The 227,522-nt window shown below is 46.4% G+C and overlaps 4 protein-coding genes across 5 annotated transcripts; 2 read left to right on the top strand and 2 right to left on the bottom strand.

Moving 5' to 3' along the window:
* The first annotated feature begins 49,352 nt into the window (after positions 1-49,352).
* LOC132836589 (mRNA decay activator protein ZFP36L1-like) lies at positions 49,353-53,182 on the top strand. Its single transcript, XM_060855968.1, has 2 exons — positions 49,353-49,625; positions 51,318-53,182. Exons 1-2 carry the CDS (start codon positions 49,587-49,589, stop codon positions 52,215-52,217), a joined length of 939 nt encoding a protein of 312 aa, XP_060711951.1. The 5' UTR covers positions 49,353-49,586; the 3' UTR covers positions 52,218-53,182.
* A 60,169-nt stretch (positions 53,183-113,351) lies between these two features.
* On the bottom strand, positions 113,352-151,545 carry paf1 (PAF1 homolog, Paf1/RNA polymerase II complex component). The gene is made up of 14 exons (XM_060856247.1): positions 151,474-151,545; positions 148,664-148,693; positions 146,358-146,450; positions 136,655-136,776; positions 134,238-134,304; positions 131,491-131,592; positions 130,363-130,468; positions 128,678-128,746; positions 125,375-125,478; positions 123,691-123,807; positions 120,495-120,623; positions 119,254-119,365; positions 116,503-116,584; positions 113,352-114,223 (listed from the first exon to the last, which is right to left on the bottom strand). The coding sequence occupies exons 1-14, from the start codon at positions 151,515-151,517 to the stop codon at positions 113,805-113,807; spliced, it is 1,596 nt and encodes a 531-aa protein (XP_060712230.1). The 5' UTR covers positions 151,518-151,545; the 3' UTR covers positions 113,352-113,804.
* A 12,135-nt stretch (positions 151,546-163,680) lies between these two features.
* LOC132836714 (transmembrane protein 229B-like) lies at positions 163,681-183,890 on the top strand. Of its 2 annotated transcripts, XM_060856119.1 has the most exons (4): positions 163,681-163,890; positions 171,510-171,586; positions 173,078-173,141; positions 182,595-183,890. In XM_060856119.1, the coding sequence occupies exons 3-4, from the start codon at positions 173,109-173,111 to the stop codon at positions 183,138-183,140; spliced, it is 579 nt and encodes a 192-aa protein (XP_060712102.1). In that variant the 5' UTR covers positions 163,681-163,890; positions 171,510-171,586; positions 173,078-173,108; the 3' UTR covers positions 183,141-183,890. The 2 variants fall into 2 exon arrangements, with proteins under 2 accessions (XP_060712102.1, XP_060712101.1); XM_060856118.1 differs by lacking the exon at positions 171,510-171,586.
* A 2,048-nt stretch (positions 183,891-185,938) lies between these two features.
* Positions 185,939-227,051, bottom strand: LOC132836641 (nesprin-2-like). Its single transcript, XM_060856032.1, has 12 exons — positions 227,015-227,051; positions 219,066-219,241; positions 217,219-217,369; positions 214,385-214,567; positions 209,987-210,124; positions 208,154-208,348; positions 207,089-207,332; positions 197,767-197,867; positions 195,476-195,578; positions 192,283-192,467; positions 187,487-187,551; positions 185,939-186,714 (listed from the first exon to the last, which is right to left on the bottom strand). The coding sequence occupies exons 2-12, from the start codon at positions 219,221-219,223 to the stop codon at positions 186,483-186,485; spliced, it is 1,755 nt and encodes a 584-aa protein (XP_060712015.1). The 5' UTR covers positions 219,224-219,241; positions 227,015-227,051; the 3' UTR covers positions 185,939-186,482.
* Positions 227,052-227,522: the final 471 nt, after the last annotated feature.

Below are 227,522 nucleotides of genomic sequence, written 5' to 3'. Positions count from 1 at the left end.
ACAGACATACACGCACATACACGTACCCCCAAATACACAGACATACACACACACACACCAAACATATCTCCAAATACACAGACATACACACACATGTCCCCAAATACACAGACATACACACACCATACATATCCCCAATACACAGACATATACACACACATCTTCAAATACACAGACATGTACACACACACACCACACATATCCCTAAATACACAGACATACACACACACATCCCCAATTACACAGACAAGTACACACACACCACACATATCCCCAAATACACAGACATACACACACATCCCCAAATACACAGACATACACACACATCCCCAAATACACAGACATGTACACACACCACACATATCCCCAAATACACAGACATACACACACACATCCCCAAATATACAGACATGTACACACACACCACACATATCCCCAAATACACAGACATACACACACATCCCCCAAATACACAGACATACACACATCCCCAAATACACAGACATGTACACACACACACACACACACCACACACCTCCCCAAATACACAGTCATGTACACACACACCACACATATCCCCAAATACACAGACATACACACACATCCCCAAATACACAGACATGTACACACACACTACACATATCCCCAAATACAGACATACACACACATCCCCAAATACACAGACATGTACGCACACACTACACATATCCCCAAATACACAGACATACACACACCACACATATCCCCAAATACACAGACATATACACACACATCTTCAAATACACAGACATGTACACACACACACCACACATATCCCTAAATACACAGACATACACACACACATCCCCAATTACACAGACAAGTACACACACACCACACATATCCCCAAATACACAGACATACACACACATCCCCAAATACACAGACATACACACACATCCCCAAATACACAGACATGTACACACACCACACATATCCCCAAATACACAGACATACACACACATCCCCCAAATACACGGACATGTACACACACACCACACATATCCCCAAATACACAGACATACACACACATCCCCAAATACACAGACATGTACACACACACTACACATATCCCCAATACACAGACATACACACACATCCCCAAATACACAGACATGTACACACACACTACACATATCCCCAAATACACAGACATACACACACATATCCCCAAATACACAGACATATACCCACACACAACACACATATCCCCAAATACACAGACATATACTCATACACCACACATATCCCCAAATACACAGACATACACACACATCCCCAAATACACAGACATGTACACACACACTACACATATCCCCAAATACACAGACATACGCACACACATATCCCCAAATACACAGACATATACCCACACACACAACACACACATCCCCAAATACACAGACATGTACACACACACTACACATATCCCCAAATACACGGACATACACACACACATATCCCCAAATACACAGACATATACCCACACACACAACACACATATCCCCAAATACACAGACATACACACACATCCCCAAATACACAGACATGTACACACACACATATCCCCAAATACAGACATACACACACCACACATATCCCCAAATACACAGACATATACACACACATATCCCCAAATACACAGACATATACCCACACACACACACCATACATATCCCCAAATACACAGACATATACACACATACATCACACATATTCCCAAATACACAGACATACATGCACACATATCCTCAAATACGTGGACATACACACACACCACACATATCCCCAAATACACAGATATGTACGTGCACAAACCACACATATCCCCAAATACACAGACATACATGCACACATATCCCCAAATACATAGACATATACACACACACACCACACATATCCCCAAATACACAGACATATACACACATACATCACACATATTCCCAAATACACAGACATACATGCACACATATCCCCAAATACGTGGACATACACACACACCACACATATCCCCAAATACACAGACATGTACACACACACATCCCCAAATACACAGACATGTACACACCCCCACACACCACACATATCCCCAATACACAGACATGTACATGTACCCACACACATATCCTCAAATACACAGACATGTACACACACATATCCCCAAATACACAGATATGTACACACAGCCACACACCCATCCCCAAATACACAGACATGTACACTCACCCACACACACATATCCCCAAATGCACAGACATGTATACACTCCCAAACACCCATATCTCCCCAAAAAACAGACATATGCACTCACCCACACACACACAGATCTCCCCAAATACACTGACATATACACACACCCACAAGTACACATATCCCCAAATACACAGACATGTACACATACCCACACACACATATAACCCCAAATACACTGACATGTACTCACACATAGATATCCCCAAACACACCAACATGTATATATACACACATACACACACATGCACACACACACACGTACAGGTAGTTCTCCTATAAAGCACATTAATTAAACACAATTTGGTTGTAAAGCGATTTGTGAATTGCACATGTTTTTTATAAAGCAAACTCCTGTTCGCTGTTACACGTTTCGATCCCTGGCACGAGCTGAACCGCAAAACACAGCCTCAGGATCCTCTGTCTGCAAAATGTAAATTCAATGGGTTTAGCTAAAACAGGAATGCAGTCAGCTCTGCAGGTCTTGAAGCTGAGCTTGAAACTGAGGATTGTAGTCTACATTTAAAAGGAATTTTATTTCAAATTGGGGAGAGAATCTCAAGGAGGAGTGGACTCAGCGTCGGCATTATGAAAAGCTTTGTGAAAGATACAGTGCTGTAGCCAGTGATTTTAGTGTTAAAGTGTTACATTTACTGTGTTATTTTATTAAAATATATGATTTAAAGACTTACTTGAACTGTGCTATCGTTTGTGTTAGGCTAACTGCTATTTTTGTTTTGATTTTTACTGATATTTTTGGTGGTTCACCTCAACCCTGTTTTTCCCCCAGGCCCTATTATTTATGATTGGTTAGATTCCCTACAGTGTGGAAACAGGCCCTTCAGCCCCACAAGTCCACACCGACCCTCCAAAGAGTAACCCACCCAGACCCATTTCCCTCTGACTAATGCACCTACAGGCAATTTAGCACGGTAAGTTCATCTAACCTGCACATCTTTGGACTGTGAGAGGAAACCGGAGCACCCGGAGGAAACCCACACAGACACAGGGAGAATGTGCAAACTCCACACAGTCAGTCACCTGAGGCCAGAATCAAACCTGGGACCCTGGGGCTGTGAGATAGCAGTGCTAACCACTGAGCCACCGTGCCGCCCATTGCACAAATTCCTATAACACGGTATCCCATGGGAACGCAACGACCACATTATAGGAGAACTACCTGTACACACACACACATATACACACACACACACGTATAGACACACACATACGCACATATGTACACACACACACGTATACACACACGTACACACACATGTACATGCACATACACACGTACACACACATACATGTACTTACACACATACACGTACACACACACACGCACACACACACGTACACACACACATACACACACACGTACACAGACACGTGTACACGCACATACACGTATACACACACACCGACACACATAACACGGTATCCCATGGAAATGCAACTGCCACATTATAGGAGAACTACCTGTACACACACACACGTATACACACACACACATATACACACACACACACATGTATACACACAAACGTATACACACACGTACACACATATGTATATACACACACGTACACACATGTATACACACACATACACATCTTGGCTCCTTCCAGCAGTTTTTTTTGTTTATCCTTGGATTGGCATGGGGTGGGACCAGTGGAACAGACAACCTGTGCCTATGGGGAATCCTTCAGTCCCTTCCCTGAAATCCCTTATTGACTCATAGTCCCACTCTCCCCCTCTCCGTCCCTGTATCAGCATGAGATCGAAATACATTCTGGAGAAACCTATTCCCCAGACGTTTGCTACCCTTAGTGTTGACATCTCTCTCATTCCAAAACTGGCAAGGAGACTGCCCGTAGGTGTGGCACTTGGAAGATTTCATTCCTTGCCCTGAAACACGGCCTTATTCTGACGTGACACTTGAGTGCTTTGCAGTATGCGGTATGCATTGCGGATTCGTCCATTCCAGATGGTCATTTACAGACCCCCTTACGTGGGAACCTTCACCGTCTGATATATCTAGCAGCAGGAGGAGGCCATTCAGCCCCTCAAGCCTGCTCTGCCATTTCAATGCGATCATCTCAGCCTCAACTCCACTCACCTGCCCACTCTCCCGGCCCTGTGAGAGGAAAGATGTTATTAAGCTGGAAAAGTTGCTAAAAAAAGGATTTACGGGGATTTCACCAACTCTGGAGGCTTGAGTTATAAGGAGAGGCTGGATACGCTGGGAACTGTCTCGCTGGAGCGCCGGAGGCTGAGCGGTGACCTTACAGAGGTTTATAAAATCATGAGAGGGCATGGATAGGGTGATTAGCCGAAGTCTTTCCCCTGGGGTGAGGGCATAGCTTTAAGGTGAGAGGGGAAAGATTTAAACTGGACCTGAGGGGCAAGGTTTTCTCACTGACGGTGGTACGCGTATGGAATGAGCTGCCAGAGGACATGGTGGAGGCTGGTACAATAGCAACATTTAAAAAGCATCTGGGTGGGTATATAAATAGAAAGGATTTGGAGGGATACAGACCAATTGCTGGCAAATGTGACGACGTCAGTTTAGGATATCAAGTCGGCATGGCTGAGTTGGGCTGCATTTCCACGCTCTATGATTCTATGAGTCTATAATGGTCAACAACAAGTGAAGAACCTTCTCCTTAAATTTCTTCAATGTCCCAGTATCTATCGTACCCTGGTATAGTGATTTCCACAGATTCACAATCCTTTCGGAGAAATAATTCCCCCTCTTCTCTGTTTTGAATCTGCCGCTCCTGATCTTGAAACGATCACATCGCGTTCCAGATTGTCCCCATGAGGAAACACCCTCTCCATGTTGACTTTGTCAATCCCCTTGAACATCTTGCAGACCTCAATTGACCTACTCTTGGGAAATAAGGCAGGGCAGGTGTCTGAGGTGTCAGTGGGGGAGCATTTTGGGGCCAGCGACCATAATTCTATGCGTTTTAAAATAGTGATGGAAAAGGATATACCCAGATCTAAAAGTTGAAGTTCTAAATTGGAGAAAGGCCAATTTTGACGGTATTAGGCAAGAACTTTCAAAAGTTGATTGGAGGCAGGTGTTCTCAGGTAAAGCGAGGGCTGGAAAATGGGAAGCCTTCAGAAATGAGATAACAAGAATCCAGAGAAAGTATATTCCTGTCAGGGTGAAAGGGAAGGCTAGTAGGTATAGGGAATGCTGGATGACTTTGAGGGTTTGGCTAAGAAAAAGAAGGAAGCATATGTAAGATATAGCAGGATAGATTGAGTGAATCCTTAGAAGAGTATAAAGGCAGTAGGAGTATACTTAAGAGGGAAATCAGGAGGGCAAAATGGGGACATGAGATAGCTTTGGCAAATAGAATTAAGGAGAATCCAAAAATCCAAAGGGGTTTTACAAATATATTAAGGACAAAAGGGTAACTAGGGAGAGAATAGGGCCCCTCAAAGATCAGCAAGGCTGCCTTTGTGTGGAGCCACAGAAAATGGGGGAGATATTAAATGAATATTTTGCATCAGTATTTATTGTGGAAAATAATATGGAAGATACAGACTGTAGGGAAATAGATGGTGACATCTTGCAAAATGTCCAGATTACAGAGGAGGAAGTGCTGGATGTCTTGAAACGGTTAAAGGTGGATAAATCCCCAGGACCTGATTAGGTGTACCTGAGAACTCTGTGGGAAGCTAGAGAAGTGATTGGCTGAGAAGTGGAAGATGGAGTTCAATTCACATAATGTGCATTTTGGGAGAACAAATCTTAGCAGGACACATGATCCGAAATCCAATCTCAGAGCTTGGGAGTTGCACCTTGCCAGGTGGAGGTAGGGATTGGGGAGATTGAGGAGGGTGAAGTAACGGGCCTGGACTGGCACAAATGGAGATGTCACCCCTCATTAAACAATCCCAACCTTTCAGGGCGGCCATTGAGGTCACTACCAGGAAGTGAGCTGCCCCTCCCACACTGACATCACAGGTCATATGAGAGCAATGAATTAAGACTTGGCTCAACATCATGTATGAGATGGCATCAACCCATCATAGAGTTGTTACACAGGAGACCATTCAGCCCTTCGGAACACCAGTTCTAACCGAGATGATGCATTCCTAGCTGCACACTCATCTGTCAGAGCTGTGGGGAGTATTATTTATCATTTAATTTCAATGTTGAATCTCTCACATTAAATGATTTACTTCACATTCGATTGCTTTACTGATCCGTTTTCAATATTTAGCCAGTTAAAGCTGTTGATTTAATTTCTGACCTTGGCCCAATGTTTCCCTCAAACAACCTCTCCCTTTACCGCCGAAAACAGAAACAACAAATTGGATTTATATAGCACCTTTCATTATCTCAGGAGGCACTTCCAGCCACTAAAGTGTCTTCGCTGTTGTTATATGGTGAGCGCAGCAATCCGCAACCAAATGAAGTGGATTGAGGGGTGAATGCAGCCCAGAAACCCCCTCCCCGGCTTCACAGGATCTTTCAAGTCAACCCGAGAGACAGAGGGACTCAGTTTAACGTCTCGCCCGAACGCTGGGGGGCTCGGACAATTCAACCCTTCCTCAGAGAGATTGGACTGGACTTGGGCCCTGACATTCTGATTATCCTGCTGTTTGGTTAACTATTAACTGAACTAAACAATTGTTGAATGCATGTAGCTAAATATTAACCCGGGAAGTGAACGTGCTCTGATGCCTGTCTCTGCGACGACCTGTGTGATTAGCTTCTGTCACTCCCATGACCTTTGACCTCAATCCCCTTGTAGCTCTACAATTTCTGCAGGCAGATAACCAGCGGCCTGTTTGACCTCCTGACCCGCTGACTGGGTGTCAAGATACTGAATGTGGCAGAGACAACATTTACAGCATCTTTCACCTTATTCTGATCACTCTACTGTCAATCTGCAGAGTTCTGCTGACTAAATGTCAATCCTTGGGGTCAAACCTCTGTTGGCATCTAACTACAGTCAACCAGAGAGAAATAACTTCACATAGGCCGGTATCTTTTAGGATCTGAGCTATAGGGAGAGGCTGAACAGGCTGGGGCTGTTTTCCCTGGAGTGTCGGGGGCTGAGAGGTGACCTTATAGAGGTTTACAAAATTATGAGGGGCATGGATAGGGTAAATATGCAAAGTCTTTTCCCTGGAGTTGGGGAGTCCAGTACTAGAGGGCGTAGGTTTAGGGTGAAGGGGAAAGATATTAAAGAGACCTAAGGGGCACCTTTTCCACACAGAGGGTGGTAAGTGTATGGAATAAACTGCCAGAGGAAGTGGTGGAGGCTGGTACAATTGTGACATTTAAGAGGCATTTGGATGAGTATATGAATAGGAAGGGTTTGGAGGGATAAGGGCCGAGTGCTGGCAGGTGGGACTAGATTGGGTTGGGATATCTAGTCGGCATGGATGGGTTGGACTGAAGGGTCTGTTTCCATGCTGTAATTCTCAAATGACTCTATGACTCTAAGTCATCCTTCATTTACACAATGAGAGTCCTTGACACTGCTCCAGCTCCCTCAGAGCCAGTTCTCAGAGTGAACATAATCTCTGATACCCTGATTATACCTGTCAGCCAGGGTTCCCTGATTGACCAAGTTAAAAACCCAAATCAGGGAACTCATATTCTATGAGGTCCAACTGGTTGACCTCATTACAGCCACTACACTGCGGCTGTGTGAAGGTCTGGGCCTAGCTGGGCTTTGGAAAACCCTGAGGCATTGTGAAGGCCTTGGCTTGGGCCTTGGAGATACTGAGGCTGTGAAGGCCTTGGCTTGAGCCTTGGACACATTGAGGCTGTGTAAAGGTCTGGACTTGGGCCTTGGAGACACATACAATCCCAAGTGCCTGAGTCTGTTGACCCTGAGGCTGTGAGAAGGTTTTTCTTGGGCCTGGGAGGTTCCTAGGCTGCATGAAGGCCTCAGACGCCCTGGAATATCCTGAGGCTGTGTGAAAGGCCTTCAATGCCTGGGTCTGGGAGACATTAAAGTTTAAGGCAGAGAAGAGGAGCATTCTGTTTCACTTCAGAGGATCATTCACATCATATCCCCCACAGAGAAGCAGAGGCTGGTCCTTGAATACTTGTGAGGATGATTCACAGATTTTTTTTATTGATGAGAAGGACAGGGGTCATAGTGGGGGTGTGGGGCAGACAGGAAAGTGGAGCTGTGGTCCCACCAGACCAGCTGTGATCTTACAGCATGGTGGGGCAAAGAAAAAACTGGTAAACGCCACATGCTACTGCTTTGTTAACTGCTCTCAGAGCAGGCTTGAGGGGCAGAATGGCCTCCTCCTGCCTCCTACGATCCAATACTCCTCTCCTCTTACAGCAGAGTTAGGGCACTGTGAAGATTTCAGAAGAGCAGTTGTGGTCAGACTGAAGCTGGGGCCCAGTGATGGAGCAATTCACCCAACGAGTGAGCTTCCCTTGTCACTGCACATGGGACTCAGCAAGAAGTTCCTTATCATCAGTTTCCAGAAGGTTCCTGTTTTGGTTTAGATATCTCATGTTCCATTTTAGGATTGCAAGCCTCATGGTGACTAATAATTAAAAGGAAACATGTTAAAAATTGACACACAGAAAATGCAGACGCCAGAACAATTTGAAATGATTACTTTTTGCTCTTGTCAATATCAGAGAGTGCCACAGAGTGATACAGAATGGAAACAGACCTTTTGGTTCAACCAGTCCACCCCAACTACATTCCCAAACTGATCTAATCCCACCTGCCTGCTCCTGGCCCATAACCCTCCAAACCTTTCCTATTCACGTACTTATCCAAATGTCTTTTAACCATTGTAATTGTACCCACATCCACCGTCTCTTCTGGAAGCTCATTCCACACACGGACCACTTTCTGTAGAAAGTAGTTGCCCCTCATGTCTTTTTAAACCTCTCTCTTCTCACTTTCAATATGGTCTTGAAATCCCACACCCTAGAGAAAATACCACCTTATCTATACCCCTCATGATTTTATAAATCTCTATAATGTCACCTCTCAACCTCCTACACACCAGTGGAAATGTGCCCCAGCTTTTCTAACCTCTCCTTATAATTCAACCCCTCCGTTCCTGGCAACATGCAGGTACATCTTTTCTGAACCCTCTCCAATGTAATAATATCCTTCCTATAACAGGGTGACCACAACTGGACACAGTACTCCAGAAGATTGCCTCACCAATGTCCTATACAATATCAACATAACATCCCAACTCCTATACTCAAAGATCTGAGCAATGAAAGCAAGTGTCTTCTTTACCAGCCTGTCTACATGTGACATAAACTTCAGAGTTATGTAACTGAACCCCTAGGTCTCTCTGGTCTACAAAACTACCCAAGGCTCTCCGTTTAATTGTATAAGCCCTACCCTTGCTTGTTTTACCAAAATGCAATATCTCGCATTGATCCAAACTAAACTCCATCTGCCACTCCTCAGCCCATTGACCCAATTGATCAAGATCCTTTTGTAATCTTAGAGAACCTCCTTCATTGTTCACTACATCACCAACTTCGGTGTCATCTGTAAACTTACTAACCTTGCCTTCTGTTTTCTCATTGAAATCATTTATAAAAATGAGAAAGAGGACCCAGCATTTATCCCTGTGGAACACTGCCAGTCACAGGCTGAAAAACAATCCTCCACCACTACCCTCTGTCTCCTGCTGTTAAGCCAATTTTGTCTCTAATTAGCAAGCTTATCTTGAATCCCATGTATTCCAACTTTACTAGTTACCAACTTTACTAATTACCAACTTTACTAATTACCAACTTTACTAGTTACCATATGGAACCTTGTCAAAGGCTTTCCTAATGTCTAAATAAACAACGTCTACCTCTCTGCTCTCATCAATCTTTGTGGTACCTCCTCACAAAAGCTCAATCCAGTTTGTGAGACACTTTCTCCCTTGCACAGAACCATGCTGACTCTTCCTAATCACCTCTTGCCTCTGCAAATGTATGTAAATCATATCTTTCAGAATCACTTCCAACAGCTTGGCCACCGCTGAAGTCAGACTCACAGATCTATAGTTCCCAGGTCTTTCCTTACAATCTTTTCTAAACAAAGGCACAACATTAGACACTCCCCAGTCTTCCAACACCTCGCCCGTAGTTGTAGATGATACAAATAGTTTTGCAAGGAGCCCCGTGATTTCTTCCCGCTTCCCACAAAATCCTGGGATACAGGATCCGAGAGATTTATCCACCTTTATATTTTCTAAGACGCCCAGCTCTTCCTCTCCTATAATGTGATCTGATTCCTGAAGAAAGGCTCATGCCTGAAACATCGACTCTCCTGCTCCTTGGATGCTGCCTGACCTGCTGCGCTTTTCCAGCAACACATTTTCAGCTCTGTTATCAATACATCAATATGTATTTCCTTGAGTTCTATGGTCTCCATTTTCTTTCTCCACAGTGAGAACAGTGTCAGCCTTACCTTTACATACAGGCCTTGCAAGGAAACAGGTTAACTCCAAGTTAATGTTTATTAAAGTTGGTATCATGAAAACGGACCTCATCTGTGAAGAGGATGGAGGGGGTCGGATTTATATTAAAGGGAAAGGGTGAACAGGCTGGCCTTATATCCAGTGGAGTTTAAAAGAGTGGGAGGTGACTACACTGAGACATCTAATGTCCTGAGAGGATTTGACAGGGTGGATGCTAAAAAGATTACTCCATCTGTGGGAGTGATTTGAAATAAGGGAAACGGTTTAAAAAAGCAATCTCATAACCTAATGATCAGATCTAAACTCTGCAGTCCTGCAACATCCAGTCATGAATGGTGGTGGACGAATAAACAATTCACTGGAGGAGGAGGCTTCACAAGTATCCTCGTCCTCAACGTTGGACGAGCCCAGCACATCAGGGTAAAAGTCAAGGCTGAAGCAATTGCAGCAATCTTCAGCCAGATGTGCTGAGCGGATGATCCATCTAGGCCTCCCCCAGTGCTCCCCAGCCTCACAGATATCTGTCCTCAGCCAATTCGATTCGCTCCATGTGATACCAAGAAACAGTTGGAGGCACTGGATACTCTACAGGCAATGGGCCCGGACAACATTCCAGCAATAGTCCTGAAGACTTGTGCTCCACAACTTGCCGCTCCTCTAGCCAAGCTGTTCCACTACAGTTGCAACACTGGCATCTACCTGACAATGTGGAAAATTGCTCAGGTATGTGCTGTACATAAAAAAGCAGGACGAAACCGAAGCAAACAATTACTGCTTCATCAATCTATTCTCAATCATCAGTAAAGTAATGGGAGATGTTATCGACAGTGCTATCAAGCAGCTCCTGCTCAACAATCACCTGCTCAGTGACACCCAGTTTGGGTTCCACGTGGGCCACTCAGCCCCTGACCTCATTACAGCCTTGGTTCAATCGTGGACAAAAGTGCTGAATTCCAGAGGCTGAGCAGAGAGTGATAGGCCTTGACATCAAGGCTGCATTTGACTGGGGGTGGCATCAAGGAGCCCAAGCAAGACCGGAATCAATGAGTATCGGGAGTGGGGGCGGCAAACTCTACGGTGGTTAGAGTCATAACTGACACTTAGGAAGATGGTCGTGATTGTTGGAGGTCAGTCATCTCAGCTCCAGGACTCCTCTGCAGGAATTCCTCAGGGTAGGGTCCTAGGCCCCAACCACCTTCAACTGCTTCATCAATGACCTTCCCTCCAGCATAAGGATCAGAAATGGAGATGTTCGCTGACCATTGCACAACGTTCAGCTCCATTCGTGACCCTCAGGTACTGAAACAGTCCATGTTCAAATGCAACAAGAACTGGACAATATCCAGGCTTGAGCTGACAAGTGGTAAATAACAATCATGTCACACAGACGCCAAGCAATGACCACCCCAATAAGAGACAATCTAACCACCACTCCTTGACATTCAATGGTGCTACCATCATTGAATCCCCCACTGTCAACATCCTGGAGGATTACCATTGACCAAAAATGTAACTGGACTCGGCACACAAACACAATGGCTTCAAGAGGAGGTCAGAGGCTTGGAATACTATGACAAGTACGTCACCTCCTGACTCCTCAAAGCCTGCCCACTTTCTCTACAGCGTACAAGCCAAGAGTGAGATGGAATCCTTCCCACTGCCTGGATGGGTGCAGCTCACTACATCTACAAACATCCCCTCCCTCCATCATCGATACTCGGGAGCAGCAGTGTGTACCATCTACAAGATGCACTGCAGAAATTCACCAAAGACCCTCAGACAGCACCTTCCAAACCCACGACCACTTCCATCTAGAGGGACATGATTGGTCAGTGGATAGAACTGCTGCCTCACAGTACAGGGGCCCAGGTTTGATTCCAATCTCAGGTGACTGTCTGTGTGGAGTTTGCACATTCTCCCCATGTCTGTATGGGTTTCCTCCGGGTGCTCTGGTTTCCTCCCACAGTCCAAAGGTGAGCATGTTAGGGTGGATTGGCCATGCTAAATTGCCCATAATGTTCAGGGATGTGCAGATTAGGGTGGATTGGCCATGCTAAATTGCCCATAATGTTCAGGGATGTGTAGGTTAGATGCATTAGTCAGGGAAAATGTAGGATAAGAGGGTAGAGGAATGGTGTGGGTTACTCTACAGTGGGTTAGTGTGGCTGAAGGGCCTGTTTCCACACTGCAGGGATTCTATGATTTGACAGGGGTAGCAGATATATGGGAACAACACCCCTTGCAAGTTCCCCTCGAAGCCACTCACCATCCTGACTTGGAAACATATCTCCACTGTCAAAGGCCTGGAATCCCATCCTTAACAGCCTTGTGGGTCTATCCACCTACAGCAAATGGACTGCAATGGTTCAGGAAGGCAGCTCACCACCACCGCCTCAAGGGGCAACTAGGGACGGGTAATAAATGCTAACCAGCCAGCGATTCCCATGTCTCATGAGTGAATAAAGATTATGTGTTTTCCTCCGGGTGTTGAACTCTAGCATTGTCGATGGAGATAAATATCAGGGCGAGTGTGGACAGGGGGCTGTGACATTGAGAGTAGGCTCAGTTCAGGAGGAAGGGCTTGGTATGTGTTTGAGGGACTCACCTGCAGGAGGGTGTGGGATGAGAAGTCACACCTCATTACCATTTGTGAGACTCCTGGGCTCTGGGCTCTTCATTTTCCTGGCATGGTCAGTGCGTATTGCCCATCCCTAACTGCCCTTGATCGGAATGGCTTCCTTCAGTTAAGGGTCAACCACATTGGCTGCAGGTCAGACTGGGTAACAGCAGCGGATTTCATTCCTCAGTAGAGTTTTTTTACTCTATGTTACCAAACCCACCCACCCAGTCTTTACGGTAACTGTCTCACCCAATTCAAGCCCAATCTTACCACCCACCACTCCTGGAACAATTCACCACTCAGCTACCTGCCTGGCATCCCTACCATCCTCACCAACTGGACAGGGACACCGCGCACCCAAACAGTGTTGGCAGCTTGGCAATGCCCCTCACTGGCACTGTTTTGGCACAGCAACCACGGAACCACATCGCTCATGACATATAGCTGGCCGGGCTGACCCTCCCTCCCTCTCTCTCACACACACACACACACACACACACACAAATACACACACTCTTTCTCTCTCTCTCTCTCACACACACACACACACACGCGCACACACACACGCGCACACACACACTCCCTCTCTCTCACACACACACACCCTCTCTCTCTCTCTCTCACACACACACTCTCTCTCTCACACACACACACACGCACACACACACTCCCTCTCTCTCACACACACACACCCTCTCTCTCTCTCTCTCACACACACACTCTCTCTCTCACACACACACACGCACACACACACTCCCTCTCTCTCTCACACACACACTCTCTCTCTTTCTCTCTCACACACACACACTCTCTCTCTCACACACACACGCACACACACACTCCCTCTCTCTCACACACACACAAACGCACACACTCCCTCTCTCACACACACACACACTCCCTCCCCCACACTCCCTCACACACACACACACTCCCACACATACACACTCCCTCCCACACACACATCCACGGGCACACCCACACACTCAGACACCACACCCCCACACACATCCAAACACCCACCCACATACATAGCCACAAATTCACACATCCACACACCCATATACACTCACCCACACACCCAGGCACACACAAACCCATCCACCCCCTGCCCCCACCCCTCCCCAGACACACACTCGCAAACACACACTCTGTAACTAGTCTCATATGACCTCAGGACCCTCAACACGTCAGGTGTAATGAGAGATCTCCAGGAGGGATGGCGGATGCCAAGGGAGTGGGCACACGCCTCCAGAAGGGGGCAAAGCACAGTGATCTCTGCAATGAGATACCGCCCTCTCAATGCCACATGTTCACGGCCCAGGGGAAGCCAGCTATGTTCTCGAACCTTCCCCACCTGGGATCGAACTGATGCAGCTTGCCCAGGGGGAGCTTCCTGATGTGTCGGTGGGCACCCGAACTGAGAGATCCCACACAGATCACCCAGTGTCACCCAGTTGGGAGTCAGTCCCAGGGCTAATCACCTTGACAGCCACCAGGCCTCAGGCCTCAGGCCTCAGGCTCCATTCCCTCACAGTGTCCTGGGATCCTGCTTTGACTCTGCCTCTGTAAACCAACTTTGTCCAGGCCCCAGTCAGGTTCCACAGCATTGTTCTGGATCTGAATCCAGTGCAGGAAGCAGTCCCGTGACTCACCACGTAAAGTACAGTTGTTCCTTTACCCACATCTAGTAGCTATTCCTGTCAAATTTACAATGACAGTCTCTCAGAATTTGTTGCGTCGAGGATTGATTAGAGCTGAGGATTAGCTGTAAATATGTAACAAGATATGAAACAGGCAACTGATTATTTGTGTGCACAGCTTGAACATGCACATTTGGCCAGAGTCACATTGGCCTACATTAGTGTCTTAAAGGCAGAGTACAAATGCAATGGATACCCCCTTACGTTTCATTCTCATCATTCTGATTCGCTCCCTGTCTTCACCGTTACCCCTACTTCCTCTTTTTCCCATCTACCTCTCCCACACTTCCCAGTCCCTTCTCCCAATTCTCAATACCCTTCCTGCGTGTCGCAGGGATGGCTCGATGGAACTCAGGAAAGACCCACTCAGCATTTCGAGTTCAGTTGAGTTGAATTCCAACATACCTTCCAATTCTTATCAATAAACTCCCACACCTACCACAGGTAGGCCATTCAGCCTGTTCCATTGTCTTCCAATCATGACCTTAGCTTCACTCTCCCCGCCTCCACGAGAGACCTGTGTGTGGAAGAGAATTCCAATCCCCAAGCACCCTCAGAGACCCTCACTTCATCTAAATTGGGAGACGCTGTATTTTGAGATTGCATCTCTGCGCCCACTGATCCCCCCCCCCCCTCAAAAAAAACTCTAGATTCCCCACCTGAGGAGACTTCTGACCTTTTCTGAACCAAAACCTCACCTGATCCAGCACATCTTGTATCCGCTCATGTGTAAGCTTCACAAGAGTGTATCTCCTGCTGGGTCATGTGCTGGCGTAGTTGGTACTGGTCACTGAAGGAATGGCATTCAGGGAATATTCCATTTCATGTTGTGTGGAGTCAAAGCCTTGCCTTCACATTGAGTATACTCTCCACTGTGGGGTACTGCCACTGCGTTAAATGGAAAACAAATCTGGCAAACTCAAACCTGGCATCCATTTGAGTCAGTTATTCAACCCCAGCCCTGCAACCTCATGGCCTGGCATATCCTCAATACTCTGTCCAACCTTTTCCTGTTGAACTCTGATTCAAGGTCTCCCTCGTTTTCCCTCTTCCCATGTTGCTGAGTTTTTCCTGTGGATCAGGGAACACACCCCCTGTCTCAAAATGCCAGGGAGTCTTTCCCCAAACCACCTCTCTCTCTCTCTCTCTCTCTCTCTCTCTCTCCCTCTGTCTCTCTCTGTGTGTCAGTCTACCAGGGGCCCATCCTCTCCTCCCTCAGGCCACCATGCCTGCTCCATCGTTTCCACTCCCGCTCACTCTGTCAATGTCTCAGGAATAACTGTGCTTCCCAATTCTGTAACTGACCCAAAACTGATCCATGCGACAGAGGGGTGGGGGGGCTGGTGGTGTACAATTGCATGACCAAATAATACAGGGATTGATTTAAGGTTAAAAATCAAAATTTCAAAAAAAAACATAGATATGAACCACAAGTAAGAGTCGGCCACACAGCCCTGCAAACTTAATCTGCTATTCAATAAGATCATGGCTAATCTGATTGTAACTGATTTGGAGATGCTGGTGTGGTCTTGGGTGTACAAAGTTAAAAATCACACAACACCAGGTTATAGTCCAACAGGTTTATTTGGAAGCGCTAGCTTTCGGAGCGCTGCTCCTTCATCAGGTGGTTGGGGATTAGCGCTCCGAAAGCTAGTGCTTCCAAATAAACCTTAGACTTAGACTTACAGTGTGGAAACAGGCCCTTCGGCCCAACAAGTCCACACCGACCCGCCGAAGCGCAACCCACCCATACCCCTACATTTACCCCTTACCTAACACTACGGGCAATTTAGCTTGGCCAATTCACCTGACCCGCACATCATTGGACTGTGGGAGGAAACCGGAGCACCCGGAGGAAACCCACGCAGACACGGGGAGAACGTGCAAACTCCACACAGTCAGTCGCCTGAGTCGGGAATTGAACCCGGGTCTACAGGCGCTGTGAGGCAGCAGTGCTAACCACTGTGCCACCGTGCCGCCCAAACCTGTTGGAATATAACCTGGTGTTGTGTGATTTTTAACTTTGTTTGCAATTCAACTCTATATCTCAGCAGCTCCCCTTCCCCGCAATAATCTTCCACCCCTTTGACAGTTAAAGATCCCGACCTTAAAAATGTTTAAAGATATTTTGCCTCCACTGCCTTTTGAGGAAGGGAATTCTGAAGACTCATTCCCCTCAGAGAGCATTTCTTTTAAAAATTATTTTTGGCTTGCAATGTAACGGGATCAAAAGGTAAGGCGAGGGTTTGAGAAATTTACACAACCCAGGACTTCAGTGCTTTGGAAGACCTGCCTGTCTGGGAGCTGGTGTGAGGAGATAGGTTCATCTGAGGTGGTGTTAGTTTACAGATCAGGGAAAGTTTTGTGACCTGACCAAACAGCCCACTGTAAATCTCAGACAAGTCAAAAAAGGAACTGCGCCTTCAGACAGAAATAGTACAGCTTCTGTGCGGAGAGACTTCCTCATGTAACTGCTCACATCCCCTTTTTCTGCTGTCCCGTTTCGCCACATCTGCACCCTCAGTTCTCCAAGGCTGTTAACAACAAGCTCAGGGTTGAGACAACAACCCTTACCCCAGTGAATAAACAATGGTTCTCAACAGATATATCAGCTCAATCGATGACCTTCCCTCCGTCATAAGGTCAGATGTGGGGAGGTTCGCTGGCGATTGCACAATGCTCAGCATCATTCGTGCCTCCTCAGATACTGAAGCAGCCCGTGTCCAAATGCAAAAAGCACTACACCGTGGTCTGAGTATGCCGCACACTTGCCAACAAGAGAGTCTAACCATCCCCCAATGACACCACCATCGCTGAATTCCCCCACTACTAATGTCCTAGGGGCTACCATTGACCAGAAAAATCAGCTGGGACCTTTGATATAACTACTTGGTGACATGAACAAGTCAGAAGGTTGAAATTCTGTGTCAGATGACTTGTCTCATAGAGGTCGGGGATATTTATGAAGCCTCCTCATCCACTGCATTGTTTAATCATCCACCCCCATTCACGACTAGATGTGGGAGGACCGTGGAGCTTGGATCTGATCCGTTGTGGGATATTTTTTATTTCAAAAATATACCTTATGCATAAAAATATCTTTCTATACATACATAGTCACTAACGCAGTTTGGTTCTGTACAGTAACATGTGAAGAAACAACAGATATTGTTTGATAGAGTCTGACATTATCCAACAAGCAAACCAATGGCATCTCTTACTGGTACAAGATTATCTTCACATACAATGAGGGTCCAAAAACTGAAGAGACCCCCGTGTTATTTTGGCATAAAGACAGTGGTCTTTCCCCTACTGCGTCTTGGCAGCAGCTGCCCCAGGCTTTAGTCCAACACATAGTCCTGGACCTTGGAATCTGTGACACTCAATCAAGGTCAACCCCTCACTTAGGAAGACCGATAAGTTTCAGACAGACCAAACAGCGTCTTTCACCAAGTTGGTGGTCCTCTAGGCATAGTCAATGTTTGTCTTGGTGTGCATCCCGGGGAACACACCATGGAGCACAGAGTCCCGCGTCACGGAGCTGCTTGGGATGATCCTCAACACAAACGACTGCATCTCTCTCCAGATGCCCATGGCAAAGACCCAGTCTTACAGGAGCTGCGTGACAGTCTCTACCATCCCCCACAGCCACTTCGGTGGCATGGAGAGTCTGGGTGTACATGAAGGACCTCGCAGTGCCCTTCTCACCACCAGCCAAGCCATGCCTTGGTGCATGTTGGGAAGTTGTGGGGGATCACTTAGCTCTGCCTGACACACATGTATCCTGTTTGGTAGCTTCACCAGGTTGCACCTCATCTCTAGGTGTACCTGGTGCTATTCCTGACCTGCCCTCCTGCACTCTCTACTGATCCCCTCACTTGATGGCAATGACTGAGTGGGGGAATATGCTCAGGCCATGAGGTTATAGATTGTGCTGGCATACAATTCTGCTGCTGATGGCCCACAGCGCCTCATGGACCCTCATGTTTGAGTTGACAGTTCTATTCAGAATCCATGCCATTTTGAGTGGTAATAGTCCCACACAACACAATGGAGGCCACCCTCTATGTACCTCCACAAGGTCAGTCCCACCAAAACTGTCAAGGACAGATGCATCTGCGATGGGTGGGTGAGTGAGGATGGGGTCAAGTATGTTTTTCCCTCTAACACAAATAGAAATTGCTGGAAAAGCTCAGCAGGTCTGGCAGCATCTGCGGAGTGAAAGCAGAGGCAATGTTTTGGGTCGCGTGATCCTTCCTCAGAGTTGCTTTTCTGCCCTCTTGCTGGTTCCCTCAGCACTGAGCTCACTCCCTGTGCCAGCAATGAAAAGGGAAAGTGCTGGAGAAACTCAGCAGGTCTGGCAGCATCCATGGAGGGGGGGGGGAGAGAGAGAGAGAGAGAGAGAGAGAGAGAGAGAGAGAGATAGAGAGAGAGAGAGAGATAGAGAGAGAGAGAGAGAGAGAGAGAGAGAGAGAAATAAGAGTTAGCATGTTGAGTCTAGCATGAATGTTTGCCAGAACAGAGTACAGCAACAATGCTGTTTCTCTGGGCTGGCAAACTGCCCTGGACAATGGAGACCGAATGTCATAATCTCTCCCCTATGCCTAATTAATACGAGCTGTTCCAGCCTAGTTTTGATTGAATACAAAACAGGAATTAGCTAATTAAAGGGTGTGTTGATTTTAGGAAGGAATATTACTCAGCGAAAATGCCCCCTTCGTACAGAAACAGAACCGACAGGTTCAAGACAGTCTGTGATTGTTGTAAAACTCGGGAAACTGGTTTCAGTTGCCTGAGCAATTCCAGAAATTCGCTCACCTTAACCAAACACAGAGAAACATAGAGAGTAGGAGTCAGAGTAGACCATTCAGCCCTTCGAGGCTCCCTGCTATTCAATATGTTCCAACACCGCACAGCCCAGATGGCCTCCTTCTTCAATGACCGCAGATTTCCCCCCAGACGTGATTGACGATGCCCTCCACCGCATCTCCTCCACTTCCCGCTCCTCCGCCCTTGAGCCCTGCCCCTCCAATCGCCACCAAGACAGAACCCTACTGGTTCTCACCTACCACCCCACCAACCTCCGCATACAACATATCATCCGCCGTCATTTCCGCCACCTCCAAACGGACCCCACCACCAAGGATATATTTCCCTCCCCTCCCCTATCAGCGTTCCGCAAGGACCACTCCCTTCGTGACTCCCTCGTCAGATCCACACCCCCCACCAACCCAACCTCCACCCCCGGCACCTTCCCCTGCAACCGCAGGAAATGTAAAACTTGCGCCCATACCTCCACACTCACTTCCCTCCAAGGCCCCAAGGGATCCTTCCATATCCGCCACAAGTTCACCTGTACCTCCACACACATCATCTATTGTATCCGCTGCACCCGATGTGGCCTCCTCTATATTGGGGAGACAGGCCGCTTACTTGCGGAACGCTTCAGAGAACACCTCTGGGCCGCCCGGACCAACCAACCCAACCACCCCGTGGCTCAACACTTTAACTCTCCCTCCCAGTCCACCGAGGACATGCAGGTCCTTGGACTCCTCCACCGGCAGAACATAACAACACAACGGCTGGAGGAGGAGCGCCTCATCTTCCGCCTGGGAACCCTCCAACCACAAGGTATGAATTCAGATTTCTCCAGTTTCCTCATTTCCCCTCCCCCCACCTTGTCTCAGTCGGTTCCCTCAACTCAGCACCGCCCTCCTAACCTGCAATCCTCTTCCTGACCTCTCCGCCCCCACCCCACTCCGGCCTATCACCCTCACCTTGACCTCCTTCCACCTATCCCACCTCCATCGCCCCTCCCCCAAGTCCCTCCTCCCTACCTTTTATCTTAGCCTGCTTGGCTACTCTCTCTCATTCCTGATGAAGGGCTTATGCTCGAAACGTCGAATTCCCTATTCCTGAGATGCTGCCTAACCTGCTGTGCTTTAACCAGCAACACATTTTCAGCTGCTATTCAATATGACCATGATCGACTATCCATTACAGGACTCTGTTGTTCATACTCTGTCTCTCCCCATGCCATTTGACACCTTTAGCCCTAAGACCTATATCTACTTCCTCCCTGAAAACATTCAATGTTCTGGCCTCAACCACTTTCTGTGCCAGAGAATTCCACTCTCTGAGTGAAGAAACTTCTCCTCATCTCAGTCCTAAACGTATCCTTGTGACTCCCTAGTACTTGTCTCCCTGGTCACTGGGAGCACCTTTCCTGAGTTTACCCTGACCTAGTCGGGTTAGAGTTTTATAGGTTTCTATGAGATCCCCACCCCACCCCTCCCCACCCCTCCCCACCCACCCCCACTCTACCCTCATGCTTCTAAACTCTGGAGAATAGAATCCAAACTGACCAAGTAGCTCCTCATACATCGGTCCTGCTATCTCAGGGTCACTCTAGTTACACTCCATCATCAGAACATCTTTCCTCAGATAAGGAGGCACACAGTATTCCAGGAGAGGTCTCCCTGCACCTGTACTTGAATGCTCTCATTATGAAGGTCAACATGAAACTAGGCCGAAGACCTTAAGTGTCAAAACATTCTCACTTTCTCATAAGTGATAGCATGTTGGTTTGTGTAAATCAAAGTGTTGGCACCATCTACTTTACAGGGTGCACACGTGGGTGAAGCGTGGTACCCCTGGGCAGTCAGTGCCCCCTTCTCTGCCTCCGCCACAAACTCAATGCAAGTATCCAACAGTCCCCTTCCTGAAGGATTTTGTTTTACAGACCGGGTGGGGGTTCCCTGGACTGTCACAGTCCACTTGTCCGGCCTTCTAAATCACAGAACTGTTACAGAGCACAGTGGCTAAGTGGTTAGCACTGCTGCCTCACAGCGCCGGGGACCCAGGTTCGATTCCAGCCTCGGGCGACTGTCTGTGTGGAGTTTTCACATTCTCCCCGTGTCTGTGTGGGTTTGCTCCAGTTTCCTCCCGCAATCCAAAGATGGGCAGTTTAGGTGAATTGTTCGTGCTAAGTTGCCCCATAGTGTTCAGGGATGAGAAGGTTAGGTGTATCAGTCAGGGGTAAATATACGATAATGGAATGGCTCTGGCTGGGTAACTCTTCGGAGGGTCGGTGTGGACTTGTTGGGCCGAAGGGCCTGTTTCCATGCTGTAGGGATCCTATTCTATTCTATGACTTGGAGGCAGCTTCCTGACTCTCCCCCAAAAACCCACACCCACAACAATGTTTCCATTTGTAAGTGACCATCCAATGCCAACCCCTCCCTCTGGAATGCCAAGCCCTCTGGCATTGTCGCCAACTAGTGCCCGGTCTTACCATCTCCCACCCCCTCTATGTTGCGAGTCCCTGAATCTGTCTTCTGATCCCGGTCAGTCTTCCTAGGGAATCTCTCCCGGCAGCAGAAAGGGGCTGGTGCCAGTACGTGTGAGGCTGAGGGACCCTTGAGCCAAGGGTACCACCTGGAATCCGAGGGTGCCAAGCTCCCCCACCAGGATAGACAGCCACCCCCACCCCCATCATTACCCTCCACCACCAGCAGGAACCAGTTTGAACCTGCTTCTTGGGGAAGCCTTTCCAAAGTAACTCCATCGAAATCTCAGCTTTCTTAATCCCTGACGAAACAGAGTGACACTCACAAGGTCCTGATCACCACCTCCTGCTGCTGTTGCTGTTGGGTTTTTTTGCCACATCACTGAGTTCCTGATTTGAGAAACCAGAAGTGATCAAGGGAGAAACGTTCACCATCACGTGCAGACTGAGATGGCGTCTGGAATGTTTGGTTTGATGGTAACAACGGCGCCGTGGGTTCCCCGAAGCCCATTCCCATCGAAAGAGCTGGCACAGACGCGAATAGTCTCTTTCTGAGGTTGACTGACCTTTGGGTGATAGCTTCCCATTGGGAACAGTCCCAACACCCCACCCCAAATCTTCCAGTCCCAGTGCTGGCCCATACCATGGGTTGGAGCTCAGCCCCTCTCCCCCCCCCCCCTCCCCCCCCACTCAGCTCAGAGCAAAGGTCTCACTCTTTTGGGTCTGGTCTGTGTGAACTAACCAGGTCCCAGACCAGAACGTGGGAATTGGCCTGAGTGTCTCATGTGTGATAGCGTGATTGTGTGCGTGTGCGTGTGTGTGTGTGTGTATGCGTGTGTGTGTCGGTGTGTGTGTGTGAGAGAAAGTGTATGTCAGTGTGTGTGTATGTCAATGAATGAGTATGTGCATGTGTGAGAGAAAGTGTAGGTCAGTGTGTGTGCGTGTGTGTCAATGAATGTGTGTGTGTGTGTCTGTGTGTCTGTGTGTATGTATGTGAGAGTGTGTGTGTGTGTGTCTGTGTCTGTGTGTATGTATGTGAGAGTGTGTGTGTGTGTGTGTGTGTGTATGTGAGAGTGTGTACCAGTGTTTGTGCAAGCACAACTGGTTCTGCCACAATGTACTAGTTCCGTTCTTGTGCAACCCTGTGCTATACGAAAATTGCCTAACCGCAGCATCATTTACATTAATGGGGCCTGAATCATGTTATAACCAATACACGATTTAAAAGTTCATGCTATAGAAACAGTGTCCCAAATTCATCAATCACATTACAGCGAATTAACAAAACACGTGTTATAGCAGAACGACCTGTATGCATGTGTGAACGAGTGAGTGTGTACATATGAGAGTGTGAACGTATTTGTGTGTGCGAGTAAATGCCTGAGGGTGAGCGTGTGTGTGTGACAGTTTCGTGTGTGAGAGTGAGTGTGTCTGTGCGTACACTGTGTGTGTAAGAAAATGCATGTGTGTGCAGGGTTACATATATTTGTTTGTGCGTGTGTGTACAAGGGTGTGTGTGTGCACTTGTGTATTCAGAGTGTCTGTGCATCAATATGTAGGAGAGTCTGCAGAACTGCACAGTGTGAGTATGTAGTGTGCGTTTGTGTACAGGGCGGTGAATACACAGAATGAGTGTACAATGTGTGTATAGGGGTAACTATAACAGTATAAGATATCATGGAGTATAAGGAGGCCATTCAGCCCATTAAGTCTGCTGTGCTGTTCAATTAGGTCATGGCTAATCTGATCATCTTCAACTCCGCTTTCCTGACTTTCCCCCAAAAACCCTTGATTTCCTTACTGATTAAAAATCTGTCTCAGCTTTGAATGTACTCAACAATCCAATCCTGACAGCCCTCGGGGGTAAAGAATTCCACAGATACAACAGAGTGAGGAGAAATGCCAGTTCAAACGGGGTTTCTCCTTATTCTGAGATGATGCTCATCTGGTGCTAGATTCTCCTACAAGGGGAGACAACCTCTCCACTTTTCCCCTGTTATGTCCCCCTAAGATTCTTGCATACACTTGCCTCTCATTGTTCTAAACTCCGATAAGTACAGGCTCAATCTACTCAACTTCTCCTCATACCTGGGATCAACCTTTCAGAAACCCCTCCAATGTGATTTACCTTCCCCGAGAGAAGGGGCCCAAAACTGTTCCGGCTATGCCAGCTGTTTTAGCAAAGCATCCCAACTTTTCCATTCCGTTCTCTTCGAAATCAAGGCCATCATTCCGTTTGCCTTCCTTACAACCTGCTGAATTAGGATGCTAGCTTCCTTGTGATGAAAGCCTAAAGATTCCCAAATTCTTCTGTGCTCAGCTTTCCGCAGTCTTTCTGCATTTAACTAATATTCAGCTCCTCTATTCTTCCTGTCAAAATGCAGCACCTCACATTTTCTGACATTACATTCCATCTGCCCAGTTTTTACCCACTGCCTTATCCATTTCCCTCTGCAGACTCTTTTCCCTCTGTCCTCCGCAGCATTTGCTTTCCTGTCTATTTTTGTGTCATCCACAAACATGGCTATAGTATATTCATTTTCCCCATCCATGTCATTAATATACAGTGTGAAAAGTTGTGGGCCCAGCACTCATCCCTGTGGCACTCCATTAGTTACAGATTACCAGCCTGAAAATGCATCCCCATCCCCCTTATCCCAACTCTCTGTTTTCTAATAGTTAGCCAATCCTTGCTAATCTGCTACTTGTGAGCCCTGATCTTTTGAGGTGGCCTAATGTGTGTGGAACCTTATCAAATGGCTTTTGGAAAATCAAATATATTGCATCCAGTGCTTCCCCTTTATCTATTATGCTTGTTACCTCTTCAAAGACTCTTTCAGACATGATTTCCCCTTGCTGAGGCCACACTGACTCTGTTTGATCATGGTGAAGAGTGTGGTGCTGGAAAAGCACAGCAGGTCAGGCAGCTTCCGAGGAGCAGGAGAATTGATGTTTCGGGCATAAGCCCTTCATCAGGAATTTCCTGTGCTTCTCCAGCAACACACTCTTGACTCTGATCTCCAGTATCTTCAGTCCTCACTTTTTCCTCTGTTTGATCATGTTATGAATTTCTAAATGCTCTGCTATCACATGCTTTATAACAGTGTATTTTCTCAAGAGCAAATGCGGACTGCCTTATCATGATCTGGTTTATATGTCCTTCACTTTTTGTATCAGGCTGTGGGTGGTCAGGAGCTGTGTGTGCAGGGCTGTGTGAACACAACGTTTATGTTCAGGCCAACGTTGGTGTGCACACGCTGTGTATGAACGTTGTGTTTGTGTACAGGAGGTGTGCGTGGAGATAGTGTGTGTGTGTCTGGGTGTAGGGAGTGTGTGAGTACATATGTCTGTGTGTCTGTGTGTGTGTGGATGTGTCTGTGCCTCTGTGTGTGTGGGTGGGGTGGGGGTGGGTGGATGTGTATGCGTGTGTGAGTGTGTGAATGTGTGTGTGTGGATGTATATGTGTGTGTTTGTGTGTGGGTGGGTGTGGGTATATGGGTGTGTGAGTGTGTCTGTGTGTGGGTGCATATGTGTGTGTGTATGTATGTGCGTGCGTGTGTGTGTGTGCATGTGCGTATGGGTGTGTGGGTGTGTGGGTGTATGTGTGTGTGTGAGCATGTGTTGGTGTGTGTCTGTGTTTGTGTGTGTGGTTGTGTGTGGGTGTATGAGTTTGTCTGTGTGTGTGGTTGTGTGTGTCTGTGTTTATGTGGGTGGGTGGGTGTATGTGTCTGTGTCTATGTGTGTGTTTGTCTGTGTATATGTGTTTGTGTGTGTGTCTGTGTATCTGTGTTTGTTTGTGTGTGTGTATATGTGTTTGTGTGTTTCTGTGTATGTTTGTGTGTCTGTTTGTATACGTGATTGGGTGTGTGTGTCTGTGTCTGTGTATCTGCGTGTGTGTATATGTGTTTGTGTGTGTGTATGTGTGTCTGCGTATCTGTGTCTGTGTGTGTATATGTGTTTGTGTGTGTCTCTGTGTGTGTCTGTGTATCTGTGTGTTTGTGTGTGTCTCTGTGTGTATATGTGTTTGTGTGTGTATATGTGTCTGTGTATCTGTATGTGTGTTTGTGTGTCTGTATGTATATATGTTTGTGTGTCTGTGTATCTGTGTGTGTGTGTTTGTGTGTCTATGTCTGTGTGTGTCTGTGTCTGTGTATCTGTGTGTGTCTGTGTCTGTGTGTATATGTGTCTGTGTGTGTCTGTGACTGTGTATCTGTGTGTGTTTGTGTGTGTCTGTGTGTGTGCATATGTGTTTGTGTGTGTCTGTGTGAGTGTCTGTGTCTATGTGTGTATATGTGTTTGTGTGTGTCTGTGTGTGTGCATATGTGTTTGTGTGTGTCTGTGTGTCTGTGTCTGTGTATCTGTGTGTGTTTGTGTGTGTCTGTGTGTGTGTATATGTGTGAGTCTGTGTCGGTGTGTATATGTGTTTGTGTATGTGTGTGTGCAAGAGGCCTGCAGCAGAATGTATTCACTATATGTGTGTGCAGGGCTGGGTGCACTCAGGGTTGCATACATGTGCCTGTATGAAGCGATTCAGGTAAATGTAGAAAATGTTTGAAAGGCCATGGAGTAAACGTGGAAGAATGGGACCAAACATTCTTTCAAGGAGCTGGTAGAGGCACGATGGTTAAAGAGATTCATTCTGTGCGAGAGAGAGAGAGGCTCCAGGAAAGCAAGCTCCAGGCAGGGGCAGGGTCAGGAACCGTGACTGATGGGGCTGAGGCTGATTGCTTCATCTCAACACAGTCCCAGGCGAGAAACAGGCTGAGCTGTTTTTTTTGTTAAGGAAGGCTTTGGAATTAGTCTGCTAAATCTTGCCAACTTCTCCACCCCCACAGCGCGGAGAATTTCCTGTTTGAAAGAACATTTCTTTAAAAGGGAACAGTTTCCAGAGAAACAGACAAAGTTTGGCAACAGGTCAGCCCTCTGCAAACAGGTCAGGAACATTGGCTCCAGATTCCTCACCAGCGCAGGATCTGGGGAGTCCCGCACATTATGTCCCTGATTCCCACAGCCCAGCGTCGGCACTGGGAAATTCCAGTCCCTCCAGGGTACTGCAAAGGAACAGATTGATGAGGCAACACAGTCATCCAGATATCCGTCAAATTTCAGGATCATTCCACTGAAACACCTGGACTACTCAAAATAACCACAGGCTGATACTATTTTCCCAGTCATACACTCCCAGGACAGGGATAGCATAGGATTAGGTACAGAGTAAAGCTCCCTCTACACTATTCCCATTGACACTCCCAGGACAGGGACAGCACAGGGTTAGCTACAGAGTAAAGCTCCCTCTACACTATCCCCATTGACACTCCCAGGACAGGGACAGCACAAGGTTAGATACAGAGTAAAGGTCCCTCTACACTGTCCCCATTGACACTCCCAGGACAGGGACAGCACAAGGTTAGATACAGAGTAAAGGTCCCTCCACACTGTCCCCATTGACACTCCCAGGACAAGGACAGCATAGGATTAGGTACAGATTAAAGCTCCCTCTACACTATCCCCATTGAAACTCCCAGGACAGGGACAGCACAAGGTTAGATACAGAGTAAAGCTCCCTCTACACTATCCCCATTGACACTCCCAGGACAGGGACAGCACAAGGTTAGATACAGAGTAAAGATCCCTCCACACTGTCCCATTGACACTCCCAGGACAGGGACAGCACAGGGTTAGATAATGTTCTCTCTACACTGACCATCAAAAACTCCCAGGACTGGGATAGAATGGAGTTACATACAGAGTAAAACTTCCTCTACTCTGTCCCTTCTCTAAAACTCCAGGATGGGGACAGCGCCAGGTTAGATACAGAGTAAAGCTCCCTCTGTACTTTTCCCATCAAACACCACCAGGTCAGGGACTTCACGGGGTTAGATATAGAGTAAAGCTTTCTCTACGTAGTCCCCATCAAACACACCCAGCAGAGGGACAGCACAGGTTCGGATGCAGAGTAAAGCTTCCTCTACATTGTTCTGAATAAACACTTACAGATTTGCTTGGGCCATGGATTAATTTGGCTAAATTGTCCCTATCGCCTCGATATTAAGCATTCTGCACTGTAGCAAAATGGCCGTCATGCAGATTTGCCCAATGAGAAAGTAAGGTCACTCCATTCACCATACGTCAAAATAGTTATAGCTTCTAACAACAGGCCTTACCCTTGACCCTATATACAGCTTTGACCCCCAAACCCAGCTCAGACCCTAAATCCAGACTTGACCCTAAACCTAGCCTTTAACCCCACACTGAACTCTGACCCCATGAGCTTAAACCATAAAACTGACCTTGATTGGTGGGGTCAATTGAATATGTTGGATGGGGAAATTCTAGATTGGGTACCAAGGGGAGCTGAGTGAAGGTGCAGAGTAGTCAATCGAACTGAGTAATAAAATAAGGGCTGAATGGCCTCCTCCTGTTCCTGTACATGTTTAGTTTGGTCAATATTGAAGGGTCACTCATGGGCACTGATCCAACAGCCTGCAAACACAGCCCAGAGTTGGGTCATTGACATTGATTGGACATTTTATTATGGAACTCAAACCTATCTAGTCAAATAGTCACCCTCCCACTGCCTCTAATGTTGGAGAACTCATGAGAAACTACGGTCAAAGAACATCGGTCCATACTGTTGTGCTTTAAGATGTCCATTTGATTTCCTTTCCATTGACTGTGGATTTGTTCTTGACTCCTCGGTGTTAACTTGCAGACTGTTTCCCACTGTTTGACAGCGCTGACCGAGGAGAGAGTAATGACGCAGGATTCTCAATCCTCAGGCAGGCTCACACTCGCACTGTCATGGGGGAGGATGGAAGTTGAAGTCTGTAGTCAGCATTTTCCAAACTCCGAGTCGTGTGCGTGAATAGTTTGGCACAGCAAAACGCCAGGGTACACGTCATGGAATGGGTCCGGAGCCAAGCCTTTGGGTCAGGAGCGGCTCGGATTGTTTACTTTATGTGGGACTGGATTCCTCTTGCGTAATATAAAACAGGGGGATTTTAAATTCAGGCACAAGGGGCTTTCCCTGGATGCCCATGAACTGGGATCGATTCAAGCTCCAGGATTTGTACAGCCCAGCAGTGAGCTCTTGTCTGTCTGTCAGAAGGGAGTGCGGACTGACTGGGTGGGAATAGCTTCACCTTGTGCTGTTGCTGTGGCAATCGATGCTTGATCTCCAAAGCAGCCCCGGGGGCCTTGACTGACTGTGAGGTTGCCACGGCTCCCAGATTTGCAGCTCCTTCCGGTTGGTGGGAGCTGGCTGGGTGCAAACCGGCTACTACACCGTAACACCTTTTGACAAGTCTCTCATTGGCTGTGATAAGCCCTTTGAGGGGGGAGGTCTGGTGGTGATAGAAAGTGCTATACAAATGCAATTGAACAGCAATGCTGTTTCTAGGCCTGGGTGCTGTCAGTGAGGCCTTTTATCATGATACAGGCCCATTACCATGGCCTGCCTTTACCTCAGTATGTCGTATGGGACTGCAAGGCCATTCAACCCATTGAATCTGCTCTGCCATTCAATTAGATCATCTTCAGCACTGCTTTCCTGCCTTTTCCTCAATTCCCTTATTGATTAAAAATCTATCCCCATTGTTCCTGTTACCATAGTGATGTGGTGGGGCTTGTTATTACCATCAGTGATGCCAAAAGCATATGGTTTCTCTGTTAAATTGAAGGCTCAGTCCCTTGTACAAGAATCCATATAGTGTGGAAGTAGGCGGTTCAGCCCATTGAGTCCACACCAATCCTCCAAAGCACAACCCACCCCATCCCTGTATCGCCGTGGCTAATTCACCCAACCTGCACAACCCTGGATACTACGGGTAACTTAGCATGGCCTATTCACCTGACCTGCACATCTTTGTGACTATGGGAGGAAATCAGTGGAAACCCACGCAGGCACAGGCAGAATAGCAAACTCCACACAGACAGTTACCTGAGGGTGGAATCGAACCCGAATCCCTGGCACTGTGAGGCAGCAGTGCTAACCACTGAACCACTGGCCTACATCAGCTCCTAGCTAGTACATATGAGTGTATGTTTGGGAAATGATGGATGCTCCCTGTTTATCGAGGATTTAGAGTAGGAGATGGCGGTGGAGATTGTCTATCTCTCCACCAGCTCCCAGCTCACCTCTCGTTTATCCAGCATGCACCGGGCTCCTTGCCCCTCATCACCGTGCCCAAAGGAAGTGCCACGGTTTCTGTGGCCGTTGGCAGTGACCGTGCGGAAACGGTGTCAAGAGGCCGGGCTGACTGCTGGCAAAATGTGTCGCACCACAGCAAGGAAACAATGTCCTCAGCAACAAGTCACAGACCGAACAGAGGGTGGGGGTGGGAGGGGAAACAGGCCAGGGAAGAGGGCAGCAGGCCGGGATGGAACAGGCCAGGGGGGGATGCATTTGGAGGTGTAGCAGGCCGGGGATGGGGTTGGTGGGGGTTGGGGGGGGGGTTGGGGGGTATGGGGGGTTGGGGGTGTGGGGGGTAGCAGGCCAAGGGTGGGGTTGGTGGGGGTTGGGGGGGGGGGTTGGGGGTTATGGGGGGTTGGGGGGTGTGAGGGGTAGCAGGCCAAGGGTGGAAAATGTTGGCGGGGAGCAGACTTGGGGAACAGGCCGGGCTGTACAGGCTAGGGCGAGCAGACCAGGATGTGCAGGCCTGGGTGTGCAGGCTGTGGGCGAGCAGACCGGGGTGTGCAGGCCAGGGTAAGCGGCCGGGGTGTGCAGTCCGGGGTGAGCAGATTGGGGTGAGCAGGCTGGGGTGTGCAGGTCTGGGTGAGCAGGCCAGGATGTGCAGGCTGGGGTGTGCAGGCCGGGGTGTGCAGGCTGGAATGTGCAGGCAGGGGTGAGCAGGCCGGGGTGTGCAGGCCAGGATGTGTAGGCTGGGGTGAGCAGGCCGGGGTGTGCAGGCCGGGGCATGCAGTCCGGGGTGTGCAGGCCGGGGTGTGCAGGCTAGGGTGTGCAGGCCAGGGTGTGCAGACCGGGGTGTGCAGGCCATGGTGTATAGGCTGGGTTGTGCAGGCTGATGCGAGCAGGCCAGGGCATGCAGGCCTGGGTGTACAGGCCGGGGTGTGCAGGCCTGGGTATACAGGCTGGGTTGTGCAGGCTGGGGCATGCAGGCTGGCGTGAGTAGGCTGGGGTGTGCAGGCCAGGGCGTGCAGGCCAGGGTGTGCAGGCCGGGGTGTACAGGCTGGGTTGTGCAGGCTGGGGCATGCAGGCTGGCGTGAGCAGGCTGGGTGTGCAGGCTGGGGTGAGCAGGCTGGGGTGTGCAGGCCAGGGCGTGCAGGCCAGGGTGTGCAGGCCGGGGTGTACAGGCTGGGTTGTGCAGGCTGGGGCATGCAGGCCTGGGTGTGCAGACCGGGGTGTGCAGGCCATGGTGTACAGGCTGGGTTGTGCAGGCTGATGCGAGCAGGCCAGGGCATGCAGGCCTGGGTGTACAGGCTGGGTTGTGCAGGCTGGGGCATGCAGGCTGGCGTGAGCAGGCTGGGGCATGCAGGCTGGCGTGAGCAGGCCGGGGTGTGCAGGCCGGGGTGTGCAGGCCGGGGTGTGCAGGCCTGGGTGTGCAGACCGGGGTATGCAGGCCATGGTGTACAGGCTGGGTTGTGCAGGCTGATGCAAGCAGGCCAGGGCATGCAGGCCTGGGTGTACAGGCTGGGTTGTGCAGGCTGGGGCATGCAGGCTGGCGTGAGCAGGCTGGGGTGTGCAGGCTGGGGTGAGCAGGCTGAGGTGTGCAGGCCAGGGCATGCAGGCCAGGGTGTGCAGGCCAGGGTGTACGGGCTGGGTAGTGCAGGCTGGGGTCAGCAGGCTGGGGTGTGCAGGCCAGGGCGTGCAGGCCAGGGTGTGCAGGCCAGGGTGTACAGGCCGGGGTGTGCAGGCCGGGGTGTGTAAGCTGGGGTGTGCAGGCTGGGGTGTGCAGGCCAGGGTGTGCAGGCCGGGGTGTGCAGGCCGGGGTGTGCAGGCCGGGGTGTGTAAGCTGGGGTGTGCAAGCCAGGATGAGCAGGCCGGAGACATGTGTTGGATGTTGAGAAATGCTTCCAGCTCTGCAAGCAATGAACAGCTATGAGTTCCCATAGAAACTACCTGATTAGATTAGATTAGATTACTTACAGTGTGGAAACAGGCCCTTCGGCCCAACAAGTCAACACCGACCCTCCAAAGAGCAACCTGACCCTCCCCCTGCAATCCCACTCCCATTTCATCAATCCTATTGCATTCCTACTCCCATTCCCATTCTGTTATCTCTCCCATTCTGTTCCATTCACATTGCATTCCCTCCTCCCTTCCATCCGAGTGTATCCATTTCTATTGCATTCCTGCTGTCATTCCATCCCTCTCCTCTTTCATTCCTGCTCCCATTTCCATTCCATTCCCTCTTCCAGTTTGTCCTATTCCACCCTATTCCCAATCCATTCTTTTTCCCATTCCACTCCTATTTCCATTCCCATTCCAACCCATTTGCGATGCATTTCCTGCTCCCAGATCATCCTATTCCCATCCCATTCTCTACTCCCATTTGCTGCTCCCATTCCATTCCCACTCCCAATCCATCCCTTTCCCATTTCACGCTTGCTACCAGTCTGTTCCCAATCCCATTGTGTTGTTCATCTGCTGGAACAACCATTCCCTGCTCTGAAGGGGTTCAGTGATGGCCCCAGTCCTTGCTTCTGTCAAAGGTTTGGATTAGCGTTGATAGATGATGGTGAGTCTTAACAAAATCTGTCTCTCGTTGCCTGAAAGACATCAGTACGGGTTACGCTAGCTAATTAGACATGATCGTTGCGTCTACCAGAAGCCAGAAATGACACATCAGTATCCGTTGGGACTGCACGTCCCATTCTGGCTTCTCCACCCAGATTGAGTGGAGCTTAATGCAGCTTAACCCTTTCAGAGCCATTACCTCATACTACCACGCTCCATTTCATTCCCCCTCCCTTTCAAACTCACTTCCTTTCTATCCCGGGTCCATCTCCATCACCTTTTCCAATCTTTCACCAGTTGCATTCCTTGCCCTCGTCCTGATCCATCAGCCAACTCTTCCTTTCCCTGTCCCATCCCAAACGTGTCTTCGCTCTATCTCTGTACTTGTATCCTTAAGGGAAAACGAGAGGGTCAGACAGCTCTGCTGACAGAATAGGGGGAAATGCCTGGCTTCTTGCAGCATAGCCACTGGCATTTCAAGCTCCTGGGCTGATTGGCGTGTATCATTGCTATGTATTGTACATAGTGAAAGATTCCTGTTTGATTTGATTCCATGTGTTATGTGATCAGAGGGATATTGTTGGTTATACTCTTCCTCTGCAGCCTCTCGTGGACTTAAAAAGCAGCAAACATCACAAACAATGTGGAATGAGGTTAAAAATCACACAACACCAGGTTATAGTCCAACAGGTTGATTTGGAAGCTGATCTTTGGGACCTGTCGCATTTCTCCATCTCCTGTTTTCATTCAGTTTCCCATAAAGATCCAAGTACAGGGATAGAGCGAGGACACGTTCGGGATGGCACAGGGAGAGGAAGAGTTGGCTGATGGGTGGGGACGAGGGCAAGGAGTGCAACTGGGAAAAGGTTGGAAAAGGTGATGGGGATGGACCCGGAATAGACGGGAAGTGACTGTTTGTTTCAGACTTCCAGAACAGCATTGATTTTGCTGCAGCTGATATAGCTGTACCGCCCTGAGTGAACGCGGGATCCTGAAAAGAACAGAGAGATTGTGGGATACACATGGGGAATGGGACAAGATTGACACAGAAACTGTCACTCAAAACTAGCTTTCTGGCCTATCCAGGTCCTGCCTGTTAGCATGAATAAATTCTGTTAAATAGCTAATAGATTTTTTTGATCACTCATAGGATGTGGGCGTTGCTGGCTGGGCCCAGCATTTAATACCCGTCCCTAGTTGCCCCTTGAGAAGGTGGGGGGTGAGCTGCCTTCTTGAACCACTGCAGTCCACCTGCTGTGGGTTGACCCACAATGCCCTTAGGGAGGGAATTCCAGGATTTTGACCCAGCGACAGTGAGGGAATGGTGATAAATTCCAAACTAGGATGGTGAGTGGTTTGGAGGGGAACTTGCAGGAGGTGGTGTTCCCATGTATCTGCAGCCCTTGTCCTTCTAGAAGGAAGTGGGTGTATGTTTGGAAGGTGCTGACTTTGGTGCATTTCTGCAGTGCATGATGGGACACACTGCTGCTCCTGAGTAAACATGTAACTCCATTTCCTGATGCCAGTTCATTGTCTGTAACATGCTTCACTGTAAAACAGGGCTATAGAAACGCAAGTCCTCCAATTACTGATATTGAAAAAGACGAATGGAAATAGTTACAGGGTATAGCAGTCACAAGAAGGAAGATCAATTTCCTTTCATTTTCCATGGGGGTCCTCAATTTTAAATATAACCTAGAGCAGGCCACAGGCTGTTTATTGACCATTTAGTGATTTTTAAAAAAACATACACATATATAGTCACTAATGTGGTTTGGTTCTGTATAGTATCATATTGAAGGAACAAAAAAACATTGGAGTTTGACTCAAACCCCAGGCATTTCTACCTTGTAAACGACTATACTTACATGGATTTGAGGCCCTGGGAAGGTCCGATAACTAAACAGACCCCCTGTTTAACTTTGGCAAAAAGACCTTTGATGGTGGTCTCTCCCCACTGCGCCTTGGCAGCATGGCCCCCAAGCTATAGTGTATCTCTCAGCATGTGGTCCCAGACCTTGGAATGTGCCGGCCTGCAACCCTCAGTTGAGGTTAATGTTTTGCTCAGAAGACCAACAGGTTTCAGGCAGAGCAAAGGAGTCTTTCACCACGTGGATGGTCTTCCAGATGCAGTTGATGCAAATCTCCAAAGTGATGTGATTTTCTCCTAATTTTCTGAGTTTAGGATGATGACTCAGGTCTGTAGTTCCTTGTAAATGTACAGATTTGTACGTGTCTCCCCATCAGTGCCTAAGGGGTTTGTACAGAGACACCTAGCTGCAGGGTGATCCTATCTTGTCCTGACTCAGTTTAATAAGGACCATTGGTGTCCAAAACCTGTCATTCATTAAATTGGGGAGGGGGGGGGGGGGGGGGGGGGGGGGAATGGGGTGCCGTCATCAGGAACCTGCTCATTTTCCAGTCATTGAGTCAGAGGTATGAGTTAATGAGATGTCACACATATTGCTGTTTGAAATGAAGCACTCATTCTCCCACCGACAAACCATCCATCAACAAACACCCACCAGATCAATGCCATCGGATTCTGTTTCTGAGGGACAGATGTTGGCCAGGACACTGGGAGAACTCCTGTCGTGTTGTGGGATCTTTCTTTGCCTGGGTGAGCAGGGAAGGTTCTCAGCTTCACTTCTCCTCTGCTAGGAAAATACAGAACGGAAACCATGCCCGCTCTGCCAACTCAAACTGTGTGGTTTGAAACGTTTGGATCAGTCAGGCTAACATGGAATTCCGAACCAGCCCAACTTGGGCTTTTGAGTTCAGTGCTGCCCTGGAGGATAATGCAATCCCAAGGTTCCCATTCACCCCCCCTCCCCCCGTTTGTTAATTGACAGACTTTCCCACACAAAGACGCTACTATTCACACCTTAGAGTCTCTCAGGGAATGCCTACAGGGTGGGAGTAGGCCATGGGGCCCATTGGATTTGCACTGACCATCTGAGAAGCCTCTCTCCCGGACCCACCCCATCCCTGCAACCATGCATTTCCCATGGCTAATCCAGCCTGCACATCCCTGGAGATGACAGGCAATTTTCCATGGCCAATACAACCAGCCTGTATAGTTTTGGACCGTGGGAGGAAACCCATGCAGACACAGGGAGAATGTCCAAACTCCACACACTGTGGGACCCGAAGCTGGAATTGAACACAGGTCCCTCATGCTGCAAGGCAGCCGTGCTAACCACTGTACCACCGTGCCACCCATTAGCTCTGCTTCTCTCTTTCCACTGATGCTGCCAGACCTTTTCTGGAATTTTCTATGTCTGTTTCGGATTTCCAGCATCCTTCAGGATTTTGCTTTCATTATCTCTCAGTCTCAGCATGGCAAATGGTAGCACTAGATGTTAAAATGACACTTTTTTAACAAATGGACTGAAGTCCTGGAATTGGCACAAATCTGGATGGCAACAATGTGCCCATGAACTGGGCAGCAACCCCTAGACAAACCAGGCTGGCACCCCTACAGTGAAAAAGAGGAAGGGGTAGTTAACTGAATGACCTACCCACACAGCTGTAACTGTCTAGACAAGGCCATGTGGCATTAAGGCAGGTTGAACCTTGGCAGGTTGGCCACAGATAGAGCTAATGCAGGAAGGATGTTCCTGATTGCCAGGTAGTCCAGAACCAGGGATCCCAGCCCAAGGACATTGGGTAGGCCATTTGAGACTGAGATGGGAAGAAATGACTTCACCCAGAGAGTGGGGAGCCTCTGCAACTCTCTGCTACAGAAAGTGGTTCAGGCCAAAACATGGACTGCCTTCAAGGAGGAGTTATATACAGCTCTTAAGGCTAAACAGAAAAGAGGGTAGGGGGAGAAAGCAGAGACAGGGTGATCAGCCATGATCATATTCAGTTTGGGAGCTGGCTCAGTAGGCTGTTCCTATTCTCTACATTGATAGTATAAGCAGAAGTCTGAAGAGGAAGAAAGACAAGTGAAGCAAGTTCCTTTCCGAGTGATCTTTGCCCACGTCCTCTTGATCCACCCAGTTCCCGTGGCAAGTGATGACTGACACTTTTCTTAGCTAAAGCTGATCAAAACTTATCCTCTGTTCTTCGGTGACACATAAACAACTCGTTGGGTCATCTGCCTCATTAACAGAATGTGATGTTGTCCAAAAAGATGATGTGAAGGAACTTAGTGTCATACAGCACGTAAACAGACCCTTTGGCCCAACCAGTCCACACCGGCTATAATAGTCGACTGCCTGTGTTTGGCCCATATCCCTCCAAATCTTTCATATTTATGTACTCATGTAAACATTATTTAAATGTTGTAACTGTGCCTTCATCTACCACTTCCTCTAGAAGCTCATTCCACACACGAACAACACTCTGTGTAAAACGGTTGCCCCTCATGACTTTTATAAATCTTTCTCCTCACATTTTAAAGCCTTTGACAAGGTTTCACATAGTAGGCTAACTCGTAAAGTTAGGATTTAAAGTTAGTGAGCTTGCCAATTGGATGCAAAATTGGCTTAACAGCAGGTGTCATAATGGAGGTCAGTTTTTTCAGACTGCAGGCCTGTTACCAGCGGGTGTTCCACAGGGACTGATGCTGGACCCACTTTTGTTTGTCGTTTGTATAAATGATTCAGACAAGAATATAGAAGGCAGATGACACCAAAATTGGTGGTGTAGTGAAGATCGTTGTCTAATGATTTGGAGGTGCCGGTGTTGGGCTGTGGTGGACAAAGTTAAAAATCACACAACACCAGGTTATAGTCCAACAGGTTTATTTGGAAGCACTAGCTTTCAAAGTGCTGATCCTTCATCAGGTGGTTATGGAACAGAATCAAGTGACACAGAATTTATAGCAACAGGATTGCAGTGTCATGGAATAATATTAAACACATTTAGCTTGAGGCTTTCATCTTTTAGATTAATTATGTTAGTTTCGGTTTCTTCATTCGAAAATTCCAGAACTTTTTTAGAAGTTACATTCTCAAGATAGCTTTTAACAATAGGTGTTAGTTTAGCTCAGATAATGCACTGACGGGTTGTGGTTAAAGTCTGTCTGTGTCCCAATGTTAGGTCAGACTGATTCTATTTCTAAAGTGGAATTTATGGAATTTTACATGGATTTATGCAGTTTTTGAACAAAATTAAATGTAATTCTGCAAGTAAAAAGTACAAATTCACCCCACAAACTTAGACGTGTGTGTGCAGGGGAGACTGAATGAGTGTGTGCATGTAGGGGCGTGTGTGGGGTGTGAGTGTCTGTGAGAGGGTGTGTATATGTGTGAGTGTAATGGGATATAAGTCTTTGTGAGGTGTGGGTGTGAGTGGGGGAGGTGTGGGTGTCGGCTTTGTTCCAGGAGCACTTGATACAGTCTTACCACATGGGAGCCATATCACAAGGGACATTGTGCATTTCATCCCTGATACAGATCCTGTGCAAAGCATAGGCTAGCGAGAATGTAAATTGGTAATCCTCTCCCTTTACTCTCACAGGGTTCGTCTCTCCTGACCCCTGCTCACTTGGGTCTCCATTCTCTTACTTCCCACTTCTCTGGTTTTACTGTCACAATTTTCAAATGTCACAATGGGGTCACTGTGGGAAAACATTTGGGAAGAAGCTATACTATACAATTACCCATACACCGCAATAACCTCTGCTTTAGAACATGTTTCTCAAGTCCAAAAGTACATTTTCCCTTGGAGTGTTGGAGGCTGAGGGGGTGGCCTTATAGGGTTTTTTTAAACATCATGAGGGGGCATGGATTGGGTGAATGGCTAAGGTCTTTCTTTTAGGTTGGGAGAGTCCAAAACTAGAGGGGATAGGTTTCAGGTGAGGGGGAAGGATTTAACAAGGACCTGAGGGGTAACTTTTTTTAACAGAGGTTGCTGTGTATAAGGAGTGAGCTGCCAGAGGAATTGGTGGAGGCTGGTATATGAATGGGAAGGGTTTAGAGAGATTTGGGCCAAATGCTGGCAAACTGCATTAGGTTAGATTGGGATACCTGGTCAGCACGGAGAAGTTGAACTAAAGAGTCTGTTTCCATGCTGTATAAGTAATTCAGAAATTATAACTGATTTAGTACATTAACTGATAAATTATCATGTAGTAATGCACATTATTCAGTTTTGGAAGTTAATTGTCTCCAGTTTTTTGGGGGGGGTGTGAAGCTGCTGAAGGTTCACTCAAGGGTATGGAATAATCACCACCCAGCCTTGAGTGGAGCAACATGAAATAATGTGATTTTTCTACTTATTCTGCTGCACCATTCCCCAGCCCCTTGGATCGACAGCTCTATTCTTTGTTCCGCTTAATGTGTACAGAGTCACAGTTCATTTAGCACAGTAAGGATAACCCTGTAAATGCATAAAGTCACTGTTCATTGAGCAGGGTAAGGGTTACTCGATCACTGTACAAAGTCATAGAGTCATAGAACTAGAGATATACAGCAGGAAACAGACCCTTAGGTCCAATTCATCCATGCTGACTGCATGTCCTATATAAATCTCATCCCACTTGCCAGCGTTTGGCCCATATCCCTCTAACCCATTCATATATCCATCCAGATGCCTTTTAAATGTTCTATTCGTGCCAGCCTCCACCACTTCCTTTGGCAGTTCATCTCATACAAGCACTACCCTATGTGTGAAAAAGTTGCCCCTTTTATATCTTTCCCCTCTCACCTTAAACCTATGCCCTCTAGATTTGGACTCCCCCAACCCCGGGAAAAAGACCTTGTCTATTTACCCCATCCACGCTCCTCAATAAAATTAGATTCCCTACAGTGTGGAAACAGGCCCTTCGGCCCACACCGACCCCCCCCGAAGAGTAACGCACCCAGACCCATTTCCCTCTGACTAATGCACCTAACACTATGGGCAATTTAGCATGACCAATTCACCCTGACCTGCACATCTTTGGACTGTGGGAGGAAACCCACGCTGACACAGGGAGAATGTGCAAACAGACAGTTGCCCAAGGCTGGAATTGAACCTGGGTCTCTGGCGCTGTGAGGCAGCAGTGCGAATCACTGAGCCACCATGCTGCCCATGGTCACTCCTCAGCCTCTGGCACACCAGGGTTAATAGCCTCAGTCTATCCAACCTCTCCCTATAGCTCAAACCCTCCATACCTGGCAACATCCTGGTAAATCTTTTCTGAACCCTTTCGAGTTTCACAATAAGAGGGAGACCAGAATTGTTCGACAGATTGATTTATTGTCACACGTTCCAAAGTACAATGAAACGCTTTGTTTACAGACAGATCATAGTAACAAAGGAGGTACAGATCAAAAAGACTTAGACAGAAGCATACCGGTTACATTGCACAGGGTGTGCATGAGGTGAGATTAGCTTTAACAGGATAGACATTATTTGAAGCTACAGACTTCTGTCCTGGGTCTGCGAATCCAGGGTTGTCAGAACTTGGGCATGGATGCTCATAGGAACCCCAAACCTGTAATTAGATTTAATAGAACATTGTTGGTAGTTTTTACTGATTTATAATTTAAGTTTAGAAGTGTAGTACGTTTATAAAAATGGTAGATTTCGTGCTGCTGCAGGGAGCTTGCAATGAGGCGCACAGTGGTGGTGTCATCTTGAATCTTGCACATAATATACCAGAAGTGGCCGAACCAACGTCCTGTACAGCTGCAACTTGACCTCGCAACTCCTGTACTCAATGCACTGACCAATAAAGGCAAGCATATTAAACACTTGCATTTTTAGCAAGGGAAGGGTTATTCTGTTCCTGTTCATTGAATGGGGTAAGGGTTACTCTGTAACTGTACACTGCCACTGTTTATTTAGTAAGGTAAGGGTTAATCTGTAACTGTGCTGAAAATGTGTTGCTGGAAAAGCGCAGGTCAGGCAGCATCCAAGGAGTAGGAGAATCGACGTTTCGGGCATGAGCCCTTCTTCAGGAAGAAGGCTCCTGAAGAAGGGCTTATGCCCGAAATGTCGATTCTCCTGCCCCTTGGATGCTGCCTGACCTGCTGTGCTTTTCCAGCAACACATTTTCAGCTCTGATCTCCAGCATCTGCAGTCCTCACTTTCTCCTAGAAGATTTTAATCTGTAACAGTACAGAGCCACTGTTCATTTAGTAGGGTAAGGGTTACTCTGTAGCTGTACACAGTCACTTTATGTTGTTCAGCAGGATAAGGGTTACTCTGTAACTGTTATGTTGTTGGAGGGTAAGGGTTAATCTCTGTAATCCTGCAGGATTTGCTCCTGTCAGATAGACTTTCGCATTCTGTTTTTATCACTGTGCAATGCAATTTCGTTGTGAAACCCCTGCAGAGGGTAGTTTATTTAAACCCAGTGCTGGGGCTGCTACCGCCCTTGCAGTTTTCACACTGTTTTCCCAGAAGCTGGATTTGGTGGCGGGGGCAGTGTGAGGAATGCTGTGGACTGAATGAGCTCTGACTCACTGAGGTCTGGAGCTGACATTGAAACTGCGCAGAGCTGCACGTACAGCTGCCTCAACACGATAACATCTGAGTGCTGGTGTCAACTACGTGAGCCTGAGGCACTCAGGTTCTGCCTGGTTACGTTGACCACTTTAGAAATGTGGTTCTTTTTGATATTGATAGCGCACACTCTTGTCAGCTGTACACACAAACACAGCAGCGTTCCAGAGATCATCGAGATCTAAAATATAACAAGTAGACAGAAGGATTTTTACATTCATTTACGGGACATCAGCATCACTGGATAGGCCCAACCCTAATTGTCCAGAGGGTAGTTAAGAGTCAACCACATTACTGACTCTGGAGTCACGTGTAGACCAGACCAGGTTAGTGAACCAAAGAGGGTTTTCCCAACAATGGCTGCATGGCCATCATTTCACATCTAGATTAGATTCCCTACAATGTGGAAACAGGCCCTTTGGTCCAACCAGTCCACACCGACCCTCCAAAGAGTAACCCACCGAGACCCATTTCCCTCTGACTAATGCATCTAACACTGTGGGGCAATTTCCCATGGCCAATTCACCTGACCACCTGGAGGAAACCCAGGCAGGGAGAATGTGCAAACTCCACACAGACAGTCGCCCGCGGCTGGAATCGAACCTGGGACCCTGGTGCTGTGAGGCAGCAGCGCTAACCACTGAGCCACCGTGCTGCCCATATATTGGGTTCAAATTCCACCATTTGCCATTGCAGGATTCAAACTCAAGCCCCCAGAAGATTCAGGATTAATGATCGCGTGATTATACCACAAGGCTATCACCTCAAGTTTTCTTTTAAGGAGTTGCTATATGCAGTATAAACACAGGTTATTTACTGCACTACAGATACAAAGTGCCTTGCATCTCAGTGACTGGGGAGGTAATGGCTTTGTGCCATTATAACTACTTCACAAATTCAAAGATCTGTGGACTGTTTCTGGGGAAGCAGGATCGAATCCTGTCATGGCAGATGGTGGAATCTGGATTCAATAAAACTCTGGAATTAAGAGTCTAATGATGACTGTGCTGATTGGTGGAGGGAAGGAAGCTTTGTCCTAACCAGGCATGTGACCCTAGGCCCACAGCAATGAGGTGGCTTAGCCAGTAACACCCACATCTAATGAATGAAAACAGAAGCTGCTGTTAGGGAATGAGAGTTATTGGTTCAGTTCTTATGGGATGGGGTAAAATGCAAAGATCTAAACTCATACTCCAGGTCTCCCTCAGTATAAACCCCTTCTGCACTTGTGGAGAGAGAGAGAGAGAGACAGACATACATACATACATACATAGAGGGGCTGCAATGTCAGACCGATCACCTTCAACTTGGCAAACCTCTGGGATTTGCATGAAATAAAATGCAAAACCGAGGGGCTGCTGCACTGTTGGTGATGAGATCATCTGATGAAATGTTTCCGAAAGGTACTAATCCTTTCAGCAATTCTGGCCAGTTGTGAATTGTCAATCAACACCATAAGAGATCATGTGGATATTATCACCCTTCTGTTGGAGGGAGACTGTGGAATGCAAATTGGCTCAGTGTTTCCTGCACTTTATGGGTGCTTTACTGGCAGAAAAGAGCTTTGATACATCCAGTGTAAGGAAAAAAAAGATAAGATTTTTTTACATCGTTTTTTCAAATAACAAGGGCATACATAGGCACATAAACATGTGGTACATATTCAAAGCATATACACATAGGATTATATATACGGTACATATACATAGGAGAAAGTGAGGACTGCAGATCAGAGCTGAAAATGTGTTGCTGGAAAAGCGCAGCAGGTCAGGCAGCATCCAAGGAGCAGGAGAATCGGCATTTCGGGCTTGAGCCCTTCTTCAGGAATGAGGAAAGTGTGTCCAGCAGGCTAAGACAAAAGGTAGGGAGGAGGGACTTGGGGAGGGGTGTTGGAAATGCGATGGGTGGAAGGAGGTCAAGGTGAGGGTGATAGGCCGGAGTGGGAGTGGGGGCGGAGAGGTCAGGAAGAAGATTGCAGGTAAGGAAGGCGGTGCTGAGTTCGAGGGATTTGACTGAGACAAGGTGGGGGGAGGGGAAATTAGGAAACTGGAGAAATCTAGGTTCATCCCTTGTGGTTGGAGGGTTCCTAGGCGGAAGATGAGGCGCTCTTCCTCCAGCCGTCGTGTTGCTATGGTCTGGCGATGGAGGAGTCCAAGGACTTGCATGTCCTTGGTGGAGAGGGAGGGGGACTTGAAGTGTTGAGCCACGGGGTGGTTGGGTTGGTTGGTTGGTCCGGGCGTCCCAGAGGTTCTGTGAAACATTCTGCAAGTAGGCGGCCTGTCTCCCCAATATAGAGGAGGCCATATCGGGTGCAGCAGATGCAGTAAATGATGTGTGTGGAGGTGCAGGTGAATTTGTGGCGGATATGGAAGGATCCCTTGGGGTCTTGGAGGGAGGTAAGGGGGGAGGTGTGGGCATTTCTTGCAGTTGCAGGGGAAGGTGCCGGGAGTTTGCAGGGGAAGGTACATATACATAGCAGAAATGCAGATATAAATGGCAGTTTGGTGTGGGCAGTGTAGAGAAGGCTTTACTTTCAGTTTAAAAGAGTAAAGGGAGCTGTACCCTGTATCTAAGCCTGTGTTGTACCTGTCCTGGGAGTGTTTGATAGGGTCAATGCTAGGGGAGTTTCATAGTGTTCAGGGATATGTAGGTTAGGTGCATTAGTCAGGGGAACTGTTAAGTGACAGGGTAGGGGAATGAGTCTGGGTGGGATACACTTGGGAGGGCCAGTATGGACTTGTAGGCCAAATGGCCTGTTTCCACACTGTAGGGATTCTATGGTTCATTTTCAATTTAAAAGCATAGATGGATTGTTACTTTCTGTTTACTTTTGAGTAAAGGAAGCTTAAATTTCAATTTAAAAAAGCTTCACTCTGCATCTAACCCAGTGCTGTCCCTGTATTGGGAGTGTTTGATAGGGACAGTGTAGAGAGAAAAAACGAGGTAAAAACAATGACTCCAGATGCTGGAAACCAGATTCTGGATCTGTGCTGCTGGAAGAGCACAGCAGTTCAGGCAGCATCCAAGGAGCAGCGAAATCGACGTTTCGGGCAAAAGCCCTTCATCAGGAATAAAGGCAGAGAGCCTGAAACGTGGAGAGATAAGCTAGAGGAGGGTGAGGGTGGGGGTGGGGTTGAAGGTGGGGAGAAAGTAGCATAGAGTACAATAGGTGAGTGGGGGAGGGGATGAACTCTGCATCTAACCCTGTGCTGTCCCTATCCTGGAAGTGTTTGATGGGGACAGCGTAGAAGGAGCTTTACTCTGTATCTAACCCCATGCTGTCCCTGTCCTGGGAATGTTTCATGGGTATAGTATAGAGAGAGCTTGGCTAACCCACTAGCCTGTGCATCCCTGGACACTATGGGGAAATTTAGCATGGCCGATCCACCTTTCCTGCACATCTTTGGACTTCTGTTGATAAATTAAACTTCTCACCATTAAGATTCCAGGTTCCTTGTTAAGTTGAACAAAAAGGCAATGCTGTGCCAATGTAGGTCAGGAGGTGAACACTGTCTCCAACCTCACACTGTTCCTGTCCATTAGGTCAAACACAAAACTGAGAACAGAAAGTGAAAATTACATCCAAACAATAGAGTGACTCACAATGTGGACAAGCTGAAAGCACTCAGCCATCACTCCTCATATGTCAAGAACAAACACACTTTAAATTCCAGGACTAAATCAAAGAGCCAACATTCTCCAGTAACTATTGTGCTCCGAGTCCTCAGTGACTGAGGTTAGCTACAGTCACTAGATTCCAACATAAAATCTGTTTCCAATTTATTCTGTCCAGCCTGCACTTGATTGAGAATTTTATTGCCCTGTGCCTGCTTTTGGAAAATTATTACTGAATCAGTCACTGATTTCTCAATTCGGGAAGTGCATTCGAGACCATTTTGCAGGGTTTGAAAGAATTCTCCTGCTCTCAGACTCTGGTAATCCACCTTCTCTCTCTCTCTCTCTGCAGTTTTCAGCAGTGTTATCCCAGTTATGTGCAGCCACTCACTGCACTTCCTCACTGCTGGCCCGCTGCACACCACGCTTCCCCCGCCATCCCAATTCTCGACCCAGGAACATCTTCCACCTCTCCGATCATTTGCTGTCGCTGAACTTCACCGAGAACATTTTCCTCTGGACATCTGAAGGCTGTCAGCTAAACACAATAACGGAATCTTTGTTGCCCCTGTAGAAGTGAAATTTCAGCCCCACCTATACTCATCAGTCAGGGATTTTTGGACTAATGACAGATGATTCACACAGAGCTGAGGAATTAGCAGTGACTCTGACACAAGTCTTTTGAGCCACAGTAAAAGGAAACAGCATGAAGTCCAACATTGCAACCGTGGCCACTGGGTGATGGCTAGATTGGGGTATAAAGAGCTGTGTTGAACTTGTTGCAGCATTTTCCACAAAGACAAGTCAGGGAGGACGTTTTCCCCCATCATTCTCAGGTAGCAGCACCTGTCAGCAGTCCCAAAATATCTAATATAGGGGAGGTGATGGCCTAGTGGTATTGTCACTGGACTAGGAATCCTGAGACCAAGTTAAAATGACCTGAGGACCCAGGTTCGAATCCTGCACAGCAGCTGTTGGATTTAGGAGTCTAATGATGACCATGAATCCATTGCCAGGTTTCAGGGAAAAGCCTACCTGGTTCACAAATGTCCTTTAGGGAAGGAAACTGCCATCTTTTTCCGCTTTAATGTAACTCCAGACCTGCAACAATATGCCTGACTATTAACTGCTGTCTGGGCAATTAGGGGTGGGCAATAAATGCTGGCCCAGCCACTGATTACCCTCATCTCATGAGTGAATATTTTTTAAAAAAAACCTGCTTGGGAAAAAAGAAGTGGCTTTCTATCCATCTCCTCATGACCTCAGGGTTTACAGGCAATCAGAGGTCACTTTTGCAATGTGGGAAATACAGCAGTCAACTGCCCACAGTAAATTCTGACAAACAGCTTAAGGACTTAACAAAAAAGGAGGCCACTGGCTCTTCCAACCTGTGCTCACCCCACCAACGTCCATGTTTGAACCAAGGCTGTAATGAGGTCAGGAGCTGAACCCAAACTGGGCATCACTGAGCAGGTTATTGCTGAGCAGGTGTTGCTGAATAGCACTGTCCAACACATTACTGATGATCGAGAGTAGACTGATGGGGTGATAATGGGCCAGGTTGGATTTGTCCTGCTTTTCGTGTACGGGACATACCTGGGCAATTTTCCACATTAGATTAGATTAGATTCCCTACAATGTGGAAACAAGTCCACACCAACCCTCCAAAGAGTAACCCACCCAGACCCATTTCCTGACATTTACCCTGACTCATGCACCTAACACTATGAGCAATTGAGCATGGCCAATTCACCTGACCTGCACATCTTTGGATTGTGGGAGGAAACCCACACAGACACAGGGAGAATGTGAAACTCCACACAGACAGTCGCCCACGGCTGGAATTGAACCTGGGTCCGTGGCCCTGTGAGGCAGCAGTGCTAACCACTGAGTCACCGTGCAGCACATTGTCAGGAGATAATATTGTAATTATGCTAGAACCACTTGGCTAGAGAAGCAGCAAGGTCTGGAGCACAAGTCTTCAGTACTATTGCCAGAATGTTGTCTGAGCCCACAGTCTTTGTAGCATTCAATGCCTCCAACCATTTTCCAGATGGACCAATGGGCTGAGAAGTGGAAGATGGAGTTTAATTCACATAAATGCGAGGTGCTGCATTTTGGGAAAACAAATCTTAGCAGGACTTATACACTTAATGGTAAGGTCCTAGGGAGTGTTGATGAACAAAGAGACCTTAGAGTGCAGGTTCATAGCTCCTTGAAAGTGGAGTCGCAGGTAGATAGTGAAGAAGCCATTTGGTATGCTTTCCTTTATTGGTCAGAGTATTGAGTACAGGAGTTGGGTGGTCATGTTGCAGCATTGTACAGGACATTGGTTAGGCCACTGTTGGAATATTGTGTGCAATTCTGGCCTCCTTCCTATAGGAAAGATGTTGTGAAACTTGAAAAGGTTCAGAAAAGATTTACAAGGATGTTGCCAGCGTTGGAGGATTTGAGCTATAGGGAGAGGCTAAACAGGCTGGGGCTGTTTCCCCTGGAGCGTCAGAGGCTGAGGGGTGACTTTATAGAGGTTTACAAAATTATGAGGGGCATGGATAGGATAAATAGATAAAGTCTTTTCCCTGGGGTTGTGGAGTCCAGAACTAGAGGACATAGGTTTAGGGTGAGAGGGGAAAGGTATAAAAGAGGGGCAACTAAAGGGTAACCTTTTCACACAGAGACTGGTACGTGTATGGAATGAGCTGCCAGAAGATGTGGTGGAGGCTGATACAATTGCAACATTTAAGAGGCATTTGAATGGGTATATGAATAGGATGGGTTTGGAGGGATATGGGCTGGGTACTGGCAGGTGGAACTAGATTGGGTTGGGATATCTGGTCGGCATGGACGGATTGGACTGAAGGGTCTGTTTCCATGCTGTACATCTCTATGAATCTATTTCTTGATATCACATGGAGTGAATCAAATTGACTAAAGATTGGCATCTGTCATGCTAGTGACCTTCAGAGGAGGCTGAGGTGGCTTGTCCACTTGCCACTTCTTGCTGAAGACTGCCTTCCTACGTCATTTTGCTCTTCTCTGGGGCAGTCTACAAACTCACTTGAGGCCAGACCCCTTTCCAGGAAAGTGCCTTGGTTTCACACTCACAGTCCAAAGACGTACAAGTTGGGTAGATTCACTATGGAAAGTGCAGCGCCACAGGACTAGGGCAAAGGGCTGGTGTGGGGTGCTCTTCAGAGGGTTGGGATGGACTTATTGGGCTGAATGGTCTGTTTCCACACGAGAGGTATTCTGTATAGGTGCATAATAGATCGACACTCTGTCAGAAACATAAGACAGAGAGACACACAGACACACATGCACAGAGATGAACAGGCTCATACAATAAATTTAGAAGTCACGGGAGTCTCTCATACACAGATACACAACGAAGACACATACTCGAAACTTGGAGATATAGAAACAGAGACAAAATAGTGAGAATATTACATGTATGACTGACTACATGATCACATCATATTCAAAAATTAGGGGAAGTGAGTCAAATGTTGACATAACTTGTTTACAAATTTTTGTTGAAATAACTCATGAAGTTACTGCACATGGCTATCAAGAGGCAATAAAACCTTATTTACAGATAGACACAGAGATAAAAAGTCATAGAAAAAAACTGTTGGAACAGCTCAAATTATCACAGGAAGAGAGTAAAGGTCAAGGGCAGTAACTGATACCACATTTTTAGATCAGGAATCAATGAAGACAGTCAATCCGTATAATATTTTGCAAATTCCACTTTGGAAATCGAACCAGTCAGACTCAAGATTGGAATACAGACAGACTCTGACCTCACACCTTTAATGCATTGTCTGAGCTGAGATGTCACCTATTTTAAAAATAAAACCTGACGTTATCTTGAGAATGTGACTGAAAAGAAGCTCTGAGATTTACATATTGATGAACTGAAACCTGTAACTCATTCTAAAAGTTGAAAGATTTAACAATCCAGATTTGTTAAACAAATTATTTGACTTGGATAATACTATTCTTTTGCTATAAATTCTGTGTCTTATGATCCTGTTTCACAGCCACCTTGATGAAGGAGCAGCACTCTGAAAGCTAATGCTTCCAAATAAATCTGTTGGTGTGTGATTTTTAACTTTGTCTACCTCAAATTATTCACCCCCCCCCCCCAGTGCTAGAATGGAAATACTTTAGTGGAAATAGTTTACTGCATACACCCTATCGTTTCCTGTTAATAACTTGAAGGCTTCGACCGGATCGCTTCTTTAAGAATCACACAAAGACCTGCAGCTCTCCCTGAGGCTGCAGTCTGCCTCTCAAACCCCGATTCCTTCCCAGGAAAGAGAACCCAACCCCAGGCCGGCTCCGCCCCGGGCTGACTCATCGCGGTCAGTTCCCGGCTCCGTGCGTCAGCCCGGGCAAGGGATAAAAGAGAGAGGGCGGACCAGGGAAGCTCCAGTACAGCGGCTCTCGGAGCTAGCAGCACTGACTGCGGGATTAATCATGAGTGGCTTGAAAGATTTATGCGACTTGGTGTCCGGGGTAAGTCTGGGCAAAAGGAGAGCTCTCGGATTCTGTTTGATGCACAGCAAGATCCCACACGGAACAATAATTACTTTTATTTTTAAGTGTAATAATATTTTAGGGGCGGGTGCTGTCAATCGAGGACGGTGTGACGGGGAGTTAGTTAGAGAGAGCGCGCTCCTGGGTTTATTGAGGGAGGGTCTCATTGTGCCCAGAGACGGACAGGGGGCAAGGGGGCACACTCCTCGGACTCCCCAGATGGGATCCACACTCCCAACTTTGCGGGTTGAGGAGAGGCGGAGGGAGAGAGAGTCCCGGGGGAAAAGAGATGGAGGAGTGGGGCAATAGTGAAGGTCTGTCATATACAGGAATCCGGGGCTGGGTTGAGGGAGACTTGGAGGGGAAAGAAGAGGTGAGGGAAGATCAGGGATCTGGAGGGTTAATGAGTGGGAGCGGGGGGGGGGGGGTAACTGGGCAGTGGGATCTCTAGGGGTTGGGGGGCGATCTTGGAAAAAGGGTGACGAAGGGATAGAGTAGGATTAGGGGCCAAGGGGAGGGGGAATCTGAAGTTTGGATTGGATTTCCTTTAGAGGTGAGGTGGTATCTGCGGGGCTGAGTGTGAGGTTTGGATTTCTTTTGGGTGAGATATCTTGGGGTGGGGGGATCTGAGGGGCTGAGTGTGAGGTTTGGATTACCTTTGGGGATGGGGGATCTGGTTGAGGGTGAGATTTGGATTACTTTTGGCGGGGGGGGGGGATCAGATTGAAGGTGAGGTTTGGTTTAGCTTTGTGTGAGGATCTGATGGTTGAGGGTAAGATTTTGATTACCTGTGTGGAGATCTGAGGAGGGAATCATCTGGTTGAGAGTGAGATTTTGATTACCTTTTTGGAGGGGGGTGGGATCAGGTCGAAGGTGAGATTTGGATTATCTGTGGTGTGGGGATCTGGTGGTTGAGGGTGAGATTTAGAGTAGCTTTTGGAGGGGGGGTAAATGTGGTTGAGGGTGAGATTTGGATTACTTTTGGGTGAGATATCTTGGTGGGGGGAGCAAGAGGGGGATCTGAGGGGCTGAGTGTGAGGTTTGGATTACCTTTGGGGATGGGGGATCTGGTTGAGGGTGAGATTTGGATTACTTTTGGCTGGGGATCTGAGGGGGGGGGGAAATCAGATTGAAGGTGAGGTTTGGATTAGTTATGTGTGAGGATCTGATGGTTGAGGGTAAGATTTTGATTACCTGTGTGGAGATCTGAGGAGGGAATCATCTGGTTGAGGGTGAGATTTGGATTAGCTTTTGGAGGGGGGGGGGTGGGATGGTGGTTGAGGGTGAGATTTTGATTACCTTTTTGGAGGGGGGTGGGATCAGGTCGAAGGTGAGATTTGGATTATCTGTGGTGTGGGGATCTGGTGGTTGAGGGTGAGATTTAGAGTAGCTTTTGGGGGGGGGTAAATGTGGTTGAGGGTGAGATTTGGATTACTTTTGGGTGAGATATCTTGGGGTGGGGGGAGCAAGAGGGGGATCTGAGGGGCTGTGTGAAGTTTGGATTACCTTTGGGGATGGGGGATCTGGTTGAGGGTGAGATTTGGATTACTTTTGGGTGAGATATCTTGGGGTGGGGGGATCTGAGGGGGTGGGGAGGGGTGTTATTGTCCTGCTCCATGACCCTCTATCCCTCACCCTCTCTCTCTCTCTCTGTGTCTCTCCCTCCCACAGTTGAGCTTCTTGCACACGGACACTCCGAGCTCCCTGCAGCCGCCTGCCCCGGACCGCAGGGCGGTGAGACCCCCGGCCGGCTTCCGCCGTCACTCCACGGGCCCGGTGCTGCCGGCGGGGGCTCCGTGCTGGGCCGAGGATCCTCGGCACCGCCGCCGCCACCGAGTGCCGCCGGGCCTGAGCCGCTGCCTGAGCCACGGCGACTCGCTGGAGGAGGAGCAGGAGGAGGCCCCGCGGGGCCTGGCCGGGCCTGGGCCTGGAGTACAGCAGCCGAGCGCCCGCTACAAGACGGAGCTGTGCCGGCCTTTCCAGGAGAGCGGCCTGTGCCGGTACGGGGACAAGTGTCAGTTCGCCCACGGCCTCGGGGAGCTGCGGATCGTCAGCCGCCACCCCAAGTACAAGACCGAGCTGTGCCGGACCTTCCACTCGAGCGGCTTCTGCCCGTACGGCTCCCGCTGTCACTTCATCCACCACCCGGCCGAGGAGAGGCCTAGCCGGCCCCGCCTCCAGCAGAGCACCAGCTTCTCCGGCTTCCCCACCACCACCACCACCTCCTCCACCTCCCCGGGGCCTGAGCTGCCGGACTGGGACTCCCTCCGGGCGGCTGTCAGCCACGAGTTCGCCCGGGTCATGGGGCTGAGCTGCTGCTGCAGCAGCCGGGCCGGGGCCTGCCCCAAGGCCTGGGCCTCTACCTCCTCCACCTCCCAGCACCGCTCCCCGGAGCTCACCCTCACCCTCACCCCCGGCTCCGGCTCCTTCCGCAGCCCCTACCCCGACTCCCTGAGCGACAACGAGGAGTTCAGCAGCAGCGGCGGCAGCAGCGGCTCCGAGTCCCCGGTCTTCGACCACCAGGCCCGGCGCCTCCCGATCTTCAGCAGGATCTCGGTGTCTGAGGATTGAGGAGAAGGGGAGACAGAGCTGACCCAGGCACAGGCCGGGGTTCACACTGAGGGAGAAGGCAATACCCCACCCACACTCACCCTCTGCCCCACAACCCCCTCACCCTCTGCCCCACAACCCCCTCACCCTCTGCCCCACAACCCCCTCACCTTCCCCTTCTCACTCCTCTTTCTCTACCCCTCTCCCCCACTGTCTCCTCTTTCCCCATCTTTTCTCCCCCTCTTTCCTCTTTTCCCCCTTCTCTCCCCTTTCCTCTCCCTTTTCCCCCATCCTTCTCCTTTCCTTTTCCTTCTCCTTTCCTCCTCCTTTCCTTTCCTCTCCCTTCCCTTCCCTTCCCTTCCCCCCCTTCATTCTCTCCTTCCCCTTTCCCCCTCTCTCCTACCCCCTTCTTTCCCTCTTACCATCCCTCTTTTCCCCCCCCCTTCATTCCTCCCTCCTCTCTCTCTCTCTCCTTTCCCCACCCCACTTTTTTCTTTTTTTTCACCCTGCTCCCTTCCTCACCCCCATACCTCTTTCCCCCCCCGCCCCTCTCCTGTTCAAAACAAAAACCCCAATCTCTGGTTTGATGTGAAGTCTTCAACCCTGTGGGACTGCCAGGACACTTGCCTGGAGAGTGGGAAACCCTGACTTGACTTTCTGGCTGCGAAAGAATGTATAATTCTGCAGGTGGAGCAAAACTGTGAACCAATTCTCCATAGAAAAATGCACAGATTTCGAATTGTCTTGCAGTGACTGATCTGTCAGGGAACATGTTTGTTTTCAAACACCCTCTTTACAAAAAAGAACTTTTTAAATCTACCTGTAACAAGTATTTTTTACAATTTCTAAAGCTGTTTACTGCACAATATATAGATTTTATTTAATTATTTATTACCCAGATTATTGGAATGTTTGTATATTTAATGATATAGCAATATATTTTATTATAATTTATCTTTTTAAACCAAATAAACATCAAGTTCTAACCTTGTTTCTGTTTGATGCTATCTGATGCCTTTTATGATAACTAGTCTCACTTGAAATAAAAAGGGAATTCCGAATTCTGATGGCTCTAGTTTGCAACTGTCCATAGTGACAATTGTACTTCGCTGAGTCCAGTAAACCCTTCAAACTCTTACGTCTTGCAATGAGTTTAGTGTGGCGTAGTGCAGGGTACCTGTAAACATTCACAATCCAACTGTGTTAACAAACACCATATTTTAAAAACCAGAAGTATTGAATGACATAAATCAAACAAAGTTGCTGGAAAAGCTCAGCAGGCCTGACAGCATCTGTGAAGACAAATCAGTTATGTTTTGGGTCTGGTGTCCCTTCTCCTGAAGGGTCATCAGATGTGAAACAGTAACAATGCTCTGTTAACATTTTACAAGATTTGTGAGTTATTAACTCACTTGTACTTTAGAGCTGAAAATGTGTTGCTGGAAAAGCGCAGCAGGTCAGCAGCATCCAAGGAGCAGGAGGATCAACGTTTCGGGCATGAGCCCTTCTTCAGCATCCTGAATAAGGGCTCATGCCTGAAATGTTGATTTTTTTTTTTCTCCTGCTCCTTGGATGCTGCCTGACCTGCTGCTCTTTTCCAGTAACACATTTTCAGCTCTGATCTCCAGCATCTGCAGTCCTCACTTTCTCCTCACTTGTACTTTTTAGGTGGGGAAATGAAGTAACTATCGGAATAACTTGCTGAGACTGTTTCATAGAGTCATAGAATGGAAACAGACCCATTGGTTTAACCAGTCCGCACTGACCATGTTCCCAAATTAAACTAGTCCTTTCTGCACTTGGCCCATATCCTCCAAACACTTCTTATTTATGTATTTATCTGAATGACTTTTAAATGTTGTAATTGTATACTTGTCCACAATTTCCTCTGGCAGTTCATTCTACAAGCAAACCACTCTGTAAAAAGAATTGCTCCTCATGTCTTTTAAATGTTTGTCCTCACCTGAAAAATATGGCCCCTAGTATTGAAACTCCAGGGAAAACATCCTTGTCATTCACCTTATCTATACCCCTCCTGATTTTATAAACCTTTAAGGTTACCCCTCAATCTCCTATGGTCGGGTGGGGGGGAGGGCAATGCCCCAGCCTCTCTGTAACTTTTAAACCCTTTCTTCCCAGCAATATCCTGGTAAATCTCTTTATGAACCCCTTAGCTTAATACTATGCTTCTTCTAACTCGGAGACCAGAAAAGGAGACTGTGCTCTGGAAAAGGCCTCACCAATGGCCTGTATAACCTCAACATGATATCCCAACTCCTATCCTCTGAGGTCTGAGCAATGAAGGCAAGCGTGCTAAATGCCTTCTTAACCACCCTGATGAAGTGCTTTTGCCCGAAACGTCGATTTCGCTGCTCGTTGGATGCTGCCTGAACTGCTGTGCTCTTCCAGCACCACTGATACAGATTCTTAACCACCCTGTCTACATGTGACACAAATGCCAGAGAATTATGCACCCTAACCTCTAAGTCTGTCTGTTCTACAACACTACCCAAAGCCCTACTTTTCATTGTATAAGTCTTGTCCTTGTTTGTTTTGCCAAAATACAACACCTTACATTTATCCAAATTTACTCCGCCTTGAACTAATTGATCAAGATGTGTTTGCAATCTTAGATATGCTTTCTTCACTAGCCATCATACTTCACTGTGTTACGTGGCTTAAACTTTTCTGATTTCTGTCTCACTATATGCTCCCTTCCCCTCCCCAGTCTCTCTAATGACTCTTTCTAATGTGTAGCTCTCTTCCCATTCCTTCTAGATTCTTCCTTGTTCCCTGTGAACTGTATGTGTAATACAGTTCAGGCACCTGGTGTTCTACTGTTGTCTGGCTAGGAGTCTGATGCTAGAAGTGGGCAAATTAAAGTGGGCTGAGGTCAGTGGAGAAATTGACTGAGATTTGTGTGGGAGCTGTGTGAATCCTATTGCATACCTCAGTCTCACTGGTGCTTGAGCGATTATATATTAGCAGCAGCTAAGTAAAGCTGACATTGAGAGCACACGTGTTTCAAATGTTCTCTTCATTTTGCAACCAAATGTTTGTACCCTGCTATTGCTTCTATTTGATTCAACTGTGAAGGTCCGATGTAAATTGGAGGAAGAGAAATGAGTCAGTTCATTCCAGGCACATTACTGTGTTCTGCTAGTCTGGTAAATATGTTTTCAGTTAATATTACTCTGTAATTGTGCAAAAATAGCCAGTGATTTATTTTCACCTCCCCCCCCATACCCATGCCCCCAAGCCCGACCCCAAAATATCTGGAGAGGGTAATTGAATTCTTGTGTGCGTGAACAACTCAATGTTAACTCTTGCCTCTCTCAGCAGACCCTACTAAGTTTTAACAGCACTTTCCATTTTTATATTCTAATTTCCACCACCCACAGCATTTTATTTCTGTTCACAGACTATTCCCAGCCCACATGGGCCCCTTCATTCTGGCTGAATACAATCATCCCACCTTGTTTCCTTTCACGAGAGGCGTCAATTCTTGTTCCTGATTGTGAGCCTTCGGGACACGTGTGGGATATTATTTTCACGCAACTACATAGTGTATGGGGAGACAGTACCAGTGCCACTCAACTAATGATCTAGAGGTCCAGGCTAACGCTAACAGTTCAAATACCACTTTGGCAGTCAGTGGAGACTAATTTATTTTTAAAAATCTGTAAGGAGAGCATGTTTCCATCATGGTGATTGGTATGATTGATTGATTGTCATGAAGATCGATCTGGTTCACTAGTTTAAGTCCAGACCCACAGGATATGACTGACTAATTCTTAGCTGCCCCCTGAAATAGCCCAGCTGAACACTCAGTTCACTGGCAGTCAGGGACAGGCAAGGAATACTGGCCTTGCCAGCAATGTAGACATCCCATGAAAGATCAGTAAAACAGTGACTCACATTTATGGCACTCAGTCTGAGCATAAAGCTCATTGACAGCAAATTGTCAGAGGAACAGCAGCTGCTATTGAGACAACACTGAGAGCGATTCAGTGCTGGGGAACAGAGAGTCTGCTGTAGAATGGTCAGTGAGAAAGTCGCAGATACCAAGGTCAGCAACATTGATAAAACAGGAGACCAAAACAAAGGGAATAACAGAATTTAGTTACACAAAGTGGGTGTAACATTAAAAGGGTCTCTCACACACACACACATGCACTGACTCTCATTGCGTGTGGGGTCCTCCACATGCACTGACTCTCAATAGGGTACGGGTCTCACACACACACTGACTCTCATTGGGGTATTGGTCACTCACTCACACGCACACAAACACACACACACACACTGACTCTCACTGGGGTACTGGGCTCTCACACACACACAAACTGACTCTCACTGGGGTATTGGTCACACCCACCCACCCACACACACACACACACACAGACTCTCACTGGGGTACAGGTCGTACAGTCATACAGTATGAAAATAGACCCTTCAGTCCAACTAATCCTCATCAACCATGTTCCCAAACTAAACTAGTCCCACTTGTCTATGTTTGGCCCTTATCCTTCCAAACCTTTCCTATTCATGTACATATCCAAATGTCATTTAAATGTTGTAATTGTACCTGCATCCACCACTTCCTCTGGCAGTTCATTCCATACATGAACCACTCTCTGTGAAAAAAGTTGCCCCTTATGTCCTTTTTAAAACTTTCCACCCTCACCTTAAAAATATTCCCCCTAGTTTTGAATTCCCTCCCTCGGGAAAAGAACCTCGTTATTTACCTTAGCTATGCCCTCATGATTTTGTAAACCAGTATAGGGTTACCCCTCAACCTCCTATGTTCCAGTGAAAGAAGTCCCAGCCTACATTAATAACCTAAACCCTCTGGTGCTGGTAAAGTTCTGGTAAATCTTTTCTGAACCCTCTCCAGTTTAATAATATCCTTCCTATATCAGGGCGACCAGAACTGGGCACACTATTCCAGAAAAGACCTCACCAATGTCCAACATGACCTCAGCATGATATCCCAACTCCTATATCCAACTGCTGGCTAGGCCAGCCATTATTGCCCATCCATAATTGCCCAGTGGGCAGTTACGAGTCAATCAAATCACTGGACCCCATACTCCAGTGTGCGTCTGAAGTCACATGTGGGCCAGACCAGGTAAGGATGGTAGATTTTTTTCCCTGATTCCCTTTTGTCTGCCTTCTCCCCATTACCCTTGATCTCCTTACCAATGAAGAACAATTTGGGCGGCATGGTGGCACAGTGGTTAGCACTGCTGCCTCACAGCACCAGGAACCTGGGTTCAATTCCCAACTCAGGCGACTCACTGTGTGGAGTTTGCACATTCTCCCCGTGTCTGCGTGGGTTTCCTCCGGGTGCTCCGGTTTCCCCCCACAATCCAAAGATGTGCGGGTCAGGTGAATTGGCCATGCTAAATTGCCCGTAGTGTTAGGTAAAGGGGTAAATGTAGGGGAATGGGTGGGTTGCGCTTTGGCGGGTCGGTGTGGACTTGTTGGGCCGAAGGGCCTGTTTCCACACTGTAAGTAATCTAATATCTATATATGACTGTACGTCCTCCTTTAGAACCATAATGATCCTGTGATTCTGATAGAGTGCACAATACCAAGACCTTAGGATCTGTCCTGTCAGAAGGGGGAGACAGACACCACCAGCTGTAAGTTCCCCTCACTCTCCATCCCGACTTGGAAATATGTCACCATTTCTTCAGTGTCGCTGGGTCAAAATCCTGTAATTCCCTCCCTGAGGGCATTGTGGATCAGCCCACCGCACGTGGACTACAGCAGTTCCGGAGGCAACTCACCACCACCTGGGAGTAGACAACTAACAAATAATGAAAAGTGAATGATTGCAGATGCTGGAAATCTAAAATAAAAATGTACCGTGAAAACTGAGCATCCGTGGAGGGGGAGACAGAGTTAATGTTTCAAGCCCAACATGAATGTTCTTCAGAATTGATGGGTGTCAGTGTCACTGAGTGCCCCTTCTGAGAAAGAGGTTTGATATTATGAGCATGTCCAGCAGGTTGGTGCAATCCCAGAGTCTAGACCCTCGCGCGTCGGGATGGGCATTGTCATTGTGCATTCAAGGGAATAGTTGGTTCCTTCTCCATTTGAGGAATTGGTTCATGTTATCCGAAACACTCCTGTCAATGCTGATCTTGTGGGTGGTTCATACCTCTGCACCAATCAGAGCAACCTGGACGTTAAATTGTCTGTAATTCTGGTGAGAAGAGCAGTGTTAGAGACCTGACTCGAAACTATTCAGGATCAGCGGGATGTGGGGTGACAGATCCAGGCTGAGAACACAACATCTAAAGGAAAACTGGAAATCCGAAATTCAAACAAAGAGCATCAGAAGAGGATGTAAGTAGCCTTCAAATGGTTACAGAATGGCAAGTGGAGTATAATGTGAGGGATAGGTGACTGAATGCCTCACAGCACCAGGGACCCGGGTTCGATTCCAGCCTCGGGTGACTGTCCGTGTGGAGTTTGCACATGGTCCCTGTGTCTGTGTGAGTTTCTTCAGAGTGCTCCGATTTCCTCCCACAGACCGAAGATGTGCAGGTTAGGTAGATTGACCATGGGAAATTGCCCATAATGTCCAGGGATGTGCAGGCTAGTGGGATAGCTATGGCTACAGGAATAGGGTAGGGGGGAATGAGTCTGAATCTTCGGTGTGGACCTGATGGGCCAAATGGCCTGCTTCCACACTGTCGGGATTCTGTGATAAATGTGAAATTGTCCGTTTTGGCAGAAATAATAAAAAAGAAGCCTATTACCTAAATGGTGAGAGGTTGCAGAGCTCAGAGATGCAGAGGGATCTGGGTGTCCTGGAACGTGAATCACAGATTGTTCAACATGCAACCAGGAAAGCTCATAGAATGTTACATTTCCTTGCCAGGAATTGAATATGAGAAGTAATGCCTCAGTTATACAGGTCATGACTTGGCCGATACCCTCAAATTCACTTGGAACAGCGAGACCATATTCAGACCCTAAGCCTCTATTCCCTCACCTGTATCTACTGAGGATTACAGAATGATGCTAAGAGCACTTGTTATTTTATTCCTGACAACCTTGCATAGCTTTAGATACAATTCATCCTGCCTTAGTCATTTATCTACCCACAAGGATAGAGAAGAAGGCGTTTGGTATGCTTTCCTTTATTGGTCAGATTATTGAGTACAGGAGTTGGGAGGTCATGTTGCGGTTGTACAGGACATTGGTTTGGCCACTGTTGGAATATTGTGTGCAATTCTGGTGTCCCTCCTATTGGAAAGATGTTGTGAAACTTGAAAGGGTTCAGAAAAGATTTATAAGGATGTTGCCAGAGTTGAAGGATTTGAACGATAGGGAGAGGCTGAACAGGCTGAGGCTGTTTTCCCTGGAGCGTCAGAGGCTGAGGGGTGATCTTATAGAGGTTTACAAAATTATGAGGGACATGGATAGGATAAATAGACAAAGTCTTTTCGTGGGGTGGGGTAGTCCAGAACTAGAGGGCATAGGTTTAGGGTGAGAGGAGAAAGACATAAAAGAGACCTATGGGGCAACGTTTTCATGCAGAGGATGGTACGTGTATGGAATGAGCTGCCAGAGGATGTGGTGGAGGCTGGTACAATTGCACCATTTAAAAAGCATCTGGATGGGTATATGAATAGGAGGGGTTTGGAGGGATATGGGCCGGGTGCTGGCAGTCTCAATTTGAGACTAGGTTGGGTTGGGATAGCTGGTTGGCATGGACGGATTGGACTGAAGGGTTTGTTTCTGTGCTGTATATCTTTATGACTCTATGGACATCAGTCCTCCAGGATGTGCATTTACTTTTTAAAAATGTTCTCATGTTTTACAGCCTTCCTCTTTAACTAGAAAGTCTGCCTCATCATCTTCCGTTTTGGCATTCACTCATCAGAAGTGGACAGCGCTGGCTGGGACATTTATTGACCTTGAGATGGTTCTTCTTGAGCCGCTGCAGTCCACCTGCTGTGGTTGACCCACAATGCCCTTAAGGAGGGAATTCCAGGATTTTGATCCAGCCACACTGAAGGAACGGCAATATATTTCCAAGTCAGGATGGTGAGTGGCTTGGAGAGGAACTTGCAGGGGGTGGCGTTCCCATGCATCTGCTGCCCTTGTTCTTCTAGATGGAAGTGATCATGGGTTTGGAACATGCTGTCTCAGGATCTTTCTGCAGTGCAACTAGTAGATAGCACACACTGCCGCTACTGTGCATTGACGATGGAGGGAGTGGATCCTTGTGAATGTGGTGCCGATCGAATTGGCTGCTAAGTCCTGGATGGTGTTCATCTTCTTGGAGTTGGACCCATCCAAGAAACTGGAGAGTATTCCATCACATTCCTAACCAGTGCATTGTAGATAGTGGACAGGATTTAGGGAGTGAAGAGGTGAGTTATTTGTTAATGTATTCCTACCGTCATATAGCCATTGTGTTTATGTGGCTGGTCCATCTGAGTATCTGGGAGAAAGTGAGGACTGCAGATGCTGGAGATCAGAGCTGAAAAATGTGTTGCTGGAAAAACGTAGCAGGTCAGGCAGCATCCAAGGAGCAGGATTCCTGAAGAAGGGCTTATGCCGGAAACGTTGATTCTCCTGCTCCTTGGATGCTGCCTGACCTGCTGCGCTTTTCCAGCAACACATTTTTCACCATTTGAGTGTCTGGTCAATGGTAACTTTCAGGATGGTGATAGTAAGTGATTCAGTGATGGTAACATCATTGAATATCAAGGGCTGATGGTTCGGTTGACTCTCATTGGAGACTGTCATTGCCTGGCATTTTTCATGGCATGAAAGTTACTTACCACTTGTCAGTCCAACTACAACCAGCTTCCTATGTACCACATATGACTCCAACCAGAGAAGAGTTTTCCCTCGATACCCGTTGAATCCAGTTTTGCTAGGGCTCCTTGATGCCACACCCAGTTAAATGTAGCCTCGATGTCAAGGGCTGTCTCTCTCCCCTCCCCTCTGGAATTCAGCTCTTTTGTCCATGTTTGAACCAAGGCTGTAATGAGGTCAGGAGCTGAGTGGCCCTGGCAGAGCCCAAACTGGGTGTCACTGAGCAGGTTATTGCTGAGCAGGTGCTGCTTGGTAGCACTGTCGATGACACCTTCCATCGTTTTACTAATGACGAGAGTGACTGATGGGGTGGTAATTGGCCGGGTTGGATTTGTCCTGCTTTTTGTGTACAGGACATACCTGGGCAATTTTCCACACTGTCGGGTAGGTATCAATGTTGTAACTGTACTGGAACAGCTTAGACAGGGGAGCAGCAAGTTCTGGAGCATTAGTTTACAGTATTATTGCCAGAATGTTGCCAGGGCCTGTAGTCTTTGTCGTATTTTTAATCTATTCTTGATATCTGATCTGTGGGTTGTGGGATCACTAGCTCTGTCTATCACTTGCTGCTTATGCTGTTTGGCGGCAAGTAGTCCAGGTGGCTTCACCAGGTTGACACCTCATTTTCAGGTATGTTTGGTGCTGCTCCTGCACTCTCCATTGAACAAGGGTTGATCCCATGGCTTGATGGTAATGGTTGACTGGGGGATATGCCAGGCCATGAGGTTGCAGATTGCGCTGGAGTACAGCGCTGCTGTTGTTGGTGGCCCACTGCGCCTTCTGGATGCCCAGTCTTCAGTCGTTCAAAGTCTGTTCCATTTAGCACAATGATAGTGTCACACAACACGATGGAGATTATTCTCAATAGGATTTTGTCTCCACAAAGACTGTGTGGTGGTCGCTCTTACCAATACTGTCATGGACAGTCACATCTACAGCCAGCAGATTGGTCAGTTCCCTCACCACCTGCCGCAGGCCCAGTCTAGCAGTTATGTCCTTTAGGACCTGACCAGCTCGATCAGCAGTGCTGCTGCTGAGCTATTCTTGGTCCAAATGATTTGGTACAGAATTGTACCTTGCCTGTTCGATACTGTCTAAAACAAAACTATGTTGTCTCTTTGTGCGTGTAGACAGCATCTGCTGCCCTACGTTCATCAATTATCTTCATGACTTCCTCAAACACTCAATCACATTTGTGAGACAAGACCTCACCCCTGATCAAAGTCATCCTTACTGTCTCAAATAAGTCAATTCTTCTCCAAGAGGTAGTGCTGAAGGAGCCACAGGCCTTGAACTTGTCTAACGGGTTTGTCATTCTTGCTCCCTGTGTGGATGAGAGAGGGCGGGGGGACTGTAGGGAGGATAAACAAATTGACCATAGCACTGTGGTGCATGGAGCCATTCAAGAGGAGGGAGAAAAGAGAAATGTCATTGTAATCCAGGATAATATAGTCAAGGGATAGTATATAGTATAGCATTGACACTGGTCTTGGAGAACAGGAGCGAGAGTCACAAAGGTGTTTGGGTTCAGGATATCTCATCTGGGCAGCACAGGAACTTGGAGTAGGAGGGGAAAGATCCAGTTGTGGTGGTCCACGTAGAATGAAGGGCTTGTCATATGAGGAGCATTTGAGGACCTTGGGTCTGTACTCAATGAAGTCACGAAGTCTGAGGGGGATCTGACTGAAGCTTACTGACTAGGACCTGAGGGCCCAGCCTCATAGTGAAGGCATGACCCTTTAGAACTGAGAGGAATTTCTTCATCCAGAGGGTGGTCTGTCTGTGGAGGGCTGTGGAGGCCAAGTCATTGAGTGTATTTAAGACAGAGAGAGGTAGGTTCTTGATTGGTAAGGGGTTCAAGGGTTACACGGAAAAGACAGCAAATCGGGGGGTGAGAAACATATCAGCTATGTTCAAATAGCAGAGCAAACTTGATGGGATGAATGGCCTAATTCTGTTCCTAGCTCTCCTCACTTGCTCCAATTGCTGACCTCCTGTTCTGGTTCCCATCACCCACATCTTTCCTCAATCTAATCTCACAACAATTGACATCAACCTCCCCCCACCCATCCCACCCTGCCTCTAACCCGACCAACCCCCGATATCCCTCGCCCTGTGAGCCCCACGGTGTGAGTGAACAAAACATCAGAGACAGAGCAGAGCAGGTCACAAGATCTGAATGAGACAAATTGACGATGTTATCTCCCTGCTCACTATCGCCTGCCGCGACACAGGAATCAAACAGCAGCTACAATCTGCAAACACCGAGAGAGGTGAGAAAGGGGGAATTGGAGCAAGATAAGAAATGAGAGAACGTAGTCTGAGTTAGAGAGAGAGAGAGAGAGAGAGAGGGAGGGAGAGAGTGAAGGAGGGACAGAGAGAGAGGGAAGGAGAGAGAGTGAGGGAGGGACAGAGAGAGAGGGAGGGAGAGAGAGTGAGGGAGGGACAGAGAGAGAGGGAGGGAGAGAGAGTGAGGGAGAGAGAGTGAGGGAGGGAGGGAGAGAGAGTGAGGGAGAGAGAGTGAGGGAGGGATGGAGAGAGACAGGGACAGAATGCAGTCTGAGAGGGATAGAGTGTAGTGAGTGTGAGAGAGAGAAAGGGACAGTGTAGTCTGAAAGAGAGAGAGACCGAGAAGGAGAGAGACGGACAGAGTGTAGTGAGAGTGCAAGAGAAAGAAAGAGAGGGACAGAGTGTAGTCTGATATAGAGAGACAGAGTGAGTGAGAGAGGTGGGTATAGAGTGCAGTCTGAGAGAGAGAAAGAGAAAGAGGAGAGACAGGGACAGAGTGCAGTCTGAGTGAGAGAGAGAAAGAGAGGGAGCAGAGTGTGGTGTGAGAAAGACAGAGGAACAGAGTGCAGTCTGGTATTTGGAGAGAAAGTGAGGGAGAGAAAGAGAGGGATGGGCAGTGTACTCTGAGAGAGAGATACAGAGTGTACTGAGAGAAAGAGAGAGAGGGGTCAGAGGGCAGTCTGAGAGAGACAGGGAAAGGGTGTGTGTGTGTGTGAGAGAGAGAGAGAGAGAGACAGGGAACAGACTATAATCTGCTTGAGAGAGAGATTGAGAGACAGGAGACAGCGAAAGAGAGAGGAGCACAGAGTGGAGTCTGAGAGAGACAGAGAGGAAGAGAGAGAGAAAGAGAGAGGGCCACAGATTGCAATCAGAGAGAGAGTGGGCATCAAAGAGAGAGGGAGAGAGAAGGAGAAAGAGAAAGAGAGGAACAGAGTACAGTCTGAGAGAGAAGCGGACAGAGAGAGGGAGAGAAACTGAGGCAGATAGAGAGGGATACAGAGATGGGGATGACAGAAAAATAGAGGGACAGGGAGAAAGAGAAAGAGAAGTACAGAGTGCAATCCAAGATACAGAGACGGAGTGGGAGCGGGAGAGGGAGAGGGAGAGGGAGAGGGAGAGGGAGAGGGAGAGGGAGCGGGAGAGGGAGAGGGAGAGGGAGTGGGAGAGGGAGAGGGAGAGGGAGTGGGAGAGGGAGAGGGAGTGGGAGAGGGAGAGGGAGAGGGAGAGGGAGAGGGAGTGGGAGAGGGAGAGGGAGAGGGAGTGGGAGAGGGAGAGGGAGTGGGAGAGGGAGAGGGAGAGGGAGAGGGAGTGGGAGAGGGAGAGGGAGTGGGAGAGGGAGAGGGAGAGGGAGAGGGAGTGGGAGAGGGAGAGGGAGAGGGAGAGGGAGAGGGAGAGGGAGTGGGAGAGGGAGAGGGAGAGGGAGAGGGAGAGGGAGTGGGAGAGGGAGAGGGAGAGGGAGAGGGAGTGGGAGAGGGAGAGGGAGAGGGAGAGGGAGTGGGAGAGGGAGAGGGAGAGGGAGTGGGAGAGGGAGTGGGAGTGGGAGAGGGAGAGGGAGAGGGAGAGGGAGTGGGAGAGGGAGAGGGAGAGGGAGAGGGAGTGGGAGAGGGAGAGGGAGAGGGAGAGGGAGTGGGAGAGGGAGAGGGAGAGGGAGTGGGAGAGGGAGAGGGAGAGGGAGTGGGAGAGGGAGTGGGAGTGGGAGAGGGAGAGGGAGAGGGAGAGGGAGAGGGAGAGGGAGAGGGAGTGGGAGTGGGAGAGGGAGAGGGAGAGGGAGTGGGAGAGGGAGAGGGAGTGGGAGAGGGAGAGGGAGAGGGAGTGGGAGAGGGAGTGGGAGTGGGAGAGGGAGAGGGAGAGGGAGAGGGAGAGGGAGAGGGAGAGGGAGAGGGAGTGGGAGTGGGAGTGGGAGAGGGAGAGGGAGAGGGAGTGGGAGAGGGAGAGGGAGTGGGAGTGGGAGTGGGAGAGGGAGAGGGAGAGGGAGTGGGAGAGGGAGAGGGAGTGGGAGAGGGAGAGGGAGAGGGAGAGGGAGAGGGAGAGGGAGAGGGAGAGGGAGTGGGAGAGGGAGAGGGAGTGGGAGAGGGAGAGGGAGAGGGAGTGGGAGAGGGAGTGGGAGAGGGAGTGGGAGGGACAGAATGCAGTCTGAGAGAAAGACAGTCAGAAAAGCAGAGAAAGAGAGTTAGGGGGTCAGAGAGCAGTCTGAGATAGAGAGAGAGAGAGAGAGAGAGAGAGAGAGTGAGTGAGGAAAAGTGCAGCCTTTCAGTGACAGAGAATGAGAGAGAAAAAGGGAGAGATACCACATCAACTCTCACTGGGGCACAGGGTCCCACACACACACTGACTCTCACTGGGGTACAGGGTCCCACACACACACTGACTCTCACTGGGGTACAGGGTCCCACACACACACTGACTCTCACTGGGGTACAGGGTCCCACACACACACTGACTCTCACTGGGGTACAGGGTCCCACACACACACTGACTCTCACTGGGGTACAGGGTCCCACACACACACTGACTCTCACTGGGGTACAGGGTCCCACACACACACTGACTCTCACTGGGGTACAGGGTCCCACACACACACTGACTCTCACTGGGGTATAGCGTCTCACACACACACTGACTCTCTCTGGGGTACAGGGTCCCACACACACACACTGACTCTCACTGGGGTATGGGTCCCACACACACACTGACTCTCACTGGGGTATGGCTCCCACACACACACTGACTCTCACTGAGGTATGGGGTCCCACACACACACTGACTCTCTCTGGGGTACAGGGTCCCACACACACACACTGACTCTCACTGGGGTATGGGTCCCACACACCCACTGACTCTCTCTGGGGTACAGGGTCCCACACACACACACTGACTCTCACTGGGGTATGGGTCCCACACACACACTGACTCTCACTGGGGTACAGGGTCCCACACACACACACTGACTCTCACTGGGGTATGGCTTCCACACACACACTGACTCTCACTGGGGCATGGGGTCCCACGCACACACTGACTCTCACTGGGGTATGGGGTCCCACACACACACTGACTCTCACTGGGGTATGGGGTCCCACACACACACTGACTCTCACTGGGGTACAGGGTCCCACACACACACTGACTCTCACTGGGGTATAGCGTCTCACACACACACTGACTCTCTCTGGGGTACAGGGTCCCACACACACACACTGACTCTCACTGGGGTATGGGTCCCACACACACACTGATTCTCACTGGGGTATGGGTCCCACACACACACTGATTCTCACTGGGGTATGGGGTCCCACACACACACTGATTCTCACTGGGGTATGGGGTCCCACACACACACTGACTCTCACTGGTGTACAGGGTCCCACACACACACTGACTCTCACTGGGGTATGAGGTCCCACACACACACTGACTCTCACTGGAATACAGGGTCCCACGCACACACTGACTCTCACTGGAGTATGGGGTCCCACACACACACTGACTCTCACTGGGGTACAGAGTCCCACACACACACTGACTCTCACTGGGGTATGGGGTCCCACACACACACTGACTCTCACTGGGGTATGGGGTCCCATACACACACTGACTCTCACTGGGGTATGGGTCCCACACACACACTGACTCTCACTGGGGTACAGGGTCCCACACACACACACTGACTCTCACTGGGGTACAGGGTCCCACACACACACTGACTCTCACTGGGTTATGGGGTCCCACACACACACTGACTCTCACTGGGATATGGGGTCCCACGCACACACTGACTCTCACTGGAGTATGGGGTCCCACACACACACTGACTCTCACTGGGGTATGGGGTCCCATACACACACTGACTCTCACTGGGGTACAGGGTCCCCCACACACACTGACTCTCACTGGGGTATGGGTCCCACACACACACTGATTCTCACTGGGGTATGGGTCCCACACACACACTGATTCTCACTGGGGTATGGGGTCCCACACACACACTGACTCTCACTGGTGTACAGGGTCCCACACACACACTGACTCTCACTGGGGTATGAGGTCCCACACACACACTGACTCTCACTGGAATACAGGGTCCCACGCACACACTGACTCTCACTGGAGTATGGGGTCCCACACACACACTGACTCTCACTGGGGTATGGGGTCCCACACACACACTGACTCTCACTGGGGTATGGGTCCCACACACACACTGACTCTCACTGGGGTATGGGGTCCCATACACACACTGACTCTCACTGGGGTACAGGGTCCCCCACACACACTGACTCTCCCTGGGTGTGGGAGATTGTGTTTCGTTATTGAGAGACTGGTTTTCCTAACGCAAGTTTAAAAGTAAGAAATGTCATACAAAATCGCCGGTGAGATGTCAGGCAGAGAGTACAGGGCTGTCAGCCTTACCCCAAGGTTTGAGGCTGAAACAATAAAAGGGTGAATTTGATGTTCAATGGCAGTGAACAGCCGTGGAAACAGAGTGGATTAATCTGATTTGCTCATTCAAAAAAAACCTAGCATTGACCAGTAGGGCTGAACGGCCTGTTTCAATGTTGTAAATCAAGTTCATTTTTAAACTCACCTTGAATGTGTTTCCAATAAACGATTGGGAATTAATTACACTGTGGGAAAGACAGTTTTAGCAGCAAGTGGAGCCCAATGCTACAGTGAGTGGAGGCGAGAGACCCACTGTAAATGCAGCAAAAGAGAGGAGGAGCTTCATGCAAGTAACTGTGAGGTGTTGCATTTTGGTAAGTTAGACCAGGGCAGAATTTACAGTGTTAATGGTATGCCCAAGGGAGTGTTGCCGAACAAAGAAACCTAGGGATATAGTTCCTTGAAAGTTCCTTGAGGTGGATGGGGTGGTGCAGAAGGCAGTTGATGTTTGCCTTCATCAGTCAGGGCACTGAGTATAGGAGTTGGGACGTCACGTTAAAACTGTAGAACACATCAATATAGCCACATTTGGAGTACAGCATACAATTGCCCTGCTACAGGATGGTTTTTATTAAACTGGTAAGAGTGCCAAAAAGATTTACAAGGATGTTCCTGAGAGTGGTGGGTTTGAGTTATAAGGAGAAGCTGGATATTAAATTCCCTACAGTGTGTAAACAGGCCCTTTGGCCCAACAAGTCCACACCGACCCTCCGAAGAGTAGCCCACCCAGACCCATTCCCTTTGACTAATGCACCTGGCACTACGGGCAATTTAGCACAGTTATTTCACCTGACTTGCACATCTTTGGACTGTGGGAGGAAACCGGAGCACTCAGAGGAAACCCACACAGACACAGGGAGAATGTGCAAACTCCACACAGACAGTTGGGTGAGACTGGAATTGAAACTGGGACCCTGGTGCTGTGAGGCAGCAGTGCTAACCACTGAGCTGCCCATAATGGCTGCGACCTCTTTTTCTTTGGAGTGTTGGAGGCTGAGGGGTAACGTTATAGAGGTTTATAAAATCATGACGGGCATAGATAAAGTCTTTTATAGCTAAACCCAGGATGGGGAAATCCAAAACTAGAGGGCATGGGTTCAAAGTGAGAGGAAAAAGACTGAAAAGGGACCAGAGTTTGGAATGAGCTGCCACAGGAAGTGGTGGAGGTGGGTAGTGACCTTAGAGAGGTTTATAAAATCATGAGGGGCATGGATAGGTATATGAATCTGGATGGGTATATGAATAGAAGGGTTTAGGGCAGGGGTGGGGAACCTGCGGCCTTCTAGGCCATTGTGTGGGGCCTTTTGAATGAATCCAAATTTTGCAGAACAAATCGTTTATTTTTTATTAATATGTTTTTCTCGTCCTTTATCATTTGTATTTTAATCTTAAAATGAATGTATGTAAAATACCAGAGAGTAATAATCCTCACAGAGTGACCGCCACAATTAAAAAATTGGTAAGTCATAAGGGCTATTTCGACACCTGCTATGCTTATGATTTAGTTAGAATGCGACTCTAGAACGTACGTTGTCTTCCCCGCCTGACTGGTGCCACTACTGCCCGAGGCTGGTTGGTGAGAGCCTGTGGGTATCCAGTACGCCAGTGTTTATCAACTTATGACAACAGTGCACATGGCTTTCCAATAGAATCCTCATGCCTTTGGCAACATGCATGAAAAATGCTTTCTTGCTTTTCAATCACTTATTGCTGTGAATCTATATTCTCCTACTTAACCAAAATCAAGTTGGAAGGTCAAACTTGAAAGTTGAGTACAGGATTAAAGACGGGATTCTTGGCAGTGTGGAGGAACAGAGGGATCTTGGTGTGCAGGTACATGGATCCCTTAAAATGGCCATCCAAGTGGACAGGGTTGTTAAGAAAGCATATGGTGTTTTGGCTTACATTAACAGGGGGATTGAGTTTAAGAGCCGTGAGGTCTTGTTGCAGCTCTACAAAAGTTTGGTAGACCGCACTGTGTCCAGTTCTGGTCGCGCTATTATAGGAAAGATGTGGATGCTTTGGAGAGGGTTCAGAGGAGATTTACCAGGATGCTGTCTGGAATGGAGGGCTTATCTAACGAAGAGAGGTTGACTGAGCTCGGACATTTTTCTTTGGAAAAAAGAAGGAAGAGAGGGGACCTAATTGAGGTGTACAAGATAATGAGAGGCATAGATAGAGTTGATAGCCAGAGACTTTTTCCCAGGGCAGAAATTGTTAACACGAGGGGTCATAGTTTTAAGCTGATTGGAGGAAAGTATAGAGGGGATGTCAGAGGCGGGTTCTTTACAAAGAGAGTTGTGAGAGCATGGAATGAGTTGCCAGCAGCAGTTGTGGAAGCAAGGTTATTGGGGACAGTTAAGAGACTGCTGGACATGCATATGGGTCACAGACATTTGAGGGTTCGTACATTAGGTTTACCTTACATGAGGATCAATGGTTGGCACAACATCGTGGGGTGAAGGGCCTGTTCTGTGCTATATTGTTCTATGTTCTATGTTCTAAGACACCCTTAAGGTGACAAATGACAGATACCTATCTAGAGGATCAGCTAAAACTGCAGAGCTCCATCCTGCAACCAAATATTCAAATGCTTTCCTACAAAAAGCAGTCACAACAAAGTCATTAAAAGGTTAGTTAACTTTAGAATTAAGATTTTGTTTTCATTTTTTTTAGTTAGTTAGTACATAGTAGTTAGATTTTTACAAAATGTGAATTTTGAAGAATATATAATTGAAGTTTCTTGGATGCGGCCTTATTAGGTTATATCTAACATAATGCGGCCTTCCAACATGAAAAGGATCCCCACCTCTGGTTTAGGGGGATATAGGCCAAGTGCTGGCAAATGAGACTAGATTGGGTTAGGATATCTGGTTGGCATGGATGAGTTGGACCAAAGGGTCTGTTTCTGTGCTGCACATCTCTATGACCTATGACCCCGGTTTGAATTCCACATCAGCAGATGGTGAAATTTGTATTCAGTAAAAAAATCTGGAATTAAGAGTCTAATGATGACCATTTCCGATTGTCGGAAAAACGCATCTGGCTCACTAACAGCCCTTATGGAGGGAAACTGTCATCCTTTCCTGGTCTAGCCTGGATGTGATTCCGGACCTACTGCAATGAGGTCAACTCTCAACTACCCCCCCAGGCAATTCGGGATGGGCAATAAATGCTCAATCCAAAACCATTGACCAACACGATCTCTCTGTGAAAGCCTGCAAGAACGTCTGAGGAGGCTGAGTATTCAGGAACGGCCCACACTTTTCCGTTGTCCAGGCTGAAGCAGGCAAAACCCTCTGGGATTTCATTCTGCAGCTGGAAAACTTGGAGAAGACATTTCCAACATTTGACAAAACTATACCACCCTCATCCAATGACAGTCCACCCAGAAAGATGATTGAGTTTCTCCAGAACCTATTTCCAACTTTTGTCATCCCCTTTTCTGAGCAAGCTAAAAAAAAAGCTATTTTTCACATACTTATCGCGTGTTTCGTTTCCTTTTGATATACACCGTATTTGTAGGAGAAATCAGGTTTCCTCCGATGCACAGATGCTACCAGAGCTGCTGAGTTTCTCCATCAACTGCAATGATTAGATTAGATCCCCTACAGTGTGGAAACAGGCCCTTCGGCCCAACAAGTCCACACCGACCCTCCAAAGAGTAACCCACCCAGACCCATTCCCCTACCCTATATTTACCCCTAACTAAAGCGCCTCACATTATGGGCAGTATTTTGATTTTATTCATAGGGACCACCCCCCCCCCCCCCCCCCCCCCCCCACCTCTCTTCCCCCCCCCCAAACTTGCTGAAAGGGCTGTTGAACACAGGGATGTGGAGGGAGCCCTTATTCCTAGGAGCTCTTGGCAATTTTCTACTTCTCAATCAGGAGGCTTGGCTTCAACTCCTACCTGTTCCAGAGGTGTGTAATATCATTTCATAGAATCGCTACAGTGCAGATAGAGGCCTTTCAGCCCATTGAGTCCACACTGATCCTTGGAAGAACATCTCACCCACAACCAGCCACCCATCCACCCTTAACCTGTAACCCTGCTTTTCCCCATGGCTAAAACAAGTCAAAAACTGTGGTGGTGGAAAAAGCACAGCTGGTTGATGTCTCGAGCATAAACCCTTCCTCATTCCTGACTGGCTGTGCTTTTCCAGCACCACACTTTTTGACTCTGATCTCCACCATCTGCAGTCCTCACTTTCTCCCATGGCTAACCCACCTGGGCTACATGTCCCTGAGCACGACGGGCAATTTAGCATAGCCTAACTTGCACATCTTCAGACTGTGGGGAGGAAACTGGAGCACCCGGAGGAAACCCACGCAGACACGGGGAGAATGTGCAAACTCCACACAGACAGTCGCCTGAGGCTGGAATCGAACCAGGGTCCCTGGCGCTGTGAGGCAGCAGTGCTAACCACTGAGCCACAGGTTGATTAGAAACGATCAGCAAGCAAGACTCTGGGTAATTCATCTTGCTATGGTTTGCTGCACAATGCTGTTTGAAACACTGAATGAACTTCGAAAGCATTCCATTGGCTAAAGAAGGTTTGATAAGGTCGTGAAAGTGGCTATAGCAATGTACATTGCTTTCTCTGATATATGTCTGAAAGCTGTTCCAGGAGGAGTCAACCCTCAGTGACTTTCATGTAAGGTTCCAACACAACTCCCGGATCTAGAGTTCCACCATGCACCTCAATTGCTGTGCTACTGACTTTGTGGTGACAGCGATTAATGATTTGCATTCAGAGGTGTTAAACAAACTCTGATACTGTGCAGAATGCAAACACAATGATGTCACCAACAACCCCTGAGTCAATATTGGCCGAGTGGTTCACTAATGCTCCCACACTCTCAATTCCACGAAAGTACACACCATTTCCCCTGATTGTGTGCAGTGGTCCTCAGAGAGCTGTGAGCTCAGTCTTTTTCTGAAAAAAGAGGAAATAGCAGCAAGCTGACGTGGGCGGTCCTGCCTGTTTGCCAACCTCTTCGATCCAATCTTGAGCCATTCTTGAGCTGTGTCTGAGCAAGAGCAGATGCCAAGTGTGACGCACGGACCGGCCCATCCCCCACTTCCTGAGCTGAATGCCAGGGCACACATCAAATTGAACCAAATAAATCACACCCAGCTCAGCCGTTCAGAGAATTATACAGCACGGAAACAGGCCCTTCAGCCCAACTCATTCATGCTGACCAGGTTTCCAAAACTAAACCTGCATTTGGCCCATATCCTTCTAAATCTTTTCTATTCTTGTCTGAATGTTTTTTTTAAATAGAGTTATAGAGATGTACAGCACAGAATCAGACCGTTGTTGTGGTTCTGTTCGCCGAGCTGGAAGTTTTTGCTGCAAACGTTTCGTTCCCTGGCTAGGGAACATCATCAGTGCTATTGGAGCCTCCTGTGAAGCGCTGCTTTGATGTTTCTTCCGGTATTTATAGTGGTTTGTTCTTGCCGCTTCCGGGTGTCAGTTTCAGCTGTAGTAGTTTGTATGTGGGGTCCAGGTCGATGTGTCTGTTGATGGATGTTCTTGCCGTTTCCGGGCGTCAGTTTCAGCTGTAGTAGTTTGTATATGGGGTCCAGGTCTATGTGTCTGTTAATGGAGTTTGTGGATGAATGCCATGCCTCTAGGGATTCCATGGCTGTTCTCTGTCTGGCTTGTCCTATGATGGTAGTGTTTTCCCAGTCAAATTCATGTTCCTGGTTGTCTGAGTGTATGGCTACTAGGGATAGCTGGTCGTGTCGTTTTGTGGCTAGCTGATGTTCGTGGACGCGGATTGTTAGCTGTCTTCCTGTTTGTCCTATATAGTGTTTTGTGCAGTCCTTGCATGGTATTTTGTAAACTACGTTAGTTTGGCTCGTGCTGGCTATTGGGTCCTTTGTTCTAGTGAGTTGTTGTCTGAGTGTGGAAGTTGGCTTGTGTGCTGTTATGAGTCCTAAGGGTCGCAGTAGTCTGGCTGTCAGTTCTGAGACGCTCCTGACGTATGGTAGTGTGGCTAGTCCTTTTGGTTGTGGCATGTCCTCGTTCCGTGGTCTATCTCTTAGGCATCTGGTGATAAAGTTGCGTGGGTATCCGTTTTTGGCGAATACCTTGTATAGGTGTTCCTCTTCCTCTTTTCGCTGTTCTGGTGTACTGCAGTGTGTTGTGGCTCTTTTGAATAGTGTCCTGATGCAGCTTTGTTTGTGTGTGTTGGGGTGGTTACTTTCATAGTTTAGGACTTGGTCTGTGTGTGTTGGTTTCCTGTGTACCCTTGTGGTGAATTCTCCGTTGGGTGTTCTCTCTACTAACACGTCTAGGAATGGGAGTTGGCTATCCTTTTCCTCTTCTCTCGTGAATCGTATTCCTGTGAGTGTGGCGTTGATGATTCGGTGTGTTTTTTTTCTATTTCTGTGTTTAGACAGAATCAGACCCTTCGGTCCAACTCATCCATGCCGACCAGGTATCCCAACCCAATCTAGTCCCACTTGCCAGCACCCGGCCCATATCCCTCCAAACCCTTCATATTCATATATCCATCCAAATGCATCTTAAATGTTGCAATTGTACCAGCATCCACCACTTCCTCTGGCAGCTCATTCCATACACATACCACCCTCTGTGTGAAAAAGTTGCCCCTTAGGTCTCTTTTATGTCTTTCCCCTCTCACCCTAAACCTATGCCCTCTAGTTCTGGACTCCCCGACCCCAGGGAAAAGACCTTGTCTATTTATCCTATCCATGCCCCTCATGATTTTATAAACCTCTATACAGTCATCCCTCAGCCTCCGATGCTCCAGGGAAAACAGCCCCAGCTTATCCAGCCTCTCCCTGTAGCTCAAATTTTCCAACCCTTTACAAGGTTCACATCCTTGTAAATCTTTTCTGAACCCTTTCAAGTTTCACAACATCTTTCCGATAGGAAGCAGACCAGAATTGCACACAATACTCCAACAGTGGCCTAACTAATGTCCTGTACAGCCGCAACATGACCTCCCAACTCCTGTACTCAGTACTCTGACCAATAAAGGAAAGCATACCAAACACCTTCTTCACTATCCTGTCTACCTGCGACTCCACTTTCAAGGACCTGTGAACCTGCACTCTAAGCTTCTTTGTTCACATGATAGACAATACCTGGGTCTCTGGATTAATGGTCTGATGGTAATACAACTAAGCCATTGTCCATACCGAACACTGGTTCTGCACTCTTGGGTGGCACAGTGGCTCAGTGGTTAGCACTGCTGCCTCACAGCGCCAGGGACCCAGGTTTGATTCCAGCCTCGGGCTGGAGTTTGCACATTCTCCTTGTGTCTGTGTGGGTTTCCTCCAGGTGCTCCGGTTTCCACCCACAGTCCAAAGGTGTGCAGGTCAGGTGAATTGGCCATGTTAGGTGCATTAGTCAGAGGGAAATGGGTCTAGGTGGGTTCCTCTTCGGAGAGTCAGTGTGGACTTGTTGGGCCAAAGGGCCTGTTTCCATAATGTAGGGAATCTAACCTAACTCTTGCCCAGGCATAGTTCCACCCCCAACAGCTCGGATCACAAGGAAGATGAGTGTGCATGGATTCAGCTAATCCTGAGTGGAATACTGACTGATTGTCCTGTGGCTATCCTACTCTGCTGAAGGGAACGGCTGATCACTTTGGGATACCCAGAATTGTGGGTTATCCAATTATAACATGTCCCCACTTTCCAGTTGCTGGGAAAGTGGGACAGGCAATTTGTGCAGAGGAATGGCCTTAATGACTCTCCTCACACTTGCGTTGGAGGTGGATGGAAAGGGGGGGAAAGATGGAGGTGTTTAATACAATAGCTTACAGTGCAGATCTCCAGGACCTTCTCAAGGGCAATTAAGGATGAGCATTAAGTTCTGGCCCCAGCCAGAACCAGCAACACATTTTCAGCTCTGATCTCCAGCATCTGCAGACCTCACTTTTTACCCAGCCACAGGCAGCCATATCCTGTGAAGAAATGAAAATAATATTTTCTTTTTAAAAAACTTTTGCATTCCAGCATGATTCTGGATAACGGAGTAGTTTTAGCAGATGAGAGAGGGACTGCAAGTGGACAAATCTGGCATGGTCTGGTTAAAACAGATCTCCTCTCAGAACAGGTCCACCCCACAGTGCTGTGACTGCCTCCTGCTGGGCGGGGAGGCAGGTTCCTGAATTTACCCCCAGTGGGGTAACAGGGATCGAACCCTGGCTGTCGGCACCGATCTGATCCAGACCAGCCTTTAAGCCAAATGACCTGCAACCCCACCCATCACTCCCAACCTCCAAACCCTGAAGAACTCATAAATGTACAAATTAGGTGCAAGAGTAGGCCACTCTGTCCTTCGAATTTGCTATACCATGAAATAGCCATTCAAGATGGCGGCGATGGCAGAATAGACAGCATGCTCCTGAGCCTGGGGCTGGTCCATTCCATCCATTTTCTTTTTTTTTTGCTTATCTTTTTTATTTTTTCTAGTTTTTTTGCTTCTATTTACCTTCCTGGACAGTTGGGTCATGGCGGCAATGAATTCCAAGAGGAAGGTGGGGGGAAGGTGCCTTTGTCGGGGTCTGGAGCAGCCCTTTGGTGGACGGTGGTGAGGAGATGGCTGACGGAGGGGAGACCACGTGTCCCGGCATTGGCGGAGGCAAGGTAGACCCAGCGGTGCTGATGGCGGTGAAGCAGTGGCATAAGGGTTATGAAGTCTCTTTAAGCATTTTGTTTTGCATTCTTAAACTATTCAAAGTGGCGCCCGTTCAGGGCAACAGTGCAAGGTTTTCACTGCATTACTCAGTGAAATCAAACAACATACTGGCTCATAGGATTGTGACCTCAACCCCACTTTATGGCCTTACCCGGATGCCCCTTGCTGGTCCAGGGGTTTGCAGTTCCCTGAATATTACAGTAGGGAGCTGTGGGTCGTGATGAGGCAGGCTCCCACTTCCTTTCTGACTAGGGACTCTCTCCCGATCTCGCAGCCTGCCGTTGGTGAGTGGTGGAAAGCTTTCCAGTTTGTTAACTAATCTGTTTGATTGTACAATTAATGCGTCAAAGTCCTCTCAATTCAGGAGCCTTGCTTGAGGTTGGAAAATTGCACGCGTCACGTCATTATTCAAGAAAGCTGAAAGAGAGAAACTTGGGAATATACAGATCGGTTAGTTAGCCTGACACCTGTGACTGGCAAATGACTCACAGTCTTTGAACACCTGGTCTGAGAGGGCCAGCACAGATTCATAAAGGACAAGTCATGCCTAATAAACCCTGCTATTTAATACACTGCCAGATAATCTCTCACAAAATGCTGATGGTTTGAGATAAAGCTGATGTCACTCGACAAACTCACTCCCTCAGGCCCTGGGAACTCACTCAACCCCGGGCCCTGGGAACTCACTCCCCCCAGCCCTGGGAACTCACTCACCCCCGGCCCTGGGAACTCACTCCCTCAGGCCCTGAGAACTCACTCTCCCCGGCCCTGGGAATTCACTCCCCCCAGCCCTGGGAACTCACTCACCCCCGGCCCTGGGAACTCACTCCCTCAGGCCCTGAGAACTCACTCCCCCCGGCCGTGGGAATTCACTCCCCCCAGCCCTGGGAACTCACTCACCCCCAGCCCTGGGAACTCACTCACCCCCGGCCCTGGGAACCCACTCATTCCCGGCCCTGGGAACTCACCCCCCCGGCCCTGGGAACTCACTCCATCCGGCCCTGGGAACTCACTCCCTCAGGCTCTGGGAACTCACCCCCCCCCAGCCCTGGGAACTCACTCACCCCCGGCCCTGGGAACTCACTCCATCCAGCCCTGGGAACTCACTCCATCCGGCCCTGGGAACTCACTCCCCCTGGTCCTGGGATGTCACTCCCCCCAGTCCTGGGATCTCACTCCCCTAGGCCCTGAGAACTGCACTCCCCTGGCCCTCGGAACTCACTCCCTTATGTCCTGGGAACTCACTCCCTCAGGCCCTGGGAACTCACTCTCACAGGCCCTGGGAACTCACTCCCTCAGTCCCTGGGTTTTCACTCCCTCGGGCCCTGGGATGTCACTCCCCCCAGTCCTGGGATCTCACTCCCCTAGGCCCTGAGAACTGCCCTCCCCTGGCCCTGGGAACTCACTCCCTCCGGCCCTGGGATCTCACTCCTTAGGGCCCTGGGAGCTCACTCCCCCCGGCCCTGGGAACTCACTCCCCCTGGCCCTGGGATCTCACTCACCTCCGGCTCTGGGGTCTCACTCCCTCAGGCCCTGGGATCTCACTCCCTTCGGGCCCTGGGAACTCTCTCCTTGAATCTGTCCCTGCTGCTGCCAAATCCTGGAATATGCCACTCCCGACTCATTGCTGCCAATCCTGCTCTTGCCGATGCTCTGCTGAAGACAGCACAAAATGCAGAAAAAAGAGCAAAAACGAGAATGAAACGCCAAGGAAAGGAAAAGAAGAATGGAAGCAGATGAGCCCTGGGCCCAGCTTTGCTGCTCTGTTGTGATGTACGGACATCGGGGGCTGTCCAGGGGCAGTTCACCCAAGTGATCCTGGGCATGGCGGGATTTTCTATTGAACAGAGAGGGTGTAGATGCAGCCTGTACCCATTGGAATTTAGAAGAATGAGAGAAGTCCTTATTGAAGCAGACACCATTCTTAAGGAGTTTGGATAGGAGTGATGCGAAGAGGGTGTTTCCCCTTGTGGGAGCGTCTGGGACCAGAGGGGCATCATCTCAGAGTAAGGGGTTTCCCAGGTAGAGGTGAGGAGAAATCTTAATCTCTCAGAGGAGACAGAATCTGGAATTCTTACCCACAAAGGGCTGTCAAGGCTGGCCCCTCAACTATATTCAAGGCTGACAGAGATTTTTAATTAACAACGGCACCAAGGGTTACGGAGAAAAGCAGAAAAGTGGAGTTTCGAGTTATCAGATCCACCGTGATCTCAGTGAATGGCAGAGCAGACTCAAAGGGCCGAATGGCCTACTCCTGCTTTTGTGTCTCATGGTCTCTGTCAAAGCCCCCATGTTTAGGAAAGGCTTGTGATATGGGCGGCTCAGTGGTTAGTACTTCAGCGTCATGGCCCCAGGTTCGATACCAGCCTCGGGTGACTGTCTGTGTGGAGTTTGCGCATTCTCTCCGTGTCTGCGTGGGTTTCCTCCAGATGATTCACTTTCCTTTCTGCGTTCCATAGATGCACAGATTAGGGTGGATTATCATGTCATAGGATCCCTACAGTGTGAAGGCAGGTCAGTTGGCCAACGAGTCTGCATTGACCTCTGGAGAGCTTTCACACTCGGACACTACGGGCAATTTAGTCCATCCTAACCTGCACATCTTTGGACTGTGGGAGGAAACCAGAGCACCTGGAGAAAACCCACGCAGACACGGGGAGAATGTGCAAACTCCACACAGACAGTCACCCGAGGCTTTTACTTCAGACAGGTAGCCCTGCAGTTGCCAGGTTCTCCCCCATGGCTGCGATTAACTGTTTAGGGACTGGAGCTGGTAATGTCTGGTGTAGCAATAGTGCTACCCTCCCTAGCCCCACTCTTAGGCAATCTAGTGGTTATTCTCCCCAACAGTGGGTTTCCTCCAAGTGCTCTGGTTTCCTCCCACAGAGCTGAAAATATGTTACTGGAAAAGCACAGAAGGTCAGGCAGCATCCAAGGAGCAGGAGAATCGACGTTTCGGGCATGAGCCCTTCTTCGGGAATGAGGAATGTGTGTTCGGCAGACTAAGATAAAAGGTAGGGAGGAGGGACTTGGGGGAGGGACGTTGGAAATGCGATAGGTGGAAGGAGGTCAAGGTGAGGGTGATAGGCCGGAGTGGGGTGGGGGCGGAGAGGTCGGGAAGAAGATTGCAGGTTAGGAAGGTGGTGCTGAGTTCGAGGAATTTGACTGAGACAAGGTGGGGGGAGGGGAAATGAGGAAACTGGAGAAATCTAAGTTCATCCCTTGTGGTTGGAGGGTTCCTAGGCGGAAGATGAGGCGCTCTTCATCCAGCCGTCGTGTTGTTATGGTCTGGCGTTCGAGGAGTCCAAGGACCTGCATGTCCTTGGCGGAGTGGGAGGGAGAGTTAAAGTGTTGAGCCACGGGGTGGTTGGGTTGGTTGGTCCGGGCGTCCCAGAGGTGTTCTCTGAAACGTTCTGCAAGTAGGCGGCCTGTCTCCCCAATATAGAAGAGGCCACATCGGGTGCAGCGGATGCAGTAAATGATGTGTGTGGAGGTGAAGGTGAATTTGTGGTGGATATGGAAGGATCCCTTGGGGCCTTGGAGGGAAGTAAGGGAGGAGGTGTGGGCGCAATTTTGCATTTCTTACGGTTGCAGGGGAAGGTGCCGGGAGTGGAGGTGGGGTTGGTGTGGGGTGTGGACCTGACGAGGGAGCCACGGAGGGAGTGGTCTTTTCGGAACGCTGATAGGGGAGGGGAGGGAAATATATCCCTGGTGGTGGGGTCCGTTTGGAGGTGGCGGAAATGACGGCGGATGATACGATGTGTATGGAGGTTGGTGGGGTGGTAGGTGAGAACCAGTGGGGTTCTGTCTTGGTGGCGATTGGAGGGGTGGGGCTCAAGGGAAGTGGAGGAGATGCGGTGGAAGGCATCGTCGATTCCTCCTACAGTCCAAAGATGTGCAGGCCAGGTGAATTGGCCTTGCTAAAATTGCCCATAGTGTTAGGTGCATTAGTCAGAGGGAAAATGGGTCGGTATGGGCTGGTTGGGCCGAAGGGCCTGCTTCCACACTGTAGGGAATCTAGTCTAATCTTCAGTTCACTGCCCACTTCCTCCTTTGTCATGATGTGGAGGTATAGGCGTTGGATTGGGGGTGGACAAAGTTAAAAATCACACAATGTCAGGTTACAGTCCAACAGGTTTATGTGGAAGTACAAGCGGTCGGACGAAGGAGCAGTGCTCCAAATGTCTGCAGTTTCAAATGAACCTGTTGGACTATAACCTCGTGTGGTGGGTGTTTTAACTTTGTCCTTTGCCATGGAGCGCCCTCTTGTGGGGATCCTCATTAAAGTCCTCAGCTACTCCGTTGCGAGATTCCAGATCAATGCCCTGCCTGAGCTCAGGAATAGCATAACACATTGGCCAAAAAAGCACTTCAGAATGCCTACAAAAGGTGCAACCAAACTTCCTTCTTTCACCCTGTAAGTGAGGAAATAAAATGGCTCACCTATTCACTTAAAAACTGTTCACAAAGCATTGAGTGTAGGAGTTGGGAGGTCATGTTGTGGCTGTACAGAACATCGGTTAGGCCACTTTTGGAATATTGTGTGAAATTCTGATCTCCCTCCTATAGGAAGGATGTTGTGAGACTGCAAAGGGTTCAGAAAAGATTTGCAAGGATGTTGCCAGGGTTGGAGGGTTTGAGTTATAGGGAGAGGCTGAATAGACTGGGGCTGTTTTCCCTGGAGCATCGGAGGCTGAGGGGTGACCCAACAGAGGTTTATAAAATCATGAGGGGCACGGATAGATTAAATAGACAAGGTCTTTTCCCCAGGGTGGGGGAGTCCAAAATTAGAGGGCACAGGTTTAGGGTGAGAGCGGAGATTTAAAAGGGACCTTTTTCACGCAGAGGTTGGTGCATGTATGGAATGAGCTGCCAGAGGAAGTGGTGGAGGCTGGTACAATTACAACATTTAAAAGGCACCTGGATGGGTAAATGAATAGGAAGGGTTTGGAAGGATATGAGTCAAGTACTGGCAAATGGGACCAGATAGGTTAGGTAATCTGGTCGGTATAGACGAGTTGGACAGAAAGGTCTGCTTCTGTGCTGACAATTTCTAAGATTCCATGGCTCTACGACACACAACACATAGGGGATAGGTTCCCCAATGTTGGTCAAGTTGGTAGGTTTCAAGCTGAGTCTGGAAGGAGTTTGGGAAGTTTGTTTTCTGAATGAAGCACAGAGCTCAACCATGTTAATCTGGATCTCAGACTGAGTGACTAAACAGAACCTTAAACTGACAGCAGTTTGCTAAAAGTAAACCGATCACTAGTGACCAACATTTGGCCTGTGTCATGGAATCTATTCTCTATATTTTTCGCCAAGGTCTACATTTGTGGCTCCAATCCAGATGATTTGGAGGATGTGGTGGGGGTAATGAGTTATTGAACAGCTGCAGACGATGTAGTAAACCGAAATATATAAAAGCCAAACACCAAAGATGCTGGAAATCTGAAACAAACAAAGAGAATTCTGGGGAAACTCAGCGGGTGGAACAGCATCTGTAGAGAGAGAACCAGAGTTAAGCTTTTGAGTCAAGTGGGACCTCTATGGAATTGGACTTGAAAATTGTTGGAATGCTGCCTTCTTGATGGGTCCTCCATGTGGATTAAGCGATACAGCTGTTATAATGAGATAAGAGGAAAAGTAAGTAATTCAGTTCCATTGAGTCTGCTCCACCCTGTCCCTGGAATCAACTTAATGAACTTTTTCACGACTGCCTCCCAACACCAGGATATCTTTCCTTAGATAAAGGGCCCAAACTGTTCGCAAAATTCCAGCTGTGGTCTGACCAGTGTCTTGTGATTTTAACAAAACCTCCCTACTTTTACACTCCATTCACTTTGAAATAAAGACCAACGTTCCCTTTCCCTTCCCGGTGACCTGTTGAACTTGGAAGCTGGGTTTTTGTGGTTCATGCACAGGGACTCTGTCGTCTTTTTCCACTTAAATAATATTCAACTCCTCTATTCTTCCTGCCAAAATGTATAACCTCATGCTTCCCACATTATATTCTATCCCCCAAACTTTTTGCCCACTCACTTATCCTGTTCATGTGGTGTATATAAATATAATTTACACTTACGTATATACACAATACAGAGAAACCTCGATTACCCGAATACAGAAATATTACATTAAAAACGTGTGTCCAACATTGATCGTGTCTTTTGTTTACAGTGATTAAAAGTGCTGCCAGGAACAGTCCTGGACTGATGGGAGCACAGGCACCGTCTTTAAATAATTGACCCCCGCTCTCTCTCTCTCCCCTCATACTTTCCCTCCTTATGTCACCCTCATGACTTGTATTCCCATCTATTCTTGTGTCATCACAAACCTGGCAGTAATATGTAATCTCATCCAAGTCATTTAAATACAGAGGAACCTCGATTATCCCAAAGAGATGGGCAGGCACTACTTCGTTCGGATAATTGATTATTTGGTTAATCGATTCAATGCCTTTCTTCTGGGGCTCGGAGTTTTCTATTAAATCTGCTCCCCTTCAGGAGAGTAGCAGCAGCACACCACACGCGAGCCCTGCGTTCCCGCCCCCTCAATACTGCTCACACCCCAAATCCATTCCAACACCAACCCCCACCCGCCCCCAATACCGCCCACATCCCAAACCCCATCCAACACTGCCCACAGCCTGACCCCTAAACCCCATCCAACACCGTCCACTGCCCACCCAAACCCCCACCTTGCCCACCCCCAAGCCCCAACTAACACTTCCCCTGTCTGCTCCTCTGTCTGGCCCCAACACCGCCCCCCACACCCCCCCTCCCCCCCACCGTACACCCCCAACGTTGCCCCCACCCGCCTCCACCCCCACACCCTTCAGCCCCCGCCCCCTCTCCGGGGCAACCGAACTGGACACCAACAACAAGACCGCTGCTGCTGCCTTTTGGGGGGGGGGGTAAGTCTCCAAATAGCACACACGCGCGCGCACACACACACACAACTTTTCACTGGCACTTTGACAGGTTCCACCTTTGCCCTGTACAGGTCAATGTTATAGAGGTTATCTGGGGAAGGGGGGATTTAGGGTACTCCCCCGCGTAGAACTCCAGGGAAAGTATGAGGGGAGAGAGAGAGCGGGGGTCAATTATTTAAAGATGGTGCCTGTGCTCCCATCAGTCCAGGACTGTTCCTGGCAGCACTTTTAATCACTGTAAACAAAAGACACGATCAATGTTGGACACACGTTTTTAATGTAATATTTCTGTATTCGGGTAATCGCGGTTTCTCTGTATTGTGTATATACGTAAATGTAAATTATATTTATATACACCACATGGTAGCCAGTGCTTTGATCTAAGATATACAATATACATTGTGGTTTTGTATTTGTCCTTCAGAGAAAGAGACAAGTTTGTTTTAATGAGAATCATGCTGAGTGCACTCTGACATTAGGAGGACTCTCCTTCCATTGACTTCTGCCACCCTACATTTTCCAATTATTCCAATCAGCATCAACGTCACAGACAATTCCCCCAGAATGATCTTTTCTCCTTTTGTGCTTCCTTCCACAAGGTCAGGTGATCAACCATCCTTAAGTGACACACTCCCCATGTCAACACATCTACCAATCAGACTCGACCTGCCAACCAATCACCAGCCCCCTCTAATACAATATGGCTTTCCTCTTGTTTTGGTATTCTTGCAAATAGTCCTGAATGGTGCAACAGGAAACGATTCAATTAAATGGGGCCTTTTTCAGAAGTAACTAATTAATAAGTTGTACCAGCATTTACTGAGGAAGGAGAACGTTGACAGTGGAAAGGCTGGGTATAATTGGAATGGATCAGATGCCTGGTTCATATGGTGTACATCTCAGGAGAGGGTGGGATTGGAGAAAATGAATTTTCTGATCACTAGAAATGAGGGAACAGTTACATTTCAAGTAATTACATTCTGGTCAGTTTAACACCTGCAGTGGGTCAAGATTTGGAAACAATAAGCATAGGGTTAAAAAAAACCCAATAAAATTGAGGAAAGTCAGTACAGACTTATAAAGTTTAAGTCATGTCTGAGATAGAGTCATAGAGATGTGCAGCATGGAAACAGACCCTTCAATCCAACCCGTCCATGCCGACCAGATATCTCAACCCAATCTAGTCCCACCTGCCAGCACCCAGCCCATATCCCTCCAAACCCTTCCTATTCATATACCCATCCAAATGCCTCTTAAATGTTGCAATTGTACCAGCCTCCACCACATGCTCTGGCAGCTCATTCCATACACGTACCACCTTCTGTGTGAAAAAGTTGCCCCTTAGGTCTCTTTTATATCTTTCCCCTCTCACCCCAAACCTATGTCCTCTAGTTCTGGACTCCTCCACCCCAGGGAAAAGACATTGTCTATTTACCCTATCCATGCCCCTCTTGATTTTATAAACCTCTGTAAGGTCACACCTCAGCCTCCGACGTTCCAGGGAAAACAGCCTGTTCAGCCTCTCCCTATAGCTCAAATCCTCCAACCCAGGCAACATCCTTGTAAATCTTTTCTGAACCCTTCACAACATCTTTCCGACAGGAAGGAGACCAGAATTGCACTCAATATTCCAACAGTGGCCTAACCAACGTCCTGTACAGCTGTAGTATGACCTCCCAACTCATGTACTCAATACTCTGACCAATAAACGAAAGCATACCAAACGCCTTCTTCACTATCCTATCTACCTGCAACTCCACTTTCAAGGAGCTATGAACCTGCACTCCAAGGTCTCTTTGTTCAGCAACACTCCTGAGGATCTTACCATTAAGTTTATAAGCCCTGCTAAGATTTGCTTTCCCAAAATGCAGCACCTTGCATTTATCTGAATTAAACTCCATCTGCCACTTCTTGGCCCATTGGCCTATCTGATCAAGATCCTGCTGTAATCTGAGGTAACCTTCTTCACGGTCCACTACACCTCCAAATTGGTGTCATCTGCAAACTTATTGACTGTACCTCTTATGCTCACATCTGATTAAATGTTTTAGTTCAGCAACAGAGTACAATTGATGAAGGCATTGTGGTGGAAGTTGTGTATATGAATTTTTGGTAAGCACTTAATATGACACCACATAAAAGGTAAGTTGATGAAATGAAGGCTGGTGGAATAGAAGGGTCAGCATCAGCTTGATTGAACCAAAATTGGCTTGAGTTGTGTTAAATGGTTGTTTCCCTCTCAGGTGGACAGTGGCTTTGCCAAGTTTCAGTGGCAGAACTGTCATATTTGTACATGACCTGGTTATCCAAAGCCCTGCCTAGGTATACAGGGATTGGGATTGCATGTCCATAACCCTCAGGTTAACCCACCACCTAATGAGAGAACAGCCCGATGGTACTCTGGGACCATAGTGACTTAAATATTAAAAATGGGGTCAACAAGATGCAATCCCTTTGGAGTACAGGTGCATGAGCAGAGGTGACACAGAGTGGGACAAGATACTGGAAGAAGGAGTGGGGCAGCACGGGTTTTGGCAGAAGGTCAGACCTACTCCAGGTCATCAAGAAGGAATTCATCTCCCGCATCCTCAATGAGTGAGACAAATCATAGAATCCCTATGGTGCAAATAGAAACCATTCAGTCCAACTCTATTTTGATTTAGTCCCTGCCCCCTCCTTCACCTTTCTGATCATGCAGCGTTGATGTGAAGGACTCTGCTTGTCACTGGCCACTTGGGTGTTTCCTTTCTTCCTGGTGGTGAAAATTGGAATAAAGATTGGTACACTTGTCTTTCACTGTGTCTCTCGCCTGCGCACACACACCACATGCGTGCTGGGGAAAAGTAAGCACAATTGCAGTTAAGCAGCAGTGTGGGGGTTTAAAGAAGAAAAAATAGAAACCATTCAGTCTATTAAGTCTGCAATGACCTCCGAATAGCATCCCACCCAAATCTCAACACCCTCTCCTATCCCATTAACAATGGCCAATCCACCTAGTTGGCACATTCCTGGACACTATGTACCTGATGCCTGGAACTCTCCCTGTTCCTGATACCGGTAACCTTCACTGTCTCTGATACCCAGAGGATCACTAGGTTAAAATAAGAGCGTGGGCCATTTTTGTTTTGACGTGTTTGTATCTATTTGAAACTGGTGTAAGGCTGACGTGAGCTGCTACTGATTGATCGTTTATTTTGAAGTGCAGTGAAATGAACTTTCCAGAAGCTTCTGTGGTTTAGTTTACTTTCATTTATCAGATGAGCGCAGTTTCTAATTCACTAAGCAGCCACTTCTTAAAAATGAAAATGTACCTGATGTTTAAGGGAGTTAATTGATAGCATCCATTGCGGTTGGCACAGGGTTACTATACTCAATGGAATTTGAGCTGAGGCTTTATCAGAGGTTTGATGATAAGTGGAACATGAACTGATACCCATTGGGGTGATGATAAAACTGAACACCCTATCGACTACGTGTTGACTTATGCATTGCTGCCGTCAGTATCTTTAATGATGAACAGGATATGGAGCTGCCGGTGTTGGACTCGGGTGTACATGGTTAACAAAAAATCACACAGCACCAGGTTATAGTCCAATAGGTTTAATCGGAAGCAAACTAGCTTTCAGAGCAACGTTCCTTCACAACCACCTGATGAAGGAGCGTCACTCCAAAAGCTAGTGCTTCTGATTAAACCTGTTGGACTATAACCTGGTGTTGTGTGATTGTTAACGTTAATGGTGAATGTGTGGTTTGGGTGATTTGTTACACCCTGATATTGGTGTTGTTCATACCAATGATTAGAACAAGACATATACACTCAGTTATTCTATAATGCGATGATTGCGCTCTTGTGCAACCCCATGTTATCGAAAAATTGCAATTTTCAAACAGACTTAAAGCTGAGGATTCTGGGATTATATTCATTGGAGTTTAGAAGATTGAGGGGAGACCTAATAGAAACTTACGGGATAATGCCTGGCTTGGAAAGGGTGGACGTTGGGAAGTTGTTTCCTTTAGGCGAGGAGACTAGGACTCGTGAGCACAGCCTTAGAATTAGAGGGGGTCAGTTTAGTACGGAAATGAAGAGATATTTCTTCAGCCAGAGAATGGTGAGCCTGTTGAATTCATTGCCACGGAGTGCAGTGGAGGCCGGGACGCTAAATGTCTTCAAGGCAGAGATTGATAAGTTCTTGATCTCACAAGGAATTAAGGGCTATGGGGAGAGTGCAGGTAAGTGGAGTTGAAATGCCCATCAGCCATGATTAAATGGCGGAGTGGACTCAATGGGCTGAATGGCCTTACTTCCACTCCTATGTCTTATGGTCTAAAGCGTTGGTGCTATAGTCGCATTACAGCCAGCACATATTTTCCAAGTTCTCGCTGTAAGAACAGCGTCTCCAATTTGTCAATCGCGTTAGAGTGAATTCGCATTGACAAAACACATGTTATAACAGAACGGCCTGTATACACCTGGAGGCTGAACCTCCTATTATGATCACTCAATTCCGGGACATCAGAAAATGGGGATGAGGACAATACAGCTCTGCTTCCACTCCCACACTCACAGCATTTCAGTTACCCCACTCTGCCACCCTGGCTCTTAGACGTTCCCCCAACTTCATCCTCCTCCAACAGGTCTCACAAAAGGATTGCAACAATTTTCAACCTCAAAATAGAGCCATAGACGTCTACAGCTCTGAGAAAAGCCCTTCGGCCCATTGAATCTGTACCAGGCAAAAAAAAAGCATCTATTTATCCTGATTCCATTTTCAAGCACATGTTTGGGGAGGCAGTAGCCTAGTGGTATTATCGCTAGCCAGTTAATCCAGACCCGGGTAATGTTCTGGGCATCTGCGTTCAATTCCTACCACAGCACGTAGCGGAATTTGAATTCAATAAATACCTGGAATTAAGAGAGTAATGATGACCAGGAATCCATTGTCAATTGTTGGAAAAACCCATTTGGTTCACTAACGCACTTTGGGGAAAGAAACTGGTGTCCTTACCTGGTATGGCCTACATGTGACTCCAGACCCACTCTTTCCTGATGAAGGCTTATGCCCGAGACTGTGATTCTCTTGCTGCCTGGCCTGCTGTGCTTTTCCAGTGCCATACTCTAGACTGACGACCCACAGTAATGTGGTTGACTCTTACCTGAACTCTGGGCAATTAGGGATGGGATGGGCAATGTCCTCATCCTGTGAATGAATAAATAATTGCCCCATAGCCTTGTACACCTATGGGTATACCTATGGGTATACAAACAAGTGCTTGTGGGCGGCACGGTGGCACAGTGGTTAGCACTGTTGCTTCTCAGCGCCAGAGACCCAGGTTCAATTCCTGCCTCAGGTGACTGACTGTGTGGAGTTTGCACGTTCTCCCCGTGTCTGCGTGGGTTTCCTCCGGGTGCTCCAGTTTCCTCCCACAGTCCAAAGATGTGCGGGTTAGGTGAATTGGCCATGCTAAATTGCCCGTAGTGTTAGGTAAGGAGTAAATGTAGGGGTATGGGTGGGTTGCGCTTCGGCGGGTCGGTGTGGACTTGTAGGGCCGAAGGGCCTGTTTCCACACTGTAAGTAATCTAATCTAAAAAACCTTGGCAATACAAGTGTACGTCTAAATATTTCTGAAATGTTATGAGGGTTTCTGCTTCTACCATCCTTACCAGCAGTGAGTTACAGACTCCCACCATCCTCTGGGAGGGAAAATGGCTTCCCTCACATCTCCTCTACACCTCTTGGCCCTTACCTTTTCCCAAAGGGGGGAAAAGATTCATCCTGCACATGCTTCACATAATTTTATGCATCTTAATCATGTCCTTGGCTCCAAGGAAAACAACCCCAGTCTGTCCAATCTCTCTTCATCACTCCAGTCCAGGCAACACCCTGGTAAATCTCCTCTGCACCCTCTCCCGTGCTATCACATCCCTCCTTTAACATGGATTCCACAACTCCACTAGGCAACAGTTCCAGCATCATTTCATTCCTCTTAAACTCTCTGTGTCAGTTAGTAAAGACAAGTATCTGTATTGTCTTCTCAACCATTTTATCTATCCTTACCTTAGATCACTAGTGGACATGCACACAAGGTCTGTCTGATCACTGATATTTCCCAGAGTCCTATCGTTCATCATGTGTTTCCTTAGCAGGTTTGCCCTGCCCAAGTGCATCACCCTTCTACTTATCTGTATTTTAAATTTCATTTGCCACTGTTCAGCTCATCTATGTCCTCCTGTAATCTAAGGCTATCCTCCTATTTACTAGCCTAACAATTTTCATATCATCTGCGAACTTGCTGATCAGCCCTCCTAGATGCAAGTCTAAATGAGGTTTGTAAAATCATGAGGGACATGGATAGAGTTAACAGACAAGGTCGTTTCCCTGGGGTGGGTGAGTCCACAACTAGAGGACATCGGTTTGGGGTGAGAGGGGAAAATTCCAAAAGACACTTAAGGGGCAATGTTTTCTCACAGAGGATGGTGTGTGTATGGAATGAGCTGCCAGAGGAAGTGGTGGAGGCTGGTAGAATTACAACATTGAAAAGGCATCTGGATGGGGACATAAATAGGAAGGGTTTAGAGGGATATGGGCCAAGTGCTGGCAAATGGGACTAGATTGGGCTGGGATATCTAGTTGGCATGGACGGGTTGGTCTGAAGGGTGTGTTTCCGTGCTGTACATCGCTATGACTCTATTTTACAAGCAGGAACAGCTTTTCCCCATCTATTACATCCAGCCCACTCAATAATTGATGCACTGCACTCTCTGAGTCCATTATTCTTCCACACTCTTTAGAATTGCCTCACAGACTTCTGTATTGAATTCTACTGACTGCATGTCTGCCCATTCTGCGGGCCTACTGATATCATAGTGTCATACGGCACAGAAACAGACCCTTTGGTCCAACTCAGTGCTGACCAGACATGCCAATCTGACCTAGTGCAATATGCCAGTTTGCCCTCTCAACCCTTCCTATTCACATACCCATCCAAGTGCCTTTTAAATGTTGTATTGTACCAGCCTCCACCACTTCCTCTGGCTGCTCCTTCCATACATGCACCTGCTCTCTGAAAACTTGGCAAATTATGTCAGTTTACTTTATTCCAATGTCTAAGCCATTAAGATATATTAGCACTGAGCCTCAGAAAACAGAAAATTAACTAAAGCTCATGTGAGCTCTCTAGTGAATAAGTCTGGGGAATTGATCATGGAAAACAAGGAAACAGAGGAAGTGTTGAACAAGTATTTTATGACTGTTTTCACTACATAAGAATTAGAAAACTTCCTGAAGATATTTGAAAAGTCATAAGTTGAAAGGGATGGAGGAACATAAAGCCACCATCATCTCGAGGGATAAGGTGCTAGGAAAACTATAATACCTATAAAGTTGAAAATCACACAACACCAGCTTACAGTCTAACAGGTTTAATTGGAAGCACTAGCTTTCGGAGCGACGCTCCTTCATCAGGTGGTTGTGGAGGACACAATTGTCAGGCACAGAATTTACAGCAAAAGTTTACAGTGAGATGTAACTGAAATTATACATTGAAAAATACCCTGATTGTCTGTTGAGTCTTTCATCTGTTCGATTACCATGATAGTTTCACTTCTTTCATGTGTAAATCACGAAACTTTTTAAAAAAAAATTGCATTCTCAGGTTAACTGTAACAATTGGTATTAGCTAGATAATATGTTGAAGGTTTCAACTTTGTACACCCCATTCTAGCAGTTCAGGCAGCAACTGAGGAGCAGGAAAATTGACATTTCAGGCAAAAGCCCTTCATCAGGAATAGAGCCAGGGAGCCTGCTGGGTGGAGAGATAAATGAGACGGGGGTAGGCATGGGGAGAAAGTAGCATAGAGTACAATAGGTGAATGGGGATGGGGATGGAGGTGATAGGTCAGGGAGGAGGGTGGGGGAAGGTAGCAAAGAGTACAATAGGTGAATGGGGGTGGGGATGGAGGTGATAGGTCAGGGAGGAGAGTGGGGGAAGGTAACAAAGAGTACAAGAGGTGAATGGGGGTGGGGATGGAGGTGATAGGTCAGGGAGGAGGGTGGGGGAAGGTAACAAAGAGTACAATAGGTGAATGGGGGTGGGGATGGAGGTGATAGGTCAGGGAGGAGGGTGGGGGAAGGTAACAAAGAGTACAATAGGTGAATGGGGGTGGGGATGAAGGTGATAGGTCAGAGAGGAGGGTGGAATGGATTGGTGGAAAGGAAGATAGGCAGGGAGGACTGGTCATAGGAACAGTGCTGAGCTGGAAGTTTGGAACTTGGGTGAGGTGGGGGAAGGGGAAATGAGGAAACTGGTGAAATCCACATTGATGCCCTGGGGTTGAAGTCTTCCGAGGCGGAAGATGAGGCATTCTTCCTCCAGGCGTCTGGTGGTGAGGGAGCGGCGGTGAAGGAGGCCCAGGGCCTCCATGTCCTCGGCTGAGTGGGAGGGGGAGTTGAAATGTTGGGCCACAGTGCGGTGTGGTTGATTGGTGCGGGTGTCCCAGAGATGTTCGCTAAAGCACTCTGCTAGCAGGTGTCCAGTCTCCTCAGTCCAACAGTGGCATCTCCAAATCATAGTAACTATAGGCTGACAAGTCTCCCAGACCGGACGACCAGTATCGTAGGATTGTTATCAAAATAGCTGCAGAGATTATAGATGCCATTTTTTATAAGTTTCCAAAAGTCCTTTAGTTCCAGAAAAGTCCCAAAGGATTGGAAAATACTTGATATAATATCTTAGTTCAAGAAAAAGGGTAAGCATAAAGTGGGAAACTATAGGTCTGTTAATTTAAAATCTGTGATGGAGTAATTGCTGTAATCCATTATTATGGAGATTACAGCAGGACACCGAGAAAATTATAATATGTGTTGCCATGGCTTGGCTTGTGAAAGGAATGGCTTTGTGAAAGGGATATCATGTTTAACTAATTTATTAGAATGCTTAGCGGAAGTAACAATAAGGTGGATACCTGTCGATGTGGCATGGAGATTTCCAAAAGGCAGGTGTCATATTAAAGGTTTTTATATACGTTATGCACGCATTGTATAACATGAATAAGGATTGATTAGCTTGCAGGAAGCAAAAAAGTTATTTTTAACTTGATCATCAAATGTTGCAACTGGGTGGCTTGCTAGACCATTTCAGAGAGCAGTTAAGAGTTAACTACATTGCCGTGGTCTGGAGTCACATGTAGGCCAGACCAGGTAAAGAATAGAGATAAATTAGTCTTTTCGGGGTTGGAAAACCAGAACTAGTTTCAATATCTAAGCCATTTCGATACAGTCAAACAAAATGTATCTGACACTGGACTCTCAAGGCAATAGAAAATTAAACAGAAGACTCACTAAGCTCGTGGTTGCCCTCTAGTGAGTAATCTGAGGAACTGATCATGGAAAATGAATCAATGAAATGATGAAATTGTATACCTGCCTTCCCTGTATAAGACTGAGAAAACTTCCTAACGAGACTTGAAAATCATAAGGATAAAGGGAGGGAAGAATTTAAAATAATCACAGGGATCAGTGTTGGGATTTCAAATAAACATATACATGGATGAAAGGAATTCAATGCATGGAAGCTAAATTTGACAATTACCCCAAGATAGGTAGAGAAGGAAGTTGTCAAGAAGAAGTATAGTGTTTGCAATGGGACACAGACACCTTAAGTGAGTGGACAAACATTCGGCTGATGGAGTATAATGGGGCAAACATGAACTTGCTCATTTTGGCAGAAGAATTGAGAAGTAGTGTTCTATTTAAATGAAGAGAGATTGCCTAACTTGGTGAGACAGAGGGCTCTGGGTAGTTTAGTACATGAATCACAAAACATGCAGATAAGGCAAGTGTTCAGGAGGCATATTGAATTGCAAAATGGGAGTCAGGACATTTTACTATAACTGTGCAAAGACGTGTTGAGGCCACATTTGTGCATTGCTATGGTCTCCTTATTTGAAGAAAAGATATAATGGTGTTAGAGTCAGTACATAGAAGATTTGTATGATTCATTCCTGGGATGATTATGTTGTGAAGTAAGATTAAACACGTTGTACCTGACAGGATTGTTCTCATCTGGGATTCTCTTCCTTGGAAAGCAATGAAGTCTGGGTCGCTAAATTTGTTCAAGGCTGAGTTGGATAGAGTTTGGATATCCTAAGGAAGTTGAGGGTTATGGGAGGGTACAGAAATATGGGGGTTCAGAGTCCCAATCAGATCAGCCACCATCTAACTTAGGCTTGATGGACCGAATAGCCTAATCCTGCTCCTGTCAACTTTCGTCTGAAAAACAACACTTTACCACTTTTCAAGGTTTTAGGGGCGGCACGGTGGCACAGTGGTTAGCACTGCTGTCTCACAGCGCCTGACACCCGGGTTCAATTCCTGACTCAGGTGACTGACTGTGTGGAGTTTGCACGTTCTCCCCGTGTCTGCGTGGGTTTCCTCCCACAGTCCAAAGATGTGCGGGTCAGGTGAATTGGCCATGCTAAATTGTCCGTAGTGTTAGGTAAGGGGTAAATGTAGGGGTATGGGTGGGTTGCGGGTCGGTGTGGACTTGTTGGGCCGAAGGGCCTGTTTCCACACTGTAAGTAATCTTATCAATTAAAAGTTTTCTGTCTTTAATTCAAATTAACACTGACCACCTATCCCATGACATTTTGAAAGCAGCCCTTTATGTGAGAGTTTGCAATACAACCTCAAAATCTTTAAGTAACATCCATTGCACTCTCTTTACCAACGTTCTCTACTCTGGATGGAAACTGTACGGGTTATGGCCATTTACTTCCCCTTCGATACAGGGACGGAGTCAGAGAATTGGAGAATCATTCAAACACTGTGGAAGGATATTCCTAGCAACTACAGGCCAATCAATCCACATTTATAAATGTGCTGATCCAGGATACAGTTAACAGTCACTTACATAAATGTTGATTAATTAATGAAAAGCAGTTGGAGGGAAATCATGTTTAACTAAACTTGATCAAGTTTTCTGATGGGGTGACAGAGTTGATGTGGATAATGTGGTTGATAAGGACTTCCACAAAATATGCAATAAAGTGCCACATTAACAGACTTGCCAGCAAACTTAAAGCTGGTGGAATAAAAAAGGGCATTGGAAATATGGATAAAACATTGCAGTGTCAATAGAGATAGGTAAATCCCAACAACAGTCAGAGCTATGACCACTGCTTTTCTTGATCTACATTTATGACTTATATTTGGAAGCTGTGAGCACACACCAGTTAAACTTGGAGATGCATTGAACTGGGGGGGGATAGGTTTCGACTTTAGGAGGACATAAACAGGCTGGTGGAATGGACAGACAGGCGGCACACATAATTTGATGCAGGGACTTAATGGTAAGGTCCTTGTGAATGTTGACGAATGTTGGGGGTGCAGATTCATAGTTCCTTGAAAATGCAGACGCAGGTAGACAGAATGGTGAGGAAGGCGCTTGACATGCTTGCCTTTATTGGTCAGTGCATTGAGTGTAGGAGCTGGGACATCATGTTGCGGCTGTACAGGACATTCGTTCGGCCAGTTTTGGAATACTGTGTGCAATTCTCATCTCAACTCATATGTGAATGAGTTGCCAGAGGAAGCTGGTACAATTACAACATTTAAAAGTCATCTGAATGGATAAATAAACAGGAAGAGTTGAGAGGGATATGGGCCAAATGCTGGCAAATGGGACTAGATTAATTTAGGATGTCTGGTCGGCATGGACGAGTCAGGCCTATTTCTGTGCTGTATGTCTCGATGATTCTAAGTGCTATGGGGCACACACAGGAGGAAAGAATGAGAAGAGATGATGTAAAATGACGGGTGTAATCCTGAACGACAGAAGGGACAAGCTGACCTGGGATCTGTGAGCACCAACAATAGAAGGTTTGGCATAGCAGGGTGAAACAGTTCAAAGGCATATGGGATGCTGGGTGTCATAAACAGAGGCTTAAAGTACAGAAGCAAATAAGTTGGTGACCATTAATAAAACTCTGCTTTAGACTCAGTGGATTATTTTGGCCAGGAGGTGCTGAGGATTTTTGACAGGATGGATGTGGACAGGATATTTTCTCTTGTGAGAAAATCTAGACCCAGGGGGGCAATATTTAAAAATAAGGGCTGGTTCAGTTAAGACAGAAATGAAGTTTTTTTTTAATCTTCGAGGGACACAATTCTTTGGAACTCTCCAACTCAAAAAGGCAGTGGTAGCAAAACCTTTGAATATTTTGAAGGCATAAGTGGAGAGATTCTTGGTAAACGAGGGAGCGAAGAGGTGTTCAAAATCATGAGTGGTCGCAAAAGAGTAGATAGGGATAAACTGTTCCCATTGGTAGAAGGGTTGAGAACCAGAGAACACTGATTTAAGGTGATTAGCAAATGAACCAAAGGCAGCATGAGGATAATGTTTTTCTACACAGTGAGTGCTAAGGATCTGGAATTTACTGTCAGAAAAGGTGATAGCAACAAGGCTTGCAAGAAGAGGTCTACAGTGTAGAATCTTGACTCAATGTTGGGGTAGCCCGGCGGCTCAGTGGTTAGCACTGCTGCCTCACAGCACCAGGGTCCCAGGTTTGATTCCAGCCTCGGGTAACTGTCTGTGTGGAGTTAGACACATTCTTCCCCGTGTCTGCGTGGGTTTCCTCCGGGTGCTCCGGTTTTCTCCCACAGTCCAAAGATGTGTAGTTCAGGGTGAATTGGCCGTAGTGTTAGGTGCATTAGTCAGAGGGAAATGGATCTGGATGGGTTTCTCTTCGGAGGGTTGGACTTGTTGGGCCGAAGGGCCTGTTTCCACACTGTAGGGGATCTAATCTAATCAAGAATTTGTTAAGCACCCATAGAGCCAAACAGTGCAGGGGAAAGGTGAGTGACTGGGTCTAGCCAAATTTCCCTTGCAGAGAGCCAGCATGAATTTAATGGGCCCAATGGCTGTGGTGCAACCGTTCTATGATGATTATATTTAGACACAGCCTCTCAGAACCACATCCTCCTTCCGCTTTCCATCTCACACTCCATGACGTCTGCAGTTTCCACATTGCTATTAATTTAAAGGCCCTGACCTGTGGTATTTCCGAATAGCGTCTGGTAGGAGAGCAACTTGGTGAAGGTCAGTGGCAGACAGGTGCTGACAGGATTCGGGCAGTCAATACGACTGGAATTGATTGTGAGTAACTCTAATTCAATCCCTTTCTGTTACACTCCTTAACTGCTGCTAACTCTCCAGCTGTAATTAATTCTGTAACTCTTGAACTAGGTAGCTCTCCTTAATTCTGTGTTACTGCTGAGTTTAACAATAACTCTGTCGGTGCTTAACTCCCTAACTATATCTAACTCTAATCATGTTTCACTCTAACGAGAGAGTGGTGCTGGAAAAGCACAGCAGGTCAGGCAGCATCCAAGGAGCAGATGAATTGATGTTTCGGGCATAAGTCTGTCATCAGGAATGAGGTTCGTGGGCTGGGGGGGCTGAGAGATGAATGGGGGTGGGTGGGAGGGTGGGTGCCTGGGAACTGAAGGAGGAGGGGTAGCTGTGGTCGGGGGAGTCTGCTTCAGGATGTGGCTGAGGAGCTTCAGTGGAGAGGAGCAGCCACGTCCTGAAGCAAACTCGCTACCACAGTCACATCTCCTTGCTCAGTTCCCCAGTACTAACCCCCTCCCATTCATTTCCCACAAGCCTCATTCCTTATGAAGGACTTATGCCTGAAACGTCAATTCTCCTGCTCCTCGGATGCTGCCTGGCCTGCTGTGCTTTTCCAGCACCGTTCTCTCGATTCTGATCTCCAGCATCTGCAGTCCTCACTTTCTCCTACACTCTAACGGGCGAAGTTTAACTATAACTCTCTCTGTTTAACTCCATAACTCTGTCACGAGCTGTGTTTAATAGTAACTCTTGTTCTTAACTGCATAACTCTGGGTTATTTTCTAATTAACAGACTCCCCTGGTGTTTAACTCTGAGTGAGAATGAACTGTATTACTACATTGTCAGTGTACATTACGCTTCTGAGGACATGAAAAGTTTCACAGTAGAGATAATGACAAAAAGAGGCTGTCAGTCTGTACTTCTCTGATTCGTTAACCCCCTCCCCACCTACTAAAAACTCTCTGGTTACCTATTTCATAACCAATCCTCTGGAACACCTTCTCCAGTAACAGACTGACAGGGTCATCAGTCACCTCTTGGACGTCGCAGGGAAAAAGCTGGGATGAAGAAAAGAGGGAAAACCATGGGCAAGGCAAGAGGAGAAGCTGGGATCTGGGGTAGGATTAAGGGAAGGAATAAGGTCACCCATGAAGATGGCCTGTGGAGGATCCAGTCAGAGAGTCCAGAACTAGAGGGCATATAGAGAGGGAAGATATAAAAGAGGCCTAAGGGGCAACTTTTTCACACAGTGGGTGGTATGTGTAAGGAATGAGCTGCCAGAGGATGTGGTGGAGGCTGGTACAATTGCAACATTTAAGAGGCATTTGAAGGGATATATGAATAGGAAGGATTGGAGGGATATGGGCTGGGTGCTGGAAGGTGGGACTAGATTGGGTTGGGATATCCGGTCGGCATGGACAGGTTGGACCGAAGGGTCTGTTTCCATGCTGTACATCTCTATGACTCTATCTCAATACTCAGGAGATGAAAAAACATCACTGAAAGCCAAGAGGGCTTTCTTATGGATCACAGGATCAAGGACCATCTGAGGATCCTCCCTGTAGCAAAGTTTCTCTTTGCCAATCTGAAAGTTTGCTCCTGTTTCCCTCTCCAGTGCCAGTCCAGGTGTTGGATGACATGAGCTTGTGTCAGGAGAGTGGTCAGTGCTTGGAGAGTTGGAGAGAGTGGGAGGGGGAGAGGGTGCTTTACGTGAGTCACATATTGGAAGTTAAGACTAACCATGCCTATCTGCCCACCTCTCCCTCAACACCAACTACTCACTTTCTTATCAAATCTCTCAATCCCAACCATCCAAATTTTCTCCACATCGCACAATCCATCTGGACACCTTCACTACAATGCTCAATCCCATCTGTCTACTTATCACATCCCAACTCAACATGTCCACCATCACCTCATCTTTCTCAGCCCCCAAGTACTGAGCTCATCATCTTCTCACCATATTCCTGAATTCGGCCATCTTACATTAAGACGATAAGACGTAGGAGTGGGGGTAAGGCCATTCGGCCCATTGAGTCCACTTCGCCATTCAATCATGGCTGATGGGCATTTCAACTCCACTTACCCGCACTCTCCCAGTGTTCCTTAATTCCTTGTGAGAGCAAGAATTTGTCAATCTCTACCTTGAAGACATTTAGCGTCCCGGCCTCCACTGCACTCCGTGGCAATGAATTCCACCGGCCCACCACTCTCTGGCTGAAGAAATGTCTCCTCATTTCTGTTCTAAATTGAAGCCCTCTCATTCTAAGGCTGTGCCCATGGGTCTCAGTCTCCCCACCTAGTGGAAACAACTTCCCATCCTTTCTAAGCCATGCATTATCTTGTAAGTTTCTATTAGATCTCTCCTCAATCTTTTAAACTCTAATGAATACAATCCCAGGATCCTCAGCCGTTCATTGTATATTAGGCATTGTCACCATATTGCCTAATCCCAGCTTCCTCATAAATCCCTCAATTCCACCTTCCTCCCATATCCCTTAATCCCACCTTCTTTATAAATCCTTAAATCCCATCCTCCTTCTAAATCCCTCATTCTTCCCTAATCCCAGAATTCCTTCTCTCGAGAAGAATCCATTTATTGCAAGATTTATTAGCATATCCCTTTTCTTCCCTGGGAATTTATTCTATAACCCACTCTTTCCCTGCTTGCAAAGATTGCCTCCAAGTTCCCTTCCTGCTCTGACTAACTTCATTTCAATTTGGAGACTATTTCTGGTCTATGACTGACCACACAAATAAACGTGAATAAAAACCTGTTTCTGCTGAATGTAACTAAATGTGACTCATTCTTCAGGGTATTGGACATGGGGCTTGACAGAGGACTCTGATCAGAGGATGCTTATGGTCAAGAAAAGCCCTGTATTGATTCTGTTAATGGACTGCAGTTGCTGATTTTGGCCGAGACTGTGACTAGACTACCATCTGGTGCTGGAAAAGCACAGCAGGTCAGGCAGCAGCTGAGGAGCAGGAGAATCGATGTTTCAGGCATAAGCCCTTCATCAGTACTGAGGCTTGTGAGCCAATGGGGTAGACAGATAAACGGGAGGGGGGTGGGGTGGGACAAGGTTGGGGGGGGGAAGGTATCTGAGAGTGCAATACGCAAATGAAACTGCTGGTAATGGTGATAGGTCAGAGAGCAGGGTAGAGTGGATAGGTGGAAAGGAAGATTGACAGGTCATGAGGGTGGTGTCAAGTTGTGAGGTGGCGCACTAACTGCTACACCGCTGAAGCCAGGCACCAACTCGCACACACCTCCTCCTACTGCCCCCTTGACCATGACCTCACCTCCCATCACCAAACCATCGGCACTGCCCTCATGACCCGTCCCACCTGACCAGATATTAACCCGACAAACCTTCTCTGGACTGCCTCCAATGCCAGTGTATCATTCCTTAGATGAGGGGCCCAAAGTTGTTCACAATCTTCCAGCAGTGGTCTGACTAGTGCCTTGTATAGTTCTAGCAAACTAAACTGCAACTTTGACTGGTAACTGAGGTAATGAGTGCCAATCTATTTTTAACTCTTTTGTTGCAGGAATGGAGTCCCATTCCCCCTCAGAGACTCATTCAGTGCCTGTGGTTGCAGCCCTGGCCATGTGCTTGTCAGCAATTCTCTTCCTGCTGATGCTCTGCGTCCTCTTCACACCCAAGGTCATCTCAAAATACTGCAGGTAAGTCCAGCCAGAGCATAGTAGACTGATCAGAGTAAGGTCTCGAACAAGGTGCCCCCAACATTCCTTTCTGTCGTGTTTCCATTTGAGTGTTTCACACTTGGTGGGACTCCGGAATGAAATTTTATGGTGAAGTAGAGGGTGGGGAGGGTTCAATGAGCAGGTAATACAGGCGCAAGGGGTACCCAACTTGAGAGTGTGTTGCTGGGAAAGCACAGCAGGTCAGGCAGCATCCGAGAAGCAGGAGAATCGATGTTTCGGGCATAAGCCCTTCATCAGAAACGATTCATTCCTGATGAAGGGCTTATGCCTGAAATGGCGATTCTCCTGCTCCTCGGATGCTGCCTGACCTGCTGTACTTTCCCAGCAACACACTCTCGACTCTGATCTCCAGCATCTGCAGCCCTCACTGTCTCCTACAAGATATAACCAAAGACACCTACCATTTTGCTGGCTTTGATTGTGCCTCAGAGCTCACTGGATTAGGCTGTATCCACAGGTTTAAAAAAAACTCTCACTTCTTGAAGTGCCTAGACAGCTGATCCCAGGATGGTCCAAGCTGATTTGCTGCCCCACATTACTGCCATCAATTGCTTATCCTTCCATCGCACGGTTTGGGAACCTCTGGACTGAGGTGAGATAAATCTGGTGCGAGAGTGACAATAGGGAGTGCAGAGAGAGGCGGAGTTGCTCTCCGATCTGTTGAAAGGAGATTGGATACAGGTATTCAAAATCAGGACAGATCTGGCGAGAGTCATTGGAGGGGAACTGATCCCATGAGCAGAGAGGTCAGCAGACACCAACGTATGGTGCCTAGAAAAAGAACCAAAAAGAGCTCATGAAGAAAAATTGCTTTTTGCAGCAAGCATTGTAGGGGTGGTATGGTGGCTCAGTGGTTAGCACTGCTGCCTCACAGCGCCAGGGTCGATTCCAGCCTCGGGCGACTGTCTGTGTGGAGTTTACACATTCTCCCCGTGTCTGCGTGGGTTTCCTCCGGGTGCTCCGGTTTCCTCCCACAGTCCAAAGATGTGCAGTTCAGGGTGAATTGGCCAAGCTAAGTTGCCCGTAGGGATAGGTGCATTAGGCAGAGGGGAATGGGTCTGAGTGGGTTACTCTTTGGAGGGTTGGCGTGGACTGGCTGGGCCGAAGGGCCTGTTTCCCCACACTGTAGGGAGTCGAGTCTGAGTGGTGAGGATCTGTAACGCACTGGCTGAGAATGTGGTGGATGTAGACTGAGTTGGGGCTTTCAGGAAAGAATTGGGTGAGCAGCCAAATAGAAATGAATTGCAGAGCAATGGAAGTGGAAATCAGCTAAATGGTCCTTGCAGAGAGCTTGCTTGGCTTGATGGACCAAGTGATTTCCCTCCTTTTATTCAATCTATTTTCTGAATCAACCCGTGTTCAGACATGTTATTACACACCGCTGGACCAGGTGGGACTTGAACGTGGGTCTCTTGGTTCAGAGGTAGGGACACTACCACAGCACCAGGTCTCTCTCTCTCTATTGTTATCATTCCATGACTCTACAGCAGCAGCTCTGACAGCAGCGGTTTAGATTTCAGGGGCTGTGTGATGCCTGATGCTCAAATATCATTCCAGGTGCAGAAGGAAGCCCAAGGATTGTGCAGCTCAGGGTGACAAAATATCCCCACCAACCTACGAGGAAGCAGTGTTCAAGGATCAAGTGAAACTCTGCTCACCCTCAGAGATCATCTCAGTGCTTCCAGCTGGACCACACAGTTTGCGATGCAACCCTCAGACTGTGCAATGCCCAATGTTAAAAGGGGACAGTTTTCATGAGGGTCACTTCAGTCCTTCTTACCAAATGGACCTGGCATTAGGTGGCACAAGCCTGTCTGCTGAGACTCACCACAGGGACCTAGAGGGACCTCCAGCTTATCACAACATCTACCCCAGATGGACAGGCACAGACTTGCATGTGGAAACGGAGAAGTATTCGATTCTGCCACTCGGGGTTGTCCCTTTAACTGCTAAAAGTGAGTTTACCAGGTATTACAAATTATTTACTGCACAGCTAAGGTCCGAACTGCTTCATGTTGGGTATTCCCCATTTGCAGTTTGACACAAGTTCAACATAACTTCTGTACCCTTAGTTCTCTTCCACTCGAATTGAACTCCAGTGTTTTATTTGACTCTTTTTTGAAGTGGCCTTATTAATCTCAGATTTGTATACCTGTAACCCCTCAATTGCTGCTCTTCTCAACCTTATTTGTGGCATCCTCAAATCTTCTGACTAAAAATTACAACCATACACCTATCTATCTTAGAGTCCATTTGTCAATTACATGTCCATTCTGCAATTTTATTCATTTCTCGTAGTGCTTTGTCACGTCCTCCTCATATTAATTATGCATCCCCTATTTTGGTGTCATCCACAAGTTTTACTACTGTATCTCCAATGTACAGTCTAATTCCTTTCTGCAGCAATGGTCCTTACAGCACTGTTCTTTGGAGGAGACCATTTCTGACCATTTGCCAGTCTGCGTAATTACAATGCCTACACCCTGCTTTGCAGCCCGTTTAATGTTCATTCTGCTGACATTTCAAGCAACTCAGGGACACTCTCCAATGATACAATTGACATTTATCTATTCCAGTTCCAATCCTCATTGAGACCAATGGGAACAGTATGAAGCATGTCAAAAGCTGGCAGTGGATTCACGTAGTACAAGTCAGGGCCATTTGAGTCAGTGTCCAGACAGTATCTCCCAATGGGGATCCAGGTAGTACTATTCCAGCCATAGTCAATACGGTCACAAACAATTACAGACAGCACCACCTCAGTGAGGGCCCAAGCATTACCATGACTGAAATTCAGAATAGTTGGTCAGTGAGATTTATTTTTTCTTGGGGAAGTTGTTACTGATTTAACAGGTCAATTTAAATGTTGTCCTTTTTTTTGGCAGCCACCCTTTCCCTGGAGCTCTGACGGTGCTTGAACTGTATTTCCTGCAGCAAGCCCACAATCCATATCCTGCTAAACTGACAAGTGAATCAATATAAACACAGTGTCTGCTTGGAAATAAAATTGGACCCAATAATGTCAACAATCAGGAACTGATGGGTGTGCCTGCTGTTGCTTTGGAACAATCATTCGTGGAACATGGGCATTGTTGGTAAAAACACCACTGTCAGTTATTTCAAACTGCCCTCGAAGAGCGGTATCCTTGAAACTCTGCAGCTCGTGCCGGGTACATTCACAGACAGCTATTCCAGGATTTTACTCGGCAACGATGATGGAACAGCAAGACATTTCTGAGTCAGAGCTGTGAGAGAACGGGAAGAAAATTTGCAGGCAGCAGTGCTACAATGTGGGCAGCACGGTCAGAGGGAAATGGGTCTGGCTGGTTATGTCCTTTGGAGGGTCAGTGTGGATCCATTGGGCCGAAGGGCCTGTTTCCACACTGTAAGTAATCTAATGTGGCTGCTGCTCCTGTCCTTCCAGGTGGTAGAAGTTGTGCATTTGGAAGGTGCTGTTTAAGGAGCTATGAACAGTCAACAGCTCAGTCAGAAGTGCCTATAATACAGTAAAACTTTGGGAGTCTGATGCTGTCTTGCAGTTGTTTAATATTCAGACCACACATGATCCCTTTGGAGTCCCCTAAAACTCTTTTCTGCACTGGCCATCAACTTCCTCTTCCATTTCTGGCTCTGGTGTTCTGAGACCATTTTCCTGACGGTTTCTGCTGGCTTTGCAGAAGGGGCAGCAACATTCCCTGAGGGGTTGAGCCTGTTGCTGTCCCTTACAGCTCTCAGAGTTGGATTTACAGAACCACTTTGTGATCAGGGTGCTCACTACCAGAATGAGATCTGGAGAGGCAGGTGTGGTCTGGATTAAACCCCTCTGAAAACGACAGAATGATGGTAATCTGGAAGCAAAGTCAAGGAGCTCCTTACCCTGTGAAAACAGATCGCTTGGTAGGTGTGTGCTGGAGATTATCTGGAAACAGCCAGCAGAAGGCAATTCAGCTTAAGTGCTTGATTTTGTTCCATACTCCTGTTTCTTGTTACAGGTTAATATAAATAAAAACACTCCCATTTGTTTTATATACATGGTATCTGGTTGTCAAATCAAATTGCTGATGGAAAATTGATGGGTCTGAACAATGACTTTGAAAAGAAAAAAACCAAAGCAAGAAGGAAAGCACAACAAAACTCAGTCAAACACAGGAGAGAGTCAGAACATAGAAAAATACAGGCCCTTTGGCCCTCGATGTTGCGCCGATCCAAGCCCACCTAACCTACACTAGCCCACTAACCTCCATATGCCTATACAATGCCCGTTTAAATGCCCATAAAGAGGGAGAGTCCACCACTGCTACTGGCAGGGCATTCCATGAGCTCACGACTCGCTGAGTAAAGAATCCACCCCTAACATCTGTCCTATACCTACCACCCCTTAATTTAAAGCTATGCCCCATCGTAATAGCTGACTCCATACGTGGAAAAAGGTTCTCACGGTCAACCCTATCTAAACCCCTAATCATCTTGTACACCTCTATCAAGTCACCCCTAAACCTTCTTTTCTCCAATGAAAACAGCCCCAAGTGCCTCAGCCTTTCCTCATACGATCTTCCTACCACACCAGGCAACATCCTGGTAAACCTCCTCTGCACCCGTTCCAGTGCCTCCACATCCTTCCTATAGTATGGCGACCAAAACTGCACACAATACTTCTAGATGCGGCCGCACCAGAGTCTTATATAACTGCAACATGACCTCAGGACTCCAGAACTCAATTCCTCTACCAATAAAAGCCAGTACGCCATATGCCTTCTTCACAGCACTATTTACCTGGGTATCAGGATGGCAGATGCTGGGGATCAGTCGAAGAGTGTGATGCTGGAAAAGTACAGCCTGTCGGGCAGCGTTCGAGGAGCAGGAGAATCAATGTTTTGGCCATTCCTGATGAAGGGCTTATGTTCGAAACGTCTATTCTCCTGCTCCTCGGATGCTGCCTGACCCACTGCGCTTTTCCAGCACCACACTCTTCGACTCGGTCACACGAGGGACAACAACTGAGCAAGGACCCTAGGCACACAGCTGTCAGGTATCTCAACTGCTGAGTGTGTAACTTCACTATATTGGATACACAGCATTACAAGAACATACGCTCCTGATGTGGCTAGCAACCGTGGTTGAAGATGGTTAAATGATGTCTGGCCTCCAAGTGTCCCAACACCCACCCTCCCAATATCAAATGCTGGATATCCTAACAAACTATCACTCTCTAGAAAGCAGAAATCTCATCCTTAGAGCTTAGAAGAATGAGAGTCGACGTTATTGAAACATAAAAGATCTTTAATCGCTTGACAGGGTACATGCGAAAAGGTTGTTTCTCCTTGTGGGAGAGTCTAAGACCAGAGAGTATCACCTCAGAGGGAGGGATTGCCCGGTTAGGACAGACAGGGTACTGAATCTCAGAGATACCGAGGATGGTGAAACTGGAGAATTATTTACTGCAGTGGGGTTGTTAAATATATTCAAAGTAGAGACAGATTTTTAATAATAAGGGAATCAATGGATTATGGGAGAAAAGGCAGGAAAGTGCAGTTGAGGATTAGCAAATCAGCTGAGATCTCATTGAAGGGTGGAGTAGGGTTGATGATGGCTTGAAAGCTCCCACATCTTATTATCTGATTGGGATGATTCTCGAGAGTCAGACAAGGGCAGGAACGGTGGCACAGTCTCTGGAATGGTAACCCAGTGGCTAATGTTGAGGGGCTGCTAGCTTAAATCTGTTACTGTGTCACATCCTTTAGCGATGGAAATCTGCTGCCCTTTTCTTCTCTGACCAACATGTGACTCTAGACCCACAGCAACGTGGTTGCCTCTTGACTGCTCTCAGAAATGAGCGAGCAAGCCATTCAGTTCAAGAGCAATTAAGCCATGGCCCACAACTGTTGGCCTTGATTACATTAGATTCCCGAGTGAAAAGTGAGGTCTGCAGATGCTGGAGATCAGAGCTGAAAATGTGTTGCTGGTTAAAGCACAGCAGGTCAGGCAGCATCCAAGGAACAGGAAATTCGCCGTTTCGGCCCGAAACAGTGTAGGCCGAAGGGCCTGATTCCACACTGTAGGGAATCTAATGTAATCAAGTAGGGAAACAAGTCCACACTGATCCTTCGAAGAGTAACCCACCCAGACCCATTTCCCTCTAACTAATGCACCTATCACTATGGGCAATTTAGCATGGCCAATTCACCTAACCTGCACATCTTTGGACTGTGGGAGGAAACCAGAGCAAACACACAGACACGGGGAGAATGTGCAAACTGCACACAGACAGCTGCCCGAGGCTGGAATTGAACCTGGGTCTCTGGTGCTGTGAGGCAGCAGTGCTAACCACTGAGCCACCGTGCCAACCCAGTCTTGCCAGTGATGTGAAAGATTAAAGAGAAAGGTTTATCCCATCAATCAGTAAAACATGTTCTCCAAGGCTGTTCAGAAGCTCTTCCTACAGGGCTGAAAATCATATGTGGAGATCATCACCACAAACAAGGGATTCCAGTTCTGGTAGGTGAAATGCTATTTCAGACACAGAGAGAGCTATACTTCAAACTGTCCAAAATACTTCACCACAGGGACGAAGCTAATTCAAACACAGAATTATAGACTCTCTACAGTCTGGCAGGAGGCCTTTTGGCCCATCAAGTCAACACTGTCCCTCTTAAAAGCATCCCACTCTACTATATCCCTGTAACTCTGCATTTCCCATGGCTAATCTACCTGCACATCCCCGGACAATTTAGCATGGTCAATCCATCTTACCTGCACATTGGGGGAATGTAGGAGGAAGCTGGAGCACCCAGAGGAAACCTACTCAGACACAGAGAGAATATGCAAATTCCACACAGGCAGTCGCTAGAGGGTAGAATTGAAGTCGGGACCCTGACACTGTGAGGCAGCAGTGCTAACCACTGTGTCACCATACCACCCAGACAGTAATCTGCCCAGACAGTACAGTCCCAATGCAAAATGTCTTCATGAGCTGCTTAAGGACACAGTAGAACTGAAGCAAACTCATTACACTTCCATCAAGCTCAACCCTGTTAATTTTACGACAGAGAGAAGGAGTGTGTTCAGCAACAGCGATGCTTTTTAAATACTTTTAAGTCATGGAGTATGGGCGTTGCTACCATTTTTTGCCCACCTCCAATTTCCCCTTCAGAGGTGGTTTGACCTCCCTTCTTTAAACATTGCAGTCCATATGCTGTAAGTAGACCCACAATGTTGTTAAGGAGGGAATTCCATGATTTTGACTTAGCAACTGAAGGAACGGTGAAATATTTCTGGAGGGGCACCTGCACGAGGTGGTGTTCCTACTTATCTGTTGCCCTTGTTCCTCTGGATGGAAGTGGTTGAGAGCTTCAAAGGAGTCATGGAGAGTTTAGATTATATACAGTGTGGAAACAGGCCCTTCGGCCCCAACAAGTCTACACCGACCCTCCGAAGAGCAACCCACCCAGACCCATTCCCCTACATTTACCCCTTCACCTAACACTACAGGCAATTTAGCATGGCCAATTCACCTAACCTGCCCATCTTTGGACTGTGGGAGGAAATGGGAGTACCCGGAGGAAACCCACGCAGACACAGGGAGAACGTACAAACTCCACACAGACAGTTGCCCGAGGTGAGAATTGAACCTACAGCAGTGTATCTTGTAAATGGATCACACTGCTGCTACTGGACGTCAGTGGTGGAGGGAGTGGACATTTGTAGATGTGGGCTGAAAATGTGTTGCTGGAAAAGCGCAGCACGTCAGGCAGCATCCAAGGAGCTGGAGAATCGACGTTTCGGGCATGAGCCCTTCTTCAGCAATGTAGATTTGTAGATGTGGTGCCATCAAGTGGGCTGTTTTGATTTGATGGTGAGTATTGCCGAAGCTGCACTAATTCAAGCAAGTGGGGAGTGTTCCATTACACTCCTGACGTGTGTCTTGTAGTTGGTGAGCCTGGTCGGGGGAGTGCATTGTTAGACAGGGCACCAGAATGGATGATGATACTGAACAGTGTAGATCCTGACCGCATAGTGTTAGAGAAACAAAGTTGGAGAGAGACAAACTGACACGAACCAGGAGCATACAGAGCAAAGCTGGATGGAAAGGGGACAAGTGTTCTACTGGGAAGCCTCAACAGGCAAAAACAGATTTCAAGCACCTTTTGTGTTTCAACATTTATTCCTAGATACCGTTTGTGAGGGATTAAGTGCACAGAGGACTCTTAAGAGTTGGAAATCTGAAGGCCCAATAGGAATCAAAGAATTATGGCTTCAGCGGCTATGTTGACACTAATGTTGCTGTTTTAAGTAAAATTAGTGTCAAATCCTCACCAGGGTGAGCTAACTGTAACATTCCATTCACTCGCCTTCTGGGCCTTCAATGAAAAAGGGCCTATGTCAAATGGGAGTGAAATTCCATTCTGGCCAAATTAAATCATAGAAGGTATATCAGTTATACACAGTTCTGGGTACAGCTCCAAGATTGAGAAACATTTTTCCCCCTCTCTTACAAATAGTGGTTTCTCAGCAGTAAAACACTGTGCTCTGGTTATAATCTGTGAAACATCTTGCGACACTTTTCTAGATGTAATGATATTGCACGAATGCAAGTCATTGTTGTTCTAAAGTTTGAACTTGATGTCAAAGAATTCAGGCAGCAAAAGGGGAGGTGTAACTGTTCAACCTCCTCGCGGGAGCACGAGGCAGCGCTGATACAGCCATCGATGTAGCGGAGGAACAGGTGGAGGGTGGTGCCGGCGTAACTGCGGAAGGTGGACTGTTCCACATATCCAACAAACAGGTAGGCATAGCTGGGTCCCATGCAGGTGCCCATGGCTACCCCTTTGGTTTGGAGGAAATGGGAGGATTGGAAGCAAATGTTGTTGAGGGTGAGCACCAGTGCAGCTAAGCTGATGAGAGTGTCGGTGGAAGGGTACTGGTTGGGATGGCGTGAGAGGAAGAAACAGAGGGCTTGGAGACCTTCGTCATGGAGGTTCGATGTGTACAGGGACTGACGTCTCCAACTCAGCACCACCTTCTCGACCTGTCCATCACTCCCCCACTGACCTATCGCCTTCTCCCTCACTTTCATCCATCTATTGCTTTCTCAGCTATCTTCCCCCCCAGACCCCACTCCCCCCCAGACCCCACCCCCCCCAGACCCCACTCCCCCTCCCATTTATCTCTCAGCCCCGGCCCATAAGCCTCATTCCAGATGAAGAGCTTATGCCCGAAACGTCGATTCTCGTGCTCCTCGGATGCTGCCTGACCTGCTGTGCTTATCCAGCAACACACTCTTGACTCTCAGTGTAACTGTGTTTGCTTTCTAGTTTCACTTTCCATTCACACGATCGTCCTTCTAAATTGCAGAGTTTGGAAGGTTACGCTCCCAAAGAAAATGCTGGTCTTCAAGTAGAAATTCTTAATTTTTCCTCAGCCTCTCAATCTCCGATTAATTCCCAATTCCTCAGCAGCATGGCACAGCAGCTCCTTTGGTCTTGCCTCTTTCCCCCCATCCCTCACTAATCATCTGGAACCTTAAGGAAGAGTCTGGACTGTCTGTCCAGTATCAAACTCTAGACTTAACATTGCTGCTTCTTTCTCGAAGAACAAGGGCAGAATGCCATCACTTCCAAGTTCCCCTCCACGCCACACAACTCGTCAACTTGAAACTACGTCACTGCTCCATCACTAAAGCTGGGTCAAAGTCCTGAAATTTCTGTCATAACAGCATTGTGGGTGGACACACACCACGTGGACTGCAATCGCTCATGGAAGATGTTCACCGTCACCTCAAATGCCAACTGGAAACGGTCAATAAATGTTGGTCTCATCAGTGACGCACACATCCCATGAATGAGCTTTTAAAGGAGTCTCCCTTTTACTGTTGGACCCTCCTGTGTCATGCATCATTTCAGGAAATAGCAATAACAGTAATACGCAAGTCAACTCAGACCTTACCAAATACATCATCAAACTCTTATCTTGTTCATTCGATATCTTCAGAATCTGTGCATCAGTTCTACTGTTACTGTATCATCGAACCTTTTGGTAATCTGGCCAACATCTTACCTTTACATAGCCACACGTGTAAGTTACAGATCAGTGAGAGGAGTACTTCATCTGAGAGACAGCAGCGTGGGCGTGCATTGGATTGGTTACGCAGTAGAGGCTCTTGTCTTTACTAATTGCAATGGTTTGCCTTCGATTTTATTAGGTTTCACATGCGTCTAAGATCTAGAAATCAGCCTCTCTGTCCCTGCTAATGTCAGTTGGAAACAGTAATTATATCACAAGAACACAAACCATACCCAAGGGTCAAGGTGCAAACCTAGCAGAGGCAGAGAGTAAAGCGCACTTTATCTTTATCCTGGGTGTCAGTTTGATGTAGATGCATTTAATGCTGTGAATAACAGGTTTTTGATCTCTCATGGAATCAGGGATATGGGAAATGGGTAAGAAAAGAGAAGCTAATGCATAACCTCAGCCGAGATCATATTTGCAGACGATGGCAAAATGGCTGAATGGTTTACTTCAGGTCCATATTCCTCTCATGAATTTGCAAAGCTCGGCAAGGACAGGTTTGAGGCAATCCCTAATTGGATAGTGAATCTCTGCTTTATGACACCAATGGTGGGGCCTCTCTAATGATCCCCATTGAACCCACGCTTGTACAACAGGAAAATGTTGCACTGCATCAGGCTGCTACCGCCCACTCAGAAAGCAAAGGGTTGTGGGTAGTGAATCAGTCACTGGATCAATACAGATTGGCCATTATTATGGGGGAAGACTATGGTGCTAGTCTGGGAGGAGGCAACACCATAAGAATTAAGGGAAAAGTTAGTCACTAACAGCACCCTCCCAAATATTGGCAGCAGTATACAGGAATCTTCTCATTAGATCTCTCAGTTTGACAATTGTTTGTAAGTGGACACTGAGCTCATTGCTATGAAAAGCAACAACCTCTGCAAACACAGTTGGACGCATCAAAGGTGGGCACATGGTTCATTATTTGCACACATCCCTACATGCAGTATAACTCAATTATTTCACCTATTGTCATAGCCTGACATATTTTATCTAATTTAGCTCATGTCTCTTTGAGTTCACTGTCTGTTGTTTTCCGCCACACCTAGGGACAGCAGTAAGCTTTTCAGCCCCTCAAGCCTATTCCTCATAAAATAAGATCATTGCTGATCTTTGGCCTAACTGCATTTTCCTGTGTCTGGTCCATATTCCCCACAATGTAATCACTTCAGTGGAGTTTCTGTAACCACATTTACAGGTTTAAACGAGAAAAATCAGTGGCCCCAACACTGAGCCTTAGGGACCTGACTCGGTGCATCACATCATTTCTCCCCTAAATGACCATCCATTTTATGCCCTTTCGGATAATTTTTGTTCCACTTCCCAATCCTCTTCTTGCCTCCCTATGACTTTTGAGCTCAACTAACAACCTTTCATGTGGAACTTTATGGAAGTCTAGATTCAGTGGATTTCCCATTATTTCCGCATTCCAATTGGATTATCAATTTCAGCTGGAAGCAACACTCTGGAAGGTCTCTACTGATCAGCCTAACTAAAGATGATCAGTAAATTCCAAAGCTCGGGGGCTTCAGGATAAACCCTGAGAAATGTTAAGACACCGCTGAACTGAGAAAATGAGCGCTTGTTGGAGAGGTTTCAAAGTTGAAAGATCTCACAACGGGTGTAATAAAGCTCACTAATCTCAACAAAAAGGTATTGAAATTGTTAGCACAGATTATGATTTACAATTGACAAACATAAGCAGGCTGGATTTCTTTCAACTTTTAAAGGGAAGGGGATTAATGTAACTTGACAGCTTGGCAGATCTACTCTTTCTTTCACAAGCATTTTCATTTCACGTACTTAGCTCATGATTCTGTAGTTCCTATGCTCTTCGGAACTTCACTCCTTCATTCCAAACTAACACTCAGGTCAAGAGCAGCAACAGCTTTTACCCCTCCCTCAGTAAATAAAACAGAACTAGCAGGGTGAAAGGTTAGCTTTTACAATTCCCACTCACAACAGAGCCCTCCATATCTTTCTGGGAGCCAAACCTGCAACATGAAAGATGTTGTGAAACTTGAAAGAGTTCAGAAAAGATTTACAAGGATGTTGCCAGGATTGGAGGGTTTGAGCTACAGGGAGAGGTTGAATAGGCTGGGGCTGTTTTCCCTGGATTGTCGGAGGTTGAGGGGTGACCTCATAGAGGTTTATAAAATCATGAGGGGCATCGATAGGGTAAGTAGGCAAAGTCTTTTCCCTGGAGTGGGGAAGTGCAGAACTCGTGGGCATAGGTTTAAGGTGAGAGGGGAAAGATATAAAAGAGACCTAAGGGGCAACCTTTTCACGCAGAGGGTGATAAGTGTATGGAATGAGCTGCCATAGGAAGTGGTGGGGGTTAGTATAATTGCAATATTTAAAAGGCATCTGGATGGGTATGAATAGGAAGGGTTTAGAGGGATATGGGCCAGGTACTGGCAGGTGGGATTAGATTGTGTTGGGATATCTGGTCGGCATGGACGAGTTGGACCGAAGGGTCTGTTGCCGTGCTGTACCTCTCTGTGACTCTATGCCTTCCTCCAGCTCACTTTGCATAAACTAACATTGTTCATCGACTTCCTAAGACTCAGTGAAGAGTTGGCAAAGATGCAGAGATCACTCAAAACCATGAATAAATGAGTGAAACAAAAACTGAAACTGCTGGAAAAGCTCAGCAGGTCTGGCAGCACCTGTGGAGAGAAATCAGAGTTAAAGTTTCGGGCCCAGTGACACTTGCTCAGAACTGGACTCAAAACGTTAACTCTGATTTCTCTCCAGATGCTGCCAGACCTGCTGAGCTTTTCCAGCAATTTCTGTTTTTGTTTATGAGTTATAGCTCTTTTTAATAAATGGAGTGATTTCTTTTGCACCTGTACATAAAACTCACGGCAGGTTAATCCTGGAACGTGCAACAAGAACGTCCCAATCGTGTCGTTCCATCCTGTGTAGATCTTCAGAAAATCCAGCACAAAAGTAGATGAAATTCTCTCCAACAAAAATATTTTCTATTCTCAAATGCAGTGTCTGGTTCGAATGAGGGACTTGAATCTCCAAATGTCTCCCATTGCATTTTACTTGTGCACATTCTCCATTGCCAGCTCAGCGTCAGGTTTAACACCATGGAATTTTAATGTCTGTTTAAAGATCTCATAGAATGTTGGAATTTTTTTTACAAATGTTTATAAAAATGAGCTTAAACATCAGCATTTAGCGTAGTTAAAATCTTCCACACCAGCTACATACCTGGGTCAGTCACTCAAGGTTTCCACATACAGCTATCTATACTCACCAACTGCATTAACACAGAGAGAGAGAGAGGCAGAAGGAGAGAGAGATGGAGAGAGATGGAGAGAGAGAAGGAGAGAGAGAGAGAGAGAGAGAGAGAGAGAAGGAGAGAGATCTAAGGGAGAGAATGCTCACTGAACTCACAAAAGTCTCAGGTGAATCTATGAGGTGATGTCCCAATCCAACTGAACCCACTTCTGCCAGTTCAGGACTGAGTCTTTTATCAGTCACTCTCGCTGCCACTTCCCTCATTTTCACTTGAATCTGTACCCTGTTCGCTGCCACTCTGTGCACCATGCTGGTTCTCATTGTCAGACTGCTCGCTGCCGCTGTTGGACGCACTCCTGCTGCGGCTCCTGCGCTCTTCCTCCTCGCTGTGCTGCTCGTCATCACTGCCACTCTCCTCTTGGCCGCTCTCATTCGGTTGGTCCTCATTGTCACTGTCATCATCACTGCCGAAGATCTCCTCCTCGTCCCGGGCCTCGCGGGCCTGTCGATCATCCCCACTATTACTCTCCGCGTCGCTGCCGCTCTTGTTGCTAGCTTTGTCCTCTTTGTCCTCTTCCCGTTCACTTTCACTGCCAGAGTGCTCGTCCGCACTGTCTGCCTTCTCACTGCCACTCTCTTTCTCTTTTTCATCTTCTAAAAGGGAGAAAAATGATTTGCATTTATATACTGCTATTCATGACAACCAGACATCATGAAGTGCTTCACAACCACTGAAGTAGTTTTGAAGTACAAACAGCAATGTGATAATGACCACATAATCTATTTCTGTATTGCTGATCATAGATTGCCGGTAGGCCATTTGACCCATCAAGTCCATACTAACCCTCTGGAGACCAACCCACCCACATCCAACCCCCTATCCTATTTTGGTACTGCTGCATTTTCCATGTCCAATCCACCTCACCTACTTACTTTTGGATTGTGGGAGGAAACCGTAGCACCTGGAGGAAACCCAGACAGACACCGTGCAAACTCCACACATACGATCACCAGAGGGTGGAATCAAATCCAGGGCTCTGGCACTGTGACACTGCAGTGCTAATTGCTGAGCCACCATGCTGGGCCCTGATGGAGGGTTAAATATTGGTAATGGCCAGAGGGACAACACCCCTGCCTTTCTTCACAGGCTGCAGTTTAATGTCTCAGGTGAAAGATGGCATCTTGATAACAGTGATACACTGCACTACAGCATCAGCTCTGATTTTGCACTCAAGCCCTGCAATGGGATTTGAACCTGGAAACTTGAGTCAGAGTTGCCAATTGAGACATGACAGGCAAAGAATCAGTCAGGCAGAGTTCAGACCTCAAGACAAGACATCATCTTCCCATACTAAGCACAGGTAATGATCCCTGCAGAGTCAGAGTTTAATAGTCCCCATAGATGCTTGAAGGATTGGGTCATTTGAATAACTAATTAGTCTTAGAGATGGTGAAACCATCACTGACTGTTGAAGAAACTTACCTGGTTTTGTAATGTCTTTTAGGAAAGGAGATCTGCTGTCCTGACCTGGTCTGGCCTGCATGCGCTACCAGATCTACAGCGACACAGTCAACTCTTAACTACCCTCTGAAATGGTTTAGTAAGCTGCTCCGCTGGGGCAATTAGGATCGGCAGCAAATGTTGGCTTGACCAGCAATGCCCATTAGCCATTAACAATTACTTTAAAAAAAAAACCCTCAGGGAAGGAGGGGAAAAGAGAGTCACATAAACTCCGGCACTGGGCTAGCATCAGGCACTAGAGGCTTGGGGCAGGGGAAAGAAACAACAACCCAGACTTGGGCCGTTAATGGGAGATATGGCAAATGGAATGGAGGCAGTAAGGTTACACAGTCAATGCTGGACAACTTCAATGGAGTGCAGGGAGAAGAGTCATGATGAGTTAATTACAAACCATGGGATTAGCTGAGACAGTTATTATCAACACACCATGTTGGGCATCAGCACCAAATCCTTATTCTGCCCTTAACCAACACATCCTTTCCAATCTTGTGGTCACCATGCTTCAGGAAGGATGGGAAGATCTTTGAGAGGGGGGGGGGGGGGGGGGGGGGGGGGGGCGGAAGAGGAGAGTTACCAGAATGGCTCCGAAGTTGAAAGTCCAGAACTAGAGGGCATAGGTTTAGGGTGAGAGGGGAAAGATATAAAAGAGACTTAAGGGGCAACTTTTTCACATAGAGGGTGGTATGTGTATGGAATGAGCTGCCAGAGGATGTGGTGGAGGCTGGTACAATTGCAACATTTAAGAGGCATTTGGATGGGTATGTGACTAGGAAGGGTTTGGAGGGATATGGGCTAGGTGCTGGCAGGTGGGACTAGGTTGGGTTGGGATACCTGGTTGGCATGGGCGGGTTGCACCGAAGGGTCTGTTTCCATGCTGTACATCTCTATGAATCTATATTCTCCTTTGACCAAAGGCATTTGAGGGAAGATCAGACAGAAATGTGGGGGATTAAATCAAGCTTTGATAAGGTAGATACAGGAAAGCTGTTTGCATTGGCTAATGGCACAATGGTGAGAGGACACAGATTTCAGATATTGGGCAAAATATACTAGGGTGGGAGGGATGTGTGGAGAAAAACTTCATTTAAACACAAAGAATGAAGTTTGAGATGATCAGGAAATGGGATGCATGCAGGAGTGATGATATACAAGGTGAGTTGATGGGGGTTGGTGATGAGACTGACAGGAGAAAGTTGCAAAGACTTGGAGAGTGAACATCTGGATCACAATTGCTTTATCGATACTTCCTAATTTTTATTAACAGGGCTGTAGAAAGGCCAAACTGGGAGCGAGCAATGAAGCAGAGTTGGGTGGGTGTGGTTGAATTGGTTTGGCAGGGATGGGAGTGGGAAGATTGGCTGTATGTTCACTAGTCAATATGAGGAAACTCAAGTTGGACAAATGTCGTTACCTGATCCTGGGATCTCTGCCCCTTGTTCCATTTCCTCTTCATCTTCTGGCTCGTGATTCTCCAGTTGAGCCCGCCTGGCTTCCTGTATGGGGACAGGACAAAAGCTATTCAGGTAACAATCAATGGTGCTAAGATTCTAATAGCAGAAGCCTCCAGCTATTAATTAACACTGCTTTGATTTTACAGGTTTCACTGATATCACTTCAAACTAATATATATGCAAATATTAAAGCACCGAAGTCATCTAGATTAGATCAGATTACTTACAGTGTGGAAACAGGCCCTTCGGCCCAACAAGTCCACACCGACCCTCGGAAGAGCAACCCACCCAGACCCCTTCACCTAACACTACAGACAATTTAGCATGGCCAATTCACCTAACCTGCACGTTTTTAGACTGCAGGAGGAAACCGGAGCACCCGGAGGAAACCCACGCAGACACGGGGACAATGTGCAAACTCCACACAGACAATTGCCTGAGGCGGGAATTGAACCCAGGTCTCTGGTGCTGTGACGCAGCAGTGCTAACCACTGAGCCACTGTGCTGCCCACGACGAGTCCACATCAATGTTTGCCCTCAACATACGTGGTCCCATCCCATTCCCGTATGCCTTTGTTCTTCAACCACCTGTCCAACACGTCTGTAATGCTGAAGCTCTCTCTCTCTCTGTCTCTGTCTCCATCTATCCACCAACTTGTTCTGCAGCCCCTCCAGACCCCATCATCAGCACCTAGACCATGGTTCCCCAGCTACAATCAGTTCTAAAGAAGGACCACGGGACTCAAAATGTTAACTAGGTAAAAACAAGGACTGCAGATGCTGGAAACCACAATCTAGATCTGAGTGGTGCTGGAAAAGCACAGCAGGTCAGGCAGCATCTGAGGAGCAGGAAAAATCGATGTTTCGGGCAAAAGCCCTTCATCAGGAATAGAGGCTCTATTCGTGATGAAGGGCTTTTGCCCGAAACGTCGATTTTTTCCTGCTCCTCAGGTGCTGCCTGACCTGCTGTGCTTTTCCAGCACCACTCTGATCTAGACTCAAAGTATTAACTGCTTTATCTTCACAGATGCTGCTAGTCCTGCTGAGTTTCTGCAGACAGATCTTTGGTTTTTTTTTTCGGTGAATCTATGGATATAGCAGCAAAAATCAGTCACGATCTTATGGAATGGCAGAGCAGGCTAGAGGAACTGAATGACCAACTCCTGATGATAATGCTTAAGTTTTATTTGGACAAAATGTTCCTTCAGCTTAATTACACAGGAGGGTCAAAGAAGAGCAAGAATCACATGAAGGGAGGGCATGGGCTGGTGAATAGGTATTGGGCACCAAACTGGCAACATTGGGCAATTCCATTCAAAGATATTAGCGGATCTCGTGTGGCACAGTCAGACGAAAGGGACTGGAGCTCAGGATAGGGAAAATAAACACACTGTTTACTCCTTACACTCACAGGGGTGTGGAGCACATTGCCCTGTAGGCAGGGAAGGCAGCCAGCAACAGTCTAGATGGAATGCGGCTGTGCAGTGGAAGTGATTGAGGCGCTGAGGGATTGGGTCTACTCGCCTGAGGAAGGACATTCTTGCTCTTGAGGGAGTCCAGTGAAGGGGTCACCAGCCTGACTCATGTGATGGCAGGACTGACATATGAAGAATCAAGATTAGAGTGGTGCTGGAAAAGCACAGCAGGTCAGGCAGCATCTGAAGAGCAGGGAATTGACGATTCGGGCAAGGAGCCCTTCATCAGGGATCCATCTGCAGTACTCACTTTTGCCCTGATGTATAAGAATGACTGGATTGCCTGTGCTTGTACTCATTGGAATTTACAAAAATAAGGTGGGGGGAAAAAAACAAGAGTCTCAGATACATAAAGTCCTGATGGGACTGAACAAGTTAAATGTGGAAAGAATGTTTCTGATTTTGGGGGAGGTCCAGAACTCGGGGTTACAGTCTGAGAGGAAGAGAGTTGTGAACCTGTGGAATTCTCTCCCATTGGAAGATGTTGGGGCCAGTTCATTAGATATATTTAAGAGGGAGCTGGACGTGGCCCTCGCAGTTAAAGCGATTGTGGGGTATGAAGAGGAAGTGGGAATGGGATACTGAAATTGCATACTCAGCCATGCATGAAGGGCTGAATGGCCTACTCCTGCACCGATTTTCTCTGCTTCTGTAGGAGGAGTGCTGCAGACAGACTGCTCTCAAGGATGCAGGGTCACCCATCTGTTACCTTTCAACACAGACTTCGCAACCTGTTGAATCATACCTCATGACAGTGTACATGGGAGGACAGAGGTCAATGAGGAGAGTGTATCTACCAAGAGGAAATCCCACTTTCACTGAAGATATACAGTCTGCAGTTTCTTGCTGACCTCCATCCTCGCTATGTTCACTATACTGTGGTAGCAGTCTACTTTTTTTTGTTGAAAAACAATCTCTGGTTTCACAATCTAATTGGGGATGGCCAACCATTCCAGAACAAAAAACTAAACCTAATAATGAAGCCGCGTCACTCGCATCAATGAAAATGACCCACATTCAGGAACTGGCAGGGAGCGGAACCTCAGGTTACAAATATTTCAAAACATATACAGAGGAACCTGGATTATCCGGTAAGACTGCAAGGTCCCGATGCTCGGCTCCGGGGTTTGATTATCCGGAATTTGATTAACCGAACGAAATACACCCCGCCCGTGTCCTTCGGGTAATCGAGGTTCCCCTGTATTGTATTTCAGAACAGCCAGCAGCTTCACCCACCTGTGCTTCCAGTTCCTTCTCATTCATGTCTCTGTGCTTTACCACAAGCACTGCGTTGGTGTTTGATTGAACTCCGTGACCTCCCTTTGCACGCCGCTTGCTCAGACGTACTCTATGGAAACAGATAAGACAGTTAGCTAGCTGGTTGTTGCAGGTATTAATGCTCCCCACGCACGATCCTGCAAATCAACTGGGAAGACAGTCACACTGACACCTGGGCCCTCGACCAGACCAACATCGAAGCACGAACTACCCTCGATCGGTTGCTATGGGCTGGTCGCGTCGGCCACATGACCGACATGAGACTCCCCAAGCAGAGGCTCTACTCCCAGCTTTGAGATGGCAGGGGAGTCCCAGGTGGATGCAGGAAATGTTTCAGGGATCTCCTCAAGATCTCACTGGTCAAGTGCAGCGTTCCCACGGACACTTGGGAATCAATGGTCAAAGACCGTTCAAAGTGGAGGAGGAACACCTGGGAAGGCGTCGAGAATTTTGAGACTTGTTGCCGGGAGTAAGCGGAAGCCAGGCTAAAAGACCATAAGGAGCACGCTGCCAGGCCAACACCCCACCCACCCCTTCTTGTGAACACCTTCTGCCCCAAGCGTAGTAGAGTCTGTGGAAGCCACATCGGCCTGTCCACCACAGACTCAGCCAGAGTGCGGAAGACGGTCATCCTTGTCTGTGAGGAATTGCCAATGATGATGAGTTGCAGGTACAGGTTACATGTGAACAGTACCTTGCCCATGAAATGACTTTAGCACAGAGAACACGTGTGTAAAGGAGAACAGGAGGGAGCCAAAGGCCAAGTCATGGGAGAGGAAGATGGTGCCTACTCCAAAACAGATTACAGTGGAACCTGTGCAAGGCAAGTGCAATTTCATGGAAAAAGCACTGGGAAAAGATATGAGATGGAGAGCTTAAATGGCAGCCCCCTGCATCTGGCAAGGTTAGAAAGCAACTCCTTGTTGCTGGTACGGTCAAGTGTGGATTGGATTGGGGATATTGACATGCCTGATGACAGTGAAAGGAGGCAGTTGGAATGAATGACAAGATGAGGAGGGGCTCCTTTGATGGGGAGTTCCTATGTATATGGGCTCTGTGAGGGATGAGCAAATGACCATTATCTGAGGTAGTGGTCAGGGACGGAGATGTGAGTAAATTAACAAAAGGTGCCTGCTGCTGCATTCTGGGATAGATGTCAACTCAGTGTCTGGCTGTGACACTGCCAACTCTCAGCTCACCTGGTCTCAAGTTCATTGTAGTAAACTCCGTCACCATCTCGGAAGATAAAGAAATAGTTTTCCTCATATCCTTTACTGGCTTTGTTCTTTACATTCCAGTTATACTCTCTGGATATTTTGTATTCATATCTGAAAAAGCAGAAACTCTCTGAGTATGGGACACAGGGTCACCTTACCTCACATCCATACACTTAGTGTTGCACACTGTAAATAACCCCCATGCTGTGCCTGCTCTCAGAGGGTCAGATGGGGATAGTAAAGAGAGAACCAACATGGTCTGGGAACGGTTCAAACAGCCACTTACGTATTTCAACACCCTCTGTGTAAAAGTGTACTCAAAATCAATACAGGCCCAAGCCTCATCTTTAGTAATTTCCTCATTTTCAGAATTTGCATTGTTTGAATTTGATGTCAAGTCTTACGGTGAATTCTAACCACAAGAGCAAGCCACCTGATGGATCATACAATGAGAGTTGCAGAAAAAAGTGACAGTGCAGGATAATGTTTTGGATGACAATAACTCAGGGGGTGACAGGAAGAGCACACAAAAATGTACATACACCAGCAAACAACGCCAGAGAAGGTGAAAACAGCGCAAAGACAGAATTCAAGACTTTTTTTTTCTCAGAATGCTGATAGCACTAGGGGGAAGGCGATGGCATAGTAGCATTATTACTAGACTGTTAATTCAGAGACCCAGATAATGTTCTGGGCACCCGGGTTCAAATCTGATGGTAGAATTAGAGTTCAATTTTTTAAAATAGTCTAGAATTAAGAGTCTAATGACGACCATGAAATCAATACCAATCTTTGGAAAAATCCACCTCGTTCACTAATGTCCTTTAGGGAGGGAAATTGCCACCTTTATCCGGTCTGGCCCACATGTGATTCCAGACCCACAACGATCTGGTGACTCTTAACTGCCCTTCGGGCAATTATGGACGGGCAATAAATGCTGCCCAGCCAGTGACACTCTCATCCATAAATGAATAAAATATGGATGGGTTAGACTGTGGTGTAACTGATCTAGTAATCCTGAACCCCAGGCCAAGATTCTGTAGATGCGAATTTGAGTCCCACCATGGAGGATGATGAAATTTGAGTTAATTTTAAAAAAGCTGAAATTAAAAGTTAGTTTAATGGCAACCATTGCTAACTGTCGTAAAAACCTATCTGATTTAACCGATGCCCTTTAGTGACAGAAATCCAGTAACCTAATATGTGACTCCAGACCCACAATGAAACGTAGTTGACTCTTAACTACTGAAATTGACGCAATAGGGTATCAGGGTGTGGGTCACAAATGCCAGCCTTGCCAGTGACTGAAATCAGTACAATAGTAAAAAATGATGCCAATTCACAAGGTAAAGACAGTTTCAGTGGAGATCAGAAATTACAAAGGAACAAAATTACTGGCAGAAGTAACATATATACCCCTTAACAGTACCTACAGACTATGACAGAGTATACCAGAGATTTGTAAGAAATATATTGCAAGAAATAGACTGCAATAATCATGATTTTCACATGAATTAGACAAATCAAATTGACAAAGGTAGTTGCAAAGTTGAATGCATAGGATACATTCGGAATGATATCTTAAGTGCTGAACATATAGAATATATTATTATTTTAGAAGCTGGGTTCTAACACAAAGTTTTTTTTTAGTTCTGTGAAGACGTTATTTTTCAAGCGCATTTACTGAGATATGGGTGAAAGCAGCATTTTCCAAAAATCATGTGACTTAAGCTAACTGGCGAAATACTTGCTAAAATGTTCACTAAGTTAACCTTTTATGACAGAGAGAGAAAAAGAGTGAAAGAAAGAGAGAGAGAAAGAGAAAGAGAGAGAAAAAAGAGAGAAAGAGAGATGGACAGGCAAGAGGAGATTTAGCAGCTTTAAAGCTGTCAGAGTAATTGGTAAAACCCTAACTTTCTTCCTTTTAGTTCAATGAGAGTTGTCATTGAGTTAACCCGTATTAGTGCGTCTCGGGGGAGAGACTAAAAGAATCACAGGAAGTTGGTGGAAAGAAATACTCAGGTTTTAAGCAAGAAATGAAAGAGTGAAGATGGGTGATACTTCACTGGGGTGGAGTGTCTTTCAGGGTATTGCTGGGGAAAATAACAATTGATTATTTTTCTGTTTGCTGCTTATAATAAGTTCTTTCTAAACTGTTTTAAAAATATAGCTGTGTGTGTTTTTTCTATTGTTTAGGGTTAATGAACTTTTACGCTTTAAAATACTTTGATCGCCTCTTGTAAATATATTCAGTGATAGACTATGAATGCAGAAAAAAAATTGCAAAAATGAAACTTATGATGTACCAAGCTAGGTTTCCCTCCAGGACACTCCTTGCTCAGTATTATCATCAGCTAAGATCATAACGTTTCAAACAATACATCTTGGGATCAAACATTTGGACCTGGTAATGTGTAATGAGACAGGGAGAGTTAAAGACTATTAGTAAAAAATTCTCAAGTTAAGAGTGATTTCACATCCAGTTTGAGTGTGAGAAGTATGGGTCCGAACTAGCAGATTAAAGTTAAGTAAAGGCAATTGCAAGGTATGAAGGTAGCTCTTTAAAGTCAACTGGGTAAATAGATTACAAGTAAAATAGCAGAAACAGTGGCATGATACATCTCATCGAGAACAAACACTTTACTGGGAAGATACACTACCTGTGGCTAACAAAGGAAATTAAGGGTGACATCAACTGAAAAGCTACAAAGCACGGTGGTAAGCCAGAAGACTGGGTAACATTTAGAAACCAGCAAAAGATTCACCAACAAAAAAAAGAGATGGAAGAATTGAAAACCAGCAAGACATGTAAAAAGACAATAAAAGCTATAAGTATTTACAGAGTAGCTAGTTATTATTGGCCCCAAAAGAATGAGACTGAGGAATTAACAATGGGAAACAAGGCAAGGACAGAGGGTTAAATAATTATTTCATATCTGTCCAAACAGTAGAAGATGGTATGGACGGAGTTTTATGTTTCATCTAATCTGTGCTGTACGGGAAATACTTAAATCAGCCACTTACTTATTTCAACACCCTCTGTCTAAACTGCTCAAATCAACACAGACTGTACTTCAGACTAGGGGATTTCCTCATCTTGAAAATTCTCTTGCGGCATACAGTGTGAAGTCTTTACTGTAAATTCTAAGCACAAAAACAGAAGGACCAGCTGTCTTACACATCCTCGGGCATGTAGTCAATGCATTCCTCGTTATCTCTCTTCCTTTTCCTTATGGTTTCCTCGTTTGGCAGGAAGTAAGCAACAAACTGGTTTCCTTCCTCATCCATCATACCTCTGGGGAGAGAGAGGAAGAGTTACATTTCAGCCTGGACCACATGGAACTTTCCAATTTAACACTGAAGTCAAGAGCTTAAAACTCAGAATCACTGCCGATATGGTCCTAGGTTGATAATTTTGTTACTTACCATTTACACCTCCTCAGGATAAACCTTTAATTTCTTTAAGCTGTTCCATGACCATTTCCTTTTGCATTACATCAAGATTATGTTTGTTGGTTAATCTTCACTGTAATTCATACCATCACCTAGATGTCTGGCTGCTGCCTTCACAACAACATAGGAGGTGAAAGGTCAAGGGGGTGCGAAGTTGACTGGTCAAGGAGGAGCGAAGGTAGCAGGAGCTGCAGGTGGTGAGATGGGCGAATAAGGCAACAGGGGGTGTGTATGCGTGTGGGACAATGAAAAGGGGCAAGAGAGGTGAGGAGAGCAGAAGGCACGCCGGGGTGGGGGAGGTAAAGTAGAGGGCGTGGTGATGCGGTGTGTGGGAAGAACCAGGAGTAGAAGGCAACAAAGTGGGGCAGGATAGATGATGGGGACAAAATAGATGGGAGGGGGGGGGATTTTGGACAGTCGGAGGGGTTTAAAGGGGGTGGCAGACTGGATGAAAAGGTGTAGGAACAAGCTGTGTTTACCTGTCACACCCTGCCAAGAAGAACACTCGGAGTTCCCTTGTGCTGATCTGGGTAGGTCCCTTAAAATATAGGGTAGAGGGGTGGGATGCTCTTTGGAGGGTCAGCATGGACCCGACGGGCTGAATGGCCTGCTTCCACACTGTAGGAATTCTATGAATTTACTCTCTTCCTGATAACCAGTCTAGCTCTTGGAGGGGGCTAAATGGCAACTCCCTCCCACAGACAGTTTCAGAACTACTGGCTGGAACTACCTCATGGTTCAAAGACACATGGTTCCCAAATTCACACTCAACCAAGTGCAGACATTTGCTGTACCAGGCCCACTCTCTGGTACTCATGCACTCCAAGACACTATGTTCGGAAAGAATGCACTTGATTTGCATCTGAAGGACAGTTTGCACCAGGTAATCTATTTTACAGAGGGACCACGCACTCTTAAAATATTACTCGATTAGATTAGTTTCCCTACAGTAAGTAAACAGGCTCTTCAGCCCAACAAGTCCATACTGAACCTCCAAAGAGTAACTCGCCAGACCCACCTGCCTTGTGCAGATAGGGTTTGAATCTGCCCTCTGGAATCTCTTGTTCTATGGTTCTGGGCATGGTGACGTCTGCTGACATTGTCTAATTTCTTTGGAATCCCATAAACCTCAGCTCACAAGCTTGTTTACACTCATCTAATGCCTTTATTCATTCAATCCACTTTAATGTGATACCACTTTTCCTCATGGCCATAAATGATTTCTCAATGTTGTTTCTCAGCCCAGCTCCACCATCATTTGAAAGCCAATTGTTGCATATTAAATAACTTTAACATGGTATCTCCCAGTTAGAACTCATGAAGCTCAGAGACTCGTAACCTCGATACATTAATACCAACAAGTACTGGCTCCCTGGTTTTTTCACCATCAGTGAGTCAGAGAACCTCACCTGATCATAGCTTGAGACATCATCTCCACAGCACCTGGGCCGGCAATCTCTTTGGGTGCTGGGTCAGAGTCGAATATGACCTGTGCACATGGGTTAATCCACATCTATGGAAATGAGAAGGAGTTGAAGACTTGAAATCATCCTCTACAAAAGTGCTTCTCAAACATTTGTTCTGCTGTGACCCATTTTAAAGCATCACGCTTGAAAGTTAGAGAGAAAATTAGGTGCCAGGGTTCAAACAGCAAGGATACAGGCGCAAAAAACCGAGACACTTACCTTTCGTAGCTTCCACTGGTGTCAGTGATCATGTCTAAATCACACCCACCTCAAATTAGAGTTTTTGTTGCACAGTGCTATTGCTGCCATAGAGACAGAAGAAGGCAGGTGGTGCTGGAGGGTTGCTTTTCAGACTGGAGGCTTGTGACTAACAGTGTGCCACAAGGACCGGTGCTGGGTCCACTGCTTTTTGTCATTTATGTAAATGATTTGGACTTGAACTTAGGATATATGTAAGCTTGCAGATGACACTAAAATTGGAGGTGCAGTGGACAGCAAAGAAGATTACCTCAGAGTACAATGGGATCTTGATCAGATGGGCCAATGGACTGAGAAGTGGCAGATGGAGTTTAATTTAGATAAATGTGAGGTGTTGTATTTTGGAAAGGCAAATCAGGGCAAAACTTATACAGTTAAGGTAAGGTCCTGGGGTGTGCTGCTAAAAAAAAAAGACCTTGGAGTGCAGGTTCTTAGCTCCTTGAAAGTGGAGTCGCAGATAGATAGGATAGTGAAGGTGGTGTTTGGTATGCATTGAGTATTGGGGTTGGGAGGTCATATTGCGACTGTACAGGACATTGGTTAGGCCACTATTGGAATATTGCATGCAATTCTGGTCTCCCTGCTATAGGAAGGATTCAGAAAAGATTAACAAGGATGTTGCCACGGTTGGAGGGTCTGAGCTATAGGGAGAGGCTGAATAGGCTAGTGCTGTTTTCCCTAGAATGTCGGAGGCTGAGGGGTGACCTTATAGAGGTTTATAAAATCATGAGGGACATGGTTAGGGTAAAGGAACAAGGTCCTTTCACCAGGTCCAAAACTACAGGGAATAGGTTTAAGATGAGGGGGGAAAAGATTTAAAAGGGACATCAGGGGCAACTCTTTCATGTAGAGGAGGTGTTTGTATGGAATGAGTTGCCAGAGGAAATGGTGGAGGTTGGTACAATTACAACGTTTAAAAGACATCTGGAGGAGTATATGAATAGGAAGGGTTTAGACTGATATGAGCCAACTGCTGGCAAACAGGGATAGATTTATTTAGGATATCTGCATGAGATGGATCGAAGGGTCTGTTTCCGTGCAATTTATCTCTGACTCTATAGAGATTGGCACTCCAAATATTCATCTCATGATTCTAGTGGTGGTCCTAAGCCAACGTTCAGGAACCCTGAACAAACTAAACACTGCAGGATTGCTGGCACTTATAAAAAATGGGCTTCAATCACTATGTAAAGTGCTGGGAGGTTCTGATTGGATGTTTCAGTAGATCACTGGACTCCTAAATCTTCAACTTGGGAGTGACCAACCAAAAAAACATATTTACACTGTTGCAGATCACATAACCTCCCATGCGATGTGTTCTTGACCAAGTGTCAGCTTTATTCAATGGATTCAAGCCCCATTTCAGGACCTCAAATATAATCTCAGCTTGGTGGGGCCGGGGTGCAAAGAGAAATATGAAGGTCTAATACATACGGGAGAGAAAGAAACAAAGCATTCAGATCAACGGAGAAACGACACTGGTGAATATACAAAGCAAAATCTCTGAGTTAGTAGAGAGAAAGGTGGATAATGGCATGCAGCTTATAAACCATCAGGGTGACAAAATGGAATCACAAATGTTAAGCATGGAAGAAGGCCCCTCACATCTTTATTAAAAGATTCCCAAACCTTTTTGTTATTCACTCAATGGGATGTGGGCTTCTCTGGCTAGGGCAGCATTTACTGCCCATCCCTAAATTCCCCAGAGAGCAACACGTTGTTGTGAGTCTGGAATTACATGGAAGCCAGACCAGGTAAGCCTGGCAGTTTTCTTCCCTCAAACGCATTAGTGAACCAGATGGGTTTTTCCCGACAATCAGCAATGGTTCCATGGTCATTATCAGACCCTTAATTCCAGATTCTTCACTGAGTTCAAATTCTACCATCTGCCAGGTCCCCAGAACATCTGTTGAGTTTCTGGATGAAACGTCCAGTGATTATACAACTAGGCTATTGCCTCCCCTAAACTAACACCGTTACCACTCTCTCCTAGACCTTATGATGTAGCAAATATAGATTTTCAAAACATGGTTGGCAAGATTTCTCACAAAAATTTTCTTAGGAAAAAAACCATGCCAAAGAACAAATGGAAATGTAATTGATTAAACAGACCGTTGGTCATTCAACAAGCAACAGAGTTCATGAAATTAGGTACCACCCATGAATAGCATCAGTCCTCATTAATCTAACTGCTTAGCTCCGTCACCAAAGTCCTGTATCAAACCCAAACTAATCCCATTGCTCTGGACTCTCCTGACAGCCCTGTTACAATCCAAATTAGACACACTGCCCCACCAGTCACCCCTCAACAACTCTAGGCCTATCTGCCACTGCTTCAAATACTTGGTCTTGAGAGATTAACTGAGTTTCAGAAGACAATCAGGAAGATTTCTCTCACAAGAAAGTTGTCCAAGGAGTTTGAGCATATGGAACAAGAGGAATCAGAGACGCAGGAACAGAAAGCTGGCTGCTTGCCAGAAAAGAGATTATGGTGCTGCTTGTGAATGGGGATGTGGAAAGATGTTTTGATGCAGAAACTGGCAGCAATGTGGACCTTGCTGTCTATGAGGGTGGTGGAAGCGGAGACAATTGATTCAAAAGGAACTTGGACGGGCACTTGAGAGAAATGAGCTTGTGGGCTCCCCGATCAGAGCAAGGAAATGGGAGCAACAGGTTAGCTTCAGAGTGCTGGCATAAATGTGATGGCCCAAATGGCCTCCTTCTGTGGTGCAGCTGATTCTATGACCCCAGGCGTCAGCCTTAGCCCACATCAGCAACTTGGCTGTTGGCATATGGAGAACAATCTCAAAACATGTTGATGATGGCTGGCGCCATTTATTTTCTGATGATAATCTCCTCTATCTCTCCGGCACACCACTCTGTCAGAACCAACTGGACAAAGTCTCAAATGGAGACAGGCCACTGGGACACAATAACGTTCCAAGATCATGTGCCAACCATTGGAAAAGCTACATCCACAGCCCTTACCTTAAAATCAGGAAACACAGGCATGACTTCCACAGGGGTAACCCGAGGCTTGCTGTAATGTTGAGTAACCTAGAGGATGCAGAGAGAGAGAGAGAGAGAGAGAGAGAGACAACAGGGTTCAACAACAAATCACCTCTCTGGCTACAAAGTATTGCTGTTGGGCCATTCAACCCTCAGCAAGAATGTCAGCCCATGAACCAAGGAGTAGAAAGCTCCAAGTTGAACCTTTAACCCGATCTGCCTTCAATAACTGCTGCCATTTGTTGTGACTTGGTTTGGGGAGGTATCATTTTTATCTGTTCATGGGGTCTGGGTCTTAGTAGCAAGCCCTGCCCTTTACTGCTCTTAAGAAAGAATCAGTGAGCCACGTTCCTGAAGACAATCAAGCAATTACCAGTCAACCACATTGCTGAGAGTCTAGAGACACGTGAACCAGACCAGGTAAGGACGGCAGATTTCCCTCACTGTCGGACGCATCCCGTGAAAGACTCAAGAAGAAAAACAATGTTTAGTCCAGTCCTCTAGATCACCAGATGAACAACATCACAATCATGTTTCCATGCTGTACATGGGGTAAAAAATGAGGTCTGCAGATGCTGGAGATCAGAGCTGAAAATGTGTTGCTGGTTAAAGCACAGCAGGTCAGGCAGCATCCAAGGAACAGGAAATTCGACGTTTCGGGCATAAGCCCTTCATCAGGAATGAGGATGACTCTATTTGTCACACTCACTCAGGAAACAGTCAACAGATGGTTTATTCCCCAAGGAGAACAACAAGAATATCCTTCACTTCAAAAGCTGCAAATCTTTGGAATGGAGTCAACCAGAGAGGTAGTGAAGGCGTTATCAGCGACTATATTTAACACTGGGATGGACAAATAATCTCACATTTCAGGGGATATAGTCATTTAAGAGACATCGGGAAAGTGAGTTGAAAACCAAGAAGAGGCATGATTATAATGTATAGTGGAGCAGGCCTGACGGGCTGAACTCTGTGTTTTTGTGTAACATCCTTTCAGAGATATACAACAAACCCCGTTGTACATGGCATTGTATGAAGTGGCATCCTAGACAAACCAGTCGCAATGATATAGCGGAGATACCAGATGTTTACTGTACTATCCCATTCGATTGTGCTGTCCATGTAGTTGGACGGACGGATGGGGACACGGACACACACACACACACACATAATCCTATGGTCAATTTAGCACATCTTTGGACTGTAGGAGGAAATTGGAGCACCCTGACAAAACCCACACAAACATGGGGAGAACGTGCAAATTCCACACAGTCGCCAGAGGGTGGAATCGAACCCAGGTTGCTGGCACTGAGGCAGCAGTGCTAACTGCTGAGCCAGTGTGCTACCTTGTCAGTTGAAGGTGTGATTGAGAAGGGTCTCTGCTAGTAAGTTTTATTTTAGGCAAAGTTGCATTATTACATTCCTGGTCCCATAGGTGCTGGTTAATAGTTTGAATACTCTCTTACAGGGAGGGCTTTTTAATTTGGTATACCCATGAGCATGGAAAAGAACAAAGGTAGAGTTTAGGAAAACAACTGGGTGATATAACTGATGTGATGCAGGGAGGTGCAATGGGACAGCAACCCTCAGGTTGCAGGAGAGTGGTGGTCCAAACCCACATCTGAATGGGATCTGTTCCCATTGGTTGGAATTATTTTTATTACCTCTTTATTCGCATCCACGAATGTCTTTTCGATTGCTGCGATCTGGCTGTCTCTGTCTTTGTAAATCTCCTCCTCGGTGAACTGCTGTTTGACAGACACACCGATTCTGATTTTGGAGAGAGAGGTTTTAAAGAGAAGACTTTCACAGAACTGGTGCAAGTTACACCCCGAAGCACAGAAACAACATCAATACTACATACAGCTCCTGTCCAATTCTCAATAAAAAGCACTGTGCAGGTCTAAACTATAACTGCAAGTGAGTTTGCAATATTCTGCAGCACAATGGAATAACAGTGGCTTTAGGACACGTCATTCAGCCTGGTAACTTGCAGAATTGAACTCAGTCCCTAACAGCCTGTGTTCAAAATCTGACACAGTAGCAGGGATCTCAGAGAAACAAAACTGAACGTGGTAACTACAGAACTACCGGAGGGAGCTGCTGTTTTCCTGCCTTCAGGAAGAAACCAGTGAGCACTGGAAATATTGGTGAGGGAAAACCTGCCACATGGGACTGGCTGCTCAGATTCAGAACATTCCGGAGCCCCTGTCTGTTATTACCTCCCCTGCTGCTTCTCTGATTCCATCTCACTAAAGTGAATTTAATTCTTTTAAAAATTCTTTCATGGGCGTTGCTGGTGAGGCCCAGCATTTACTGCCCATCCCTGATTGCTCAGACAGCAGTTAAGAGTGAACCACATAGCTGTCTGTGGGTCTGGAGTCACATGTAGGCCAGACCAGGTGAGGATGACAGATTTCCTTCCTTAAAAAGACACTAGCAAAACAGATGGGTTTTTCTGACAATCAACCCAGGGTCATCATTAAGACTCTTAATTCCAGATTTTCTTTTTATTGTGTTCAAAGTCCACCGCCTACCATGATGGGATTTGAACCCGGGTCCCTAGAACATTACCTGGGTCTCTAGATGAATCTAGTCTAGCGATAATACCACTAGGCCCCCCGAACTTATATTCACTTTAAAATGATTTAAAGGCAACATTTTAATTGACATCTCTTGACACTCAGTCAACTGTAAGAAAAGGCAAAGCCTCAATCTGAGGGAGGCCTCCCTAATATAAAATTACACCCCTCGCAAACATTCTACAAGAGTTATAGTCCCATGCCACTTACTTGACTTCTGGCTTCTCGTTGGAGATGCCGTATCGGTTGAATTCGGTGGAGATGTATTCAGTTTTTCTCATCCATGGCACCACCTTTGCATGTTGCTGTGACCTGAACCGAAAGATGCACAGTTTATAACACAAAGGGAACACTGCTCAATTACAACTAGCTCTAGGTCACCCCCACACAACCCCACCCCAGTTATTCTTGTTGAATCCTGTGCCCCCCAAAACCCAGTCATCTCCAACTGTCCCACCATCCCGGTTACTCCTAGCTTGCACCAATGGGGCTCTGATCATTCCTAGCCAGCACCAACTTGGCCCCTGTCACGCATGACCAGCACTGACTGTCTCCTGATAATTCTTGTGAATTTGACAATTCCCCGGTCCTCGCCAGTGTTATACCGTCAGAGTCATACAGCACAGCAACAGGCCCTTTGGTCCATGCTGCCCACACCAAACTAGTCACATTTGCCTGCGTACAGCCCATATCCTTCTAAACCATTCCTATTCGTGTATCTATCTAAAATGTTGTAACTGTACCTACACCCACCATTCTGACTAGCAGTTCATTCCACATACAAACCACACTCTGCATGAAACTGTTGCCCTTCAGGTCTCTTGTAAATCTTTCTCCTCTCACTTTAAAAACATGCCTGCTGGTTTTGAATTCCCCCACCCAAGGGAAGACCTTTGCTATTCACCTTATCTATGCCCTTCATGATTTTATAAACCTCTATAAGGTAACCACTCAACCTCCTACATTCCAATAAAACAAGTCCCAGCCTCTCTTTATAACTCAAACTCTCCAGTTCCGACAACATCCTGGTAAATCTTCTCTGACCCCTCTCCAATTTAATAATATCCTTCCAAGAGCAGGGTGACCAGGACTACATACAGTGCACCTGAAGAGGCTTAACCAGCGACTTGTACAACCTCAACATACCATCCCCATTCCTATACTCAAAGGCCTAAGAAAGGAAGGAAAGCATGTTAAGTACCTTCTCAATCATCCTGTCTATCTGTGATGAAACTTTCAAAGAATTATGTACCTGAACCCCTAGGTCACTCTGTCTGACACGTCCCAGGGCCCTACCATTAACTGTGTAAGTACAAGATACCATGGAAGAACTGTAAAAAAACACTACATCGGACAACCTAACACCAGGATACATGAACACCAACTGGCCACCAAAAGACCGACCCACTATCACTAGCTTCTACACACACAGACAAAGAAAGACACCACTTTAACTGGGACAACACACACACCCTAGGACAGGCAAAACAAAAACACGCACTAGAATTCTTAGAGGCCTGGCATTCTAACCAGAACTCCATCAAAAAACACATCAATTTAGATCCTATCTACCTTCCCTTGAAAAAAAGAACCAGAAATGACATCACCCACTTTAAAAAGAAACCAAGACTTATAAATAGAGAGGCGGGACATACCACCCAGCGCTTCACCAGAGACTCTCACTGATGATGTTACCTAGTCATGGTGACGAAACGTCTGAAAGCAAACCTTCAAGCTCAGCGAGTGAACTTACAGATGTACAAGCTCAGCCCTTGTTTGTTTTACCAAAATGCAATACCTCCCATTTATCCAAATTAAACTCCACCTGCCACTCCTCAACCGAGTGACCCAATTGATCAAGATCCCTTTGTAATCTTAGATAATCTTCTTCACTGGCGACTGTGCGACCAATTTTGGTGCCAACTGCAAACTTACTAACAATGCCTCCTATATTCTCATCCAAACCGTTTATAAAAATGACAAACAAAAGTGGACCCAGCGCCAATTCCTGTGGTGGTCATGAACCTCGAGTCCAAATATCAACCCTCCACCACCACCCTGTGTGCCCGACCGTCAAGCCAATTTTGTATTCAATTGGCAAGTTCTCGGAATCCCACGTGAGCTAACTTTACTAATTAGTTTACCATGCAGAACCTTGTTTTACTAAAGTCCAATGTCAACTGCTCTGCCCTCAATAAGCTTTTTGGTTACATCCTGAAAAAACTCAATCAAGGTTGTGAGAGATGATTTCCCATGCACAAAGTCTTGCTGGCCAATATTAATCAGCCCTTGCCTCTCCAAATGCATGTATATCTTATCTCTGAAAATCTCCTCCAACAATTTACCTACCACTGATTTTAGACTCTGATCTATAATCCACAGGTTTCTCCTTACAGCTGTTCTTTAATAATGGCACAACATTAGCCCACGCTCCAGTTCTCCAACACTACTCCTGTGGCTGTAGATGACATAAATCTCTCTGCTAGGGGCTCTGCAATTTCTTTCCTGACTTCCCACAACGTCCTGGGATACATTTGATCAAGTATCAGAGATATAATCACCTTTATGATTTTTAAGATCCCCAGCTCTTGTGTGATCCAGACTGATTTCAAGACATCAATATTTATTTCCCCAAAATTCCTAGCCTCCATTGCTTCTAGCTGTCTCCTGAATAGTCTTGGCCAGTATTGGTAATGCCCCGGACACCCATGGTCAGCATTGAGTGCTGTCACACCACTCTCCCACACCTACAGACTTTATGTCCAACCAACACTGCCTGGTAGCCCCTTGTTAAGTGCAACCGATACCTCCCTATGGTCATTCATAACCGGCAATGAACATGCCCTTCTGTCACTCTCATCCACTGTTGACTGTCTGTGCTCAGTCACTCCTAGTCAATGCCAACAGGCACCCAGTTGCTCCCAGCTAATGCTACAGATGGATTTCTGATCACTCACCGTTTTGAACTCGATGGTGCCTGAATTTCTTCTTCAAGTAGCTTCTCGTCTGCAATATCAAGGATGACTGTGGAGAGGAAGTGACATCATCAGAGGACAGCAGTGCTGGTCAAACACCAGGGAGCTAAAGCATTCAGAATAATGGGGAAAACAAGCGCTACACTTAAATTGGCCAAGACTTGATGTGCAACTGGAAAAGGGATGGCACTCCAGGTTTGTTTCTGCCAGTCAGCTCAGAACGAAGGAGGGTTGGACAAACTGGGCTTGTATCCACCGGAGTTGGAAGAAAAAGAGGTGACTTGATTGCAACATACAAGACGATGGGGTGTCTCAACAGCGTGCAGAGGGAAAGATTGCTTCCTGATGTGGGAGAACCTAGAACCAAGGGTCAATGTTTTTAAAAAAAAAGGGGGTGGGTCACCCATTTAAAGTTAAAAATCACACAACACCAGGTTATAGTCCAACAGGTTTATTTGGAAGCACTAACTTTTGGAGCGCTGCTCCTTCATCAGGTGGTTGTGGATTAGCGCTCCAAAAGTTAGTGCTTCCAGATAAACCTGTTGACCATAACGTGGTATTGTGTAATTTTTAACTTTGTACACTCCAGTCCAACACCAGCACCTCCAAACCATGTCACCCCTTTAAGACAGAGATCAGGAAAACCAGGCAGTGGAAGTTGCATCATTGAACCTTTTTAAGGCAGAGGTAGATGGATTCATGCTGAGCAAGGTGGTGATAGGTTTTCAGGGTTGGCAGGAATGTGGAGTCATCTGATCAGCCTTGATCTTACTGCATGGCAGAGCAAACTCAAAGGGCTAAATAGCTACTCCTGCTTCCAATTGGTATGACGCAGCAAAGACTAATTTCACAATTGTGCAGGGTCACAGTCACGTGGCATTAAAGGTTGAACATTACACTGGCTGACTGACAATGGCGCAGGTCTGTCCAAAAACAACACAGCTTTGATCTGATAATTTATGAGTGTAAAATATGTTTTCTTTTCTACTATAAAAAGAAAAAAGTAAGATCTATGCAGATTCCCTAGCTCATGCTGCATATTGTTTAAGTTCAACCATTGCGTAGCTAACATTCATGACATTTCCCAAGGAACCTTCAAGTAATAAGTGAAAACAGAATTATTAAATATCACCACTTTGCTAAATTATTCTGTCTAATCCTCTATAGTTTACTCCAGCCTGCGTGTGTGTAATTAAAAGTTTGGACACAGTCGGAGCGTGGTGCTCCCAGCTTACAGGATACTACGACATCCCCACGTGAACAGAAAGATTTAGTCGGAATATCACGAACAATTTATAACCACTGGGTAACAGTCAGCTCCCTGCTTCCATCAGGCACAGAAAGACCCAGCTTTCAGATTACAAGGGATGCAATCTGCTTGTAAGAATGCTTATAGTGCAAATAAACATGCAATCGGCCTAGAGTTTAAAGAAATTGAATTACAGTTTAGGGGAATGAGAGATGACCTTATTCAAACATGAATCTTGAGGGGATTTAATGAGGCAATGTGGAGAGGATGCTTCCCCTTATTTCATTAGTGGTGGTGGGAAAGAGCCTAGATCCAGGAGGAACAGTTTGAAAATTAACAGTCTCCTTAGTGAGTTCTGAAAAGATTTATAGCTCAGGTGGAGGTTGCGAATGTAGGTTTGCTTGCTGAGCTGGAAGGTTCATTTTCAGACGTTTCCTTGGAAACTCAAACATATAAATAGAAAGCGGGTTACACCACTAGTGCTTCATTCGGAGGCTCACTGAAGATGTTACCTAATATGGTGACGGAACATCTGAAAATGAATCTTCCAGCTCAGCGAGCAAACCTAGATCTAGGATTCTCCTTTTTAATGCTAAGGTAAGGATTTTTCTTTTCTTCTCAGAAGGTCAGTCTGTGGAATTCTCTTTCCCAGATGACAATGGAGGCCGGTTCATGAAATATATTCAAGGTTGAGGCAGACAGCTTTTTTTAATCAACGGAGTCAAAGGTGATGGGACATGAACAGGAGGCAGACTTGATGAAGGGCTTTTGCCCGAAACCTCAATTTTACCTCTCCTTGGATGCTGCCTGAACTGCTGTGCTCTTCCAGCACCACTAATCCAGAATCTGGTTTCCAGCATCTACAGTCATTGTTTTTACCTTTTAGACTTGAGGTTATGATCAAATCCATCATTTAGCAGAGCAGAATTGAAGGGCTGAATGGTCTACTTAGATTCCTAATTGTTTCAGTGCAAGAACCTCAAAGTAGAATAGTGAATGACTGCTGCCAGAGAGTGGGAGCCAGAGGACTAAGTGCAAGGACAGAGGGGATCAGGGACAACAGCGTGATGACAGGAACAATTCAGAACTTAATAAACATATCACTAAAGCAGCTGAGTTACACGGAACAGAGTGTTGAAGTAGACCTTACCATTGTTATCAATCCGGTATGTATCAGGATTGATGAGGTCAATCACGACTCCCAGATCTGGTTCTGTTAACAATTCGTGTTTGTGTTGTTTCTCAAGAGAGGTAGCTTTATACTGTACAAATCTGTGGAAATATGCAAGAAAAGAGAGTTCAGAGTTACAACAAAATTGCAAAAGAGACAATCTATTCAAGTCTGCAGTGATTCTTCTAAAGATAAATTCCTCCATCCATATTAAATTCTTTTTAAACACTACTATCAAATCTGTATCATCTCTCTATCAGGTAATGCATTCTAAATCCTCATGCAAGGAAGTTTTTCCTGGTCCTGCTGTCAGATATGCTGAGCTTTTCCACCACTCTATCTTCATTTCAAATCTCCAGCACACACAGGGATTTTTTAATATTTTATGTTCTCTGGAGGACTATTAGCTTCTTACACAATGGCTACTCCCATGTTAGAGTAGAAACTGTCAGCCATTGTAGGCATCCTCTTTCAAGTGAGAAATTACAACTAAAGTCCTGAGTGTGGCCAACTAGAGCCAACTTTTCAGGTCCTTGGAAAATGCCAGCTCGGACCAACGTCGAGGGAGTACCCTAACAGAGATTAGAACATTTCGTAAACACTGACACATATTGTTGAAATGTCCAGAATCCAAGAGACCCATGATCACCAGGCAAGCCACTATCATCTGAAACATGGATTGGTCAGAGCCATCATTACACAGGGCACAGTCTGAGAAGGAGGGCCAGACTGTTCAGGAGAAATATTGGGAAGCACTTCTGCACACAAACGGTGGTACAGACTATATGATAATAACAGCAAACTTCGGCCTATCGATTTCTGCTCTACCATTCGAGCATGGCTGATTGGTGTTGAGAAACCTTTCACCTACTTTCTCCCAAAAACCCTGAATAAATCTGCCTGAATAAATCCTCTTCATTTCAGTTTTAAAGGATCACCCTTCATTTTGAAGCTAAGCCTTCTTTGACTAGTGGAAACATCTTGTCCACATCCACTCTACCCAGAACTCTTATATTCTTTAAGTATCAATCAGTTCCCCCCTCATCCTTCTAATCTCCATCGAGTAAAAACCTAGAGTCCACACCCCCCTTCATAGGACAAGTCCTTCATTGCAGTGATTATTCTTGCAAATCTCCTCTGGACCCCCTTCAAGGCCAGCACATTCTTCCCTAAATATGGGGCCCAAAACTGTGCACAATATTCCAAAAGCAGCCTGACTCAAGGCTTATACAGCCTCAGCAGTACATCCCTGCTCTTGTATTCTAGCTCTCTTGAAATGAATGCTAACATTGTATGCGCCTTCCTAACTGCCAGCTGAGCCTGTGGTTAACCTTAAGAGAATCCTGAACCAGATGCTGAAGTGCCTTTGTGCTTCGGATTTCTAAAGCCTTTCCCCATTTAAAAAATAGTCTATGCTCCTAAGCTTCCTAAAATAAATACATAACCTCACACTTGCCCACATTGTATTCCATTTGCCACTTCTTTGCCCACTCTTCTACCATGCCCAAGTCCTTCTGCAGCCTCCCCGCCTCTTCAGCACTGCCTGCCCCCCCGTCCATCATTGTCTCATCTGTAAATTTAACAACAATGCCCTCAGTTCCTTTGGCCAGATCGTTAATGGATAAAGTGAAGAGATCCCTGCGGAACTCCTTTGGCTGCCATCCTGAACGAGACCCCTTCATACACACACGCTGTCTTCTGCCAGTCAGCCAATTCCCTATCCATGCCCCTCACGTTATGAGCTCTTTTCCTACTTTGCAGCCTTCTGTGTGGCACCTTGTCTAAGGCCTTCTGGAAATTCACGTGGATACGCTGACCGGTTCTTCTTTGTTTGACTTGCTTGTTACCTTCTCAGAGAACCCTAATAGATTTGTCAAGCATGACCTCCCCTTGATGAAGTTGTGCTGACTCAGCCTTATTTGACCATGCACACCCAAGTACTCCACAATCTCAACTTTAATAATGGACTCCAAAATCTTACCAACAACCAAGGTCAGGCCAACTGGCCTACAATTCCTCGCCTTCTGCTGACATTACTTCTGAAACAGGGGTGCTAAATTAGCCACTTCTGAATCCTCTGGGAGCATTCCTGACTCATCACCTCTAATGCTTCCGAAATTTTGTCAATTATCTCCTTCAGAACCCTGGGTGTCATCCATCCAGTCCAGGTGATTTATCCACCTTCAGACCGTCCAGCTTCCCCAGCAGCCTCTCCTTAGTGATGACCACTACACTCACCTCTGCCCCTCTCGAAGTTCTGGTATACTGCTGGTGTCTTCCACTGTGAAGACTGATGTGAAGTACCTATTCAGTTCCTCTGCCATTTCTATACTCCCCCATTACTACTTCTCCAGCCTCATTTTCCAGTGGTTCAATGTTCACTCTCGCCTCTCACTTACCTTTTAGATAGCTAAATCAAAACTCTTGAAATCTTCTTTTATATTACCAGCTGGCTTACGCTCATATTTCATCTTCTCCTCCCTTATTGCTTTCTTAATTATCCTCTTCTGGTTTTTAACGGCTTCCTAATCCTTTGGTTTCCCACTAACCATCACCACATTGTTTATTCTTTCTTTTGTTTTTACGGCGTTCCTGACTTCCCATGGTTGCCTCATCCTCCTCGGAGTATGATTATTTTCTTCCTTGTGATAAATTTCTGTTATGCCTCCCACATTACTACCAGAAACTCCTGCCATTCCTCCTCCATCATCTTTCCTGCTAGCTGTCCTTCCAATTAATTCTGGGCAGCTCATGTCTTTGTAGTTCCCTTTACTCAATTGTTAAAAAAAATTGCACAATGCCAGGTTATAGTCGAACAGGTTCATTTGGAATCACTGGCTTTCGAAGCTCTGTTTCTTCATCAGGTGGTTGTGGAGCAGAACCATAAGACACAGACTTTATATCAACAGGATTGCAGTGTCATTGAATGTAATGTTAAACACATTTAACTTTTAGATTACTTACAGATTAGATTAGATTAGATTACTTACAGTGTGGAAACAGGCCCTTCGGCCCAGCAAGTCCACACCGACCCACCGAAGTGCAACCCACCCATACCCCTACATTTACTCCTTACCTAACACTACGGGCAATTTAGCATGGCCAATTCACCTGACCCGCACATCTTTGGATTGTGGGAGGAAACCGGAGCACCCGGAGGAAACCCACGCAGACACGGGGAGAATGTGCAAACTCCCTGAGTCGGGAATTGAACCCGGGTCTCAGGCGCTGTGAGACAGCAGTGCTAACCACTGTGCCACCATGCCGCCCATAAGTCTCTCATCTTTTAGAATGACCATGTGAGCCTTCATATGTAACCGAAACTAACACGGTAATTCTTAAAGATGAAAGACGTAAGCTAAATTTATTTACTATAATATCCAATGACACTGCAATCCTGTTGCTATAAACTCTGTGTCTTCTGCTTCTGCTCCACAACCACCTGATGAAGGAGCAGCGCTATGAAAGCTAGTGATTCCAAATTACCCTGTTGGACTATAACCTGGTGGAGTGTGATTTTTAACGTTGCCCACCCCAGTCCAACACTGGCACCTCAAATCATTACTCGATTTTAATACAGTTACATCCGATTCAGATCCTCCCTCTCAATTCTCAATAGTGAATTCTATTATATGATAATCACTGCCCCCTAGGGGTTCCTTCACCTTAGGTTCTCTCATCAAGTCTGCCTCATCACACATCACCAAATTGCTGTTCCCTAATGGGCTTTACCACAAGCTGCTCCATAAAACCATCTCGCAGACATTCCACAAATTTTTTTTCTTGGAATCTGTGACCAACCTGATTTTTCCAGGCCATCTGCACATTGAAATCTCCCATATTCAGTGCAACACATGCCTTTTCTATCTCCTGATTTATTTTCTGACTACTGGTAGAGGTCATGTACACAACTCACATCACGGCCTTTTTTGCTTCGTGAATCCTCAACCCTACCCATACAGTTTCTATGCCTTCCTATCCAATATCATTTCTTGCTAACAAGGCAACCCGATTCTGTCTGCCAGTTGCCTGTCCTTTCAATAGGATATGTATCACTGAGTCAAACAGCATAGAAACAGGCCCTTCGGTCCAACCAGTCCATGCCAAACATAATCTCAAACTAAACTAATCCCACCTGCCCCATATCCCTCCAAACCCCTTCCTATTCATGAACTTATCCAAATGTCTTTTAAACTTGCAATTGCACCCACATCCACCACTTCCTCAGGAAATTCATTCCCTGTGTAAAAAATTTGCTCATGCATTTTTTAAACCTCTCTCCTCTAATTTAAAAATGTGCCACCTTATCTTGACATCCCCCATCCTGGGGAAAAGACACTTACCATTAACTCTCTCAATGCCCCTCATTATCTTATAAACTTCTATCAGGTCACCTCTCAAGCTCCTGTGCTCCAATGAAAAATGTCCCAGCTTATTCAGCCTTTCTTTATTATTCAAACCTTTCATGTCCGGCAAAATCCTGGTAAATCACTTCTGAAACCTCTTCAGCTTAGATAGATAAGATTTCTACAGTGTGGAAACAGGCCCTTTGTCCCAACCAGTCCACACCGACCCTCTGAAGAGTAACCCACCCAGACCCATTTCCCTCTGAATAATGCACCTAACACTCTGAGCAATTTAGCATGGCCAATTCATCTAACCTGCACGTTTTTGGACTGTGGGAGGAAACCCACGAAGATAATAATATCCTTCCTATAAATGTAATTGTAAATTGTTAATTAATATCTTTAAATAATGCATTTCCAAATTAGCAGCTTTATAGTACACATAGTCTAGCTTAGGATCCTGATTATAAGCCTGGACTCCTTAAATCTACATTCCTTCCTGAGAAAAAAATAAATTAAAATTGCTAAATTAGAATAACTTCTGTCATATTCAAAATTGTTCTTCACAAATACAACTAGTATTTTTCCTCCAAATTACTCTTCAGCTGCAATTACAACAGTCAAAAATTTGAACAGTGCTGCAACTTAAGGGAATTTATATTTGCCAGGAATTGGTGTTGGAGAGACTGTTAGGTCTGAAGGTTGATAAGTCCCCAGGGCCTGATGGTCTACATCCCAGGGTACTGAAGGAGGTGGTTCGAGAAATCGTGGATGCCTTGGTAATTATTTTTCAGAGTTCAATAGATTCAGGATCAGTTCCTGCGGATTGGAGGGTGGCTAATGTTGTACCACTTTTTAAGAAAGGTGGGAGAGAGAAAGCAGGAAATTATAGACCAGTTAGTCTGACCTCAGTGGTGGGAAAGATGCTGGAGTCTATTATAAAGAATGAAATATGACAAATCTGGATAGGTCAGAGTCAGCATGGATTTATGAAGGGCAAATCATGCTTGACTAATCTTCTGGAATTTTTTGAGGATGTAAATCTAAAGATGGATGAGGGAGATCTAGTAAATGTAGTGTACCTGGACTTTCAGAAAGCTTTGATAAAGTCCCACATAGGAGGTTAGTGAGCAAAATTAAGGCGCATGGTATTGGGGGCAAAGTACTAACTTGGATTGAAAGTTGGTTGGCTGATAGGAAACAAAATGTAGTGATAAACGGCTCCATTTCAGAATGGCAGGCAGTGACCAGTGAGGTACCGCAGGGATCAGTACTGGGACCGCAGCTTTTTACAATATATGTTAATGATATAGAAGATGGTATTAGTAATAACATTAGCAGATTTGCTGATGATACTAAGCTGGATGGCAGGGTGAAATGTGTGGAGGATGTTAGGAGATTACAGGGTGACCTGGACAGGTTAGATGAGTAATCAGATGCATGGCAGATGCAGTTTAATGTGGATAAATGTATGGTTATCCACTTTGGTGGCAAGAACTGGAAGGCAGATTACTACCTAACTAGAATCAATTTAGGTAAAGGGGCAGTACAAAGAGATCTGGGTGTTCTTGTACACCAGTCAATGAAGATAAGCATGCAGGTACAACAGCTAGTGAAGAAGGCTAATAGCATGCTGGCCTTCATAACAAGAGGGATTGAGTATAGAAGCAAAGAGGTTCTTTTGCAGCTGTACAGGGCCATGGTGAGACCACCTCTGGAGTACTATGTGCAGTCCTGGTCTCCAAATTTGAGGAAAGACATTCTGGCTATTGAGGGAGTGCAGCGTAGGTTCACAAGGTCAATTCCTGGAATGGCGGGATTACCTTACGCTGAAAGACTAGACCAACTATGCTTGTATACCCTTGAGTTTAGAAGACTGAGAGGGGATCTGATTGAGACATATAAGATTATTAAAGGATTGGACACTCTGGAGGCAGGAAATATGTTTCTGCTGATGGGTGAGTGCCGAACCAGAGGACACAGCTTAAAAATACGGGTAGACCATTTAGGACAGAGATGAGGTGAAACTTTTTCACCCAGAGAGTGGTGGCTGTGCGGAATGCTCTGCCCCAGAGGGCAGTGGAGGCCCAGTCTCTGGATTCATTTAGGAAAGAGTTGGATAGAGCTCTCAAAGATAGTGGAATCAAGGGTTATGGAGATAAGGCAGGAACAGGATATTGATTAAGGATGATCAGCCATGATCATACTGAATGGTGGTGCAGGCTTGAAGGGCAGAATGGCCTACTCCTGCACCTATTGCCTATTGTAAAATTAACTGTTATCCTTGCACATTTAATTCCCAGCCCTGATCCCCTCGCAACCATGCCTCTGTGGTACCACACAGAGATATTCCAGGTTTGGAATTCTCATCCACAAATGACAATCAATGCTAGAACAGATCTGAGTTTAAATTTGCACTTGACAATTTTTTGTTAAGAAAGGGTATTAAGGGAAATGGGCCAAAAGCAGACAGGTGGAGTTAGGCCACAGATCAGCCATGACCTCATTCAATGGCCAAGCAGACTCGAAGAGTTGAACCGTCTACTCACAGCTTTAGTCATTCACACCGTGAACAGGAATCGACACCAGCATTAAGATAATGGAGTTGCACTTTTACCAACATTTGCAAAGTACCTAACTTAAATACCCAAAGCCAGTGCTCCAGGTGACAGCAATCTCAAGCCTATATGGTGATGATAGACAAGCAGGAGGCTGGAAGAACATAGCAAGCCAGACAGTGTCAGGAGGTGGAGAAGTCAACGTTTCGGCTATAATGCTTCTTATAGCCTACTTGTCGAACTTGGATTCCAGAGTCTGCAGTTTTTTTTGACTCTACACATTGATGATCTGAACAGCCACAGTGTAATGGGGGTTACAAAGAAAAGCCACAGCAATGACATTGAAAGAAGATCTTCTCGTAGTCTTCGATCCTAACCAGTGGAGAAACCTCCCACTCCTGGACCTTAACAAAAACAAAGAACTGCCAATGTTGGAAATATGAAACAAGGGTGGCACGGTGGCTCAGTGGTTAGCACTGCTGCCTCACAGTGCCAGGGACCTGAGTTCGATCCTGGTCTCGGATGACTGTGTGGAGTTTGCACATTCTCCCCTTGTCTGGGTGGGTCTCCTCCGGGTTCTCCAGTTTCCTCCCATAATCCAAAGACTTGCAGGTCAGGTGAACTGCCCATGGGAAATTGCCCATAGTTTTAGGTGTATTAGTCAAGGGTAAATATAGGGTAGGGAATGGGTCTAGGTGGGTTACTCTTGGGAGGGTCAGTGTGGATTTGTTGGTCCAAGTGGTCTGTTTCCATACATGTAGGACTCCATACATGACTCCCTTGTTGATCTAATCTAAAACAGAAAAGAAAGGATCAAAACTAAAATGGAAGTGGAGTGGAAAGTTACACCATTGCTGAGGATGAGGGAACACTTGCAGCTCTTCTGTCCAATGTCCAGACCGTCTGGTCTTTGCTGCTGGCTTTGTAGAATCACAGAATCCCTACTGTATGGAAGCGGGCCATTTGGCCCATCGAGTCCACACCTACCCTCCAAAGAGTATCCCAACGAGACCTACCCTCCTACCTAACTCTGTAACTCTGCATTTCCCATGGCTAACCCACTAAATCTATACATCCCTGGACACTATGGGCAATTGACGTTGGCCAATCCACCTAACCTCCACATCTTTGGACTGCGGGAGGAAACTGAAACACCCAGAAACAGGGAGAACGTGCAAATTCCACACAGACAGTCACCCGAGGGTGGTATTGAATCCAGCACCCCGTGAAACAGCAGTGCTAACCACTGAGCCACTATGGCGGCCCAACACTCACAGAGAGAGAGGCTTTCAAACAAGAACAGAAATTGCTGAAGAAACACAGCTGTTCAGATGAGGAGTTATAAGACTCAAAACATTAATGCTACTTTCTTCCCACAGATGCTGTCAGAGCTGCTGTGTTTCTTCAGCGATTTCCTTCTTTTCTCAGATCTCCAAGCATCCATTGTTGTTTTATTTGACAGATACTTTTAAGCTGGGTGTCACTTGAAAATTTCAAAGTTGATATTTCAAGTCCAACATACTCAAATTCCTGAGTCCTCTTGCCCCACCATGATTGGAAAGATATTTAAAATCATTCCACATCACAGGAGAACCAGACAGTCGGTGAGTGCTGTTAAACAAAGCAGTTATTCTGCACACAAGCTCTCACAATAAGCCACGCGACTGACTAATCTGCCATTGATGCTCAGAGGTGAATTTCTCTTCAGGCCACCAGGACAAACCACCCACGATTAATGCAACACTGACCCCACACTCAGTCACTCAACCTATCTAACCGGCACTAAAGGTAGGTAGAATTTACAGGGGTACAAGCAGCTCACAGTATTTCCATTGAGGAGTGACCCCAGGACTCTCCATATTAATTCTTAATTCTCTTGTCTCAAAGGCCAAGCGTCTCCTATGTCTGTTTCACCTTGCTTCTGCTCCACTATTTAGCCAAAAATAAATGGATTCTCAAATCCATTTGCTCAACCACTCAAGCAGTACCTCTCTAATTACACTCGATGTATCTGACCTTCAATCACTAACCATCATAGCCACCACTCCATTCACTTAAACTGCTGCAGCTTCTCACCCATGTGATTATCGGCAGCTTCTTAACCAGACAGCTGCTGGACATTGCATCAACAGTGAACTTCCCTACCCACAGACTGACTGCATTAAATTCAATCCACAGGACACTATTCAGCTCTCAGTCCTAGTTTTTGGGTGTCATCCTCTTTGGTTGCCTCACTTTTTGGGCTGAGGGAACAGTTTTCTCTTCTCTACGCATCAAAAGGACATAAAGTCCTTTACACTCTTCCTTAACCTGCCTGAACCCCAATCTTCCCTCTCTTCTCCAAAAAGGGTGCAGTCCACTTGGAGTCATGGAGACGTACAGCACAGAAACAGACTCTTCAGTCCAACTTGTTCACGTCAACCAGATATCCCAACCCAATCTAGTCCCGCTTACCAGCATCCGGTCCATATCCCTCCAAACCCTTCCTATTCATATACCCATCCAGATGCTTTTTAAATACTTTAATTGTACCAGCCTCCACCACTTCCTCTGGCAGCTCATTCCATACACGCACCACCCTCTGTGAGAAAATGTTATCCTTTAGATCTCTTTTATATCTTTCCCCTCTCACCCTAAACCTATGCCCTCCAGTTCTGGACTCCCCACCCCAGGGAAAGGACTTTGTTTATTTACAATAAATGCCGTACAGGAAGGGAGACATTGCTGCTGGGGAGGGAAAATAGTGAAACCCGTAGACCGACTGAACACAGCTTTTACCTGTTGGGATCAAATGGATATGTCACAAACTTTGGGTCAAAGGGAATGTCTGGTAGAGAGTTGCAATACTTCACCCTGCATACCACTCCGGACCTGGAAAAAATAAGAGAAACAACAAGCATTCAGTCATAGAAGTACTCACTGCTGTATCCAGAGCTTGCACCTCCTTCAGCGTGAGGCTACCCTCCCTCTACCCCGACCCTACCAAACCCACTCCCAACCATAACGACAACCTCAAACCCAGCAGGGAACCTAAAACTATTTTAGCCAGTCTCCAGCCTGGAACAATAATGACATGAGAGACTCATTACAGCAGAGATGGTGAAGGGGAATCTGGACTGAAACATGGCATCATGCCCATCTTGCATGACGCCAACTTCACCCACTCTCCCTCATCCCATCCCAGACCAATCAGAAACATGAAGAGGCATGGCAATACCTAAAATATCAAAAGACCATGAAGGCAAGTAGTTACTGAGCCCTGCGAATGAAAGTCAAAGGGAATGGTGACTTGGAGCTGCACCTCAGTCAGTGATGTGCTTGAGCACAGGTCACCAACACTGGCACATGTAACATGTGCTGATTTTCAGCTCAGAGATTCAGAAAGGCCACAGCAGCAACTACAGATCACCACCCAACGATCAAACATAATAGGGGAGTCACAGCACAGAGTCACTAGGACAATGCGTTAAAGACATTGGTTTGAATCCAACTACAGAAGCTGATTGAATTTAAATTCAGTGAATAGATCTAGAATTGTAATGCTGGAATCAATCACTGTGACCATGAAACCATCACTTATTGCTGTGAAAAATCCACTGGATGTCCTTTAGAGGGAAGGGAGTCTGGCCCTATATGTGACTCCAGATCCAGAGCAACATGATCAGCAATTAACTGCCCTCTGAAGTGGCCGAGTAAGACATTCAGCTCCGAGTCAGTCAGGGATTGGTAACAAATTCTCAAATCCCATGAAGAAAAAAAGAAAAGAAAAATCAACTTCAGACAGGCATCGACAATGAGACTATGTGGAGAAAAGGCTGGTGAGAACATGTTTCTGTCCTGGAGGTCTCTGTAAATGTGGGCACATATCCATGAAACCCAAATGTCTGAAAGATCATAGAATCCCTACAGTGCTGAAATAGGCTACTCAGCCCATCGAGTCTGCACCAACCCTCTGAAGAGCATCCCACCCACACCCGGACCCCTGTCCTATCACTATAACTCTACATTTACTTTGGCCAATCCACCTATTTTGCACATTTTGGACTATGGGAGGAAAATCACGCAGACATGGAGAGAACATGCAATCTCAACACAGACAGTCACCCGAGGCTGGAATTGAATCCAGGTCTCTGGTGTTATGATGCAGCAGTGCTAACCACTGAGCCACTGTGCTGCCTTGAAGATATGTCAGTTAATGGTTAGTGTCAAAAAGGTGTGGTGCTGGAAAAGCACAGTTGGTCAATCAGCAACCAAGGAGCAGGAGAGTTGGTGTTTCAAGCCTAAGCTCTTCATCAGGAACATTGACTCTTCTGCTCCTCGAATGCTGCCTGACTGGCTGTGATTTTCCAGCATCGCACCTTTTGACTCTGACCTCTAGCATCTGCAGTCCTCACTTCCTCATAGTTAATGGTTTGTACACAGCACTTAGAACCATCACACAGAATTACTTAGAAGTTAAGCACCGAACAGGCTATTCATCCTCTGTGAACATTTTCCCAACCCTCATTATATTGTTCTATTCCTCTCTCAGGTACTTACCTAGTTTTCTTTTATCCTATTGTATTTGCATCAACCACTCCTGTAATAGCAAGTGCAACATTCTCACCACTCACTGTGTCAGAGAGATTACATTTTAATGTATTTTTATATAAAAGGGGTTTCTCCTGAATTCCTGTTGGATTTATTAGTGTCTATCTCTGTGGAGAGAGAGAGAAAAACAGGATTGATGTTTCAAGTTTAATAATTGAAACTCTTCTTCTCTCCACAGTTGCTGGCAGACCTGCTGAGTTTTGCCAGCCTTTTCTGTTTTTATTTCAAAGTTTTAGCGACTGCAGCATTTTGCTTTTATATTCACGCCCTTCGTTTTGGTTTCCTCAACAAAATGGGGGGACCTCCACTAGTGAATCACGCCTTAACCTCAAAGGCCTCAATCTATCAGCCCCCCTCAGCCTCCTCTTTTTCTCGAGACACATTTTCTGTGTGAATAATTCAACAAGAAAAGGGAGTGTGAAAGGGGAAAGTTGATCGGTTTGACCCCATGCTCGTTAAACAAAAGACTGAAAACATCCACAGTCATCACTTACCTCTCAGGTGCTGCCCGATGTGCATTGGACCTAAAACAAAGAACAACATTGAGGATTCCTGTTCAGATAGAAAGCAAGCCTTTAGTTTATCAGCATCAACTCTAGCTCCATTGACTTCTCTGCAAACAGTTATCGGCCTCGACAAAGCACCGCCCTTCACAGAATCTCAGTCAAAGTTGAACAGTTGCTCAGATGAAATGGTGTGAACTTCAAACTCACCATAGCTCATGACATTTTCCACATAAGATATCATGAAAGAGCACAGTACTGAGACACAACCCGCATCAGTGAGATCCCTGTGCAGTGCACCATTCGGCCCATTGTAACCAATTGTTAGTACAGGCACAATCTGAAACTCATGCCCACTTTCTTCAAAGCCATCTCAGACATAAAAATGTAACCAATTTTAAAATGTTCAATGTTCTCAATGCCTCAGTCTCTTGCTCTGTCCTTTTTATAAAACAATACTGTACACAGTCTCAAACTGTTGTGTAGTATAAATAAATTCATAATTTACTTTGCATTGAATGTAATGATCTTATTATTAAACCAAATTCTTTTTTCTGTGTATCAAACATATATGACAATACAAATTATGAAGAAATGGCCACTTGAATCTGTTCTGCCAATAAAATCATGCACGATATGATTACTCAACATTATGTATTGAAATACATACTTTACTACTTTTAATTTACTGTATTTTTAGTGAGAGATTACCTCTGCCCTTACACCCGCTCCCAAGCTCATTCCTGTGCACTCACGTAAAAGGCAAAACGGGAGAGGAATTTCTGAACCATGTAGAACATAACTTTGTGCATCAACACATTTCCCTTGAGGGAGGAAGCAATACTGAATCTAGTTCTGGGAGCTGAAGTGGGATATGTTTCAGTGGCAAAACATTTGAGATACAGTGATCACAATATCAGTTAGGGTAAAATACAAGATACAGTTGGTCCCTTAACTCCCTGTGGGGGCTGCTGCCTTGGCCTCTGTTGTAGGCACCAACAACTTGTGTCCCAACATTTCTTTCAGTTGGAAAGGCCTCCTCATAGTGCACACTATGAAATGCCCACTATACTCCAACACTGAAGACTGACTGGTAGCAGAGTCTGAGAGAGACACCAGCTCACAAGAATAGAACAAGAATGAGAACAATGGATTAGACTGAAGAACAATGGACAAATTATGACTGGTTAACTGGTGCAGATTAGGAGATCTTGTGGCACAGTAGATCATGCTGCTGAGCCAGAAACTCCAGTGTCAAGTCCCACTTCCTGACTGATAGTCAAGGAAGGAGTCTTCATAACCTGGACAGACACAGGAAGCATTAACATGCAAGTTTCAACATAAGAGTAGGAGGTTTCTTGTCAGAAAGAAAATTGGAGCCTCTACCATTATCCCAGCTCCAAGCTACAACAAGCATGTAGAGTACATGTTTCTACAACAATACAGACACTTGCAGGTATGGGAGATGACTCAGTAGGTTGGATATCTAGTGCGGACAAAATGGTGTCAACAGCACAGGACCTTAACCCATTCTGATTGGTACGGATTCAGGACTTGCCACCTTGCCATACCGGTGGTGGAGGTTGTGGCGCTGTGGGATGAACTTGCCTTCAGGCAGAGAACTGAAGAGGAGGCAGAACTACTGCAGACCAAAGAGTGAGCAACCAACTGGGAAGCTGACTGGACAGAAAAGACTGCAGGAATAAAAGTGGAAAAAATTGGAAACGCAGGTTAGGCAGCAATGTAGAACTAACGTTTCAGGTCGATGACCTTCTTCAGAAACAAGAAACGTGTAATCACAGAAACAAAAGTGAAGCTCTGTATTTGGATGGAAGGCAGGTAGTCCATTGCCCAGTAATCTGAATGGGCAATAGGACCCAGTCCATTGGTCAATGATGGCATAATGCAAAAGAGGATGGCAGTGGGACTGAGGAAAGAAAACCAAAAGTTTGATCGAGAGGGATGCAAACACAGAATCAAGTAGGAACAGCTACCAACTGAACAAATTACAGGACGCTGCTTATAATCTGAATATCGGATATAGCATTGAGTCCAGAATGCTATTAAGTGCCTCACTGAAAAGTGAGATACTTAACCTTGAGCTTCATGAGTACAACACAGGAGGCTGAGATGGAGGATAAATTTAGCTGATGGTGGTCTCAGGAAAACATTAATAGGTATGCACTTTGACCCAATGATTTCCCTCTTGGTGATTGTTTGCCAAGGTAACATAGAGAGCACTAGAACCCAGTGAGTTCCCTCTTGGAGGTCCATTGCCCTGTAATCTGAATGGGCACGAGGATCCAGTGAGCTCCCACTTGGTGGTCCATCGCCTAGTAATCTGAATGGGCACTAGGACCCAGTGAGTTCCCTCTCGGTGGTCCATTGTCCAGTAAACTGAATGGGCACTAGGACCCAGTGAGTTCTCTCATGATGGCCCAATGTCCAGTAATCTGAATGGGCACTAGGAGCCAATGAGTTCCCACTTGGTGGTCCATTGCCCTGTAATCTGAATGGGCACTAGGACCCAGTGAGTTCCCACTTGGTGGTCCATTGCCCTGTAATCTGAATGGGCACTAGGACCCAGTGAGTTCCCACTTGGTGGTCCATTGCCCATGAGCCAACTGTACACTAGGACCCAGTGGGTGCCCGTTTGTTGATCTGTTGATCGGGCTGAGCCGAAAGCCGAAAATGAGAAAACTGAGTTTATGAAAAAGACATCTGCGATCGCAAAAGTAACATCTCATACTTATATATAAATGTAAAACGATTATCTCCGTGTCCTCCTTCCCCGGACTTACCGGTGCCCGTCGTCCCGCTGCGCGTTCTGGATTGTCGGCGCCATGGCCGCACGCCGCGCTGTGGATGCTGGGAACTGTAGGCCCAGGCCTACAACTCCCACAATGCCACACACCACACCCAGAAATCACTGCGGCAACATTGTTGAGTGGTGAAAGGCTGATAGAACTGACCCCGCCCCCAGGCTCTGACCCCGCCTCCAGCATTGGCTCCGCCCCCAGATATTAACCTTTAACTCTCCAGGCACTGCGCCCTACTTCCTATGACTTCTACCCCTTGCAGGCGCTGAGTCCACACCCCAAGGCTCAGCACTCAATTCAATAGAACAGAATCCCTACATTGTGCAAACAGTCCCTTTCCCCTACTATCCTATATTTACCCCTGACTAATGCGCTTAACCTACACATCCCTGAACACTATGGGGCAATTTAGTATGGCCATGGATTGTGGAAGGAGTCCTAGAGAAAACCCACACAGACACGGGGAGAATGTGCAAACTCCACACAGACAGTCGCCTGAGGCTGAAATTGAACCCTGGTGCGAACTGTTGAGCCACCAAGGTTGGCACTCCTCTGACCACCTGACTGGTGTTTTGCTTGCAAGGTAATCAGCAAATCCATCAGTTGGGGTAAAAAATGAGGTCTGCAGATGCTGGAGATCACAGTTGAAAATGTGTTGCTGGTTAAAGCACAGCAGGTCAGGCAGCATCCAAGGAACAGGAAATTCGACGTTTCGGGCATAAGCCCTTCATCAGGAAAGATGAAGGGCTTATGCCCGAAACGTCGAATTTCCTGTTCCTTGGATGCTGCCTGACCTGCTGTGCTTTAACCAGCAAATCCATCAGTTGAGCAACTGTAGTGCTGAAATTTCATGCAAACTCATGGTAGAAACCACATATCCCCAAAAAACCTCATGAATTTCCAGTTAGTCTTCGGGACATGGAACCACTCCAATAAATATAATTTTGCTGCTTTGGCAACATTTATTGTTCCCCTACCATATGCCCGTGTGAGTTACTTGCACTTCTCCAAATGCACTTTAACAAGGTTTATCATCAAATCAACCTGTAAATTTCTAAACAGAGCTTCTAGTTGTTATTTAGAGCGGCTGGTCATGGACTCCTTTGGCCATAAAGTCTGTGATCATGATCTTATCCTCCTCAACCACCTGATGAAGGAGTGGCACTCTGAAAGCTAGTGCTTCCAAGTAAACCTGTTGGACTATAACCTGATGTTGTGTGATTTATAACTTCTAGTTGTTCTAAGTGCTTTTTCCAAATGTCATTGTGTAATAGGACTTCATCAAGGTCAATCACACAGTTAGGAACACTGGCTACACTTGATTCATTAGTCTTTGGAAAGTTGATGAGGTATCTTTCAGACATCTCTTGACATTGGAAAAAGCTGGGATGGCAATGCCTGTACAGTATATCTTTAGCTCTCAGTGTTAAACGAACATCCCAATATTCCTTTAGTAGATCTGTTTTGGTAAGTAAGCCTGCACTGATGATTCTATCAGTTCAATGTTCCAAGCAAAGAATTGGCTATAAGGCATTGTATTGACCTTTCTGCAGTCTATATAAAATCTGGTTGAAACAGCAAGCTTTGTCACCAATACCCAGCCATAATGACTGGGTTTGATGAGATGGTTTTCCAATGTATGTTGCATTTTTGCTTTCACTGAGGCCAATTTTCCGGAATCTAACTGATAAGATAAATAGGAGAGAATTAATTTACATGTTATCAAATGTACACCCTAGTTTGTCCCTAAAATCTCCTTCAATGTCTTTGTTAGATCTCCCTGTAGTTCTGCCCTCTATAGTTAGAATACTTTTCACATCCCCAATATTTCAGTGTCAGCTAACTAGATAGTAGGACGTGAATTGTCAAGCAGCATTTCTGCCTCATCCTCGGGTACGAAGAGAGAGTGGATCAATCTGGGCCATACTCACTGGAATTTAGAAAAATGAGATGGAGAGTCTCATAGAAACCTTTAACATTCTAACAGGACTAGACAGGATAAATTCAGGAAGGATGTTCCTGATGACAGGGGAAACTGGAAGCATGGGTCTAAAGATATGGGATAGGCCAGTTAGGACCGAGATGTTGAGCCCGTGAAATTCTCTGTCACAGAAAGCAGTAGAAGCCAAAACATTGAATATTTCCCAGATAGATTTGCTTCTTAGGGTTGAAGGAATCAAAGGTATGGGGAGAAAGTTGGGTAAGGAGTTAGACAATCAGCTATAACCATATTGAATGCTGGAGGAGATTGAAGGGTTGAACGGCCTGTTCCTAATTCCTAAATTTCCAAATGTTTGTCTAGACTTCAGCTTTTCTCTTTCTCTATCATGCACTGACCTAAAGGTTCATGCAGCGCTAGAGAAATTAGAGAAAATAAAGATGCACATATTGGGAGTTATGGGCAGGTGTGTTCAGATATGGACAGGTGTGTATACATATGAACAGGAGTGTACAGGTATGGGCAGATATGTACAGGTATTGACAGGGCTGTACAGGGAATAGGCAGGTTTTGACAGATATAGACAGATGTGTACAGGTATGGTCAGGTTTGTACAGATATGGACAGGTGTGTACAGGAATGGTCAGGTTTTGACAGATATATACAGGTGTGTACAGGTATGGTCAGGTTTGTACAGCTATGGACTGGTTTGTACAGGTATGGGCAGATGTGTACAGGTATTGACAGGTTTGTACAGATATGGGCAGGTATATACAAGTATGGCAGGTATATACAAGTATGGGCAGGTTTGTACAGGTATTGACAGGTGTGTACAGGTATAGGCAAGTTTGTACAGGTATGGGCAGGCTTGTACAGGTATTGACAGGTGTGTACAGGTATAGGCAGGTTTGTACACCTGTATGGGTGGGTATGTACAGGTATGAGCTGGTTTGTACAGGTATGGGCAGATGTGTACAAGTATGGGCAGGTTTGTGCAGACATGGGCAGGTGTGTATGGGTATGGGCAGGCTTGTACAGGTACTGACAGGTGTGTACAGGTATGGGCAGATGTGTACAAGTATGGGCAGGTGTGTATAGGTATGGGCAGGCTTGTACAGGTATTGACAGGTGTGTACAGGTATGGGAACTTGAGGAACGTTTCAGAGAACACCTCTGGGACACCCGGACCAACCAACCCAACCACCCCTTGGCTCAACACTTCAACTCCCCCTCCCATCCACCAAGGACATGCAGGTCCTTGGACTCCTCTATCCACAGACCATTGCAACATGACGGCTGGAGGAAGAGCGCCTCATCTTCCGCCTAGGAACCCTCCAACCACAAGGGGTGAACTCAGATTTCTCCAGTTTCCTCATTTCCCCTCCCCCCACCTTGTCTCAGTCAAATCCCTCGAACTCAGCACCGCCTTCCTAACCTGCAATCTTCTTCCTGACCTCTCTGCTCTCACCCCCACTCTGGCCTATCACCCTCACCTTGACTCCTTCCACCTATCGCATTTCCAATGCCCCTCCCCCAAGTCCCTCCTCCCTACCTTTTATCTTAGCCTGCTTAGCACACTCCTTATTCCTGAAGAAGGGCTCATGCCTGAAACGTCGATTCTCCTGTTCCTTGGATGCTGCCTGACCTGCTGCACTTTTCCAGCAACACATTTTCAGCTCTGATCTCCAGCATCTGCAGTCCTCACTTTCTCCTCTGTGTACAGGTATAGACAGGTTTGTACAGGTATTGACAGATTTGTACAGGTATGGGCAGATGTGTATTGGTATGGGAAGATGTGTACAGGTATTGATACGTCTGTACAGGTATGAGCAGATGTGTACAGGTATTGATAGATGTGTACAGGTATGGACAGGCATGTACAGGTATTGACAGGTCTATACAGGTATGGGCAGATGTGTACTGGTATTGACAGGTGTGTACAGGTATGGGCAAGTGTGTACAAGTATGGGCAGGCATGTACAGGTATTGACAGATCTATACAGGTATGGGCAGGTTTGTACAGGTATGGGCAGAATGATCCCAGGAATCAGTCTGGTAAATCTTTGTTGCACTCGCTCCATAACCAGAACATCAATCCTCAAATAAGAGGACCAAACTGTACATGGTGTTCCTGGTGTGGTCTTATCAAGACTCTAAAATTGCACTGACACGGCGAGAATTTGTTTCGTTCACCTAGATTCCGCTGGGAATCTGGAACTCACTTCCTGTAAAAGGCCTCTTTCATGGGTATATGAATGGGAAGGGTTTAGTGGGATATGGCCTAAATGCTGGCAAATGGGAATAGGTTAGGTTAGCACACCTGGTCTGTTTCCGTGCTGTACATCTCTACGACTCTAAGCGTGATAGAAGCAGAAACTTCAACTTTTTAAAAAAACTATTTTTATTGAAAATAGATTTTTAATATTACAACAAATACAAAACAATACAAAGAAAGAACACAAAAAAATTAAAAACCCAAACCATCCCCATGTACAAATGTATAAATATATATATAAAAATAGTTTTAAAAACCCCAACTAACTACCAAACTAAATAATAACTAATAAACTAATAAATAACACTAATACAGCTCTGCAAATCAAAACACAAACTCTCAAATATCGAGAGCGTTAATTTTCACATAGTCATACATTCGCAGTTCCCCCCTCTCTGAATATTGGAGTCATAAAACACAATCGTTACAGCTACATAAAATCCCGTATTAGTATGGCAGACAAATCTGTGTCCAGGTAGTCCAAAAAGGGCTGCCATGTCTTCTAGGAATTCTCAGTTTTGTGGTGCACCATACTTGTTAGAAAATCCAAGGGGATATGCTCCATAACAATCTTATGCCAACCCGACAGGCCCAGGGGATTTCCAGACACCCATTCGTTCTTGTGCAGAAAGTGAGGAAGTTGAAAAGTTTTTTTTCTTATGCGCATCTACAGGGAATATACTGGGCAGGCTAAGAATTAAATTGAATTGACCTGAATTGAATTTAATTTACTGTCACTTGTACCGAGGCACAGTGAAAACTGCGAACAATACAGGCAGATCACAGAGTTAAGTAGCATAGATAAGTAAATAATAGGTAAATAATAGGTAAAATAAAAAAAAAACACAGGTACAGGTGAATGCTAAGAGTTTGTGAGTCTGTTCAGTATTCTAACAGCAGTAGGGTGGAAGCTGTTTTGAAACTGTCTGGTGCATGTGTTCAGGCTTCTGTACCTTCTCCCCAATGGTAGAGGTTGTAGAAAAACATTGCCAGGGTGGGATGGATCTTTGAGAATGCTGGCAGCCTTTCCTTGACAGCAGGCCTGGTAGATGGATTCTACAGATGGGAGGTTGGCCTTTGTGATTGTCCGGGCCGAGTTCACCCCTCTCTGTAACCACCTCCGATCTTGAATGGTACAGTTGCCATACCAGGTAGTGATCCATCCAGACAGAATACTCTTGATGGTGCACCTATAAAAGTTGTGGTAGCATTTTTCTTGGGGCCTTGGAGCCGTGCTGATGCATTGTATCAGGTAAGGCACTGAACCTGCTGGGGTTTGACAAAAAAATGAGGATATTGTCCACAGAGAACAAAATCTTATGTCATTTTCACCCCAATTATGGAGCTGAAATATTGGGATCCCTAAGAATGGCCTCTGCCAACGGTTCAATCACCAACATAAAAAGCAATGGTGAAAGGGGACAGCCCTGTCGGCTGCCCCTAAAAATGCTAAAATTGCTTGATCATATCCTATTGGTGATGACCGCAGTGAGAGGGTCACTGTAGAGAATCTCTATCCATCTTATAAAGGCTTCGCCCAAACCTAACCATCTAGATATAAAAGAGGTATAGCCATTTCAGCTCGGTCAAATGCCTTCTCTGCATCTTGAGAAATCACCAATCCCTATATTGACTGTTGTTGACATGCTTGAATTACATTAAGCAGCCTTCTAACATTATTGGAGGATTTGCAGCCTTTTATTAAGCCTATCTGGTCCTCTTTAACAATAGAAGGTAACAGTCTGCAGCCTTAACGCAAGAGTCTTAGAAAGGATTTTAAAGTCAACATTTAAGAGTGAAATGGGCCTGTACGAAGCACAGTCCTCAGCGACCTTTCTTTGAGACGGCGGGAGACGATTATGACTGTACGAGGCATTGAACATGTTGAGAATCGGGCCTGACAACATGCTTATAAATTCCTTCTAGAATTCGCTGGGAAGTCCATCAGGATTGGGCACCTTTCCACTCTGAAGCTGCTTCACAGCCTCCTGTGCCTCTTGTTCTGATGACAGGACATTGCGAAAAGACTCTTGTTCAAGGGTCCTACCTGGAATCTCCGGATCCTTGAGAAAGGACTTGATCTTGGCCCGGCCCTCCTTACAACCCTCAGATTGGGATAATTCAGAGTAAAATCTCTGGAATGCCACATTCATTTTTTTGGAATCGCATGTTAGGTTTGCAGACCTTTCCCTAATCGATGTGATGGCTTTTCCTGGTGAGATATGCTAAGTACTTGCCTGGTTCGTCACCATGCTCATACAACCTTTGTTTTGCAAAGCTCCTTCTTTGCTATCTGAGTGAGCACAGAACTCAATGCAGACCTCAGCGCCGTGGTCCTCTGTAGCTTGGTCCACAAAGGCCTGTCAAAGTAAGCCTTCTCGACTGCCTTCAACCGTGCTTCAAGGAGACGTGGTGTTTGTCCTTTTTACACTTTCTACTAACAGAGGTAGGAGATAACTAACCCCAGGCATAGGCTTTGGTAGTTTCCCAAAGGACAGACAGGCTACTAACCGAGCCTGAGTTAATGTCCAGGAACACTCAAAATTCCGTAGAGAAGTATTCCACAAACTTATTATTCGTTAAGGATAAAGGGATCCATTCGCCAGTGCCTCGGGCCCACTATAGCGTCCTTACTCTTAACCAACAGGTATACTAGAGCATGATCGGAAATGGTAATATTACCAATTATACAAGATCCATCAAGTCAGGGTTGCCACAAGGGTCAGAAAAAAAATCAGTCCTGGTGTGACATCTGTGAGGATTGGAAAAAAATGTAAAATCCCTGCCTGTAGGGTGCAGATGCCTCCAGACATCCACTAACCCTAACTCCACATGCAGATACATTCATTGTTTAGTTATACAGAAGGCATCGGGAGGCCTTTGCACAATCCGTCTACTGTGAGATCCATAAGACAATTAATATCTCACCTGATAATTATATGCCGTCTCTTGAGACTGATCAATTTAGAGAACACATCTACCAGAAACCCCATATTTTTCCCCATTTATCAGGGCTTTGAGGATTACAACCCTCCAGTGTGTGTCTTTAACATAATCTAGTAACTTTAATGGGAAGTTCCTCCTAACCACTCCTCTACTTCTGGTATTAAGAGATGAAAGGTAAACCCAATCAAAGCCATCCTGCTGTAGTTTCAAGTACTCCCTATCATCCACGTGTGTCTCCTGTAATAAAGCAAACCTACTTTTTCTTTTCTAAGACTCGAGAGTACCTTTTTCCTCTTAATTGGTGAGCGATTCCCCTTGATGTTCCAGGTACACCATTTAATCAAGTCATTAGCCAAAACCTTCTGCAGTAACACTTAGAGTCGAGAGAGGAGGAACTTGAATTACAAATTGCCGAGCCTTAGTGTCGCAAGATCCATCAAACATAAAAACTACATAAACTAAAAGCACCACAATTAACAAAGCTATCAAAGACTATATACAACAAAAACTTAAAAACAAACCAACATATGAAGCGCCAAAGGCCAAAGGTGTCATCTGCACATCTCAAAACCCAAGCTCCCATCCCATTCCCAATACTGCAGCCTGGGCATTTCAATACCTGAACTGAGCATAAACTGCCTGGAAGTGGGTATCTGGCCATCCCAACCATTTTCCCTCGTCCTAGCTAGAGCCGTACCACAAACACCAGCAGCAAAGAAAGAAAATACCCCATGGAATAACAATGTGAACAAAGAAGTTATGAACAAAAAAAGGGTAAGTACCCCATCCATCCTTTGGCATAACATAACTTAGAAATTGATGTGCACATACCAATTGCCCCCAGCATAGTTTCCACCAGATTATTACCAATAAAAAAAGAAGAAAGCCCCGACAGGACTTCCTCTTTTTATTTAAAGAAAAATAGAGATATATCCAAACAACTCTACTATTTGTACATATTAAATTATTTAGATTAAGTTAGTTTGTCCACAAAGTCTCTTGCCTTCTCTGATGCATCAAAGAGATGTACAGATCCATCTAAGGTGATCCAAAGCATCACCAGATACCTCAGAGGTTACTAGATCCTGAGCTCCTTCAGTCTTTACTTGATGCCATCATAGGATTTTCTTTCCTGGTTCACTGCAGCTGAGAAGTCCTGGAAGAACATGATCTTAGAACCCTTGTAAGTAGAGCCTTCAGATCCCTAGATTCTGGAAGCTTCCATGATTCTCTCCTTGTCGCTATAGTGATGAAACCACACCAAGATAGTACAAGGACGGTGGTCCAGACCTGACCTCCACACTGTGATCCTGTGAACCCTCTCAATCTTCAAGCCTCTCATTCCAGCTTCCAAATTAAGGAATTTCGGCAACCAGTCCTCAATAAATTCCACTGGTCACTCACTTTTCTCACCTTCCAGCAGACCGACGATCCGAATATTTTTTTCTCCTGCCCCTGTTCTCGAGCTGGTCAAGCAAATTAAGGACCTGCCTCTCCAGACCTGGATCCTATCCTTGGAAGAATCAGTCTCAGCTTCCACCACTTTGACTCTACGTTCTACCTCATTGGTCCTTTTCTCGAGATCTCCCAGCTGCTGTTCATGCTTCTGCGGCATGGTAGAGATCAGGCCCACTTCTCCTCTGTCTGCTTCCTCAACATCTCATGAGATTTCGCAAGTTCCTTTACCAGGACCTAGTAGGAAGTCAAGTCCGACGATCCTGCAGGCTGGGCCGTGGGCCCGGCCTCGGTTGCACTTCGTCCCTTCTTCGGCATCCCTGGTTGGCAAAAACTGAGGTAAGTTGCTCTCTCACAATTTCCTGGGACTCCATAACCTTTGCAGAGTCCCAGGATATTGCAGTGGTCTAGGTAGGGCAGTTTAGGACTTCACCCTGCTTACGATGCGTCGCAGAGCCCTGCAACACGATCTTTCTAGATTGCCACCATCTTGGATTCCCCCCAGAAACCTCACCATTTAAGAAGCATTTAGATGTACACTTGCGATGCCAAAACATACAAAGCGATAGGCCAAGTGGTGGAAATTGGAATTAAAATAATTAGGTGGTTGCTTTGGTTTGGTGCAGACTTGGTGGGCATTTTTCTGTCCTGTTGGTCTCTGTGACCCTATGGTTCGATCCTTGCTCCTGTACACGAGTGTGTGGAGGGTCATGTGGTCTGGCTAGGATGTGACTGAGGATATAAATACCAGAGATCATAGGCAGAAGTTTCCAATTTTCCTAACATGGAAGTTTGTTCAGAGGATGGTGAGTTGAAGATTAGGTTGTTAAAAAAAATATAATGAGCCCTTACCTTTCTTAATAGAGCACTATAAACAAGGAAGTTGTGGTAAACTTTATATCGACAGTCCTCACCTGGACCCTTCATCCTTTCTGGGACACCACACTGTGGGAGAGTCTTCAAACCCTTTGAAAGTGATTCACCAGATTGATGCCAGGAAAGTGGAAGTGAGATTGGAATGGGTGGGATTGTTTCTGATGAGGAGAGATTCAATAATTTAGGCCGATACATGCTAGAGTTTAGAAGGACGAGAGGAGATCGAATTGAGGTATGCAAGATGCCAAAGAGGATTGACAAAGAAAATCAAGAGAAATTTAGAAGAGTATTAAAATTGACTGAAGCTTTGATCAAGTTATCAAATTGGGACACTCCCCAGGAAGTGACCCAACATTACAGATTTAAATCAAATGGGAAAAGAAAAAGAGATGAGTGGCGATAAGAATATTTTCTGTGGTGAAATACCTAAGTCTGGAAGGTCTGGCCTGAAAGGAAAATGATGGACCAGTTTTAACAGTGAACTTCAAAAGGGAATTGAGCTTACAAAGGAACATTTGTGGGAGAAAAGCAAGGGGGTGGAAATTGCTTGTTTGAGGAGAAGGTACAGAATGGCTGGGGTCCGAATAATCTCCCTGTATTGTTGGATTCTTTACCTCATTTATAGAGACCTACCCTTACCCGCATCCCATGTCTATCCACAGTCAGTTGGATTGATTCCACGTAACTAGACTGAAGACACTGGTTACTACAAAGGCTATGGATGCTTATGGTGACAGAACTAAAGAACAAGCGACGTCCTTAGTCAAACTGTTCCAGTGCATCTACTACACCGGTTTCTTCTGACAATATGGAAAGTTGCTCAGGTTTATCCTGTGTACAAGGAGCAGGACAAACCAACCCAGCCCCATGAGTCTACGCTTGACCATCAACAGCACCATGAACAGTGCTACCAAGCTGCACCTACAATGCATTAACCTGTTCACTAATGCTCTGGGTTTTCCCAGGAGGTCTGGGTTTCAAACCTCAATACGACCTTGGTCCAAAAAGCTGAACCCAAAAGATGAGGTGAGGGTGACTCTCCTTGACATTAAGACAGCATTTGACCAAGGATGGCAACAACTAAACCCAGGCCAGGGTGAAGTTACTGAGGTTTGGGGGAATGTGACCAGTGGAGTGCCACAAGGATCTGGGCTGGGCCCTCTACTTTTTGTTGTTTACATAAATGATTTGGATGTGAACATAAGAGGTACAGCTAGTAAGTTTGCAGATGACACCAAAATTGGAGGTGTAGTGGACAGCGAAGAGGGTTACCTCAGATTACAACAGGATCTGGACCAGATGGGCCAATGGGCTGAGAAGTGGAAGATGGAGTTTAATTCAGATAAATGCGAGGTGCTGCATTTTGGGAAAGCAAATCTTAGCAGGACTTATACACTTAATGGTAAGGTCCTAGAGAGTGTTGCTGAACAAGGAGACCTTGGAGTGCAGGTTCATAGCTCCTTGAAAGTGAATTCGCAGGTAGATAGGATAATGAAGAAGGCGCTTGGTAAGCTTTCCTTTATTGGTCAGAGTATTGAGTACAGGAATTGGGAGGTCATGTTGCGGCTGTACAGGACATTGGTTAGGCCACTGTTGGAATATTGCGTGCAATTTCGGTCTCCTTCCCATCGGAAAGATGTTGTGAAACTTGAAAGGGTTCAGAAAAGATTTACAAGGATGTTGCCAGGGTTGGAGGATCTGAGCTACAGGGAGAGGCTGAACAGGCTGGGGCTGTTCTCCCGGGAGCGTCGGAGGCTGAGGGGTGACCTTCTAGAGGTTTACAAAATTATGAGGGGCATGGATAGGATAATAAACAAAGTCTTTTCCCTGGGTCTGGAAGTCTAGAACTAGAGGGCATAGGTTTAGGGTGAGAGGGGAAACTTATGAAAGAGACCTACGGGTCAACTTTTTCACGCAGAGGGTGGTACGTGTATGGAATGAGCTGCCAGAGGATGTTACAATTGCAACATTTAAGAGGCATTTGGATGGGTATATGAATAGGAAGGGTTTGGAGGGATATGGGCCAGATGCTGGCAGATGGAACTAGGTTGGGTTGGGATATCTGGTTGGCATATACAGGTTGGACCGATGGGTCTGTTTCCATGCTGTACATCTCTGTGACTCTATAATTGGAGCCAAACTGAATACAAAGGGAGGGGACAGTTGCCTTGGAAAAGAGGTGAAGAGATTAAGCTCTCAACTTTCTGTCCAACCACAGCATAGAAAGACCAAGAGTGGCATAGTCTCAGCCTGCACAGAATATCCTTTTAAAACTTAATTTGTGAGATGCGGGCATCTCTAATTGTATGTCTCACGGAAAATGTATCAGTACGTCTTTAAGAAATATATCATCACTGTATCGTGGCACGTGACTTGAGGGTACAAAGATCACAGACTCCATCTTCCCTTAGATCACTTGAAGCATAGCATGCAATTGGAAACGGCTGCTCCTTGTAATCTAGTAATTTAAAGTTAGCACAGACACTTATGTGCTGTGAACATGTTTAATTATTCAAGAGTGTAACTCTGACCTCTCCCTGTGCAGATCTCACCTCTCCCTGTGCACCACTAGCTCCAGCCCTGACCTCTCTCTTTGCACAAGACTCAGGTCAGCTGTCAATCACCGTCACGTGGCCCCGCCCACACAGCCGGGTTTCGGTGCGCCTGCGCGGGGCGGTCCTCGTGCCCGAGGGCGGGGCCACGGGGCTGACGCCTTCACGTTGTGTTTACGTTCCTTTCCGCCGGTCTGAGGGAGCGAGGAGCGGGCGGCGGCGGAGGGTCCGGGAGGCGCTCGGCGGACACGGGCCGTCACACACCGGCCGCGCCGCTCGCTCCCGATCTACTTGACGCGGGCGCGTCCCCGCCGCCGCTCTCCCCTCGGTTAAGAGCATTGCTGGAGGTGGGCCAGGTAGGTGTGATTGACAGGGAAGGGAACCAATGGGGAAAGGGGGCTGGCCTGCCCAACCCCCCAATAAGCAGGTTAGGTTGAGACGTGCCCCCTTCACCCCCCCCATCCAGAAGGTTAGGATGAGAGGTGCACCCCCACTCCCACCCCATCAGCAAATTGGATTAGATTAGAATCTGGTTGAGAGCTGCCCCCATGACCCCATCAACAGGTTGAGAGGTGCCTCCATGACCCCATTAACAGGTTAAGATGAGCAGTGACCCCCTGACCCCATCAACAGGTTAGGTTGAGAGGTGCCCCCCCCCCCCCCCCGACCCCATCAACAGGTTGAGTGGTGACTCCCTGCCCCCAATCAGCAGGTTAGCTTTAGAGGCGCCTTCACCACCCACACCCCCCCAACTCCACCCGACCCTGCCAGCAGGTTTGGTTGACAGGTGCCCCCCCCCCCGCCAACAGCAGGTTTGGTTGAGAGGTGACCCCCCCCCCCCAGTCCCCTGCTGTCAAGTTGTGTTGAGAGGTACCCAATAAGGTTAAGTTGAGAGGCCTCCCTATAGGGGGGGTGGTGTGTGTGGTGACTTAGTGGTTAGCACTCCTGTCTCGCAGCACTGGGGACCAGCATTCGATTCCACCCTTGGGTGACTGTGTGCAGCTTCCACGTTTCCCCCTCACATGTCTGCGTGGGTTTCCTCCGGGTGCTCTGGTTTCCTCCCACAGTCCAAAGATATGCAGGTTAGGTGGATTGGCCATGCTAAATTGCCCAGTGTCGGGGGGGTGGGAGGTGCCGGGGTGGGCTTCTCTTCAGAGGGTTGGTGAAGGGCCGAATGGCCTGCTACCACACTGCAGGGATCCTATGAACAGGTTAGCTTGTGGATGCACCTTGCCCTCATCAACAGATTGATGTGGGATGTTGAGAGATGGTCCCATCGAGAAACATTGCGGTAATAGCAATCACATTGTAATAAGGTTTAGAAGAATAATTGCTAAGACATAAATATAGCAACGGTAAATGGATTCAAAAATGTTTTGAATGAACTAAAATGCAACCAGAGAAGAGAATTCAGAAGGGGAAATGACCATGTGGTCGAACACCAGAAGGTATTATTTAAATAGAGACCAATGGAGTTCAGAAAAAGTATGTTCTCTGAAATAAGCTTGTTGTCTGTAAAGTTCCATAAATGGATACGTAAATTAGCATGTGGTTAAGTAAATGTGAGTCTGTTGAAAGCAGATAACAGTGATATTGTTGATGAAAATAAGGAAATGGAGATTTGTTTAATAGTAACTGTTAGTCTTTGCAGTAAAGCAGGGGCCTAAGAAAGACATCTCTGAGCTTTGACCTGCTGAAGGGGGTAAGACATATTAAGAGAATGATTCAGAAAGCAAACAGTATACTGGGCTATATTAGTGGGGTTATATAAAATGAGTTAATGATAAATTTGTATCAAATGGAATATTGTTATGGATTTAGATGTGAAGGTATTGGCGAAGTTGCAGAAAAGATTTTACAGGAATGGTTCCAGGGATGAAGAACTTCGATTACATAAGTAGATAAAAGAAAGGTGGATAGATTAGAGGCAGCATGATGGCACAGGGGTTCGTACTGCTGCCTCACAACGCCAGGGACCTGGATTCAGTTCCAGGTCTTGAGATTGGACCTAGGTGACTGTCTGCATGGAGATTGCATGTTCTCCCTGCGTCTGTGTCTGTTTCTGCCTACAGTCCAAAGATGTGTAGGTGAGGTGGATTGGTCATGCTAAATTGATCATAGTTTTTAGGGATATGCCAGGCTAGGTGGATTAGCCATGGGAAATGCAGGGTCAGGGATAGGATGGGGAGCTGAGTCTGTATGGGATGCTCTCCAGATGGTCAGTGTGGACTCAATGGACACAATGCCCACTTTCTGCACTGTATGCATTCTATGAATTGAGATCCGAGAGGCTGGGACTGTTTCCATTGCGTTTTTAAAAAAAAAAGTTTGACAGGAGATTTGATGGAGATGTTCGAAATCATGAGGGGCCTGGACAGAATAGACATGGTGAAACTTTACCCATTGATAGAAGGATCAAGAATGTGTGAGCACAGATCGAAGGTAATTGGCAAAAGAAATATGAGGACATTAGGAGAAACATTTTCACGCTGCAAGTTCTTAGGATTTGGAGGGCTCTGCCTGAGAGACTATTGCTTGTGGTTTAAATCAAAAGGGAATGATTAAAGTGGAACATGCAGGGTTATATGGAGAAGGTAGGGGAGTGTAAATGGATGAATTACTCATTCAGAGAGATGGCACAGACCCAATGGGCTAAATGACCTCCTCTTGAGTTGGATCTATGATTCTTGAGAAGAAGTGGATATAAAAGAGGAAGAGACTGATAAGAGATGACCAAAACCTGATGGGAAGATGGGTTTTGAGGCCGTGCAGAGGAGAGTGGGTGGTGAGTGGAATCAATGCCACCAAAGGGTCCACCCCCTGGTCAGACAAAGAGAGAAAGACAATTCAGAGTCTGAGAACCAAAGGATGCTGTAAGTAAGATTTGGAGAACATTGCAGAGGTGGGAATGCAGCAAGGCCAGGAAAGAATTTGCTAAGAGTAAATAGTTACAATTTTATATGTCATAGGGCAGCATCCAATGTTGGTCCATGATGGGTGAATGCAACTTCTTGCAGAATACAGTGCAGTTCGCTGTGGTTTGGACCCAAGGGAGTTTGTTGAGGATGGCTAGCCTTTTCAATAATTGTATTCAGACCTGACTAGGTTTGGACTGATGGAAATAGCTGGTGGAAACCTCCTGGGGTTGGTTTAACCACATACGTCCTCCCCACTCCATCATCAGTGGTCGCTATCTGCCTGTGGTCAATTAGTAGACGGTGTAATAGTAATTTCACTGATCCAGAGGCCCACAGGCTAATGAATGCTGTGGTGCCATGGGTTCAAATCCCACTGTGGCATCTAGTGGAATTCAAATTCAGTTAACAAAATCAGGAATTAAAAACCAGCTGGAGTGACAGTGACCATGAAACTATCATTGATTGTTGGAAAATTCCATCTGGTTTGTTCATGTCCTTCAGAATCTGGTCTCCATGTGACACCAGATCCACTGCCTCCTAACTGCTCTCTGAAATGGCTGAGTCAACAGTGTGGTGCTAGAAAAGCACAGCGGGTCAGGCAGCATCTAAGGAGCAGAAAAATCGATGTTTTGGCATTGGCCATTCCTGATGAAGGGCTTATACCCGAAACATCAATTTTCCTGCTCCTCAGATGTTGCCTGGCCTCCTGTGCTTTTCCAGCACCACACTCTCGACTCTGATCTCCAGCATCTGCAGTCCTCACTTTCTCATCTGAAATGGCTGAACGTTGCACAGTTCAAGGGCAATTAGAGATGGGCAGAGATGGCTGCAAATCCCATGAAAGGATTAACCTGAGGCAAACCTACTGACATTTTTCAGCAATTTCTGATTTGGTTTATGATTTCCATTACCTGCAGTTCTTTTTTTAAACAAAAGCAAGCTTTGAGTAAAGCTGATGGGTTGGGTGTGTAATGCTGGTATTAAGGATGAAGGGTCTGTACAAGAGGTGGGTGGCAGAAACGTAAGTCAGAGATTGAGAGAATTCATGACGGAGATGGAACTATCAGAGATGAGCAGGTTAAGATGAGGGCTGGGTGATAATAGGAAGACTTCCAGATTGGATTTCCATGTGGTTGTGCAGACCAGTGGCTAAACAGCTACAAGCAGCTGTTAGTGCGTGTCTTTGGGAAGGTCAGGAGAAGGAGGGCTCCTTAGGGAGGGACTCTGTGTCAGGAGAGTTCCTGTCAGTTTAGTAGCCATTATTAATGAAGTAGATGTCCCAGTGACAGTGAGGTTCAGAAGCAGCACTATTGAGGAAGTGGTCAGACAGACGCCCTCAGGAGATTTGGAACTGGGACATAGTTCAAACACGTGTGCACTCCCATAGCAACACCAGTGACCTGGAGGAAGTGAATGGAGTTTAAAAAGTGAAGTTGTTTAAAGTGTGTGAAATATGAGACAGCAGCAGAGGTTGTGGTTGGGTGGAATCCAGTTGGGCTCCAGTTTAGAGCAAGAGAAAGCAAGGAGGGTGTCCTGGTGAGTGCCAGTGGGTGGAGGGACTGAATAGCTTGAAGAATCACAAGAAAGTTTGCAAGTTCACAGAGGACCAAACCTGAATGCAGGGCCATTTTTTAAATCCTCTTCCACTGTGGATTGTACAGCGTTGAGGAGGCATTTACCTGTATACTAAGGTGGAAACTGGGAAGCTTTCCACCTCCCTGTCTACGCCCCCATTAGGTGTGTGATGGGTAGGTCCCTGGACAGCCTTCCCACTTGGCGACTGAATGAGTCTTTTAAATGACTTAAGTTTGCGCTTGCAGTGGTTAGACCTACACAGCGCAGGGCTCACAATGAGCAAATCTTTGCAACTTCCTTGTGGTCTGTTGGGTCGAGGGAAGGGGAAACTTAGTGCATGATTGAGGGACCCAGCTTCAGGCAGGGGGAGCCCTGGTAGACAGCCTCTTGCCCTTGCTGCTGTTCGCTCTTTACAACACTCTCCCTAGTGTCCCCAGCCTGTAACAGCCCCCCACCACTTCCCTCTGGCCTGGACGCGTCCATGATTTTGACCTTCCAGTGGGTATAAATCTTACAGCAGCAGCTACTGAGCAAAGCTTCAATGAGTGAGACCTCCAGTATCTGGGGTCCTGATACCATACCAGGCATGCCAGTGACCTGTTCATTTCCTGAATGACTCATGATTTGACAGATGGAATAAGGAAATAGTCTAAAAGAGGCAATGCAGGGGTCTCACTGGGTGTCCACTAAGCAGCTGAGACCCCTGTAGCTCCCATTAATCAACCCTTAACCCCCCCCACCCCCCCAGTACAGTAAACAGTAAGGAGGATAATGACTGCAGGATTTTTTGATTTGATTTGATTTATTATTGTCATATGTACTTAGGTACAGTGAAAAGTTTTGTTTTGTGTGCAGGACAGGCAGATCATATCATACAAAGTGCATCAGGGTAATAGAACAGAGCGAAGAATACAATGTCATGGCTGCAGAGAAGGTGTACAAAAAGTGAGATCAACATTAAATTTAAAATTTTAGAGGTCCACTCAGAAGTCTAATAACAGCAGGGAAGAAACTGTTCTTGAATCTGTTGGTATGTGTGTTTAACCTTTGTATCTTCTACCCAATGGAAGTGGTTGAAAAGGATTATAACTGGCGTGTGAGGGGTCTTTGATTATGTTGGCTGCTTTCCCAAGGCAGTGAGAAGTGTAGATGAGTCAACGGATGGAAAGTTGGCTTGCGTGATGGACTCGGCTGTGTTCACAACACTCTGCAGTTTCTTAAGGTTCTGGGCAGAATAGTTGCCGTACTAAGCATCCAGATAAGTGCTTTCTATGGGTGCAGTTATAAAAGTCTTTAAGGATATGCTGAATTTCCTTAGCCTCCTGAGGAAGTTGAGGTGGTGTTGTGCTTTCTTGACCATAGCATTAATGTCAACGGACCAAGACAGATTGTTGATGATCATCACTGCTCGGAACTTGATGCATTCGACCATCTCCACCGCAGCACTAGTGATGTAGGACATAGTCAGGTTAAGGAATTGGCTGACGAAACCTAATGCAGACAGGAATGAAGCAATGCATTTGGTAGAAAGAGTAGTGAAAGTCTTTATAAACTATATGTGCAATTTTAAAGCAGCTGCAGGAAGATGAAGACCTGAAGTTGTACCTGCATCAATATTTGAAGTTTGCAGGACAAGTTGATGAGGACGTTCGTACAGAATATGAGATATTTGAATTTGTTTTTTAAGAATTAATTCATGGAATGTGAATGTTGCTGGCTGGTCCAGCATTTATTGCCCATCCCGAGCTATCCTTGATAAGGTGGTGGTGAGCTGCCTTTTTGAACCACTGTATTTCATATGGTGCAGGTACATCCACAGTGCTTTCAGTGAGGGAATTCCAGGATTTTGGACCAGTGACACTGAAGAAATTGTGATATATTTTCAAGTCAGGATGGTGAGTGGTTTGGAGGGGAATTTGTAGGGGTTGATGTTCCCATATATCTGACACCCTTGTCCTTCGAGATCGTAGGGTTTGTGGGTTTAGAAAGTGATACCTCAGGAGTTCTGGTGAGTTTTCAACGTGCATCTTGAATATCAGTAGCAGAGGGAGTGAGTGCTTATGGATGTGGTGCCAGTCAGGTGGGTTGCTTTTTTTCCCAAATGGTGTTGAACCTTTGGAGTTGGACTCATCCAGGCAAGTGGGGAGTATTCCATCACACTTATCTGACTTGGATGTTGGAGATGGTGGACATACTTTTGAAGGTTAGGAGGTATGTTACTCACTGCAGGCTTCCTTATCTCTGACAAGCTCTTGTATTTTGTTAAATCTTAAATGCACCCTCTCTAGTGCAATCTCATTCTTCCTAAAATATGACCTAATGTTTGAAGGTGTTACAGTAGACGTACTGGCTCAGGTCTCCTGGGTGAGTCTTCAGCTGCATTGAAAGACTGGAGAAGCTCAGGTAACTATGGAGAAACTGTTGCCATGCACAGATGGTTCACTTACCAGAAGACAATGATTTAAAGTTGTTGACAAATGACCTGAGGAAACCTTTTTGTTCAAAGACAGAATTGTTGTGATCTGGAATTTGCTGACTGTGAGGGCGGTGTGATGATCAAAAGAATAGTGGATGAAAATTCAGAAAGAAAGCAGTTTGCATGGTTGTCGGAATGGGCAGGGAATGGGATGAATTGGATATAGAAGAGGTGACACAGGGAGGATGGCTGCATTCTGCACCATTATAATTGTGGTGAAGGAGCTGTTCCCTGCTCTAAATAATCACTGTTTTAGACTTCAAAGTCTGAACCTTCATTGTGTGTAGTTCCTGCACTCTCCATGTGGCTGGTGAACTTGTCGACAGTTGACTGCGGTGCAACAGGATGGACATTGTCTGAGCCATTAGTTCCTACCTCTTTACAAATAATCTAACGATACAACATTTCTCTTATTTTATGAGAATATAATGCCACTTTATCAATTTAGCTGTCCCAACCATTAACTTACCTTTATTTTAGGTGCAACAAAAGGAGGTTAGTAATCAACTTTTAATCATTAAATTTAAGACCGTTTTCTCACTTGTTTTCCCAAAACATTATTCATGGTATTGTTAAAGTGGTCGGATGTTGTGCCTCTATCTTGTAGATTTAACAGTCATTGCTCTCTCTGGTGAGTTGGCACACTGCCCAGATGATGTGGTTGCTCTGACTCATGTAAGAATTGTGCGTTATGTTGTTAATGCTGTGCCACTCGCTGGTGACGTTGCAGTGTGTTAGCACATGCTGCTGATACTGCTTCTGCTGATGATGTTGGTCGATAGTGGTGTTGATAATGGGCCACCACATGCTACTGATGTTGTCTCGCTGGCTGGTGCCTGTCGTTAATGCTGCTGCTGGTCTAGTGGCATAGCTACTCTTTTCCTTAAATGTTTCTTTCTACGCATCCGCAGGAAATGTGGTAGTGACATTGATCCTTTTTGTTCAACAAATTCTGTCAGTTCTCTGGAGGTGAACTGGGTTCACTGGCTGTATATTATTCTTTCAGGTATCCCTTGCTGAATCACTTTACAGAATCACTTGCAGTGGGACACAGGGCATCAGGTTCTTGCCGAAGTCTACGAGGTGAATCCCTGAGTAAACTGCCATCAAAGCTACGTCACACTCTTTGCATAGTACATCAGTTTTGAGTCCATGGGAAACCGTGGACGTTTTCACAGCCTTAGCATTGGGGGAGAGTTGCGTCAGTTGGTGCAGTGACATAGAAAGAGTTGAGGCCTTTCCTGAGGAGTGAGCATTGCTGATTGGGCCAGCACCAGTCTCTCTCATCTGAAGTTGCCCTTCCAATCGTCTTGAGCTGCCGCAGTGCATGTGGTGTAGGTACAGCACAGTGCATTAGGGAGGGAATTCTCGGCTTTCGACCAGGTATAGTGAAGGAGTGGCAATACAGTTCCATGTCGGGACAGTGTGTAGTTCGAGTGGAATCGTACAGGTGGTTGGTTGGCTTTCAGCTAAAGAGGCCATATTGTAGTCAAAGCTCCCTCAGTGCGCCCCAGTCAAGATGCTAATTTTGCCTGTGGCTCTGTTGTGAATTGTCTCAGATGTTGGAAATTGTTATAACTGTTAAATTTTGAGCAGCGTTTTCAGAGTAGGTTGTTGGATACGGATTGATGTGAAGCTCCTAATACAAAAGTATATTTTTGTAGCTTTGTAGTAACAGAGCATCAGTGAAGCGTGAAAAAGACCACATAGAAGAGCTATATAATTGTAAAAACATCGAGTTAAAATGGTAAGGTGGAGGTACTGAATGTCTTATTAATGGAAATGTGATTACAGGGGCAGCTAAACCTTTGTGTTCATGCTGCAATAGAGGAACATAGTTGTGTAACTTATCAGTTCATTAAGGAATAAACATATTACACTAAAAACATTATTCTACTTGTTTCTATATTTTATCAAAAGTATTCTGTCTTATAGTTTGCATTTAACTTCTGAAAAGTTAAGAAGTGTGTCATAGTGTGGGGAAGATCATTAGGTGGAGTTTTGCCCTCTGTATTGGTGTGTTTGGAGGAAGAGAGGGCTTTCAATTTGGTGGGGTTGGCAGGTGGGCACTCCACGACCTTTCTGCTTCCACCCCAATTAAGTCTGCGACAGCTAAGCCTGTGCTCATCCTTGGTCCTGGAAAAAGTCCATTTGCCACAACAAAAAACGGAAATTGCTGGTGAAACTCAGCAGGTCGAGCAGCATCTGTCATGAGAAAACTGCGTTCAGATTTTGGATCCAGTGATCCTTCTTCAGAAGAACTCTCTGCTTTCCGGCTCTGCAGTTCTTTATATTAACTTGATGAAAAGCACATCACCGCTGCCTATTCAATGGGCCTTCCTGAACATTGGTGACTGAGAACTCTTCCTGGTGGGTGAACCCCTAGTCACCTACATGGAATTCCATCCTTAGTGTGACATAATTCGTGTCACTTTTTGACTTTAAAGTTCTCTGCAAAATTGTAAAGTTATGAAAGGCTGTCTACAATTTCAAGTCTGTTTTACTATCTTTGTTTTGACCCAGTTCCTGTAGATGAATGGTCTAAGCATCTGTGTCTTGTATCCCCCTCCCCAGTTAACGAACACCTTGTCAGTCAGTGGCCACAATGGAGTTGAATCTTGATCGCAAAAGGAAAAAGGTAATTTTTTAAAAATCTGATTTTAAAATTTCCCTGTAAATATCTTTTCTGTGTATGGCATTGAAAAATCTTACTCTGTATGCATTGTCTAAATTTACATTTATAATGGAGACTGCCTATGTAAATCACATTGTAAAGCTGCCTTTTACTTGCTGGTGGCATCAAATCATCTCCCTAGAAGCCTATCCAGCACAGAAAGGATGACTCCACTTCTGCTTCCTAAACTGACATGAGTTTGCTTTTCAGATGTTTGGATGTAGGTTTACTCGCTGAGCTGGAAGGTTCATTTTCAGACATTTTGTCACCATACTAGGTAACATCTTCAGTGAGCCTCTGGATGAAGCACTGCTGGTGTTTCCTGCTTTATATTTATATGTTTGGGTTTCCTTGGGTTGGTGATGTTACTTCTTGTGGTGGTGGGTCATTTCCTATGGTGATGTCATTTCCTGTTCTTTTTCTCAGGGGGTGGTAAATAGGATCCATGTCAGTGTGTTTATTGGTAAAGTTGTGGTTGGAATGCCATGCTTCTAGGAATTCTCGTGCATGTCTCTGTTTGGTTTTGTTGAAGTTGAAGTGGGTGGTAAGACATAGGTCGACTAGCTTGATGATACTGCCATTGCTGATGAAGTTGGTGGTGTTTGGTCCATGTGTCTTTGGGTTTTCTAACAGTAGTCAGTGTTTCCTTGACTAGGTTGATGTTGATGGGTGTGAACAGGGCTGTTATGTCAAAGACGACCATTATTTCATCCTCTTCTATCTTGATGTCTTTTGTCTTCAGGAATTCTTGGGTGGAGTGGAAGGCATGGCATGAGTCTTCTACTAAGTGTTTTAGTCTTTGGTGTAGCTGTTTGGCTAATCTGTAAGTTGGTGTTCCAGGTCATGAGACTATGCGTCTAAGGGGGAGCTCCTGATTTGTGAATTTTGGGTAATCTGTAGAAATATGGTGAGTTGGATCCATCTGGTTTCATTTTTTGGGAGTCGGTCTTATTTATTTCTCCAGATTTCTGAAGTTCTTTGAGTAGGGCTGTGATTCAGTTGTGGGGTCGGGTCTATCGCCACTTGTTGGTGAGTGTTGGTATCAGCAGTGACAGTAATGCAGAGACTCAAACAAACAGCTCTGCCAACCATCCAACCCAAACTTTGGGTCCGCTACATGGTGGACACTTTTGTGATAACTAAACAAAGCAATTTGGAGGAAACCTTCAAGCCCATCAATAATACCCTTACTGGCATAAAACTCACTAAAGAGGAGGAAAGCAACAACAAACTGCTATTCCTAGATGTCACAGTAGAGCGAACAGCCAATGGGGAACTTCAAACCAGTGTCTACAGGAAAACAACACTATTGAACTACAGAAACAATCACTCCAACATCCACAAACGAAGCTGCATTAGAACATTATTCCAATGAGCCACCACACACTGCAGCACAGAGGAACTACGCAGAGCAGAGGAAAATCACCTACACAGTGTATTCAAAAAGAATGGGTACCCAATTTCTCAGCAACAAACCCAAACAAGCAGACCAAACACATCCAGAAACCCTAGCCAGAATCCACTCTCCCTACATCAAAGACATCTTGGAAATGACTGCCAGACTACTCAGACTCCTTGGGCATCATGGTAACCCACAAACCCACCAACACACTAAAACAGCAGCAAATGAACTTGAAAGACCATATACAGACAACAAGGAAAACTAATGTCATTAACAAAATACCATGCAAGAACTGTAATAAACACTGCATTGGACAAACAGGCAGAAAACTAGCCACCAGGATACATGAACATCAACTAGCCACAAAACGACATGACCCTCTCTCACTTGTATCCTTACATACAGATAAGGAAGGACACCACTTCGACTGGGCCAACACATCCATCCTAGGACAAGCCAAACAGAGGCATGCACGAGAATTCCTAGAAGCATGGCATTCCAACCGGAAGTCTATCAACAAACACACTGACTTGGATCCCATTTGCTAACCCCTGAGAAAAAAGAACAGGAAATGACATCACCATAAGAAGTGATGCCACCACAGGAAATTACATCACCAACCCAAGGAAACCCAAACATAGAAAGCAGGAAACACCAGCATGCTTCATCTGGAGGCTCACGAAAGATGTTACCTTGTATGGTGGCGAAAATGAACCTTCCAGCTCAGCGTGGAAACCTACAACCAGAACCTGAACCTGAGCTACACATCTTCTCAAAACTCGCCAAAGATTTAGTTTAGAAAAATAAAGGAAAAATAAGACTGATTTTAAAGTGAGGATTAAATCCTACTTGGGCACCTGATGCTATTCTCCCCTTAGCCTGTAAATGTTTACTGTATCAACTGAAGGTTACCTTCACTGCTGACTTCCATGGGCTCCACTTCAGGAGGGTGGGAAATATGAAAACTTCTTCAATATCATGATTGTCACATTTTAGAGTATAAATAAAGGAGATAAATAATTATGTTGTACAGGTTATATAAGAAATAGGAGCAGGAGTAGACCATCTGCTCCCTTGAGTCTATCTGCCTTTCAATAAAATCATGGCTGATCTGTTCGTGGATGTGGTGCCATTTACCCACCTGCTCATTATAAATCTTAATTCCTTTGCTGTTCTAAAATCTATCTAGCATTGCCTTAAAAACATTCAATGAGGTAGCCTTAACTGCTTCACTGGGCACAGAATTCCATTGATTCACAACCCTTTGGGTGAAGAAGTCCTCCTTAACTCAGTCCTAAATCTTATTTTGCGGCTATGCCCCCTAGTTCTAGTTTCACCCACCAGTGGAAACAACCTCCCTGCTTCTACCTTATTTATTCCCTGCGTAATGTTTCTTATATGTTTCTCTAACATTCCCCCCCATTCTTCTAAATTCCGATGAGTATATTCCCAGTCTACTCAATGTCTCCTCATACGCCAATCCTCTCAACTCCGGAATCAACCTAGTGAACCTCCTCTGCATCTGCGCCAGTGCCAGTACATCCTTTCTCAAGTAGGGAGACCAAACAGGACATAGAAACTGTGCACAGTTACCTTAGACCTCAGGTCTTCAGTTGACAAACACCTGACAATCTGCAAGCTTGCCTCTCTTATCTTGAGTACCCTGCGAAAGACAGGTCTGACCCATGACCTCCATCATGGTGGGGCAAGGTGGCAGGTCTGGAATCCACAAACTTGAATGGAAATGGAACCCCATGCTGTTGGCACCAAGCTTATCCACACACTGTGTCCACACGAAGTGAGTTAGATCATAAGACCATAAAACGTAAGAGCAGAGATTAGGCCATTTGGCCCCTCGAGGCTGATAAGTTTCTCAACCCTTTTCTCATGCTTTTTCCCAGTAACTCTTGATTGCCTTGGTATTCATGAACTTATTTATCTCAATCTTAAATATACTCAATGACCTGGCCTCCACAGCCTTTTGTAGCAATGACTTCCATAGATTCACCACTCTTTAGCTGAAGAAGTTTCTCCTTACGTCCATTCTAAAAGGTCTTCCCTTTACTCAAAGGCTGTGCTCTTGGGTCCTAGTCTCTCCTACCAATGGAAACATCTTCCCAACATCCACTCTGTCTAGATCATACAGTATTCTGTAAGTTTCAATTAGATACCCCCTCATCATTCTAAACTCCCTTGAGTATGGACTTAAAGTCCTCAAAAGTTCCTCATTTTTTAAAGTTGAGTTCATGTTGTGGCCATATAGATCTTTCCATCCATGCTTTTATCTGGAGCGATGGAACGTGATGGGAGAAGCCCTGATGTTCCTATCCTCATTGGCTGATTGATACTCAAAGTGTTTGCTTGCATTATCTCAGAAGTGTTATGACACAGAACAAAGCCATTTGGCCCATTGTATGTGCACTCTTCAAAGGGGCACCACTGTCTACTGCGAACCTCCTTTCCCCCATAACTATGTACATTTAAATAATCAACCAATATGAACACACGTTCCTTGGCTGTCCAGTACTGGAATGGGACTTGAACCCTGAGAGACATTGGTGTGATCCAGTTTTTTCCACAAGACCCCTTGTCCCACTAATAGCAAGAGATAACACAGCATTCTCGACATACCCTGGGTACTGACAGCATCATAGTCAGACCTTCCAATTAAAATACACCTTCGAACTAATGAAATACCTTCCAGGAGCGCTCTCAAACAGAATATCCTGTCAAGCTAGAGGACTGGTGGGAAAAGCCTGATTAAGTTATTAAAATGGAGGGAATGAGAGAAAGAGAGGGAGAGAGAGAGAGAGATGGTGATCTAGAGAGATCTAGAGAAGGAATTGCCCCACGGAGGACGCAGGTAGCTGAAAGCACTGCTGGCATTGATGGAGTACTCTGGAATGCGTACACATGGAAACATAGAAGATAGGATCAGAAGTAGGCCATTGGGCCCTTTGAGCCTGCTCCACCTTTCAGTATGATCATGGCTGATCATCCAACACAGTACGATGCTCCTGTTTTTCCTCCATATGCTTTGATCCCTTTAGGTTTAAGAAATATATCTACATCGTTCTTGAAAATCCTCAATGATTTGGCCTTGGCAGTTTTCTGTGGCAGAGCATTCCACAAACTCCCCATTCTCTGGGTGAAGAAATTTCTCCTCATCTCTGTCCTAAAAGGCCTACCCTTATTCTGTAAGGGTGGCCCCTGATCTTGACTTTACAGTCATCGGGAACATCTTCCTGGATCTATCCTGTCTAATCCTGTTTAAATTTTATAGATTTCTGTGTGATCCCTTTCATTCTTCAGAATTCCAGTGAATGTAGTGCTAACGGATCCAGTCTCTCCTGCAGACATCCCAGGAGTCAGTCCGGCAAACCTACTTTGCAGTTCCTCAATAGCCAAAGCATCCTTCCTCTGATAAGGAGACCAAAACTGCACACAGTACATATGGTGCACTCTTACAAATGTCCTCTATAGTTGCAGCAAAACATCCCTACTCCTGTCCTCAAATCCTCTCGCTATGAAGGCATCTCTTCAGCGCCTGCTGCAGCTGCATTCTTACTTTCAGTGACAGGTATAATAAGGACACAGAGGTCTCGTGGCACCTCCTACTGTCCCAATCTGTCCCTATTCATGTAATAGTCTACCTGCCTGGTTTTGCTACCAAAGTGGATAACTTCATCTTTGTCTGCCTTTTTACTTCATCTGCCATGTATTTTGCCCACTTTCTTGTGCAAATCTCACTGAAACTTCTCCTCATACCAATCCTCCCATAAAGCTTGTGTTATTTGCAGATTTGAAAATGTGACATGTACTTTCCTACTCTAAATCCTGCATGTATATTGTGAATAGCTGGGGTCCAAGCATTGCTGCCTGTGGTAACCTGCTAGTCACTACCTGCCACTCGGAGAAAGACTGGTTTATTCTAACAGTTAATTTCCTGTCTGCCAAACAATTCTCTATCCATCTCAGTACACTTTCATTTTACATGCTATTCTTTATGTAGGACCTTATTGAAAGCCTTCTGAATGTCCAAGTAAACCTCACCTACTGGCTCCCATCATCTACTCAATGAGTTACATCCTCAAAAAGTTCCAACAGATTTATCAAGCAAGACTTACCCTTCCAAACAGTCTGCTATTACATCTTTCAAAATGGACGTGAGCATTTTCCCCACTACCAATGTCAATCTAACTGGTCTATAATTTGCTGTTTTCACTCTGCCTTCCTTCTTAAATATTGGAATTTCATAGCTACTGTCCAATTCATAGGAACTATTCGAGAATCTATAGAACTTTGGAAGATGACCATTAGTGCATCTGCTATTTCTAGGGCCGCTTTCTGAAGTACTTTGGGATGAAGGTTATAAGGTCTTTAATCCCATTAAATTCTCCAATACCATTTCCCTACTAATAATGATTTCTTTTAATTCATCTTTCCCTTTAGAACATGAGTTACCCTATCTTTTTAGGATATGGTTTGTGTCTTCCTTTGTGAAGGCGAAAGTGAGGACTGCAGATACTGGAGATTAGAGTGGAGAGAACATAGAACATAGAAAAATACAGCGCAGTACAGGCCCTTCGGCCCTCGATGTTGCGCCGATCCAAGCCCACCTAACCTACACTAGCCCACTATCCTCCATATGCCTATCCAATGCCCGTTTAAATGCCCATAAAGAGGGAGAGTCCACCACTGTTACTGGCAGGGCATTCCATGAACTCACGGACTCGCTGAGTAAAGAATCTACCCCTAACATCAGTCCTATACCTACCACCCCTTAATTTAAAGCTATGCCCCCTCGTAATATCTGACTCCATACGTGGAAAAAGGTTCTCATGGTCAACCCTATCTAAACTCCTAATCCCCTAAGAGTGGTGCTGGAAAAGCACAGCAGGTTAGGCAGTATCAGAGGAGCAGGAAAATCGACGTTTCAGACATAAGGCTGCTGAAGGGCCTTTGCCTGAAATGCTGATTTTCCTGCTCCTCGGATGCTGTCTGACCTGCTGTGCTTTTCTAGCACCACACTTTCGACACTTCCTTTGTGAAGACAGAACTAAAGTATGTACTTATGTGGAAGAAGCCTGGGTTTGGGGACACAGGAATGTGGTCAAACCAGAGGAGGTTACAGATGTTGGGAGGTTAGAGGGTGATGAGAACAATAATGAGAACTTGAACGTTGTGGTGTTGCTGGATCAGATGCCAGTGCAGGTGAGAAAGCACAGGTGGTGATGGCAGAACGGATTTGCAGATGTTCAGCTTGCAGGGTAACCCATAATGTTTCAGAAAGATTGAATTTGGAGATCACAAACACACGACTCGAGCATTTCAGCAGCCTTGGAGACAAATATAGAAGTTCTGAGAGGGAGGAAGTGTGTGGGTGGAAGCTTGTCACGGGATCAAATAGGATGCCAGTCTTGCCTGGTTCAGCTTTAGACAGTGGCAGTGACCAAAGACAATGCTTCCCATTCTCCCTGTATTTAGATTAGATTCCCACATTAGAGTGTGGAAACAGGCCCTTCAGCCCAACAATTCCATACCAATCCTCCAAAGAGCAACCCACCCAGACCCATTCCCCAACATTTACCCCTTACTAATCCACCTAACACTATGGGCAATTTAGCATGGGCAACTCATCTGACCTGCACATCTTTGGACTGTGGGAAGAAACCGGAGCACCCAGAGGAAACTCACGCAGACACGGGGAATATGTACAAACTCCACACAGTTGCCTGAGGTGGGAATCGAACTCTGGTCCCTGGAGCTGTGAGGCGGCAGTGCTAACCACTGTGCTGCCTATTTAGCTGATGCAATTTCTGCTTATCCATTACTAGAGAGAATCAGGCGTCTGAGATTATAGTGAGGTGGAGCTGAGTGGCATTTACACCCATATGGTAAGATGTGTTTTGGGGATGATGTTACTGAGGTGCAGTTTATAAATAAGAAATAGGTGGGGGAAATGATAGACCGATCCTTATGCACTCACAAAGTTAGGCCATTGCTTATAATTAGGAAAAAGTGAGGAGTGCAGATGCTGGAGATCAGATTACATTAGATTACTTACAGTGTGGAAACAGGCCCTTCGGCCCAACAAGTCCACACCGACCCGCCGAAGCGCAACCCACCCATACCCCTACATTTACCCCTTACCTAACACTACGGGCAATTTAGGATGGCCAATTCACCTGACCCGCACATCTTTGGACTGTGGGAGGAAACCGGAGCACCCGGAGGAAACCCACGCAGACACGGGGAGAATGTGCAAACTCCACACAGTCAGTCGCCTGAGTCGGGAAGATCAGAGTCGAGAGTGTGGTGCTGCAAAAGCTCCAGTATCCGAGGAGCAGGAGAATCGGGCATAAGCCCTTCATTCCTGATGAAGGGCTCATGCCCGAAATGTCAATTCACTTCTGATGCTGCCTGACTTGTTGTGCTTTTCCAGCACCCCACACTCGATGTTGCTTATAATTTTCAAGCTGTGACTGAATAGTAGGTACGTACAAAGCCGTTTCTGACTTTGGTTTGTGTAGTACTATGCTAGGGGCACGGACTTGGGAGATGAGAGCAAGGTTGGAGTGGGGGCAGCAGTTGCAAAGTCAGAGAGGCCAAGGGTGGATTTGTTTGAGGCAATTTACAATGACAACAGAATTCAAGTTGAACTGGAGCTGTCAACAATATGAGCTAACTTAAGCAGGAACAAGAATGGCTGGGAGTTCAGCGGTATAATGGGAACATGGCCAAGGGGGCAGGGGTTAGGCCTGATGGAGCTAGTGAAGGCAATCAGTGGAGTTAATAGCACCAACAGGAAAGGGCTCAGGAATTTGACATTGTTCAGAATGAGATTCACTCACCTCTCCAAGCCTTGTATAGGCAGGTGATACCAGCATCAGACTGAATAAAGTGGAAATATAACATCTAAGGCAAAGGCTCGCCCCTTCAATTTTGTCCTTGTCCCTCTCATTATTTTGAGGCAGGATATGGAGTTCTTCTCCCAGCTGGCTCCTGTCAGGTGATGTGAGGACCACAGGTCCTGCCCAGAAAGCCAGTGACCTATTGCTGCAGGCTGGTTCACGTACTGTCCTCGTCCTCAGCTGGGGATGGGGCAATCGTGACAAATAGCCATGCCCACTGTTTAAGTCACTGAAGTGCAGGAATTACTCAGAGGCCCTGAGCAGCTGACAGTAAGGGATGGGATAGAGATAATTCAGGGAACTGAAACAATTGAGAATGATCACCTGGACACGCACATGCTGCACAGACTTTTCATCTAAATGTTTTGGCTTTGTGAATATCTAACTTATTCACTAAATTTGAATTCTGAGACTTCTCAGTTGCAGGTCATTCAGGAGAGCCAACCCCTCTGGTTTTGGTATGTGAGATCCTCAACATTTGGGGTGCAGAATGCTGGCCTGGCCACTGGTGGGGTGTGAGCCCTTCTAGTTTTGGAGTACAGTGTCAGTTTCTTTGATTTATGGGTGATGTAAGTTTGGAAATACAGGCTCCTCTGGATTTCAGAAGGGGGATGGCTTGAGGTCTGGGCCCCTCTGGTTTTGGAGTTTGGGTGTTTGGGATTGATTCTGTGGGCCCCTCTGGTTTCAGGTGTGGAGTTTTAGGGTTAGGGCTCCTTTGCTTTTGGAATGGGGGGAGGGGATTGAGTTTGGAGGTTCAGGATGCCAGACCCTCTGGGTGTGGAGTTTGACTTTTGAAAAAGCCTCCTTGGTTTTAAGTTAAAATCACTCAATACCAGGTTAAAGTCTGACAGGCTTATTTGAAAGGACTAGCTTATAGAGTGCTGCAACTTCACCAGGTGATGAAGGAGCAGCGCTCCGAAAGCTAGTGCTTCCAAATAAACCTGTTGGACTATAAATTGGCGTTTTCCGATTTTTAAACTTTGTAACACCCCAGTCCAACACTGGCACCTCCACATCATGACTTCTTGCTTTTGGTTTTAGGCTGGGGGGGTGGCTGACCTTCTGACACAGCCGGAGTAACCTTGATCTGTTTTGCTTCAGGTCTTTGTGCAGTTTCAGGATGGCAGGAGGATGATGGGGGCTGTCGAGCCCCTCAGTGCCCTCTCTCGCTGGTACCTTTATGCCATCCACGGCTACTTCTGCGAGGTAATGTTCACGGCTGCCTGGGAGTTTGTGGTCAATTTCAACTGGAAATTCCCAGGGGTAACCAGCGTTTGGGCCCTTTTCATCTACGGCACCTCCATTATGGTGGTGGAGCGGATGTACCTTTACCTGAAGGACCGGTGTCCAAGTGTGGTGAGGTGCATCATCTACACCCTCTGGACCTACGTCTGGGAGTTCTCGACCGGGCTCATTCTGCGTCAGTTCAATGCCTGCCCCTGGGACTACTCCCAGTTTGATTATGACTTCATGGGGTTGGTGACACTGGAGTATGCTGTGCCGTGGTTCTGCGCCTCTTTCATTGTGGAAAAGCTGGTGATCAGGAACACCCTGCGTTTGCGGTTCGATGAGAACGGGGAGCCTCGCACCCCAACCATTTCTCCACCGACGCTGTGGGGCCACTTGAAACTGAGGAAGGTCGAGTAAATCACTCGCTTTCGTTTCCTCGTTCGATGGCAGCTGGAGTTCGGGAATCTCCTTGTTTACATTTCCAGACTCGGGAACAAACAACAACGGGACCTCAAGCCAGTTCAGAAAACGGTTTATTTCTGTGCTTTTCCCTTATTGGGAATGGAGAAGCCCATTTCCATTGCATTCTGACTCTAGTGCAGTACAATCTGGTTAAAGTGTTACTGCAACGTCCTCGCTCCCAGTGCATGCACTGTCCACTAACAAGTATTTGATCCTCACTGACAGTGCTCTGCCTGGGGCTGCACAGAGTGGGACAATTTAGTATTTATAACAACTTCTTTCTGTTCATGAAATAGCCGAGACCAACCCAACGAGAGACAGCTCCTGCATGTTCTGCTGTTTTTATGCTACTCAACTTGTTGCTATTGTAAAAGGATGTGGGAATTAAGTGTATTTGTGAACAAGTCACACAATGTAGTGCATAATTGTCCACAAACACACTTTCAATACGGTTCACCTGTTTACCAAAAGGAGGAGTCAGTGATCAGACATTGTTCAGGTGTGTATAAAGTGAACGGTTTGCTAGTCGGGGTTGAGATCTGTCCACCGGAGAGGTGGCTGTGTGCGCGTGTGTACATGTTTGGAGCCCAAACAACTGACACAACTGCATGTGCCCAAATATTTTCTGAGGGCTGTTCCCAGATCCAGATCTGACTTGCGCATTTCTGCTGTGTCATTACAATAAAAAGCATCCTGTTGAGGAAATGGCTGCCATTTTCTGTTTTCAGGATTCAACCACCCTGTCCTGAAAGAACAACTGTCCCTGGAGTGAAGTGTTAGAGGTTATGTCACTCGACTAGGAATCCAGAATTTTGGGCTAATGGCCGATGTTGAAAGTCTGGAGTGAAAGATCAGCCTAATGGTATCCATGTAACCAGTGTCGTTTGCTATAAAGATTTATCTAGTTCACTGATGTCCTTTTATAGGAGAAAATTTCCCATCCTTCCCTGATCTGGCCTACATGTGACTCCAGGCCCAGTGAACTGGCCTCACAGGACAGTTAGGGATGGGTACCAAATGCTGGCTTAGCCAACCTACCATTGAATAAAAGCTGCAGGTGCTCCCTTGCTTGAGGGGGATGGACTGTGGTAAAAAAGGTGCATGTGGAAGGTTTTACATCAAAGAATGATTTTTACTTTTTCGTGGGATGGATCACTGGTGACGTCAGCATGTGTTGCTCATCTGTAATTGCCTCTGAATTTGCCAGCTAAGTCATTCCAAATAGCAGTTGAATCAGCCACATTGCTATAGGCCTGGATATAGGCCAGATCAGGTAGAAGGCAGATTCTCTTCTCTAACAACCATTAATTGGACTCAATGAGTTTTCATGGCAACTGATAATAGTTTCACAGTTACTGTTGCTGTGGAAACTCATTTCCAATTCCTGACTTAAATTCTGCTGGGATTTGAACCTGTATCCTTAGCATTAACCTGGATCATTGGGTTACTAGTCCAGTGACATTATCCCCCCTTGGATACAGGCTGTACAGGCCAACATTTATTGCCCCACCCCTAATTGCCCTTGAGAAGTTGGTGGTGAGCTGCCATATTCAAGTCCATGAGATTTTGGTACATCCACAAGGCCCACAACTTGGCCCAGTGACACTGAAGGAAGGGGGTGGGGTTTAATGCCCAAGGCAGGATGGTGTGATGGGGAATTCGTGATAGGTTGGTACCACGTATCTGCTGACTTTGTCCTTCTAGACTGTGGTCAAATGGTGCTTTAGATGGCCTGTGCTAACTGACATGTTTCACTTCCCCTGTTATCCTGTTGGTTTAACCTCACCAGTGAGTGAGCGTACTCGCACTGAAATGAATCAGCAAATCAAAAGAGGAAATAGAATGGAGTCAACCCCACTGCATTACACTGTTTTGCAGCACAAGGGTCTGGTCTGTGAAGCTTGTGCAAGATTGCAGCTCTGCAGAACCCAGCCTGAGCAGAGTATCATTGATATAGCTCGTTATCAAATCACCCATCCTTAAATGGTTACCCTCAATACATCACCCTGCTGAGACATCCCTACCCACAACCCTCCTTGCCTAGCCAATCAGACATCAAAAACCACCTCACCTCATCACTCAGCTCCTGTCTTCAGTCTATCCCAATCTCAACCTACCCATTGGATCCTAGAATGGCTGCCACCTGTGCTGTGACCATTCAGCCCATCGAGGCTACAAGACTTCTCCACTTAGCCATGGTAAATGTGGGCTTACAGGGAGAGGATGGGATGGGATGGGATGCTGTTCAGAGGGTTGGTGTGGACTTGATGGGCCAAATGGCTTCTATCTGTCCCATCATCATTTCCACATTGACCCACAGGAGTAGAATCAACATCTCCCTTGGAGTCTTCAAGCCTTAAAACATTCTGATTAAACCAGGCCACACACAAATACCTCATCATCTTATCTTTGCTGTTACACACTGATTCCTCCTGTCACTTTATTTCTTGCCCCATCTGAGAGTTGTGCAATTTTTCACATTAACCTCTTCCTCTCCTCCAGTCTGTCCAGCTGACAAACTCCTCTGAATGGGAGACACTGAGCTTTGATGAGCAGCAGCTCCCCTCGCCCCTTCCTGGGGCACATCACCCAACAGTAACATGGGGCAGGAATACCAAATTGATCCCAGGGGACAAGCTGCTGGAGAATGGAGAGCACCACCTCCCTAAATAAAGGCAAAAAAAAAAATCAGTCTCAACACTATGGACTCCTTCACAGTTGAGTGTCACTCCATGCAAATGGACTCACAGCATCACGCTGAACAGCATTTGGGAAATATTACTCTAGAGGGAGCCACACTGAGGCTGTTCAGTGGGTCGAGGTTTGTTACTCTCGGTGTTTGGTTTTTGGGTGGGGGGGTGGGGGGTGGGGGGTGTATGGTTTTTGGGTGGGGGGTGGGGGGTGTTTGGCTTCGAAGAGAAAATAGTTACTCCACACGAACCATTTTGCATCAATGCACAGAGGAGAGAGAATAGATACAAATACAGACACAAGACATGACATGGTGGAAACGGCTAGCTCTTCAGCCAATCTCGATGATGCAAGGAACAAAGCACGACATTCCCAGATTCCAACCTTGCCGGCCTCAATCCCAGCTTTTGGCCTCAACTTGGCTCCAATCCATCAGTTTTAAACTGGTTTCAATCTGACCCTGTGCTGGACGTTCACTGAACAGGTTGGCTCATTTTGGGATCCAGCAGGTGGATAGTTGGCCAGCTCAAGTCGCAACGTTCTCCATTAAGAGTGGGTTCCTTAGTCGATGCAGTGAAGAGCAAGAGGTCCCAGGTTCTGCAGAGGTTATGTTGGTGGGGGGCCATTAAGGTAGGACAGCGTGAAGTGAAACGGTAGAAACGTGTTTCTCCGGTGCCAGTTACACTCCTGGATCACAATGGGAAAAATGAGGAGGACTACAGCCAGCAGCACAAGCATCAGTGACAGAATGATGGCCACAACCACAGGGAGGAGAGGTAGGGTGGAACCAGTACAAGGCAATCTGCTCTCCATGGAAGGAGGGGATGGATGGTGTAGCCTGAAAATTCACAACACAGTGAGCATTACGCTAAGCAGGAGAGGTATCAAGACTAATTGATCAATTAATACTGAACATGTGCCAATTTGTACACACTCAAAACTGAGTTGGCAGCACTGGAGCCTCAATAACATACACATACTGGCTCCCATGTGAGACTCTGGCTGCAGTTTCCTTATTGTCTTTCCACATGGTTGGTGGATACAGAGTGTAGCTCTAAAGGTAGGACAGAGGATGTACAAGGGGCAATAGAGCACTCACCTGTTCCTGTGCCCATCCATGCTTCCGGGATCACTGTATGGACCCTGACTATTTTCCAATGTGATCGAAGTCTGGGTTAACAGACTGTAAGGGTTGAAAGACGACCACTTCATTACATGGTGATGTAATGTTCTGACATCCTCAAATCAGTGGCCACTGGGAAAACTCCAGCTCCAACCAGTGGCATTTGAGGTTCATCGCTGGCAACCTCTCTCTGCCCCATGAAGTCAAGTGAGGTGCTGTCTGTTGCAGGAAATCAGGGTTTACAGCACTCCCGCCCCTGACTGCTCCCAATTTGGAACTACACCTCAAAGAGTGTTGACCCCAGTGTTACCCCGAAAACTCCAAAAATAAGGAATCTCAAGGCCACATTTATCATTGGGAGCCTTTTCTGTTCCTTACTGACTAATGTGGAAGGCTGCAGAGGGACTGGGGCTAACTGAATAATTCTTTGGAACAGTCTGCACAGTTGCCTTCTGTTGTGCTGTATTACACAAACATCTCTACTCACAGCCTGTCAAGTCCTGTAGCCATTTCCAGTGTGGTTGTTCCTCTCTCGCTAAGCTTCTGTTTGGGCTGTTGGGAAAAATTAAGCATTGGCAGAAGTTCAAGCAAATTCCATTAAACCAACAGTTCCCCTGACCTTATCTGGAACAATCCAATCCCAGCTTATGTGGCCCTTCCTTTCTCTCATTCTGTGTCCCTTCCCTCCTTTTTCCTTCCAAACAGGTCTGATTCCCATCTGTTCCTCTAATTTCATTCCTGCCTCACCACTTCTCCCTGTGCCCACTGTCCCTTGTACCCCCTCTCCCTCTCTGACCAACCCAGTTCTCCTGTGTTGTCCTCTCTGTCTACTATCTTCCTTACTCAGCCTCCCCCCACAACTAACCAGAACTGACAACATTGACTAATTATTTTTTTAAGGCAATATTCAATTCTCTTGGAATGACTTGTTTTTCCTGCAGCTTTTGCCTCTAGTTGGAGTTAGACAAATCCTCTCGTTTCGTTCTAAATCCCCAGGAACTGGCCTTTTCAAATCAGGGTTTGAGCTCCCAGGCACATTCCAGCACAATGTGCTGTAGAAACTGGCTGCCTCTAGCTGCGTTCTTGCTCTCTCTCGCACTTATCCTGGCAGACTGACTGGTCTGAGAGTTTTAAGAATCTCTATGGGAAAGTCTGTAACCTGATCCTACAAATTGCATCCCGTGGACCCGCTCTCAAAACCCACCTCCATGTCAATGTAAATCATATAGGTCTTAGATCCACGCAGAAATGCTAACGAGCTACCCCTCAAGTCTGTTCTGTTATGATGATCAAATTAGATGGGATAAACAGATTCCTCCCTGGTTCCAGTGAAGTTTAAATTTCTAAATGGCAAAATCACCTCCCCTTATATATGTGCAAAGACTATATATAGTTCAACATCAGCAAGTCAGCCAGATTACTTAAGTAACACAGAAAACAGGAACAGGAATATACCATTCGGCCCTTCCAGTTCACTCTGCCATTCATTATGATCATGACTGATCATTCAACTCAATCGCCTGTTCCTGATTTTCACCTATATCCTTTGATCCTCATTAGCCCCAACTGCTATACCCAACTCCTCCTTGAAGGCATACAACATTTGACCTCAACTGTATGCTGTGGTAGTGAATTCCTCAGGCTAACCACTCCCAAAGGGAAGAAAGTGGGGTCATGTGACCTATTCTTGGAAAAACCACCGTTTTGAAACCTGTATCATCACCTCATCTGCAAAGTTTGAAACTGCTTCTAATTCATGATTTCAAATAGTTTCTGTAAAACAAATGGTTCGCGTGGGACACCTTCCACCGTTTACCCGATCTGAGTAACTGCTTTTAACCCCTACTGTTAACAGGTTAGCTTGTGATATTCTGCTATTCCTCATGTCTCCATAAGGTCTTAGCTCAGCCCTCAGCCCTCAGCCAAACACCTCAGCACCTGTTGCTGGTCTTAAGAATCCAAAATGCTTTTTTTTGCCATATTCCCCATACTCTTTCGTTACTTCAAAGGATGCATTAATTGGGTCTCAGTCCCAATTGCAGGCCTCAGAACCCAGTTCCCAGCGCTGAAGACAAGACCTTAGCTCCCAATTTCTACTCCATCATTAAGATGTCCCTTTGGAATCCCTTTCTTATATAACTGATTTTGGATGTGAATGTAGGAGGTATGGTTAGTAAGTTTGCAGATGACACCAACATGGCAGTGTACTGGCCAGTGAAGGTGCTAATCTCAGAGTGATCAGATAGGCCAATGGACTGAGGGAGTGGCAGATGGAGTTTAATTTAGATAAATGTGAGATGTTACATTTTAGAAAGGCAAGTCAGGGCAGGACGTATATACTTACTGGTAAGATTAGATTAGATTACTTACAGTGTGGAAACAGGCCCTTCGGCCCAACAAGTCCACACCGACCCGCCGAAGCGCAACCTACCCATTCCCCTACCCCTACATTTACCCCTTACCTAGGGAGTATTATTGAACAAAGAGACTTAGGGGTGCGGGCACATAGTTCCCTGAAAGGGGAGTTGTAGGTAGACAGGGTGTGGAAGGCATTTGGTACACTTGCCTTTATTGGTCAGTGCATTAATTGTAGGAGCTGGGATGTCATGTTGCCACTGTACAGGACATTGGTGAAGCCACTTATGGAATCCTACATTCAGTTCTGGTCTCCCTGCTATAAGAAATATGTTGTGAAACTTGAAAGGGTTCAGAAAAGATTTACAAGGATGTTGCCAGGGTTGGAGTATTTGAGTTATAGAGAGAGGCTGAACAGACTGGGGCTGTTTTTTCCTGGAGCATTGGAGGCTGAGGGTTGACCTTATAGAGGTTTATAAAATCATGAGGGGCATGGAGAGGATAAATAGACAAAGTCTTTTCCCTGGGTTGGGATGAGCCCATAACTAAAGGGCATAGGTTCAGGGTGAGAGGGCAAAGATATAAAAGAGACCTAAGACTATTTCACGCAGAAGGTGGTGTGCGTGTGGAATGGGCTGCCAGAGGTGGTGGTCTAGGCTGGTACAGTTAGAACATTTAAAAGGCATCTGGATGAGTACATGAATAGGAAGGGTTTAAGAGGGATCAGGCCATATTCAGGTAAATCGGACTGAATCAGTTTAGGAAAATCAGGTTGGCATGGACGATCTGGACTGTAAGGTCTGCTGTTCCCATGCTTTACAAGTCTGACTCTATAATCACAGAATTGTTACAACACAAAGATGCCAGTTGGCCCGTTATTCCTGGACTGGTTTTGTTACTTAGTCCCAATCTCCTGCGTTTTCCCTATAAGCCTGCATACCAAACAATATAATGCCCTTTAAGAATCTCTCACTGGAACTTGCCTCCACTTCTTTTCCAGAGGGTGCGTTCCAGACCCTAACTATTCACCGTTTGAAAATGTTTCTTTTTCCCCCTCACATCACCTTTGCTTCATTTACGCATCATTTTAAATCTATTCCTTTTTGTTCTTGTTTCTTTTGTGAGGGGGAATAGCTTCTTCCTATCTGCTCTCTCTAACCCACTTGTGATTTTGAAAACTCCAATCTATCCTCACAAGGGCGGCAAGGTGGCTCACTGGTGAGCACTGTTGTCTCACAGCACCAGCAACCTGGGTTCAAGTCCAGCCTCGGGTGTGGAGTTTGCACATTTCCCTGGGTCTGTGTGGGTTTCCTTCACGTGCTCTGGTTTCCTCCCACAGTGCAAAGATGTGCAGATTAGGTGAATTGGCCACATTAAATTGACCATAATATTCAGAGATGTGTAGGTTAGGTGTAGTCAGTAAAAAGTAGACTAACAGGGTTGGGGAACGGGTTTGAGTTGGATATTCTCCGAAGGGTTGGTGTGGACTTGTTGAGCTGAAGAGCCTGTTTCCACACTGTAGGGATTCTAACTGAGGTTTTGCATTTCTGGAATTATTCTTGCAAACCATTTCTATGCACACTGTCCAGCACATTCACATCTTTCCAACAATGAATTGGCAAACAACTGTCCACAGTACTCATTCTTCAGAAGTTGTACAGTTTTAGTATCATCTTCCTGCTCTTGCACTCCATGCCCCTATTAATAAAGCCAAATACATTATGCTGTATTGACTCCTCACTCCAGCTGTCCTGTAACCCTCAGTTACATTCACAGACATAGACGTTCCTCTGCTCCCATACCCTCTTCAAAACTGGACCACCTATTTTATATTCTCTTTCAATATTCTCCTGACCAAAGTGTTTCACCTGATACATCTCTGCACTGAACTTCATTAGATTAAATTAGATTACTTACAATGTGGAAACAGGTCCTTCGGCCCAACAAGTCCACACCGACCCACCGAAGTGCACCCACCCATTCCCCTATGTGTACCCCTGCACCTAGAAGTTTCCACTCTACTGAAGTTTAGATTACTTAGTGTGGAAACAGGCCCTTCAGCCCCACAAGTCCACACCGACCCGCCGAAGCGTAACCAACCTATACCCCTACATTTACCCCTTACCTAACAATACGGGCAATTTAGCATGGCCAATTCACCCTGACCTGCACATCTTTGGACTGTGGGAGGAAACCGGAGCACCCAGAGGAAACCCACGCAGACAGGGGGAGAACGTGCAAACTCCACACAGTCAGTCGCCTGAGGCGGGAATTAAACCCGGGTCTCTGGCGCTGTGAGGCAGCAGTGCTAACCACTGTGCCACCGTGCCGCCCACAAAGTTAAACTTGTCCTTAATGGCTGGGGTTATCATTTTAACTTTCTGGAAAATGCTTGAATGTTTGCAATTCTCCAGTCTTACAGCACCTCTCCTTGAATGTATCTAATAAAGTTCCGCTTAAATGCCCACAGTAGCTCTACCCACCAAAGAGAGCTGGCGCGTTTGGGGTGTGGGGGGGGGGGGGGGGGAGGAGAGGGGGGAAGCAGTGACCCCAACTGGGGGTGGGGTGTATAGTGGGAGGGAGGGGGTGGTGGTGGGGGGGGTGGCAGTGACCCTGACTGGGTGTGGGCATGCATGGGTGGAGGGGGGAGAAACCAGTGACCCCAGCTGGGGGTGGGGTGTGTAGTCTGGGGGACCAGTGACCCCAGCTGGGCACGGGGCACATGGAGGGGGGGAAAAGAGAGAGAGAGAGAGAGAGAGAGCTGTACCATCCCCCAGCCAGGGACAATGCGCATAGAGAGGAACCTTACCCCCAGCGGTGTGCATACAGGTGAGGTGCGGCCCCAATGAGGAGTGAGGCACGTAGGGGGGAGCTGTATCCCAATGATGAAAACATGAGGTAGTAAATGGAAGCTGGACCTTCACTGACCTCCAGCATTTGAAGCCACTGCCTCACGTATCTGGCCCTTGCCTTTGGGCCCACGCTCTGACTTTGGAACCAGTCTGAGTGGCTTCGTCCTGGCCGCTCTCTCGTTGCCTCTTGTTGCCACGTCTGGAGTCCGTTCCTCTTCCTCAGTTTCCCTGTGAGTGGCTTTTCAACAGCATCAGCAACATCTGGAGATAAAGACATCAATGCTGTAATCTACTGGCATTGGCCAACTTTGTTATGGGCTCTGCTTGATTTCCATGTCCCTGTTTGCAATTCCCAAAATTTGTTTGTCTCATGGTTCCCATCGTCCTCAGTATGGCTGTCGAGGAAGATTGAGAAAATCAAATTTAAAAAAGGGATGGTGACAAAGGGTACAGTAAAGGGGTTTAAAACATCCTCAAGAGGGTATGGATAACGTTCCTAACCCCTGGCAAGGAGTTAGAATTATACAGCACAGAAACAGACCTTTCAGCCCAATTTATCCACATCAACCTAGTTTCCGAAACTGAACTAGTTCCATGTGCTTGCCTTTACCCCATATCCCTCGAAACCTTTCCTATCCATGTACCTTGTCTAAATGTTACCATTGTACCCACTTCCTCTGGCAGCTCATTCCATATATGCACCACCCTCTGTATGAACAAGTTTCCCTGCAGGTCCCTTTAAATCTTTCCACTCTCATCTTAAACCTAAGCCCTCTAGTTTTGGACTCCCCTACGCTGGGGACAAGACCGTGGCTATTCACCTTATCCATGCCCCTCATGATTTTATAAACCTCTAAGATCATCTCTCAGCCTTCTAAGCTCCATGAGAAAATGTCCCAGCCTATTTAACCTCCTTATAACTCAAACGTCCAGTCTTGGTAACATGCTTGTAAATCTTTTTTGCGCCTTTTCCAGTTTGATAGCATCCTTCCTATTAGCAGGGTGACCAGAATTGTCCACAGTACTCCAGATGTGGTCTTACCAATATCTGGTACAGATCTAACAAAGTCCCAACTCCTATATTCAGTACTCTGACCGATGAAAGAAAGTGTGCCAAATGCCTTCTACCCCAGCTGTGATGCCACTTCCAAGGAACTATGAACCTGCACCCCTGGGTCTTTCTGACGCTGTTCAAGGCCCTATCATTAACTGTGGAAGTCCTGGCCTGATTTATCTTACCAAAACACAACACCTTGCAGTATCTAAATTGAACGTCGTTTGCCATTCCTCAGCCCCCTCACCCAGGTGATCAAGATCCCATTGTACTCTTAGATAAGCATCTTCAGTGTCTACTATACCACCAACTTTGGTGTCATTTGCAAATTTACAAACAAACAATGCCTCCTATATCCTCATTTAAATTATTTATTTAAACAATGAACATCAATGGACCTAGCACCAATCCTTGTGGTACACCGCTGGTCACAGGCCTTTAGTCTGAGCAACAACCCTTCACCATCACCCTCTGTCTCCATCAAGCCAATTTTGTATCCAGTTGGCTAGCTCTCCCTGGTTCACATGTAACCTAACCTTACTAACCAGACTACAGCATGGAACCTTAATGAAGGCCTTGCTAAATCCAATGTCGACAATGTCTACTGCTCTTCCTTCATCTACCTTCTCAGGTGATCTTAAAAAAAAACTCAAATTTTGTTAGATATGCACAAAGCCATGTTGACTATCCCGAATCAGTCCTTGCCTTTCCAAATTCATATAGATCCTGTCTCTCAGAATCCTGTCTAACAACTTAACCACACTGACGTTAGACTCACTGGTCTGTAGTTCCCTGGCTTTGCCTTGCAACTTCTCAAATAACGACACAGCATTAACCACACTCCAGACTTCTGACACCTCACTCGTAGCTACAAAGTTCTCTGCTAGGGGCTCTGCAATTCTTCCCTAGCTTCCCACAATGTCCTGGGATACACTTGATCAGGTCCCAGGGATGTATCTACCTTTATGACCTCCAGCACCACCTCTTCTGTAATGTGGACTCTTTTCAAGACATCACTATTTATTTTGAGTTCCCTAGCTTCCACATTATTCTCCACTGTAAATTCTGATGCAAACGTTTTGCAGGAAGCTTTTGACAGTAAATAAGGGCTTACTATTTCCTGTAACAGATTGGTCAGTAATCAGAGGAGATCAATTTCTAATTATTGGAAAAAGGTCCAAAGGAGAGGCAAATGTTTTTAAATTTTAAAAACACTGATGACGTGAAATGTACCGACTGAAATGGTAGTGGGAACATATTACAAAGCGTTTGTAATATGGGTGGCACTGCTGCCTCACAGCACCGGGGACCCAGGTTCGATTCCACTCTTGGGTGACCGTCTGTGTGGGTTTCTGCTGGGTGCTCCGGTTTCCTCCCATATTGGCCTTGCTAAATTGCCCGTTAGTATCTGATTATGTACAGGCCTAGTGAGTTAGTCATGATAAATACAAGGTTATGGGGGTAAGATAGCGATGGGTATAGGTGGGATGCCCTTTGGAGCATCAGTGCAGACTCGATCGGCTGGTTGGCCTCTTTCTGCACTTAGGGAGGGGAAGGGGATCAAACAGATAATTATTTTTTTTAACAGTTGGGAAAGACACAGTGGGGATCTGTCCAAATCTGGCCGTGGCCAGGTGAGACAGCATTCTGCCAGATTCTTTCAAGTCTGCAACTCATGGAGCCAAGGAAGTGCAATAGAGGATCAAACTGAGCCAATGGCCAGACAGGGAGAGCAATGGATAGGTGGAATCAAGTGTATGTTTGTATCAATCAGGAACTGCAGACATTCAGTGGCAAACAAAGGGCCAAAAGGATAAACAGTTGGAATTTTGATGCTTCTTTTAAAATCTTATAAATCACATTATTTCAGACAGACCATTCCCCTTCACCACAGACTCTCCTCCCTGGAACCTCCCCCCAAAAAGATCCTCAAACGTAACTCTATCCCATGCCTTCCTCTCTACACTCCCCACTGCCATCACTAGATCCTACCTCAAACCTCCGGGTTCTCCCACTGGAACCCTCCGTGTTCCCTCCACACACCTAAATTCTCCCATTCTCAGCAAGAGGTCTCTCTCTTCTTTCTCCCCTGCCCTGAGCCCCCATGACCTCTGGACCCCTTCCAATCCAGTTGTCCGTTCCCTTGTGCCTGATGTGTAGTGTTCAGTTGACTGCAGTAGATGGGGGAAAGAGACAGAGAGAAGCTTTCCCTTACCACAGGAGTGTCTGTCTCTGACTTGCAACTGGGTGTCAAACAGAGGACCGTGGTCACCTGATACTGTGTCAACTTCAGAGTCACACTGACAGCCCACATCCATCTGGGGGGGAAACAGTAACAGTAGTGAGCACAGTGAGCAGCACAGCCAGAGTGGGAGGCAGTGGGATAGGATGGATAGAGAGACAGACAGCTAGGAGGGGTGAGAGAGACAAATGCGAGGCGGGGGGGGGGGGGTCAGAGACAGAGAGAGAGAGAGACAGAGAGAGACAGACAGCCAGACACACAGCTGGGAGTGGGGGGGGGGGGAGAGAGAAGAGAGAGAGAGAGATACACACACACAGTTGGAGGGAGGGAGAAAGAGAGAGAGAGAGACAGAGAGACAGCTAGAGAGAGAAAGATAACCATGTGGGGTTGTGTGTGTGTGTGTGTGTGGGGGGGGGGGGGGGGGGGGGGGGGGAGAAGAGGAGACAGACAGAAAACACAAATGAGAGCGCGAGGTGGAGAGAAAGTGTGTGTGTCAGGCAGCCAGAGAAAATCAGAGAGAGACAGAGAGTGAGGACACAAGCAAGAGAGACAGACAGACAGAGAAACAGAGAAAGAGAGAGAGACAGACAGAGAGCTGGACACACACACAGAGACCATTACCAGATACTGAATTGCTGATGTTATAGAACCACTCACCTCAAAGCATGAAGAATTGATCCAGAGATTCATTCAAGTCCTATAAGCAACTGGTGAATTTCACTTCAATTAAAACAAACAAACTGGCACGGAGGTGGACAATTGGTCAATGATTTAATGACATGGCAGAGTAAGGCCCGACAGGTTGAACTCCCTGCTCCTGTCCCTCTGTTACTAAAATACAAGGCTGAAAAGCTTTGCAACCACCTTCCACCAGCAGTGTCATGTTGATGACCCACCTTAACTTTCTCCTACCATCTCAGGTTCCGATTTTCAGCCAATTCTATTCCCTCCTGGATATAACCCGGTTCGTGGCAACACTCTAGTTACAGCAGTGTACTCGTCCTCCAGAATTAGCCAGGGTCTGAGCCACACCTCCCCAGTATTGTTCCAACACTGGCCTTTTCCCAACATGGAAACTTGCCCAGATATCACAAATCAAGATGCACAAAGTCAACCTTTGAACCCATGACATACCATACCCAAAAATGGGCATCAACTCACATGCAGATTACAACACCAATGTTAGCATTGGTGGAGAAATTTGACCAAAATAAGTAATTCAAATTAAAACCGCAGTGTGGCATGTACATTGCATGAATGAATCTCTCAACATTTTAACCAAACATTAAACCATCTTGCAAACTTCAAATTCATTGTCTTTGACAAATCACTTCTGTCACTGTGGCTCTGGTGTAATCACAAGGATCACTTTCAGAATCAACTCGCCACAAAAGATTCACTTCAATCTCATTGGATATTCCACATTTTGTGAACAATCAGACAACAATTTGTGAACCCACAGAAGTCACAGGATGAGGGCATCGCTGCTTAGGGCAGTATTTACTGCCCACCCCTAATTGCCCAGAGGACAGTTCAGAGTCAACCACATTGTTGTGGTTCTAGAGTCACATGTAGGCTAGACCAGGTAAGGACAGCAGATTTCTTCTCTAAAGGATATTAATGAAACAGTTTTTTTTTCTGACAACAGTTCTATGGTCATCAAACTCTTAACTCTAGCTTTTTATTGAATTCAGGTTCCACCATCTGCTGTGGCAAGGTTTGTACCCAGGTCCCCAGATACTCCTTTTGGATTAATAGCCTGGTGATAATACCACTAAGCCATCACCTCCCCCAAAATCCTTCATAGCTTTCTGCAGTCTTCCCCCACCCCCATTTATTTAACATTCAGCTCCTCTAGTCTTCCTGCCAAAAGTGCATAACCTCACCATTTCCCTGTCACGCTTTTGCCTAGGACACCTAACCTCTGGATTGCATCTTCTCAGGAACACAAGAAGCCACCAACCAGCCCATGACAAACTCAAGTCTATCCAATAGCAGGTTTGGAATGAGGCTGGTCAGGATGGTCCTTGCTAAGCAGGTTCAGGACAAGCCAGGTTCCCTATGCAGCTGAGGTCTCTGTACAAACCCTTTGTGTACTGAAAGGTAGACACAAAAGGTCACACACTACTGAGGAGCGTCCCTCTCTACAACTGGGAGTCATCACCTTACCTTAGCACTCGGAGAAAAGCACTTGGCTTTGGAGGTTTTCCTTCACATTAGTAACATTGGCAACTCAGGACGTAGCTCAGCAGTATTGTTCTCACCTGCTGTGTTGTGCTGGAGTCGTACATCCATTCACCATGGATCTGCCGGTTTCTCCTACAGCCCCACGGATTGGCAATGGCATCTGGACCATCAGGCCGGTCTGAAATGGAGGACACATTATATAGGATCTGTCTGTCTCCAGCACCTGTTCATCCACTAACACCTGAAGAGGGAGACCCTCATCACTCTCAGAGCCGAATCCGTTCAGATGTCCCCTATCCCATTCTCACACCTCAGAATGTATCAAAGGCATCTACTTGCTCAAGAATAGCCTGTTCACCAAAAGCAGTGACTTTCAGAGGCTCAAACATCATCCCTGCTCCATTGTCAGTGACTTGCAAGGGAGACAACAGACTACAAGGGTGACAGGAGGTCCAACTCCAGCGTGGAGTAGAGTCATACCGCACAGAAACAGACCCTTCCATCCAACCAGTCCATGACGAACATAATCCCAAATTAAACTAGTCCCTAATGCCCGCACTTGGTCCATATCCCTCCAAACATTTCTTACTCATGTACTCATCGAAAAATCTTTTAAATGTAGTAACTGTAGCCGTATCCACCACTTCCTCTGGATGTTCATTCCACACATGAACCACTGTGTAAAAAGAAAAAAATTGATCGTGTCTTTTTAAAATCTTTCTTCTCTCACCTTAAAAATATACTCCTTGTCTTGAAACCCCCCCCCATCCTATTCACCTCATCTATACCCCTCATGATTTTATAAACCTTTATAAGGTCACCCCTTAACCTCCAATGCTGCAGTGAGAAAAGTCCCAGCCTATCCATCCTCTCAAAACCTCCATTCCCAGCAACATCCTGGTAAATCTCTTCTGAATAGCATAATGATGCAATGGGATCGTGATGTACAACTCTTTACCACGGAGTGATGTTGAGGCTATGTCATTCACTATATTCAAGGTGAGATAGATTTTAAATCTGTAAGGGAATTAAGAATTATGGAGGAAAGACACGGATTAGAACAGTTTGGTGCTTGTTTTTCACTGGCACAGATGTGATCGACTGAAGTCCCTTTCTCATGGGCTGTAGATCTTGACTCCAAGTGGAGTTGAGCATTATCAGATCAGCCATGATCTCACCAAATGGTGGAGCAGACTTGATGGGCCAAATGGCCTACTTCTGCGCTAATGTCTTATTGTCCTTCTGATGTAATGGGGACATCAGCAGTCACATGCTAGAGATGGAGGAGAGAGACGGGTTTGTACCGGTGAGAGATGCCCTTACCTTGGCGAAATAAGTTGCACAATAGAGGAAATGAAATCGGTTAGCAGAAACCTACCAGAATCAGATTCTTGTTCCTCTTTGGCAGAAATGGACCATGGGTGCACCAGGAGAAATCAAAGTAGCATTGCAAAGTAGAACCAAGCCCTGGTCTTGGTGTCAATGTTGGTGACATTTCTCCAAATACAAATTGTTCCATGTAGATTTTGTCAATGGGACCAATCAGATGATGGTTTCAAGGGGAGGAATCAGAGGTACACTGAATCGATAGTAACATCAGCACCAATTGGTCAGTCACTGCCCCTTGCTGCAGCCATTGAGGATGATGAAGGTTCACAGAGAGGTCAGCTTAAGGAGCTGTGGACAGGGCCATCATGGAAGTGGATTCGTATCGGGGCTTTCAAGTCAGAAAGCTGAGGTAGCAGCTCGATACTTTGCTGGAGGCAGTGGGGTCCATTGCAGGCACCCTACTGGGGTTAAAGAGACCTCCTAAAAGCACAGCATGGATACTTCAGCACACACAACCTGATCAGAGATCCCATCAAATAGGTTCCTTACTGACCTGCATAGGCGAAGAAGTTGTTGTGGGGAATGGTGTGTGGAAAAGCAAACTCATTTCCAATTGTATCATTGTCGGCCTTTGAGATAGACCTGACAGATGCTTTGCAGACAGAACTCGCCCAATATATCAGACAGTGTGCAGAACCCTGTCATACTTTGTGGAAATGCTAAAGCTCCTGACTGTTAGTCAAATAGTTTTCTTTCATTCTCAGGATGTGCCTGAGATACCATTTATTGCCCATCCCCAGCTGCCCCTTTGAGGTGGGTGCTCAACTGTCTTCCTGAACTGTTACAGTCCACGTGCTGTAGGTATATTCACAGTGCTGTTAGGGAGGGTGTTCCAGGAGTTTGTCAAGAGATAGAAGGACCAGGAATAAAAGTCTTCTGAGCCGGATGGGATTTATCCTAGGATTCTCTGGGAAGCCAGGGAGGAGATTGCAGAGATTAGATTACTTACAGTGTGGAAACAGGCCCTTCGGCCCAACAAGTCCACACCGACCCGCCGAAGTGCACCCACCCAGATCCATTCCCCTACATTTACCCCTGCACCTAACACTATGGGCAATTTAGCATGGCCAATTCACCTAACCTGCACATCTTTGGACTGTGGGAGGAAACCGGAGCACCCGGAGGAAACCCACGCAGACACGGGGAGAATGTGCAAACTCCACACAGTCAGTTGCCTGAGGTGGGAATTGAACCCAGGTTTCTGGCGCTGTGAGGCAGCAGTGCTAACCACTGTGCCACCGTGCCGCCTCTTCAGAGCCTTTGGCTTTGATCTTTATGTCGTCATTGTCCACAGGAATTGTGCCAGAAGGCTGGAGAATAGGAAATGTTGTTCTCTTATTCAAGAAGGGGAGTAGACATAACCCTGGTAATTGTAGACCTGTGAGCCTTACTTCAGTTGTGGGTAAAGTGTTGGAAACGGTTATAAGAGAATGGATTTATAATCATCTAGAAAGGAATAAGTTGATTAGGGATAGTCAGCACACTTTTGTGAAGGGTAGGTCATGCCTCACAAACCTTAGAGTTCTTTGAGAAGGTGACCAAACAGGTGGATGAGGGTAAAGCAATTGATGTGGTGCATATGGATTTCAGTAAGGTGTTTGATAAGGTTCCCCATAGTAGGCTGCTGCACAAAATACGGAGGCATGGGATTGAGGATGATTTAGCGGTTTGGATCAGAAATTGGCTAGCTGAAAGAAGACAGAGGGTGGTGGTTGATGGGAAATATTCATCCTGGAGTTCAATTACTAGTGACGTACCGCAGGGATCACTTTGGGTCCACTGCTGTTTGTAATTTTTATAAATGACCTGGATGAGGGCATAGAAGGATAGGTTAGTAAATTTGCAGATGACACATGTGACAAAGGATGTTGTAGGTTACAGAGGAACATGGATAAGCTGCAGAGCTGAGCTGAGAGGTGGCAAATGGAATTTAATGCAGTAAAGTGTGAGGTGATTCATTTTGGAAGGAGTAATAGGAATGCAACGTACTGGGCTAATGGTAAGATTCTTGGTAGTGTAAATTAGCAGAGAGATCTCGGGTATCCAGGTATGTAGATCCTCGAAAGTTGCCATCCAAGTTGATAGGGTTGTTAAGGAGGCAGTGTGTTAGCTTTTATTGGTAGAGGGATCGTGTTTCCATGAGGTCATACTGCAGCTGTACAAAACTCTGGTGTGGCCATATTTGGAGTATTGTGTACAGTTCTGGTCACCGCATTATAGGAAGGAGATGGAAGCTTTGGAAAGGGTTCAGGAGGAGATTTACTAGGACATTGCCTGGTATGGAGGGAAGGTCTTACGAGGAAAGGCTGAGGGACTTGAGGGTGTTTTCATTAGAGAGCAGGTTGAGAGGTGACTTAATTGAGACATATAAATCAGAGGGTTAGATAGGGTAGACTGGAAGAGCCTTTTTCCTCGGATAGTGATGGCTAGCATGAGAGGACATAGCTTTAAATTGAGGGGTGATAGATATAGGACAGATGTCAGAGGTAGTTTCTTTACTCAGTAGTGGAGGCGTGGAACACACTGCCTACAACAGTAGCAGACTCGCCAACTTTAAGGGCATATGGACAAGAATAGAATAGTGTAGGTTAGATGGGTTTCAGATTTGTTTCACAGGTCAGTGCAACATCGAGGGCCGAAGGGCCTGTACTCTGCTGGAATGTTCCATGTTCTAAGTTTCTGAGTCAGGATGGCGGAGTGGTGAACATGCAGGTGATTGTGTTCCCACATACTCTTTGTCCTTCAAAATGGAACTGGTTGTGGGTTTGGAAGGTCCTGTCTGAGAATCATGGGTGAATTTCCGCAGCGCCTCTTGTAAATGGTACACACCGATGTTACTGAGCGTCAGTGGAGGGAGTGGATGTTTGTGGACATAGTGCCAATCAAATGGGCTGCTTTGTCCTGAATAGTGTCAAGCTTCTTGAACATTGTTGGAGATGCACCCATCCAGGCAAGTGAGGAGTATTCCATCACACTCCTGATGTGTCTCTTCTAGATGGTGGACAGTCTTTGGGGAGTCAAGGGTTATGTTATACGCTGCAGGATTCCTAGCCTCCAACCTGCAATTGTAGCCATTATGTTAATGTGATGAGTCCAGTTGAGTTTCTGGTCAATGACAGGGGCTTCAGCAATAATAGTGCCATTGTCTGTCAGGGGGCAATGGTTAGATTTCTGTTGTTCGAAGTGGTCATTGCCTGGAACTTATGAGGCACAAACGTTACTTGCTACTTGTCAGCCTATGTCTGGACATTAGATTAGATTCCCTACAGTGTGGAAACAGGCCCTTCGGCCCAACAAGTGCACACTGACCCTCCGAGGAGCAACCCACCCAGACCCATTCTACTGACCACTGCACATAACCTATGGGCAATTTAGCACGGCCAGTTCACCAGACCTGCCCGTCTTTGGATTGTGGAAGGGAACCGGAGTACCCGGAGGAAATCCACGCAGACACAGGGAGAATGTGAAAACCCCACGCAGTCGGGAATCGAACCTAGGTCCCTGGTGCTGTGAGGCAACAGTGCTAACCATTGAGCCACTGTGCCACCCCTTCCAGATCTTGTTGCTTTTGAACATGGACTGCTTCAGTCCGAGTCGTAAATGGTGCTGAACTTTGTATAATCAACAACAAACATCCAGACTTCTGACCTTATGATGGAGGGAGGTTAATTAATGAAGATGGTTGGGGCATAGGACACTATCCGAAGGAACTCCTGGAGTTAAGATGACTGATTTCAGACAACCACAACTATCTACCCACGTGCCGGATCTGACTATAACCAGAGTTTTCTCCGATTCACTTTGATTCCAGTTTTGCTAGTGCTTCTTGATGCCACACTTAGTTGAAAGCGGCCTTTAGATTAGAAGATTAGAAGCGTGACAGTGTGGAAACAGGCCCTTCAACCCAACAACTCCACACCGACCCTCTGAAGAGTAACCCACTGAGATCCATTCCCTTACCCTGTATTAACCCTGACTAACCTATATATCCCTGAAAACAATGGGCAATTTAGCATGGCCAATTCGTCTAGCCAGCACGTCTTTGGATTGTAGGTGGAAACCGGAGCACTGGGAGGAAACCTACGCAGACACGGTGAAGAGAATGTGCAAACTCCATACCATCGTCCAAGGTTGGAATTGAAGCTAGGTCACTGGTGCTGTGAAGTATGGGCCTTGATGTCAAGAGCTGCCCCTCTCACCTCGCCCTCTGGAATTCAGCTCTTTTGTCAATGTTTGAACCCAGGCTGGAATGAGGTTCAGGAGCTGAGGTCACACCCTGGTGGAACCCAGAATGGGCAGCACAATTGTTGAGCAGGATCTGCTTGGTAGCACTGCTGATGACACCTTCCATCACTTTACTGCTGATTGAGCGTAGACTGATGGGGCAGTAATTGGCCGAGTTGGATTTATCTTGCTTTTTCAGCACAGGATGTAAATATCTGGGCAATATTTTACATTGTCAGGTAGATGCCAGTATTATAACTGTACTGAAAGACCTTGGCTAGGGGAGTGAAAAAGTATGGAGCACAAGTCTTCAGTACTATTGCTGGAATGTTGTCAGGGCTTATAGCATTTGCAGTATCCAGTGTCTCCAACCATTTCTCAATATCATGTGGAGTGTATCAAATTGGCCGAAGACCACTGGAGGAGGCCGAGATGGATCATCTACTTGGCACCTCAAACTGAAGATTGCTGCGATTGCATCAGCATTCTGCCCTGATGTGCTGGGCTCTTCTATCGTTGAACATGGAGATGTTTGTGGAGTTTCCTACTCCAATGATTGGTTAATTGTCCACCACCATTCACATCTGGGTGTGGCAGGACTGCAGAGCTCAGATCAGATCCGTCGGTTGTGGAATCGCCTCGCCTTTATCACTTGCTGCTGGTGCTGTTTGGCGTGCAAGTAGTCCCGTTTGGGAGCTTCACCAGGTTGACGCCCCATTTTGAGATCTGCTTGTGGTGCTGCTTCTGGGTATGCCCTCTTCAGTCTTCATCGAGGTTTGTAAAATCATAAAGGGGCGGAGATAAGGTGAATAGCCAAGGTCATTTCCCCAGGGTAAAGGAGTCCAATACTGGAGAATGTAGAATTACAGAGGAACCTGAGGGGGCAACATTTTCTTCAAAGGGTGGTGTGTATGGAATGAGCTGCCAGAGGAAGTGGTGGAGGCTGGTACAATTGCAACATTTAAAAGGCATCTGGACAGGTTCATGGATAGGAAAGGTCTAGAGGGGTATGTGCCAAATATAGACAAATGGGATGAGTTCAGTCTAGGAAATCTGGTCGGCATTGATGAGTTGGGCCAAAGGGTCTGTTTCCATGATGTATACTTCTACAACCTAACGACTATTAATTGAATCAGAATTGATCCTGCTAGGACACAGGGCTGAATTCTGTAGTACAGGTACTACTTCCAACAACACAGAATGGAGGGCTTTAACATTCACCAGAGAAGGCAGATAAAGTCTTGTTCCAATGCCTCATGTAAAAGATGTTACCCCTGACAGTGCAGCCACTCCCTCAGTACAGCACTGGGATGTATCCTCAAAACTCAGGGATGAAGTTCAAACTCCTGACTCACAATAAAAGAGAGAGCAGCTTGTGGAGCACTGACTGGAGTCTGATATATCCATTTACTGCAAACTTGTGCAAAACCTCCTCCCCAGCTTCCAGACAGTATTTATCCACCAACCAACATCTTCAGTCTTAACTTGGGATGTGGGTGTTACTGAATCTCCAACTGCCCCCAAACAAAGTGGCTTTGCTTGCTCATGTCACAGAGTAGCTGAAAATGTGTTGCTGGAAAAGCGCAGCAGGTCAGGCAGCATCCAAAGAACAGGAGAATTGACGTTTTGGGCATGAACCCTTCTTCAGGAATCCTGAAGAAGGGCTCATGCCCGAAACGTCGATTCTCCTGCTCTTTGGATGCTGCCTGACCTGCTGCGCTTTTCCAGCAACACATTTTCAGCTCTGATCTCCAGCATCTGCAGTCCTCACTTTCCCCACTTCAGACAGTAGTTAAGATTTGCCCACATTGCTATGGTAGGATTTGAACTCTCATCTCCATCTGGGTTAGCCAGAGTTTCTGGATTATTCAGCCAGACATAACCTTTAGGCCTCCATTTCCTACTATCCCTTAATTTTCCCCAAGCACTGTCTGAAGTCTTGCTGTGTGCAAACTGGATGCCACATTTCATGAGTTTTGGGCTATCTGGGCTCAGTCTAAAAAATAAGGGGACAGAAATGAGGAAACTTTTTTTTAAAAATCTCAGAGGGTCTTCAGAATTCCCTTCCTCTCAAAATAGCAGATGCAGGATCTAAATATTTTTGCAGCAGAGGTAGATAAATTCTTGATGACCAAGGAAATGAAAGATTATCTGGGGACATGCAGGAATGTAACACTGAAGTTGAATGGGGCGGCATGGTGGCTTAGTGGTTAGCACTACTGCCTCACAGCACCAGGGTCCCAGATTCAACCCAGCCTCAGGCGACTGTATGTGGAATTTGCACATTCTCCCCGTGTCTGCGTGGGTTTCCTCTGGGTGCTCTGGTTTCCTTCCACAGTCCAAAGATGTGCAGGTTAGGTGAATTGCCCATAGTGTTCAGGGATGTGTAGGTTATACAGTCATAGAGATGTACAGCATGGCAACAGATATCCATGCCTACCAGATATCCCAAATTAATCTAGTCCCATTTGCCAGCACTTGGCCCATATACTTCTAAACTCTTCCTTTTCAAATACCCATCCAGTTACCTTTTAAATGTTGTAATTGTACCAGCCTCCACCACTTCCTCTGGCAGTTCATTCTATATACGCACCACCCTCTGTGAGAAAACATTGCCCCTTAGGTCTCTTTTAAATCTTTCCCCTCTCACTCTAAACCTACGCCCTCTAGTTCTGGACTCCCCCACCTCTGGGAAAAGACTTTGTCCATTTATCCTATCCATGCCCCTCATAATTTTGTAAATCTCTATAAGGTCACCCCTCAGCCTCTGATGCTCCATGGAAAACAGCCCCAGCCTGTTCAGCCTCTCCCTGGCAACATCCTTGTAAATCTTTTCTGAACCCTTTCATGTTTCACAGCATCTTTCTTATAGCAGGGAGGCCAGAATTGCACGCAAGATTCCAACAGTGGCCTAACCAATGTCCTGTATAGCCGCAACATGACCTCCTAAATCCCAAACTCAATGCTCTGACCAATAAAGGAAACGCCTTCTTCACTATCCTATCTATCTGTGACTCTACTTTCAAGGAACTATGAACCTGCACTCCAAGGTCTCTTTGTTCAGCAACACTCCCTTCGGGGCATTAGTAGGGGTAAATTCAGAGTAATAGGGTATGGGAATGGGTCTGGATGGATTGCTCTTCGGAGGGTCAGTGTGGACTTGTTGGGCCGGAGGGCCTGTTTCTATACTGTAGGGATTCTACAAAATTCCAAGCAAGTTAAAATCAGATCAGTCACAGTGTTATCGAATGGAGAAGTGGGTTCAGAAGGCCAAGTGTTCATAAGGATGTGAAAGATATAGGTTTCATCTACATCACTGGGAGGTTTCTGCTGGTCAAAACACTACCCTAATGCCACAAGGACCTGTGACACATGTACAGAGGAACCTCGATTATCCGAATGACATGAGCAAGGAGTATTTTGTTGGGATAATCAAATGTTTGGATATTCGATTGCCGGATAACACGCTTTAGCCAAGCATCGGGACTTTGCGATCTTGTTCGGATATTTTGAAATTCGGAAAATCTGAAATGGGGATAATCGAGGTTCCTTTGTACACCTCTTCCTCAGCCCTGTCAATACTCTCTTGGCCAAGTGGTATTATCACTAGACGAACAGGGTCCTCTCATGGTACAATGCTAGTGCCCCTATCCTGGAACCAGGAGGCCCAGGTTCAATTCTCACCTGCTCCAGAGGTGTGTAATGGAGTCGCCGAACAGGTTGCTGAGAAAAATTGGTTAAATTTAAAGAAAATGAAGACACTCTCCAGTGAGGGCGATCACATACCAAGCACAGAGCTACAAAAGGAAACACTGCCCTCTAGTGTCCTCGAGTCTCCAACATCTACAGATGAATCCCATTCCAGAGCTAAGGAGTCCACGTTGCTCGGGATCAAATAGCCACCAGGAACCCCCTCCGGCAGTAGGTCCTGCCACAATGGCCGCTCGCGTCGTCTGCCCTTGAGGATTCTGTCACAGCAGCTCTCAGACTCACGGCCCTCTCTACTGAGGGATTCCCATCCGTCAGACGTCTGGAATATGGAGAAGGGCAGATCAATTTGTGGAAAGCAGCCCAGAAACAAAACCTTCACCATGCATTTATGTAGTGCCCACGCCAGACTAAAGCACCCCTTCACGAAACAAAAATGGTCTGTCCCATGTCCACCCTGGCCTTTGACCTCTTTCTCCTCCATGGTCCCTACTGAAGGTGGGTGTAATGGACGTCATCTCATCCTTCAATAGGACACCTCACTGCCTTCCAGACTCAGCATCAAGTGGGGAGACAGTGGTGTCATGATAAGGTTACTGGATTAGTAACCCAAAGACAAGAGTTCAAATCCCACCAAGGCAGTTAGTGGAATTTAAATGTGATTAATACATCAGGAATTAAAAGCTAGTCTCGTTTAACGGTCACCTGAAATTCAATGATTGTTGTAAAAACCCACTGATTCATTCATGTCCTTCAGGGAGGGAAATCAGCCATCCTTAACCTGGCCTGGCCTACATGTGCTTCCAAACCCACAGCGAATCTCAACTGCTGTGTCAATGTGTGTGTCTTTAAGACAAAGGTAGATAGGTTCTTAATTAGTCAGGAGATCAAAGGTTACAGGGAGAAGGTATGAAAATGGGGTTGAGAAACACATCCGACATGAGTGAGTACCAGAGCAGACTCAAATGGGTAGAATGGCCTAATTCTGCTTCTATAGTTTATAGTCTTAGAAATGGCCCTTGGTTACATGCAAGGACAATTCGGGAAGGGGAACAAATGTGGCTTTGTCAGTGATACCCCATGAACGAATGTTTGGGATTGACGACCCATCAGGTTACAGCTCCAGTCGATGCCAGGCCTCACCTGGCTCATGCTGTGGCATCTCCTGCGAAGCCGATCCATTTGTCCAAACACTTCCTGCTGGAACTGGAGGAGATCCTGAACCTCGGTTTCGATTGTTACCCCGTCCTGGGGCTCACTTTTCTGGAGCAGGGCTCCTGCCAACCTCAGCAGGGCATCAGTCCCCTCAGTGACACTGCCAATCACCTGCTGCAACACCTGGCATGGGGTAATAGGGCAAAAGGAGGTAAATGTGGAACTGGTTTATAACCCCCATCCCCCTGCCCAGGACACACAGTCAACCTCTCTCCCACAGAAATGGAAGTTACTTCCTGTACCCAGTCGTTCCAAACTCTCAGCATCATCCACTGAGTGTGGAATTCTGCGAGGGGACAGGGATGTAAGCTTCAGGGTTTTGAGCATCAGCTGTGTCCCAGTAGACAATACTCACCTCTGAGCCACAAGGTACTATCCCAGTACGGGGCTCAAACACAGACACTCCCAGGGCAGCACTGAAGGATAGCTGCACTGTCAGGAGATACCGTCATTCAATGTGACCCCCCACCCCCCACACCACCACCAAACCAACCACTTCCAATAGAGGTGTTCTGGTGGATGTAAAAGAAGATCTCACTGCACTTAGAAGTAGAGTGGTAGAGTGGCAAGCTTTGTTTAATTCCTGGGCCAACATTGATCCCTCAATCGTAATCACAGAGCGTGTTCGGAGGTCTTTATTTGTTGTTAAGTGAGAATACCTGACCCCCTTGCCCTGGCAATGCTTCCCTCAGCTCCCTTTTGGAAGGGGAGAGGGAACTTGCTCAGTTTTTGATTGACCTGACAACTCCAGGTCAGCACGGTGGCACAGTGGTTAGCACTGCTGCCTCACAGCGCCAGGGCAACTCCCGCCTCAGGCGACGGTCTGTGTGGAGTTTGCACATTCTCCCAGTGTCTGCGTGGGTTTCCTCCGGGCGCTTCGGTTTCCTCCCACAGTCCAAAAATGTGCAGGTTTGGTGAATTGGCCATGCCAAATTGCCCCGTAGTGTTAGGTGAAGGGGTAAATGTAGGGTTGCTCTTTTGAGGGTTGGTGTGGACTTGTTGGACCCACGGGCCTGTTTCCACACTAAGTAATCTAATCTAATCCATTCATTCTAGAAGCTTCTGGGGTTACATTAGGAGCTTCCAGTCTTCAGACAGGACATTTCTATCTTGGAGAATCACTGCTCTATGGAACTCTCTTCCTCAGAGAGCAGTGAAGATTCAGGGCTCAATAGAGTTTAGAAGAACGAGAGGGGATATAACCATAGAATCTCTCCAGTGTGAAACAGGTCATTCAGCCCATCGAGTCCACATAGACCCCTCCAAGGAGCATCCCATCTAGACCGAATCTACTGAAAACCAGCATTTCCCATTGCCAATCAACCTTATCAACACACCCCAGACACTATGGGCAGCTAATGGCCACCTAACCTGCACATTTTTGGACAGTGGGAGGAAACCCACGCAGACACGGGGAGAATGTGCAAACTCCACACAGACAGTCACCTGAGGCTGGAATTGAATCCAAGTCCCTGGTGCTGTGAGGCAGCTGTGCCATCCACTGAGACACTGTGCCACCCATAATTGAGGTATACAAGATGCCAAAAGGGATTGATACGAAGGGGAGGTTCCCCTTTGTGGGGAAATCTTGATTAAGAAGTTATAGTTTTAGGATAAGAGCTGGCAGAGTTAAAATCAGAGAGAAGGAATTACTTTTCTCAAAGTGTCGTGAATCTGTGGAATCTCTTTTCCCTCAGTGTAAACACTTGCTTCAGACAGACACAAACCCCTCCCACCATCATCGGCCCGCACATCCGGTACCTGTAGCGAGTCGAGCTTTTCCGCTGCCCCTTCCCGGGAGAAATATTCCAGCTCGGAGCGCCGGACGTCCAACTGCATGAGCCACAACCACAGGTTCTCCCTCTCGGTCTCAAACTCTTCCCTCTGGGTTACAAAATACTGGGGGCAAGACACAGCCACTCATCAGGCCCCAATTGAAGAGGAGTGAACATTACAGACACAAACTGATACCCTCCTTTCCTTCCCTTCCTCCCTTCTCGGGCACTCCCTCAGGGTGGACGGGTACCTGATGAGGAGAGGGTAACCCACCGACTCTGCCACCTGGGTTTCGGTGGTATGTGTGTTCTCTGGCACTTGCCTTTGTATGTGGACAACCAGGGGTCACCATGTCGACAGGGACCTTTGATCTCTCCATGGATGCTTTGAGAACATCCCCAAAAGAATTCTGCTATTGACTGGGAATGCCTTGCTGGGAGCAAGCTCAGTGATTGCTTAGGAGTCTATTGTCAGGCAGATCGGTCACCCAATGACAGTGCTCTCAACACCCACACAAATGGTAAAACACAGGGGAATCATTGTTTAATTAAGTTGCCAGGGCACTTATAAAAACTAGTGGGCACAGCAAGTACACAAACACTCTCTAAGAACAAGTTTGAATTTAGGATTTGTAGGTTGCATTTATGATTTGAATTTTGCCATCCATTGAAAAGGGATTTAATTTAATACAATTAAAATAGTACAAAAAGAGACAACAATCAGGAATGCATCATCAGTCCCAATAACCACATTTTCATTTAAATTTGTAAAATGTCCTTTTAGAGATTTTCCATTAATTACAGTGTCCCTTTGGTTTAATTGGGGGTCATTTCCTTACTCGATCCGTCAGGATAGTACAGAGAGCTGGCTAGGGCACTGACGTACAGCCGAGTTGGAAGTATCACTCAGTCGTGATCTTATTGAATGGCAGAGTAGACTTGATGGGGCTGAATAGCCTGCTTCTGCTCCTATGTCTGACGGTCGATAGCTGACAAGGTCAGTAATAAAAATGGTGCAAGTTGAAAGAAGGCAGAAGCTTGGCCAGTTACAGACCATGCTGCCCAGTCCTGGGTCCCATTCTAGAGGAAACCACGGAAATTACAGTTGACATTTGGGAGAATGTCCCATAGGACCCCAGGGGCGGGAGGCTGGAGTAACGAGGTGGGGGAGCAACAAGAGACACTGAAGCTGAGAATGTAAGCAAAGCTGTGACGAAGGCTTTTGACAGAATTTTCCTTTCTTTTTTCTTAAAATGGACCTTGCTGACAAGGCCAGCATTCCTTATCCATCCCTAATCGTGCCTGACCTGGAGTGGCTCGCTCGACCATTCCAGAGGGCAGTTAAAGAGCAACTTCACTATTGGTCTGTAGTCATGTGTAGACCAGACCGGGTAAGGATGGCAGAGTTCCCTCCTCAAGAGGGCGTTAGCAAACCAGTTGGGTTTTCCTGACAATTGTTGATAGGTGATCACAGCCACTATCACTGAGACTAATACAGCTTTACACACAGAATTTAATATTTACCGGATGCCATGGTGGGATTTGAACCTGGATCCCCTAAGCATCATCAGCCTAGGCCTCCAGTTAGAAGCCATCAACATTAACACCAGGTCATTGACTTTCTCCAAGCCTTTCCTATTCTGCTCTATGATGGGAGATTTCAGTGCTTTGGAATTCCTTTCAGATTTATCCCTGTGCAGGGATAAGACAGACAGGAATGAATGGCCACTTCCTTTGGCGGGGGGTGGGGGTGGGGCCTGATTTGAAAGTGAGGGGACGCGTCAAACAATTACGGAGAACCGCACGAAGTATGGGTGAGCAGGAAAATGTCACCCAGAGCAGAACTGAGACTCTCACGTGGACCACAGTCAGAAATACTGAACATAGAAAAAAGCCATACAACACCTGCTGCTGGAGCATTGACACCAGGGGAAGTGTGCCACTGGGGACACGGATTAAAAATAACCCAATTTCTATAGCTCCTTTCACTGCCTCGGCCAGACCACTCAAAAACATTCTTAAGCAGTTTCGGTGAGTGTACAGTGAAATTACCCGGAGTAAGATAGCGAGGTTGACTGCCAGGTTTAAAACAAAGATTTATTCACAAAATTACACAATGAAACACAAAGAACAGAATAAAGAACCCCTATAGAACTCAACCTATCCAACCAGACTTAATTATGCTGTTCCTAATACTGTATACATAACAGTTTCAATAACCAAACTCCCTTTAAAAAGCCAGTATAAATGGAACACATGCTTGCAGGTTGAAGCTGGGGGAGGGGGAGGGGGAGGTGGGGAGAAGAGGGAGGGAGGGAGGGTGGAGGTGGAGAGGGAAAGTTTCCAGATAGCTCCCTGTTGAACTTCCAGCCAGCTCAAGACTAAATTAAACTGCTCAGCTAGAGAGCTAACCACTGCCCATTCTTCAGACAGGTCACTTCTAACACATGACCACTTTGGTCTGAAGTCTCATCTGTTTACATATAAACAAAAGGCCTCAAAATCCTTTTCATCTCTGTACCAAACCAGACTGATCGGAGCCCGGCCCAGTTTATTACTCCCCTCTGAAAAAAAAATCTAGGACAGAATCTCCTTGAGGCACGGAAACCTTTAGAAAGCAAAGTGACACTTTGCTTTGTGACACTTGGAAAGCATTTCATGGAATTTCCGGTCAATGAAGTGGTATTAAAGTCTCACCACCCGTGCAGAGAGAGTGCCTGTGCTGCTGGGGTTGGGTTCTGGGCTCAGCCTGACCTTGCTACCCCTTTGTTGATGTGCTCCCTGACAAAGGAACAGTGCTCCGAAAGCTTATACTTCCAAATAGACCCGTTGGACTATAACCTGGTGTAGTGTGATTTTTAAACTTTGTCCACCCCAGTCCAACACCGGCACCTCCACATCTTTGTTAATGTGGGCCAGGCTGCTCCAAACTCAGGGCTTGTTTCCTGTCCTGTGAGAGGGGGCTAACTGACTCCATCCCAGTCTCCATGTGCTGCTGTAGCTCTTGGTTTGGTCTATAGCTACCATTGTTTGACAAACTCTTATTGACGTATGGAATGCTGATCTCAGTAATGGAGCTTTCCAGTACAGATGACTCCATTCTCCCTGATTATTGGTGTCAGTATTCCCTCTGTTATTAACTCCGTGTCCCCCTCCGAGCCACACGTCATTCCTAACTTGGAAGTATATCGCTGTTCCTTCTACTCTCTCACTAACAGTATGATGGGTCAAACCTCCAGCTCATGGACTGCAACGATTCAAGGAGGCAGCTCACCACCACCTTTCAGGGGCAATTAGAGTTGGACAATAAATGCTGGTCCAACCAGTGACGCCCACATCTCATATGTTCCTATGCTATGATCATCACTGTAACAGTGCAGAAGGCCACTGCACCTATACCAGCTTTATTATCTCCTGCCATTGCCCCCACATTCCCAAACACTTTGAAAGTTGCCACTCAGGTGGATAGAGCTTGTAAGAAGGCCTATGATGTATTAGCGTTCATTAGCAGAGGGATTGAATTCAAGAGTCGTGAGGTGATGTTGCAGCTCTACAGGACCTTGGTAAGGCCACATTTGGAGTACTGTGTGCAGTTCTGGTCGCCTCACTTTAGGAAAGATGTGGAAGGTTTGGAGAGGGTGCAGAGGAGATTTACCAGGATGTTGCCTGGAATGGAGAATAGGTCGTACGAGGATAGGTTGAGAGTGCTAGGCCTTTTCTCATTGGAACGGCGAAGGATGAGGGGTGACTTGATAGAGGTTTATAAGATGATCAGGGGAATAGATAGATTAGACAGTCAGAGACCTTTTTCCCCAATACCACAGAGTGTTACAAGGGGGCATAAATTTAAGGTGAAGGGTGGAAGGTATAGGGGGGATGTCAGGGGTAGGTTCTTTACCCAGAGAGTGGTGGGGGCATGGAAAGCGCTGCCTGTGGGAGTGGCAGAGTCAGAATCATTGGTGACCTTTAAGCGGCAATTGGATAGATACATGGATAGGTGCTTAAGCTAGGACAAATGTTCGGCACAACATCGTGGGTCGAAGGGCCTGTTCTGTGCTGTATTGTTCTATGTTCTATCACAAACCAACAACCTCTTGAATATCTCGATTGAACTTGCCTCCCCCACATTTCCAGGGAACGCATTCCAGTCCATTCTAACTATGTGCTTTGTCATAAAGTATTTTTTCTCACATCACCTTTGCTTCATTTGTACACCATTTTAAACTACACCCCTGACACTCTTGTTTCTTTCACAAGTCCCCATCAACTCTGTCCAGTCCACTCAGGATTTTGAAAACCTCAGATTTCCTGACTATTCTCTCCAGGGACAGTGGGTGGCAGCTGCCAAACACCTCTCAGGGTTCAACAGGGAGTGGTCAATTACCTTTAGCCTTTTGCAGATGATGCCAACTCTTCTCTGGAGGTTGTCCCACCTCTGGTTCCCATCATGCACCATTCCTTTCAGCTTGCCAGCCAATCTGATGCCCTGTTCCCTGGCCAGCTGCCTGTAGCGTCTGTTTATCGACTCCAGTTGGATCACGTGTTCTTCCGTCCGTTTCTGGAGACACTATTCCCAACGAGAAAGAAAGTCCATAGTTAGTTTTAAGGCCTGGGCCCTTTCTCAGGCCTTGTGGCATTACGGGAGATCAGCTCAGGGAGTCACAGTACCAGAGCACTTCGGTTTATGGTCGCAGTTTAAGAATATTGCTTTCGGAGAACCTCAAAGTCAAACAAACCCTGGCTGTTTTGAGATCGTTATTCTACATGAAGCAAAACAACAAAACAATGAAATGGTCATCTGTGCCTGACATTTCTAATTTTACTTTTTAATAAATCTAAACTCCTAATTTTAAAATCTGTCCTTTTCTTCCCCTCTCTTAGGAATCTCCATTTTGCAAAAGCGCCAGATGCTGGAAATCTGAAAGGTGAAAAACAGAAATTGCTGGAGAAATTCAGCAGCTTTCGTGGACAGACAGAGAGAGAAAAACAAAGGTTATCTTTCGCCATCTCTAGTCCACTTCAAGCACAGACTCAGTTTCTCTCCACCAAATGTGCAATGAGGAGTTATTTGGGAGGCAAGGAGATCAGAGGGGACAGATTCAAAGTGACTGAAAGGTATTTGTTGAGTAAGGAACGCCTGACTGTAGGATATGATAATGAAACTCTTTTTGACAATACCAGGGATTTTGATTGGTCAGAGGCTTGTAGCAATTTGAAGCTACAATAATGTGTCTCGAATAAATAAATTATTACTCCAGCTGTCCCAGTCTATGGGTAGCACAGGTCAGACACACCCAGCAAGATGTACTTTGACTCATCTGGAGTGTTTTTTTTAGATTAGACTTACAGTGTGGAAACAGGCCCTTCGGCCCAACAAGTCCACACCGACCCGCCGAAGCGCAACCCACCCATACCCCTACATTTACCCCTTACCTAACACTACGGACAATTTAACATGGCCAATTCACCTGACCCCCACATCTTTTGGTCTGTGGGAGGAAACCGGAACACCCGGAGGAAACCCACGCAGACACGGGGAGAACGTGCAAACTCCACACAGTCAGTCGCCTGAGGCGGGAATTGAACCCAGGTCCCTGGCGCTGTGAGGCAGCAGTGCTAACCACTGTGCCACCGTGCTGCCCCGCTGTTCTGATGCTCTGACCTCACGAGAATTATCAGAGAAGTTTAAACTTCCAATTATCAGCAATTAGCCAATGTCTCAAACTTTCCAAAGTCCACAACTCAGGAGTTACAGAACTGAGCACCTTTGGAGAGTTGCGTTGACTGGATAATTATTCAGATTCAAACTGGTTCAAACACCTGATGAACTGTGAAACTGATCCTCTCGATTACTCACTGGAACACCACCTCACCCTGAACTCCTCCAACCCCCAGGGCCACACTCACCAAACCCTGCAGTAAACTGACTGCAACACCCTACACCGGCCTGAACCACCATCCAGCTGATCCTGTCAGCCACCACCTGCCTCCCATACATCCTCAGCCACTTATTAGATTAGATTACTTACAGTATGGAAACAGGCCCTTCGGCCCAACAAGTCCACACCGACCCGCCAAAGACCCATACTCCTACATTTACCCCTTCACCTAACACTACAGGCAATTTAGCACGGCCAATTCACCTAACCTGCACATTTTTGGATTGTGGGGGGAAACCAGAGCACCCGGAGGAAACCCACGCAGACACGGGGACCCTCCGCAACCTCTTATCCACTTACTGACCCCCCTTCTGTACCCATTTACTAATTTCCCCTTTACCCACTGACCCACTTGCCAGACCTCCCCCCAGTAACCCCTCACCCGCCACCCAAACCTCTCACCCACTTACCTCATCCCCCATACCTCCTTCCCAGTTACCTGACTTAACTCTCCACCCCACCAAGCTAGACCCCTCACCCCTGCCAACCCAGTCTCTCTTCTCCCCCACACCCACACAAACAAACATACACACCGTGCCCCTGAGCCCACTAACTCCCATTCCTTACATGAGTACCTTCCCAGTCATTGTGAGGGGGGCTCTGGAACCTTTACTCTGCTTCTTTCGTGAAATAAAGCAGAAAATACTGTTAACAGACAGACATCCTGCACAGAGTCCCACTGACACAGCCCAAGTGGTTTTCTGGACTAGAACCAACCCTGCGCTGGACATCTGGCCCGACATCCTGGGAAGGTAAGTGGGCAACTTCCATCTGATCTGGATTGGGAGTCGGGATTGGACCCAGATTGGAAGAGCTGGGTTCTTGATGTCATTCTCTCAGCAGACCCTGGATAGAGACTAAAGCCACACAATATGATGATTATAGCATACGGACCAATCAAACATGCTCTGACAGGATGATGGTGAGGCCTTATGCCCGAAACGTCGATTCTCCTGCTCCCTGGATGCTGGCTGACCTGCTGCGCTTTTCCAGCAACAATTTTCAGGTTTGAGGGACAGAATGGCCTCTCCTCAGATTAGTCAAAACAAAAAAAATCCTTCTCTAAAGGTCTTTCTCTTGTGGAAAGGAATTGAAAGTCAGGCATTCCATGCAAAAGAAGTTGGATCAATGGGCCAGGGGTGGAAGGTTCTAGAAGCTTTTGCTGACTGCTTCAGGGTTCTTGCAAGCTAAGGAGAGTTGAGCCCCATCTCGTAGACCCCAGTGGTTTAGGATTGAAGGGGTGACCCACCAGGGCTGGATTCCGGCAGAGTTCACTCACCTCAAACCTCTTCAGCTCCTCCTTAGCCTCGGAATACAGAACCTGTGAAGAGAGGGGCTCCCTGGCCAGGGCTTCAGCCCAGTGCATCCAGTCGTTGAACCGGGAATAGTCATCCAGGAATTCCTGCCATAGCTGCCAGGACTGCTCCATTCTGTGGGAGATGGAAGAGAACTGTTCCAGTGATCCCGATATTCCTGTGGCGGAGATCCAGTTCAAAACACCCTCCCTCCTTGGAATCCTCCCCCACCCCTTTTCCAATGGAGGCAGGAAAACTAAGGAATGGTCAAATCTTCCTCCCGACCGAAGCAGCCTGTTAACGTGGTGGGCATTTAAATCTCCAAAGGCCATAAATTCCCAGACACTGACACAGACTCTTGGAAACACAAGTGTCTGGGAGATGCTGCATGTTTCCAAGGCCACTCTATAACAAATCGACTGACTTGGCATTCTATGGGACCTGTGGGATCGACCTGGAATCACCCTGGTGACACCCCTGCACTGTTGTACAAGGGGCTTTTGGATTCTGGAGCATTCTTGTGATGATGTCACGGAAATACCCTTCACTGCGAATAAATAGCACTTCAGGGTTGGAGGTAACAGGGACAGAATACCATAGGGAGAGCAGGACAGAAGGCAGAAATCTAGCATAGAGAAGCATGTAAGTGAACTGATTATTCCAGAAATTCTACTACTCGTCTCTTATCAGAGATTGCAGCAAGTCCTTGATCAGCTGGGGAAATGGGCTGAGAAATAGCAATTGGAGCTTGATATAGACAAGTCTTGCATTCTGAAAAGTCAAATCAAGGCAGGAATTTCATGGTGAATGGTAGGGTCTTAAGGAGTGCAGTGGAACAGAGGGACCTTGGGGTTCAGGTACATGGTTCTCTGAAAACAGAGTCACTGGGAGACAGGGCAGTGAAGGCGGCTTTTGGCACACTGGCCTTCATCAGTCACGGCATTGAGTATAGAAGTTGGGAAGTTATGTTGCAGTTGTGTACAGGACTGCACTTGTAAAATTATATACAGTTGTGGTCACCTTGCTATCGGAAGGATGTTGTTAAACTGGAAAGCGCGCAGAAGAAACTTTAAGCATGTTGCCAGGACTCAAAGGTCTGAGTTTTGGGAGAGGTTGGATAAACTAGGAGGGTTTCTTTAGAGCGCAAGAGACTGAGGGGAGAATCTTATAGAAGAAGTGTATAAGATTGTGAGAGACATGGATAGGATGAATGGACTCAGTCTTTTTCCCAGGATTGGGGAATCGAGAGCTAGAGGGCATCAGTTTAAGGTTAGAGGGGAAAGAATGAAAAGGAACCTGAGGGGCAACTTTTTTGTTGTTACAGAGAGGGTGGCACGCGTATGGAATGGGCTGCCAGCAGAAGTGGTTGAGGCGGGTACATTAACAACATTTAAAAGGCATTTGGACAAAACATGGATAGGAAAGGTTCAGGGTAAAAACAAGGACTGCAGATGCTGGAAACCAGATTCTAGGTTAGAGTGGTGCTGGAAGAGCACAGCAGGTCAGGCAGCATCTGAGGAGCAGGAAAATCGAAGTTTGGGGCAAAAGCCCTTCATCAGAAATAGGAAAGGTTCCGAAGGATATGGACCAAGTGCAGGGAAATAGGGTAGGTGTGGATGGACATTTTGATCGGCAGGGACTAAGGGGCTGTATGATTCTATGACTAGTGCCAATCTTTCAACAATGGAACAAACAATTGGACCAGTGCCTGTGGTCTTTCCCCTTAGGACAGCGAGGCTCAGGCCCAAGGGTCACGTGCCATATGTGACAGGAGACATCTGAGCAGCTGATGCCCCAGAGTCAGAGGGAGACCACTGCCTGCCATACTCACTTGATGCGTCTCTCGAGGGATGGGGCACAGATGTCACACTGCTGCCCATCAGGCATTCTCATCAGGGACCGAGCATTGCCTTCCTCAGAGTGCGAGATCCAGTAATCCGATAGGGGGTGGTCCGAAAAACCAGAGGACAGACTCGTGTCTCTGTGCATGTCAAGACTTCACAGGCTCTGGACAAAAAGAGGAAGAGGTGTTAGTGACTCAAACAATTCCCTCCACTTTCTCCTCCCCACCCCCCGCCCCACCAAATAATAGACCTCGATGTTGAACCAGTTACATCTCAAGAACCAGCTGGTTATCCCTAAAACAGAATTAATTCCAAAATGCTTTCTTTAATGTCACTCCAGAATGTGGAGTCAAACAAAATCCATCAACAAAGACAGTGACAGATCATAGAATCTCCAAAGTGTGGAAGCAGGCCATTCAGCCCCTCGAGCCCACACTGACCGTCTGAAGGGCATCCCACCCAGACCTACACCCCACTCTATCCCTGTAACCCTGCAATTCCTGTGGCTAATACACATTCCTGGACACTACAGGCAATTTAGCATGGCCAATCCAGCTAACCTGCACGTCTTTTTGGACTGTGTGAGGAAACCAGAGGAAACCCACGCAGACACGGGGAGAATGCGCAAACTCCACACAGACAGTCGCCAGAGGCTGGAATCGAACCTGGGACCCTGGTGCTATGAGGCAGCAGTGAATAGAGAAGCTGAATATTGAATAGTCTTTCAATGAGGCATTTTACAAACTTCTGGGCTAAACACTGGGTTCAACCATTTCAGACCGTGAACTCTATCCTACTTTGACTTTGTTCCTCCCTTTGCTCAGTCCGGTCTTGATTTTCAGTCTTGTCACCTTTCAGAGAGAGCTGTTTCGCATTCTGCCATTAACACCTTATATGCTGGATCGATGCTCTGTCACTTCTCTACAACCGTTACTGCTCCCTTTGTGTTTTGTTCCAAGACATCTTTATGTCATTTAATTGCTCCCACACTCTAAAATTCAAGGATAGAGACCAAGATCTGGAAAGTGGGACTAGTGCAGGTTCTGCAGGGGATATCATTGGTTAGGAATGAGAGGTTGCACTTTTAAGGCACCTTCAGACAGACAGTCATCAGGCTATGGCATTCTTTTGCCCAGAAGGCAGCAGAGGTTGGGTCTCTCGGTCCATTCGATGCTGACTTGGATAGGTTTTGGATTGACAAGAGAGTCCATGATTACAGGAGAGCAGTAGGACAATGGAGTTCAAATTTGGTAATTGGATCAGCCAAGATCTTATTGAATGGTGGAGCAGTTTCAAAGGGCTGAATGGCCTACTCAAGTTCCACCATCCTGCATTTCTCTGTATCCTGGACTTTCCCCATTGTATGAATCCATGACTTTTCTACCTCTAATCTGAAATAACTCCACTAAGGCCGGTATCCTGTCCCCCTTTACTTATACACGCGCAACATGACACTGACCCAGTTAGCGCACAGCCTGGTCTCAAGATGAATAGAACCCCTGACATTCCTGTTTATATCTGTCAGCCAGGACTCCCTGATTGGACCAGGTTAACAGCCCCAATCAGGGAACTCATTCTGAGGTCCACCTAGTTGACATCAAGGACTTGGGTCCTTGGCATTGTGAGGCAATGCTAACTAACCACTGAGCCACCCCAAAGATAAAAGATTGGGAATTCCAATTCAAAGTGAATTTAATCTGTAATCTGTAAACATGATTGCTATTCAATATCAAAAATACAAGTATCATGACATACTTTAATCAAAGAGTTAAAACTTGTTTGATATCAGATTGACGCATTGAAAACCAAAAGAACTGCAGATGCTGTAAGTCAGAAACAAAAACAGAAATTGCTGAATAATCTCAGTAGGTCTGGCAGCTTCTGTGCAGAGAAATCAATTAATAGAGTCATAGAGATGTACAGCATGGAAACAGACCCTTCGGTCCAACCTGTCCATGCTGACCAGATAACCCAAGCCAATCTAGTCCCACCTGCCAGCACCCGGCCCATATCCCTCCAAACCCTTCCAATTCATTTACCATCCAAATGCCTTTTAAATGTTGTAATTGTACCAGCCTCCACCACTTCCTCTGGCAGCTCATTCCATACACGTACCACTGTCAGTGTGAAAACATTGCCCCTCAGGTCCAGTTTAAATCTTTCCCCTCTCACCCTAAACCTACACCCTCTAGTTGTGGACTCCCCCACTCCAGGGAAAAGACTTTGTCTATTTATCCTATCCATGCCCCTCATAATTTTGTAAACCTCTATAAGGTCACCTCAGCTTCCGATGCTCCAGGGAAAACAGCCCCAGTCTGTTCAGCCTCTCCCTGTATCTCAAATCCTCCAACTCTTCCTTAGAACTGAAAGGCTTGCTATCAAAGCTTCTCATCCTGCAATTGTTGAGTGCAGGAATGCCAAAATTTAAAGCAACAATTTACACTGCATGAGAAATGGGTGCTGATGGGTCAAGGCTGTGAGATGTAAGGGGACTATCACTTATCACACTTTTGTTTAAAGCAAGAGTTGTTAGTAATAGGAGAGCGAGATAGGTGTAGGATGCTGATGAATTGTTCAGTGATTGGCTCATACAGGCAGACCTGGGTTGCAAATGGTTTCCAAGCTGGAGTCTATTCGCAAGTTGGAATGTGACTCACGACAACAGAAAATGCTAAGCACAGGAAATGATCACATATTGGGTCTTTAAAAAGTAAAACCATGTATTGGATCACGCTCATACTGATAAACATTTTTAAGTCAGACACTCGTAAATCGGGGACAGAGAAGCAGATCCTTATGTAAAGGTTCGTGAGGAAACAGTTAATTCTTAGCACTTTGCCTGTTCTGATAAGAACAGCTTAAAGTGATGGGAACGTCAGCCAGAGTGGTTTACGTGATAAGAAGTTGAGACTCAGACACAGAATACCCTGGAACAGCTTGTGCTGATACTGGACTGGGTAGGAAAAACAATTAAGTCTTTGTGGCTCAAGCCTTGAAATGGCATCAGACAAGGGTTTAGAAAATTAGAGAATGTGTTAATTGGAGAGTGGGATTCCCGACAAAAGAACGATCGAAACCCCTTTTGATCCACCAGTTGGCAAACACTGATTACTATTTGTGGGAATTATGGGAAAGGGACAAGGCGCTGATAATCAATAGGACAAGGCCGAGTGTTGGAGTTGGAAAGGGCTCGGACTCTGATGTAGAGTTCTGGGCACCACATTATCGGAAAGATGCGAGCGCAATGGAGAGAGTGCTGAAATAATTTACAAGAATGGTTCCAGGAATGAGGAACTTCCGTGATGAGGATAGATTGAACAAGTTGGGATTGTTCTCCCTGGAGAGGCGGCGGCTCAGGGGGAGAATTGATTGAGGTTTTCAAAATCATGAGCGGAGCTGGACAGAGTAGATAGGGGGAAGCGGTTCCCGAGACTTAAAGCAATGTTCCAATGAAGTAAGGACGATGGGAGAAAATCCTTTTACAGCCAGCTAGGGTGCGGAAGGCACTGCCTGGAAATGTGGGGACAGGAAGTCCAATTGAGGCATTCAAGAGCAACAACAGATGGTTAAATGGGTCAAACTAGAGTACAGGGATATGGAAATTGACAGAAGGGGAATAGAACCAGCACAGGAGTGTTGGGCCGAACTGCCTCCTCCTGTGCCACAATGCTTCTGATTCTGGGTGGGGTGAAACAAAAGATTCTCAGGTTAAAGACATAACCCCATGAAATAGAGCACCACTGCTGCGCCAGAGCTACTGACAACAGGAAACTCCCACAACCTTGGAACCATCAGGAGCAATCCGGGGCATCATGGAAGCCTTGGCGTTGTAGGTTTGTCAATACCTGGGTGAACCGGCCACAGTTGGACACGATTCCAGTTGGGTGAGGGATTCACCCCTCTGGCATCCAGAGCATGGCAAAGTGGGCCTTCATTGCCTGGGAATCGAGCGGGTTGTTGAGCCATTTCGGAGCCCGTTTAAGAGTCAGCCATGTTGCACGCAAATCTGGAGTCATGTGTAGGCCAGAGACCAGGTAAGGATGGCACCCCTTTCTCCCTAAAGAATCAGACGGTTTAACAAGAGAGTCACACAGCACGGATAGGCCTTTCGGTACAACCAGTCCGTGCTGAATATAATCCCAAACTAAACTATTCCCATCTGCCTGCTCCTGGCCCAGATCCCTCCAAACCTTTCCTATTCATGTTCCTAGCCAGATGTCTTTTAAATGTTGTAATTGTAATGCCATGGTCCCCATTACTCGTTTCCAATTCCAGACATTTTTGTTCAATAATTGTTTCAATGAGATTTGAACTTATGTTCCCAGGACATTGGTCTAGGCCTCTGTATACATTACTACAATGCCGCTGTCTCCAATGGGCTAGTAGATGAGCTGGTTTTGACTTATTCCTGTGACTGAAGGGTAAGCTGTTGATGTGCAGTGTCCGTGCGTGACTGTCAGCCTCCGAGAGGATCAATCACTTGATCCCAAATACATCGTCAAGAGGCCTGTCAGTGCAGGCTATCTGGGTCTGCAACACAAAAAGGGAACAGAGGCTGTGGACGGGGGAAAGCTCTGTCTGCAAACACCACACCATGTTCCCTGGACAACACCTCTGCCCCAGCACAGCTCAACACAAGCTGGAAGAACAGCACTTCATTATCCACTTGGAATTCTACAGCCTTCTGGACTCACACGGAACTCAACCATTTTAGGGCTTGAAACACCTCCTCCGTTGTCCTTACCCCAGGCCTTGTTGTCACATAGATTAGCGTGGTACTGGAAAAGTACAGCAGGTCAAGCAGCATCAGGACTTTTGCCCGAAATGTCATTTTTTTCTGCTCCTCGGATGCTGCCTGGCCTGTGTTTTTCCAGCACCACTCTAATCTTGACTCTGATCTCCACTATCTGCAGTACCCACTTCTGCCTTGTTATTACACAGTCTATTACACACACAGATTGTTAGCCATTAATTGTCCCCCATTAGTAGCTATTCATTCGCCCAGGCTGATCCCCACTCATCATTTACTCCTTTTCCCATCCCCCCACTCTGTCTTCTGCATATAAACAGACATTTTCCCAACCACCATCAGTTCCGAGTTTCTGGACCTGAAACATTAACAGATGCTGTCAGACCTGCTGAGCTTTTCCAGCAATACATGTGCGTGTTTCGGAAGCTCTGCACGGAGTGGTGGTCGAGTGAGAGTGACGTGCGTGTGTCAGGGCATTCCCTACAGAAGGTCCCAGCTAAGGAGAGGTTGGCCAAGTACTAACCAATGTCCCCCATCTCGGACCTCAGCATAGCCCAGGACAATGAGTCATTGAACCCTCAATGGTGGAGGGGCAGGCCATTTGGTCCACCTAGTCCACATCGAATAGCATCCCTCCAGGCTCTCCCCTTCTATCCTGACCCATGAACTGTGCCTATACCATGGCTATATCCACCCCCAAAGATGGTTGCCTGAGGCAGCAGTGCTAACCAATGAGCCAACCTGTGCTGGCATGGGCAGAATGGGACAGAGCAAAGTGGTGCTTGCCTGAATGAGTGTCCATCACAGCTCAGCTCAGCTCTTCACACTCGAACTGAGTGCTGTTAGCCCCCCCTGCTGGCAGTGACTCAAGACGACACCCTTGGCTCACACTCTGGTACAACAAACAAAAACAAGAGGGACAGAAAGGGAAACCTTCTGGAAGACTAGAATAGTTGAGGCACTGCTTTAGTTGCATCAGCATTGCATATTAATGTCAAGGTAAACACAGAAAATAGGAATAGGCCATTCAGCCCTTCGAGCCTGCTCCACCATTCAATATGATCGTAGCTGATCATCCCCCTGTTCCTTTGCCCCACACCCTTTGATCCCTGTAGCCCTAATGGTCATATTGCAGTAACACAACTGGACTAGTTGATCCAGAGGCCCAGGCGAATGCTGGGTTAAAATCCTGGAATTCTAAAATCAGTTTTGAAAAATCCACAATATAAAGCTAGTGCCAGTGACGGCAACCATAAAATTACAACTGATGGTTGTAAAAACCCATCTGGGTCACCAAAAATTAAGGATGGAAATCTGTCATTCCTACTTCAGAACCTCAGTACAGTGGCTGAGTCAGAGCTCTTCCCAAGGGCAGTTAGAGACAGGCAATAAATAATGATTCAGCCAGTGACACCCATGTCCCGCAAGTGAATTAAAAACAAAACACAGTGTCAATCTCTGCCTTTTTCCTCCTACCCTATTATTTCTACTCAAATATCCTCTCGAATGCTTCATTGACTCAGACTCCAACACACATTCTCAGGCTGTGTATTCCAGACCCTAACAACTCACTGAGGAAGAAAAAAGATTTTTCTCACCACATTCGCTCCTTTTGCAAATTGCCTTCTATCTGTCTCTTCGCTCTCTCGATAGCATCACAAGTGAGAACAGTACCGCATCCCCCCCAACCCCCAATATATGCTGACTGAAGCCCTTTCCATCAAATCTCCTCTGAGGAAAACAGTCCCAATTTCTTCAGTCTATCTTAAGCCTCTTCTGCACTGTCACCAGTGCATTCACATCCTCATTAAAGCCTAACTGGACACAGTCCTCCAGCTGAGATCTAACAAGTGTCCTTATTAACTGCTCAATTTACCCATTGATATCACAATTAATAACTTAGGCACATATACACCCAGGCCCCTCTGCTCTTCAGTCTTTAGAATTGTTTTGTGCTTTCTGTCTGTCTGTGTTTTTTGTACCAATGTGCATCAGCTCACACTTTACTGCACCCCATCTGCCACCTCTCTGTCCACTCCAACTTGTCAACGTCATTCTTTAGCTCAAAATCACCCTCCTTCTAGTTTACAACACTTCTGTATCATCTGCAAACTGTTCCCTGCACACACACACAAAAACAAATCAAGACCATTAATATATCAGGAACAGCTAAGCGGCCCAACATGGACCTTGGGGGATGTCACTACAAACCTTCCTCCGGCCTGAAAAATATGCATCAATCATTACTCGCTTTCTGATCTCTCAGCCAATTTTGGATCCACGTAGCTACTGTCCCTCTTATACCAATCACCTTTACTCTGCCACCCAGACTTCAGGACTATATTGAATAATTCTACTGACCCATCAGAAGCATCACACTCATCAACACACAAGGAAAAAAACCCAGCAAGTTAGTTAAATACGACATAGCCTTTGAAATCCGTACAGGCTCTTGTTTATTATCCCACGTCCTTTCATGGTACTATTAATTCAATTTCAATTATTTCAAGATGTTTCCCCATCAGTTAAATGACTGGTCTTTAATCGTGCACTTATCCTTACAAACCCTTTCTCGAGCAAGGCTGTTACATTTGCAATTCTCCTGTCCTCTGACCGTAGTCCAGAGCTGAAAGTTTTTAAAATTTCATTTTTAGCTCTGTGGGCGTCCCTGGCTAGGCCAGCATCCATCGTCCATCCCTGTCTGTCCAGAGGGCACATAGGAGTCAACCACATTGCTGTGGGTCTGGAGTCACATGTAGGCCAGACCGGGTAAGGACAGCAGATTTCCTTCCCTAATGGATATTAGTGAACCAGGTGAGCTTTTGTCTTAACTGACAATAGTCACATGACACCACGAGATGAGATTATTATTCCTTTTTTTTTCAAAAATTGAATTCAAATTTCACCATCTACCACGGGGTGGTTCGAAACCCTGTTCCCCCGAACATTGACTTGGGTTCTGGACTCCCTACATGCCCTGCATAAAATAAATTTCCCAAACCCCTGAGTTTTAAAATCATCTGAGATGCTAGTTTCGTGATGAGATCAGTTGCCATGGAAATGACAGTGTAGCCTTCCTTAGCCCGAAGTGTACATGCAGCCTAGAGTTAGAAGGCCAGAGGCCTAGCTGGGGGTGGAGATGGGGGTGGGGAGGCGTTTGCACCCCAGTTCAGCAACAAAGCCTACCTCCAAGTCTGCCGGATTTTTCCTGCAAAAAGCTGTTGATTCCAGTCGGCTGATTCCGTAGGTGCAGTTGCTTAACAGCACCCTGTGCTGGAGTCACTCTGTGTGAAATTAATCAGGACTCCTCTCTAAGGGTCAGGTCCCAGACAATGTGCAGGGGTTACCCCCCCACCAACACACAACCTCCAGCACACAGGGTGCGTCTCCTGTTTTGCAAGAGTGCCAAGGGTAAAGGTCAACCGAGCTCAGGTAACAGCCTCCAGTTTCCTGCCTCAGGTACTGAGCCCAGGAAAAAGAGAGAGAGAGAGATATACACACACACACGGGCAGCATGGAAATGCATTAACGCCTCTCAATTTGGACAAATGAAGGCAGCTTTCACCCCCTCATCCTCCACTTTTCCAACACTGGCACTCAGCCTCTTTCAGGTGTAGTAAGCCCCAAGGGGCCCACACATTGTATGCAAGGAGAAACCTTTCCTCCCTTAGTCAAGGGGTCAATAACCAGGGGG

The sequence above is a fragment of the Hemiscyllium ocellatum genome, chromosome 47 (genome assembly GCF_020745735.1).
Source record: "Hemiscyllium ocellatum isolate sHemOce1 chromosome 47, sHemOce1.pat.X.cur, whole genome shotgun sequence".
Taxonomy (NCBI): Eukaryota; Metazoa; Chordata; class Chondrichthyes; order Orectolobiformes; family Hemiscylliidae; genus Hemiscyllium; species Hemiscyllium ocellatum.
This window is presented reverse-complemented; position numbering and strand designations above follow the sequence as displayed.

Coding starts and splice junctions, on each gene's coding strand:
- LOC132836589 (XM_060855968.1), top strand. CDS start 49,587: ATGAGTGGCTTGAAAGATTTATGCGACTTGGTGTCCGGG. Junction 49,626..51,317: donor TATGCGACTTGGTGTCCGGG/GTAAGTCTGGGC, acceptor TCCCTCCCACAG/TTGAGCTTCTTGCACACGGA.
- paf1 (XM_060856247.1), bottom strand. CDS start 151,517: ATGGCGCCGACAATCCAGAACGCGCAGCGGGACGACGGGCACCG. Junction 134,305..136,654: donor ATACCGGATTGATAACAATG/GTAAGGTCTACT, acceptor TCCTCTCCACAG/TCATCCTTGATATTGCAGAC. Junction 130,469..131,490: donor AACGAGAAGCCAGAAGTCAA/GTAAGTGGCATG, acceptor CTCCAAAATCAG/AATCGGTGTGTCTGTCAAAC.
- LOC132836714 (XM_060856118.1), top strand. CDS start 173,109: ATGGAGTTGAATCTTGATCGCAAAAGGAAAAAG. Junction 173,142..182,594: donor TTGATCGCAAAAGGAAAAAG/GTAATTTTTTAA, acceptor GTTTTGCTTCAG/GTCTTTGTGCAGTTTCAGGA.
- LOC132836641 (XM_060856032.1), bottom strand. CDS start 219,223: ATGCACAGAGACACGAGTCTGTCCTCTGGTTTTTCGGACCACCCCCTA. Junction 217,370..219,065: donor TCCCTCGAGAGACGCATCAA/GTGAGTATGGCA, acceptor CATCTCCCACAG/AATGGAGCAGTCCTGGCAGC. Junction 214,568..217,218: donor AGGAGCTGAAGAGGTTTGAG/GTGAGTGAACTC, acceptor CGTTGGGAATAG/TGTCTCCAGAAACGGACGGA.